Source organism: Pyrgilauda ruficollis, unplaced genomic scaffold, assembly GCF_017590135.1.
Source record: "Pyrgilauda ruficollis isolate IOZ18807 unplaced genomic scaffold, ASM1759013v1 scaffold16, whole genome shotgun sequence".
Taxonomy (NCBI): domain Eukaryota; kingdom Metazoa; phylum Chordata; class Aves; order Passeriformes; family Passeridae; genus Pyrgilauda; species Pyrgilauda ruficollis.
In genome coordinates this window covers 2,824,938-3,054,652 of record NW_024514764.1, presented here as the reverse complement: position 1 = coordinate 3,054,652, position 229,715 = coordinate 2,824,938, and the positions used below count along the sequence as shown (strand labels likewise).

Sequence of the window (229,715 nt, the reverse complement as noted above, 5' to 3'; positions counted from 1 at the left end):
TTTTGAGCTCTCCCACCAGCACTGCACATCTCTGCTCCCACAGGGCAGGACACAGACCTTCATCAGAAAGTGCCATGCCCTGGGAGTTTCCTCCAGTCACTTCTAATTGCCAGCAGGACAGCAGTCCATGGGTTACGGCCTTTATTTCTGTGCTACAAGAGCAGGCAGAAAAGATTGCCTCTGGTTAGGCAGCTTCAAGACAGCAGATAAGAAAATTTAAGCTCTTTTTGTCCAGTTGTGTTGTGCCTTTGTAGCCAAGCCAGCCTGGAGTGAGGAGATTCCCACATGCCCTGGCAGAGCCTCTCTTGGCTTCCCCTGGCAGTGGGTATGGAGCAAGGGGAGCTGCTCCATGACCACTTTCAGACCCCCACATCCATCACTGCTCCCCTGTTTTCCCAAGTTTTCCTTTTTGCTTGATGAAGCAAAGACTGGGAAAGAGTTGTTTGCTGCTTTTAGGGGTTCTGGCTTCCAGTTCTGGCACTCAGCCTTGAAGAAAAGCTTTGCTGTTTCCATGACAAATTTGGCAGCTTTCTGGCTTCTGGGCTGTCATGCCTGGACTTCAGGAAGAGAATTAAGGAGATGAGATCAAAAAGAGCATTTTGTTATTTGAGAGCAAAGATTTTCCCATCCTACTCAGCCTTCCCACGCAGTGCTTGCAGATGCAGAAATGTGGCTGCTGTAGGTGTTTTTCTTCCAGGATGTATGTCTGTAGATCCATTTGAATCCACACAGTTGGTCCTGTGTGACATGGTCTTGGTTAAGCCATGAATTTCCATTCACAGCCCGTGATCACACAGATATTCACCAACTTTTGGAGGGACCACGGTGTTCTAAGCTTGATATGCTTACGCTGTAATTGGAAGTACATTCCTATTCATGCATTCCTTATTTCTGAAATCTACAAGAAAAGCCCATACAGATAGAAAACTATTTATTCTTCCTTATCTGAATTTTTGCTATAAGAAGCTGCACATCATCAGGTCTGTGTCATTGCCTGCAAAAGGCAGCCTCAAGGAAGGGGCTTAAAATCTCTCACAGCAAATTACTGGGGGACACAGTTGCCCATTTTGGCCCCTGACAGCCTGTGTGGAGCAAGCAGATGGCCAAAAAGTGTCCAGCCTTGAGACCTGAGGGTAATGAAAACATTAACAAGAATTTCACCTTTCTTCAGGGAGAGAAAGGAATACATTGCAGCTCAAACCTCTTGGAAAGCTCTAATGTGGTATTTATTTCAGATATAAATTTGACTGTATAAAAATGACACCTTTTTACTCAGCCTGTGGTGCCAGGTCCAGCTGTCACTTGTAAATTAGGAGTAGATCCATTAAGGCTATGGAATGACAGCAGCTGATGTGACAGAGCCTCACCCTGGCAGTATTTCATTCACTGTGTGCTTCCCTCTCATCCACTGCTGGTGTGAATCAGAAGAAACTCTGCTGAAGCCAGCAGCGGTGGAGAGGGGATGAAGGAGAAGCAGGATCTGCGTGGTTTTGGGCAGCAAGGCACACACTGTGCTTTGGGCACTCTCTCCTGCTGCAGAGGAGCATCTCCCCTGCCTCGCTGGGCAGTCAGAGCCCTGCTGGGCAGGTGACATCAAAAATGCTTCTGCACAAACTCTTGGTCACTGTCTGGTGCTGCTGCATGGATGCACCTCTGCACCTCCTCCCTGGTGTTCACCACGTGGACCTTGCAGGGCTGGGTGTCCCCCCACAGTCTGGTTCCCCTCCCACTCACAGAGGAGCAGACTGCAGCCTTGCCCCCGCTGTGAGGGTTTAGGAGCAGGGTTTTGGATAGTTTTGCCATTTTGTATCATTTCCTGGATGCATTTCTGCCAGGGGCTGTGCTGGGTTGTTAGCTCCTGCAGGAGAACATCCCACCTTTGTGAAGCTTTATGAGTCAGCCCACCCCAAATACCAATGTGCACCAAGAGGCAGTGCAGGAATTTATTGTTTGCTCCCGTGCTACCAGAGCCCAGAAGCACAACCAGACAAAGCAGAAGTGCTGGATGGAGCCTTAGGAATTCCAGCTTCAGTTCTGAGCTGAGGGAGGCAGTTAGGGAGGTGCCTGAGTCACAGGCCCTCAGCAATCATGCTGCACCTCAGGTGCAGGTACCCCTTACCTGCTGCTGGTTGTGCCCAGTCATGCTGGAAAAGCTCTTCCTCCAGGCATGTGACTTTGTGAGATCCTTGGGCTGCCTCTGCTACTGATTACAGCAGATTTAATAGTGTTATTAGTTTAGCCAGTGAGACCTTTATCAGAAGAGATTAGCAGGTGGATGAGAGCTTTAATATCCTTGGCAGATCTATTTCTCCCCCAGTAATTGCCTTAAGATGGTTTTATTTCATTGTCTGGACTTTCTTTCCTTCCCCTTTTTATCTTTTAGCTTATTTCCTGAATGTTTTGCCACATTTTCCTTCCTCACACTAAGAAATAGCAGCTCATGACTTGTGAGCACTGGCTAATGGGATCCATCTGCCTGAAGACTCATTCATAAAGCCCTTTAATTCAGCAGCTCCTTTCTTGTGGTGAATGTCTGAGGACAGGAAAGCGGGGGTAGACTGAAAACACCTCAAGTGGAAAATTAAGAAAGGCAGAGACTGCAGCACCTGGGGCAGCAGCCTGCACACGCAGGGATGCTGCTGCTTTTGTTTGGAGGTGCTTGGCCAGCCACAGAACAGCCACCTCTGCCAGGGACAGGGGGAGGCCACTGCTCACTGCTCTGCAGATTGGCCCCAGAGCACCTGCAGAGGGCTGTGGATGGGAAATGCCTGCCAGGTAAAGGAGTGATTTAAGTTTGGGGATTTTATCCTACAGTGCACACAGCATTTTGTGCTCCTCAGTGCCATAAAACCTCCCAGAGACAAGGGTAGGGTGTGTGGGGACAGGTTGTTAATTCCTGGTTCTTTCAGGTGCAGAAGTTCTTCACGTGTCTTTTTAAAAATAAATTATTATTGGATAATTCACCCACCCCCCAGTGTGCAGCATAAACCAGTTGTCTTAGAGTGCAATGAGTTAAGAAGGAAAAGGTTGAACATAGAAAATGCTTAAAATCAAAGGTCACATTGCAGCTCCGTGAGACTTCCAGAGTTCCCCTTGTCCCCATGGGGTGAGGATAATCACAAGGTGATCAGTGCCCCCCGCTCTGGCAGTCCTGGGCCAGCTCCTCACACTGCACTCCAGGCATTGATTTCTTCTGGGGGTGTCCTGCAATCAGCAAGAGACACCAAACTGGGACACTCTGGTGTAGATCCCTCACTTGGAAAAAAGTTCTCTGCGAGTGCTGCGTCCATCTTTTTTTGCTGAAATATTTAAAAATATTTCCTGGCTGTTTCAAGTGAAGGAGGAAAAAAAATCCCTGGATCAGGGCAGCCAGGAGCCTCCTTCAGGGCTTGGCAGAGCAGCCTGGGGGTGGCAGGCACATGAGGCTGCATTGACTTTGCAGCTGCGCTGTGTCAGTTCTGACTCTCAGGACTTGCCCTAAAGATGTTTAGCAGGCAGAGAAAGCAACTTTACTGAATTTCCTGTACCCCTGGGCTGGCCCAACCAGTAGTCATTCATCCCCAGAAATTTTGGGAAAGTCTTACATGATCCCTAAATGTGCCAGTACTTTCCTGGAGGCTGAGCTTCCCACGGGGCTCCACCAATCTCTTTGGTTGTACCTGCTCATAGCTGCTCTTGTATTTGCTCTTCTGGCAGCGGCCAGTGATTTAGTTTCATGACAAATATAATCAAAAAATGTAAACTGAGGTGCTCTGGTTTTTCCCAGAACATTCACAGTGATACTTCTCTGATTCTTTGCAAGGGCATCACAACACACTGGAAACCCAGGCAAGTCCTGCAGTCTCTGTTCTTTTAGATATTTCACAGTTTAGATATTTCACATCACAAGAGCTCAGGTGCTGTTGTGTGTGGGATGTGCTGTGGTGAAGAGGGTGCAGGAGGAATTATGCTGATGTTGTGGATAACTTTCCAGCCAGCTTCTTTCCTGTTTTAAATGCCAGCATCTCTAAGAATAATGTGTAAAATACCAAAATACCAGCAGGCAGGAGTTTCCCTTTGGAAGGCATTCCTCTTTCTGGGATGTTGCAGTGAAAGTGCTGACCCCTCGAGAGGGCTGATGAATATTAGAAGAGGGATGGATCAGTTGGTTCTGTGGTGTTGTAGGGTGGGCACCATGCACCATCCCCTGGGGCTGCTCAGCTCTCACTCTGCAAGTGCCTGAGTGAGCATTTCTCAGCCTGTGCTGCGTCAGCATTAACGTGCCCTACCTCCAGGTTACTCTGCCTTGCAAAGTTTTACCACTGATCACATTTTTCCAGGCCTGAAATCATCCTCTGCTCTTTAATGTGGGAGGATTTTTCATAGGGATGCTGAATAGACCAAACAATGTCCAGCCCAGCAGCCAGCTCCCAGTGATGGCTGGTAGCACGTTCTGGGAAGGAGCAAGAGTGGAAATTACAGGTTATACACCCAACGTACTCTAGGTCAGAAGTTCCATCATTGTTTTAAAGAGCTGCTGATGGCCTTTTCTGCTGTGCTCCTCTTGGACACTTTTTATTGCTTTCAGCCCTCACCACTTCCTCTGCCTGTGAACCCAGCAGCATCCACGGTGTGAGAAGAGGAGCTGCTGGCCCTCACACATCCTGTATAATCCTTCCACTGGCTCCCCCTGAGTGTTTTGTTATAAGGAGCAGTGATTCAATCAATCAATCTCCATGTGAAGGCTAGGTAGCAGTCATGATTGTACCTACCTCAGTGATACCTGCTACAAAAAATTTTCTCTTTTCCATCTCCCTGGTGGTTCCCAGAAAATAAACCTGTCACATTTTGAGGCAGTACTGACAGTACGAGAACAGATCATGGAATATGAGAGGGTTACTGAGCAGCAGCTGCCTGTAAGTCCTTACCACAGCAAATGGATTCAAGCAGTGGCACAGCTGCCCAGGGCAGTGCTGGAGTCCCCATCCCTGGAGGGGTTTAAAAGATGTGGCACTTGGGGGATTGGCAGTGATGGATTAATGGTTGGACTTGATGATCTTAGAGGTCTTTTCCAACCTAAATGATTCAGTGGTTCTAAGAAAGGCAGTTCTAAACATCCTATTTCTGTACCGTGGTAAAATGCCTGTATTGATTTAAACAGCAAAGCAGAGAAGAAAGACCCATGGGGGAAGAGTGGGACTGAGATGCATTAGCAGCATTGCAGTTGGAAAACATTGTCCTTGAGACGCCTAAAATTCACATTTCCAGTCTGCCTGGGCACATTCAGAGAGAAACACATTTCCTCAGCCACACACTGAGTATGAGAGGTCTGGCTGGAGCTCCTATGAGGAAACCATCTGTGTTCACCACCAGAGCCGTGTCTGCTCCCTGTTCCTCAAAGGACCAGGAATCCCCTGAAAGCCTATCAAAGCACCTGCCACCTGAAATGAGAACCTTGTGTGGCCTGGAGGACACTCAGATATCTTGTCAGCCTTACATACAAAGAGATTTTTTATCAGATAGGAGAGGGAAGAAGCCACCTTCTCAAATGCTGAGGTTTCACCTCTCTGGGATCCAGGATGAGTCAGCCAGGCACTGCTGAGCTCCACAGACCTGTTCAGGTTAATAAAATCACTGCCAGAGCCTGGGCAGCTCACAGGATGCTGTGTGGCTTCCACATTGACGTCGCTGCTTCTCATTTACCCTTGGGTGAGAGTGACTGAAATCCATTCTTACCTGGCAGGCACTGGGTAAAGCCCTGCAAAATAAATCAGTGTTCTGCACAGCAAACAGGTGTCTGCAGCACAAAAGGGGCCATTCAGATCAGCAGGGCATGAAGGGATTTTTCATCAGGGGAGTGAAGACATGAATGGGTCATTAGAGTGAGGGGAATTCACAGGCAGAGAGAGATAACAGGGAAAAGCAGGGGGAGATTTCACTGTAGAGACAGTGGAGAAGAGGTTGGAGTGTGGGGGATAGAGAAGAAGCAACCAAGGAGACAAAGAGGAGTTAAGTGAGCAATTTGACTTTATTCTAGGAAAACAGGGACACTGAACAAAATTGGAAAATACATGTAGAAGTGTGAAGAGGAGATAACCTTGCCTAGTGGAAGTGACTTTTGCCTCTGTGAATTTCAGTGGTCGGGGGTGCTGTGGGGCTGGAGGAAGGCACCTGTGTCAGGAGGGGAAGGACCAGGTACACTCAGGAGAACACAGTTCCTGGTATTTCTGCTCCATGGAGGGTACAGAGGCTTCCAGGCAGGACCCAGGCACTGGCACAAAAATTCAGGGAAAATAATTCTCTGGGATATTTTAAAATATGGATGTCTTGCATCTTTGACTGCATCACTTGATCCGGTCCGTTTTCAGAGCCAGGAAACCACAGGGAATGGAGCTCCATGGCCCCTTCATTGTAGTTTATTCAGGGCAGGATTAAATATACAGGTCAGGGCAATGTAGGGGTTACAATATTGTGTTACATTTGGTCTGCAGATGGAGAACATCTTTTTACAGGCCTGGAATCAGTGGGCATTCAGAGTGAGCTTTTGATGCTCCTCAGTCTGCCACATTTTACCAGCCCTAAAAATATGCCTTGAAAGAGAGAATAAAATCTCTACAGGCTTTTCTCCACAGCTACTAAAAGATCAGGCAGTAGGTACACTCCTATATCACCTGCAAAAATGCAGATGTTCTCATCTCTAGCACACATAAAAGCCATAAATCTGGGTAGTTGTAATGTCTTGTTCGTTCATATAAAGAGAACACAAATTGTGGGTGGCACTGCCTGGAAAGGAGGAATCTTTCACTTCCCAGGCAGATCATTGTCAACATTAAACGCTATTGAGCGATCATTACAAGGGTTAGGTTGAATGGCTATTTTCTTGTCTCTATTTTTTTTTTTTGCCTACAAAAGGCACCCTGGAAGGCAGCAGGATATTATATGAAACTTGGATTTCCTTAAACATCCTTCCCTTCTTCAGTAATAATAATAATAATAATAAAAAAAGCCCCCAGTCATCAGAACCCTGAGTTCCTTTAAATTCAAAATCCTCTCGCAGGGACGCTGCTGCGTTCAGTCTGGGCTTTGCTAAGGGACAAACCTGCTGTGCCACGTGCTGGGGCACAGGTAGCTGGGCTCTTCTGGCACCAGGAGATGGTGCACATCCTCTCTCCCCTGGAACTGGGCAGGGAAGGGATTCATCTCTGGTATCATTCCAGCCTTTTGGATCTTTGTTGTACATTTTTTGTCTCCTACCTGTTGCCTGATGTGTTTTCTCTTAGACCTTGGGGAGAAAGGTCTCCTTTGTGCATACAGATCCAGTGCTCAGAACAACAGAATGCTCAAGCTTTACTGGAGTCTTTCAATGCTAACAGAATAAAAGTATACAATTTATTTATCAAAGTCTCCTTTTAAGGAGAAGATGGACGAAACAGGTTTTAACCTACTTGTGATGCTCAGGAAAAGCAAGCACTTTGATTTGCTCCTTCCCAGACAAACAGCATTGCATTACTTGTATCTGATTTTATTACCTATAAACCACTTTCTATTTTTATTTTCACATGCCATTGACTTTGTTTGGTACAGACACAGCTGAACAAGGCTGGTTTTTCAAGTGCAAATCATGTTAATAGATACCCAGTTCTTTCCACTCCACACACAGGAGCACTGCTGTAAGAAAGAGAGCTGATGCCCAAAAAATATTTTCCTGTTTCATTTCCTAAATTACCTCTGAGGCCACATTATCCCTTCTGAATTCCCAAATGTGGAATGCTGATGGTTGCTTTAGTACTTCTGGCATGGTCTCTTCACATAAGAAGAATTTATTTGCGTGGAGGAGTGAAACAATACGAGCAGACAATGAAATCTCAAGTGGTAAAGTGTGTGAAATTCTCCATTTACTATTACTTTTTATGATGCTGTTTCCAGCTTTTCTTCACTGCTTGCAACTACAACTGATGGATTTGGAGCACAGAGTGCCTCTTATCACTGCTCTTCATCAGCAAGTGTGAGCAGCAGCAAGCAGTCAAATCGTTGCTGTATCCAAACAGCATCTCTGCATCCAGGGATGGAGCTGCAGGGAGAGCTCACTCGTTGGGAACTTGATCTGCCTAATTATGTGACTGTTGACTGGGCAACAGGCTGCACATCCAGTTGTCCCCAGTAAAAATAATTTGTCTTAAAATTTCATCTGAGTTAAAATACATCATCTTTTTATCTCATTACCTGTTTCTTTCCCTGTCACAGCATTTTTGAAATGGTATCAAGAGTTATTAGAAGAAAGCTCCTTTCCATCATTAAAATACCGGGTTCAGAAAGATCTCTAGAGTCCTTAAATGCAGATGAGGGTATGAATGGCACTTCCTGAGCAGAATTACAAGGAAGTGTTCTCACTGGAGACAGTATTCAGAGGTGGATGCTGGCAGGAGTTCAAGTGTCCACACTTGTTCTTATGGCCATGACTTCCCTGACATCTCCTGTCCATGGAGGGGGTGGTGGAGGGTCCTTTCCTTGCATACTCCACTGAACTCCGGTAAGAGAGCAGCTCTGGGACTGAGGAATGAGTTGTCCCTTCAGAGAGAGAGAAGTTAAAGAGAGAGACCATCCTTTGGTGGTATTTGCTCTTCATTTCCTTGGCTGATCTGTAGAGGTTCCCAACAAAGCAATAGCATATTGGGTTGAGGCTGGAATTGGTGAGGCCAAGCCACTGGGCAAAAGGTCTGAGCTGCAGGATCCAAGGAGAAGGAGTCACATCCTGCAAGGATTTGGGGATGTTGAAATCAATCCAGATGTCCATCAGGTAAACGGGCAGCCAAGAGATGGCGAACAGCAGGACCAGGGCCACCACCATCTGTGCCACCTTCCTGCGGATCTTCAGCCTGGAGGCCGGCAGGGATCGGTTCAGGGCAGAGCTCTCCTTCAGCTGGCTGCTGCGGCTCCACAGCCGGCGCACCGTGAGGAAGCAGATGACCATGTTGAACAGGACGGGCAGGCAGTACAGGGCACAGAAGAGTAGAAAGTTGTAGGCTTGCTTGAGCCTCTCCTGAGGCCAGATCTCCCTGCAGATGGAAAACACCAGGGGCAAGCCCTCCACCACCCCGATCTCATCCCGTTTGTTCATGAAGATGAGGGGCATGCATATCCCTGAGGACAACACCCACACCACCAGGATGGTGCTGAGGATCCTCTTCTGGGTGAAGAAGGAGCGGGCGTTGAGAGGGTTGTGCACGCTGTAGTACCGGTTCACGCTGATGACGGTCAGGCTGAGCACGCTGGCAGAGACAGAAACAGCCTGGATGAAGGGCACTGCCCGGCAGAGGAAGTCCCCATACACCCAGGCTTTGTAGATGAGGTTGCCCACTGTGATGGGCATGCAGATGCACACCACCATGAGGTCACACACGGCCAGGTTGATGAGGAGGCTGCGGGTGGCGCTCAGGCTGGACACCCGACTGCGGCGCTTGCGGGTCAGCACCCTGATGGACATGATGTTGCCCACGAAGCCCACCACAAAGGACAGCAAGTACATCACCGTGAGGCTGATGGTGACAGGCTCCTTTGCAAAGAGGAAGAGCATCTTCTCCAGGTCTTCCCACCCCAGCTCCTGGCTGCCATTCCAGAGCCCCCCTTGGGTCTGGTTCTCCTCCTGCCAGAGCTGCAGAGGGTCAGGGGGGGCCCCGGGTTCTGGGGGGGACGAATCCATGGCTGAGTCCCCCCCGGGCAACCTGTGCTAACGGGGCAGAGCCTTCTGCGCTGCTTCCAGTGCTCCGGACATGACGAGCTGGGATCAGCCCTGCCTGCAAAAGAGGGTGTGGAGAAAGGGGATCAGCGGGGGCTCGGGGCAGCGATCGCCCTTCAAGGGGAGCTTCTTATCCGCAACTTAGTTGAGAAGCGGCCGTAGCGCGGGGCGGCCGGGCTGGGCAGCGCGGCACCGGTACCGACACCGGTCCGGCAGCAGCGGCGGGACCGACGGGAGCCCCTGCCCGGCCGCAGAGAGGCGGCGCCTCCGCTGGGAGGACGGGGAAGGAGCCCCGGGCCCCCCGCAGCCCGAAGAGCATCCCCGGCCTCGGTCCGCAGCCACTCCCCCCGCTCCCTCTGTCCCTCACTCCCTCCTTCCCCGGAAAGTTGCGTGTCCCGCGGCCGCGCTGCCGGACCCCTGCCCCGGGCAGCCCCCAGGGCCCCGTTCCCCCCCGGTTCCCTCCCGGTCCCCTCCCGGTTCCCCCCGGTTTCCCCCGGTTCCCCGTCTCTCCCGCGGTCCCGCGGCGCTGCCGCACTCACCGGGCGGAGGGCGGGCAGCTCCGGCCGGGCTCCTCCCGCCGGCAGCTCTGCCGTGGATGTGCGCGTGTGTCCGTGTGTCCCCGTGTCCGTGTGTCCGTGCGTGTGCGCGGCGGCAGCGCCCGACCCGCTGCCACCCGCGCGTGCTCGCACCCACGCACCCACCGCACCGCCAGCCCGGCGCACGCCGCGCGGCGCGCACACGCTGCACACCCCGCACACCGCGCACAGAGCCCCGCACACACCGCACACCCCGCACAGAGCCCCGCACACCCTGCACAGAGCCCCGCACACCGCGCACACCCCGCACAGAGCCCCGCACACACCGCACAGAGCCCCGCACACGGCGCACAACCCGCACAGAGCCCCGCACACCGCGCACACCCTGCACAGAGCCCCGCGCACAGCCCCGCACACAGCACAGCACACAGCTCCGCACACACTGCACACAGCCCCGCACACAGCCCCGTACACTTTATTTAGCTTCCACTTCAAAGCTGTTCTGTAAGAAGCAAACCAATGTGAAAATGGTACAGCATTTCTTTTAGCTGGAGATTCAGACCGCACATAGCCCCATACACAGATCTGCACACAGCCCCGCACACCCCGCACACAGATCCGCACACTGCTCCGCTCACAGCCCCGCGCACCCCGCACACAGCTCCGCACACCCTGCACGCCCCGCACTCGCACAAAGCCACACACACCGAGTCCTGTTCTGCGACCCCCGCGCACGCACGCACACAGGCGGACCCCGACAGACCCTACACACATCCCTCAGCACGTCTGTAGAGCCGCACACTCTGCACACTCCCTTTGCACGCACCTTCCTACAGGTGAGCATCCACCGCCCCGCTCCCTCCTCACCCCCAACCTCGCACCCACGCCCGCACCTCTGCGGGGCCCCACAAACCCTTCCTGTGCACCCCTCTCTGCACACGCAGGTGCGGCTCAACCCCGCAGCCCCTTGGCACCCCAAGAACACACACCCACACCTACACTCACACACCTACACACCTACACTCACACACACACCCCCACACCTACACTCACGCACCCACACCCACACCTACACTCACACCCCCCCACACCTACACTCACACACCCACACCCCCACTCCTACACTCACACACCCACATCCACACACGCACCGCACTCTCCCCCCGCAAAGCGCTGCCCGGGCCCGGCCCGGGACAAGCCAAGCTGGAAGGAGCCGAGCCGAGCCCCTGCCCGGGCCGGCCCGGGATAGTTTAAGCCAAGCCGAGCCGTGCCAGCCGCCCCGCCCGCCCGGAGCCCAGAGCCCGGCCGGCCGTGGTGCTGAAGGGACAGCTCCGGCCGGGCCGGGCAGGGCAGGGAGCGGGCGGGGACACTCGGGGACTGCTCCTGATGGTCGCCTCCTCCTCCTCTCCTGGGGTCGCTGGGTTCTGCTGTGGCAGAGCGGGGAGGATCCTGCTTCACTTCTACTCTAACATCCCCAGGCATGCTGAGTTTCTGGCGGATCCCGGCACGCCAAGGGTTAAAACCACCACAGGTGTGATGGGAACTCACCCGAACGAGGAGCGCTGCACAAAGAAACCCAACTTCTGGTGTTTTCTGTTGAATTGAGGGAATGGGGAAGAGGAACGTTTATGGGAAAAGTGTCTTGAAAAGTTGAAGCGACTGTTTGGGGAGCAAGGTTGGTTTGTAAAATGGAACTTTTGACTGGAGGTGCTCAGAGGACACCAGTGTATCACAGGGGATAATGTCTGAAGAGAGGAATTCATAGCTCTGCCTGAAATGTTTAGTTTTTATTCCCTTTCTTTGCCTTCTCTGAGGGAGAGCACAGTAACAAGTACAGCCCAGTGGAGGCTGTTCATCACTGAACGGTGAATGCCCTTGATTTCACTGGGAAATTCCCCATCCCTTTTATTCTATGCATGTGAAAGAATAAAGTAAATATTTTTGGTCAGCCTTACGTGAAATGAAAGAAAGATCAGTGGTGGAACTACACTGGGGGGNNGGGGGGGGGGGGGGGGGGTGGCAGGCAGATGTGACCAGCCTGCAAACCTCTCCTGCGTGAGAATGCATTTGCTCTAAGTGTGCAACTGCTCATTCTCCTGCAGTTTTCTGTCTGTGTATTTATAGGTCTTCAGAGACAAACAGCTTCCATAAATTAATTGCAGAGTGCCTGGAGCACCAGGTACACATTATTCCACACAGAGAAAAGCATGGATACTCCCATGGAAACCTAAAATCTGCTGCAGTTTCACAGCTGCTCCATAAGCAAATAGACCTGTTGCAATGAGGCAACTACAGAGATCAGTCTTGGAGCTGGCAATTGGAAATCTCCATGCACCCAAGCCCTTGGCAGCCTCTGACTGCCTCCCTACAGCACACCTGCCATTACACATGGATGTAAAACACAGGATGGAAGTGTTTAAGTCAACCATTTCAGTAGGGTATTAACAGAATACAAGAAAGGAGAGTGCAGAAATGTGCCAGGGCTTGTTTTGTCCAGGTAGTTGCCTTCCAAGTGTTCAAGATAATAAATACATTTAACTTCTTTTTTTCCTCCTTGGTGCACTTTATTTGTAACTCCCATGATTTACTGCAGAGGGACCTTTAGGACTTCAAGACTAAATTACCAAGTTAATCAATGGTTCAATATAATTAGAATGAATCTGCTTTTGCATCCATTGACACAACTCACAAGTGCCAAGTCATCTCTAGCAGCAAATGATGAATCCATACACTGTGTGCAGCTGACAGAGAGCACAGGGCATTGATTATAACAAGTCCATTGATTCTAACAAGTTCAAAGTCACCAGATAACTCAAGATGGGGAATCTCCAATGAAAAGAAATGCTGTACCCTTTTCACTTTGGTTTGCCTCCTACAGAACAGCTTTGAAGTGGAAGCTAAATAAAGTACACCAGAGACAGGAGCCATCCTTCAGCAGCAAGGGCAATGGGCTGGGCTGTGATCATACAGCAAAGCACATCAGAAATAACCCACTGGTCTCACTGGAGTTACAGCTGTGAACAACTGACCTGAGAGGAGTGAGTCAGCCACTTTGGGGCTTCGCCAGAATCTCAAAAAACCTCACATTTCCCATGCCAGCTACAAGTGCCCAAACCTGCCCTGCCCACTGCGCATCAGAGTCCCAGGCCAGGGTAAATTTAGCTTTGCTGCCTCAGCACAACCTCCCTGCTCCCACTGCAGCAGAAGATGGGTATCACACAGAGCTGCAGTGATGCTCTGCCTGTCCCAGCAATGGGTATAAATTCAGGAAACCCTGAGGATTCTCCAGCTTGGGCTGGACCTTGAGAGTGTGAAGCTAGAGCAAACCCCCTGGTTGTGCATCTACTTGCAGCAGCTCGTGTGCTCTCCCCACTCTAATGTTTCTCCTTCCTACCCAGGCTCCCTGCCAGGATTTGGGGGATACACAGCCCTGTGTGGTCCCCAGTGCATCTGCATCCCTGACTTCTGTGTGATGGCTGGCACCCGACCAAAGGGCACTTGGCTCTCTTGGCTTTCTCCCAGTGCCCATCCCGACATGCCTGATGTGTCTCAGCTGGCACAGTTTGAGGTGAAGGCCTGTTGTGAGGATATAGCTGCTCTCCCCTCCTGTTCTTGCCCAGCAGGTAGGTGAGATGAGGTTTGCCCCCTTCACAGAGGTGAAACAGAATTAGGGCTTGTCTCAGTCCAGCAGGGCTGGATTGGTGCTACTGGGACAGATTGTCAGCGGTGCTGCTTGTGTGAGGTGAGCTAGGAGCACATTCCAGGGTGTTGGGGTGAGCACTGGCACTGCTGAAATTGTTTCCCACCTGACTTTGCTGTTTAGATTGCCCTTGGAAAGCACAGGACAAACCCCACCTCCATTGCCACTTGCCCCTTCTGCCTCCCACACTGTTTGACTGATGGCATGGACACGGGAGGAGCTGGGGATAAGGGAGACTCCCCCACATCCTCCTCACGTCTGCCCCAGTGCTGTGCCCACCCCTTCCCCCTCCCAGGACCCTGCTGGGAAGCTGTGTGTGAGCATTTTAACACTGAGTAACACAGAAACCTGACTCTCTTGCCATCAGGAGAGAGTAACAACATCACCGTTAACTCACATTGGATTTAAAAAAAAAAAAAATCTACCTTTCTCTGGGACATTTTCTTATAAATCTCTAAGCCAGCAACAAAACTCCCCAAGTCCTCTGTGCCAGCGGCGCGGGGATCTCTGAGCTGGCTTTGTCGCTCCCTCTGCTGGTGACTGCCCCGTCCCCTGCCAGCGCTGCTCCGGCACCGCCGTTTTGGGGACAGCAAAAACCAGCTATTTCTGAGCTATTTCTGGCCCCGGGGTCCAGGTCCTCATCACAATTCCCGTGTGAGATTCGCGGATGTCAGCACTTTGATGCTGCTGTGAATCCAGGAGGAGATAAGAGGCCAACGCTGCTCACAATCAAAGGCAATACAAGGGAGATGCCAAGTGCACTTCAGATTCTCTGAAAATAAAATAGCGAAGCAAATAAAAAACATCTGGGAATTGATGTTTGTTGTTTGTAATTACTTCCATGAGAGAGAAAATCTTTGTTCTCCCACTAGTCTTCCCCCAATCAAAGAATGAAACATTTAAACTATCTCCAGTCTCCTTTGGAGGATTTTAAATGGAGAATGTGTGCGTTTTTATGTCTGAGAATATTCACTGGTCTGTTTTCATAAACAGATATGTGCCAAATTCCATATCTTCTATCCTTTTTATTGGATGCCTTTTAGATTGAGTGCTCCGGAAATGTAGTGGCTGAAAGAAAAAGATAATTTTGCAAAGAAGAATTTGTCTAATACCATGTTCACCGGCTTGAGAACAATGAAACACCATTTTGGCATTAGAGTGATTGACATTTCTGTCTTTCAGATGTCTTTGCTTGTGGTTTTTGCAGAAGATCAGGCAAGTAGAAGGCTGGGAATGCAGGGCTAAACATGCTCCTGAAGAGCCCCTGTTTAAACACAGGGCCACACCAAGTGAGCTTGACCCTCTCTCATTAAATGGAGGATCCTGAATGGATGTGCAATGAGTAACAAAGTGAGTGTTTTAAGGAGAAATCAGTGCTGTGAATCCCTAAATCACTGCCCACATTTACAGAGAAGATTTTGAAGTGATAATGAGCATCAGGTCAAGCCTTTGAGAAGTTCGGAGTGCCAGGACTTGGCAGAGGAGGCAGCTGACACCCAAAGCACCCCTCTAACACTGCCTGCATTTATGCAGCCCTTCTCTCCCTGGAGCTGGACTTAGGATCCTCTGAGGCAATAGTGGGATTTCCTCCATGCCCACATTTTGTGTGGTGCTCTCACCCTCCTGCTCAGCACAGGCACCACAAACCCTGGGGAGAAATATTCAGAACCAGACTAAAAGCAAAGCCCAGAACGAGCAGATTTGGTGACTAAAGGAATCTGGTGGTCTGAGCAGGTTTGTGGGGCTCCATTTCACCCTGTTATGACTCCAAGCAGTTTTTCATTGGTGCTACCAAGGAGTGGCACTGCCAGGTGAGACAGCATTGTGAGCAGGGGCTGGTAAATCCTCCCTCCCTCCCTCCCTCCTTCTACCTGCTCCACATTTGAATATCAATACATCTTCCTTGGTGCTCTACACCCAGGTGCAACAGGCTAATAAATGGCTTTTCAGATGACAAATCTTCCTGGGTTTCATCAGCTGATTGCCATCTGGGGGAAGTCTGACAAAGGCTTTAAATTTGCCACTGTTTTGCCTTCTCCCAGCTGCAGAGGCTTGCAGAGGAAAAAAGCAGGGAGGCAGGAAGGAAAGGCTCTGCAGAAAAAAACACTCTCAGGGACCAGATCTGCTAGTAACAGAGAGGAGATAAAGATTTTAGAGAATACAATAGGAGGGAGTTTGTCTTTCTGAGTGAAATAACTTACTCTTAGCCTAGATGATACTTTGCCTAGCTGTCACAAAGCAGATGCCTCAGGGATCAGGTTGCAATAAGAATTAGAACTTGAGCACATTTGCAACAAGGGCTTAGTGATCAGTCAAGTGTTATGTGTTTAAAAACCAGCTTTCCTATGTTTTATATTTGCAATCAGGAAATTCTCAGGATTTGTGGTCTCTGGAATCAAGAGAGGATTAGCTGGGAAGCAGGGAGAGGCGTGATTTTAGTTCTGAATATTCTCCAATATTTTGACAGTATAAGATAATCTGTGAGCTGTTATTTATTTTCAGCAGCCTTTTAGAAGGAAACCCCACAACTAAAGAAAACCAGGCAGGCAGAGGCTTCGTGGGGCTGTTAGACCCTTGTCAGGATCAGTTGCAAACTTTTTTCTCCCTAATGCCTCACCTCTCTCTGTGCAGTGACTCATGTGGAAAGGCTCAGGCAATTTACTGGAAGTGCAATCAGTGCCCTCTCATCACCAGTGACTGGTCTGTCCTTCTGCTTCCAGTGTGTGTTCACAGCTCAGAGGAACTTCAGGAAATGAAAGCTGACAATAGCTGCAGCTCGCCGCAGAGGCGGAGGAGGTGACAAGGTGAAATAGCTGCATCTCAGTTTTACTCCCAATTTTTGAAACCAGAAAGGTTTTAATGCCATAGATCAAACAGCAGCTGCTAAGCCTTTGGAAAAGGGATGTATCACAGAAGGGGAGGAAAATGAAAGGTTAGTTGGTGGTTCTTTCATCATTTCTAGCATAAAACAAGCTAGAAAAATGCTGGTTAGTGTGGGAGAGCAGAGTGATGGTGTCTGTGTGCAGGTGGATGGAAACTCCTTGGGCTGGTGAGCTCTCAGCAGCCTGGGCCTCACTGAGACAAGGGGCTGGCTCAGCTGTGACACTTGGAGGGATTCATCACGGGGCCTGTTGGCTCCTCAAGGCTTGGGGCAACACCTGATAGATGATGAAAAGTCCCAGCCCAACCTAGCCTTAACTCCAGGGTCAGGCCCAGAGCTGCAGGGAGACAAAACCATCTGGTTCCCTCCTTCCTTTCTGCTCTCATTTCCTGCAAGTACCTTGGTTCCCTCCTGCACAAGGGTGTTATGATAGTTCTTTTTATACTTGGATCTTTATAAGTGCTTTTTAAGACCCCAAAAGTATTGAAATAATGGGATGGTGCAGAGAAAACATCCAGATCTCCACAGGCTGTTGTGCTCTGCTAAAACCAGACATTTGGGTACTGATGTCCATATAGCTTGAAGAAATAACATGATAAATTGCATCTGGCTTTGGCAAGAGGGTCTTGGACACACTGTGGGACTGGAGGGCCAGCAAATCTGAGCATCAGACTAATTTCTGTCACTCTTTCCTCAGGCAGTATTGATGCACAATAACTCAGCTGCCAAATAAAGTGATACCATCAGCTTCCCATTCTTCAACTTCTAGACCAGAGCCTTTCTTTCAGAAAATAATCCTTCTCCAGCCTTTCATGTCTGGAGCTGGTACCTGCCACCATGCATACAAAATCAGGACTGGGAGGTGTGCTTTTCTGTCTGAGCTGGCTCTGGATGGAGATGCTGAGTTAAAATGGCTTTACAAACCTCTCTTTAATTGCAGTGAAAGAAACACTGCTCTGCTTTCCTGCAGAGACTCTTCTAGCTGCATTCTGGGGCTGCCTGTAGCCTGAGTAATTGCCCTTCCCCACCAGAACTCAGAGTTACTACTCCTTTCCTCTCGTTTTATTTTCCTCACCCTCTTCAGAAAAAGGCTGACCGTTTTCCCTCCATGTTCCTCCATCCTTTCAGCAAACACCTGTGGCTGCTGAGCATTTAAGGAGTTGGACAGGCCACAGGGGCTGAAAAAGCAACCTCTTAGGGGGACTCAGAGGTGCAATGCAGAAAGTCACTGCTGATAAGGTCTGCACTTCCAGCAGGTATTTCTGTGCTGGGAAAACAGCCCTTGGGGGATGGGGGAAATTAGAGATGCCATAGACAAGGGGCCAGGGTCACTGAGCAGTGCCACAACACAGCTGCTTACTGTGAGTGGAGAGAAGACCTGTGCTGCAGCCCAGCTGTTTCCATCAGATATTCAGGGGGGGCATCAAAATGGGAGGAGAAATTGAATTTTTAATTAAATGGTTAAGAACTGCTGTCCTCCTGCCTTTCTTCACCAGAGCTGCCTTCTAGCACTGAAGAAATAGCTAAACACCCAGCATCAAATTTGGTATGTTGGGGGGTTTTTGTGCAGCCGTGGGAAAGAAAGAAAACAGGGCTTGAAAGAAAAGGTACCAAGTTGCAAAGTGAGTACGGGGCAGAAGCAGCCAGCGTGACTTTCTTCTTTTTTAGAACTTTCCTGAAAGTTTTTGTCACTGCATTGGCAACAAGTCCTTGCCCTTTCCCCCCCGTTTCCTGCCTCCAGGCAGGACCCAGGCTGATATTAATTGTCACTTGCTGAGGCTGGCAGGCGGTGTCAGTCAGCCAGCCCCGTGTTCCCAGGCTGTGCTGTGCTGGTGAGAGGTGGCTGAGGCTGATGAGGGAGCTGCTTGCTCACCAGCCTGTGAGGGAATTGCTGGGGTGTGTGGTGACTGCCAGTGCTGTCAGGGACACCGAGGAGCAGCTCTGGTCACGCATCAGCAGATGCTCCACAGGAGATCTGTGAAACTGCCAGAGGAGCCCTTGGAGCTCTGGCACAGCTCAAGCACGAACAATTATGAGCTTGACTTTCCCCTGGTTGATCTGGGGATGAAGCAGAGCGTTTCTGAGCTCTGCAGATCCAGTCTGAGGAGAGAACTGGTGGGAAAGGGACAGCCCACATGGGAGGTCATCACTTCTGTCAGTTTTGCCTCCTGAGACACATCTCTTTCCCAGGTATCCCATCCTGGATTGAGTAAAGCAGCAACTGCTGCTTTATCTGCAGATCCTGACTAGGACAGTCCCTACCCCATCCCACAGCAATGCTCTCTGTGGAACATTCCAGCTGGCTCCTCTGCAGAACTTGGCCACAGCAAAAATGCAGATCTTGACCTTGAGGCTGGGCAGTGAAATTCTGGTGGGATCCTCCAGTGCTGCAGCCCCTTCCCCTTCAAATTACCCTGGGCAGGAGCTTGTCTTTATCAGTTCTCCCCCCAGGTCATGACCAGGGAGGCTGATAGAATGTGGAAAAGGATTAATTTGTTCCCTTTGATCCCCTCAGTACCAGCCCATGATGCCTCCCTGGTGTGCCAGGCCTGCTCCAGAGACTTTCATTGACCATTGTAATTGCAGGGCTTAATTTTTTTTCTGGAGTTTTTCCTCACGGAACAGATGAGGGCCACAGACTTGGAGGAGATCTCATTCCCCATAAAATTCTGCAAAACATCTATAAACAGCCAGCCCTGAAGTTTTGCTTCCAGCAGGGCTCTGCAGATTCCCAGACCTCTCTTGCTCTTCTGCCCCCTTCACCCTTGGCTGTGTTTTGGCTGGAGGAGGCAGCAGATAAAGCCCTGAAGGCAGCAGCAGAGCTGGGGATGTGTCAGGAGAGATTGGGCTCTCCCTGTGCAGATGGCAACGGACTGAGATCAGCTGCTGGCAGGAGCTGGGGGGGATGTGTCCAGGAGTCAGGGCATAATCTCTGTCTCTGCCTGATTTTTGTGGCATCTCTTTATTTATTTGTACTTGAAATGTTTTTGCCCTGTTTGTCTGTGGTGCTTTGTGCTCGTTTCTGGGGAACAATGAAATTGTGGGGTGTTTCTGCAGCAAGGGCTATGGATGCAGCTGGTGGCCTTATAAGTACAAAGCATTACCCTTATAAATCATTTCATCACTTTTCCTCCATGAAAAATGATCTGTCTTTATCAGCCCCCAAAAAAAAGCACAAACAGAAAGGACAATTTCTTTCAAATGCTGCTCAGCGTTATCAGATGGATGACACAGAGATCCCTGCAGGCCTGGCTTTGTCTGGGTTTGTGCCTGTTTTGCTGAAGGCATGGCCATGAGAGCAAAGTGTGTTGAAGCCCTGGGTTATACCACAACAGCCAGAATTTGAGTTCACTCTCCTGTCCCATTGGTGATGGATTTATTCCAGGCCACAGGAAGTCTCACCATCTCCAACTTTCCTGACTTGCCATTAAGACCACTGCCATTTCCAAAACATATTTTCTGTTCTTTTTGGAGGGAAAAGGTACCATTTGGCACCATTTTGTGTTCCCAATGAGCCCTTTGCTGCAAGAACAGGATGGTTTCCCATTAGTGCCTTTGATAGTCTGGAAAAACACTGCAAATTTCTTAACAGGTTCATGAATGTCAGGTTTATGGCATCATGTGTTGTGGTTTTCTACACCCACCTCTTCCTCACAAGTCCTGGAAACTGTAAATAGAAGGAAGTGCTGGGAATGGCCAATTTGAGCACTGAGAAAAGGCTGGAGCAAAGCTGCAACCTTCAGAGATCTCATCCAAAGGCAAGGATGGATCAGAGCTGACTTATTAAATTATTTCTCCTCAGTGAAAAGGACTGGCAAGGCAGGATCATCTTTGCCTTTTCCATCAGGAATGTGTTCTGTCTTATATGTGAGGAACAAAAGAGTGATTAGGGGGCAGCTGTAATTGCATTTTTGGAATAAGTTCCTGTTCAGATTTAACACTGTGACATTATGCTGTTTATGATGCGTGTAATTAAAACAAAGTAAAAATAACATCTTTTACTCTGCTGTGGCCAGGTCAAGGAGTCACAGATATGTTGTGCTCCAAGGAAGGGTCTGGAAAAGAGAAGAGGGTGCAAGGAATAAGTGGAATGTTTTGAAAAACAACTAAAAAGGGAGAGAAAAGAAAACAATAAAGCAGAGAAAAGCCAGAGGCTATCCATGCATATCCCCAGGCACTCTGTTCATTCCAAGCTTATCAAAATTTCTAGACCCTGATTTACTCAGCTCCTTTTGTTTGGAGTCCAGCTGCATTTCTGGTGCATGCTGGAGGAACCATGTGCTTTTGTGTGCCTCCCCAAGCTCTTGCCCTTCTCTGACACACGACCTCACTCTGGGGTCTGTCCGAGAAGCCTGGAGCTGGCAGGAGTAGAGCTGAGCAAAATCTCTCAGCTGGTGAAAGGAATTCCTGGCAACACCTGGCAAGCTGAATCTTATCAAACTGTTCTGCATGCCAGGGACCTTCACCTTGCATTAGCCCTCAAAAAAAAGCAGTATTTTCCCAGTGCCAAAACCACACAGACCTCAACAGTGTCCTCCTGCCCAGCCACCAGCCCTTGCTCATGCCAGATGCCTGGACTGGCAGGGAAGGAATGATGAGATTGATCTGCCCAGGGAGGGATATCTCAGCAGGGATTTACTTGGTTGATTTTATTGGCAAATCTGGTATCATTCTTACCCAGCTCCTGCAAAGAAACATCCCTTTCCACCCCTAACATCCACATTCCCCACGTGCCCAGATGAGGACTGGTACTCATGCACACCCTACTCTTGGGCAAACACAATTTCTATGGTAACATTCAAGTGTCCAGACTACTCAAGACAGATTTTGATGTGCAGCAAAGATGATCAGACCTACAAAGCTTATTGTGCACCCTAAGCTGTAGGGGCAGAAGGTCTTTGAAGGGCTGGGTGATGAGAATGTCCATCCCTTCACTATGAGGACACATGGCCATCTCCCTGGTTGGTGGTGGCATGTGAAAACGGGGAGGAAATGATCCTTGGCTGAATCAGAAGCTTGAGGGGGAATGGTCTGTGAGAGAGTCCCAGCTCTGGTCTCTAGTAAAGACCTCGTTTGGTGATTTCCACTGAAGAAATGTCAATATCATCGAGAATCTGCAGCTTGGTGATGGATGAAAGATTCTTCTGCCGATGCTTGTACTGCAGGACTTTGTTTTCATTGATGAAAACATGGAAATAGTCCTGGTCAGAGTAGATTTCAACCTGAAAGAGAGACTGTGTTATGTTCATGTGGCCTTACTGAACCTTGCTTCTGTCATGTCAGGGAGCTGCTGGGTCTGTCCACCCACCTCAAACCCTGCCAGAGCTCACACACACACACTGCTCACCCCCACTCTGGGCACAAAGAGGGAATAACTGAGTTTTTCCTTTCATGATAACAAAATCTGGTGGTAATGCAAAGCCTAAATTGAAAACAAAGGCAGCATCCAGGGATTATTGCTGGAGCTCTGCAGGTCTGTGCCAGAGTTGGTTATAAATCACCAGGTTATAACAGGATTACTAACAGGAGACAAAGCCAGAGAGGGGATATTGCTGGGTATGGCATTGGCAGGAAAGGCAATGGGGAGCACCCCAGTGTTGGGTGAGACCTGAGGAGACCTGTGGGGTGACAAAGTTACCTGAAAGGGCTCCTTTGCTCTGAAGGGGAAGATGCTGTTGACCTCTTCCTGCCCCCAGTGGCTGTTGAGGAAGGAGTTGCAGACAATTCTGGAGCTGGAGAGGCGAGGGTTAAAGTGGAGAGCGATTTGGTCTCCGGAATCACAGAGCAAATTAATCTCAAACCTAAGACAGTGAGAGAAAAGGGATGGAGAGCTGTGAATGATGCTTCTGGCCCTTGTGAGGCAGGAGGGCTGGGAGCAGAGCATGTCCTTACATGCTGGAACTGGAGCTGGTCTCACCCTTGACCACGATGCTCCATCCAGGACAGATTCCCTCTGGGTGCAGGGCCTCAAACTGCAGACAAGGAGGAGGACACAGCAAGGTGGCAGAGATCCACTGCCCCACTCAGTCCTGACTCTTCTTTCTCACATTTTCATTGTAATCTTCTTTCTCTCCCCTTCCCACACAGGCACATTCTCTATCTCTGTCTTTTTCTCACTCCTAAATAATCTCAGAGACTCTAAACTGATAAGATATTAAGTCTCCATGACATCCAGTTGATGAGGTGGGATTTGCTGTCCCCCAGGTCTTTTGTAAAGAGCTGAGCGGGATCAGAAAGCCAAAATAAAAGAAGAACTTGAATGCCTTCATTGTTGTCAGGACACAAAGATATTCTGCTTCTCTCTGCACCTGAGCAATATAAATCTGAAGCAGAAAACTTTGTGATGGCTTTGAAGCAGAGGAGCAGGTGTAAACTGACATCCAGACTGAGCTCATCCAGTGTTACACGGCTGATTCTTCCCAAAAGTTCCTGCCTGAGCCCCTGTTCCACGTGCTCTCCCCATCTCCAAGGTTAAACTTGCATAAAATGAGCTGGAAAATGTTCCTTTTGAATAATTCATAGTTTTATTAAATAACTCATTTTAATAAGAAGTTCTTGCCATTTCACCCCACTTTTTTTTTTTTTTTTTTTAAGCGCTCTAACGATCTTGCATTTCTGAGCATCCCCTCTCACAAACTTGCTCACATTAGGAAAATCTCCCCAGCCTTGACATCTGCGCTGCCAGTTGTGTGCCTGTTTCTCCCTTCCTGTAGCTCAGGACTTCAACTCCCCTGTTTCTTTCTCTGTCACAAGTTTTATTTCCAATGCTTTTTTAGGACATGCACATTTTTGGGCATTTGGCAATGACCAACCTCATACCTTCATGCCTGGCTGCTTTATGAGGGCAGCTTTGGCACCCCACACATGGGCACTGAAAGGCTCTGAGCAGTGCTCACCCCCTGAAGCACAGACAGCTGCTGGAGCTGATGAGTTCTGGATTCAAAGGGCACGATGGCAGCACCCAGGTTCACCTTGCCCTGACCCTGGGGTTGTAACCACGGCACCAACCCCAGCAAGAGACACAGCACACACAGGAAAGGGCTGTTCCCTCTGCTGCTGGCTGTCCTAACAGAGATGGAGAGCAACACACAGGTCTCAGCTAAAGCCTGCAAGTGAGAATTGCTGACTTTAGGGCAGCACCACCCCAGACCAGCCCTGCTATAACCAGGATGAAAATCTCTCCTATTGCCCTTTACTGAGCATCACAAAACTCACTTTTGCAGAAGCCTGGACCAGACTGACACAGAGGAGCAATAACCCCTGTGTTATTCAGGATTTCTACCTGTCTGCCCCTTCCCTTCCACTTCCCTTTACCCTCTGTCACCCCCAGCCCCGGCAGTGCCACCCCCTGTCCCCAGCGCTCACCCGCAATGCCATCGCTCTCCAGCCCAGCCCGGGGCACGCACAGAGGGCTTTTTATAGATGCTGCCGGCCAGGAGCCCACGTGTGCGGGGCTGGCATCCCCGGCGGGCTGAGGTCGGGATGGGGAGCAGCAAATCCCTCTGAGGCCGGCGGGTTAATCCGGCCCCGCTGCGGTGCTGGGCTCGGGCGGGATGGAGCCGTGTGATCCAGAGGGGTCACAAGTGTCTAAGGCACGAAGGAAAGATGGGGACCCCCAAAGCACATCTGACATCCACCTCAGGGACCCGAGAGAAGGGAGGTGGCAGAGGAATGATGTCTCTGACAGGGTCTCAGCTACACCCTGAGCATCGGAGATGCATTTTTCTCCCTGTTTCCTTTTTTCTCTCTTTGTGAGTCACAGCCTGGCCTGAAATTAGCTGATGCCAGCTTTGTCACAGCCACTTTCCCCCCTCGTGGTGCCCCGGGGCCGGCCAGACTCGGGATGCTGCTGTGCTGAGCTCAGCACGCCCCGCTTCTGCATTTCCCTTCCCTGCTGGGGACAATACAGGGATTTGGGAGCAGGGTGAGCGAGCCTTTGTCCAGTATTTCCTGACATGGAAATGCACCAAGAAATGAGCAGCGTTGAAATGAATTTCAGTGATGAGGTGTTTTCATAAGCTAGGCAAGGGAAGGATGGTTGTGCATCCCCCCTTCCCACAGTGTAAATGTCTTAAAACTGTGAAGCACTGTCCCCAGCTCTGTATGCATGGGAGGCTGTGATTATCCTTGGCTGGTCCTACACGAATCCATGGCTTTTGTGGACTAAAATCCCCTTATAGACCACAGCTCTGGGTATTATTTAATATTTGTTTTATTTCCGGCAGATAAGCAGAATGATAACTACAATTCCAGGCTCTGGTGCCCTTGGCAGACAACTAAAAATGCAATTCAGCACACATAGAAGCCTCTCTTTGGACGGAAAAAGCCAAATCCTAGGCCAGGATTTGCCCATTTGGACTCTCACAAAGCCAAACCTTGTGAAGCCGAGCTCTGCCGTGGTCTCTCCCGGCTCTCCCGGCGCTGTGCTGGGGAGCAGGAGCAGAGCTCTGTGCTACAGATGGCAGCATTGGGACGTGCAAGGGAGCCCCGAGCCAGCGGCAGAGGCGCCCAGGTGGTGTTGGAAGGACAGGGACAGGGACAGGACATCCCACCTGTCGCTCCTTGGGTTGCTGAAGGACATTGGTGCCTCCAATCTGCCCAGCTGCATCTTTCCCCTTCTTATGGCCTGAACCCAATATTGTGTTTTCAGCCCCCAAGTCAGCCATCCCTGCTCACTTCTGCTGCCTGCAAGGAACTGCAGGGACAAAGGGCTGCTTTTGAGATACTCACAGAGATGGTGGGCAGAACCAAGCAGAATTACTGTCCTGTGTGTAGGAAAGGAGCTCTGCAAGCTAAATAATTGTGTCAACTTTATAATAATTATGTTAGTGATATCAGTGGATGGGGGTAAGGCTTGGGCACTGCAGAGCAGGTTGTGTTCAGGCAGGCTCAGCTACTTCTCCAAGGGTCACCCCAAATCCAGACAGGCCTCCCAGACCAAATTAGGGGCTATGATTTCCCCAGAGCACACCTCTATGCAAGGCTTCTCCAGACTTGCTTATCTGCTGCCTGGCAGTATTTGCACCTCCTCTGCAGCCATTTCATCTTCTTGAGGGAATTCCTAAAACTCCCCTGTGCAAACAGGGGTCAGCCTGTGCTCCAGCCATGCTGCTTTAGGAATGTGCTACCCCAGGAAGGGTTTGGGATGTTGCTTTGCTGGCTCTTCCCCATTCCCTTTCGCCCAGATCCATGGCTCTGCAATAACTTGGGATCTCTCTCCAGCACTGCTGTCTACACGGGACTGGCCATGTCAGTGCTGTGCCAGGGCTGGATGCTGTGAATGCTCCTCCAGGCTTAGTATGGGAGAGAAAATACCTATAAAACCTTTGTGAGTTAAAGCTTGGTGAGTTAAACCTCTATTTCTGCCATCTCACACTGCTGTGCTTCATGGAACTGGCCAGGAGAGGGCTGGAGAGTGCAGGCAAATCCCTGAGACAAACTATAACAAAATTCACTCATGGTTCCAACTCTAACTCTCCTCTGACTCTGGAAGAGTCTGATGCAACACCTGCTGCTGCTCTGGGACAGGGGTGGGTGCTGCAGCCTGCAGCTCTCATCCCTGCTGTAAGGAGACTCCAGCCTCTCTGGCAGCAGCCCCTTGCAGCTGCTCAGCCCAAGCATCCCAAGGCAGCTCATCAGAGAGCACCGAAGGAAAACATCACACCCCGTAAGGTGGCAAGAGAAACAGGGGAAGCTGACACCCTGGCACACGCTGCTGGGCTCCAGCTGAGCCTCCTGCCCCTCACTGCGGGGTCAGCCCTAACGAGGGCGGCCTCGGCTCCGGCAGCTTCTGGGAATGAGTGTTTGTCAGGCTTTCCATTCTTTGGCCTCCTGTTAGCATGTCCCATCATCCTCCCAGTCAGGCACTGGGGCTGGGGAAGGGAAGGCATGTTCTCTCCCCCAGCAGCTGTCTGGGTATGGAATTCTGCTTTTATTCTTGTGGATGGTAAGAAAAGGAGCCTGGTTGTGTCCCGGACAGTGCTGTGAATGCGACTCATTCCAAGTGAAGTCTCTGCCTCTCATTGCTCTTTCCCCACGCTGCTGGAAAGGGGAAGGTGATCCCACCCCTCGACAGGGCCATGAACCCACACAAGTGCAGCTGAGGCCAAGCCTGGAGCCGCTGCTGTCCCCGGCCCAGCTCCTGCTCCCCGCTCAGGACTTCCCTTCCGTGCCTTTGAGGAGCGGGGATGAAAGGCAAGGAGTGGAAACACAAAGCATGCCTGGTTTATTTTATTTATGACTGGCCTCTGCTTAAAAGGAAACCAGCATTATCAGTCCCAGCACCGCCAGGTCAGATGAGTAAATGAAAGAGAAGGGTTTAGTTTATGACTGGGAGCTCGAGTTTGCTCTTATAAGGGCATCCCGCCAGGCATTGCTGCTGCCACTTTGCTGCTGCTCCTGTCAGGGATGGCCAGGCTCAGCCAGGAACTGAACCAGGGTCTTCCAGAGGTGAAAGCCTTGAGGCAGAGAGTGGCTGAGATCAGGTTGTACCTACCCCTCCTTCTTTGGCTTGGGGCAGCCACATGTGCTGTGACACAACATCCCTGCAGCCAGCAGATCCCAGCGGGTCCGTACCCACTCCTGCTGCATGCCAGGCTTGGTGAACCTGACTGTGCTTTCCTGCTCAATTCCCCAGGCAGAAGGTGGCAAAGCCATGTCAGAGTAGGTCCCTTTGCCCTCACCAGTGAGTCCAGCTGGAAAGGGTGTTGGGTCATGGCTGGTGCTGATCCCATCGCTCCTGCTCTGTGAGGTGCAGGCAGAAGGTAAACACACACCCTGGCACAGGCTGCTGTTTAGTGCCTGGGGTTTTTAGAGCCAATATTTGATGATCCATAAATAATTGCCCTGTTGTATATGCAGGGACCTGATTTATCCTGCTCCTTGATGATACCTTCCAAACTCCTTGGGGAAACATCTGTCTCCCTCTTCCTGGTGATTGATGGAGGAGGAGGAGAGCTGGCACTCGGCCCCGTCGCGCTCCTCAAGTCGGTGTGTGGGTGTACTGCTAGTCCCTCCACAGTGGCTCAGAGCTACAGCAATGACAGATCCTCGGGGGGAGGGAGGTTATGTATGAACTCTCCCTGCTCACTTTTATGTTGAGTCCCTGGTTCCTGAGGAGCGGCATCAGCATTGTCAAATCCCCCTTCATTCCCCATTGCTAACTCTTGCCAATTCAGAAGTGCTTCCCAGCGGCTTCCCAGGTGAGGTCTGTCTCGGGGAGCCATTCTTCCTCGGTCTGAGCAGCTCTTATTCCATGCTGAATGATTTACTGCCCCAGAGCACAGGGGGAGGACGAGGCACTCCACTGGAGGGGCTGCAGCTTGGCCGTGCGCTCTGCTCCTGCTCTCGGCTGCGAGCACAAACATCTCCTGCTGGTGCTCCCCCTGCAAGCTCCGTGCCAGCCCCTCGGCCAGGGAGCCCACGTGCCAACAGGCCTGAGCACGGCTCGGGCGGGCCACGCTCCACGGCTCAAAGCCTGCACTCGTGCCCCGGGCAGCAGCGTGTGGGCTGGAGCCGCAGTCGTGTGCCTGCAGCTGGCTTTGGAGAACGTGCAGAGCAGAGGAAGCCTGGAGCGGTGGAAAGAGGGAGGGAGGCAACCTGTGAGGTTTTAGGGATGCTCTGGGGTTCAGGGAGCAGCCACAGGTGCCTCCTGTGTGCTGGAGCCCTTCTGGCTATTGGCAGGTTTCATGAGGACTGTTCGGGTTTGGGGAACATTGGGATTTGTGTAGCCCTGCTTTTGCACCATTTTCAATGGAGATTTATTAACATAAGGAGTGCTAGATTCTGACATCATAAAAGCTTTTCCATGCCCTTGCTTGATATTCTCATCACACCTGAAAACATTTGTCCCACATTCTGGGTCCTAGAGGAGGTCCAGTTTGGGGTCAGATGGTGACTGGCGCTAAAGGGGGCAGAAAAACTCTAAAAAGAAGAAAACAATGAGACCATCAGTATCACAAACACTTCAGCCTCCTCCAGCCAGTTGCTCAGCCCAGCCCTGAGTGACCTTTCCCAAGCACAGAGAAGTGCAAATAATACCCAGGAGGAAGCTGTGCCAAGGCCAGAGCCAGCTCAGCCCCTTCCCAGCAGGCAGACAGCCTGAGGAGCTGTGTCCAAGAGCCACCATCCGCCAGGGTGGCACAGATGGTGCTGCCTCCAACCAGGATGGGCAATTTTTCCTCCAGGCAGATCGGTGGTGGTCAGTGCTGGGACACAACAGATGGCATCATGCTGGGCTCCTGGAGCTGCTGATACAAGCGTGAACTCCACCCCGAGGATACACCAGGGAGATTGGAGGGGGTTTGGAGGCATTTGTTGGGGAGGAACTCTGGGTTTCATCAATGAAAAGGGTTTGGAAACTGAGAGGCTTGCAGCTCTGGGAGCCAGAGCGTGTCCTTCCTCCACCTCCGAATATTTGACCACTCCTTGCACCACCACTGCTTCCTTCTCTTGGTCCTGTTGCAGTGAGGCACCAGCTCATCACCTGCCCTGCTGCAGCAGAGGGACAGTGACAGTAGAAGAAGGGATGTAGGGTCCACTCACCACCCCAGGTTCTGGCAGAAGGTGGGATGACACAGGGGTGAGTGCAGGAAGGACATTTTCAGCCTGGTACACATCCAAAGGTACCAGTTCCAGCAGGACCCCACACATACCTGCTCCAGGCCACCCAGTCAACAAACCCTTGAGCTTGGAGCACTGGTCCCCTCCACAGGCTCTGACCTTTGCTGCTGGTGGCTGAGGAGAAGTTCTGGGTGTTGCAGAACCCTACAAGAGGCAGCTGGGGAGGAGGATGCAGCTTTTTGCTATTTTGGAGAGCAGGGAGGAAGAGGAAGGGCTGCTAACAAAGAGCGAAACTAGAAAAATGACAACAATGACAAAAAACCTTCTCCCATTTAGGGAACCAAATGCATTGGTTTCCTGATGTCACCAGGATAGCTCAAAGTGAGAGACACAGGAGAGGCACACGTTCAAGCTGCTGAGGGGCAGCTCTCAGGTCCCAAGGCAAGGGTTCAGCTGGAAAGGACCAGAGGCCCCACCAGCCCCCTGAGCCCCTGACCTGCCCAGGGGCCAGGAGGTGCCTTTGCCTCTCTCCTTTTCCTGGCTCCCCTCCATCCTCTCCCCCAGCCACTGTCCAGGAGCAGATGCCTTGCTGTCACACCCCAGAGCCAGGCAGGAGCCAAGGTGGTGGTAGCCAATGGTACCACATTTTTTGGAGATTTTTGGGGCTCACAGAAGTGCTGAGGAATGAAGAGCGGGAATCATGGCCTTCCCTACAGCTGTGACTGCTGCTGGCTCCTCTGGAGCTGGAGGAGCAACAAGCCCACCTCCCCCTTGAGAGCTCTGCTCCTCTCTGCCCCTTCCACAGCCTGGCCCTGCCCCAGCTCCTCCTTCTCAGACAGTGAAATTGTTCTTCTCCAGACAAACAGACAGCCCCTGCCCCAGGGAGCCTGTGGTCAAGACAAGGAGATGCCATGTTACTTGGTTTCTTCTCTATTTTCATTTTGGCTTTTAGACTTGCAGATGGGTTCCAGCCACAAAGTCTGGAGGCACGTCCGGCTTCCAGCAACTCCTGGCTTGGGTGGAGGCTGAATCCAGGCTGTTGATTTAGTCCCTCTCTATTTCTGGTGCTGGCTTTACACGTAATTTGATTCTATATAGTTATGGAGAGAACTAAGTAGAGCGTGAGAATTTCAGCACGGGAGGTGAAGGGATGCTTTATGAATGAAACATTTGTTAGTGCAAGGGTCCAGCAAGAGGAAGGGACACAAACTGGCAGGAAGAGCACAGTGTGGGGGGATGGAGGGGTCCAGCAAGGGGTTTAATCCACAGAAGGCTCCACCCAGACCCACCCACACTTTGGCTGCAGTTTTCCTGCTCTGGGAATTGGGGTTGAATCCCATCTGCATCTCAGTAGCAGCTCAGGAGAAGCCAAGGCACGCTCAGGAGCTGAGGACAGGGCTGCAACTCCAGAATGTGCTGTATCCATCTTCCCTGTTCCTGGCATGGCTGATGGTGAGTCTCCAACCCCTCAGGGCTGCGGAGCAGGCTCAGAGGGAAATGCCATTTGCTGCAGCCAGGGGCAAAACTCCCACTGATGGAAAAGGACAAAGACTGCAGGGGTTTGGCCTCCATCTTCAAGAGGGATCTGTGGTAGCTCTGACCTGCCTCAGCACTTCATCAATCCTGGTTTGTACTTGATGTGGATCGTAGCCTGGGGAGATGTTATCCAACCATGACTCTGCTCCTCACATCCTCTGCTGCTGCTCCTCCTCCTCCTTTAGATCTGTCTGATGGGAGAAATTATCTTGTTTTCTGGAGCTTTTACCAAACTGCAAGGGGTTTTCCAAAACATCTGGAACAGCTCATGGAGCTGGAGTGGAGTGTAACGCTGAGGGTGGAAACAGGGTCATGGAAACAGAGGCACCCTGTTAGATTAATGCTTGGGAGCGACACTTGGGACGGGCTGAGTTCACATCCTCACCCCACTCACAAAGGAAAACAGCTGGCAAAGGACAGTGAGACCATCTCCACACCACCACGTGCCTCTGGGTCCTGCTGCCCGGGAGGAGGACCCAGCAGTGCCCACCTCAGCACAGGGCTGTGCCTCTGGACTCTGAAGGGCAGCGTGGGTGTTTTGGTGTCCCAAACCCTGCTCCTATATTCAGGCTGTGGGAGGAGCTCTAGAAAGAAGCCAGTATTTTACAAAGGGCAATGAGGCCCCTTGGGTTATTTGGAGCCTGCCAGCTTGGCATCCATCGCTGCTGAAATACTGAGATGGCTTTGAATACAAAGCAACATGTAGTTAATTAAAAGAGGGGTGTAACTGATGCCAAGCCCAGAAAATGATGAAAATGGACCTCTACTAACGTCTCCATTTCTACAGGGCTAGGATTTGGACTGATAAAGAGGATCTTGTCAATGCCACAGCCTTGGTTGTGTGGTTTGACTTGGCATCAGGCCGTGGTACAAACAGAGCTGGAGTGGAGTCTGCTGCTCAGATAAATTGATAAATTCTAACAATGCAAAGCTATCACAGCTCACCTGATGGGAGGACAAACGGGGCTGGGAGGTGCAGCTGTCCTGGGGAAGCGCATGGGGTTCACAGTGGGGCTGCAAAGTGATTGGTCCTTGAGCCTCCCCAGTCTTACCTGTTCAGTGAAAAAATAAAACCCTTCTGGTAACATTTTTAGACAGCTGCTAAAAAATAAGCCTGATCCCTCAGCTTGGTGCAAGCTAGAATTGCCTTTTTAGTACAACCACAAGGAGATTCTAGGAAAAGGGAAGGTGTGATTTATAAGATGGGACAACCTCTTTCTTGGAAAGGAAAACGTGTGAAAGCCATGGCAGAAACATGACTTTTAGCCTTATTTTAGTGGGACACCCTCTAAAAACGTTTCAGTGGTGCCTGATGGGCAATCCAAGCTCCCAGGGCCAGTCCTCAGATTTGTGATTTCACTGCAGTAACTCTGACTGTGTCCCATCAGCTGTGGTGGGGTGAGGATGGAGGGTGCATTTCCTGTGGCTGTGACAATGGGGTGAGAGCAGGGAGGGCCATGTCCCCAGCTCTGGTGTCCCCTTGCCAAGAGGAGGGTGGCACGTCGGGAGTGTCCAGGAAAAGTGCCCCAGAAGTGATTCAGGGCCTGGAAATGTTGCTTATGCAGACAGGGTGGAGAAGCTTGATTTATTTGGTATTATTTTTTGTTATTTATTTTAGCACTATATATTGAAAAGTTCTGGCTGATGGATGATGATATCCCTAAATATCAGGATTGAGAGGGGAGAGGGTTTCCTGGGCCAACAGGAAAAACAGGATAAGATCAAATGAATGAATACAAAAGGGTATAACTTTGGGCTGGAATGAACACTAAGGTCATCTGAAAAATCTAAATGGAGACTGGAACAACCCATCCCCCTGCACTGGCTGCCACAAAATCTTTAACTTCTGCAGAGAATATTTGGGAGTTCAGGGTGAGGGATTCTTGCATGCTGTGGCCGTGCCTCCACCTGCCAGCCCACAACAGGATCGCTGGTTTTAAACCCAGATTTTAACACTGATGGCCTCAGGCTTTCCTACCCAGGCAAGAAAACAAGCTGTGAAAAAAGTAAACATGTCACTGAGGTATTTTCCTTTCAGATGGGTTGATCTTTCCAAGCTCAGAGAAAGGACACAAGGAAGCTGCTGTCAGACATGAGGATACCAGCCTTTACTTCACAAATATTTGAATAATGTTTGCTGAACTTTATGTGTTATTCCAGAAGAAACAAAAACAAAACTAAAAAAAAAAAAAAAAAAAAAAAAAGAAAAGAAAAAAAAGAAAAAGGGAAGAGGAAAGGCTTCACTGGACTCTGGCAGATGTGATTCCCTCAGGTAACCTCAGTGCTCACCCCAGGCTCAGCAGCTGCCGTCACCACCGGCTGCGTTTGTCCTGGCATGCCTGGATGGAATCCTTGTGGGATCCAAAGCTCCTTTTAAAAGGGTTGGTGACCCATGGGACACCGTGCCTGGCCCAGCACCACGAGACCCTACCCCATCTCCATCCCACCCCACAGGCACACATGGACTGCTGCCACAGGGATGGGCTCTGTGCCTTGCTCAGGGCACAGATGGGACATTGTTTATGTGGGGCCTCCCTCAAGTGCCTTTCTGCTGAGCTCCCTCTGTGGTTTCCTGTATTTGAACCCCTTATCACAGCCCTGCCGCCAGAACATGTGCTTGGGAGGGTGAGTTTTATGGGTTGATAAGGTTTTGTTGCAGCCAGGCTTATTGGTGGATGTCTGAAATAAAGAGATGGCGAGCCTGAGGAGATGGGGTCTAGGCAGCTCCAGTTTCCACTGAACTCAGTAGTCTGGACACAGGTTTTAAGTAAAACCCAGGCAGTTTTGAGTCCAGTTCAGGCATACCTGGGAAGGTCCTTGTCAGAGAGCTCCAGGGCAGCTGCAGTTTGTACTTAGAAATCGGGTTTCATTGAAATATTTATTTCTAACCCCTGGCAAGAGGAAGCAGCCACAGGGATGTGGGGTATGCAGTATCCTGTCCACACCTCGGCCCTATAACTGACCTCAGGAACCCCTCAGAAGCCCAGAACAGTGAGGGCTCCCCACTGCACCCCACTAGGCCATCCCACCAGATATAGGTGCAATATAGATCTATATGTATTGCACCCTCTTCTGCCTCAGTTTCCCTCTCCACTCCTCACACTCCATCACAGCCTTCCCTCCAACATGGGCCAAGTTCTTCTCTTGGCAGCAGCTTGCATTTAACTTTTTCTCTTCCTTAGCATCAGATTAGAAATAAATTAAACTGTCCAGTAATGACTTTGCCAGGTGCTGACTGCTCCTGCACTTCAGCTCTGAGTGTCCTTTGTGTGCGTGTGTGTACAAGCGACGAACAATGATTAAAGAGCCTTTATTAGTCCCATGACTAAGCTGTAATAGGAAAAACCTGTGTCCTTCCTGCCAGTGACCAGCATGGGGAGAACAGCTCTCCAGGAGTGCTCTGTCCCTGCTCCTGTGCAGGGCACAATGCTGTGGTCACATAAGAGGGTTTTCTGATCTCTTTTACCCAGTGAACACACAGGGAATGTGATGTCAGACATGGAGATGGTTGTGTGTGGTCTCCTGAAGCTGTTTGTGGTCCCGTGTGTCAACTTCCAGCAGGAGTGGCTACTCCCTGGGTGCTGCAGGGGAGTGGGGGCTCTCACCATTCAGTTCCCTTCCATGAGCTGGTGGCTCAGCCTGCCCCTGCTCTTGGGGATGGTGGTCCATCCAAGGACACGGGGTGATGCGGAGGCTGCAGTTCTTGGGAAGCGATTTGTTTGCAATGACTTGAACCAATCTTCCCCTAAATCCGTGCTGTGACCTGACCTCCACCACAGAAACCCCCCAGCACTGCCAGGGAGCCTGCTCTTCCTGATTTATCTATCCATCAGTCTGACAGAAGAATTACCTTCTAATAAACTTCAGCTTGCTCTTACCCAACCAAACACACCAGAACCTTTCCAGAATGTCTTTTACTTCTGAGATGGCAGATCTCAGGACATTCTCCTGGCTGCAGGCTGAATTGCAGGGCATAAACATCTTCAGGACAGATACTGTCAGACACTGGCTGTGGCTGTGCTGTTGGCATCCCTTGGTCCCAGGGATGTGTGACTGTCCTGCATCCACCACCATGGAAATGAATTAGGGACTTCTGGGACCTTGGAAGTGCTGAGGGAACATCAGGTCAACAAAACAAAGCAGCCCAAAGTTACTGCTGCTGTCTCTGCAAGAAGGGACCAATTATTTCAAGTATTCTGGGCCAACAGATACAAACTGTGGCCAGACACAGAGCCTGCCCTGTGGATGTAAATCTGTCAGGAGTCCAAGTGATGGGGAAAGGGCTGATTTTTACATTTTGGTTGAGACCTCTTCCCAGCACAGGGCTTTAAGCTGGTGGCTCATCCCTTCCCCATCACTTCTGCCGTGCTGCAGACAGCCAGATGATGCTGCAGAGGAAATTTCAGGGAGCAACTCGAGTGAGAAAACAGAGCAAGATATTTTCTTTCCTCCCCCATTGCTCCACTCCTGGGGCATCCCTTCAGAAGCTTCATTAATGTTGGAGGAAGCAGAAGACAAACACTGGGAGTGGGCTGCCCTTTCCCCTGGACCTGCCCCCTCTGAATCATCACGCTGGGTTTGCAGCATTTCCTGCAGATGCCCCCCTGGGCCAGCCGGCCCATCCCGCCCTCCTGCAGAACCCGGCGCTGCCATCCCCGCTTGCATACAAAGGAGGTTGCATCATAACTGCTTTTTAAACTCCGAGGCTTTTGAAGTCAAAGCCAAAGTTTGTTTTGACACCTGATTCGAGCCAAGTCCCTTGTTCCAATGTTTACGAGAGTCTCTTTGGTTAGCAGGAGCTCACCTCACCTTTATAACAGTCGGGTTATCTCAGCAATGTTTGTCCACACTGGCAAGAACCTGGGCTCTTGAAGAACTGAAAATCAAAGGAATCTGGGCTCTAGAAGGACCGAAAATCAACGTCATGCGAGACACCAAACAACAGCTCTACTGGAAGATTTCCAGCTCTCTCTTCAGCCGTGGCTGAGATTATCAGAACTCCCTGGAGGGGAAGAGACATATTTTGAGGACAGACATCCTTTAGAGGAAACGGGGAGAACCTCAAAAACAGGGTCTTGAAGTTCACAGGGCAGGGATGGAGTCAGCAGCACCATCACTCACCCCACATCCGTGGTGCAGGAAAAAATGCTCAAACTGGGTGGCAGGGACCCCCAGCATTCCCAGGAGCAGTGGGTTTGAGCAGGGAGTGACTGTTCCTCCACTTCTGGGCTCATTTTGGAGCTGTGTAACCCCTGTGACAGCTCTGGCCGTGGCACAGCAGGGCACTCCCAGGATCCCTGGCATTTTGTGTCCTCTGCTGAACATTTGCAGGGCAGCAGTTTACAGACACCACCCCGGCTGTTCACAGCACCCCGGTTTTCCCCAAAATCACCCAGCCAGGCTTGGAATACACATCCCGAGCGAAGGGCTGGGGCTGAGCCGGCAGCAGAGGGAACCACCACCCGCAGCGGAGAGCAGGGAACGGGCTGGGTAACCTCAACCCAAATTCCTCACCGCGGGCATGGAGCAAAGGAGGCGCTCCGGGGAAGATGAAAGCCGAGTGCTTCATGCAGCATCTTCTCCGAGCCGACTTTCCAGTCGCGGCTTGCACGGGCTTCCTTGCGGACATCTGGCAGATGGGCCGGGAGAGGAATGTAATGAGTTGTGCAGATGGGAGGTGCCGCGCTCAGGTTGCAGCCGTGGGGCAGGGAGTCGGTGTTTTGTTTATAAACACGGGCAGGATGACTAAGATAAGAAGGGGATGGTAATTAAATTAAATTAAGGCTCTGGAAGTCGTTAGATGAGCCTGAAAATATGAGCAGCCACTCGGATTCCTGGTTCTGCAAAACAGGGGCTCACTGTGATGGAGCATCAGAGGGGAGCAGGGGGCTCTTTCATCAGCTCAGTGGGGAGGAGATGGACACAGTTATATCCAAACACGGGACACAGAGGGGAGTCAGGTAAAAATGAAACACCAGAGCATCAGGGGAGGAAGGGAAAGTCCACAAAGGTTCTTCCCGTTCCCCTGGGAAAAGCATTCCCAAAGCGTGGATGGGGAACTGAGGCACTGTGGGATGAAGGGACAAGGTTCCCACCGGGATTTTGGTGCAAAGAGGAGAGTTTTGCAGAAGTCAGTTGGATTGTAAATGCCCCTTCCCATCCAGAGCACCTCTGCAGATGGTTTGAGCCTCTTGGTGAGAAGTGGGAAGCAATCAGGTGAGAGCAGATCAGGAAAGGCAGCCCTGACCCAGAGTGTCTGGGAGGCATTTTTTGGCTGAGGGAGTAGCAAAGCCTGTCAGCCACTGACTGGGGACAGGACAAGTTTGGAAGAAAATGAGTTAGGAAGTGTGGCAGCAGAGGTGCAAGTTTTGGATGGGTTTCTGTATCCAGCATGGAGGCTGCAGCTGTACCTGTGTCAGCTAAGAGAAAGTGATGCTCAGAGCCAAACAAACCCACCCAGCACTGGGGGCTTGTGGCTTCTCTTCCCAGGGCTGCTGTTTGCTGGGAGATCCTGTGCCTGTTTATTTTTCTTTCCTGCTTGCAGTGGCCCTGATACACCTCCAAGCCTTAAATGCTTTCCCTTCTGCCCACATGGGGTAAATTGGTCCTGGGAGCTTTCCTACCTCTCTGGGAAGAGGGAATGGGCTGAGAAGGTCTGGATGCTGCAAGGCAGGCAGGGTGGGGGGCTGGGGCAGCACAGGAGAAGGATGTTTCATTGACATTCATGACCCAGAATAATGTCTGCTGCTGTCCCAGCTTGGGAACCTGGCCCCAGAGTACATGATGTAGGGACATGTGCTTTTTAGCTCAGGAGGTCTTTCAGCTCTCCTGGTGCCAGCCCTTTGCAAAGGGCTATTGGGAAGCACAGAGGAAATACCAACAGTCCTTGCAGCATTAATCACGGCCAGGATGATGAATGCAAATAAAAATGCCCTTGACTGGATCCTTGGAGAGGGGGAGAGACCCTTTTCTCACCAAGTGTTTGCAGGGTGGTGGTTGATCAAAGCTGGGCTGAGGGAAAGTTTCTCTCTCAAGGGGAGAGCAGGTAACTCATTGGTGGCTGCATGTTTCTAATTAGTGAAGTAAGGACCCATGGCAGCCCTCAGGGCACCCTGCTGCCACCCTCGAGCCAGAGCCTAACACACTCTCTGATCTCAGCCCAAGGAAACCATCAGCTCACAGCCCCGTCAGAGCCTGGCTGGTGTCAGGAGCTGCAGGAAGGTGACAGCTTGGTGTGATGCTGATGGAGAGGGAGGCACCACCCTGGTGGAGAGGCTGGAGCAGCCAGAAGGATGTGTAACAGCTTTTAGGGATGAGGCTGTTCCTGCTGCCCCGCCAGTGTGCGCAGGTACATCCCACGGGGCAGCGATGCACTCCCACGTGGATTCACTGGTTTGTGCTGACAAATCCTCTTCTCCCTGCCCAAAAAGGCCCTTTTCCCCTTCCCTCGGGGCCATGGGGAGTGGACTGGTGGCTGGAAGGGTCGGCATTGCTGCACTGCTCTGTGTACAGCCCACGTCTGCCCAGGCTGCTGCGGCACGGGCGTGCAGGGCTCAGGGCTGAATTCAGCTCCTGGCACAGCCCAGGGTGCAGTGGGAGCTCACACATTCCCTGAGGAGCAGGAGGCACGGCTCCATGGCTCCAGGTGTGCTCTGAGTCATGCCCACTGGTCCTTCTGTGGTCAGTGGGGCACCCCAAAGTAGGTTTCACCCACACAGCTCTGTCCTGCTGTTGTTCCCGGGCAGGCTGAGCTCCCCATGCAGCTCCCCAGGGGAGAAGCTGATTTCCAAACCACTGTCTGGGGCTTTGGGGACAGCATGTGCCAGCTTTGGTCGTGCTGATCTCCCCAATTAAAAGTCTCCCATCTCCTTTTCTGCTCCTGAAAGCACTAAGCACCATTAATCTGTGTGGGGGATTAATGCCAGGCTGAGCTGGGGAGGCTGGTCCCTGGCCCTCTCACACACACAGCCCTGCACACTAATAGTTTTTGCTACCCCTGTCACAGCTGTTAAGGTTACAAAAGCCCCCAGTAACGTGATCTCCCAGGGCCCTTGTCCACAGAGGCCCAGGCACCCTGGACCCTTTTGAAGGCAGGAATGTGGCTGAGCATGACCAAGTTTGTCCCAGCGATGGCCCTGTGCTCTCCTTCCCGACCATCCAAGCAGGAGTTAACTATGCATGAAGAATTGGATCAGCCTGTGGGACAGCCAGTCCAGTGCCCTCCTTCTACCCTCCCTGCTCCCATCACCACAGAGTGTCTCAAGTTCAGGGCTGAGTGGCCCAAGAGCCAGGAGGGTGTGCTGCAGGCACTGATGGGCACAGAAGGGTTTAAACCAAATTTAGGACAAAAAGCTTGGCATAGATTCCAGCCGTTTTCCCATGATTGTTTTCTCAGGAGTCAATGAGTTGGACACTCTGCAGGAGAGGTCTGACATAGCCCCTGGCATCTGCCATGGAAAATGGACCAGGTTGCTTGGGGATACAAAATGCATCCCTGTGCATCACTTACCAGGACCGAGGGACTTCTCCAGGCCTTAAAAGAAATGGGCAATGTCCACACAAGATACAGGAGTGTGCTGGTTGCTCTGGGGGCTGAGGGAGCCTTGCTCCAGCTCTGAATGTCCTTTTCCCTTACCGCATGGCAAGGTCAGAGAGGAGTGCTCGCTCTAAGTGCCCTCCCTGGTAGCCAGGGCTGGGTGCTGTGCCCCACGAGGAGGGAGCCCAGCTGTTGTTTGAAGCACTGTCTGCTGGAAACACTCCAGTCTGGATTTCAAAGCAGCTGCCGGCTCTTTCCTTGGATCTGAGGTGGCTCAGTGGGATTGGGCAGCTTTGTAATTTGAAACAATGGGGTTAGGGGGGGACTGTGCCGCCGGCAGCCCCAGCCTTACAAGGAAAGAGGATCCCCCTGCGTGCACAGCCCTGCATTCCCCATCCTCCCCCTGCCCAGCCAGGGACAGGCAGCCCCAGCCTCAGCCAGTGGCCCCCAAAGCACCCGATGGCAGAGGCCAGAGGACACTGAGATGGGCATCAGGCACAGCTGGGTCCTGTCCCTCCTCATGCTGTTACAGGTGGGGTTTGGGTTTCTATCCCTCTTGTTTTCTACACAGTGCTGAAACTCTACGCCAGGGTGGGAGATGCTCGGGGGAATTTGCAATGGCAGATGGTGGGGGAAAGAGAAAAGGGCAGAGCACGCTGCCTGTGGGCACGGGAACACAACACCCCGGGAGGGAGTGTGGAGTGAACAGCCAAAGGTGGCCAGCCTGCAATGAAAGCTTTTAATGCCCAGGCTCTCCTGCCTTCCCTACACACTCACACCTGCAGGCCAGGAACAATCCTGCTCCAGACACCTTTTCCCTTTCTTTCTTTTTCTTGCTTTTGCTCTCTTCTCCCTCTAAAACAAAGATGTTTCTCCAGATGCACTGGTCCCCATCCAACAGATCCCTTTGTCTTGTCGCTTTGAATGTTTTCTTTGTCTGCATTCGCCATCCTCCCAGGCTGAGCACTGGATGTCTCATTAGGAGGGAGATTCTGGTCAGTGGTGCCAAAACTCCTCGCAATGCTGACGCTGAGGGATCCTCACTGGAGTGAAGATGCTAACAGCTAAATCTCAGCCAAGGGAAGACTGTAGAATGAAGTCAGAGTGAAGAGATGCCCGAAGGGAATTAGGAAACTTTGGGATGATTTTAGGATTATAAAAGGGATGAAGAAAAATTACAGGAGCGGGGCCAAAAGACTTCTCACCGCAAGCATAGAATTTCCCATGCCAAACGAGGCACAGTGCTCCGGCTCTGTGGGGCCACGTGAGACTCCTGTGGATGTTGTCCCCAGGGAGAGGCACAAGGGCTGCTCTGGCACAGGCCACACGCAGCCCTGGGTGATGACAGCTCCTGCTGTCCCCTGCTCCAGGGCAGGGCCCTGAGTCAACATCCCTGGGTGGGATGCCCTGAGCTGCCAGGCAGGCGGGTCCCGCTGAGCAGCCTGGCTCTGTGGTGACTTTACTCCAGACCTCAAAGGGCATCTGGGTGCTCAAACCCAGACTCATTCCTTCCAGCTGGCTCGATCTGGAGTAGAAAAAGAAATGAGCTCTCCCCACAGGCCTGCCCTCACTTAACTTTGCAAGAGGAAATTTTCTGCCGAGCTCCAGGGATTGCAGGACATTTTTGATGTGAGGGAGATATGGAAAGCAAACCTGACCTTTTCAACCAGAGAAAGGCTGTTTCCCCACATGTCTGTGTCGCAAAAAATGTTGGGTTTTATTTTCCTCCCAACCCTGCACTGAAAACAAACATCCAAACCTCAAACTTTGCTACAAAGCATAATTGTCTCTCAAAACCAGCTCTTAGCAATTTCTATCCGGCCCTGCCTCCCTGTGCTGCTCCTGCCTCTCTGCAGGCTCAGGGAGAGTGGTGGGATCAGCCTGGGAAGTTATTCTGTTCCCACCAAACACCTTGGCTAGCATGGAGTCCTTTTATTGCCGGGATGTCATTCACACTGTGCTTGTTTAACACACATACCAGCTGCCTCTTTTCATGCTGCTGGTCTGAGAGCGAGGGCTGAGCTCTTCCCAAGTTCACAGGAAGATGGGCTCATTTGGGGACGTGGGATGTAAATCCCCTCGAACGCTGCATATATTTGCATCTGCATCTGATTTTATCTCCTCTGTCTCACGCTGCAAGATTCCCCTGCCCTGTCACGTTTGGGAAATGCAATGCATCCCTCACAGGTTGAGTTTGGGATTATTTTTCTGCTGTTGGTGACTGGTTTATTTTTATTGATTTTTAGGGTCCCATAATGACTAAACAAGGACTTGTCTCCATCAAACATCATGGTTGCTGCTCAACCACCACGTGGCCTCCAAACCAGCATCATCTGGAGTGGCACCACCTCCTCAGGCAGCCACAGCGTGGCACATGCATGGAGCAAGCCCTTCCTCAGCCACTGTGACTGTTTTCCCACTTTGGGACATAACAGAAGATCTTTTCAACAACATTTCCTTTGAAAAATAATCCATCTAGCTCTGTTTTTGGAAAGTGCTCCATGCTCTGCACAGGAAGAAGTTAATTACTGTCCGGGGGGTGAGGGCGTGTGTTCTCAAATGTTTTAAATGTTTAATTTTCTTGAAAGAAAAACCATCTCTGATCTCTGTTGGATCCTCTCCCTGTTTATACAGAGGGTTTCTATTAGCAGGGCCAATGGTACATCCCTGACTGCCACGTCCGTGTCCTTTTCTTCTTCCCTCAAAACAGGAACCCCTCCCAAGGGGGTGTGTCCCACCTCTCTGAGCACCTCTCTCCAGGGAGCAGGGAGGGCCCCAGCTCTCCTGGCAGTGTCTGCTCCGAGGACTGCTCCATCCAGACCCTGAGCTGTGTGAAATGATCTCTAACTGATGCAACTTTTCCTTTCCTGCCCATTTTCCAGGAAGATGTGGAAAACGTGAGATGGGTGACCCCATCACAGCCCCTTCCAGCAAGGAGGATCAAAATGTCACTGAGACCTTTGCTGCTCAAGCCAACCTCTGCTCACATCAGCTGGGGATGGGCCACGGTGATGGGGCATCCACAGCTATTTCAGATGAGGTTTTCAGGCAGAGGGTGTCCCACAGACATCCCTGTCTCCCCATCATGGAATAGTGTTTACAGAAGGGACATTTGCTTAGTCCCAACCTCCTCTCATGGCATTTGGGGTCTCTCCTACATCCCCTTTGCACTATGGATGGGCACAGGCTCCCAGACCCACCCAGATGACCCCAGTTGCTGGTCCCCAGCTTGTTGAGGTCCTTTGTGGGGTGCTGAGCTGGTATGGAGGTGCTGGGGAGATGGGCTCTGTGGTGGGACAGCCCTGAATGCCTGGCCAGGACACCCAGAGCTGGCCATTCCCATGGAGAATTGATTTCCTTTTGTTATTGCTGCTTATCTCAGCCCTGCTGGTGCCTCCAGTGCATTGTCAGGGGTGCTGATTTAATGTTGATGAGAGGATTATGAGAATGACCATCAGTGTGGTAATACCCATTTGATTTTTAATTTATTACAGTAAGGAAGAGGTGACTAAGAGGAAGGGCTGGGGACAGCAGTCAGGGTGACCTAAGTGTGCATGCTGTGACATTTACAGGCTGTGCTGGAGACCAAGGTAGGTAAGCCTTGTGGGGCCTCTGGATTTTACAGGTTGTTCCATGAAGAGTTCAGGGCTGGGGCCGTCACCTTCTGGAAGGATCCACCACATGAACCATTGTGTGGGGTAGATGATGTTCTCAGGGTCTGATCCACTTCCAGGACCTCTAGGTTAGTGTTAAATGAGTGGGGTCCCATGGAAGAGCAGATGGACATGGTTTGCTCTTTGTGCACGTGTGTGGGTGTGGAGGGCATTGGTTGTGGGAGTGCTGAGAAATGGGGAAGGAGTTTGGGCACCTGATTGTGGAGCACTTGGGGCATTGGACGGGTTGAGGTGAACAAGTGGGACCCTGAAGCCTCTGCATCTGGGTTTCACAACTCCATCTCCTGGGATGACTTCAAACTTCTCCCAGCCCTGATTTTCAGCTGTCAAGTTCCTGTGGAGCCCCTCTCCCAGAACAACTGGTACCTCACACCCGTGGTTTGTGTCCTCAAAAGTGTCCTGCAGCAAGCAAAGCCACAGCACCCCTTCTGCAGCAGGCTGGGTGCACGGTGCAGCTCTGTGAGCTGAGGAACAGGCTCAGACTGCTCCTCTCAGCTGCCCTTCACCAACGTCATCCATACTGTGGGCTCCAAACATCCACCTGTGTTCAGGATAAGCCGGGCTCAGCCTCCAGCAAGCAAACCAGGCTGGTGCACAGACTGCATCTGTCCCATCACCAGAGCGTGGATGGCAAAGAAAGCAGCAATGCTTGTGGGAGAAATGGGAGATGGAGAGGACAGGAGGAAGAGGAGACCGGGCAGAGGGCCATGCTGCGAAGGCTGTGGGGGCTGTGTGTGCATCCGGCCAAGCCCCGTGCTGCTCTTCACACTGAGAACCGCTGTGGCTGGAGGAAGGGGCTGCCTGGGGAGCACTCAGCCTCGCCTCTGCAGGGTCAGGGCCCCTCACAGCTTTATTTTGGCTGTGGGGGCGGCAGTGATGCTTTGCGGCGAGCTGTTGGGTGGCTGGCAGGGCTGGAGGAGCACCAGAATGACTTTATTTTGGAAATATGTCCCTGTGGAGCACTCAGTGTCCCTTGGCTATCCCAGCCCAGAGCCAGTTGGGCCGCTGGGACCTGCTCCACTTGCGATTGTACTCGCCCTGTCCCTTATGGCTCTGCTGGGAAAAGAGCTGGCGAGGAAGGGAGCCAAGCCCGCGCGCGCTCGCGCTCCCTTTGGCACGCCTGAGCCAAAGGCTGATTTCTTTCTTCCTTTTTTTTTCCTTTCTTTAGTCTTCCTTTCTTCCCCAGGCACATTTTTTGGGTAGATAGTGCAGCAGAGAGGATGAAAACGTGGTGTGGTTTGGCCAGGATCGCGGAGGGGAAGCGGTGTGGTGGTGCTTGGCAGCGCCGTGTCTGCTGTCGGGCCAGCCGGGTGCCAGGCAGGAAAGGGCGTCCCCAGCCCTGCTTGGAGCCAGACGAGGAAAGGAAAGGGATGGGGACAGAAAGGGCAGAGTGGCGCCCAGGAGGGGTCACACCAGGTGGGAGAATGCCTGGCTCCCCCCGGGCAGGTTGTGCCCTTCAGCCTCACCGCAGGCTGGAGAGCGGGGCTGGGGGGACAACGCGCTGTTGAATCTGGCCCAGAATAAACAACCTTCTGCTGCTGGAGAAAACAGCTGGCCTGTTTTCCAGGCAGACCGGGAAATGGTGGAGCCTTTTTCCTCTGGCCCTGTTCCAGCAGGGAGCTGCAGCAGCATTAACCCACTCTGGTGGATGGGAGTGGGGAGCTTGTCCCAGGATTGGTGCTGGCTCCTGGAATGGGATGGGGCTTCTCCCATTTGGTTTTTGCTTTGGCACTGTCACGTTTCATGCTCTTACTGTGTTGACCATGGGTCTCCTTGGGTGCTGTTGAATAGGAACCCTCTTCCTCAAGCCCTCCTGCTCTCTGGAGGTGCTGGAGACCTGCTGGAAGAATGAACGGAACTGGAGATGGGTCTGGATGTTCTCACTCAGCTTCCCACACAACTGGGTTGAGGTGGCATTGCAAGCCATGGGGTGAAAGGAGAGCAAAGAGCAACCTACACTTTCATGAGGGACTTATCTTTAAGGAAGACACTCAAAAGCAACCAATGGAATTATTGTAGCCAAAACCATGGATTTCCCTGCCCTAGAGTTCATGGCAGCCCCGTGAAGTCCCCGTTTGTTTTCACTCTGGAGCAGGGCTGAGCTTAGCACAGGCACGTGAGTGAATTGGCTGCAGACCCCCTGGAGTCAGCCATAGGATGCCTCCCCACGGGAGGACCAACTTAGCATAAATATTTAATAGCTCCAGTAAATATTTAACTTCTCTGACATGAGTGAGGATGGAAAAAACAGACCCTGGCGGGCAACCTCACAAAGCCCCTGGGTGAGAGGCTTCAGAGCGCTCTATCCGACTCTGAGCCCATTGTATGGGCTTCTAGGCAGGACCTGGCTTTCATTAGATGTATGTGCAGAGCCTAACACAGGGAGGCTGTGATCTGGAACCAGACCATTATAAAAATAGCATGCCCTTTGCACGAGTCAAGAAACACCCGCTCCCAATTAAACGGGAACATCATCCATCTGAGCTTCAGAGCGGCATTCAGCTGGCTCGTGCTCGGCATTGTGATCATCTCTTTGGGCATTTCCAGCTTGAGAGAGCATTTCTGGGAGGACAAGTTTTTTAAAGGATGGGCACAAGAGGAACTTCTGCTCTTCTTTGCTCTTGAGTCTGCTCAATGCAATCAACAATCACAGAGGAATTTTTGCCCTCTCCAGCTGTGGACGGCACACGTTAATTGTGGTTAATGCAAAATGCTACCCCTCTACTGAGGGATCAGGAATGCCTGGAGCAAGAGGAGACCTGCACACCCTTTCTCCAGACCCATGCAAGCCAACCCTCTCCTCTAACACTCTGAATTTCAAAATTTGGTTTTTGTCATTGTTTCCTCTCTTTTTAGTTGAAACACCACTGGCTGAGAGGATGTCCCGCACGTGCAAGATGCTAGAAAGCCCTTGTCCTGTGTATCCAGCTGCCTCAGTGCAGCGTTCTGGGATTTCAGGAACTGGCAAGTGGTCACAGAGCTCTGTCATAGCCTGTTTTATTTTGAAGAGCCAGTTTTGCACAACGAGACCTAGAAACGCTGCCATCTGGTCGGATGTTTCTGCGCTAATATTAGTGCAGCTAAATATTTGCATGTGGGCCTCTTTTAGCACTGGGTGTCTCTGAGGAATATGGGCCACGTTTCTGGGGTTTTTAATAGAAAGCAAGAGAGGCCATGAAGTCAAAGGAAGAAAAGGTGTCAGAAAACACCAGGTCAATGGAATGGGGCAACGGGGGCACTGCAGCATTGAGAAGAGTCCTCCAAAGGCTCTGTGTGACCAGTTCCAAGTGATGCTAAGGGACTGGTGTGGTGCCACGAGGATCTGGGCTTGGGTGATGCTCTGCCTTGTGTCAGGGAGGAAGCCTGGCAGGTCAGCAAAGCTAAAACCACTCAGACTCATCCTTCCTGAGACACATCACCCGATACTGGTTCTCTGAACTGTGGTTTCCTGATGCAGCTGTTTGATAAATATTTATCTCTGCTCTATTGCAAAGCAATTAGGACGGCCTCAGAAGTGGGTTTACTCAAGAGGCACCACAAAAATAAGACAATTTGGATAATGAATGTATCTATTTATTTTCCATTCATAAGGGCTCTCCTGAAAGCTCCTGCGGAAACAGGCATTTCCCAAAGCTTTGTGTGTCTGTACAATGCCACACAAAGGTTAAAATTCACACCTCTGCTCTCACTCACCTCATCTTTTTATTACCCCAGTGTCCACACACTGAAGCTGCCATCTTACACCAGTAAAAGGGAGAGCTGGACAGGCTTTAATCAGGCCACTGGCTGCAATTTAGGAGGCTCCAGTGTCCACATGTGCATCTCCCTGTGCAGGCTGTTGGGGAGCACTGTAGGTGAACACCCACTAACAGCAATTAGGCTGCGAGGGCTTGGTTTTTGCTACAGAAAAAAAAAGTGCTGCTGTCCCAGGAACAGGTCTGGGGGTCTTATATGAGCTTCTTGGTCATGGGGAGAGCAGTGGAAGGATGTCGTCTCCAAATTAAGCTGTGAGTTCATGAGAGAGATGGGTTTCAGTTTCCTACTTTAAACATGTTTTACTATTCCTACTTTCAATTTTGCGTAGGACAGAGAAGGTGCTGGGACCACTCCCAGCCTGCAAGTCCCTACAGTGCAGGGTGGACACAGGCAGGTTACACTGACTGCCATGGGGTCAGATCAGGGGTCAAGACCCAATTTCCTACTCATACCTGCCAGGAGCCTGATCTCATTCCAGTCCCAGGCCACTGCCCCAGGGCTGCACCCTCAAGCCCTGCTGTCAAACTCAACTGCATCTCACCCATTCCTGAGGATCAGCTGTATTTCCCATCCCTGGATGAGGTGTGGAGAGACCAAGGGGTTTGCACATCCTTCCTGGAGGGACTGCAGGGTTTGCACAACCTTTGTGGAGGAATCAAGGGTGCTGCTGGCAGAAAAAGGAGCTGGTTTATGGACTTGTAGCACAAACCAAGCAAATCCTCCACGTGTCAGGCCAGAAGATTAACTGGGGCCCAAGACTGGGAGGGCGACAAAGGGACAGAAGAGGTTCCTTTGTTGGGTTTGGGAAGAGGCAGCCATGCACTCTCCTTTGTGGAGTTGCCGCCTCTTGCTTTGCTTTTTTCCCTTCTCCCTTCAACAGGTTGCTCGGCACAAGCCTCCCTGGCATTCAGGGCCATCCCACACCCCCTCCCATGGCCCATCACCATCTGCTCACCACAACCCCTCACAGTCCAGCCCCGAGCCCTCGTGCACCGTGGCTCCACAGCCCTTTGTGCCATTTTATCCCCTCGGTCATAACTCCTCCACCACTTGCCCCTCGCTCCCTCCTTCTTGCCCGTAAAGGCGAGAGGTGGGAAGGGAAAGGTTTCCCCAGCTCTGTGCAGAAATGTTCAAGTGTGTCAAAAGACAAAGCCTGTCCCCTTTGCAACCCACCAGCTGCTGCTGCCACAAAAGCAGGGAGAGGAGGGGGCCAGGAGCGTGGGGGGCACTTTGTGACCCGAAAGGAAAAACCTTGAGAAAAGAACAGAATAAATATCCCCTCCTTCCGCCCCTTCTTAACAAGAGGGGACAGAATTAAACACTTTTGTTAAGTGAGGGGCTGTTCCCCACACCAGTTAACACGGCTCCTGCGCCCTGTCCTGGTGTCGGACTTTAACTCACTCTGTGTCGTGTCCTTCTCTTCACGGGCAGAAAATTCAATTAGTCTCGAGCAAATGCCTTCCTAAAGGACACAGAAAACGAAAATAAAGAGGAGAAATCTGCTTTCATCCTGTACAGAAAGAGGCTCTGGGGGGAAAATACAGATTAGGGAGATAAAGAGGCAGGTTTAGGGCTTTCAAAAGGAGCTCTTTTCTTTTCTTTTCTTTTCTTTTCTTTTCTTTTCTTTTCTTTTCTTTTCTTTTCTTTTCTTTTCTTTTCTTTTTTCTTTTTCTTCTTCTCTTCTCTTCTCTTCTCTTCTCTTCTCTTCTCTTCTCTTCTCTTCTCTTCTCTTCTCTTCTCTTCCTTCTGTCCTCTTTCCTTCCTTTCTTTTCTTTCTCTTTTGGTTTGCTTTCTTTGTCTTTCATTTTTAATTCCTCACCTATCCTCTTTCCCCCTTCATCTCTTGCTCTTTTTCTCCTGCAGCCATCTGATAACCAGAGCCTGATCCCACACACTCCAGTGCTGAATAAATCCAAAGCCCTGTGCAAGCAGAGCTGTGTTTGTCTTGCTGTGAGTAAGGCTCCAAACCAGCCCTGGGTCTTTGCCTGTCTACACAGCTGCTCCATCCAGGTACAAGCCTACCCCACTGCCAGGAAAAGCCAAGGATTGATGCAGGGAACCCTTCCCTGCTGGGCCAGCCGTGCTATAGACCAACAGGCTTGGGCATTTCTGTAGGATCCCTGGCAATCAGTGGCCACGGGAAACCAAGGGGAGCATTTCCAGTGGTTCTGCATCAAGGACCAGCTCCCTGCATGCCCAGAGCCGGGGTGCTGCTGGCTGGGCACGGTGCCAGGGGGGCAGGGAAGGGCTGGTGCCTCCTCCACGGGGCACTCGGGGTTTATCGCGCTCAGGAGAGCGGCGAGCGTTTCCCGGCGCTCGCGCTTCCTGCTCTTGATTGCAGATGCTGCTGTCTAATCACAGCTTCCTCCCCTGCCTCTCAGGGCTCCCTTGGCAGGCTGGCATCACCCCATCCTTCGTGGTCACCTCCCACCACTGGTTTTCCCCGTGTTGTTCACCTCCTCCTCCTCCTCCTTTTCCAAGAAGTTCCTCTTCGTGTGCTGCTCCAGTGCTCTGGAGCAAGGGCTGGTGCCTGATATTGCTGCGTGCCAGAGATAAGAGTTAATCTCTGTTTTATGGTCATGAATAAAACTTGCAGATCAGAGTCTCTGTGCGGAAATCAGGACCATACAAAGCCTCACGGGAGGAGGGAGGGGGGCTGGCAGCACATCCCGTTTACTGACGCTGTTGTTTTTGTGTGAGCCTGCCCCTACAATGTACCAGGCTTTGCTGGCAGGGAGGTACAGCTCAGCAAGCACTAGGCAGGAGGGGCCAAAAACATTGGTGGAGCAGAAATCTTCAGTTTTTGAGTCATGAGAGGCTGGGCATGAGGAGTTCACTCTTGAGCCTCTCCTAAACTCAGCCTGCTGGAAGGTACAGAGAGAGAAAGAGAGGCACTGAGCCAGATGATAACCTGATTTTGTGCTGCAATAGCTCACAACAATCCTGCTGCAACATTTTTAGGCATTGATTTTGTCTCTCAATGTCAAGCTTTGGGAGGGAAAGAGACACTAGAAACAATGTAGGAATTGCCTGGAAGGGAGAAAATGTAAGAATTGCCTTCCAGCTGCTGCCATCTCTTTATGTGCACCCAACATCTGGCAGAAAAGTTGCAGTTTTAGCTTCCATCCTTCTCCCCAGTGTCTCTCCTTGCAAGCTCCCTGCCACACAAGCAATGGATATGGTTGACTCTTCCTGCTGGCATAGGCTTCACTGCCTGGAGCACAGGGGATGATGGACTGGACAGTTTTCAGATTGCTTTTAGAGATGAATGTGTAGTTGTAGCCTTACAACATTTTCCAATCAGCAGGAGGATGAGCGAAATATCTGAAGTACCAGAGGACAAGACCATGTGGGATCGAGTGAGGAGATGATGGAGTCTCCAAGAAAAAGGGTGGAAGAAGAAAAAGTAGGAAAAGAGACAGACTGTAGAATCAGAGGGAGAAAAATCAGTTTGGGTCAGGGGTTTGTGTCTTGGTTTTTTCCTATGTGCAGGCTTCCCCCAGGTTATCTTTCTCTGGCTGAAAGCTGAAGGGGGGCTGGTGAATGAGCTCTTCAAAACCAGTAGGGCAGTGGCTGAGTGCTGGTTAATGAGTTACTCATAGCCCCGAGCTCCTGTGAGCTGCTTTGATCTCTGAGCCAAAGGAAAGGATGGATCATTCTTCAGCAGCTTCCTCTGCAACATCTGGGCTCCGCAAGAGCCGGCTCTGGATCTCTGGGAGCAGCACAGCCACCACAGCTCCCCCAGGCACGGGGTGCTCCCACTGTCCAGCACTGTGGATGCATCCAAGGGACCTGCTGGACCCTGAGCACAGACTTGGTGCCACCAACAGCTGCTCTTCTGGGCCTGACTCAAGTTTTGGATCTCTCCAACATGGACAACCCGTTGTGCTCCAGCCCCTGTGCCGCTGCTGATGTCTCAGGCTGTGCACTACCCATGGCTTAAATAGTTCTAAGAGAATGGTGGCAGAAACTACCTCATGCCAAGTCCCTTGTGGTCATCCATGAAGTCATCATGGCCTCCTTGACCATTCCCCCGGACTTTTGTTGTCCTGAGGTTCTTTATTCCCTCACTTTAAATAACATTCTTCCCCTGCTCTACCTCCCATAAACAGGGCTACCAGGCTCCACACTCCTGGGAGAAATTCCCATTCCTGTTCCCTTCATGGTCTGGTAAGACAAAGTAGAAAAAATAGTCAGAGGGGAGAAGAAAGCATCTGGTTTTGAAATGAATAGAAGCTGCTGGTCAGACTGCCACTGAGCAGACAAAAGCTTTCCAGCATGTAGCTGCTTGTCTATGCAGGGAAATTAATTGGAACAGCTTTTCCAAATTAGCTGCATCTGATGATGATAAAAATAATAAAAACAAATAGTGGATTAAGTTAAATTAGGAAAAAGCAGCTTTATTCTGGAATAGGCGTGTCCACATTCCAGCATATTTTATTCCACAATAGCAGCTTTGCTGTGCTGCTCTGTGCAGACAAGCCCCGACACCGGCCCTGTGCTCGCTCCTGCTCCTCCTCTGCAGGGCAATCCTGCCTGCTTGCTCTCTCCTCCTGCTGCCAGAGGCTCCTCCAGGCTTCCTCCTTCAGGCTGCTATTTTTCCAGCACTTCTCCCTGCTTGTAAGTCCTCCAAGGGCCTGGTGCAGCCTGTCTTGTGGATTTTGTTGTTTTTCATCCCAGTGAAATCTGTCCCCAGCCCTTCCCAAACATGTGTGTGACCCTGCTGCCCCTGATCTCTGCAGCAACCTCCTGTCCAAATTTGGACTAATTCCCACTTTGAAAATTCACTTGATTGCTTTGCTTAGCATCCAGACCTTTTTTCCCTGAAAGCTGGCTCCTGGATTGCACAGGCAGCTTGTCTGCCTTCAGCTTAGCTCCTAAGTGACATCTGCACACACATACAAAAATCCCAGATTTATTTTGGATTGGGAAAGACGAGAATTTGGCACACACAACCAAACTGTGACCTCTCTGACCATGCTGCATTTGCAGAGCCTGGTTGCTGGATCTCATTTCATTGCTGCCAATTCCATGGGCTCACTCTCCAGTGGGGTGAGCAGGAGTGACTCCACTGACCATACAGAGCTACAGCATCTTACATCAGATTAGGATCTTGCCCTTTCTATTAGAAGAAAGACATCATTTTAATTATCTTGACATGTTTATCACTGTGAGCCTGGGCCTGTTATCTCCACAAGTTTATTCTCAAACGTGCAGAGCTGCAAGAACATGATTGTCTTTTGGTAAAATCCCGTTTGAGGTATTTCTGCAGCTGCACTTTGTGTCAAAGGATAAAAAATGTGCAGGGCGACTTTCCTTGCATTGTTGGGCAGGAGTAGCTGCTGTTAGCTGCGAGCCATTGCCTACACAATGGGCCTTCAGCTATTACAGTTAATTTATGGGTCTGCATGTGTTTACCCTCAAACCGTCTTGCAGGGAGGGTTTAAAGACATCAAAAAAGTGGTTTGTGTAAGTTTCCCTGGAAGTTGTTTCTCTGTAAGGATTGAAGTGGAAGAGCTGCTGGTTTGCTGTGTGCCAGGCTGATTCCTGACCCCACAGAGCAATTCTAGGACTCATCCCAGAGCCCCCCACTCACTCATGGGAGCATGAGTGATTTCATGAGTGCTCATTGCCACTCAAACCCAGCTACCCCATTTCCCTTGTTGGTGTGCCCAAAGCAAGACCCTACTGCCTTTTTTCCTTCTTTGACCTTTATATCACCTCCACAAAACAAAGGTTTTCTTTTTTTCATTGACATTTTTGATGTGAATTTGAAAACGACTTGAAACTTCTGCTCTGTGGTCTGCTTGATTGTGCATCCTTCTCACTGTGAGACTGACCAAAGTCGTCCTGCAGATTTCCTTCTCCCTGTTGGACCAGCATGCATCAGACATAGTAAATTCCTTGTCAATTATTATTTGTGTTTATTATGTGCTACACCAAAGGGCCCAGGCATGCTAGGCATGGGGTCCTTGACCAACACACAGAAAATATTCTCTCTTTCCCACCAAATTTTACGATCGAAGAACAAAACACAAGATAACTGAGGCTTGTCAAAGAGCCCCAGACCACAGTGTCAGCCAGCTCTCAATAATCCCAGCATCATCAGCAGGACTAAAAATAAGTCTAGTGAGGTTTATTTTCATTATTATTCTGCCAGAATATTTCTCCAGCATATGACCTCGCTCCAGCCCCATTCCCAAAGCCTCCAGGAGCAGCCTTCCCTCCTCCTCCTCTTCCTCATGCCTGTCCCACCATTCCCATCCCCTCGGGGAGCCCTGGGGTGCCGCAGGGTGCAGCAGCAGCGGATGGCAGCCGCGGGGCCGGGTCACTTGTCACAGCCCCCGCCTGCCCCGGGCTCTGCCTTTGTCCAATGTGGCCCGAAGGGCTGGCCCTGCTCATGTGGCAGCTTCATCCTGACCTTGTTCCTGCTTTTCTGGACCACACTGCTGATCCCCAGGGCTGGTGCTTTCCCCGGACAGCAGATCTCACGCGTTTTTCTGATGGGGTCTCTATAGGTCAAGGCAGAGCCCAGTCAAAGCCAGGTCCAGCAACATCGGAAGGAATAAGGCAGCAATAACCCATCCAGGGTAACAGCTCTGCTCCTCAGCAAGCCTAGAATAGCATGGAAGTGGCTCAGGAAGTGGCTGGAAGTGGCTTTGTCCCTTTCACACCAGCGTTCAGCCATTTAGGACAACGTGGGCATCTGTCAGAGCCCTATTGGTGCATGGGGACACATCCTGGCCTTTCAGCCCAGTGCTGGGGGATGAGGAACCTTGCTCAGGCAGGTGCAAAGTGCTGCTGGCAAAAGGCAGAGTGACAAGTGAGATTGGCAATGAGAAATTGCTCGTGGTCACGGGGAAATTTCAGGATCATAAAAGCATGCTGTGATCTGTAATTACCAGGTGGAGGTTGGGGAATCAAATACAGCAAGTAGGTTATGAAAAGGAGAAAAGGAACAGTGTGGCCAATGACAACAATCAGGGGAAACTTATCTCCAGACTCAGGGTGCAAGTTTAATTTTACCCTTTGCTCTCCTTCCCTTCATTCAGTAGAGCACAATGGCAAAAACACAGCCTTGGATATTTCTCCTTCCCCTGAGGGATGCCTGCTTGCTCTGGTGTGGCAGAGCCCAAATTCTGGGATCAATGCCCTAATCCCAGGGCTAGAAGAGGAGATTCCCCTGTGGGCTCCTGTCCCCTGTGCCCTTTCATTCACTGTTAAAAGCAGGAGTATTGCAAATCTCTCTAATGGTCTACAGAGCTGCTCTACCAAAGAGCTGCTTGGTTTCTATACAGCAGACAAAAGCAGAGACAAAACTAAAGCTCAAAGCAGGGGCAGAACATGCCCAAGTCTGCTGCCAAGGAGGGGACAGAGGCTGTAAGTCACTCTGCTGCAGTGACAAACCCGATGGCAGCACTGAAACAGAGCTCAGCCCCTCTCACATCTTCAGGGAAGGTTGTCAGAGGGAGCCTGGGGATGACAGGGGGACACAGAGCAGCCCTGCCAGCCCCAGGGCTCATCCCACGGCCAGTGCTAAGCGTGTCACCGTGAGAGGGAAGCTGTCAAGAAGCAAACCCATTCCCCCCTTGGAACAGAATTGCTTTCATAGCTGCACCCCAGCACTTCCCAGCCTTTCTGTCTTTTGCTTAATTAACTACAGAGCTTGTACGATTTTCTCTCTTTTTTTTTTTTTTTTTTTTTTGGGGAAAAAAAAAAAGAAGAAGAAGAAGAGAAAGAAAATCAGAGAAGAATGCCATTTTTGACAACGCCCCCCGCCTCCGCGGCTTCGCACGGATCTGCAGCCCCACGGCCGCTTCCGCCGCCGCCCGCCCCCGCAGCAGCCCGGCGCTGCCCGGCTCCCCCGCACACAGATGTGGGCTTCCCCCGGGCCCCGGTGCTGCTCTGGGAAAGGCCGAACCTGCCACGATCCTTTCACAGCTCTGTCAAGAACATCACCACCCGCCGGGGCATCCCCCGCATCCCGCACGGTCCCGCGGTGGCAGCCCCGAGGCGGTGGGGAGCGCTTCGTCCCCCGCTCCCTTTCCTCAGTAGGAGGATTCCCGGTAAATAAACAGCAGCTGTTGGTGAAGCGGATCTGAGGCTTTTTCCCATTCTCCTGCCGGAGCTGTGATTGCATCCAGGTGTGGGGAGCCAGAGCCAGAGACCGAGCACCGAGATGCTGAGCACTGAGATGCTGAGCACTGAGATGCTGATTTGGCACAGATTTGGCACCGTTCCGTTTGAACAATGATGGGATGACTCAGGGCTGACCCTCAGTTCTGAAAGACAAGACTCTTGGGGTGACAGTGACCGTGCTTCAAGTCCTGGGGCTGTCTGCAGTAGAGGAGGCAGTTTTGGGGAGCTCACGAGGCTGGCCCCCAACCCCAGTTCCCTCTCCACTCATTTACCCAGCTGTCATGTCCCTCTCCCCAAGACAAAGTCCCCATCACCTCAGACTGTACCAAAGCCCTCAGTCTTGATGGAAACTTGGCTTGAGACACAGGAAACCAAACTCAGTTTCACTTCGGTTTGGTGTTTTTGTTTGGGTTTTTTTCGTTTTGTTTTGTTTTTCTTTTAATGTTGAGCTAGATCTACAGATCTGAGATCAGCCCATGCTCAAGGGCCTTTGCAGCCTGGTCGTCACCCCTGCCTGGGCAATACCCTGGGGAGTCTCGGTGTTGCCCTGGGGTGGATGAGCAGCCCCAGAGCCTAGGGATGCTGATTGAGATGAGGTGTGAAAAGGCTCGTGTACCTCATCCTGCCTGGTAGTTTTATGCTGTCCCATGGGGTCCCAGGAGGACCCACAAAGGCCACGGGTGAAAGTGCAAAGTCTCATTTTCACTCACTGGGGAGGGAGCTCAGGTGAAAGGGGTCAGGGTGGCCCAGGAGCCGCATCCCATGGCTGCAGCCCGTGGCATCTCCTTCCCAAACACCCACGAACTGCGCACCCTGGTCATGCTGACTGCTTCATCGGGGACTTTCTCACCCTGGGGTACCAACCAGAGCTGTTGTTGCTCTGCAATGCTACTGTAGGGGGGAGCAGACCCCAACAAAACACCTCCCCAGGCCCACCGTCCCTCTGCCACTCAGGGATCTGTGTCCCCTGCACCCGCCCTGGCAGTGGCACGGCAGGCTCGGCCATGAATCACTCTCTGGCACGGACAGCATCCCCTCCATACCACACCTGCCACGCTTTGGTTCGCCCTTCCCCTGGACAAGTTTTTCCCCCTCCCTTTGAGAGTGGCTCTTTTCAGCTCCCCGTGGAAGGAGCCTGTTCTCCCGGTGATGGATTGCACCTGATTTCAATATCAATGAGGCTCTGCCTGCACAGCTCCGAGCAGCCTGTTTAGCCGAGGTTTGTTAACAGCATCACGCTCCTCCTCGCATCCCTCCCTGCTGCCTCCGACCCTGCACCGAGGAGGCAGCGGCTGATCCACGCTTGGGAATGGATTTTCCTGCCAGCCAGGCAGTCGATGCTGGTGACGGGGCTGTGATACATCAGACACAGGGATGGCTCTCAGTGGGGTTTGCCGAGGGCTGTTCAGTCGGAGAAGTGTGGTTTAGCGTGGGGTCTCCAGCGCTGAGCATGCCGCCCGAGGAGACTGATGTTGCCATGGTGCCTCCTCTCCCTCTGCTGATTTAAAAAAAAAATGAAAGAAAAGAAAAAAGATGATCCTTTCTTTTCTCCCGGGCTTTTATCTCCCCTTCTAAGACTGTTGGTTTGGGTGCTATGTCGAAAGCATCCATTGCCAAAGGAGCCAGAGGGAGCCATAAATTCAGGCGACCCCGAGCGATGCCTCTTGCCCCACACCCCATCCAGTGAGGGCCCTTTGTTCTTCCCACTGGCTGTGATTTACGGTGCTCAATCCAGGGCTGTTCCCAAGAGAGCTGTCACCCTTGTCCCCAAACTGACAAGCCACCAAGAGGCACCGACTGTGTTTTGGCAGTGCAATACCTGCTCCAAAACAGCAGCCAAGCCCAGACTGATGGGGTGCCCGCTGCTCTGTGTGTTGTATGTCCCACAGGGATCAGAGTCCTGATGACAGCCCCCTGCTAACCAGCTTTTCAAAGCTATCCTGTGGTTTGGAGATCCTCAGCTCCATTCCCACCACATGGGCCAAAGTGGTGTCAGCATCCCTGCGAGGTGCCAGCCTGGCAAGCTGGGAACAGGCTCCTGACTGCCAGGCTGCAGTTCACTGGGAGCATCCTAGGGGCTTCTTCAGCAATAAAAATCACCTGCCTGACTAATATCTTACCCGAGAGAGCAGAAAAGGCAGAAACTCTACTGATATCGACCTCCCATGCTGAAAAAGTGAAGTGCAATCATCCTAGAGAAGCACATCCTCCCAAGCCATCCTGGCTGCCACATGTGGTCAGATCTGAGCCCAGATGAGAGGAATGGAAAGTCCCATGGAAAAGGTGAAGGAACCATGTGAATTACTCATCCAGTTCTGGCTGGCCCAAAAGACAATCCCCCAGCTCTCCATGTGAGTGCAGGACACTGAAATCTGTGCCTGTATCTCTGGGGATCTTTGAGAACTGCTGAACCAAAGTCAGCATCTGTTCCCCCCTCTCCTCTCCCCTCCCCAGAGTTTAGTTAAGCTTCATGTCATGGAGAAGAGGAAAAGGAAAACAGAGGGCGAGGGGAAGCAACGCAAACTGTAAAAACAGTGAAGGACTCCTCCAGTGCCCTGGGGAGCTCAGGAATGGGAATGAGGGTCTAAATTTTCCAGTAGAAAAAATAAACTCTCCTGATGAACCAGGGAAGAGAGTTCCTCTGGATTAGGTCAAGACAATCTGAAATTTTGGGGCTGCCAAACAGCTCATCCTTCTCTGCAATCCCACAGCTTTGTCTCTTTGATACCTGCGTTTGTCTCCCACATCTGTGGCTGAGTTTTGGGCTTCTGTGCTTGTTCCTGCACTAATGCTGCTCCAGGGATCCAGGTGAAAGCCTGTGGCACTGCCAGTGTAGCCCATGTGGCTTCTAATGCTGGGATAATGGCACAGCTATCCTGCACCAGCTCTTACCAGGACCTGGCTGGATAAATCCGACCCCATAAAGACCCCATTGCCCTGCTTTTATTTTTGAATTGGCATCTGTTGCCACACACAACCAGCGTGGTGGCACAGTTGATGACGTTCCCTCCAAGACCTGTGGTGACACCCCACGAGCCAAGGGCACAGCTTGGCTTTCCACCACAGTGCACATTCACCAGGGTCCCTGTGACAGCAGCGGGGGTGGCTGTCCAAACTTGGCTCTTGACAGAAACCTGACAGAAGCTGAGATGAATTTTCCTCTCTCCACAGCTCACACGGTGACAGCAGCCGTGAGGGCACGGGGACATGCCTTTCATCTTGGCCATCACTCCTTCTCTTGACTGACCAAGTCAAGATTTCACCCCTGGACTTCTCCACCCGGAAAGGTTTTTGCTGACTTTTTGTTGAGATTCCCTTCCAAGACTGGGGCTGAGCAAGCAGCTGGGGATGTGCCAAAGCTGCTGCTTCAGAGACCCGCTCCCCGCCGGGGCCGCGGGGGCTGTTGGCAGCGAGAGGAGCAGCTGCGCACAAGAAGTTGCATCACGGAGGATCACGGAGGATCACGGAGGTGGATGTAGGTGGGGCTCGGTGGCGGGCGGTTCGTGCCTTGGGGCTGCTCCTGGCTGCGGTGTCTGACAGCTGCTGGCAGGTAAGGGCTGGCCGGCAGGATCAGCGCTGTCTGAAACGCAAACGCGCACCAGAAAAAGCAGCCGGGGGGCAGGGATGGGCAAGCACTCTGGAGTCTTCTTGACAGCTGGATTTCCTGTGCCTGCGCCAGCACCCTGATGCAGGTCTTTCCCCAGGGCCTGTGCAGCTCCTGGGGCCGCTGGTCCCCTGGAAATGGGGAGCTGGAGAAGCCCGGGGTGCAGCGAGGGGTCTGCAAACCCCCCACTGTACAGACAGCCTTCACCCCAGTGCTCCCTGGTGGGGATGGACTGCAGAGAGTAGCAGCTTTAGCCATCAAGCAGAGATTGAGTGGGATGGAAATACTCCAGCAAGTCTACAGTAGGAAGGTAAAACCTCTTCCAAGTCCAGCTCCCTGAAAAGGTTTCCTGGGGGCTCAGCTGGAGGCTATCTAGGGATCTAACCTCGCACGGGTGAGACGTGCAGCCGCCTCCTGCACCCACTCCACTGCCTCCTGCCAAGCCACAATCCACAAAACAGAAGTAACTGGGATAACACGAGCTGTATCTCCGTGGGTTTTCCAAGTAAACTCCTGGGAAGACTAAACAGTATTGATCTCTCCCCTTTATTCTCTGGAAATTCCCTGTGTGTATGGGTTTTTCCATCCAGCCTGCACATCGTGGCAAGGAATCCAGTTGTGGTAGCTGCTGCCTTCCCAATCCATCTTGTAGGAAGCATGAACATAGCTTGAATGATGCTGCCAAGCTGTACCACGTGCCCATCAGGCACTTTTGGCAAATTCTGGAAGTGAGTAAAACGCAGGGCTGCCGTGTGTAGAGACATCCGTAATATTTTCCCGGGCAGCTTTGTGGCATGCAGGGCATCAGCATTGTGGTTAATTAAACTGCAGTCTCCACAGCAACCGGGCAGCAATAGGAGGAATTATATATTTGCTTTTATTTATAGTGGCAGCCTTCATCCTGAGATTAAATGGGAACCAGCCTCTCTCCCCGCACACACAGCAGCTCCAGGGCAGCTTCTGCAGCAGGAGAGGGAAGAAAAGGCTGCTTGTTTCTCAAGATGCCCTTTGCTATTCAAGTTCCTTCTACGTGGTTTTATTCAGCTGCATCTTACACCAGGCATCAAACAAGCCCCAGACTATTATGTGCTGGAAGTTTTCCCCATGGAGAAAGCTGCTTGGATCCGCCTTGTGTTTTCCAGTCCATCTCCCCGGTGAGACATGCAGACAAGTTAAAACAGGCAGATTTCGACAGGGCCCAGAAAGAGGGTTGTGAAGGATCTGCCAGGCATGGAAGGGCTGCCTCCCCTTGCTCCCTGTCCTTCCCAGTGGAAATCAGGAAGGCTGCTGCTTTCCCAGCTTCCAGCATGGGGGTTTTCTCCCCCACAAGCCCGATGCCAACAAGGTCCCTGGCAAGGAGGAGGAAATTTGTCACACTGGTGGGGTGGGATCTACACAACAGGGCTCCAAGCAAGGGTGGGGATTTTACTGCTAATGTGAGCTGAAGGCTGCTCACAGCTCTGCATCCCTGAGATGCTCCCTCCCTCCCTCCTGGCCCCAGGTACCCCCAGGGCTCGGGAATAGGGGCAGGGCTGGGGCACCTCTTTGCCCAGGGGGAAATTCTTCCCATATCTAGAGCTGGAGAGTATCCAGTGGCCAAGAAGATCCCCCAGGGTAGATTACTCATCTTAGTGACGAGCTTTTTGGTTTTCTGGACTATCTGAGGCTCCAAGAATTTGCATCCAAGCCTGGCAGCAGTATTTATTCATTAAATTACCCCCAAAAAGGGAGCTTGCAGAAACAAGAGGTTTAGGTGAGAGGTTGGACTAAGTATGGAGGAAAAAGGAGAGGCAGTGAAGGAAAAAAGGGAACAGAAAAGGGGAACTTTGTGGGGTGAAAAGGCATATTTTAAGGTTCTTTGGGGAAGAGGATCTTCACCTTTATCCAGACCAACCAATTACACAGTTTTGAAAATTTCTGTTTACAGAAGCTTGGCTCAGGAGCTGAGCTGCCTCTGGTGAACAGGACTGAGTTCACTAAAAAATGTGCCCTTTTGTGGGCAACCAACAATGTGCAAATCCAGGACAAATGCAAATGCAGGGCTTCAGCCAAAACAAGGGAGAGAGATCATTTAGAAGATGTCGAAACATCTTGTTTCAACGTTGGTTTTTTTTTTCAGAACAAAGTGTGCTTTTTAAAAATCTTCTTTATTTCAAAACAGGTTTTCCTATTCAAACAGTGCTGCAAGCCAAAAGGAGAAGAAAGGTTAAAAAGGTGCAAAGGGAAGGAAACATTGTGGATTTGGTTGGAGGGCTGTTCCAGGCTGGGCTGAAACAACATTTTTTTGATATCTTGCCGACTTTTTTCCACTTGGTACTCTTTTGGCACAGACAACAAGCAGAGAAACCCCATCCTTCAGAGCACCCTTGCCAGCCAGAGATGGAGCCTGCCACTCAGCCACCCCAAAATACCCCTCTGCTGCCTAAAATAACCCAGTTTCTCCTGTTCTCCGCCAAAATTTCAGAACGGCTAGCGCAGCATCGCTCATTCTCTCTGCCTGCTGAGGAAACGCATGGGGAGAAGAGCAAATTCCGCCCGGGGTCAGAAGTCCCCCCGCGTCCCCGAGGGGAGCCAGCTGCTCCATCCCAACCGTCTCCCACCTTCCCGCAGCCCCGGCACCGCTCCGCTTTGCCACTGGAGCGTGCGAAGCCCAAGCGGACGAGGAAGAATTCGTTCCTTTGTGTGAGCTGAATGCGGGCCATGTGTCGCGCTAGGGCTGCTGGTGAGCCCACCCCGAGCTGCGCATTCAGCCCTAGATTAGCGCAGCTATCAGGACACATTTAGATATGGACGATTTCCTCCGCCGTCGCCGGCCAGGGGGGACGGAGTGTGGGAAAGCTCTTCCCCGGGCTCGGGGCCCTTCTCTCGCCCATCGTGGCCCAATCCCAGCGCCGGGGGCCGGTTGTTAATCGGATTCCCACCGCGCCAGGCGAGATACAGCAGCGGCGTGTGACCTTCCCGGAGGTGCGGGGCGGCTGAGGAGCCCTGTGGGAACCAGGGCGAGGAAGGCTCTGCGAGAAAGGAGGAGATTTTTCAGGGTTCAATAGCCAAGGTCTTTTCCAGCAGGCTGCTGTGCCTCGCAAGCGCGCATCCCACCTGTGATTTCCCCAGCAGTGTTAACCCTTGGTGGCCTGGGTGGCTGGAAATTAATTTAGAGGGGCAGAAAACATGTGGGGGAGGGAGGGGAGAGGGAGATACTTCACTTCAGTGAAGTGACATCACCTTGTGCCTGTTAATATCTTGGAACCCTCCTTGTCCAGGCAGGAGAGCTGGATCCAGTCTGGAGCAGCAGTTGTTCACCTGCTAAAGCAGCGTGCAGGTGATACAGCCTCACAGTGCTGATCTTACCAGCTCTGCCCAAAACTGGGGTCCTGCCTGGGAACACCCTGCCAGGTGGGACCGAGGTCTCCTGTCTCTTACTGGAGGCAATATGGGCAATAAAGAGGTTATGTGCTTTCTTCCCAATTAACAGCGTGGCAGTGACTACTAGGCAGGAATTCTGGCTCCCTCCCTCCCCTAAAACCATTGTGTTTGGGGAAAATGTATGTCATATGGATGGAATTGAGAGCAACACCGTGCAGGCAGGGCTTCAGCTGTGACCAGGAGGGCAGACCCTGGGCTCTGTGTGTCCCCCTCCCAGCAGTGGCCTGGGGGGTGGCTGGTGCAGGAATGGGCTGCAACAGGGCCACAGCTTCAGACCTGTGGGCTGACACCTCCCCTGTCCCCTCCACCCGAGCCGAAGCACCCGGAGCAAACATGGGCTGCCTTGATTGATGCCCCAGGTACGGGAACCATCAGGATGGTTGATGGAAACCTTGAGACAGGCTTTGGGGGATGGGGTTGGGATGGCTCGTGGGAATCGGCTGCAGCGGAGAGCAAACCCCTGCGGGGACACTTCCAAAGCGAGTGCCAATCCTGCCACCTCCTCCTCCCACCCCCGCGGCGCCTCCGCAGCCGCTGCCGTGCTGCCCGCGGACCCCCGCCGGGAGCGGCTCTCATGGCCCCGCTTCCCAAAGCGGGGAGGAAGGACGGCAAACTTCACACCAGCGTGTCAGGCAAGCTCCCAGGACACCTCCACAGCATCCTGCCCCTTCACCCCCGTGCCTTCTCACCCACCTCCTGCTCCTCCCTCAGATGTCACCATAAAGACATCAGTGGCAGTAAAGAGGTTAATGCGTGCGGGAGGAGGAGGCGGGGGAGAGGGAAGCGGTTCCCATGAACCGGTCCGAAGCTTATACAGCCTTCTTAGCAAAGCAGAGCATCTGGCCCTGGGGTTCATTTGCCCTGGAGCAGATGGTCCTGTCCTCCATCCATGCGGCCGGGCAGGCGGGCGATGGGCGCTGGCTGACGCTGAGCCCCAAAGAGCCTTTTGTCACTTGGACATTTCGCAGGAGATGAGGCTGAGCTGAGCGGGATGAGGTGGGGGGAGGGAGAGATGAAGGAAAGATGTGCTTGGGAGAGTTCTGAAACTCTCAGTCTGAACAGGTTCTTATAGGTGTTTTTTCTAATATAAAAAGTCTCCAGAGCTCAGTGCTGAGCCTTTAACAAAGAGCCCCCATCTTTAGCTGTGCCCAGCTCCAGCTCACTTCTATCCAGAGTGGCCCTGGGACCTCCTGGCTCTCACTGTGTTGAGGGCACGGCCATCAGTGTGGGGAGGAGAGCCTGGCTTTGGTCAGCCTGCCTGGGCACGTTGTCTTGCTGGAAGGAGGTTTGGCATGTTCAAAGCCACATGTCCAGCTCTGTCTATCTTGTCACACGGCCCAAGGAGGCTCAGCTGGGAAAGGCTGGCTGCTCCTGCTGGGAGAGGTCTTGGGGAGAAAAGTCACCACTTCTGTCACCCCCTCAGGGCCATCCATGATGCTGGTCTCCCAAAGCCTGAGCATGCCCTGAGGCAGTAGTTTGGGGATGCCCTGCCCACAGCACAGTTAGAGCCCCCAAACCAGCTGCTACAGTCATAGTCTATGCTGCTGAGCAAGATGTTTTGTGAAGCATCCTTGCCAAGGGTGCTGCAGGAAAGATTTATGGCATGGTGGTTTAAGGATGTAATCAGAGCTGAACTTAGCAGGTTCCTGGTTTCCTAAGAGGAATCTCCCTCCAGTACACAGGAGGTTTCCATGCCTGGGGCTGCTGGACAAGGCTGAAGCAAGGTGGTGGAGCAGGACCTCAGCATTATATTCTGTGTACCACGTGTGAATCATGCCTCTGGTTTGCTTCCTTTCCTGTGTGACATCTCTCTGTGGTGTCTGGAGGGAACTCAGGCCTCCACATCCATCTGCACTGGAGAACAACCTCCTTGCTTATCCCCCTCTGAAGAGAGAGTTGAGCTTCCTGATTTATCCATATCTGGGCTTACAATCTCTAACAAAACAGCTCTGGGCCATGTCCTCACAGCTGTGACATGATTATTGTTACCAGATATTTAAGCAACACCCCCCCGGCCTTTTGCTGTCCAAGGACTTACAGCACTTTCTCATCACTCCTCTTTGTGCTGGAATATGATTTCTAAGACAGCCCCTTCCAAATTTCTGTTCCAGGTCTGAGGACCTGCAATCCTTCTCTTGGATCTTTCCCCATCCTGAGATGACTTCATACTGTGGCACTGTTTCTTTTGTCTTCTTACCAGCCTCCAAAAACCATAACCCACCGTCAGTGATGCTGGGTGTTATGCAATGGTTTTTAAAGATACCCCATCACTGGGGGTTTTGGGACGTCCTCTATTCAGGAGGAGGAGGAGGAGGAGGAGGATCAGCTGTTCTGGCTCCTCCAGGCTTTCTCCTGAGCCTGGCCCAGAGACCCACCTGTGCTGCTGCTCCTCTGGGTGTATGGAGGTGGAAGAAAAGCTGAACTCAACAGGGACACCAGATGAACCTCCATCATCTCTGCTCTTCTGTGGAAACTGGATCTTCCACTGGCCCCTTGCCAAGGATAAACAGAATTGATGAAATCTGTGACTTTGTCCACACTCTCCTCAGCCCTCTGGGTCTCTGAGCTTCCAGGACAGCTGTAAGGTATTCCAGGGGAGTTTATATCCTCCCATCCTGCTGGGTTTTCCTACCTTGGCTCCACTGTGTCCCAAAGGGAGGACAACACTAGCACAGTCTTTCCTCTGGAAGCCTGTTTACTAAAGGATGGGAGTAATTTTCCAGATGTGCTGGAGGGAAGTGTCTTTATCCAAGGACCTGCCCATGGTGTGTTTGTATCCCTGCTAAGGCATCTTTTCCTCTCATGGAGGATGCTGGGCAGCCAGCCCGACTTGCATGAGCCTGGACCTGCTCCCAAACACCTCTGCTGGGGCCGTGTCCGATGGCTGCACGCTCCTGCACGCGGCACAGCCTCAGCAGCTGCAGGCAGCTGTCCCCACACAGCACTGGGGACGCCAACCAGCCCTGCCCCAGGCTCAGTGCCACCTCCCCAGCTGCTTCATGGGCATTTCTACCTGTCTAAGGATGTCCCTCCCCATCCCATGGCAACAGGTCAGCAATGCTTGTGACTTCCAACCCAACTCAACGTGCTCAACCACGTGGAGCTGCAGAGGCTGCGTCATGGCCTGGCAGTGGATTGTTCTTCCCAGAAGAGGTAGCCAGGAGCCAGCTTGGTTTAGGAACAGAGAAAAATAAAAGGAAACACAATGAGCTGAAGTGCAAAAGGAAGAGAGTGGCCGAATGCGAAAGACAAGGGGAAAGCCGATGGCAAACAGCTGTGGTGCAGATGCTGAGCAGAACCGAAAGCCTCGGCTCTGTGGCAGACCATGACGAACCAGCAGATGCAGCCTGGGATGAGTAAATTGGTTTATCACTGTGGGAGAAGGTCATTTGTCACCTTAGGCAAAACCAGCGTGTCACAAATGGGAAACTGCGAATTCTCCGTGACATTGCACCGTAACGCAGAGAAACCACAGACGATGCTGAGGAGAGCAGCCAGGACACTGGAGGAGCAGGCATTGGGCAGGAAGAGAAAGGTCTTGACCCAACTACATCCCATGTTTAGGTTTAAGCAAGTAAACAGTCACATTCATGTTCAAGTGCTTTAATGTTTTATTGGGCCAGGATTTTAAAAGTGTTGAAAAGTCTGTGTGAATCCAGAGCAGAGGCTCGGCTGAGAAAGAGGAGGAACCAACCAGTCAGCACGAGAAGGCTGGAGATAAGGGATCAGTCAGGGACTGGTTTATATCTGTGAGGCTTCACTGGGGTTACGCAGCTCCTCAGCATGAGGAGCCAGAAGTGGCTCTGCATGGACTAATGCAGTCAGTATCTGTACTAAATCAGGCGTTTTAATGGTTTTGGGGAGGGGTGAGGGCTGATTTCTTTGAGGAGAAAAGACACTGCACTCTCCTTGGGCTTGTCAGAGCTCTAGATGTCCCATCCCAGGACAGGCAGGGTCATGCAGCAGCCAGGCTCTGTCTGTGTTGGATAGGGCTGGATATTCTCAGATGGGACACCCAGCAGTATGAGCTCGTGCTGCAGCAGAGGCTGAGGACCAATATTCCTTCCTATTTCTCTAGGAAGGATTTAGCATCCCTGAAAGTCCCTAAGTGCAGAAGAGAGTCAGAGATGGGATCTCCCATCTTTTTCGGGGCTGTAGGTGCTTTGTACCCAGGACCAGCTCTCCCTGGCAATGCCAGAGGGTGCCTGGGAGGGAATGGAGACAATCCTGGGCTTTCCTCTACATTTTCCCACATATCACTGAGTTTTTGAGGTTGTTGCTACTCCTCCAGCACAGAGCAAGTGTTGTTACCCTTGTGTTGCCTCCTCCTTACACATCCAAGGCACCAGCCCAGCTTTGTGCCTGGTGCACCTGTCCTGTGTATGAGCGTGTCCCCCTCTCCATGGGCTCAGGGCTTCCATCCATCCATCCATTCCTGCTCTTTTGTGGACATCTGAGCGCAGAGGAGAAAGCGCCGGGCAGCAGATGTCGGCACAGCCTCCTGATTAGAGATCAGAGTCCCTCTGGAGCAGGGAGGAGCCGCTCACGGGGCAGGTCGGGAGCGCCTTTGGGCATTGTCCCCGCTCCGGTGCCGTGCCGGGCCGCGGGTTCCCACAGCTGCACCACAATGGAGGCACAACAGGCTCCTCTGGGGACAAAACCTAATCTGAGAGATACCGGGGCTGAGAAAGATCTTCCTAAAAAGATGCAGTCAAAAGCTCCTGGATGCCCTGTGTCCAGGGATACCCGATATGCCCGCCTGCGGTACAATTACCTGCAGGCAGGCTTTGTCCGCTCTGGCTCCCCTGAATGTCACACTTGTTCCCAAATACCAGCAGGGAACAATGTGGGGGCAATGCAAGGAAAAGCCTCCTCTGTCCCTCCCAATCTGAAAGTAAAGATCAGATGCCAGCGGTGAAGGGGAGGGAGGGGAATGGTGAGAGCAGAGACAAAAAGGAAAAAGCCGGGGGTTGAGAAGTGCCTCGGTGAAACTGGGTCATGGCTATAGGGTGACAGGCAGAAAAAGGTCCCTGTTCTCAGGGAGGATGAGCAGATGCCTCTGCCCAGTGGCTTCTTGCTGGTGGCCTCATGAGCAGACAGGGCTGGAGGGAGCTGAGGAGAAGGGGAAACATAGAGCCATCCATGCCTGTCCCTCCAGCTACCCTGCACGGTACTCCACGTGGAGTGAGGTGCTTGGATACTCCCATGTAATCTTTCCTGGGCTCAGAGAAGGGCAGCCATGAGGAGAGCCAGCAGAGATTGGAGGGCAGTGAGTGATGGTGGAGTTGGCTTCACCCTGCCACACTCAGACCCTCCTCATGCTGCTGCCACCACGGCAGGAGACACCATCTTCATGGGGACCAAGGAGCTCCCTAGGATCTCCTTCAGGATCTCCCAAGTCTGCCCAGCTTCCAGACTCTTCACACTGCATGTGTTTCTTGTAGCCTCTTCCCCACGGACTGCCCAGACATGAGCTGGAAACAATCTGATTTTCCATCCTTATCTTCCCTTCCTGCTGCTGATGAAGTCAAGTCCTCTTCAGCCCCCTCTTTCCTGTAGGCCACACTGAGAGAGGAATTCTTCCTCTCTCAGTGAGTCCCTTTGTCCCTTGGAGGGGATGTGTGTCCAGCTGAGTGTGCTGCTGGGCCAGCAGACTGGTCACTGGTTGTCCTGTGTCCTGTCCCAGATGGGGAGATGGTTGTCCCAGCATTCCCATGGTCCCTGGAGCTCGGGCAGCAGAGGCAGGAGCCAGGCTTTATCAAAGACTTGCTGGAAAGGCAAACAAGCAGTCATGGTTGCAGTCACTATTCACTGTGCATCCTCTTTGAGAAGGCACAGGACATCCCCATTCTCTTCCCTGCCTGAGGCTGGAAAGGAAAATCAGCTAAAAAAGCCTGTTTATGTCAGCATGGCTGTCCTTGACCCCAGCAGCCAAGGGACACTGACCCCAGCAGCAGGTCCAGCCAGGGAAATGGGGCAGGAAAAGGTGTTTTTCTAGGAATTCAAGCTCTGATCCAAACTCATTGGATGTTAGAGGCAGTTTTTATCAGGCTTTGGTGCAAACTTTTAACAAATCACTGGGAACATGGGAGGAGGCAGAGCAACAGGAGCAAAGACAGATGAGCCAGAGAATCAAATCTGTACAAATCTGTAATGCTCCAAGATCCTTCATTCTGTTGGTAACTGCAAAAAACAGACATATTTCAATGAAATTGGAGAAGCGACTCAGTAGTGTGTGGGATCCTAATGGGAGATCCCTTGTGAGGTCCTGGGAGCAAGGCTGGGAACATCCCATCTTGTCTCCTTGGAGCAGTGGATTGGTAGGAGGGATCATAATGAGAAGTCCTCTGGTTTGAGCAGTGACCCACTGAACAAGCCACAGCAGGGACAACTGCTGAAACCACATTTTGGGGGGACACAGGGGTTCATGCCTTGCAAGAGTTGATGGAAGACTTCCTGCATGGAGAAGATGACCCAAGGGCAGCCCCATCTATTGCCAGATGGCCACACAGAGAGTGTGACCTTACCTCACAAGATAACAAGATTTATTCTGCTCCTTTTGATAGGACTTCGATTAAGGCTTCCACGCAAGGGCACTGGGCATTCAAAGGGCTGAGGGGACATCACAGAGTAATGAAAGTCAGGATTTTCTTGGCTTCAACCAGAGATTTATGGATGCTGCTTGTCTTAGAGCAAGACTGTTGTGAACATCCAACTGCTTGTGACCAGAGCAGAAAGGCAGAATCCATCAAAACTGCCGAGCTGAGCTGAACTCAAAACAAGCCCTGAGACCCCTGGCATGTGAGGAACCCAAACAGACCGTGCTGCCAGTGCTCACAGGGCCTTGGGTCAGCTGGCAGCGCTCCCAGCGCTGTGCCTCGCGCTCCGCGCGGGATGAGCTCACCACGCGCTCAGCCTGGAGACCAAACCCCGCCTGGCAGGGCAGCCTGTGTGTCTCATGCTCGCTCTGACAGCCAGACAGGGCCAGATTTGTGCTCATTCAAGAAAAATGGCCGGGCTGAGTGGATGCAGCCAATCGTTCCTGGTGATTTTTGGGTGACAGCCTCAGCTCGGCGAGGCTTTGCCAATGGAGCAGCATCAGTGTGGAAGGGGTCCCTTGGAAATAAAGCTGCAGGTGCTGTGAGGTAGATCTGTAGCTAAGGAGCCTTTGATGGATTGAACTCACCACCACTGAGCAGTTTTAACCCAGTATCAGGCGAGTATCCCTTGCCACCTGCGCGTGTAAGGCGGGAGGATCAGCAGGGCCACGTGTGCTCTGTGGGCTCCTGCCTCTGGCAACCCTTCCCACACTATTTTTTACTGTGCTGACCTTATGGCTCCTATCAGCCTGCCCCTTTCCAGCTTCCTCTCCCTGATAGCTGGCTTTTGCTCCAAATTTCCTCACGTGTTGAGCAATCACCTCAAGCCTCTCTCCACATTTCTAGGATTCTTGTTTATCTCCCTGCGTGGAGCAGGGCTCTGACGAGGCCCTGCTTTCCTGTCCTGCCTGCCCAGTTCCTCTGTTTACCTATAGCACAAACTGCATTTGTTTGCTTTTTTAGAATGCAAAACAACAGCTCAGTACTAGGAGGGGTGTTTTCTTCTCCCCTTTCTACTCATTTCTCCATGGTCCCAGCCATCTTCTTCAGGTTTTACCACCTGCCAAGGGCTTTTCTTCTCCCCTCTCCATAAGCAATGTATAAAATTTCTGCTGCAAACAGAAATTCCCATCTTGGGGGGCCTAGAGTCTCCCAATGTCTCTAACTTGTCCCATACTGGCCACTATTGTTTTTGCAGGGAAGTAAAGATTTTGATCCCAATGGGACACAAAGGGGAAATGAAAATTGCTTTGCCACCCCCACCTCCCTGCACTCCCCCAATGACCCCTCTCCCCTCCGTGATCCCACACTCTTCCCTCACAAAGCAAACTCTTCCTGGATTATACTTTAATATCTGCAAAGCCTCATGTTTGAAAGAAAAACAAATGTGAAACCAGCTCATGTGAAAAACAGAGAGATGGCCTCTATTGCTCCTGAGAGCCGGTATAGGAGCCACACGAAGGGATCAGGGGGGCAGAGCTGACAGACAGGCACTGTGTCAGACCAGGGATTGGGAGATCAGGAGCTTAAACTGAAAAGAGATGGTCACACAGTGCAAGGGGAGAGGATGATGGCAACAATCTTGGGAGCTCAGCTTTCTTTGCCCACATATTTCTCATTCATATCCCTGAGCATTTATACAAACTCTTGGTAAAAGCAGTGAGGTGGCACTGTGGGGTCTCAAGGCTGGGGACAGCACCAGCAGGGGCATGGTCCTGCCTCCTGAAGAAAAGCCTCCCTGCAGCAGCATCCCACCCTGCAGAGGCTGGGATCGAGCTGGAAACAAAGTCTTGCTGTTCCCTGAGCTCTTCTCTTTTGCATCTGACCCAGTTTGGGGAAATGACAGCTTGTCTGTGCACAGCCCTTACAGAGGGCAGCTCCAGCTCCAGCTCAGAGCTCGGGCTCCAGGAGCCCCTGTAAAGCCCTGATGTGTTTTTCTGTTTTGCAAAGGGATGGGGCTGTTACAAAAGGGAAGCAAGGTGAGAGATAACGATAGAATATGGTTTCCTCTTCCCTCTCAGCTGCCAGCTTGACTGCAGCCCAGGTCAGTAGTGGAGGACGCTGCTGCTGCTGGGTGCCTGTCCTGCGGTGTGTGCAAACCTCGCCTGGCTGCCGGCCCGCTTCCTGTGGGGCAGGTGGATGTGTCCCTTCCATGGGCTTGGCACACTCCCTGCGCCCTGTTCCAGAGCAGCAGCCAACAGCCAGCTCGTTCCAGGATAAAAGCCATGTCATTCTGAGTGTAAAAAACAGGATAACAGCTTAATGATGTCCTTTGTCCACCTGAGCTGCCGACCCACACCGAGGATGCTATTCCGAGGTGGAGATTGCATTTAATGGGCTAACTGGGCAAGTATCAAAATTAACCCTAAATAAATCCCCTTGACTACCTCCTTAGACATGGTCCTTCGAGGTCAGGGAATGGGGCATGAAGGGGAGCCTTTGGGACAAAGGACAGCAGCTGCTCTGCAACAACAAGAGGAGCAGTCAGTCTGTCGAGGACGTGTAGTTCCTTCCAAGAGTACAAAACGCGTTGCCTCCACCCTTCCTGATGCAAAACTTTATGAGCCATGGGGAACAGGAATAAGGAGTTTCCTCATTTTTAGCTCCCAGATTTTGATGATGATCACTGACCTAAGCTTTTTCCCAGTGGTATGCAGAAGTACTGCTCAGTTCTCCTCCACATCTTGGTTTCCAGCCTACAGATCTCTTGCTTGCTACTTGGCTCATCTTGTTACATCAGGGTAACAAGTGACACAGGCTGTACCTCACAAACTGGGACAGCTGCTCCCAGAGCCCTGATTGCAGGGCTAAAATTGGTTATTTTCTTCTCTTCCAGACAGGAGAATTAATTTCCCGTATTTTGACTGCTTATCCTTCTTTATGTAAGTAAAACCAACTCTGAAGAAAGGCTCTTGGCCTCTTTGGGTGCTGTGAATATCTTTCCAGCTCTCTTGACTGGAGACCTCCTCACTGGGCTCTGTGTATGGGACAGGCACAAGGGACTGGGGCAGGGACACTGGCTTGTACTGGCCAGCATGTCCTAGTGTCACCTGGGCTCCCCAGGCTCCCCATGTGCTCATACACATGTGACAGTAACTTCCAGGGAACTGCTGAAAACCTCAAGGAGTGACCAGCACTGGGTACCTCAGTGTGATATTCCAGCATATTAATGGAGCTGGAAACGTGCATGGGGTGGGGGCTAAATCCCAGGCTGAATTATCATCTGGGGGTTTCTCTGTGACTGGCTGATCTGAGGAGAAATGTTCCTATTTTTCTTGTTGCCACATGGATTTTTTCTGTCTTGTCTATGTTTTAGGGTTTTAAATATTCTCTTCCCAAAGGGATCATCTGTTCTTGGTTAGCTACCATGAAGCCACCCCACGGCACTGGTGGATTTCAATGGCTAGAAGGACTTGTCATAAAGACTCTACACTCCCCAAAGGCTTTTAAAAACCACATTTTTAATGAAGTTTAAGAACTGGATCTGAATGCTTCTGAACATCCTGATCCTGGAGCAGCTGGGCTGAAACCTATTCGTGTTGGAAAACCGTTGCTGGTGTGCCAATATTGCAAGAGCAAATATTGACTTACAAGTATTGCATTTGCATCTATGAAGAATTCTCACTCTCTTGTTGGAGTATCAGTCCTTTTCACCTGCAGCCTTTCTCCTGAATAAATTACTGCTGTAAATTCCATTGTTAACATCCTTGTCCTCAGGGTACGGGTGTGCTCTTCAGGCTTTCATGGAAACACAAAGAGAAGATCACCCTTTTTATACAGAGAATTACAATTTTTTTTCTGGAGAATTTTTGAAGTTTGTGTTTTCTGTTTTCAGTGGTTACCTTCTATCCTCATGGTTGAGCTCTGTGTGACTAATTCCTCCTTCATCTGCAGTTGGGCAAAAATTATTCCTATTCTCAAGAGACCTGAAAGACAAGAGCCTTGGGTTGGGAGTGAGGCAGAGTCCAAGCACACCCCTCACTTCTGGGGCAGCTGGAAGAAAATTACTCCAGCCACAGATGTCTCAGCTCCTCTACCCACATGGGAGTGACAGCCCAGCGGCAGCAGAGCTCCTGGGGCTGCTCTGCAGCCAGTGGAGGCTGGAGCCAGGTTCACTTTGAGATTTGTGCTCTGAACTGTGTGACAATCTTTTCACACTGATCTGAAATGATTGTTCTGAGTGCCCAGACCCACCAGGGTACTGCTCATAATACTGCTTATAAGGCCAAGAGCTGTTCTGTGATGAAGGCCACATAGCAATTAAACTTGCCAAGCGCAAATTGCATTGCAGTGACCCTAAGAGCTGCTGTAGGGGATGAGGGGTGGTACAGGCTGGGGAGCAAGGAGGGCTGGTGGCTTCTGGCTGGTTGCTGTCACCAGAGGAAGATGTGTAGATGGGCAGTGGAGGAACCCCCAGATGTTTGCATTCATGGGGGGATGAGACACCTGCAGAAGTCACAGATCAGCTCCAGCAGGGTCCAGCCTAGAGAGTGTTGTATTTCAGAGTCAGATCATATACATTAAATGGCTTTCCCTGCCTAGGAAACCTTAGGGCCTGGATGAAGGCTCCCCAGAGGATGCTGTAGAGCAAGCAGAGCTCTGTAAGTTGTTGGGGAGAATGGGAAGGCAGTGTTATATTGAGCTCTGTGCACCCACCCTGTTTATGCCATGAGCTGCAGCACAGTGCTGGGCTGCAAGGCAGCAGAGCTGCTGTGCTGTGCTGTGCCTTGGGGACATCCCTAAGCAAACCCTTCTCTCCAGAGGGGAGGTGCTGGGGCCCTGCAGTGTTTCTGGGTCGCTGCAGTCTCAGAGGAGCAATTCAAAGGGAAAAACACATGCACATTTCTGAGCACAATTCCTGAGGACAATGGAGCCCAGCGCCAGGCGATGCTGCAGTCCAGGAGCATCCTCGGAGGAGGACGAAGATTTACAGCAATACCTGAAAGAGGAAGACTATAGTTAAACTTCCAGTTCCCCCAGAAGGTGGAAGACAATAAGCAGCCATCAAAAGGCATTTCCTGGCCATCTATTGTTCCCCTCTCTGAGTCCTGCTCACGCTTTGCACATGGTCTGCAAATGGACAGACTTTCTAATGATAGCACCAGGTGAAGAGCTGCGCACGTGTTTTGTGCCAGAGCCTTGGAGCAGTCCCTGAGCAGCTGGATGAAGGTGTTTCTTGCAAACGTTTGTGGCTGGCAGCATTTCTCTGTCTCACAGCTGGCCTCACCAGCCTCAAGAGCTGTCACGGTGTCCCACTCCCATCCCCACTGCCTGCACAGCTCTAATCCCGCTGGAGGCTGGTGTGAGCAGGGACTGCTCCCTACCCACTCTCCAAGCACACACAGCATGTCTCCTCTCCAGGTTAGGGCACCCGACCTATCCTCCATCTCTGCCAGTCTTTATCTCACCCCATTTCCTGGCCCCAGCTTTTCTGTCCTAATTAAATGGTAAAAACACGTGGGATCCAGGCCAGGCACGAATGGTTTCAGCAAAGCAATTAGCCCTACGTGAGCGAGGAACAATTAGCGCGGCTCTCTGGAATTCGGCCATTGTGCGGCTCATTGTATATTTTTGCCTTAAAAGGGGGCCAGCGTGTTGGGAGGGGAGCGAGGGCCCCCGTTCGCAGAGCCGGGCTGACATTTGCACTATGTTAGTCATGCTACATGTCAACATTTTTGTGAGCTTTCCAAAAACAGAAATTCTAATGGGATGTTTTAATCCCATCTTCACCCCCGCACGTCCCCCCGCCTCTCCCCCTTCCAACTCCCACCTCCCTCCTCCTCCTCCCTGCCTTGCACGGCGCTAATACCATCCCCTCTCAGCTTTGCCTCCCGGAAACCAGGCGACGCCAGAGCAGTGAAATTCCTATTTAAACTTGCATCACATGAAAAATGAACTGTTGCTTTTAATCCCTTTTGCAGCGGCAATGGGAAGGGAGCAAACAAATTTCCCAGGGGTGCGGTGGGGAAATTGGAAGGGGTGGGCTTTTGGAAACACCAAGGCAAGCTGGGGGAAGTGGTGGGTGAATATTGACTCACTCATCTACCTTTGAAAAACCCCTCAGTTACTAAATTGGGACACCTCAAGGACAAGGAAGAAGCCAAGAAGCTCTGGGGGCCCAGAGAGAAGCCAAAATCCCTGTGAGCAACCAGCATTTTGAAACAGCCTTTGCAGGAGCATTTCAGGGCCAGAGTAACACGCATATCTGATCTGGGTTGGGTGCAGATGGTGTGCACAGGAGGCTGTGGGACCTACCACAGGCCCTGAGATGCTCAGGGCTGAGCAGGGAGTTAAAACACATCCCTGATCTGTCTGCCTGGTTGCTTCTCCCCAGGAGGTTTGGAAGTCCTGGAGCTGTAGGTAGCTGTGGCCAGGAAAAGAGTGGCCAGTGTCCCATCACAGAATGTGGCCAGCCACTGCATCAGACATGGGCAAACCCCTGAGATTTAAGGGGTTATTAAGGCAGGTGCTGGTCTGGAGGAGAGCACAGTGCAGGGTTTGGCTGGGATGGGCTCTGGGAGCAGCCTGCCTTTGGCTGCTGTTCCTTATATATATTAAAAAAAAAAAAAAAGAAAACAAAAACAAACAAACAAACAAAAAAAACCCAACTAAACAAACTATATATGACAGTTCTTCTGTTGCTGGAGGGGGAACATGGGGTTCACTGGGCCTTTGTCCATCCAGTCCAGCCCAGCATGAGATTTGATTCCTGCCTTCTCCTTGGGGTAATCATCAAACACTTCCCCTGACATCAGCTTCTGGCTTCTTTTCAGAAAGGCGAAGCAGAGAGGGACAGCTCACAACAGGAACATGAGAAAATTTGGGGCCAGAAAGAATGAGAGGCCAAAAATTAAAGGCCAGGAGCTGCAAGCTCTGCTGACCACACCTCTGGAAGGAGCTTGGGACAGGCTGGCCATCATCTACAGCAAACTGTGATCTCAGCTTGTTGTGCTCCTGCTCTGCCTGTACAGACGGACACGTACAGACCGACATGTGCAGGCTCCATGCACAGCCCACAAGGGAATCTCCCAAACAGGCACCAGCCCAGGGGACAGGGACCATGGTGTCTTTGACAATGTCACCTCTTGGAAAACTGAGGCACAGCGAGCTGAGCTCAGTCAGTGGAAAGCTGCTGTCTGTCTGTCCAGCTACCTGAGCACTGCTGAAGGCTCTGGCTCTATGATAACCTCATGCAGTGCAGGGTTACCAGTCACAGTCACTGCTTATTTAATTATTGTCTTTTCCCACCCCAAATCCACGCTGCCAGTTAGTCTGAGCAGTGTGCAACAGCCAATCTCCAGCCCAGGGCAGCTGTAAATCTCCCTGGTTTGCTCTCAGGGTCAGCACCACACGAGGCACCTGCAGCCAGAGACTGCTGCATCCAGCCCAGCAGCCCTGGCTGGCAGCAGTGTGACCCCCCCATGGCCCAGCAGCTGTACCCATGAAGAGGAAGTGCTCCTGCCCACCAGCTCAGGGATTTTGGGGTGACAAAGCCAGGTCTGTGAACACAGTCCTCAGCTGCCCCAGGAGTTGCTCTTGGGAGGAGAGAGATGCACAGGCTACAGGAAAGAGGAGATACATCCAGCTGATTTTGATAGTTGAAAATCCCTTTCCCTCATGTTTTTACCTTCATTCCATGGTTTTAACATCAAAATTCCATGCCCCAGGGGAAGGAGTGGAAAGCTCCCCTTGCACACCTTACGCTGCCAAAACTCCCCTGAGATCAACCTCGGCCGTGAAGCACTGAGAGAGGCATTAAATCAGCAGTGGATGCCCCACCAGTCCCCCCTCTCCCCACACCTTCCTCCCCTCCCCTGGGCTGAATAGGGAGCATGAGAAACCAGGCTGGGCAGGGACGGCCCCGTGCCCCTCGCTTTCTTTCGGGATCAGAGCATCTCTGGGGCCGCTTGTGTTCCCCCAGCTCCTCTCCCCCCTGCAACACCGGGAGCTGTAATCTGGAGGCAGCGGGCCTGGAGATGGAGAAAAATGCAGGAATGGGGAGGGGGGGAGTTGGGGGGGGAGACAGGGACTGTCCCTTCCCGCTACCACCACCGCCAAAGCCCCAAATTCTTAGACCTGGAGGAGTCACCACCAAATTCCATTCAACTGACAGAAAAGAAATCAAATCCTTTTAAAGAGAGCCCACTTTCCCCGCAAGAATGCTCCCTCAGCCTTTTGTTGAGGGCTTTGCTTGCTCCCAGCAGCTCGGAGGAAGCTGCTCCAATACATTAACCAGTTTAACTTGCTCGTGACCCCCTCTGCCCAGCGCACAATGAAACTCCTCGCCCGCTTTTCTCCCTGGCTCCTTTTCAGGAGCTAAATCCCCCGCTGTTCCCTGCTCGCTGCCTCTCTCACTCAACCTTTCTCAGGCCTCTGCTTCAGCCCCGGGAAAATAATGACGCTTTGCATTTGTATAGCCCCCGGCCCCGTGGGATCTCACAGTGCCCTGCACGGATCGAATCGTGTCCTCCCGCCCCGCCGAGGAGACCAGCAGACCAGAGTGGAGGGGTAAAGCGATGTAGGGTCTGGGGCCACGGAGGGTAGAGGGGGCTGGCAGCAGGACCTGGTGGTGCCAGCGCTGGAGCACATCGGGGTTGATTGGCATGGGGACAGTTCAGTATCAGGAGATGCTTCATAGGCACTCATTGCAAGAGATTTGCGTGCTGGGCAGGGACATGCTGACCTGCTCCACTCTGCAGCCACCTCAAAGGCACTGCCGGACCCTCTGCTACAAGGGCAGGAAGGTTTTTTGTTTCGAAGGTGTTTTGAAAAACCGCTAGATAGATGAAAAAAGCTGAGCCCTTGCCCTGGCCCTGAATAGCGGAGCCTATCAGACAATGGCAAGTTAACCAAACGCGGATCGGGAGCGCAGAGTTCTGCCGCGGGGCTCTGCCGTTTTCCTACCAGTAATTGATGCAAAATCTCTTTTGTGCGCTCAGAAAAATCCCAGAAAGAAAAAGCGGGGGGGGGGGGGGGGGGGGGGTGAGAGGCAGACCACGGGCAGGATCCAGCTCCTGGGCCGCCCTCCTCCGACATCTCCCTACCAAACCTGAGCTGCACAGTGGGAGCAGTGGCCGCCCGGCCGCAGGTCGGGGCCGAACCCCGTTAAATACCCCCGACAATACCTCAGCGGCGAAGTCGGCGCCTGACAGAGCTTTTAACCCCTGTCCGACGGAGCGCGTAAATCGCTGCGGGCAGACAATGCAGCTTTGCAGCTCGAGCGCGGCATTTCTCTCGGATGACCTGAACACTTTATTACTGGGGATTTATTAACCATTTTTAGTAGCCCTGAGAACCTGGGAGCCTCTTAGGGACCACCTATTGAGTGCCGGGGTCAGGCTGCGAGCAGGGGCGATGCGGAGAGTTTAAACCAATTTAAACCGAGCTAATACCGTGGTATGGCTGAAAGGGAGATGCCCCACGTGCAGCCTCAGCCCTGGGTTTGGTGCGGGGCTGAATCCAGTTATCTGCAGTGGAAAACTAGTCTGAAGTTTCAGTGAAATTTATCTGAAATGGGAGCGATCATATCCTTGAGATTTGGGGCATTTGAGCAGAATGTTCTGTCTTGGAACCATTCCTGTGGGATCAGGCAGTGTGGGGAGCACACCACCACCCTGCAGCCACATCTCACCTCACACATCAGTGGAGGGAGTTATGCACTGTGTCCAAAATGGGATCCTTTTTGGGAGAGGGAGTGAGATGCCCCTCCTGGTCCAGCCTTGGCATGGCTTCTGCAGAGCAGCTGTGACAGAACCCATCTCCCCTGCCCCTTGTATTTATGGGCCACCCGAGTTTGTCCGCTTCTGGAGTCACCCCTGTTGGGCTGAAGATTTTTGTACCCAAAAAATTGTCTGAATACCAGTGAACGGGGCACCAAACATTCCTGGGAGCATCCTTCCCATGCTCACTTCCAGCTCCCTGCCCCTCAGGTGCCATCCTGTGCCCACTGCGGAGCAAGCAGGGTTTCCCTGGGGGAACCAGTGCCTCGCTGCCGACATCCACGTGGCAGGTGAGGGCCGAGCCAGGAGGCGAGGCGCCTGGAGGGGAAATCTGTGGGGATGCGGCCAGCGGCTGGACAATCCCGGAGGAGTCTTGTTCTGGCAGGACAGTGCTGCTGGAAGAACAACTTCCCCGCGCAGCCGGGCAGAGCCGGGGTGGGGTAAGGCAGTGCTGGCAGGCTGGGACAGCCCTTGTGCCGGCAGCGGTGGCAGCACAGCGGCTCCTCAAGCCCCTGCATCTCCGGGGACATGCACACAGAGAGCACACAGAGCTTGCATTGTCACTTGCCCCGCGGCGCCGGCTGGGACCCCAACATCTGGCCACAGCGCGTGTCCCCAGCCAGTGCCGGGGCTGCGGGAGTGGCAGAGCAGCTGGTCGGGGGAAAAGTGCCTTTCCTCCCCTTTTGGCTCCTGGAGAAAGGGGCTCTTTCTTCTTTCAGGGTTTTGCTGCTCGGGCTTTTCAGCTGCCTCTCGAGCCGCGGTTGCTGTGCCATCGGGTTGGAGACAAAGGGCGCCCAAAAAAAAAAAAAAAAAAAAAGCAAATTGAGACTGGAAGGCTGGGCAGCAATAGCGGGAAGTGGGGAGTGTGGGATTTGGTTCCTGTGTTTGTACGGTCCAACTGACTTTTTTTAAATTTATTATGGGAGGCTTCTTTGGCAATCCAGGTCTGTCTCCAGACATGGCCAATGCCCTGGAAAATGAAGCCCCAAAGTCTCCCCGAGTGTTTCTAGCCTGGGATCATGGTTCAAGTGCTGACCAAGAGAATGCATGGCCTAAAATCAAGAGGAGGCAAATGCTGGGGCTTGCCTGAGGAAGCAGTTTCCCTGCTTCATCCTGCCTGGTATTATGGTATTGTTTATCCAGTGCCAGAGATGAATGGAGCACGTGACAGCAGGAAAAATGCAAGTTGGACAAGGTCCCTGCCCAAAAATGCAGCAGCCCCTGATTATGGCATTACATTGCAGCCCAGGCCCAAACCCAAATCCGCCTCCCTGTAGCAGCACACTCCCTGGGAAAGAAAACCCCAAGAGCTTACTGCTTGCAGAGACAGAGGGTAAGGGGGGAAAGAGGCCCCGGGATTCGGCGCCAGGAAAATATCAAGTTGGTGGCACATCCAAGACCCGATATCAAACCAGTTTTCTCTTTCAGGCACCACATCTCTAGCTGTCTTGCTGGAAAAATGGTGTCTCATTTAACAAGCAATCATTATCATGATTAGTGATCACTGGAGGTGGGAGGAGTGGGCTGCTTGGTACCTATACAACATTTATTTTCAGATATCCCAGAACTCCGGGGCTTCAGAGCACGGTGCTGTGCCTGGGATGAGGTTGGTCAAGTCTGGGAGCCTCTCCAGGTCTCGCTGAAGAAGGAATGAGAACAGACACTCCTGGCTCTCTGTCCCCAGATTTACGCACCAGAATGGAGCCTGGTGGAAGTGAGAGCAGTGCTGTGGTTTTTGGGGGGGTTGGTGTGTTTGTTTTCAATTATGCTTTGCCTCACAGGAGATGGGACAATGCCTGGAGCTTGGTCAGGCTGGTCAGCTTTCTGGAAACCACTTGGACAGGGCTGTGAGAACATCTCGGTGCAGGGCTTTGGGCAGCTCGGGACGGGGAACGCACCCGCTGCTGCCGACAGAGCAGCAAACGATGCTCCCAGCGCGCTGGGGGCTACAGGGGACCAGAGCGTCCCCATCCCCGGGTATCAAGGGAAAGGGCGGAGGAGGAGGAGGAGAAAAAGGCACCGGCACCCTGCCCGCACCCAGCCGTGCGCTCCCGGCCGCGGGCACGGAGACGCGCAGGGCAGAGACCGGAGCGGGCAGGACGGGGCCGGAGGAACCGGGACGCGTGCAGGGGCTGGCGGGGGGGACGCGGGGGTCGGAGGGGCTCGGGCGGTCCCCGGGCAGGGCCGGGCGGTGCCCACGCCCCGAGTGGGGCGGCCCCGGCTCCGTCCCTCCCCGGGCGGGGCGGGCGCGGTTTAAAGGCGGCGGCGCAGCGGGGGCCGGCGGTGGCGGCGGCGCGGAGAGGCGAGGAGCGGAGGGAAGGAAGGATGCTGAAGAGCTGCGGGAGGAAGCTGCTCCTGTCCCTCGTGGGCTCCATGTTCACCTGCCTGCTGGTGCTCATGGTGGAGCCGCCGGGGAGGCCGGGGCTGGCCCGGGGGGAGGCCGGCGGGGCGCAGCGGGCGCTGCAGAGCCTGGGGGCGGCGGCGGCCGTGGCTCCTCCGGCGGCGCAGGGGCCGCCCGGGCTCCGCAGCTTCGCCGATTACTTCGGGCGGCTGAGTCGAGCGCGGCGGGAGCTGCCCCCGGCCCCGCCGAGCCCCCCGCGGCCGCCGGCCGAGGACATCTCCCCCCGCGATGTCTTCATCGCCGTCAAGACCACCAAGAAGTTTCACAAGGCGCGGCTGGAGCTGCTGCTCGACACCTGGATCTCCCGCAACCGCGACATGGTAAGGGATGGGAACAGGGATGGAGACGGGGCTGGTCGCCTCCGCTGGCCGGGATGGAGCGGCTCGGGACGGGATGGAGCCCGGGCTTCTCCGCCGCGGTCCTGGCCCTTCGTTCTGTGCGCTCCGGGTGGTGCCGTGACCCAGCAAATACCACCTGCCGTTCCCTTTTCCCCCGTATCGCTGAGCCGGGTGGTGTTCCGAAGCTGGCTGGGCTGTTCTGCAGCCAGCTGTGTTTTCGGGAGGGTGAAATGCAGCGTTGTAGGGTGAGTGATGGAGAGAGCCCGACCTTGGCTCCTCACACTCAGAAGCCTCCCCAGACTCTGCCCCGGGGTCCTTTCCCCTGAGTACCTCCCATTGCAGAGCTGGTCTGCGTTGCTTTCGGCTGGTGAAACTGAGGCACGGTGTAGGGGTGCAGCCCAGCCCGTGCGTGCCACAATCTGGGTCAGGTCCTGCAGTTGTGCTGCTCAAAGGACACCCGGTTTATCAGCCCAGGGCTGGGAGAGCGCCGGGATGTGCTGAAGCTCTCAGTCTCCTGGCAAGGGACTGGGCAGGACTGGAGTTGCTGGGAGCTCTGGTGGGTCTGCACCGGCTCACTCACACCGGGGCAGTTCCAGCGAGTCTGCTTCCTGACCTTACTGATGTCCTGCCCAGAGTCCTGGCAGTCCCTTACTCTGTCCTTCAAGTACTGAAGCAAAATTCAAAAGGAAAAAAAAAAAAAGCAAGCTGTTTCCTTAGGAAATGTGCTTTGCCATTTGCTCTTAAGACACTTTTTCTACCCTTAGACAGCTTCCCAAAAGTAAGTTATGTCTGGTCCTAACCTTTTCTTCCTACTGTCTTCACGTGTTTCCTCCTGGCCTGGAACTCAGTTTCTTGCTCACAAACTGTTTTCCTTGGAAATCTGGAGTGGCTGAGGGTGGAGGCCATGGGGGAAGGATTGACCTGCCCATGCCCCCCTCACCCAAGTCTGCTGGACCTTGTGGGGTCTTGGCTCCTGCACTGTACCCCAAGAACCCAAAAACTACTTTTTCCTACTTTTTCCCCCTGTGAATTGTCGTTTGGGGTGGGTTTTTTTTTTTTTTTTCCCCTCAGTTTTCCTAGGCTTGGCAGTGGATCTGCCACTTCTCCTTGGTCCAGTTATTTAGTGGAAACCTCTTTTATGCTCTGCTGTCACTGCGAGGGGGTGGTGAGTGGTGGTGGAGTGAAACGCTCTTTGAGCACCTACAGATGATCCTGGGAATGGCTGCTCTTTTTTTTCTTCTCCCTCTTGTGAGCTCCGGCTTTCTTCTAGGGTTTTTTTTTGTGCTTCGTTTGTCCGTTTGGATTCCCAGAGCCCTAAGGCTCGGCTCTCACGCTGTCCCCCTGGGCAAGCTAACAAAGCCCCTTTTCTCCTGGCGCAGAGAAAAGGCTTCGCAGCCTCTTGTGTGGCACTTTCCATGGGAACGAGGGAGCCGGAGCCGGCCGTGTCCAGGTCAGGTTGCCTAGAGATGAGGGCCATGAAGCCAGGGGGGCCGCAGCCCGGCGAGGTGCCTGCCTGACAAGCCAAGCCGCTGAGTGACGGCTCTTGTACAGCACTTGAGGACAAGGAGCTGCCGAGAGAGCTGGAGGCAGCGCAAACTCCCGTGGAGCAAAGCAGGGCTGTGGGGACACGAGGCAAAGGGGATGAGGCTGCCCTGCCCTTGCTCTGCTCTTCCCACACCGCTGTCCCTGGGAAGCTTTGAGGCACCCTGGGCTTCCCCAAACTTGGCATCAAGTTGTTTTTTTTTGCCTGCAGAGTGTGGGATTGGTGCTATGGGGCTCTTCTTTCTTGCTTCCCTGCAGTTCCTGCATCTCTTCCTTGCCTGGCCCCCTGGTTTCCATCCCAGGAGGGTGATTTGGTGGCAGCGGGGCACTGCCTTCGCTCAAACGTCTCTCTCGGTCTGAGTCAGGCCTGTCTCTGCTCATCCTCTCTCACTCTGGGTTTCACTAACGGTGCTCAGGCATGTGAGCTGCCTCACCAACGCGGGGAAGTTCCTGCCCAAGGGCTGAGAATGTCCTTTGCCTGATGCTGCGTCTCTTTCTCCTGATTGCCTCGCACTCAGACCCCAGCCTCCCTCTGGCTGTTCATTAGCCAGGCAGGAGGGATGCAGACACTGCTGAGAAGGGGTTAAATCCAGCAGGTAGCTCCTGCCTGGACCCTGGCAGATAGGGGGAACAGCCATTGTGTCCTTCCTTGGCTGTTCTTTGTTCTGCCCACAATAGTCCCTGTTTCCTGCCCTCTGTCACCTCCAAGACACTGCAAAGGGCACCCCCTCCTCCTTCCTGCCTCTCTGCACAGGGAGAGCACATCCCTGTTCCCTTCTAAATCTCCTCTTTGGGTTGCACAATCCAGGCCAGACAAACTGCTTTTGGAGGAGAATTATGGGCTTTCCCCTCTTTGATTTGGGGAGAGTTTCCAGCTGTCTCAGTATCCTTAGGATGCTGGAGTGTGGGCTGGAGAAACTTCGCACTTGAAAGGAAAGAGAGAGGGGAAGAAAATGACCACTGAGCAGAAACCCTGGACAGGAGGAAGTCCAAATCCGCTTTCTTGCCGGGTGATCTGCAGCAGCAGAGTCGCCAAAGACACCTCTGCTGGCCCTGGGGTTACCCTGAAGGCGGCTGGGTGTCCCTGGGGCACCCCAGAGGCATCCAGGCAGCTCGGCACACGCCTCGGAGCCCGCCAGGGCTCCAGCCCGGGCCGCCGTGCCGGCAGCGTGGGATCCGCTGGCTGCCTCCCGCTCGGCGGCGCGGTAATTGCAGCCTTTGAAAAATTCCTGCTCTCGGGGCAAAGCCAACGGGTTTGCCTTCCAAAGAGCACGCTCCTCTGATGGCGGCTCCCAAATTTCTCTAGCACCTTGGCCAGGGTCCCCACCCACATGCTGGAGTGTGCTGGCATGCGAGTCTCACTTGCGCTCCCAGCAGAGCGGCTGAGACCGGGGACTGCTCATCCCAAACCAGCTCCGCGGTGCAGCTGCCTCCCCCCGGCCCTGGGCTGTGTGCCAGGGCCTGCTGAGCACCGATCAACTCGGATCGTGTGTGAGGGTCCCTCCCTGCTATCCCCCGGGGCAGCCTGTGTGAGTTTAAGGGGTGGGAGCCCCTTAATTGCCTGTCCCAAACGATGCTGCTGTCCTTGCCCATAAAAGCCCTGGAGCCGGTGAGCGGCGCGTGGAGCACCAGGCGGGAGGGTGGGGGACCCTTGCCACACAATGAGCTCATTGTTTGTAAGGAGGTTATTAAAAATTATAGCATTTAAAATTACAGTGGAGGATTCTTCCTCTTGCTGAAGGGAGCAGGGGGAGGAAGGGCCCGCGGCCCTGCAAGCCCCTTCACCGCCTCTGCAGGTCCCAGCCCTGAGATCCTGTGCCAGCACAGACCTGCCCTCGGTCCTGGGGAAAGCCACCACCATGGATTGGTGCCATCGTGGCACGCTGTCATTGCTGGGACATCGCCACCACACTGCTCCCAACTTGGTGAAGAAGGGTGGGGATTTTCCCCCCTAAACCCTTAGGATGGAGGGAAAAGAAGAACATTTGCTGTGGGGGACACAAAGCTGGGCAGCTCTGGCAGCATCCTGACCTGCTCCAGAACCCCTCCAGAACGCCTCACCAGCTGGAGACTGAGGCCCCCCCAACCAGCACTTCTTGCCTCCTTTCCTCTGCACCCAAGTGGGGTGGCTGTGAAAAGGGCTCTGGAGTGCTCCATCCTCTGCCAGCATGGGGAAGTGAGATGTGGCACGGGGTCAGGATTTGTGCTCTGCAGGGTCACGGGGTGCCTGCCTGTCTGAGGTTCCCCTTTTGGTTGGTGTGCTGGTGGGGTGGTGGCAGGCATGGGGTATGCTGAGAGTGTGTCACCCTGGGAAGTCACAGACTCACTCTGCCAGGCAGCACAGAGAGGGCCACGATGACCCCGGGGTGGCCCTGGCTGGTGGGACACCTTGTGCAGCACCCAGCCATGAGCAACCCACCAGCTCCACCAGTGCAGGGGAAATGAGTCACCCTGAAAGGAGAAATGGAAAAAAAAAAAAAAAAAAAAAAGAGCCTTCCCCAAGGGCAAGGAGGAGGCAGTGGGGGCTGCCGGCGGCTGCCTGGCTCCAGCTGGGGGGGCTGAGCCCGTTCTGACCACGGGGATCCCGGGTGCCGCCGAGTCCCGGCCGCGGGGCCGTGCATTGTGCGGGGCTGCGAGGAGCACTGGCAGCTATTGTTCGGCAGGGATTTGGCATCCTGTGTTTCTTGAAGCTGCAGTTCTGAGAACAATGAGGTTTCCTGCAGGGGTTGGGGTGGGGGGGCAGCGGGCCCTTCCTCTCTTGCACCCTGCAGGAAAAGTTCCTGGGGGGGGGTGGTCCAAGAGGTCCTTGTGCCCCTCGGTGCTGTGGCTGGCACAGGGGCCAGGTGGGAGAGAGGTGGCTGTAAGGGCTGGGAGAGCTTTCTGGCCCTGCTGGGTCTGGAGGTGATGCTTTACAGGTGACAGCTCAGGGCTGTTGGCTGCAGTGTCCACTTGCACCGCTATAAACTGGAAGGTGCCCTCATGTCTGGTATCCTGCTTGAGAGATGCCAAAGGTGGATTCATGTTTTTCACTTGTTCTCATCCTTTCCTGGCCTGTCCCCTCCCAGGCTTGGCTGTCACCTCTGCTCCTCTCCCCTGCAGCCCCAGGTGAAAGGCCGTGAAGGCAGGGTGCATCTCCCCTCCAAGAAACACAAATTAATTACAAAATTAATTTAAAAATGAAGCCTTTAATTGTTTTAGTTCTAATTTAATGTCATGGTAGGGTTGGGAGGGATGTGGGAAACCTGTGAGGCCCCAGTAGGTGCCCACACGGGGTGACTTGCAGCTGTGTGCCCCTGTCCCAGTCCCTGAGGTGCCACCTGGTCCACCCTCACCAGGAATATCACAGGGATGTGTGTGGGGAGAGGCCGAGGGGAGATGCCTGGGTAGGATGAAATGTTTCGGTGCAGGCGAGTAATAAACAATTGTCCCTGTGGTCTATTTATAGAGGCTGAGTGCAGGATTAGTTGTGGGGTTATTTTTGGAGCAGCTGAAGGCAGTTGCTGGACGGCGCTTCTGAGCTAATCAAGCAAACATTTTCTGTCTCGCCTGTGCACAGGCTGTGTGCTCCTTGCTGTCCCCCCAGCAAGGCTGAAACCTGGGCTGGAGTGCCAACCCCCCTGTGTGATGGGGCTGTCTCAGCCGTCCTTGGATGCTGTTCTGCTGCCCTGCTTCAGTTTGTACCCCAGTCAGTTGCCTGACCAGTCCCTGAGCACCTGGGGGAAATGGGGACCAGCAGCTGTACCCCGATTTGGTTGGGGGTGACACTCCTCTACACACAGCACTGACCTTGTGCCACCCCAGCAGTGACGTGTCCATGGAGACACAGCAACCACGGGCATCCTTGGCCCTGCAGCTGATGTGTCCCTGTCCCCCAGCTGTCCCCTCCTCACCAGCTCTTCCCCATCCTCTTTGCTCAGAGCCTTCCTGACCTCTGTCCCTCCCCACAAGCCAGGCTGCACGGCAGTCTGTGCATTTGTGAGAACTTGCCTTCCCACCTCCTCCATCATTTTTCCCCTCTGCCTTTTTCTTTTCTCCTTTTCAAGCTCCAAAGGTCACTTGTAGCCCCGTCCCCTCCCATTGAGCTTCACTGCAGCTCCGGGCTCTCCCCACCAGCCCCGGCTGGGGACCTGAGCAAACAGGGCTGGGTTAACCAGTGCAGCTGTATGCTAATGACTGCTGCCCGCTTAACTCTCCTCGCTGAGTAAAGTCAACCCCACTATTGTACCCAGCTCCTCAAACAAGCCACAAAACCCCAGCGCGTTCCCGGGGCCGGCTGCGGGGTGGCACCCAATTTCCAGCTCACTTGTAATTCATCATCCCCAGCGCTCCATCGTCCCCCCTCTGCTGCCTCCTGCCTTCCCCCCCAGCCCTTTTGTCTTTCTTCCTTTGCCCTTTTGTGCACGTCTGGTTTTTAATAGCGCTTGGCAGCTGGTTGTGGTTTCTCTCCTCCAGCTTTGTTTGCTGCCCGCTGATTGATGGCGATGCCTTTCCCACCCCCTGCTCTCTCCTGCTTCTTGTCCTTCCCCAAATCCCAGGCCCAGAGCAGCCCCTCCAGTCCTCCTTCCTGGGTGACATATGCCAGGAATTAGCTGTGTAAATAGAGGAGTGCAGCCGGGCAGGCAGCTCAGGGGCCCGGGGAGGCGGTCGGGTGCTGCCTGGCACCGTGGGATTGTGCTGGGATGGGGCAGTGGGGAACCATCCCCTCCTTGGGGCTGCCAAGTGGCGCTCACTGGCACCATCTCAGCCCCCTGGGGTAGGACACAGGGAGGAGAGAGGAGTCGTGGAGCTATTGTGCAAGTGGCCAAGGACAGGCACGTGCTGTTGACACAGGTGGGGACGCGGTTGGGAGTCGGCGCCATGGGCAAACACACCTGCCCGGGCGGCTGCTCCGGCGCCCCCGGCCACGCGCGCCGGCTCAGCTCTGAAATCCCTGCTCAGATCAGGCCGCGCTCTGCACCTGCTCCCCTCCATGCCCCCGCCTCCCCTTGTGCTGGCACAGCCCCTGTGGCCCCCAACATCTCCCTGCCAGCTGCTCCCCGTGCAAAAGGCAAGAGGATGGGGATGCTCTGTGCAGGGGCTGGGTTTGTTCCCGAGGGGAGCTCGGCTCCTGTCCTGGTCTGAAGCTGGGTGTGTTGTGTGGCTGACTGGCTCCCCAGTGCCACTTTGGGGTTTGGACAAGGGGGAAGAAGTCACCCTGGAGGAACTGATCCCAGGTGCTGCCCAGGGGTGCTGTGTCACATCCAGAGCCACATGGTCTCAGCCCCTCAGTCCTCAGAGGTGCCTCGTCTTTTCTTTCAGACCTTCATCTTCACTGACGGGGAGGATGAGGAGCTGAAGAAGCAAGCACGTGAGTCTGTGGCTCTTGTCCCTTTGTGTGTGTGACCTGGCCAGGTCCCCTGAAAAGCTCCCATCTGTGGAGCATGGTTGGTGTGGAGCCTGCCCTGGGAACTCTGAAAAACCCTCACCACAGGAACCTGGGTTGAGAAGGACACAATTTGTTTCACTGGTGGTGCCTAAAGCACCCTCTGCCTGGGAGCCCCATCTGGGGGCTGGTTTACTTCCCAGTCAGCCCAGCCCATCCCCTGCATGGTGCTGCTGGGGATCACAGTAACAGGGTGCCTTCGCACCGCTTTGTCCCTGAGGTGAGCTGGGATGGATGGCAATGTGGACAGAGTTTCATGGGAGTATTTTCCAGGCTGGGGTCAGCGTGGTCTGTTCTCCCCATGCAAATGACTCCTTTTCAAGCTGGGAAGTGATTGCCTTTAAGCTGCGCAAGCAAAATAGGGCAGGGTTTTTGCTACCATGTCCTGGGGAAGCTCAGGGCTCACAGACACCTCTTCTGCCCCAGGGTGGCTGGTACACCCTAGGCAAGGTGATGTGGGGTGGCATCATGCTTGAAACGTGGATAGGGCTGATCTACAGTGCATCTGCTGCGTCCACATTCCTTATTCATCCCTTCCCTTCTCTCACATGGACAAAAAAGACATTCCCCCAAAAGTTCATTTGCCCAAAGCAATACAGCGTGTGGGTCACTGAGCATCGGGATCATCCATGAGATTCCATCCCCCTGGCACACCTGGGACATGAGTGGTGAAGTGTCACCGTTTGAGTGTGTGGGGAGGTGTGGCCTGCACCAATGCTGGGCTCTGACCCCTCTTTTTCCCCTGCAGGAAACGTCATCAACACCAACTGCTCGGCTGCCCACAGCCGCCAGGCCCTGTCCTGCAAGATGGCCGTGGAGTACGACAAGTTCATCGAGTCCGGCAGAAAGTAAGCGGTGCCTGGAGCTGCTGTGGGGAATCACAGGGCTGAAGGGGGACAGGATGGTGCAAACAGAGACCATTTGTGGTTTTGGGGTTGTACCTCAGCAAGGGGACTGGGCAGATGCCCCGGGTGGGTGTGACACTGCTGTCACTGCAGGTGGTTCTGCCACGTGGACGATGACAACTACGTGAACGTGCGGATGCTGGTGAAGCTGCTCTCCAGCTACCCCCACACACAGGACATCTACATCGGGAAGCCCAGCCTGGACCGGCCCATCCAGGCCACGGAGAGGATCAGTGAGAACAAGATGGTGAGCCTGGGGAGAATTTGGGGCTGGTTTAATTTGGGCTGCCTGGAGAAGGAGCTGTTGTCTCACTGCGCTGGTTCCCCTCTCTCGCAGCATCCTGTGCACTTCTGGTTCGCCACGGGTGGAGCAGGGTTCTGTATCAGCCGGGGGCTGGCACTGAAGATGAGCCCTTGGGCCAGGTAAGAGCATTGGCATTGCACTCCCAGGGGGACTCCTCATGGTCCCCAGGGCACAGAGAGGTGACATTTTTGGGGTTGGTTGCTGGACCATGTCCCACAACCTTTCTCTCTTTGCCTTCTGGGGGGTGTCTGCAGGGAGCTTGTAAACAAGCTGGGAAGGGCTACAGTTCCCCTAAAGTGACTTTTAATCAGAGCTGGGCACCCACTGGCCAAGCCCAGAATCCCGCTGGGTGCCCACATCCCCTGGGCTTTGCTCCTCTGCAGCCCCTCTCTGTCTCCCCGCAGTGGGGGTCACTTCATGAGCACTGCAGAGAAGATCCGCCTGCCTGACGACTGCACCATCGGCTACATCATCGAGTCTGTGCTGGGCGTGAAGCTCATCCGGAGCAACCTCTTCCACTCCCACCTGGAGAACCTCCACCAGGTGCCAAAGTCGGAGATCCACAAACAGGTACCCCAAGTTGTCACCTAAAAATTGGGCATCATGGCTAAGATATTGATTGATGTATGACCAAAACAGCAGAGGGGAAGAGCCCCATCCCTGAGGGGTGATGCAAAATCTCACTGGAGGCTTTGGGAAATGGGGTGAATTTTGCAGCTCCCCTTTCCTCTGCTTGATCCTTACGGCCATGTCGGCCACTTCACCCCTCTGTGCTTGCCCCCCAGGTGACACTGAGCTATGGCATGTTCGAAAACAAGCGCAACTCCATCCACATGAAAGGAGCCTTCTCTGTCGAGGAGGACCCATCCAGGTGAGCTGGGGGTCCCTGTTCCCCCCAAACCGGGCTGCCGTGGAGCCGCCACCGTCCCGTGCTCAGCTTTGCTCCTCTCCTCCTCAGGTTCCGCTCCGTGCACTGCCTGCTGTACCCCGACACGCCGTGGTGCCCCACCAACATGGTTTACTAGGAGGTGCACGTGCCCTCCAACCTCGTCCCGAGTTTCCCCGGTATCCGACGGGCGTGCGGGACCTGCGTGCGGGTGTGTCGGTCCGGCCTCGCCGCCAGGCGGGCGGACGGACGGACGGACGTCGTTGCTGTGGTATTGCACAGTGTGTGTGTACTGAAGGCTGCTGTGCGGCCCCTTGACCCCTGCCCTGCCTGCCCGGCTGCCCGTGCCCGCTGCCTGGTCCGGCCGGGATGGTGGAGAGGGACGGGAACTGAGCACTTACCCACCGGGCACCCGCGGCTGGCGGGCCCCACGCCATGCGTGGGGAGCGGCCGCAGCGCGGGGCCCTGCCCCACCCCGGGCTTGCTTCTCCTTGATGGTTTTTGGTTTTTTTTTTTTCCCTTTCAAATGTTAAGTTTTTTGGTGTGTTCTTCCCTTCTTTGCATCTACCCCTCAACCTGCTCCCGTAACCCCTGACCCAGCCCATCCTCTCTCCCAGTCCCAAAATCTCAGCAGCGAAGCTCTGGCTCCCAGTTTGGATGAGGGCTCCCTGTCAGTTCTGCTCCCTGGCTCGGAAGGCAGAGGTGGGCAGGGGAAGCCTCTGGCCATGGCAGTGGCTCCTCCAGGGTCCTGCAAAGCTGCTGGGTGCTCAGCAGCCTCACTGGAGGGAGACAGTGGGGTGGCTGGGAGCTGGTGTTGGTGTAACTCCATTTCCCAGAGCTCCCCCTACACGGGTGAAGTGTTGCTGGCAGCATCAGTGGGTGAAATATTTAGAGACTGGTGTAAAGACTTTTTATAAATATGGGCGTGGGAGGAGGGATTTTCCAGAGCTGCCACAGTGGGGTGGGCACCGTGTTTGTCCAGGGTCTCCCTCCAGTTCTGCTCGGGCAGCCCTGCAGCTCTGCAAAGGAACACCTCGAGGTCTGCCGGGGGCTGTGTGTGTCCCCTGTGGGGCCAGAGCATCCTCCAGCCTTGCCCTGGCTGTGGCTGCTGCACCAGCTGGGCACCTGCCACAGGCAGGCAGCATCTCCCAGCCCTCCCATTGTGCTCTCCCTGATGGAGAGGGATTTATCCAGGGAGGGAGAGGGACCTCGCATCCTCCGAGAGCTGCCCTGCCTGCCAACACCAGCCCTCTCTCTGCCCCTGGGCCGAGCCAGAACTGAACATTTCCAACTTGAAGCTGAGTGAAAATAGCCCATAATGGGTGTGTTGTAAATATGTTATTGAGCCAGTATTTTTTTTACTGTGCCTTTTTTTTTTAAGAAAAAAAAAAACACATTGAGAAATATGTAGATTTTTAAAATGCTTTTTATACATTTTCTGTGGATCAGAAAAAGAAAAATCCCCGACCTCTGATAATCTGTTTAAGAAAGAAAAAAAATAATTTGCAATGTCTTGTAACTATCACTTACCTTAATTTATATGTTCCAGTATCTGGAATGTCACTCTGTGCTTTCTGTAACTAGGATGTGTTTAAAGCAATAGATGTGGGAAGGGGAACCAGCATGGACAGTGTGTTCTCAGGGACCTGAACCCGATCGCTGCCACGGGGTTCCCGTGGGAGCGGTCACCAATAAAGTGGCTTTTTTTGCTGACCACAGTCACCTGGTCCCGGGCTCCGTTGTCTCTTTATGGATGTGCTGCTCTGAACAGCCCTTGATCCCCCGCAGATGTTATCACCTCTGGCCGAGCTCTCAGGGATGCTCTGAGGAGGGGCTGCGCCTCCGTCCCTTTTTTCCCACGGGTACTGGGATCCTGCTGGCCATTTGCATCCCGGGGTGTGAGGCTCCTCTCCTCCTTCCCCTTCCCAAAAGGCTCGGGCAGGACTTGGCACCTCAGGGCTGGTTTTTCCCAGGCTCGGGGCTGGGAGGGAGGCGGTGGGGATGAGGTGAGAGCCGGTTGTTAGCAGGGTGTTGTGAACAGCCGGCGGGCAGGCGTGTGCGTGGGAAGGTTGGGGGCTGCGGGGGAGGAGCCCCTTCCCTCCCAGCCCTCCCCATGCCCTCTCCACCGCAATTTCAGTCAACACTGAGCATCCACCTGCCAGAAACAAGCCCCAGCTTTCATGGGCTGTGGAGATAGCCTAAGATCTGCCCCCCCACTCCCCAAACCAGTCCTGTTCGTGCCACTGGTACCAGCTTCCACCTGTGCCACCCCCTCCTCCCCGCCTTCCTGCAGAGCCAGCACCTTTTTTTTTTCCTTTTCGAGGCACACTTACTTACTTCACAGTTTCGCTTCAGTCTCTGGGTTATCAAGGGTTGGCCCTGCTAAAAATACAGCCTGGCAGGAAATCGGCATGTGCTGAAGCAGCCACCCCTCCTCCCAACCCGCTCACCCTTCAGACAGCCACAAAAATCAAAAGTCCCCCAGCCTCTGCAGCCCTTGGTGAGGTGGGGCTCTGGCTGAGAGCATCACCCCAGAGAACCAGCATTGCCCTGACCCAGCCACCCCAAAAACTGCCCTGGAGGAAGGGAAGGGTGGATGGATGGACAGCAGTGCTGCCTTCCCCAGCTGCCTGGGGCCAGGGATGGTGTGTTGGGTGCAGGATCTGGTGGCCCTCAGGCCTCCTCTGGTGCAGGGTCAGCAAAGGGCCCTGCGTCAGGCACAGGAAGCTGTGACACCGAGCCCCATCTGCTCCCCCATGAGGTTTCCTATTGCTCACAGGCTGCGGTTTTGGCAGCGTGGGCACTTCCCAGCAGTGGTGCTGTCACCCTCAGTGAGCCTGACCCTCCCCTGCACCCCAGACAGGACAGGGGGATGTGGGTTAAGTGCCAGTCGAGGCACTGGGCAGCCAGGGGCTGTGGCTTGGGGTTGGGATGCTGCTGTGAGGAACAGGAGCCCCTGGCAGGTGTGAACACTGGGGGGATGCTGGGCATGGTACAACTCCTGGATGGGGCTTAAAAAGTAAAATAAATACAAATACAAATTAAAAAATAAAGCTACAAATAAAATAAAATAATAAAATAAAATGAAATATACCCCACTGAGCCTTCAGGAGTGGGGGAAGGCAGCTCACCAGCCCTCCAGTTTGTCTCCCACCAGGCTCCCAGCCTCTCCCTCCTCCTTTCCCTACTCGTGGGCTGAAAAGTAAATAAATACAGGCATTAATAAACAAAAGGAAAACAAAAGCAAAGCCTGCTGCTCTCGCATACTTGGCAGACTCTGCAGGCCAGGCTGCTTTCATCTGCACCCCGGCGCTGGTGTGGGACGTCCTGTTTACTCTCGCCTGCTCGAGGCAGCTGATAAGGCAGCTGTACCTTTTGGAGAGTCTGGTGTGTGGTGATGGGGTGGGGACAAGCCAGGCTTGTTGGGGACACTGCCACTATGGAGACACTGCTGCTGTTGACAGCGCTGTGCCCAGGGGATGCTCCAGCACTGTGCCTGGCTAAAGGCTTTCCCCGTTTCTGGGTGGTTGCAACACTGAGGACAGAGAGTAACAAGAGAATAACACACACTGGTTTAGTCCTTTTTGCTGTTTCCAACCTCCTTTTTTTTTTTTTTTTTTTTTTTTGGTTTAATTTGCATTTGGGTCACTTGCAGTCCCAGACTTCATGTGAGTCACTGTGTTCCCAGCCTGGCTGTGGGGACTTTCACCAGGGACTGTGTGCACAGTGCTGGGACAAACACCCATGGTGGGACAAACACCCATCCTGGTACTGACAGCAGTGAGAAGTACTTGAGGCTTAGGGTGGGAAGGCGGTGTTGGGAGACAACAAAACTTGTGTGAATTGGCTCCAAGAGCCACTTCCAGCTGCTTTGGCCCAGAAAACTGGAATATTTGTGGGAAATGAACATAAAAGCGTCCGAATCGTGGGGCCTGAGCGATGCATGCAGCTGCAGCTTTGGGAGCTGCCTGTCCCAGTGCTGGGTGGGAGAGTGCTGGGACCCCCGTGGGGGCATGATCTACATCCCACCACCTCTGTGCAGCTGGAGGTGATTTAATCCACCACCAGCACTGTCTGCCTTGGACTGAGGGGCTGCAAAGCCCTGCAGCAGAGAGTGATGGCTGTGGGATGGCTGAGACAGCACTGGGATGAGCAGAGTAGCTCTCAACCACTGCCCCTTTTTTTTTTTTTCACCCTTCTACTATTTCCCACCCCTGCATAACATGCAGGTGGTTAAAATAAATAACCCAAAAGCCCTGCAAAGTTTATTTTTCCCTTCCTGACTTTTAAGACCAGCCTTGAATCTATCAAAACCAATCCCCCTTGCCCCAGAGCTCCCAGCAACTGCTGTTTCTGGTCTGCCTCAGCTGCCCAGTGGGGCCAGTTCTGCTGCTGTAGCCATTTGGCAAGCCAAGAGTGGAGGAGGAGATAAATTGAGCATCTCCAAAGCATCTGGAAACACTTCCCACGGCGCTGCCAGATGAGATCTGCGAAGCCGCGGCACCACCGAGCAGCCCCGCTCCCAACCCCTCCTTCCTCCTCCTCCTCCTCAGTGGACGTGTCCCCCTTCAGCCCCCACCAAACCATGGTGCTTTCACCAGGAAAACAGTGCTGGGTCTGTGCTTGTCCACACTGAGGACAGGGACCTGCAGCAGCAGTGACACTGCCGCAGTGTCACCACCGTGTCAGCGCTGGGTGATGCTCCAGCCGTGTCCTCATCAGCCTGGTGAGCCCCCCGTGTTTAGGGTGGCTGTTGAGTTAGGAAGCCCTTGGGCAGCGGGGGCTATTCTGGCTCCCTGATGAGCAGCCCATGCACAGCCCCAGAGCTGATGTGTCTGGAGCAGCTCAGGAGTGGCCGAGTGATTTACGGGGTGCAAGCGCCAGGGTCCGTGAGGTTTGCCTGGTGGGAAGAGGAAGCGGGTGGGAGAAGCATCAGCATCTGCGGCACCTCGCAGCGAGCAGGGAGCTGTGCTTCCTCCCACTTCCCTCCACGGACTGAGAGGGATTAAAAAATCCCTGAGCAGGGATTTTTGTTGAGGTCATGCTCCAGGCAGAGCCGAGGCAAACGGTCCCAGCAGCAATGGAGAGCCCAGCTGCAGAAGGAAAAGTCCTCTGCTCCTGCCACCATCCATCCCCTCTCCAGCAGGCAGCAGCACGAAGGCACAGCAGTGTGGCCAGCTGCTTTATCATCATGGTCACAGTGAGCCCACCCTCTGTCCCTGCCTGGGCACTCCCAAATGAACTGGGAGACACTGGAGTGCTGGGACAAACCAGGCTGGTGCAGGGCTGGGCTGGAGACACGGGGTGAGGAGGAGCCCTGGATGGAGAATTCCCGCGGCTGCCTCAGCTCACAATCCCTCCCGAGTGCCAAGCACAGGGCTCCAGCATCCCCACGTGGTCAGACTGCTCGGAGCCTCCCTGCTCGGGGTTTTCGTTCCAGCGGACACTCAGCTCTGTCCTGGCCTCCCTCGCAGTGCAAGGAGAGGACACGACCCCCTGGAAGCACCACGGACTGGGGAGGGGAGATGGGTCATTCCCCAGTGTGGTAGCAGGGGGTGTTTTGATTGGAGAGTGATTGGCATCTGACTCCAAGATGCAGAAGGATTGAAAGACATTTTATTGTTAAGTGTAGTATTAAGAAATCTACAATTTTCATAGGAACAGAAGTGGACCTGAGACTTGATTGATTTTAAGGTGAAAACTTCTAACACTGTTGGTGTGCTAAGAATAGCACTTTTAGCAAATTATATCTATAAACAATGGTTATAGAAAGAGAGATAATTGTTTGAATTTTTTTCTTCTAAGATTCTTAGGTACATCTTGTGAGAAATTGTTTTTGTTCTTCCTTCCACTGAACTGAGAATATCTACACCTCAGGAGTGAGGGTGCTTCAGGAGGGGTTAGAGAAGATGAGCTGCAATTTCAGCTGCCTGCTGCCTTCCTGGACTGGTGGAGAGTGCAAAACCCCTCTGGACCTTTCTGAAGAACCACAAATCCAGCTCTTAAATGCGCCTGATGGAAGCAGCTGGGCAGAGCAGGCTGCAGCATCAGCAGCAGGTGCTGCCTGCACAGTGCCACGTTCAGCAGAGATCATGACCTGCAGTTTGGGCCATTTCCCACCCCAAGAGGTGACAGCAGATGGGGACATGCAGTCAGTAACCGTGTCCCACAGCCACCAGCTCTGCCTGATGGTTTTCCATCCTCCAACCCACGGGAGCTGCCGGAGGCACCGCTCGTGTTAGCACAGCTCAGCACACCACAGAGCAAATACGATTGAAAGCATCTCCCCAGGGCACCCCTCCCTGCCTTATCTCCCAGCACTGAGATCTAAGGGACCACTACTGAAGGCTGATCTGAGGGTGAGGTTCATTCAAACACATACTTCACCCTTCCCTCTGTTTTCTCCAAGCCCCGAATGGCTCAGGAGAGAGCTCAGCCCTGCTCCCATGGGACTGGGAGCAGTGCAGAGGGAGAGCCAAGCTGCAGCTCCTGGGGGTGGCTGGAGGACACTGGGAGAGGTCACCAGGAAGGTGGCCTTTGCATGTTCCCATAAACCTGGTAAAATATTTACACGGATGACTCTGATCTAGGCTTTATTTTCCTACATGCCATGAGATTCCCTTGACTGCTCCAAGCCCTTTTAGAGATTTAGAGAGCAGACTTAATCATCTCAGGTCAGGAATGGAGATGGAAAACGTGGGTTCCTCCTTTAGATGGAAATAAAAAAAAGAGGGGAGACACACATCTGTCAATTATTAGTGAAGGGAGGAAAACTGGTGTCTGTTGGGATTCACAGCCATGAGGGGTAAGTCACAACAAGGAGCCCTCTGTGCTTCTGAACTGGACTCGTGGGCAGGACTTGAGAGCACTGGTGTGGGTTTCAGCCATACTCACAGCATTTAAAAAAATACACAGCATTTCCAAAGGCAGAGTTGAATTTTTGCTTATCCCCACACCTAGGAAGGGAGGGGCTGAGGTCAGGGCAAGAATAGCACAGGATGGGGGCAGGAGCCCAACGCCTCCTTTGGCTGGCAGGATCAGGCAGAAAACAGATCAGGAAAATTAGAGGAAGGTAAAGGTTTCAGTTCACTACGTGATAGTGATGTGGTGGTGGGCCAGTGATCAGAGAACTGCACAAACAGAATTAAAGAGAAACCCACGATACCCTGGGGCAGCACTGAGCATGGTGAGCCCATGCTGAGCTTCATCTTCCCCCAAAGAAAAGCCTTTGACAGGGCTCAGCTGGTGGGGCACCATCCCAGGCCATTTTTCCACATTTCTTGTACTTGTGCTGCTGGAAATCAACCACTCGTGTTTATTGCTGCTCCAGTGAGGAATAACCAAAGCAGCAGAGGGGCCTCAAGGGGTTAAAACTCACTGGGCACAGGAGAACATCTCCAGGCTGATGTGTCCCATGGCTGCTCCAGCATCTCCTGCCCCCAGGTACAAGGACATCCCCACAGCAGCCACCAGCCCAACCCCACGCTCCCTCTGGGAGAAAACACAGATCAATAACCAGGAACAGTGGTTTTAAATCGTTTATTTTTAAAACATGAAACCCAAGCTGAATAGAAACCACAGATATTACATTTAGGTTTTTTTGTTTAGTATTTGCAAACCAAAAAGTTACAGTAAAAAATAGCTACGTTACAATCAAGAGAACTACAGAATTAAAAGTAAAGATACAAAAATGGGCTCAATCCTCTTTAATCTTCACAATTTAAAAACATTTTGGGTAAGTGCAGGAACACTTGAAAGAAACTAGCAGGTCCGAAGTTTAAAAAAAAATTATATATATTTATATATTATATATGTATATAAAGTGGTGTGATATACAACCATTACGGTTAAGAAGAAAAAAAAAAACCAAAACAAAACAAAACAGAGAAGTTACAAAAAGGCCAGGTACATGTTCACCATTAGGTTTCTGTGCACAGTGTCCAAGAAAATAAACTTCCCTCTGAATGATGTGAATAAAACTCATGGGGCCTCCCGTTACCAAGGGACCTGAGGCACGCGACGTGACGGCTGGGCAGCTGCACCCAGGGCAGAGGACAATGGAAGAAATGAGGCTTTTCTGGGACTTCAGCAGCCTCCTGGGCACAGGCCACTGGAGAAGTCTTGGTGTGAGATTAGAGGAGGAACAGGAAGGAAGGAGTTGGGAATTGCATAGTGAGGAGCAATGTGGTATCAAATATGCAGAGCACCTAAGAGCTTCATGCTACAGTTATCCTCTTTAGGAAAGGAGTATTTTGAACTTTCTGGTTGTACATCAATTTATGTTCCACTTTGTTCATGCGGCCACAGGGGCTGGGTGAGCACCTGGGGGCTCCAGTAACCCATCCCTCGTCTCCCAGCTGGGCAGCACACTCACCATCACGGCTTGGCAGAGATCCCACACCCCCCTGACAGCACAAACCACTTGTCAGCCATCTAGGAACTGCTACCAAAACATCCCACGCTTCTGCTGGGCCTCCCGGGCTGCCTGGGGAAGCCATCCATAGCATGCACACAATTTCTGGAAAGGGGAGGTAGGCTGTGGTGAAAGGAGGCACAGACCAAGCCTTGTCAGGTCTGTCTCAAGGCATGAGGTCTGCTCCTCAGGACCTCCCTGGAGGGCTCTTCCCCTCCCACCCAGAGGTGTCACCGAGTGGCAGTGACACGCTTGCTGGGCTGGGGAAGACCCTGGCTGCTCCTTGGACCCCAGGCAGGAATAGCTTCAAAGACAGCTCCTCTCCCGAGCTCAGGGGAAACCCACCCACCTCATCTCCTCTGGAACTGGGGGGTGGCAGGGATCAACAAGCCAAGACACTTCTCTCTTCTTCAAAGGGCTCAGAATGGTATTTCAGTGGCTGCTGGGAGGGAGAGAAGGGGGCACCACAAGTGAAGCCTGGGCTTGCTCCCACAGGTACCTGGACCTTGCTCTGGGGGCACCCACCCACTCCTGTCTCCCACCACCCTGCAGCACCCAAAGCTCTTGTGAGCAATGGCTGAGCAGCTCCCTGAGAAATGGTTTAACTCTCAGAAAAGCCAAACTTTTCATGTAGTTTCAGGGAACTGCTATGGAAATCCTGACTTAGGATCACTTAAAACCCCATGCACTGTGTCCCCCTCAAAGCACTCAAATGAACATCCCTTGCATCTTGGCTGAGATGACTGTACACGGAAAATCAACACCTATCGAATGGAGAAAACTTAAAAAGGACAGGAGGGGAAGGGAGCACTCCATCCTTCACATTTGGATACATGGATGCACGCTAAAAATCTTAGCTTGAACCCTTTTATCAGCACACAAAATGAACTCAGTTTAATAATACATACAGGATACAAACACTACAGTTATAATTCCCAAGACAGCACAAGAAATTCACAGCCAAGTCTTGATTTGATTTCCTTTACAATTACAATGCAGTCTTGAACACTGGACACAAGAGTCCAACATGCTATTTACATTTCACATTGTGGAGATGTTTGTGTGCTTGGAAGAGTTCTCAGTTCCAAAAGAAAGTGTCATTCACACATGATGATGCAGTGGAAATAAACCAAGCCAACCAGACAAGCCAATGACCACATTTGTGCTTCTGAAAAAGTAACATGAAGTGTCTTCACCGATGCAGTCGCCTTCCACCGGACAAGCTGCCGTGCACTCTGCAGTCAGCGAGGTGTCCAGAGGCCAATCTCAGCTCCTCCAACTTCTGGACCCTTTTTCTAGCAACCAGCAACATGAGAAATGTCTGATAAGGTCAGTTGGGACACACCAAGTGATACGGCCTCGGCGTTTTGTCACATTAAAAACAGAGAGACACGATGGAAGAGAGAGAAGTCTCTACAGCTTTACCTCCTGCAGCTTGAAGAGTTTGGACTCCCTCAACCATGAATGCCATCCAGAACAGATGAGTCTTCGCCAGATAGCACCTGCTGTTCACCCGAGAGGGAGGCACAGAGTCTGGGAGATCTTGGCTTCTCAAAGTCCCCTCCTCAGACTAAATGTGACCATATGGATGAGACTGATTATGTCGCAGCCATAAGAATAGGCAAAGGCCATCTGTTCTTCAGCAGATCCGTTCAGACCAGCCTGCAGAAATGCCACACTGTTGCTCAAGGTTCCAGTAAAACAAAAAAAAAGGAAAAAAACCAAAAAGTAGTAGTAATAATAACAATAATAATAAACCAAAAGAAACCCATTTGTCTGTGTTTCCTATCCAGCGCTCTGCACAGCATGCAGCGGGGCAGCAGAGTTCCAGGATGCTTTACAAAAGTGCAATATCCATGTCAAGTAAAGGAAGTGCTGGCTGGACACAGGTACACTGCTCACACCGCAGTCACGTTGTGCTGGCCTCCAGAGAGCAAAATGTTATCTCCATAACATTCTTTCCAGTTATGTGTTGAAGTCACAGAGCACTTATCTCCACAGCTGTGCCTTGCTGCGAGCCCCAAACACTGTCAGAAGTTGTTCTGGGTGTTGGAAGTGGCTATGCCAGACCTTGGAAGGAAGCAGGTCAAGGTGGCAGCTCTGTCAGATGCTGCAAACAAAGGCTCACTCCTGTTCCTGTGTGGCACAGACAATGCCACGGTGACGATTTAGACCCAGCCCAAAGTGCAGTCACACGCAGGTTCAGGGTGCATTCTGTGCACAAAGGAGTTGGTACACAGAAGCACTTGTTTTCACAGGGTTCCCCACACCCTCCAGCCTCCAACACACTTGCCTTCCACCGGCAGGACTGGGCCACAGATTTCAGGGCAGCTCCCCTAAAATTGATAATGTGAGTAGCAATCGGAGCACATCCTTGCAAGGAGGGATGATGGCAGAACAACTCAGTCTTAAAAAGGGTTATATGGCTCTTGATTCTTTCTTCAAAGTGAGGGAAAGGTTGGGGTTCCCCCCAGAGAACAGCTGGGTGCTTGGGGCCCTGCAAGATCTTCTCACCACACCCTGCACACCCACATCTCCTGGTAGGCTCTCAGACAGGATGGAAACCCTGCGGCTCGTGAGCCACAGTGTCCCTCCATACCACCTGTGACCAAGTTTCCCTGCCCTTGTTATTTGATAAAACAGAGGTAATGTTTCAGTGTGAAGCCCATCCAATGTGTCTGAAAGGGCATACTCAGTCCTGAGCAAGAAAATCCTGCTTCCAGAGATTTATGGTGAAGCGTGAAGTTTATTCCAAACCCTTCTCTTCCTGTCTGTACGGTGATGCCTCCTCCCTGTCTCTCACTCCTTCGACTGGTAACAGCTGGCCTTGCAGTTTAGTAGTGGTTTCTATCTTAAGAGGAGTCTCAAAGCTTGCTGTGCCACAGAGCTGGTACCATTTCCCAGCAGATCCCTCCAGCCTGTTCAGCTGCCTGCCAGGAGCAGTTCCCACCTCACTGCAAGAAGGCAACTGACTTGAGTAAAGGCAGGTTGGTAATTCTGTGCCCCAAGCTGCAAACGTGGGGTAAACAAACACCGAGTCTGAACATCACTGAGGTGACACTGAACTGCCTCTGCCAACAGCTCCACTCCAGTTTGAGAGATGTTTCCCACTCAATTTCCTCTGCCAGTTATTTAATAAAATGCTCAGCAGCTCTGCTAAGATGCCCCTACTAAGAGGTAAAAAGACAAAAAGGAACATTACAGTCACCCTAGTGAAAGGGCAGTAGTTGACAGCACCTCCCAAGAGGCAGTCTCCTCTTCCAGCAGGAAGCTGCCAGTGCCCTTTGGAGCACTGCTCTTCAGTGGGAAGTACAGCACCAGTGAAGGATGTTGCCCTCTGCAGGCACCCAGCTGCCCCATTTGCAAGCCTTGTTCTGCCTCACGTCTAGAAAATGCCTTACATGTGCATTAGTATGGTCAGATAGTGGTTAGCAATGTGCCTTTGAAAACTAAAAAAAAATAGAATAAAATATAAATCTGTTCTGACAGTCACAATGTTGTTGAGGGTTTTGGACTCTAAACACAGAAGATACACTGACAATAATCTTGTGAGTTTGTTAGGAATGAGGCTCCAAAAACCTCCTTCAATGCCATTTCAGCAACCTTGTGCTGTAGATTATGGTTTATAAAAAAGGAAAAAAAGTAAGTCCAGCAGAGTTCACAGGTCATTCCCACGTGGAGAGCTTGCATTTGCTATAAATCCATTGGTGCTTCCAGTTTCTCTTGCTTTTGCAAGCTGACTGTCCCATAAGATCTAGCATCAGAGAGCCAAAACTCTTTAGTGCAAAAATACCTCCCATAAGGAATTACAAGTCTTTCCCTGGAAAAATTTGGCACCAAGTGAGTGGCTGGCTCCTGTTTGATCTGTGTCAGCCTAGGAAAGGCAGCACCCAGAATGCCATCTGCAAATACCTGGGCTTCCCTGGTGGAGCAGAGAGGCCAGCTCCAGAGCAGTGGACAGGGTAACTGACTGGTGCTGGGCCCCCTGCTCCTCCTCAAGAATTCACATGCTAGATATAGAGGGAAACAAAAAGGCATTTTCTTAATGGATTAAAAAAAAAAAAAAAAAAAGTTAACCAGGGCAGTGAAATGGTTTGCTCTTCTAGAGCAAATTCCAGTGGATATGCAGTGACACCCTGAGGCAGGAGCTCCCTCCTCCCTCACCCAGGGCAGTGCACCAGAGGATTCCCACCAGAATGCTGTGCTGTGCATTCCCTCAGCATTCCCTCGTTGCACACCAGCCACAGGCACCCAGTGCTGCTTCTTCTGTCTGACAGGCTGCTGGTCCCACTGCAGAAGTGAAGGACATCTACCACCATCTTTCACCAAGTCCCTCTTGGAACAGAAGAGGGGAAGAAGGGGGCAGAAGATGTTCACCACCTGTTCTGCCAGGCTGCTCTGGTAAGCTGGCCACGGGCTGGGGCCCAGGTTCCTGCCTGGGTGCTGTCAGCTGCTGGCCAGCACACGTTTGCTCTCTTGTACTACAGGGTGAAGGCTTAAATTCAAAAGGAGCTTCCACTCAGTGGCCAGGTACCAGGTTGGAAGGGTGGTCTGGACTGGAGAAACAGAAGGAGCTGCACTAGATTTTGGGCAGAACAGCAGGATTGTTCTACAAGGACAGCACAAGGGCACAGCACTTGGCACATTGTTTAGTCTGACTGCATGTGTGGGTTTTGTTTTTTGTTTTTGTTTTTTTTTTGTTTGCTTTTTGCTTTTGCTTTTTCATTTTAATGCACACTGCCAGCATCTGGACGAGGTTGGTTGGTGGCGAGGTATTTGGCTCTCATGCTGGAGGTGTACTGGAGAAAGAAAAGACAAGACAAAAAAAACAAAACAAACAAACAAAGTTAAGTCAGAATGACTAATGTCACGATGGAACCACAGATTTCTACCACTTCTCAGCATAACATGGTGTATATTTACAGCAAGCATCTCAAGGAGCTGCTGACTCAGTCTTAAGAGGAAAGTGTCACAAGTCACTGCATAGTTCACTCTGAGTAACATTCTGCCAGTCTGCTGCAGGGGTGCTGGCCAGGCCAGTGCAGACGTGCTGGTGATTTATCCAAGCTCTCTAGAGAAGGAAATCCAATAGTCACTAAGTCAAAACATGGCATATGTTGCTTGGGAGAAGAAAGGGAAATGGGAATGATGCAGATGTAAAAACCCACCCCACACTTTCATCCTCTATTAGTGATGGTACTGCTTTCAACCATGCCAGAAAAGGAGGTTGAAAAGAAAATGGGTGCTCACTGCATCTTCACATTGCATTTTACAGCAATGAGGGCATCAGAGGACTGCATGTGCCACGGATGGGCAGCCTGAAAGAAAAGTGAGGAATAACTAAATGATTTATGCCCAAGAAAGAACAGACCCTATCAGGCTGGAAACAGGCTGCCATCAAACAGGATGGTATCAGCAAGCTATCAGGTGGGTGACAGCCCACTGTGGTTTGGGATGCAAGCTGTGCACTGTGCAGCAGCAGATGAGACTCCAGCGTGGGGGTGAGAAGAGCAAGTCAGAGAGATGAAGGTTAGTTTGATTTGGAGGTGGTGGTGCTGTTCTTATTCTCCTTTTTATTCTAAGCAAGGTAATCCAAAACAGCTCCCAGAAGCTACTGAGATAACATGTGTCATTCAGCTTTGAATAATGAGCTGAAAAACATGTGAATAATATCCAGCAGTAAGAGCAGAACTTTGCCTCTTTATGCCAATGTGTTTGATATCTTCTGGGCTCTGCCACCACAATATTAACAACCAAGCAATGAGGACAGACATTTCATTCCTCTTTTTATACCCTCTGGAGCCTGAATAATTCTATAATATCCACAGCTTACTTCCCAAGAGTGCTCTTCAGCATACTGACTTTTTATCACCTCTTAAACCAGACCACATAAAATAGCCAGTTAAGCTGGCAGAGACAACTGAAAGGCACTTCCACACCAGGAGGTATGATTTATCTTGCCCACTGGGAAAGAACATTATGAGGCATCTTCAGGCTCTCAAAAGCTCAGCTGTCCACAGGGGTTTTCAGAGAATTAACAGTATTTTATCAGTTTTCCTTCAAAAACTGACCTGGGTTGAACCTCTGCACAATAGAAGAGAGAAACTGCTCCTCTGGCAGAGCTGATCCCAGCAGCACAAGATGAAGACACCTGTGGCTTACTTGCACACTCAGCTTTTAGTGTCTTCCATAATTGGAAAACTTTTTTCAGAACATGGATCTTAATATAAAATTCTGGCCCAGAAATGGCACCTATATTTAGAAGACAAAGGGTACATCTGTTCTTTCTAAGATGTATTTTTTGTCAGTGAGAGGGCAAAAGATAGAAAATAGCAAGCTGAGCTACTTTAAGGACAATAATCTATACAGTTTATTAAATGTGATTACTATTTTAGAAATAAAGTTTAGGGTGTTATTAATACATAGGAGAATAACCCAACAGGCTCAGAGAGGTTTAGAAGTCAAAGAACTTTCTCACAGAGTAAGTAGGGCACATTTCAGGCAGTGCAATGCTGAAATTACCAGCCAAGCCTCATGATAAGAAGAGCTCCTTAGAAGGAAAAATGCATTTGAGTGCTCATTTTCCATTTGCATTCTCTGAAGTGACATGTGATAGGAGATGGGTATGAACAGAGAACTTTTCCAGGTGCTAAAGTTTTCTAAGAAGTATTTAGAAAAAAAATCTCAGATAATGGAAAGGTTACTGTGCATCTTTTCTGCATCTAGTCATATGAGTTCAGCACACAATATGCAATATAAATTTTCTTTAAAGCATTCAAATCAAGAGGACCACTTGATGAATTGCATTTCAAAGTTGTACAAAGTACACCTATCATGGCAGGAGAAGTTGAAAAGAATTCCCTCCTTCCTCCAAAAAGAAAAGACCCCACAGTTATTTAAGTGTCACTAAAACAAAGTAACCAGGAACACAAGATGTGGAGAGTCAAGCAGAGAGTATTTTACATTCAAACCTACCTGCAAATCCACCACAAGGAACAAATCAAGACTCAGAGTAGTCAGAGTTAGGGCTGATGTTCTCTCCTTAACTGAGGATTTTTGCACCTCTGTACCCCTTCCCAGTTGAACTGAACCAATTACTCCTTTTGTTAAGTGTATTTTTCATGACCATGGCAAGTGTGACAGAAACCTGGCAGCAGAGAGCCACCACTCCCCTGTGCACCTCTCCCAGCACAGCTCTGGGCCAGCCACAGCATCACCCTCCAGGTACAGCTGCTTTCTCCACATGCTCAGTCATTCCTCAAGTCCTTCTCTGCATCCTCTGCTGGGAAGCAGAGGAAAGATGCTGTGGAACACAGAGGTCCCAACATCTGGACAGGCCAGCAGATGAAGATGTATCAGCAGACACTTGCCACTTTTGGATATGAAACCAAACTATATGATCCAGAGTTAAAGTAATTAAGTCTTCAGTTGCTTTAAAAAAATTCACTATGTTTTAAACTCCTTTAAAAAGTGATTCTAAAGACAGAAAGCCTGAGCACAACTCAGACCAAGGAGGGCTTGGACTCCACTCTGAGGCCCACAGCTGTCAGGTTCACAGTTGCATTTAGTTTCCTTTAAAGAGGAGCTTTCATAGAAGGTTAAAGAACATGCACAATTCAGTCATTCTTCCAGCACGCTCACTGGAAGTACCCATGTGCCTATACACCCTCATTTACCCTTTCAAAAACAGCACAGAGGACAAGTTCCACCCCATACCTCCACCTCACTGTCAGCTTCCCCAAGAAGGGCACCTGAAAGAGTTCTTGTTACCATTCCTGCTGGTTGCCTGTGCTATTCAACACAGCACCTCTCAGTCACTTACCAGCCAGCTCCAACAAACACAGCTGATTGCACACAGGGTTATTTTTGTAATTCTCCAAAGAAAATAAAAGTCTCTGCTCCACATTCAGCCTTGTTGAGGGTATAAACTTTCATAGGTGTGGTTTGCCAGCATATACTAGTTAGGCTCTTAACACACATGGCCTGGGCACAAAGGAATCATTGGCTGCAAAAAAGCCTAATTTTAAGGAATGATCAGGTTTTTTTAGAGGCCAAAAATTCTACTGACTCCTGTGAAATCCATGAATACTTCACAGCTAACTAAGCTATGCTGAAAGATCACTTACCATATGAAACCATGACTGAATACAAACCATTTACTATTTGTGGTTAAAAACCCACGTGAATTTCTCTTGAGCTACCCTGACTTTGATTTCCTGCCAGAGCTGTTCAGGTAATGCAATAAAGACCAAAGCTTCTGGAATCAAGTTCTGAAAGGTTGATCTCAAACAGCTAGAGCACGGTAAACACAGAGGGTTTGGTGTTATTATGTATGGGAGGTAAAAGATGCAGGGAAACAGCTAATTCTAGCCAGTGGGTTCTGAATTCAAAGGGACTTAAGTCTTTCAAGTCAAAAGAACAGAGCTTCTGTTGGTTTTGTTTGTTTTTAAAGCCCTGGAAAGAATGCAGTGCCTTTTCCATAGCCCTTCAGCCAGCCACATTAAGCTCGGGTGGGACCATAGATAAACAGAAGACAGTGCAGACTGGGATCAGGTCATGTTCCAGCCCAGGGATTTCAAGTCTAGAATGAAGGCCCTAGAATTTCCCCACCCTCACCAATATTTTATTTCATGGAACAGCTCCATCTAACATTGCTACAATACCACCTACAGGAACAGCAAAGCAGAAAACCCACCACAAGCTGAGGCCCAGGAGCGGTTCTTAGCAAGACTTAAGACTGGAGAAAGCTGTGAGCCTTTCAAGGGTGCTGGCACCATGCTTCAGACAAGGTTGTTTGCATTCATGCACCACGGCAGAGGCACCAAGACACCCAATGCAGCCCCTTCCCAGCAGTCCCCAGGCAGGCAGGCAGAGAGCAAGGAGCAGCAGGGATGCAGACCAAGCACCAACAGAACAGACAGGAATCCAGTGCAAGGCTGAGAGAAGTGCCAAGAAGAAGAAGAAGAAGAAGAAGCAGAGAAGAAGGAAAAGCAGCAGCTTTATGGGCATGTATTTCTGGGAAGAGAATGCAATTTATGACTGCATGAGCCAAAAGCAACAGGCTCCCTGTTCCCACTGGAACCAGCACCTTCCTGGCACTGTAGTTCCCTTGAAGGAGCACTGTCCTTCACACCACCTGAGTTGCCTGGTAGTCCTAATCATACCCTCTATTTAAGCAAGCTAATAACCCCCAAAAATGCAGACCACCTCCTCTTTCTTTGTCATGAGGGAGGAAACATTGGCTGTCTTGGAGAGCACCAGCAACTGCAGCCCATGAGGAATGCAGACAGTGAAATGGTACCTGGAGGGCCCTGCTCACAGAGTCTGTGGGACATGGATGGGATGATTTGGACACACACAGAACAAACAAAACAGTAAAAGGTTTTGAAACAGAATGAAATAGATCTTAGTGATTATATCTGGACCCTTAGGGAAGCTTTTTCCGAAAAATTTGCTCCTTTCTGACTTTAAACATAAGGATAAAAGGAAAAGCTGCACACAGATCTGACAGGCAATTAAGTAACTCTTCAGGACAGTTTGAAATTAAAAATCCTACAAATGAGCTACAAGCTTGTGGCAGGTTGGTATTGATGGTTTTGGGTGTTATGACTACTAAGGACAAGCAGAACAGCAGCAGGGCTCAAGGAGAGCCAAAAGCTGAATTAAGACAACCATTCCTGACTGAAGTGCTGCTAGATTGGTTCTCTTCACTTCTAGAGAATGGCTTCTTGTGATGGGAGAACTTCTAGGCTGCTTTTGAAGTGCAAGGTTATTCCTACATTTGAGCAGCACTCAGCACTTGGTGTTCAAGCTGTTCTGAAGTGTGGAATCCAAGCTGAAGCTGCTGTGAGGTGGCTTTTGTGAGGCACGGGCACCTGTAGCCCTCACAAGGTGCATCAGAAGCCTCTAGAAGGTCGATACCGCTCCTTGAGTCTGCACCAAAACGGATTTTCAGTTTCACCCTTGGCAGGAGGGAATGGGGTGGGAGGTGCAGAGGGAAGGAATGTGAAGAAATAAAAGGCACTGGCCTGGGATAAAGAGTGCAGGGATGAAGGGAGCGGTTGGGAGTGGAGAAGGGGTTGAGCAAGAAGGACCTTTTTTGCAGTACCTGTTCCATTTGCGGGCGCTGTTACCAGTATGTCCGTGCACTGTCCGAGGGCTTAAGCTGCCAGCTCATATGGCTGCTACTGTCCATGGCAGCCAAATACAACTGTGATGACGCAAGAAAGAGAGAGAAAAAGAGAGTGCAGCCTCAACGTGCATGAAAAACACAGTGCAAGCAAGTGAAACCGTGGTGTGTGTCAGCGACAAGGTGGGCTCTACAACCCTAAGGGAATATCCCTGTGGCAAGAAGGAGAAATCAGAAGGAATGAGAGAAGGAAAAACACAAACAAACGAACAAAAAGCCAGGAAAAGTAACGGACAAACAATGCAGCAGGATCATCACATCTTAGTTTTCACCATCTGTTCACAGAAAGCTAAATGGAATAGGTCAGCCCTGTCTGCCCACTGGACATAACCTACTTGGATGGTTATCTCCCTGTCCTCCCTCCCAAAAAGAGGCAGGGATGTGTGCATTGGTATTCCCTTTTTGTCTCTCTCCTCCCACAGACAATTTGCTATGAAAAGTTACCATTCCTTCTGCCTCAGTACGGTCTCAGCCACCTGCTACGGAGAGCTGCAAATATAAAAATCCCAGAAAAGTCTTTCCCTGCTGCCTGCCAATATGAGAATAGAAAGCATTTTTCTTCTCTCCACTGCCTGTCTACTACATCCCTCCAGGAAACACATTTACCCTATAGCCTGGTTCCCTCTCTCATCTGGGGAGAAGCTCCCTTTTCTATGGGTGTAGTGCTGCTCCCTCATCCCCCCCAGCTCCTGCACTTCCCCACAGCCCACACCATGCCTGCCAACTCAAGTTACTCTGAAGAACAAAATCCCTTTATCTACTCCCAAACCCCAGCCTAAGGCACCAGGACTCAGATTCCCACTCAGGGTATTGACACAAACAGCTACTGAAGAACCAGGGAACTTCCTGCCTCACTCCAGCCCCGTGGAAGGGAATGTGCTTTCTCTGAAGCAGAAGAGCTGTAGGGCAAGGGGAAGCAGGACATGGCAGGAACATGTGCCCTGGCAGTAGTAGAGGGACAGTGCCCTTCTGGCCCAGGAAACTCCAGCAGTGCAGCACGTCGGGGACTCTGCTGAGAGCGGATAACGCGACCAGGGCTCGCGACCGGAGCACGGGGACAGGAAACCTCTTTGGGAAGGGTGGAAGAGGTCTGGCCAAGGACAGAGACAAGGATCAACTCTGCACATTTCCACCTCCTCTACAGCAAGATGAACTGGTCCTCTTGAAGCGAAACCATGAATGGCATGCCCTCATTTCCACCACAATTCCTACTCCTTCATCTGCCAACCTCCTCTTCCTCCCCTTCCCATCAGTTTGAACCAGGCACCACAGAGTGTCTTTTCTTTACCTACACCTGAACACTGGTTGACCATTAGGCATTTTACTACTCATCCTCTGTAATCCCACCACCAAGTTAGTGAGCACTGGGATGGCATGTTCTCCAGGTTCTGCTGTAAATCAGGTTTACAGGATCCAGTGAGGGAGGGCAAGATTCATTTAGTTCTTACCCAGACATGAAGACAAGCCCATGTTTTATCCAGCATACAGAAATGGCTATCAGGCCACTCAAAATACCAAAACCTTCCATGAAAGTTTCTTTTTTTCCTCCATAGGAAATTAAATACAAAAATAGATTTCAAAGAAAGTAAAACAGTTGTGAAAGAAAGATTTAAAAAAAAATCTCAACAAAAAAATAATACAGGTTTCATCCTACCATCTCTTTAGGGCAGATTAAGGAGAGAGGTTCAGCAGTAACTCTGAATTTACAGTTTGAACAAGTTTCTTTTCAAACTTGAGGAACCAATGGCACAGATAGCAAGTACACTGCATGCAAGTGAATCATCCTGCTGAAGTCACCCATCAAGATACTCATGCACTTCAGTGGTGGCAGGACTGGGCCCATAGGATTACCAGTGTTAATTGACTGAGTTTTATTTAGTCTTTTCTTGTGCAATGTCCAAAGTAGCATAGCAGGGTTTTATTCTCCATGGCAGGTGAGACATAGCTTGTCTATTCAAGCTGCTGCCATTTATGGGCCAGATCCTGTGTTTGGCTGCACAATCAGCTCCCTTGGGAGCACACAGGAGTGGCAAACGTGGTTTTCCCAAAGCTGCTGAAGCAGAGAAGAGCAGTAAAGAGAGACTTACTGAGGGAGGTGGGGACTCCCGGCCAATGAGCGGGGTATTCTCGCAACGGGGGTTCTGGAAATTTGCATTCTGGCTCCTAGGAAAGGAAGACACACATGGTAACGGGGCACGTGCCATGCTTCTCTGGGGAGGGTCTCTGATGGGGACACAGGACAGAGCATCCTCACCCCCAGAACTACTGTATCAGGTCAGTCTCCTCCAAAGCTTTTCTTACAGGCCAGATGGATCCCCTTTTTCAGATAAGGGCATAAAACTATCATAATTTTCCTCAGATTGGGCACTATTTTTACATTCTTACTCAGAAGGGCCCACAATGAATCACATCAAGTGATTTAAAAATAGGGCCTTGTGAAAATCTGCCTCCCTGCAGCATCAGAACTGCCAAGTGGCAGAAAGGGAGATAAAATGAGGACAACGTCTAAGGGGATAAACAAAATGATGGCAGCCCAAAAAAAGGATTGGCCCTGATGATAGTCCAAATGTAATCAGGGTTAGGCACTTCCGGAAAAAGCTCTGAAGATCCCACCTGGACTAGGTAGCTCCAAACTGCAACAGATGTCGGAGCTGACTGCAAATACTGTAGCAAGAGAGAGCCCACAGGTTTTTTCTTGGCTCTCAGTCTTTTGGGAGGCTTCTGGCAAGACTGCTCTGTGTGAAGAATTAAGTCTTCTGGTGATCAGAATCACTGTGTAATAAGAAGCCCAGACAATACTTTCCTACTTCTTTTCTTTAGACATTTTCCTGAGTCCTGGAGCACAAAGCTGTTCACACTTTGGAGCATGCTGTCTAACATAACTCTTCCTAGTGCAGCGCTTTCAAGCTATTCCCTTCTCCCATTAGATGCCAATCAGAAAACAAAATCCTTCCACTGCTTTTTACCACTAGGTCAGAAGTGCCAACCCTGCAGCACTTGAGCCAACAGAGATGAGAAGGAAGCCCTGTGGAGAGGCTTCCTGGGGATACTCACATGTACTCCGTGACGGGAGCATTGCTGACTGTGTGTGCTGCTGCAGGGATGCTGGTCTCACTGCCATAACTACTGCCACAGCTATAGAGGCTGGGCATGTGCACTCTGTACAGATTATCGTGTGTCTGTCTACTCCCTTGAGCAGCTGATTCTTCTTCCCCATCATCATCTGAGCCTCTGCAAGAAGGAGAAAAAGTTCCTCCTAGAACCAACCCTACAGTGACCCCACATGTGGGGTTTGCAGGAAACCATGGTAATCCTAGGAGCCTCCCAGTCATCTTCCACATCCTCCACGTTGGTACCCGTTTGGGATGCCTCAGGGTGGCAGTGTGAAACACAGCCCACACCACAGTGACTCAGACCTCCCACAGATCCCATCTGGAGGTGCACACTGTGTGATCCTCTCCAGCCTCCCTACAGGCTTCTCTCACAGGTCTGCAACTGCCCAGCTGTACAGCCCAAGGATGGATACACATCCCAAAATGTACAGTGCTAAAAACCCCCACAAACAACAAAAAAGAGAGGCAGTGGGGATGTAGTGCCATGCACCCCACAGAAACATCCTTCAAGACTGCAATCTGTGTCCTTCCATTTCCTGCAGACACATCCAAAGAGCTCTTAAGGATAAACCTCTGTAGAATTCTCTGAAGTCCCATTCTGGCTGCAAAGGGTCTGCTTCAGCTCCTAGCAAAATCACAGAAGTCTTTACAGAGAATAAGTTGCAAAATTGGTGTCTAAAGGCTTTATCTTCTCAAAAATGCCAGGATTTAAAATCAATGGAGAGCAGAACTGTTTGCCAGTTGGTTCCCTCTGCCTTCCCATAATATTCTCTTGCCCCTCCTACATAATACACACTGCTATTTCATCTCCCTAACTAGGGGGTGGAGCACCATGATCTGAAATATATTTAATCTGTGCTTAAAGCTAGTGAAAGGTTCTACACAGCATGGCCATCACTAGAACCTCCCAAACATCACCTGCAGCTTCTGCACCACACGGTGGCACTGAAGATCGAGGGATTGCAGCCTGCACAGTCTCTTACAGGCAATGAACTATCACATCCTCCACCTCCCAGAGGGAGGCTGGGGGAGAAATGGTGCTCCACAGAATGAAAGAGGGAACCCTTCAGCTCACAGCAGCAGCTTGAGCCTGCTGGGGTTGGCAGGGCAGGCAGCAGCCCACAGGGGAGGCAGCACAGGAGATGCCAACAAACTTTTCCCCTTCCAACAGGCAGGCTGCCGTGCTCTTTGTGGTGAGGTCTCTGCAGCTGTGGAAGAGGTGAATAACCAGCCATGTTCTCAGGGGCTATTCTGACACTTCCTAAGGCCACTTCTCTGTGGGCATTGCAGGCTGGGCCAGCTCTGGCCTCCTGCTGTTGTTCAGGGCCTTCAGGGCCTTGTGATTTTACCACAAAAATCAGGACCACAGAAGAGAATTTGCTGCAGCCTCTTGCTGTTCTGCAAGAGTAGAAAACTCAACGTCATTTTAACAGCTGCCTGTGGTGCAGCAGCCAGTCAGTGAAGTGAAGGTTTGCTAAAGACTTACTGATTAATCTGGTTATCATCATTAATACCAGTTCCAATTTGCAAGTGCCTCACCTGCCCATGTTACTGACAAGACAGTTCCTGCTTTCCATTATCTATGCAAGTCAGTCACCTCAGCATGAGCAAAGCTACAAAGGCAAGTGTAAACTGCTTCTTATTCCAATTCTCTTCCCCATAGTAGAACAAATGCCTCAATATAATGCAAGAGAGTAAGAACTTTACAGGGAGAGCAATAGTTCAAGCATTACCTCTATGTTACAGCTATAATCATTCATCTGACTTGACTCACAGTCCTGCAGTGTACTGAATGCTCTGCACACAGAGTATTCCAGTGCAATAAGGTTCAGATGTTAGTATCAACCACAGCCAGAGCAAAACACAACCATTTTTTTTTCTGTTAGACCTGTGCTTATAAAGCTTCATCCCTCACACTCCTGGGATCACAGGGGAATGAGCTCCATATGCTCATGGGCACAAATCCAGCAGCCAGTCTTCACTGGGAAAGAGCTCTACAATGCTACAGGATCCAAACCCTCTGTGTACCTCTTTTGCTGCCAAGTGTGTGGGACGCTGCAGACAATGGAACTGAACATGAGGGCTGTGACAAAGGAGAAGAGAACCAGGTAGATGAGGCCTTCCACTCCATCATAGCAGAATCCTGTCAGAGCCTGGATGTAATCCTGCAGAGAGAAAGGAGCAGAGTTTCCTGATCACTGCAGACTTACCATTGAGCTCTTACTCAAAAGCCCTTCTCCAGATTACTCTCTCTGAAACAACTTAAAGACATTGCACTCCCTTTTCTAGAGCATATTTCTATTTTAATTTCAGGGACTCAAGTGTTTTTCATAAATGATCTAACCCTCGTTTCCCCTCACAAAGACCATCTTGGATTTAGACATAGAAATATTTTCAACCACCCACAGTAAGACTTTAAGAGGAGGAAAAATAAACAGCCAAGGCAAACTTATCCACCCAACTGGAGACATAATATTTTTCATTAAGCCTTTCAACTCCCTCACAGTATCCCATGCCCAAGAAGAGAAGCATGAACTGTGTCTCTGCCTTTAGAGAGGCAGTGAGGACAACAGCAAGGCTGTGCTACACTGCTCTAAGTGCTCTGAGGCACTGCACTCCATGGCAAAGGCAACAAGTTATTTGCTATACACAAAAAATCCCAAACCTGAAGGCCTCTATGGCTGCAGCTTGTAGATGTCTGAAGGCATGTTATATACCTTCCTATGCTGAACTTTAAACTCAAAGCTAACTTGATCCAAATTCTCATTCCCCTTTCTGCTACAACCAATAAGTAAAAAGCTGTCGTAAACTTCCACCAGAGCTTTGGAACTCCAAGCTAATATAGGCTCTACACTCCTTTTTCTCCTCCTTAGCTCAAGCCCCGTTACCAAAACTCACCAAGTGCAGACTCCGACAGTCTACCAAAGCTGTCAGCTGCTGCAGGTTGATCTCTGTCGAGTTCAAAACCTCCTGGATCCGAGTAAGATACTCCTGCAAACAACAGACCAGTGATTAGTGCAAGGGAATGCTTAGCAGAAGCTGATCCTGGGTTCTGTACAAAGTTGAGGGAAGCCCCAAAGAACAGGGAGAGCAAACTTGAGGAGTTACCTTGGAGGTGGGGTGATCTTTGCTCGCTGACCTCATCAGTTCCGACACATCGTCCTGCATTTCTACCAAAGCTTTGTGACCTCCTGACAGCTTCTGCTCAACACAAAACATGCAATGTTTCATCAGTTCAGGCCACATGGACCAACAGATCTCCTGGGAAAATACTCAAATCCTATTTCCCAAATACTGAAGCATCATCTGTAGGAATGGTACTAAAGATGTCCCAACTGACACAAGTGCAGCTGCAGCGGGGTTAAGTTTGACCTTTAGCAAACTGGAAGAAGTACAGACAGAGAGAAGAGGAGAAGGGAAGAACCAAAAGGAAAAAAAATCCAAAAAACACAAACCCACAAACAAAGAACAAAATACATACACAAAAAATGTACACACAGCTGGGGCTGGCTCCACGACAGAAGGGAAGGAGAAAGAAAAGACACAAAGCACTCAAGTTCTCACCACAGAACACAGCTGGATTTTTTTTACTAAATCAGATGGATGAAAAAGAAATAATGTTAACAGTGGAAGTTGTTTGTCTTAGGGTGCAGCCTTCACATCCCTTTAAAGCACCATGGGAATTTCACATGCAATAGCATGTCAGAGAGTACACAGAGCAACCAGAAATGCAACAGATGGCAGAGGTGCATCAAACCACAGCCCCAAGTGTTCTTACCCCACCTTTTAAAACAGAGGAAGACAAGGTTTTTAAAAAATCCTAAATATAAACGGTGAAGCAGCTGGTGTCTGCCAAATGGTGGGTGGTGTGGGCCCGTTCTGGCCTCTGATGCACACGACAAAGTCTGGAATGGGCCCAGGTGCTGTTCTTCTGCCCCCACACAAAAGAATAATGTGACTCACATTTATACTTTAGGATAAATCCCTTGGATGTTCAAAGGTTTGTAAGAGGCATCTGTGGAAAGCACTCCTTCACCCACAGAAGCAAATGCATTTTGGGAATGGAGTGTTACCACTGTTTAACCCAAAAGAACCTTCAAGAAGAGATTCAAAGCAGGAATCACAGAGTTTCCTAACCTGGCATTAATTGTGGTGCTGTGTCTCCACACTGCTGCTCTTTAGACAAGTGCCTTGTACACAGAGGTACCACCAACAAAGCCATGGCTCTCACCACACTACACACAGGCCCTTCCAAGGGGTGCCCTGGACCTGAAGTTGTGCAGGTGGTGATGAAGCTGGAAAAAACTCCTCCCTAAATCACAGTGCCACCTCCTGCACAGCTGGGAATCAGCTGCCAAAGCTTTACCACCAGCCGGAGCACTCCCTAAAGCAAACAGCCTGTGACTGGCTGCATGCTGACACCAGAGCACTTCACCTGCACCCTGCAGGGTGAGGAGACCCAGGGGTGGAAGGAGTTGGGGTGCTTACACTCACCTGCTGGAAAGGGTTGGGGTAGCCAGCACTACAGGTCATGTAATAGCGGAGAGTCTCTGGGAAGACACAAGAGAAGAAAGTCAGGCCAGTTCCTCAGCCCAGCTTTGCAGGATGGGTCTGCTCCATTTAAAGTTAGATGGAACACACAGGAAGTTTTACTCAGAAGTTGGCACTATCTATCACATAAACCTAAGAGAAGACATCAGTCTAGGGCAAGTTCAACTACACCACAGTGGAGCCATACTCATAAACTCCAGATAAGATTGTTACTGTGCTCTGCTAACAACATCATTTGTTTCCAGGCTTGAAGACACAGCTGTGCTCCTCTTCATTCAAACCAGCCTGGTGCCCTCATGAGCCCTCTACAACACTACATCAGCTGCCAGCACACACAAATTACAAATAACAGGCTTTCCCCTGCCATCCTCAATAATGTTATCAAGGAAGGAAGCTCTGAAAGACTTGATCATCCACATACCTTTAGATTATTCCTCAAACATTTACAGTTCCTCTTCAGATGAATCTGAGCATGCCAGCTCAGCAAAATCAAGGGTGATGTTGGCATGGTAAAGACTACAAAAGCCCTAAAACACACAAGCCCTCTGCATTCCCCCTCCACCAGCATCTTTTCCTCTGTTCTTTTTAATCTTCTGTCTGTGCCTTTCAGTAATGCATATTCCAGGCTGCACAGCCATTCTGATGAGTCCCAACTCAGAAATCAGTAAAAGGCACAACCAGAAGCAAGCAGAGCTGTGAAGGAAGCAGACCTGCCTGTATCCTGACTCTGCCATGCTTGCCATAAATATTGAATGCACCTTTGGGCAAGGCAGCCCGCTGGAGAGCGAGTGCTACAGCACAGCCTGTCAGCCCCTGTGTGCTGGCAATGCAACCTGACAGCTGTTATTTATAATTCATCAGCCTGTTCTGGGGCAGCTCCTCCAGCTGCTCCATCTCCCTCCCACCGACTCTTTCTCTGGGACAACTTACACCTCCCCAGCCAAGCCTCTAAACAGCAATTAGCAAATTGTGGGCAGACAGGAGGGCAGCAAGAGCTGCTTTGTGCCTCGCTTTGGGCAGACCACAGAAGTGACCGTCCGCAAGCACTGAGCCAAGGAAAGGGCTGCTCCTCCCTGGCTCATAAATCACACACAGTGGCTGTGTGAAAATGGATTAAAACACACCTGCACTGAGAGAACAGCAACAGCAACCCACAGCATCACACACTGTGACCCAAAGGAGCTGTGATCTTGTCACCTATTTATTTTAAACCAACAAACCACTGCAGGTTTCTCCTAAGCTCCCACAGTGGTATCAAGTTTAGATTGGCTTTTTAAGTGCAGTAAGTTGCATGACATGCTGCTAATGCAGAGCTCTAGAAATGTTTCTTGAGGGCCTTCTGGATTGTCCCTGGTGGGCAGATTAGAGATGAGAGCTCCTGATATCATAGTTTGCAGCTTGTAAGCTCAGGATAAAGATTGCTGGTTACAAGTGAAGCAAAAAGCAGTACAGTGAAATAAATGCTTGCCTTGCTTCACCCTGGAAGGCAGGATCAGCAAGGATTCACTGTGGTAGTACAGGCTTTGCTGCTGACAAGTGTGACACTCCACATAAAACGTGCTTCCCAAAATGGCACAGCCATCAGGAGCAGCTTTGCCCTGCACTGAACCCAAGCTGTGCTGCTTTAAATCTATGGCTACAACAGGCAGAGAAGATGCCTTCAGGTGATCCTGTACTGCAAACCTGGAAATTAAGAGGACCATGTCCCCTGCCTCCATGCCACCAGGAAAAGAGGAAGGAGCAGGAGGCACCTCCACCTGTTTTAAACCTGGTGGAGGCTATCCTGTACATCACCAAATCTCATATTTCTAACCAGAAAGCAGCTACACTAATCCATCCTTTGCACTTTGCTAACAGCTCCAGGCAATTTCTTTCTATAATTATCTTTCTGGTGCATTTTCCTCTCAAGGAAAATTCCTAAAGGTTGATCTGAGTTTTGAAGCTGGCCTTTAGGCAATCTAGTTCATAGCAGAAGGGTTAGGCAGGGTCACATCTGCAGCTGCCCATGCCTGCTGTAGCTAGCAGCAATCCTCCTGACTCACTCCTGGTGCACAGGCATTGTGGGAGCAGAAGGCAAGGAAGGGAACTACCTAAAATGCTTTATTTTTGCAAAATCTGTTTTTCCTAGAAAGGAAAGAAGAGCTTCCTACTAAAGACAGCTTCAGCTGCTAGAACAACTTACTGCTTCTGCAACCATGGAGACCTACTACTCACTTCAAAGCCCAGCCAAAATGCAAAAATGGTATTATGCACCTGCCAAAAGGCAGTGAGGTCTGGAGAGAGCAATGAGAAAAAAAGAGCCTAGCTCAAGAAAAATTTCTCACACCTAGAACAGCTTTTCCCAGCCCTTCTTCATCTCTAATTAAACATTCTCTTAGCAGTGCTCATTTTACCCATACACCCAGATGAGGCTGTCTCTGAGGGTTCAATCATCACAGAAAGCACCTGTGGTGTCAAGGCAGCTCTTTTGGCTGGAGTTCCTTGCCCAGGTAACATTCTCCACCAGGAGTTTTGTTTCCCCAAGACACCAGTCTGACAGCAAAGGGAGGTGTCTGCATAATATTTAATTTCTCTGATACATCCTATTCTTGTGTTAGTAAAAGCAAAGAGCTTGCAACTCTCCTATTTGCCCTCCACTCAAAGCTTTCTACTAATCAGGAATCCAACAACAGCAGGCAGGAAAACAGCTTCTCCATGCCAACATCAGCTCAGCAGGATTCTCAAGAGCAAACTCTTGAGCAAACTTTGGGCAAACTCTTCCCTGCAGTGTTCTCTGGGCTCAGGTCATGACTGTGCAGACCCCACTGCCCCAGCTGAGGCTTTGTCCTGATCTCTTCTAGAGAGGAAACAGAGGTGCTGACGGTGTCACCCTTTGGTGGATTCAGCTCTGGACTTCTGAGATTGCACCAGGGGGAGGCCAATTAGGGCTGGGCATGACAAGGACCCTTCCTGCTCATATCTGAGCAGCTCAGCCTCTGCATCCAGCCTGGCCAGCTCGGCTGGACCGCAGCTAAAAGGCTCCATTATCCATCCCCTGAGCTTCACAGCTGCCTCAGAGATAAGAGAGTGCCTGTTCACCATGCAGATTTCTGGGAAGAGAATCTGGAGAAAGCTCTTCCTGTTGTTTAGACAGATTGGGCCTTTTTATTTAATTTTATGCAACAAGTCATCTGATAATAACATAATATCAGTGAAAAAGAATGGGACTAGGAGATGGCCTCCTGCTTTGAAAATCAACATCTTGGCTGCACCAAGTCTTTTTACTAGCAGCAGGAGTTGATTATACAGGCACTGTTCAATTCCATTGGTTTTATCTCAGTTAATGAATACAGGGTGAGTTAGGCACATACATCAGCCTCTTCTGCAAAATTATTTAAGTATTTGCTTCTCCCAAAAACCTGCATTAAATTTCTTTGCCTCCCTTTTCTCCCCCCATCAACTTTTTAATGCAGCACATTTTATCTGCAAAACAAGAACATCTCTTCACTAGCTAAAAACATGACAGTAATAATGCACTTAATCAGATTATTCTCAGCTCAATTAATTCCACTTAGATTTGAAAACAGCAATTAATACATAAACAAGAATATTAACATACTAGTTGCCCAATATTCAACTCAGTTATTTTTCTGTGAAAACTACAACCACCACCACCAAAAACACATTGCACATATTGATGACTCAGTCCCAGTCTGAATGTCAGAGCATGGAGAACCTTAGAATACATTGTATGCAACAACAGCAAACAAAAGTAGTGATTAAAGAGCAAAATTGACCCAGCACTACCAAACTTCTAAGGATTACTGGTTGGTTCTTACATCCTTAAAATTAGATGGCAGCACCCATCTAATAACTCCCCATGGATTCTTCCTCCATGACCTACCTGAGCCACTCCAGCCACCCATATTCTCTTTTAGTGTGTCTATACCTCTTTTAGTGCATCTATACTGCTGTTAAAGCTGGAGAACACCATCCAAAAAGCAGAGACAGCAACCCAGAGAGCACAAAGCATCAGAACCAGGGGCTTTCAAACAGGGCCTCTTCCTCTGAGAGGACAGCATCAATACTGGCTCCAGCCTGACCCTGTCTCCTGGAGCTCCTCACTCTCCTACATCAGGCTCAGCTGATCACAAAGCAGCTGCTACAATTTGCAGCCAAGGGATACTAACACTTATTCCAGACTTTTAAAGAGGTTTTATTGGGATTAAAGGGTAATTGCCACACTGCAGGCTTCATGTTATCATTTTTCCTCCTGCTCAGATGCATGGGAAGATCTCAACATTGGAGACCAAGACCTATTTCCATTACTATGACACAGCAGTGAAAACCCACATGGGAAGACGGAAGATTCAATCATCTCCCAGCCTGGTGGGAGCTGGCTGGTGCAATGGCAGGCTCAGAAGTTGGACTTCTGAGATTTCCTTCTGGAGAAAGGAAAAGGTACCCACCAATGCTCCAGGGTGCCTGGCAGCAGGAGCTGATGATGCCTTGTGAAGGCTGACCTAGAACAGAAGCTAGACAGAGCTAAAGAATAAAGTAGGGATTTATTAGAAGGCCTCACTGGATCCACCTTGGGCAGCACAAGAGCCCAGCCAGGGCTACACCCAAGATGAACCAAAATGGTCACAAAATGCACGAGTGCTCATGGGGTCTCTCACTGTGATCAGCTCTGCTCCATGTGCAGATTGGAGTCAATTGTCCCACTACAGCTTTAGGTTATGAAGTCCCATCCCTCTTGTTTTTCTCTCTTTAGTTCACATTGTTTGTGCTCTTGGGCCTGAGATTTGGATCATTTGTCCTTGGTCTCCAGCTAGAGCAGGAATTGTTTTGTCTCCCCACTCTGTGAAGAGAGCTTACCATCACCTGATATGAAGCTCAGACCCACACACTAAAGCAGCACAGAACCTGAAAAATATAAAAGCTAAACCCTGAGGCATCACTGACACACTCAGTGCCCATGCCTTCCAGCCCAGGTCTGTGGCAGCACCTGTTCCTCCTGCTGTTCCCCATTTCCCTCAGAGCCATTCACTGTTATTTATGGAGTTCAACAACTGTTCCATGGTGGTGCTGCAGGAGCAGAGCCTGTTTTCCCCAGGGGAGCCAACTGTCCCTGCTGGGGAATGCAGGAGGAGGGATGGAATGTCAGCCCTGCACTGCCTGTGGGCCTCCCAATGAACATTGATCCTGATCAATGGAAAACCACAGGAGCCCAGCAGACAAGCACAGCTGAAATGGAGAAGCAGCACAAAGGGGCCTTTCTTTGCTTTCCCAGGGTCAATCTGATTGTCACCAAACATGCTCCAGAGCTAATCTGGGTTACCAAATTATCACAGCTCACAGCTGGCAGGAGCATCACATATTTCCCCTTGGCCTCACTGACCCAATTGCCTCCTTGAAGAGCCAGGAAACCAGCTAGGCACCTGAAGCCACATCCTTGTCACCTTCACAGCCAGAAGAGGATTTTCATCTTATGCCAAACACTCGTTCTCTTCCCTCACTACATTTTTTTGTTGCCAAGAGAGCTGCCTGGCTCTATCCTTCCCACAAAATCAATAAATAAGGCACTCCAAAAATAAGACGTAGGGTTGCAAGATCAACCTGTACAAATTATTTTATACTACATTCTGCCTCCAGACATTTATGTTTTTTACTGTTTCCAATCCCTGCATCCTCAGCCATAGTTACATACCTAATTTCCTACCAGCTGCACATTGAGAGACAGCATTTGGCTAAGCACAGACCTTCTGCACACACAGCAGAAGTTCTCTGGTTCCACCAAATAAGAACCAGAAAAAACACAAGTCACTCCCTTTACAAATCAGTGTCATTGTCTATTTGTGTTTTACCATACACAGAACTACATAAAGGAACTACTGGAGGAGAGAAGGCAGCAGGGGAAAAAGTTAACTTTGTAAACTAAGCAGCAAACTCAGTCCTAAAAATACTTTTTCTTTTCAGCACTTATTGTATCTCTGCTGGTAGGCACCCAATCACCTTTTTGTTAAGCCATGGCTCTGAATGCCATCTTTGCCCCACTGAGGTTCAAATTGGAGGCACCTCTCACATCACCAACCACTTCAGTCTAAATTAGGAGCAACAAGCCCCAAATACATCAGTACTTCAGCTGGAAGTCACTGAGGTGCAGGCACATGCTTTAAGTGGAACAGGATACACAAAGAAGTCAAAATACTGCATTTATAATGGAAAGGGAAATTTAAACTTCTTTGTGGCTGTTTCCATTCACTTACCCTTCAAAGAGACTACTATTTACAGCCACCATTAAGAGAAAAAAATTATATATAAACTGTTGATAACAGATATAAAAATAGGTATGCTAGATTCAGGAATACAGACCCGAGAGCAAGTTTTAAAAATGTCAACTCGAACTGCACCCTGCTACTGCCACAGTTCTGTCACTTAGAGAGGAGAACAAGCCTCAAGAGTGCTACACTTAAAGCAAAATAATCCAATAATCTGGGGACTTCTGTTGTTCCATTTTATCAGTTATTTCCACCTAAGGGTCAGGGCAGGAGAAAGGTTCTGAAGGTGGTTCTGAGGCATACATGCACACTTCTGACCAGAACGCTGTTTTTCCAGAGCTCCACAAATTTAGTTTCCCACTGTATGCCAGCTCCTCTATTTCAAACACAGCCCAAAATTCTCAGTCACTGCCACGTTCCTGCGTGACAGCTGGAGCTGCAGAACTCCATGCCAAAGCCAGTCCCAGCACTCACCAGGACTGAGCACTGCATTCTCTTCAACCACTTTGGAGACGTAAGCATCAGGGTTGATACAGAAGTCACTGGAGCCCTGGATAGATGGAAGACAAAAGGCAAGAGGAATATCAAAGCACATCAGCATCAAAGAGCAGTTGAGCCAGGTTAACATCAGGGGTGTTCAGATGCTGAGGTCTCTCATCACCATCCCCAGCAGCACTGCTTTACACAACCACAGCAGGGCTGGACTCTGAGCTACCACCATGGAGAAGGAGCAGCTCTGGACTTCTCCTAGATGGAAATTGCTAGGACAGTTACTTAGATCAGGAGATGCTGTAAAACAGGCACAGCACAACATTAATCTGGTGTCTGCTAAATCTGCAGCAAAGGGTGAATGGGATTTGGATGTCAGCCACTTACCACAGCGACAGCCAGCTCCAGGCCCAGGGATCCCCAGCTGACAATCAGGGCAAACACCCCAAGCAAGCACACCCTGTGGGAGACAGACAGATGGCAGATGGAGCAGCTCTGATTTCAAGCAGTTCCTTTCATAAGATGCATTATTTGGAGTCCAAAGCAATTACCAAACCCAAGAAATTATCAACCATTGACTGTATGTTCAGATAAACAATCCTATTTTAGATGTCATGGACAGCAGCAACCAGAGAAGTTCACATCCAGCTGTTGGATACTGCAGTACCTGCCCTAGAGCTGCAGCAGAAGGGAGAAGTAGGGAAGCAAAGTATTTCCCTGCTTCTAGCAGGGAAACCAGAGGCATAAAGACATAGAGGTGGCTGTAGGGGAGACAGATTGGCAAGAGGTTGAGTACAGTCCCATCACTTTCACTGTTCCCATTCTAGACTTCATTTTCCAGGTCCAAAGATACCCAAAGAAAAATATGCTAAATAAAGAAAACCCCACAAAACCATACTGATGCAAAACTGGAGAAATCTCTCCTGTGTCTACAATAAATGAGGTTGTTGGGTGTAAGCACTACATGGCTACAGACGGTGGGAGGGAACACAGCTCCTGTTAGGACACCTTGGCTCCAAGCTGGTGCACCTGAACAGCACCCAAACATCCCACATAGCTCCAGGAGAGAAAGTCACCTGCAGGCAAACAGCTTGGAATTGCAGTTCAGGTGCTCCCCACTGCCATGTGAGTCCATCTCTGCAGACTGAAAGTTCTGTTCTGACAGCTGGACCTCATTACTGACAGAAATCGTGGGACGTGTCTGCTGTCAAGCGCACACAAGGCAGAGGGATGGCACAGCAGTGCTCTCAGTGACATTCAGGAGCACACACTCATGGAAAAGGCTTTTGCACTTCCCAATCAGCACATTAGCTCTTCACCCTTGCTGTCAGTATGAGTGGTAGAGATATTTAGGCTGTAATGCTCCTCAACTCCCTCAGGTACAGGGCTGCAGACTAATAAGCAGTTTCATTTTATCTGTTTCTATCTTCAAAGTAAAGAGACACTGGCTTGCTCTCTTAGGGATGCTTTTTCCCTCAAGCTTTGAAACATAAGTAGATCCCTTTCCACCCACACCCTGAACAATACAAAAACCTGTTCAAAACCAAGATTCTTTATTCAAACCCAGTACAACCATCTCTGCGAGGAAGGGACATCTTTTTTCTGCTACATTTGTCTCACTGAATACTAGAGCTTTAAAAAAGTAAACCTATGGGTTTCCATTAAAAAAAAAATAAAAAAAAAACCCAAAACAAACCCTATCCCTCAGTTTACTAACTTATTTTAATTCCAAATAATCCCTATTCTGTGAATGAACCTATGCCTCATCTTGCAGAAATAAGGGAGTTTCACCAGACTGACATCTGCGCTGCACTCTGAAATGAGACACTAAAGACTTTGTTATGCCTTTTCCAAATGGATGCAAAAATTATCAGCCATGGATCAGCAAGGTTCTGTGGGTTTATGACATAAGGACAACACAGCTTGGTGCCTCCAGCTGAGCATGTTAATCAATAAGACACATTTGTTGTTTTCCTTTAAATGAAGATGACTGGGTCAGTAACTGATTGCTTGGCTAAAAGATCTAAAACTGGCATTTCACCATCTTGCCTGGCTGTGATACACTTGTTTCTTTATGCCATGTGCTCCCTTTAGGGAATGCCTTAATATGAACTTCTGGCTAACGGGGAATGAGAGTCTAATTTGAGCCCTGGGTCTGCCATCTGTGCATACACTTGGACTTTTGTCTGTATAACCTGCCAGGTATGAAATCATCTGGTAAATAATAAATCTGGATACACATTCCAATTATTAATGGCACCACCACGTACCAGGATAAACCTTGGCCATGTCAGTAATCAAACTGTCACCGTGTTTATGATACCAGGCTCTTTGCCAAATGTGCCAAGCTACAAGACAGGGAGAGGAAGAGTTCTTTTCCTGTAACGGGGCATTTTCAGTGCTTTTGAGAAATAGACATGCATTAACATTGCAGTACCATGGCAACAAGACTCCTCTCCTCATCCCTGGCTTGTTCTCAGTTTAATGTTTCCTCAGGTGTGACAGCCCCAGGTAACAAGAGCAGATAGAGACACAGAAGGCAATGCTGCAGGTTGTGCAGGCACGTGCAATGCTTATCATCAATTAACAAATGTCTTCCCAACTGCAGGGAATTAAGGGGAGATTTTTAAAGCCTGTAATTTTAAGGAAGGATGTTCACTTTATTATCTCCCAGCAAATGGAGGCTTCCAAGGCCACCCAGTGGAAAGCAGACAGCCTGGGTGAGTTCCTCACCTTTGATTTTATACCTCAAGAACCTTCCTGTGAACATCTCTTGTATGAAGCCCTCCAATGTCTCTCTGCTCAGAGGAAACGTAAGATGTTCAATTTCAGATGTCCTTGATATCAACTGACAACAGGTAGAGGTTTCCACTAGCAGACACTTGCTTTCAGCTGACTTTCCTTATGCTCTGACCCCAGATCAAGACTTACCCCATAAGAATGGCCCTGGAGTTTCTAATGAGCCCAAAGAGCACCAGCAAACATATCAGGACATTGAACAGGAGCAGGCCCAGGTATCCCAGCCACCTGCAGCAAACAAAAACATGGTCTGGAAAGGAAAACTGGTGTGTAAAAAGCACAGATCGAGAAGCAGCTGTGACTTCTGGGGAAAAGTCCTTTTCTTCCCCAAAACCACCTTCAAAGATTAATCTTCAGAGAGCTCTGGGTATTTGTGGGATTGGAAGTTGAGGCAGGTAAAAACATTTACACAACACACTCAGCACAAACAGTTATTGAACACACTAGTGTTTTCTAGTGTGATTTTACACACCCTGGTCATCATCAGAGGAAGAAAAAGCATTGCAGCTCCTTGAACTTCCTATATATTTGTCAGGGAATGATTATTTATTCCACATGTTTGGATAGAGATTTTCTTTTGTGGAATACAACTGATGCAATCTCTTATTTAATATGTTTAATAAAAAGGAATGTTAGGCTGTGGAATTAACTTACAGAACTAGTGCCATTTTCTACTCTATTTAATGTATTCCTTATGCACTTATTAGGACAGAGAAGAAGCTATACCTGGGGCTGTTTTTTTTCCCCAGTGCTAGAACACAAACTACAGATTTGTTATGTTGAGAATAAATTTCTCATCAGTTGGTAATAAAGATACTTAAGGAAAAAAAGCTGTGCATTTTGATTTGAACTGAATGCAGTCCTGCTGTAAGAAACAAATCAGCTCTGTGGGCCAAGAGCACCTGCAGCAATAAACAGAGCCTTTGGCTCAGCCACCCAGAACATGCACATAATTTCTGCAGAACAGGCCAAAGCAGATGCTACAACCACTACACTACAGCATGCTACACACCTGTACCAGTCATAGAGGTCAATCTGAATTGCCAGCTCCTCCAGAGACAGCTCATCATTCTTCCAGAAGGGGATCTCAGTTGTTTGCCTGACCAGATTATCCAAGAGACTTTGCAGTTTCTGGACAATTTGCAGGTAGTCTGTCTGCTTCTTGAACATCTCCTCCAGGACGAGCAAGTTTGGTTCCACTGTTTGGTTCAGGGCCACTGCAGTGTCCAGTACCTACAGTATGGGAAAGAAAAAGGGGGATAAACAAATTAAAAAAAAAAATAATAATTACAGTACAGGAAGCCAAGGAAGTAAAAGGGAAATTCATTCTTCCTAGCAAGTCATGGACAGCTTCCAGATTACCAGTCCTCTGTCTTAAGAGGCTCAGACTGCTTACCTCTCAAAAGCAACTTAAAAGCATCTGTAAGGGAGATTGTTTGCAGTGAAGGCACTTCAGCTGAGCCTTAACACATGCACACACTTTGCAGGGTTACAAACATCAGGGCTGCAGTATGATACCATGAAACTAGAGACAGCACAGGAACAAGCAATGGTACCCAAATGCTACATTTTACTAAGACTTGTCTGCTTTGGCCTGCCTCCTCTTCCGGGTGTGGAAGAGAGAGCTGATCACAAGCTGTTTTTGAGCCTAGCAAAGAGAAGACTTCACTTCACAAGCTGCGCTCGCTTTGTTATTTTTAGACGAGCGGAAGAAATCACCCCGCCACTAATGGAAATTTTAGCACAATCTCCGAGCCCAGATACAGAGAGAAAACAGGAAGAGTCTCAGGCACAGCCAGATTCAGGAGGAGAGGTGCTGAGTGAGTGTTTTTGGGGTGCTCACCCGGTCCTGGACGCCGGCCACGGTGCGGTTGGCGTGGCGCAGCGAGTACGTCAGCCGGTGGATGCCGTCGCTGGTCTCCCCATTCCCGTAGAAGCCCACAGCAATTCCAGCACTGCAGAGGAAGAAAAGCACCAAAGGGCAGAGGTAAAGCTAAAAGGTGAGTGGGTAACACAGGGCTGATGGCTGCAGAGCACTGGGAGTCACACCAGGACTTCCACAAAAAGGGAAGGCGCTCCCTCCCGAAGGGAGCTGGGGTCATGCTGCTGCTCAGTTTGCACCTGTGAATATTCACAGCCAGCAGCTCTCCACACAGCACCCACAGGGCCAAGAGCAGAACACAACAAGCATATTTCATTTATGGTAAAATAATGAAAATCTGTTGGAGAACTGTTTGGGAGCTCAGAACCAGAAATCCAGGCAGTGGCTCCTGTGAGAGCTGCCATTGCTACGCTAGATGCCTTCTCTGGACATGAAATTTTGTTACATTCTTTTAAAGCAGGACACAAAGAGCTTGCTTTGACTGCTTGCCCACGGTGGTGGTTCCTACAGATACATTTTCCATGCCCTCTTCTCTACCCTGTGAAATATCTATGAACATTATCTTGATTTATCTTCCCATTAGAAACATTTGTGTCACACTGATTTAGAGTACTGGGAAGGGAGGCATAATAACTTACTGGGACAAAAGGCTTATTTATTTTTAAAGCAAGCAAATTTCAAGCTTGCAGACACAATTCAACTCCAGCTGCTTAGCAAATTACCACCTATCAGCTGATTTTCTATAATTGTCCACACATATCAGTCTGCCCCAATTATGAAGTAAACCATATTAGCTTAAGCCTCACTTAAAGGAGGAAGATCCTGTAAATGAGTTGCAACCAGAGGATTATCTCATGCAAGTCAGCAATACCTCTTCTATGAAGAGATCACTGCAGGAACTCACAGTTCCTCTGCCCAAGCCCATATTTCCTAATAAAAGAGGAGGAAAGAACTTGTGAAGGGATCACACAACTAAACTCAGGGCAAACAAACCTTACCAAGACACAATTTTTCTGTTCCCATGTTATATTTAGCTTGAGAGCACCCAGGACCTTTTCTAGGAAGGTTCTCAAGACACCAACGTTGTGTTTGTGGCAGTGCAAAGGAAGGAGGTGGTGATGATCTTGTTGTAAACCTAAACTTATTCTGGATGAAACATTCAGTTCCTTCACAACACCTTTGTGGACTTCTCCTGCTCCTGCTCCTCTCCTGCAGGAAGACACATCCATTCCTCCTTTCCTGGGTTCTGCTTCAAAAGAGTGAGCAGAACAATGCAGTTCATCTGGTCACATTTCTCTTCGTATGTGACAAGAAATAGAAGCAAAGATCATGATCTGGAAGCAGCTCCACCAGGAAAATCTGTGTCAGCCTCATGCTTTTTCCAGCAATTGAATCTCCATAAATTATAGAGAGCTTGGCCCATAAAAACCTCAGCTGAGGAGTCTTCTAGGGACAAGAGGCAGCCTTCATAAACAGAAAGAGAAGCAGCAGCTATGTAACTAAATATTTAGCATTAATAAAAGAAATGGGCCTCTTTCTTCAGGAACACCATTCCTCAAACATTTTCCTAATGCAAATTATGCTGATAACTAAAGAGAGAAAAGCCCTCTGCATTCCTCTGGTTGCAGCTATTATCAGAGCTTGATAACACATGCCTGGGGAGCACGGGAGTGGAAGGGATAAAAAAGACACACTCCCCCTCCCCCTGAAGCAGAGAGATTACAGATGCACAGCTATGCCCAGGATAAGGCAACTCAGCACCCCATCAAAGAAATTACAAAACCATGGCTTGGATTTCTTCTTGTCTTATCAGAGCAAAGAAATTCACACAGACCCTTTCAGCCTCCTGAGCTGCAGAAAACATTAATAGTTGTTTCTGCCATAGGCACCAAATAAATTCCAGAACATTCTGGACATTGAATAGGCAGACCTGACCCCTTTAATTAGCGAGCAATTTCTATTCAGCCTGTTTACAGCTACTAGAAGCCTATTCTTTCAGCAAAGACTTGGTAAATGCCCAAAATCTGCTGCTTGGCTCTCAGTATTCCCAGCACAGCAGCACAGTTTTGGTGGGAAAGACTCAGAAACAGCACTCTGAAGTAGCAGCAGACACTTCATCCCTGGGGAGGCTGCACAGAGCAGCCAGTTCACTCACAGGTACCAGGATGAAGTGCTGGCAATACAAACAAGTGACTTTAAACTCGTTGCCCTGTTGGAGGCAGATCCACCCTGGCAGTTTTCCATAATCTTCCCATTCTGCCCAGTAAAAACCACAGCTTCCACTGCCCTGACCCTCCAGGCACAGCCACGGCTCCTGAAATAAAACCCTAAAGCAAAACTACTGGGACAAAAGTCATTTAATCCAAGTAATAAACTCCCTTAGACATGAGACTGACACATTCACTGCAAATTACACACAAAGTGTTAATTATTCCATTCCTGCCCTGCGAAAGCCAGCTCTGCACTCCCACCCTGAGCTGGCAAGGACCACTCACACAGCCAGTCCTTTCCCCAGGAGCAAGCCATGCAGTTTGGTGGCTTTTCCCCTTCCTATCAGGGCAGAGAGGGAAGGAACCCATCCCACAAGCCCGGGCTGGGGGCAGCTGTGCCTGAGGAGGGGGCAGAGCTGAAGGGCAGCCAGGGGGGAACTGCTGCTGCTGAGCTTTGTTTGCTTTTGGCTTCATCTAAATCCAATAGTTGCTTCAAATCCCTGCCCACACACACTGATATGAGTTGCTATTGTTTAAAGCAGATTTAAGGATTTACACTAGTTTTTAACTACCTTTTATATGATTAAAGGGAAACAGAGGGGCTCCTTCTATTTAAGAGCATTCTTTTAAAATAAAAATAGATCAACTCATCTTAACCCAACAGCTAAGTCCTGAGGTCATAATAAATCACAAGGCTTCTTGCACAAACCCTGGAAGGCACAGTGGCCTAAGATACAGCAGATCCATCTCCCAGCACAGGATGACACAATCATCACCCAATGGATGCATTTCTGTCACACAGCCTGGATGCAAGGACAGCATTCCTGAGTGACACAGCTCTTCTCTACCCTAGCACCCTCTGGAAGATACTCCAACACATTTTCATTGCTTCCATAGGACAGTCATGTCTATTTCTGCCAGTCTTGGTTCTGTTGCACTCCCCTTTGAGTGCACACACCCCTCTCCCCTCCCAAATCCACACTGTCCCACCCTCAATTCCTCCTCCCAAACCTGCCTTGGCCAGTTTCCTGTCACCTTCACTGCCACCACCTCTCCTCCGCTTTCCCTCTCACTCATATTTTTGAACAAAATCTTTAAAAATCAATCTACCACAGTCTTACAGGCCATCTAAAAAGTTGCTCCTGCTACTCAACACTGCACTTAAAAAGCCACTTGGCTACGCAATAGTTTTGGTAAGTTTTAAGAAACCCGTTTACTTAAGACAATAAAACACTGCACTTTGAGCTTAAAGCTATCACCACCAGTGATATCACACCTACAGACACCCACTGGGGACGCAGAACTCCACAAGATCTTCAAAGAGTTGTACAAGTGAGATGGAAGAGGTGCACGCCAGGATTTCTGTCTTTTCCTACAGATACAACAGTGGGATCTAAACTCCTGCAGGTTGCACACACACTTCAGTATCACTTTTCAGCAAGACTCCAGAAATGCAAGCCTGGAGAGCAGCTTTCCCACTGTTTGTGTGCAAGAATCACATGCACTTTGTATACCTAGGTGAAGAACCAAGAAAAAAAAAAGTGTAATTTTGAATTTGCTCGCAGAAAACAAAAAAAAAAATGTTTCTGCATTTACACATGATGAACATCAGAGCATTAATCTGACACAGAGAGGATCTGTGTGCTTTCTAGTGATGAGATCCTCCTGCTGTAATACCCACACACACACTGTGACCCTCTGGGTACCCCGACAGCAGGCTGGAAAGATGAGCACCAGCCATTCACATCACATCCTTAGAAATGAATAATCTAACTACACCAAGTCATCTTTAATTACAGGAAATTCATAAGAAGAGCCCTTTTTAGACTTCAGGTTCTCAGGAGGAATGCTAATTTGTCTGCCTAATTACCACCTTGCACTTTCACACCAGGGGAAAGTGCTATTACTGGCACTTGATAAAACAAGTTTTTATCATTTATTTGCACCCATTTCTTTCTGATGCCCTCTCCACAAAGCTTTTTCCCCACCTTTGGAGCTGAGGTCCCTTCTGGGAGAATTAGGGTCACCTAATTGGGGTGAGATGGTTTATAGGGCAACTCCCCTTACACAGAAACCAATCAAAATTGCTAAGGACTAGAACTGAAGCACTAATGGAAAAATCCAGGCTAAGCATTCCTGCAGCTTTGTGGCTAGAGCAACTGGGAAGACTCATTAGAGACATTTTGTTGGAGAGCTCCTGTTCACCAGTTCTGCCTCTGCTGGCTCAGCATTCTCCCTGCTGTGAGCCACGAGGGAACAGCCAAGCACACAGCAGCACTCGCAGCACAAACAGCCCCCTGGGACTGAGGGAACCCAGAGAACCACGCTCTAGGCACAGCTGGACTTCACCAGAGTTAACAGCTCTCAGCTGGGAAGACAACAGTCCCCTTCCAAGTGCTCAGACAGACCGAACCTGCTGCTGGTTGGAACCTCTCACTGCTTCAGCACCCAACCAGAGCCACAGAACTGCCTCCCAGGGCAGGCAGAGGGTCAGAACAGCCTCATCCCCCACTAGGACAGCTGCTCTGGCTCTTCTGGTGTGTGTGACACACAGCTGGGATAGCACAGGATCCACGCAGAGGGCTAATCTTTAATCAGTGCTAGCAGGAAGTCCCAGGTGGATACCAACAGTTGGAATTGGCTGTATCTGCATTGCCAGGCACAGACTGAGCACAGAGCACCAACAGACACTGCTTTGAGGCCACTGTGGCATCCAGCTGCTGCAGAGAGGCAGAAAACCAACCTCAGCCCTGCAGGAGAGCAGCAGCACTTGGACAGCACCTTCCTCACCGTGGTGGTACCAACCTGCTTTTGCTCAAGCATGCTGATTTCAGAGAGGAAATTAAGCAATTACTTTAAAAAGTCAAGAAAAATGATCATCCAATATCACTGTATGTTCAGACAGAACCTTATGTTATGAACCTTAGTTTTATGGTTCTGCATTTAAACTTGCAGAAACAAACTGTACACCAAGGATGAGAACAAGTGGTTCAGATTTTGAGGAAGCCTAAGCAGCTTTCCAGCTTGTGGATTTGACAGAGTCACATCAAGTTTACCAGAATTTATATGCTGCCCTTCCAATGTTAAATTATCTCACACATGCTCTGGAGAAGTGCAGAATACCTCCTTCTCACCCTTTCCACAATCCAAAACAAACACAACTACCACAGGGCAGCAGCTGCCTGGGTCACATTTGCTGCATAACAATAGCTAACAAGGGCCTGTAGCAGCAGCACAACTATAAATAGCATCAGCAGAGCTTCTGTAAGAAAGGGTTAGGACCACAGCTCTCCCAGTGGATTGGAATGGATGCAGCTGAAGCTCTTAAGATCACTAAAATAAAGGTGAATAAGGCTGAGATTTCTTCTTTACAAGTTGTTCTGTGGTTTGCCTTTCCACCCCAGGCACCTACTGGCAATCAGCAAAGCATGGAAGAGCTCCTTGCAGACACAGCAATCCTGGCTGGTACACAAGGTCTCCTCCTCAGCCCTCAGCCCCTGCCTCTGCAGGCAAACCCACCCCCAGCTGCTAAGCTCCCCACAGAATGTCTGCTCTGCACTGTCTGTTCCAACACCCCAAGGCTTTGCTGTTCTCTTCAGCGCGTGCCTCGAGAGAGCAAACACAAAAATCCACAGTCTGGCTCCTGAGCAGCTGAGCCTGGCCTTCAAGGAACACCTCATCTGCAGAGGGATCACACAGCACCTATCACAGGCTAGTGCCAAAACAGAACCACCAGGCACTGCCAAATACAATCACCTCACTGCTCCCTCCTCTCTGACTAGGGGATGGCTCCCAGACCTGCCAGACCCACAGAGGGGCAGCTGAGACCACCTGGAGTCTTGGGCAAGAAGAGATGATGCTTGGAATTGGAAAGAAAAGCAAATTGGAAAGTGCTTGATGCAGGGCACACATCCAGAGGATTCATTCTGCCCAAGCCAAAACAAGATCAGAGGCTCCTTCCTTCCATATCTGCAAGCACATCCCTGCTTTCAGATGCCACATCAGTCACTTTCTAGGAAATTATCTCCTTTTAAATTCTCCTGCACCCATTGTCCACTAATTACCGATTTTTTTTTCTTGGTTTTCAGCAATCCTTCTTTCCACCTCACCTCCAAAAGCTTCTATTGCTCAGTCATAACACCAAACACTGCTGACCCTGGCACCATGACCAGCAGCCCCTGGAGATGGCACAGAAGTGAAGATAACAAAATGCAGCAGTGTCTTACACAGACTACACAATCTGAACATTCCCTCCAGACAAAATCAATCCTTCCAAACCCAAAAGAATCAGCTGTGACTCTTTCCTCCTAATCTACTCTCCCACACATAGTGATTCTTTCTGGACACCAGGTTCTGAGAAATCTGCATTTAGACTTGATAAATATTTCAGCTGTATCCATCCTGTTTAAGTGATAAGCTCCCAAGGACGGAGGGTCCTTGATTTATCACTTGAAAAGTATCAAAGAGCAGGACATTAACTATTCCTTTTCACATTGCTCAAACCACCAGGCAGCTCTGCAAGCAGTAGAAAGGAAGGAAATATATTACAGACATTTAAAAACATGCATACATCAAATGAAAGAAAGAGGGATTATTGCGAATATTCACCAAGTAGAGGCAGAGCATTTTGATGCCCTGTGAAGGCTGACCTAGAACAGAGGCTAGATGGAGTTAATGAATAAAGTAGGGATTTATTAAAAGGCCTCAATGGATACACTTTGGGTAGCACAGGGTCTACACCCAAGATGAACTAAAATGGTCACAAAATCAATGACCGGTCACGGGGTCTCTCACTTTAATAAGTTCTGGTCCATTTACATATTGAAGTTAATTGTCCAATTATAGCTTTAGGTTATGAAGTCCCATCCCTCTTGTTTTTCTCTCTTCAGTCCACATTGTTTATGCTCCTGAGCCTGAGATTTGGATCATTTGTCCTTGGTCCCCAGCTAGAGAAGGAATTGTTTTGTCTCCTTGCTCTGTGAAGAGAGCTCACCATCCCCTGATATGAAGCCCAGACCCACACAACTAAAGCAGCACAGAACCTGAAAAACATAAAAGCCAAACCCTGAGGCAGCATTTGCAGAGTGAGGCCGTGGCTCAGGACACAGCGAGGACGGGGATGGCCATACCTGCAGACGAGGGTGGCGATGATGACGCACCAGGCCGTGCAGCAGCAGTCAGCATTGAGGTGCTCCTCGCTCTTGCGGTGGCGGCAGCACAGCCAGAAGGAGTAGAACAGGAGGAAGAGCAGGTCCAGAGCCAGGCAGGAGAGAGCAATGCCACCCAACAGCAGCAGGGCCTGCGGGAACAGACATGGGGGTCACACCTGTATGGTTGTGTTCGAGGGTGCTAGGACACGGGAAGAGAGGAGAATTTTGACTTTACGTTTTAGAAGGCTGTTTTATTATATTATAAATTATCTAAATTATATTAAATTATCTATATTATATTAAAATTATATACTAAAACTATACTAAAAGAATAGAGAGAAAAGGATTCATCAGAAGGCTAGAAAGAACAGGAGAGGAATGAATGATAACAAAAGCTCTCCCAGAGAGTCCGAGCCAGCTTACTGTGATTGGCCATCAATTAGAAACAGCTAGCATGCACCAATCACAGATGCAACTGTTGCATTCTACAGCAGCAAATAATTATTGTTTATATTTTTCACTTGAGGCTCCTCAAGAGAAAAATCCTGGGAAAAGGATTTTTCAGAAAATATTATCGCTACAACACCTGGCCACGGCAGGCCAGGCCAGCCAGGGACATCCCTACAGTATTGGTAGGGATCCCCGTGGCAGGGAGAAATGATGAGGAGGACTCCATCTTATTAGAAGGTTAATTAATTACTTTATTATACTCTATTATTCTATATTATATTACACTGTTACATTACATCTAAACTGAATCTGCCAAGCACTCATCTCGTGACTGTCAGCCACCAGTCCTGACACACACACACACACATTGGCCCTGACAGGCCAAGAAAACAAAACACTATCACTTTGGGTAAATAATCTCCATATTGCATTCTACTTTTGCACAAACACAGGCACAGCAAATGAGATAAGAATTGTCTTGATCATTCTCTGAGGTTCAGAGAATGTGAATCCCAGAAATACTCTTGGGAAGACTGCCTTGCTTTTCTGTGAGGAGAAATGTGGTGACACATACCTACTAAGGCATACCTTGCCAACAAGTAATTTTGTGTGCTTGGCACATTTTTAAAATATAAAGAGGTGATTTTTTTGTCTTGCTTGCTCCCCTCTGTCCATCCCACTCAACAAAATCATGTTCTGTACCTCAGCAGTAAAGAGCTGAGCCATTTTGTCTGTCCCATTCTGCAAACAACCTAAGTTAATCAGAGGGTTTCCTCTTTACTACTGATCACAGGTCAGCAGATTTAGAGAACAAAAATAATAATAAAAAAAATAGTGCAGCCAGCTGCCTCTATCTGTACAGTTTTTTAATCTTCATGAATAAATATGCGGGCTTATTCATTAGAAATCCAAGTGCATGAGTGGGTTTGAAAGGGGGTGGAATTTATTATACATGCATGAGATTAATTTTTTAAAAAATCAATCTCCATGCAATGCTTCTGTTCAAGGTAGACCTAGAATAAATGCTAAAGCCCTCCATATACCATCCACATATATAGGTACAACAAACGTGGATGCTACAGACACACTTGAAGCAGTCACAAGTTGAGTTAGTGTGAATTATACCTATTTCTAGTCACATTCCTGGGAGGAAAGGGAAGTTGTAAGTGTTTAACTCCCCTCCAATTTATTTTTATTCAAAAAATCCTGCCTAAAATCCAAAAATGCAAACCAATTATGTTAAATTAAAAAAAAATTGAAAAATAAATCCATTCCAACACTGTATCTAGCCACATTTTCCCACCTGCACGAATCAAGCAAAAGGATGCAATTTTATCCATAAGGTTTTTGTGATAAATCCTTGTTACTGGTGACAAATGCCAACTTACTAGAAATTATTTAAATATCTGGAAAGAGCACAAGTCACTTGCTGCTGCCCCAATATTGGGAATTCAGACGTAGATCTGTATCAGCTAACCTAGAACAAAGGCTTGGGTTTTCAAACCAGTATCTCTTTTCCTCCCCGTGCAGAAATTCCTTAAAGAACTCTTATATGCTTCCTCCTGATTGAAACAATAACTTCCTTCTGATCAAAAGGACTACAACAAAGAATGCTGAGATTAAAGAACTTTCACAACTGGTGACTGTTTCTAAGGGGGTCTGGTAGGAACTTGCTCTTTTAGGCTTTTCTTTCCCCTCTCTGCTCCATAGGTACTCCTGCACAGTGGTTATCCTGGCAAACAAGCCACACAAGGTCCCTCCCAGCCAAGACACATCAGCCACACAAAACGAGGTGCACAGCAGCTAAACCCAAGTGCTGCAGCACAGATACCCCACGGAGCCCCTCGCTCTTGGCTCCCCCAGCCTTACAAACCCTCCCAAAACCCACCGAGCGCTCTGGCACGGGGGCAGCTCCCAGGTGCTGCTTCCCCAAACCAAGGAGCAGAAACACAGCCCTGCTGTGCAAAGTGAGCTCTGGGATCTCTCCCAGGAGTGGGGGTGGAAGGGAACAAGCCCAATCCCCCTTTCCCATGCTTTCTCCAGATGCTGTGAGCTCTGCTGGAGCCGCTGAGCAGAAAGGGGCCTCCGAGAGGGGAGCTGCGCTCCGAGCCCCGCGTCCCCCACTCCTGAAGCCTTGCCACAAACGAGCACTCCATGCTAATTTAGCTAACACACTTGGCATACCAAAGCTCCTCTGGGGTATTCTTTATTTTTTAAACATGTCAGGCTGCTGTAAGGCAAAGCTTTCCTGCCCCGCTCGCCTGCACTTCTTTCTTCACACCCTCAACCCTCCTGCACATGCTAAAAGGCATTACTGCTGGGAAGACAAACTCAGCTGAAAACATCCTCCCAGCAACCCTTCTTCTATCAGCAAAAAATCCACACTGCAGCTCCAGATGTAGGGGAACCGCCCCCATTGAAAGGAAATAAAAGGAAATACTTTTAAAAAAATCTTTAAAAAAGGAAAAATGGATATTAGATTGCCAGCTAGCAAGCAACCTGAAGTCCTTGCTTTGAAGGGACACTTAATACATGCTTTAAATTTGCATCTGGCCAAAACGACTTGGCTAGCCACTATACCACAATCTGCATTCAATTTTCAGAGAATATTTGTTTTCCATTAATGGATATGTGCCATGACAAGTGAAATCATCCAGCAGAGCAGTTATTAATCTTTCTGACTGATGAGTCAGTTTAGGACCCAGGAACTGGCAGGCAGTGAAAGCCTGGTCACAACCAAAGATATTCCTCTGCCTGCTTGTCAGGATTAAATGACAGTATTTTAAAACGGGGGGTTGAGGCTGGATAAACCCTTAGACATTCTATCCTGCACCAGCAAATCTGGGACTCGGTTATCCAAGGCCACATTATCCCAAGTAAATGTAAAATTATGCACTGGGCCTTTTGCCACAAAAGAGCATCAATTTGTCTTCGAACATTTGCTGAGCTATCAGAACCTTTATAGCAAATGATGCATGAACTGCCCTTACAGGAAAATGGAGACAACTTGGAGGAACAGCATTTTACCACTGCACTGACACTAATGGCAGAAGTGGAGACAGAGCAGTCCCTGAAAATGAGAGTAAATCCAAGTGGTACCCCCAGACTGGCAGGAGACGAAGCTACAGTGTCAGGAAGCACTTTAAATATAAAAGCTGTGCACAGGGAAGTAACCACAGGAGCACTGCTGGCTTGGAGAGGCACCAGGGAACCTGAAAGCCCTCGGTGCTGGGCAGGGATGGTGCTGCAATGCTAACAGCCTTCCCAGCTCCAGTGTGGCTGCCAGGATTTGTGGTACTTACCACCTGCATGGGAGCGTGAAGCCAAAAAAAGGGCAGAAAACATTTAGAACCTCATGGAGAGAAAGGGGAAACACAAAGCACAGCAAAAACGTCCTCCACAAATCCACCCAGGGGCTGGGTTGGGTCTTCCATGGGTATGGTGTTGGTATCATTCCTAAAAACTCACATGCAGATGAACCTTCAGTTTGCTCAGTCCCTGCTCTCCAGGACCCTGCCTTATGCTGCTGGGGATCAAATAAACCAAGATACAGCCTTGTCTGCTGGATGAAAATTCCCCAAATCAAACAGCCACTTTCAGCTTGCAAATTCCAAAGGGTGATCCACACTGTTATCCAAATATATCTATGGACTGTGGTCCTGCAAGGCTAATTTTAGCTGCTGAAACTGCACTTTAGGGAGGAATATTTCATCCCATCCAACAGATGAAGTCACAAAGAAAGGAGATGCAGATAAGAACACAAAAGGGATGTGCAAGATGTATTTATTTCCTTGTAAAGGGGAAAGCCTAAATAAAGCCACAAGGCACCACAGTGCAGGAGGTAAACTCTGGGCTGCATTCATGTTAAATGTCAAGGTTTACCACTGCATTAAATGTTGTTTGCTCATCACATGACTTTACAGAGAAGTATTGGCTTAGTGACTCTTCTTCACATGTTCCTTCTGCCATGGAGATTATTTGGCACAAAATGTCCTTAATAAAGGGCTCAAAACAATCCAGGTGTTTATCAGGCGCAAGTTTTACCAATCTCAATTTATCCAACTTCCAATTACCACACTCTAAACCTTAACTGCAGTAAAAGCAGCACGGAATAGTGAGAAGCTCTTCATGTGGAAGAGATGATTGCTATTTCACTGCCAGTTGGAAAGTCTACCAAAACTCCTTAAGAAACTTGAGAACAAAGCTGAAGCCTTCAGGTGGTTCCTGAGAAGCACTGCAGTTTCGTTTTTAATTTTCCATCAATGATTTTAAACGTATTTTATCTTAAAACTTCATAATTTCAGCCTACAGAAAAAAAAAAAAAAGCTACAGCTTTTGAGCACCTCAAGAACACAGCTGTCTTAATCACTGCCAGATTGAGAATGGTTTACCTTAAAGTTAGCTTTTGCCAAAAGAAAGCTTTCCATTGAATCTGCAGCTAGTATTCTTTCTGTATTTCCATGCAGTGACTTGAGATAGTGATAATAAAACAGAGAGAAGAGGTTAAAGGAGTGTGGGAAGAGAAAAACGTTCACCCAGAAGAACAAATGAAGCAACCTGGGCTGCTGCCAAAGGAGCACTCATCTCTATTTATTCCATGAAGGACGGAAGTCATCTTAGCAAGAAAAGAAACTGCTGTGGGATAGTGTCATGCCTACACCACTTCCTACACTGCTTTTTTTCCTTCCAGACTCCAGGACATCTCTCTAAAAAGCTTATGTACTCACAGATGATAAGCACTTATTTTCTACCAAGCTAACTTGGTTTTTAAACTTTTTTTTTTTAATGCTGGCAACACAAGGAACACCCTGACCTCCTCATCAATTTGTTCTGAACACGCTGCGTGTTCAGAGACTCGACTTTCAGTACTTAAAAAAATGCTGTACAAGGTGTTTGTTGAGGTCCTTGAGTGTCTTGGGATGTCACTCATCCCACAGCCCCTCCAGAAGGGTGGGAGCACAGCCAGCCAGGACTGGCCAGTGGAAGGTGCGGGAGGATGTGGAAAGCACTGCTGATGTCAGCTCTAAAGCATCCCTATCTCCTCACAGGGACAGGCCTTCCCAGGCCAATTACTGCTCAGCACTGTGCAGGAGCAAAGCTGGGCAGGAAATGTGCTCTGGAGGGGCTTTTCCCACGGTGCTGAGATGAATTCTCCTCCATGAGGGATCCCTCTGCAACAGGGAAGCGCTCCATGGAAACAGAACAGGTTCCACTGTCTCATCCCCTTCTACAGACATCTCCCACAGAAAGCACACCGGTAAGGGAGTGCAGATTACAGATATATTTAGGGCAAGTCCACACTGGAGCCAGCAATATAGGCCAACACTTTGCCTTCAGCTTTTTTTGGCTATTGGCTTTCCTTTCCAGAAAGCAGGAAATGCCAAGGATTGTCTCATGCTTTTTTTTTTCCTTTTTTTTTTTTTCTGTTTTCTTTTTTTTTTTTAAACACCTTAAGACAATACAGCAGACACATTGGAATAAAAACAGATCTGCAGCTGAAACCTGTGTTAGCATGACTCCATCATTCAATTCCATTTACCATGCTGGTTAAATGAGCAGGCCAGTTTTCCCAACACTGCAAAGCTCTCTACATAGGCCCAGGCATTATATAGTTAATTGGTATTAGAGCTGTGAACTAAAGCCACTTTAATTACACATGAGTGTTCACACAGTGTTTTAATGTAGTTTAACTAGACTGGCCTTAATTCAGTGTAGTTTAGTTCACTTTAGTGCATTTAAAGTGGTTTGACTAATCTGGTTTGAATTTATTCCTCCAGTTAATTCAGATTAATTTCTCAAGTGTAAGCAACAACTAAGAACAAGTTGAGTGATTGCTAGGTTGATTAAAGATTCATCATCATTTCCTCCATACTAACATTGTGACCCCTTATTTCATAATTAAAGACTTTCAACTCTGCCTTTATATTTGATCCAATTCACAGAAGCCAGCAGTGTGGAGGCCAAAAAGCCACGGCTTGCTGATCCTTGGCTCATTGCAGCAACCAACTCAAGAGAACCACTGCGAGGGTTTTGAGAGCTGAGGCTGAATAATACATAGCTCAGGTATGTCTGCACACTTCAGCTGCCACAGGTTACATGGGGCAGGTGCTAGAATTCATCAGAGCAGCTCATATCACACACCAAGAGAGATGGAAAGCACAGAGTAGAAAGGATTTGCTTAACAATTGACTTGGATATTTTTTCCTGCCCATGAATGCAGATCTAAGCTGTGCTAATCAGCAGTAAACACTGGAGTCCTATTGGGTTGAAGTCAAACAACAATGCATTTATTCCTTTAGTTGTTACCAACTCAGCAATCTCCATCTTACACAGCAAGGAAATGTTCCCAGAGGTAAGAGGGTCCCCTCAACTGGATGTTCTTATCCCTAGTTTCTCCACAGTGCTGGCTGAAAGCCTCTGTGCACTACAGCAATGAAAAGAATGAGACACTCTCACCAAACTCAGTTTCCACTGACAGGTCCCCACAGACTAAATCTTTATTAAATGAGGCTTAGCTCAGAACTGGCAGCTTGTCAAATGAGCATTCTCGCTGAAAAGGCGGATTTCCTTTCTGGGGATTCTGCAAATTCCCTTGCAGGACTCTAAAAAAACCACACCACCACAGATGCATCAGTGCTCTTTGCAGGTCTTTGCCCCAAATCCCAGACCAGCAAAACGTGTAAGGAATCCTCATGGGAACAGGCCTTCAGCTTCAGAAGGTTATTTCTTCCTAGTATTCCTAGCTGGACCAAGTTAGAGCCATTAGTTAATTTTGTTAAAAGGCAAGAATCAGATTAATTTTTTTTGGGTATTGAGGTGAAGGGCACCAAAAGGGTAGCTGGAAGAATTTGGCAGGTATCCTGCACCACTCAGCTTGCCCAGCTCACCCACACAACTTCACCAGGCATTCCTTTCCCACAGCAGATTAGCTCACATATTCCCACCCAACAGCAGCTCCTCTCCTTGAGGTCTTTTAGAAGCCACTTGACTTCCTTGGTTAGAAAACTGTTTCATCCATTAATGCCTTAAAACACAGGCTCCTCACAAGGCAATTTTCCAGCAAAATGGATAATGGAAAGAAACCCCCTGCTATAAAGGAAGTATGAATTTAATGCTCCTACAGCTCAGGGCTAAGCAAGCCCTGCCTGTATGACCTGGCTGGTGCTCAAGTGCTGTAGAAATTCCCAGACCAAGACAATTCCCCATCCCCAGCCCTCCAGCAGGAGCTCAGCTTTGCTCCTGCAGGCCTGGAACTCCCTGAAGGAAAAACATGGCACTGCCTGCAGGCAGGGACCTGGGCACAGTTAGAGAGCCCAGCACGTGAGTGAGGCAGCACTGGTGCCTTTAAAAAAAAAAAAAAAAGAAAGAAAAAGAGCAGGAAATGCTTAGGCCTGAAGCCCAGTGATTTAATCCAATTTCCATCCTTTTTTCCCTTCCCCCTCCTACAATGTGCACTCTCGGAGACAATACACTTCATTTAGAGGGGAAAAACATGATCTCTCCTAAGTGCCTGTCCTTACACTCTATCAAGCCAAGTGCTGGGACACTGCTTTTTTAAAAATCTGTGATGGCCATTCATGCTTTGGCACAGACAGCAGCCTCAAGGATTTTCTTCCAAGGCCCCAGCTGTACAGAGTTTGTGCTTTACTCCACGTTAGCTGTCCTTCAGCTATTGCTGCTCCTTATTAGATTTGGGTTTCAAACCCAAGTGTTCATCCTGCCCCTGTGAATTTGAAGAATTCTCCACAAAGATTGGGCCTTCCACTAGAGGTAATTACAGGCATCATCTACAAGTCTCCTGTTCTGCAGAACACAAACCTTGTCCTTTCCAGGAGACATGGCACCAGCTCAGATTAAATGCAGTATTTAGGCTTACAGCAACTTCTTGATCTTCTTAATCATCTCTTCTTAAACCAGACAACCAAATCTGAACTGATCAGCCACTATGGAGTTTGAAGACACTGAGCCCAATCCTCAGCTCTGATGTCCTAGCAGGGAGGTCACTGCAAGCTGCACACACCAGTCACCAGTATTTTGCCATTTCTATCAGGGAGAGGATAAACAAAGCACTGGGGAGGGAGAGGAAGGAGCATGGAAATGAGCAGAGCCACCCCAAAGTGGAACAGAAAACAAAACTTTGTCCCAGTGGTGGAAACTTTGCCCAACCCATCAGCAGGGTTAGCCCATGCCATCAGCAGGAATGGCAGCGTTTCCATGAGCATGACCACTGTAGATTTGTGGTTCTGCTCCCTTCTGCCACTATTTTGCATTATTTTGAACGTGCTGGTTTGTCTTCAGGCACTATTTTAATCCCATTTATGTCTTGAGAGTTTTGGCGCTGAGCATCTACAGCTGCACGCCATAAACTCGAGCATAACGTTTGCTGCACTGAACCACAAAAGTTATACAGAATAACAGAGAGAGAATCCAAATTGGAATGGAAACTCTTAACATCACATTGTTTCTAATGTTAGACTTGAAAGGCAACTTAATGTTGTCTCTTTTTCAATGTATACAACTTGTTCCATATCATTAGCACAATGAAGAGGTCTTTTTCTAAACTGCAGCTATTAGGAAAATGTCTAAGTGAGAAGCTCTAGCACACACTTTGGCATTTGAAGGCAGCAGAGTTTAAAAAAATTAAAATTAATAGAAGGAAAAGAGGTACTTTCTAGTCAAGAATACAAATCCACTGCAAATGCCTTCATAAACTGCTTTTATTAGCACTGAATGGACAGGAAGGTAAGCAGCAATAATTGGGCTTCTGCATTTATGTGTCAGTGGCGGCAATGGGTCATTTTAGTGTACCCAGGTGTCTTTGACAGGGAGATCCACAACCAGTTTGTATTCAGTTTGCAACCTGAAGTCAATCCTCAGCATAAGGAGTGAGAAGTTTTGGAACAACATGAAAATAACCAACAGGAAAATAACAGAGCACTGAGTTTCCATAATATTTACCCTCTCCAGCTACACTGGTGTTTGTCTACACAAGTGAAGCAGGTCAAAAGGCTGTTTACACAGCAAAAACTTTATAATGCACTCTAAGCCTACTACAGGGTGAGAAAAACAGCACTCCTGGTTGCATTAGTAAACACCCTGGTCTGGCTGCCCCGAGGAGTGACCTCCGGGAGGGACAAAGAACAAAATCAAAGGCACACTGCCCTACATCTTCAGAAAGTCATGGCCCACTGTGCTACAGCCAGCAGCCCACATGACATCTTCCTTAAAATAATTTGTATTTGAAGTCAGCCTCAATGCAGTGTGTCGGTCATGTGGAGAGGCTGTGAAGAGCTGGGAAGGGGCAATATCCCATAGGGACAGCTTCTGGGAGCTGGGGAGGGGAGAACAGAGACCTCTGACCCATCTATTGACTCTGGGTCCCACTGACCTCCTTGCACAAACAATGCAAATGTGCCTTTTAACTGCCAGAGACAAACAGGTGCCACACTTCTCACCATAAATTCACTCCAAGCTGCCTCTTTCAAGACTACTATAGTCAGAGTTCAAAAAAGAAATAATTTTTTAAAACAACAGGGGAAAGAAAGGGAGGAAATCTCTTCCTTCAACTTAAAACTGCACCTTTCCTTCCCACAAAAGAGGCTCCTTCGTGTGCAGGAAACATTTCAATTTCAACTCTTCTTTAGTTTTATTTTGGGGTTGAGTTGCCTTTTTTCTTTCTTTAAAGAAGAAAAAAAGCTCTCAAAAAAAACACCCCTCAGGGACAAAGCCTACCAATACTCACTATTGAGAACCTTCAAACCCATGGAAAAAAAAAAATACCATAGAGGGACTAACAGAGGAAGCAGATTAAAAAAAGCCATCCAAGCTAGCCAAGACCCACCACAGTCACAGCTGGAGCCCGTGTTTCTGCACCACTGACAACACTGGGAGCGTCATTAACCACTTCTGCTCAGCCTGTGCAGGAGAGGCTGGGGGGCTAGGAAAGGCCTCCTGCAGGCTCCTGGCCAAATGTGAGAAGGGATTAGGGCCTCCTCAGGCTGCTGCCCTGAAGGGAAATGCAATCTGAATAGGGAGTTTTCTTTGCAGCTCTTCCCAGCAGCAGTGCAGAGCTGCAGATGCTCCTCTCAGCAGCCACGGTCAAGTTCCCCCTCAAGAGCAGCGTTCTGGTGAGTGGTCACTGCCTCACCCCTCTGCTTCTTCTTCTCCTGATAAAAGGGGAGCGTACACTTTTTAAATTGACCTCCTGAATGCCGTTCCTGAGCGAGCAGGGGCACAGCTAACAGCAGATGCTCTCAGAGATTAAACCCCTTGCAATTACAAGGCAAGTCTGATGCCCCGACACACATCCACAGAGGGCATCAATCTCACCCCGTGGCTCTGCTGCTGAGCAGCTCTTCTTGCAGTTTCTCCATTTCCCCACGGGGTTGGGGGAAGAGGGGAATCTGTCTCCTTTCAACTGTTTCAAAGCTGTTTAACTCTCTTAGGGTTTGCCTGCAAAGCTGAAAGCTGTCATGGAACACTGGCCTTTAAAAAAATTTAAAGCATTTGGTTTATATCAACTATTTAAAGACAAACACACCTCACTTTTAGCTTCCTTTACACAACCAAGTTTGGGAATACGTAGGACACAGGGCTATTTGGCTGTAATAGAGGTTACATCAATTAAAAGGAGGAGGTGTTTGCCCCACTGTGTCCTAATAGGATTTTTCATTAGTTGCTTTGCTTTCCCACGACACACACATCATATTCACTAGAAATCAATGCATTTTATTGGTAATTTAATACACACACAGCCTGCCTTCAGAGATCCTTTTATCCTGCTCATGAGATCAGTGCTGGTGGGATTCCTCGAGTTCCTGCACTGATACTCATTCATTCAGCAATTCTTCTGAACCACAGAGATTGATTTTTCAGCAAAGTTCCCAGAGTTCTCTTAGAGGTTCTGCCTGCACTTATGTCATGGCTATATTTAAAGAAGGAATCCCACTAAAGTGGTTTATAACGTGCTCTGGCAGGACAGTGCAGACAGAGCTAAATCCTATTAAGCTACTTAAGTTGCTTTCCCCCCTCTGAAGTCATCTGTCAAATGCTGCTCCTAGACATAGCAGCCAGCTATCAAACTGGCTTATCAAGAGCCATGCTTAAAACAGCAGACAAAACTATAAAATGCAATCATCACACACATGAGGAAGAGAAACTGGGGCAGTGTGCTGTTCCAGTAACCTCCTGGGATCCCAGAGGGTGGAGAAGGCTGGTGATTAGCTTTTCATTACAGTTAGATTGTAACACACTTGCACACCACTGGACCTTATTAAAGAGAAAATAAGAATGACTCTGTCTTTAATGTTAGCCTTGACTTTTCTGAAAGCACTGTATGGACAATACATGAATGTGAAGCATACTTTTAAAATAGAGATCACACTAACAGGGCAGGAGGGGGTACCTGGCAAAACAAAGCACCATTCAGCCTTAACTCAGCACCCCACAGAGAAGAGGGAAAGCAGCATTCATGGTTATTTCATCTCCTTTCCCAGTAACTCAGAAATAGGCACCACAGAGTCCTGAAAGGTTAATTCCCATAAATGTTAAATGTCCACATTTAAAGCTCCAGCTTTATAGCATTCACTCCACTATGTCAACATGTCACTGCTGCTGTGACAACACACTGCTGAGATTTCAGAGACAAACCTCAATTCCACACATTCCACACAATAGTAGAAAACAATGGGCTGGAAAAGACCTCTGGAGGTCACTGTAGTGCAACCTGCTGCTTAAAGCAGGGCTAATTTAATAGATGGGGCCGCTCAGAGTCTTGCCTGGACAAGTTTTGAGTGTCTCTAACACTCAAGTTCCCAAAGCTTCTTCACCCTACTCCAGCACTACAAAGAAAAATGCTCATAAGTGACAACACCTATGTTCCATTTCCCATTTCAGCTTGAGGTTGTTGTCACTTGTCCTTTTGCTGGGCACCTCTGAGAAGAGCCTGGAACCATCTCCTCCAAGTCCCTCCTTCAGCTATGCAAAGGCTGCTCACAGATCTGTCATTTCTCCTTCTCCTCTCCAGGTTGAGGGGTCCCAAATGTCCCAGCCTCCCTCCACAGCTTCTGACCATCTCAGGGGACTTTCCCTACCTAGGCTCCAGCTCACCAGCAGCTCTCCTGCACCAGGGCCCCAAGGAACAAGGCAGTTACACAGCATTTATGCTGGCACACAACTGGAAGAGATTCCATGCACGTGAAATGGCTGATGGCCCCATTTTAGGGCTACTTTCAGCTTGCTTACAGGGCTGGCCAAAGAACAAGACTTCAGAGCTCGGGTTTGCCTCCAGCTGCACGTCCCACCCCAGCTGATGGGGTCACCAAGCACCACGAGGTGACAGATTTCCCCATAGTGGGTGTGAGAAACACAGCAAGCACCATCAGTCTGAGAGACCGAACAGTGTGCATGTTATCGCTCACAACAATACAGTGAGACAGCTGAGGGCAGAGAAGAGGAAAGACAGGGAAAGGCAAAAAGCAGGAAAAGAGAAGTTACATGCTTCAGACTGAAAACAAGGCACCTGGGGAGGTATTGGGGAGCCCAGCTGCAGGGATGCTCCTGCATCCCATTGGCTGCTGCCTCCCAGAGCTGCACAGCAACGAGCCGGGAGGTGGAGGCTGCCAGCTGACATGAGAGCTCCCTGCTCAACCCCTCCTCTCATTCCAGAGCCTGCCCAGCTCATCCTGCCCAGCCCATCCCAGCATTGATCCCTGTCCCAAGCCGGGGTCAGTCAGGGAGACAGCCAAAGCAGACAGGAGCTCGGTTAAACAAATGAGCAGCCACTTTTTGGAATCCTCCAATCAAATCTCTTTTATTTCTCTTTAGGTTCTCATAAACTGGTATCCCTAATTGATCTCCATCAGGTCCTGGTAAAAGAAAAAATCCTGGCTGTATGATTCCCAGAGTACAGCTCCCTTTCCACTGAGAGGGGAGTTTTGGGTATGCTCTTTTTCCGCATATCCAAAATAAGCCATCTGGAGCTTTCCAATAATCATTTTTCTGTTGATCCATATTCTCCCAAAATTTGGAGATTTCTGGGATGCCAAAATAAGGATTCTTGCCTGTATACAAGAAGGTTTTATCTTGGTCCACAGCTCAGATTTTCCTCGACAAGCAGGAAGGCAGAACTGCAGAAACAAGGAGCGGGTGGAGGGGAAAGGGTAAGATGTGCAGCTGTGCTTGTGCCTGACACAGCTCAGAGAAGTGCTGACACCCAAAAGGGATTAATACTCCTCAAAGGCAGCACTACACAGCACAAGTGCTGCTTCTGTAGGTGTTTCACTCCATTAATTTAGGAAAGTGAGGGAGGAAGTGGTCTCTACAGAGAAAGTTACCCAGACCCACCTTCCCTATGAAAGGGCTCCAATCCCAGGGCTCCAGACCACACCAAAGTTTACACCAGAGGATCAGAATTCTCAAAGAGCAATCAGGAGAGAGCACAGAAACTGGCATCATGTGGGAAAGCAGCTGATCCAGCTGTTGGGCTCAGCACAGCCCCAGAGCAGGTCAGGAAGCCTGCTAGGGATGTGGAGGAGCAAAGCTAGTTCTAGTGCCTGAGCAGCACAGCTCACAGCAGGAGAGCTTGTTACAGCTTCCCTCCTGCACAACAACCTAAACCAAATCCCCAACAGATCCCAGCAAAAATTAATCTAAGACACAGAACTCGAATGCAAAGATTTGCAGGGTCTAGCACAAGAAATGTCTTGAATTCTCTCCATCCACACCCCAAGTCATTATCTTCCAGGAGCACTTAGAGCTAAGGAAAGAATGAACTCCTCTGCCCTATTTCCTATTTCCCAGTGTGTGCAGGAGCAGCTCATCTCTGAGAGTCCCTATGGATCAGGTGCACTCTGAGCCTGCCCCACTCAGTGCCTGGGGAGGGGAAAGCAGCAGCACCTCTCCCTTTTTACATTACACAACTGCACTTACAGCAATTGTTTATGCAGCCAGGAACACCTACCTGCTTCCCACTATTTATAAACCACTGCAGAAACAACTGTGGTTTGTGTCACTGCCTGCCCTAAATTGCCTGCCCCTCAGCTGATCAAACAGCACTGAGGCAGAGGAGAGGCACTAGCATGAAGTCAAATAGATAAGTTTGGCTCCTGAACACCCAACTCTGCACTGAAACAGGAGGCCCTGAAGCAATTCATGCTGCCAGCTCTGCTGGGGATAGAACAAAGAGCAGATTTAATATCTTAAAGACAAAACCCACAGGTTTCCTGCATGCAAACATACACACACCCATTGCTGCTATGCTTGTCTCAAACAGGGAAAAGCTCCAAGAAATACAGCACCTTCATACACTTTCTTGTCAGAGAGCAGTAGATCCTGCCACCCTATGAAGTACTAAAACAATTTAAAAGTTTTTAGGGACTGAGTGTACAAATTCATTTGAAAATCTGTCACATCTTCTGTTGGTTGCTTTGAGCAGAACTACTTGTAAAGACATTTGACAAGCAGACAGCTAAATATTAGATTTCTTTATTACTTTGGCAGTAGCCAAAAAGGTCTGTAATCATTTATATGGGCACAGTTCTCAAGCTTATAAATTACTGTTATTTCTGAATCAACTTACTTTTACTTCAACAAGAAAAAAAAGAGGTAAAAAGCATAGTTTTAATAAGTGAGATCTCTCCAGTTTTGACAAAGCACTAATTTCCTCATTAACAGCTGCTGCTACATATGAAGGTGTCAGACTTTTTTTTTTCCTTCTCCAACATCACAGCTGAACATTTAGCAACAGAAGAAAAACAAGAAAGCCATCACGAAAAGTTGTGACAATTGAGCCTGTGATGGGCAGTGTGGCTCTCCCTGGGCTCAAGCAATCACTCCCCACATCACTGGTGTGGTCTCTGAGCTGGAGACAATGCCACTCTTACTAGAGCAGCCAGGAAAAGGAAACAGGTAGCACAGCAGCTTCCCAAACCTGTCATTTACCCCATCCACAGAGGGAAGATAGCCAGGTTTCCCTCTATTTTCTTCTCCTTTTACAAAAAAAGCTGTAAATCCCGATGTCCTCAAGTGAGACTGACTTTGATATCCACCACACAAATACCAAGACGTGTTGTTTAGGTGAACTACCCAGAGGTCATCATCTCCCAGCTGACCTGCTGGAGCAGTGAAGCACAGCAGACACAGCTCCACTCTAACAAGCAAGGCTATTTCTGCTGCTGTGCTCGATGATCAAAGCTTCTCTCTAAAATAATAAGATCCCAGAGTCTCCAAGACCAGTTTGGTAGCAGCTAAGAAGGGAAGAAGACCCTTCCCTTTCAAGAAGCAAACACCACACAAGCTTTGTGTTAAGCTTTGTGTTAAACTGATGCACAGCAGCAAGAATGCCTCATTAAAACCTGCAACTAACTTAATCAAGGAATTCTAATATTCATAACTGAACTTAAAAGCACTACCCTCTGGGATACCAGAGAATTTTCCCTCAAAGACTGTTCACCTCATTGACAGTCATGTTGCTTTTCATAATCTTGTTCACAAATTCAATCAAGCTCCAGATAAAATCTAATCAAGTTGGACAAGCTGAATTGCAAGGGCTGTTGTTTCAAGTCCTCTAACAGGAGGTCAGCTCAAAGTAAGCCTCTGATGTCCCAGGACTTGAGCAGGATTATTTCATGTAGTTCATTGCTGTAGGCACCAAAGATCATTTTAGCTCCCCAAACTATTTTTAATACTCTAGTGGAGCATTTGATCTCCAGACAAGCTAGGTTTAGTCTTCAGTCCTTTTTGCTCAAACCCTCAGTGATTTCTCCAGGCACAAAAGTGGCTCTCTCGGGTACAGGAAAGAACAGCTATTCACAAAACTTCATTATTATAATTGCTCTTCAACTGAAGTTTGTCCCTCTGGAAAACATCACCATCCCTGAGAACTGCTGCTAGTCTGGAGACACTGACCATTCCAAAGCAGATATAAAAGCACCCAGACTGCCAGGGCAAAGCATTAAGGAAGACCTCATCAGTCACACTTAAGGCATGCTGGTCACTTCAGTCTGCCCTCTGGAGACACCCTTTTCCTTTTCCCCTCAACTGAAAAAACAAAATTTAAGCCATAGCCAAGATTTAGATCCCTTGGCTACTCCCCAGCAAACAGGCACTAGGAAAAATTTACTCCCACAAAAACTAAATGAGAGAAGAAGCCTTTTTATAATCACACAATCCAGAGTAAAAAATTCATGAAGCATGAACATAACTTATGATCTTGAAAATAAAACTCTTAACTCTTTTGCATACATGCTGATATTATAAGAAAAAAATTATTTGAGTGATTCCTGGTTCTAAAGTTAACTTTAAATTCTGCCTATGGAGCCCAGGAATCACTGGATAACACTTAAATACCATACATGGCAGAGTGACATGGCAAACCAATGTGACAAGGGTTAAAGCATGTGCAGCCATATCCCACAGGTGGCTGTCACATCACCACCTTCCTTCTGCTCACCAAGCACATCAGGATCCTTATTCAGACTAACACATCTGATGAAGACTCAAGGCAACTCTCTCTATGAAAGTGGTGTTGATGAAAAAAATGCTTTCATAACAATATTAGTCACAAACTTTATTATAACTGAAATCTTAAGAGGAGAACACCCCTTTTTTCCATCATCATACTTCCATGGGTAACAAGACAATGCATGGCCCCACTAGCCAAACTCTGAACACTTGAAAAGTAATTATTTCTCAGCTACTGAACAGATAAACAGAACTACCAAGTTTCCAGCCAGCAAGCCACTCCCCTTCTTCCTCTTCCTCAGCATGTGTGGCTCAGGTCATTTCCCATTTTGATCCCAGCAGGAAGAGCTATTTCAGCCAGTGCCCAGAAATAAGAATCTCAGAAACCCAGACTCACTGGCTGCACTGCATTAAAACAGCACTAGGAAAAAAGGCTACTGATTAAAGGGAGGCTGCCTTTATCTCCAACACACCAAACATCTGAAAGGATGTTCCCTCCCAGACACTTCAATGTATCAATCTTGCTTCCCTTCCTTTTTTTTTTTTTAATAAAGCCTCTATAAAATAAAAGAAAGTGTTTGTTCATTTAGCTGTTTATCCAGCCAGCTTCAAAATTAAAATATTTCTGCCCTGTCTCCAATCCAGGTTGGTCCCTGGTGACTATCTCCTGTATTTTACATAACGCTATCTCTTTCTAGAAACTAAGCTCTAGGGAAAATGAAGAAGTAAGGAAGCTCAAGCTTATTTATCAGGCTTGACACTTCCTATGGGAATGCAGCCCTGGAAAACCATTTCCCTGACAAATGGATGGGCCTGAACTGAGTTGCACAGCTCTGTATTTCGCTTTCTCATCACTCCTCTAAAGAGGTACAGCTCTGAAGAGGGCTTCAAAATGCAGATGGACCTGCAAGAGGGGAGCTTGCAGGGCAGGTGGGGACTGGAGCTGCTTACAGACACCAGCTGAGCCCCAGGGCTCTGGAGAAGAGTCACCTGTGCCACTGCCTGTCCAGCTGGGGAGTGGCATTGCATGACCCTCACTCAGACCCTGCCACATCCACAGCTCTCAGGCACATTGGTGAGGAGCAGAGGCACATACAGCACCAAGGAGAGCATCACATCACAGATAATCCACTGCTGTGGAAGGGGAAAATTGATCACCTGCTCACGGGGCAACAGGAACTGCTCACGACTGTTGAAGTGATGGAGAGGGTGGTCTTAAGGGCAGAGAGAAACACAGGAAGAATCAGCTCTGAAAAGGATGGGTTGATGTTAGCACTTTAAGAGGAATATTCCCTGCTCAGCTACAATTCTGCAGGTCACAAATGAACCAGAAATAAAATGCCATTACAGACTCTTCCACCAGCAGTCCAGTGGGTTGTTCTATTTGCACTCAGCATTGTTTCCAACTCCAAACCAGAAAGAAGCCATAAAGGGCAGGAAACAGCTCATCTATTAGCCAAAACCAGCAGTGTGGTTTTTTCCATGACGGTTTAAAAAAAGCTATGGTTTAGGAAAACCTATGGGGTCACATGAAGACAGAAGTCAGCCAGGAACCTTTTATTTGGTTCCTGATTTCTGCTTCTTCATTGAGCACTCCAAGATATTCCAAAAGGGAGACTCAACACAAAGCCTGCCATGTCCCACACTTTCCTACCCAACTCTTAGTGCTGCAGCACTAAGAAGGCACAGGGACTTTGTTTCCATGCCAGGTTTATGCCAGGCCAGGGTTACAACAATTCATCAGCCACGAATATCCAGTGTTCCATGCCTGGGTCAGTTGTTCAGTCTGGTTCACTGGGCAGCTGTTCAAACACCCTGGCTAGCAGGGCTGCTCCTGTGCATACCAGGCCTAGTTACACTATAACTTGAACCAGACCTACCTCTGAGCTGCTGAGAAAACCTGTTTCCAGCCTGGTCAGTCCCTTGATTTAATCACTGAGCAGCTCCAGAGTGCAAAATGTTCCAGCCACCCTCCTGGACCATGACCTCAGGAGCCACAAATTTCCACTTCACACAGGTGTGATTAAAAGGTCTAAAGCTGCAAATTTTATTTGGGATGGGAGAGTCACATCCCCATGCAGGACCTCAGATTTAGGTGCCATTTACGCAAACAAAGACTCAGTGTTGAAACCACAATTCTGCACTATTTTACTACTGAGGTCCTCCCTGCAGGTGCCTATCATAGACAAACATCCATGTTCACAGCCCAAATCTAATTTTAAATCGTGCTGAGTATGTTAGAATACAGTAGTATCTATTTCTTTATCTTGTTTAACAAGCAATATAAATGTATTTATTCCAAATTGGTGCTGGATGCAGTTTCACACAGGTCTTGGCACTGCAGCACTGATTCAGCAATGCCATTCCATGGGAAATCAGGACCAAAAAAAGTCTTTAATGTCATTAAAAAGTAAAGGAGACTGAGCACACAGTTACAATGGTCAGAATCTCCCTCTCCATAATGTTTAAAAAAGAGATTTACAACTCTGTAGAGAAACAGACCCATTTTCCAGAGATTCAGATCACAAGCACAAACCTTGCAGCAAAGTTTGGGCTCCATTCAACCATGGGATTTCCTGGGGTTTCAGTGTACACAGAAACCTAAAGTCAATTTGTTTGCATGGATTTCTACAACATAAAGATGTTTGGGTTTGATTGTTTGGGAGTTTTAAAAACAACTTCAAAACTCTCATCTAACTTGTAAGGAAAGTGACAACACTAAGTTTTCTCCTGGGCACTTCGAGTATATTTAAGCACCTGCATGTTGCAAAAAGAATCTAAATAAAAAACCACCAGCAACAACAAAACACTCAAACCACACAGGACTTGAGAACATGCAGTTTATCTGGGTTATTAGAAAAAACAGCCTTTCCAAACACTGCACAAGGGAGGAAATATTTTTGCAATGCTCCACAGTTCCCAGAAGAGTGACCTCTTCTAGCACCAGACTTGGACAGCACCAAACCCTTCTGCACTTCAGAGATGCAGAAGAGGAAGTGGTGACACTTCAGGCAGCCAAAGCTTTCCTTTTAAGCCCAGGATTGAAAAAAGTGCAAGACAGCAGAATTATAAGTTGCTCGATGGTAATTCTAGCAGGAAACACTCTGCTCTTATCAGCATTGCTTCAAACCACCCTTGTTATGCTAATCCAGTCACTGGTGAACGCTGAAGCGCCCTTGATAGAGGACCATTGTGAGAAAATAGTCCTTCAACATTTGTTTTCACAGCAGCTACATCTGGAGAAAAAATTACTGCAAAGCTCCTACCTCTCAGCAGAACACTGCTTGGATCGGTTTGAGAGGCAAAAGTGCCAGGTCCACAAGCCCTGCGGAGCTTTAGCTGCTTCACAGACCCAAACCTTGTCAAAAAGTGCAGCCCAGCCCTCTGCACTGAGCCATGTGTCACTGGGACACACAAAGTCCCTGTGCCTTCATAGTACTGCAGAGCTGGGTGGAAAAGTGTGGGACATGGCAGGCTTTGTGTTGAACCTCCCTTTTGGAATATCTTGGGGCACTCAATCAAGAAGCAGAAATCAGGAACCAAATAAAAGGTTCCTGGCTGACTTCTGTCTTCTGAGCAGATTTCCTGACTTGGGATTGCTGCTCCAGGCTGGCCTGGAGTACCAGAGTTAGCACAGACAGCAGCTCCCCTGCTCCTGTCACCCTGATCACAGAGGAAAGCCTTCATCCTGACGTGCCTCCAGCTGCTCTGTGAGGACCACTCCATGCACAGCTTACATAATGCCATGAGGTGCACTAAACACCAATTTTTATCCAGGAAAAAAGTGAGCACCACAAGCTAAAAGCAAAAGTGCAAAAGTTATGCCTCTTATAGAAAGCACTGACTGCAATTTGATTTCTCTACTTGTGATAAATTTACCCTTTGCAACTTTTCACTGTGTATTTCACTGGGAAATTTGAGCCACTTTGGACACTTGCTGTTGATAATGGAGCTTCCCCCACTTCTCCACCCACTTAAAGACAATTCATCTCACAACTGCAGTTCTGCATTCTGAAAGCATCACATCCTCCCACCAACAGACAGCCTCACCAGTCAGCATCCTGGGCCTTTGAGCTTGAAACCTTAAACAAACTGAGGCCTTCTTTCAGAGAGCTCACAACACTACTCACTGAGGCCAAAACTATAAAGAAGTAGGAGAAAGTAAATGTTCTTTCACATCCCAAACTGGCTGATTAGTTCCCCCCTCACAGTGTAATCCTGAGATATTCTTCCCACCAACTCCTTTTTCTCTTGTCTCTATGCTGAGATTACTCCTTGTATTGTGTATTTCTGTGTATTTCTGCCACCTTTGGATTAATAACCAATGCTTTCTATCCATGAAGAATCACAAGAAGACAGAAGTGCTACAGCAGAAGAGCTTGACAGGCTGAGCCCAAGGTGTTGCACCAACAACAAACCTCAAGGGAAAAGCTTCTTCAGCCAAAACAGCTGCTGTGGTCACAGCCCCGACACAGCACAGCCACCAGGGGAGGATTCACCAGAAAATCCCCAGGGAAGGATTCACCTGCTGAAGAACAGGCTCCAGTGCTCCTGCTCTCCAGGTCCTCACTTGGCCTTGGGAGGGACTTGCACTCCTAACCCACAAACCTTTTTCTTTCCCTAATAAGTTCACTGGCTACTGTCAGTGACTACTGTAACTCCTGACTGGCAGATTTTGGGTAGCAGTGCCTTTCAGAATGAAAACCCAGGAGCACAGACTCTTCAGTCTGCTGCTTTAAGCCTCACATCTCAGGTTAGAAACACAGCCCACAACATTCAAACTGGAAGTATGAGGAGGGATCCAGCAAAGGAAGGAGAATTCCAATGGACAACAGCCAGCTGCCTCCTCCACTTACTGCTCTGCACTCATCCACTGCAGCTCTTTGAAGAAACAGAGGCAGGAGAGAGTCCTGGCCTGAAAATTCTTGGGAAGGATTATTTAATCCAGCCTCCCATACAGCATTCAGGCCACAGCCATTGATAGCTGAGCAATGGGTCATTCCTGCCATGAGCCATCCCTGTGGTTGCTCTGACTTTTGGCCTATCATTCAACACGCACCTTGTGGTGCCTTAAAATGACTTTTGTATGTTTGCAACATCACTAAGGTTGGACACTTCCACTAACAACAACACAAAGAGCACTTATCAGTCCTGCAGGGAGTACTTACACAAACTTAAAAATTAGATTAGGCTACTTAAAAACAGCTATTAGTGCCAGATCAGCATTCTCAGTGAGAAGTTTCAGAATAACAATTGCAGAAATACATGATACCACCCTTTCTTGCTGCTGTGGTTCCTGGAACACATATTCATCAAATCTACACCAGGAACTGGTGCTTAGTTACTTATTTGCTGTTTGCCTGCTGTGTTTACTTTTATTTCAGTGTCTTTCAGCTCACTGCTGCAGCTGGATGGACTTTCAGTCACCTTATCTTGACCAGTGAACCACATTCCTTGGCTTTACAGCAACCTTCAGCACTAACACCTACAGGTACCTACATGGCTAACTTTGCATTTGCAAACAGTTTTTCTGAAACACCAAATAGCTTGTTACATGTGCAGATCTGCAATTTGCCTGTTTGGAACATTATCCCAAAGTGGAATTCACCAGTGTGTAAAGCAGAAAAACCCCAGGCTATGTATGAACTCTCCCATAAAGGTTGCCACAAAAGAACCAGGTGTATCACTCTGCATGAGTAGTTTTATACATATTTTTAAGCCAGGCCACATGCTTGTGATCCTCCCTTCCCTACAGGAAATTTTTCTTCCTATTCTTTATAGACAGATATTTAAATCCTCATTTGTGAATATATTTTGGGTGAGAATCCTAATCAGGAATAAAAAACCCTACTTGCCCCAGTGCAGGACTCACAGTATCTCTTACTGAAGCTTATTCTCTAATCAGGTGGGGCTGTCAGACCTCACTGATTGCAGGACCAGCAGTAAAAATACAATAAAAAGAAGAGAGTCATGTCCTCCTCAGCAATTTCGTATTCCCTTTCCACAAACTCAGCTCTCTAAAAACACCATGACTACAAAAAGTAGTTCAGGCAACAATAGAGAGCTGGAGCTGCTCTGACCAAGCCCATTCCATTCGTGGGGAACATTATCTTGACTCCCAACCTGGACAGAAAGCTGGATCTTTGACAAGAGACTTTTCACAGCACTTAAGGGCTGGCAGCAGTTGCCAGAATTCTTCACCCTTTTAGCAGGTGTTAAAGCTCCTGGGAGAGAGCCAAGCAGTACTTTTGACTGACTGAAGCAATCGAGTCATTCCTTACATCACCCAAAGGCTGCAAAGAGTGAGAGCAATTCACCAGAAAGAAGTTTTGACCAGCCCCATGATAAGATACCCTGAAGCCACAGACCAAATATCTGCAATAACTCCCGTGTTTTCATGCTGCCTTTTATTGAACAAAAGCAAGTGGTGCATAAACTGCAGAACAAAGTAGAGCAGAGCAGCTGCTCAAACACTCCTACAAAGCACTCAGTAACTGTTCTCACTTAAATCTATGCAGCATAAAACCAGCTACAATACCACTGGCAGTAACTGTGTGCAAGTGAAGTAGTGCTCTTTCCTTTATGGGTCTGCAGAAGAACATTACGTGACACTGTCTGTATTCTCTGCAGAAAGAGCTAAAGACAGAAGCTTTTGATTTTGCTGGTTCTTCCCATCATCTCTGACAATAAAACAGCTCAAGTTTATACTAAAAGAGAGTGCAAGCTTGAATGTGTATTGAGAAAGTATTTTAATTTAACCCTGCAGACAGCATTAGTGGGGAAAAAATGCAGTACTTTATAGCAGACAAACCTTACCCTCTACAGACTGGAGGATAAGAGTGTCCATGACTGGGAAGTGGAAAAAAGGAAGGCAAAGGATGGCTAGAATGTGTCCCTGGTGTCTTCAGGGCTTTAATCTCATTAGCTGAGCCAGTGCAGCCCGGTGCACTTGCACCTAGAGATCAGTAACAGGCTCTGCAGGCTTTACCTTGCCTTGCTAAAGACACAGATTCACCTTCCCAAGGCTTTGTCACACCAGTTTAAGGACACACCACACAGGTGAACCTGTGCCCTGCCTCCCCCCAGTTCCCTGGTGACACAGCCCCCGGGTGCCACACACAGGTCACTATTTACCCTGCTTTGCTCCATGATAATGAGGGGGCAGTTCTTTCCTGAATTCTTTGTGCCTCCATCCTGTCTAGGTGCCATAATCCTGTTTATGACAGGCTGGTTGCTATGGAAGTGATTGTATTGTCACTGGATTATGCCCTCAGGTGGAAAGCATGTAAGGGACGGCACATGAACAGGTTTTTGCATACATTTGAAGACACAATAGTGCAATCCCACATGTAATGACTAGCAGCTTTAGCAGTAGCTTCCAGACACAGAATATGATCATGAGGGATAGCATGGCATCAAGTTTTCATGTGGTTTTCTCCTAAAAAATGAGATCTTTTTCATTTTCCCATCACTGGCTGCCACTATTTTACTTGAGACAGTGCCCTACAGCTGAACACTACAGTCCCAGCCGCTTTCCCAGGCTCCTGAAAATACTTCTGCACTCAAAACACTGTCTCTGAAGATCAGGGTGAAAGAAGTGACAAGATCATGTAACCAGGCTCCAGAACTCCAACTGCCCTTTTGTTGATGACTGTCTTTTACAGTGCATGGATTTAGAGAGCAGCAGCAAGAGAGACAGATCGTCTCAGATCTGACACGCTCGGGGACACGCATGACTAACTCAGCTTGAGCCAGGACGTGCCTGGAATGTGTAACCCCACTGGGAAGCCTTTTTACCAGGGGCACAAGCTTGAGGGGTTATCTGGCTGCTGCCTGGATGGTAAATACATGATAGCAAGGACTGCAACATAAACAGTCTAAAGACCCTGCTCCTTGTGAGCAGCTGGGAATCACACGAGATGCTTTCCTACCTACTAAGACCCCACTCAGCAGCACTGGAAGAGCTTTAGATCTTCACACAGCCAGGGTTGTGCAAGAACCAGCTCCCCAAGTGCAGCATTGATGGCCCACATGCAGCAGCCAGCACCATTCCCCCAGCTGATGGTATGTGCTCACATGAACTCCTCCTCCAGCCACCAGCTCATCCTCTACATCAGCAGAAATACTGTCCTGGAACACAAAGAGCCACACAGGCCAAACCACAGGTGTACCAACAAAAAGATTCTTACCCCAGCATACTTAATGTTTTGACTACAAAAAGAATATACAACTTGCAGTTAACATCAAACTTTTCACCATGTACTGTTTCCTTAGTGCAGCGTTACAGCAGAACTGTGGTTGTGTTTCACACGTCCTGCTCTTAACAGGGAAAAAAATATTCCTCACTGAGAATAAAGCTGAGAACAACAGCAGTTTCCAGAAGCTCTCAGCCCTGTTTACAGTTAGCCATATTCATAGCACAAGGCCATGACCATGCACTGCCCAAGGTCTGAGTGCAGCTACACAAAAAATACTCAGGATCTCTATTTTCCCAGGAGACATGACCAGTGACTTGTTGGAAGGCAACAGCATGTCAAAGGCTAGCTGAACACAACTCAGGATAAAAGCCTAGTTGATCACATCCTCAAGGATGACAGCCTTGCAGGACTAGCTTTAGTATCAAAGAAATGCTGATGATGTGTTTGTGAGTAGGAAGTAAAGAACCAAACTGCTGGTGAATCCCAGCTGAAGACACAGATGTTAGAAAGGAAGCTCAACATTCACTACAACTGACAAAGCAGCAAATTTCACTTTGGCAAAGAAAAAACAGACACACCTGGCTTGAACTTCAACCTTGAAGAGCATTCAAAGCCTGTCCTGGAAACTGGTTCTTTCTTAGGAACCTCGTGTTTAATTTATTGCATCACATAACCAAGACCACCCTTGCTGGAGCCAGCACATGTAAACCAAACCTAATAATTAAGTTAGTGATGAGAGTCCAGCCCATAGGTTACACCTGCAGAACTACATTTCACCAGTGGTATTTGTCACTGCTGTGGTCCAAGAGGTACATCTCCTCCCATCAGCAGAAGGTGATTCAGATCTATCCACAAAAATGAACTTGGATCTGCAGAGGACATTAAGATGTGGCAGAAGATGTCATATCTAGCAAATAGCTAGTAAATGTATTTAGGACAGGAACAATATAAGCAGCCATGTCTCAGAGCAACATTTTCTTGAGAAAAAAATTAACAGCGATGAAATACTATAGCAGGCAATTGATTTCTAATAGCTGCAACAAAATCCACACAAAAAAGGTTGAAAGGGCACTGCAGTGAGACACACGTGACCCAGCAAGCAGTTGCCTCAGTAAGAATTTCAGACATAAGATACAAGTAGAGAGACAAGAAGAATTAACATGCCAAGGGGGGATTAGGGAAACCAGATCCCCATACCTTCTCATCATCCTCTGCTGGGAGAGGAGGCAAGTTCACAGCTTGTCCCTTCCTCCTTCTCCCATAACCTCCACATCACCCGAGGCGAAAGCTAAGCTGCACTAATAAAAACAGCAGAGCCAGCCTAAACTGTCCAACCTTGTTATTTACACCTCAGCAGAATGCTCCCAGCATCCATGATCATTTCCACAGCTCCTCCAAGACCTTGGAAGCAGCTCCCAGAGCACTGCCTGTCCACACGGAGAATCCTGTCAACAGCACCTGACCTATTTCATATTCATCATCTTCACTTTGCCATTTAATATTGGAGCATTTAAAATGCTGAAGAGCTTGTGCTCAAAGAGATTTTTAGTTTGCAAGGTCAGGCTGAAAAAGCTCAAAAAAAAAAGAATGTCTGCAGTGATCAAGAGGTTCACTTCTAGAGTACAAAACCTGCCCCAGAAGATGGTCTCCAAGAGCAGCCAAGAACCTCAGTAGGATATTTACCAAGTTGTACTTATGAGACTGAAAGGCAATTTTAACCTTGTAAATTTGCTGCTGCAGCTAATTTGTCCACTCAGGTTGATCCAATGTTTGTTGTCTAACCTGTAGGAATTTTCAATATATACAGAAATAAGGAAAGGCCAGCATACGCAGCATATTTGACCTCAGAGGCCAGGGATGAACCCAGTCCCACCTGAGTTCCAAGGCACTACTCATTCTCATAAACCAACAATAACTCAGACTATGTGGGGAGAGGATGGGAGGGACAAACAGAAGACAGCAGCCACATACTGTAATACAAAAAGGCACACAAGAAGTGTTGTACAGTGGTTTTAAAATAGCACCCTCATCAGAAGAAAAGACTTCTGTTTAGCTACAGAAGTGTCAAACAAATCATTCCATCCTCACTGGATGTACTATCTGTGCTTTCCACTAAATCCAGACAGAAAAAGACCCAAAACACAGCTGATCCATTTTCTCCTGCCACCTACTCCAATTGAAACAGTTTCCCTCTTAAGGGAACATGAACATTAATACTTGCCATTGCCTAGCAGTACCTCTGATCTACTCTTGTGCAACAGCTCCCATTCTTTTCAAGTCCAAAATGTTCCTTCTAACCTTACTCAAGTTAAAAATTCTACGTGGAAAAAATATTAAAAATTAAACCAATCTCTTCAATCATCTCTGGCTAAGCCCAGTGGCTGCCAGCTATCTCCATCCCTAGCCTTTTCCTAGGTCTGTGCCTTTCTCTGGATTGCTTGCACTTGACAGCCTGTCAGTCCAATGCTAAAAGGAGATCATATTATCAGGGTCTACCATGGCATTCACAAGGATCAGAACTACAAGCAGAGATGCAATAGGGCAGAAATAACAAGTCCTTCCCTGAAATCCTTTCAGCCTTCCCTCTAGTTGTTCTTCTGCAAAAGAAAAGAACCCATGAGCATTTCAAAGGTACCAGAAGCAGCACAAGCTTCTCTCAGAAGACCCCAATCATCTGTTGCTGGGGGTCAGCTGCACAAGTTAGTTCTGAAAATCACCTTGCTTCCCATTTCAGAAACAAGAAGAGATTACAAAATAATAGAAGTTCACTATTGATTTTCTTCCCCCAGAAGACTGAAAAAAAGCACCTGGTACTTTTCATAGTAGAACACCCGGCTATTCCCTGACTTCCAAAAAGCAAAATGGGCACTGTGTGCAATGCCTACAACTGTTCTTGTTACACTTATTCCAAAAGTCTAATTCCCCTGGGTGCTAAAGGTTTTATACAATATTCCATATTAAGATAGTATTTTCATTAGATTCTCCTTCCTCTTTTCTCTCTTTGAAAGTTACATTATTACACCTCCCAAGGAAAAAAAATATTTATAAGCAGGACAACTCCACCCTTTCCTCTCAGTTCAATACCACAAAGCAAGATTCAGCCAGAGGTCAGTCACAACACACACTCAGCTGCTTCTTTCATTTCTATTCCCTTGCATGTTCCTCACCAAAAACCAGACCTCAGAAGAGTTCACCATATCTGCATTTGCCAAAAATCCACGATTTCTGAAATTGATGCAGCACAGCTTATTACAGCTGCAAACGTTCCTGGGCTCTGATAATTATAAGCTCATGGCTGGGTGTGTAATTAAAGGAGGAATGAATTAATGAGTTTTACCAAAGGCTTTTGAGTCACCATTATAATTCTCACCCTTAATCGGCTGCAGGACACTCAAAGGACACCGTGAGCAGGATCAAGAGCAGAGAGGGGGGATAAACCACCCGCAGCTGATGCTTCCCCCATCACGCTCCTCTCCAGCACGCCACTGTCATTCAGACCCCGACAGCCAGATCAAACCCAGCAGGAAAACGCCTGGGCTTTTTGGACAGCTGAATACAAAAACGCTTCCTGAAGCTGCCACAAAGCGCTCAGCAGCCTTTGGATGCCGAGAGAGAGCGGGAGATGCGGGCAGAGGCTCCGCAGAGCGCTGACTCCGGCACTTCCATTCACGCCGGCCCCAGCCCCCGCCCAGCGCCGGCGATCGCGGCTCAGGCTCCCGAGGAGGCAGAAATTGAAAACACGTTTTCATTGAAGCACAGCTTGAATTTCATGAATTCCATTACTCCCGACTTTCTCAGCGTTTCCTGGAGTGAATACTGTCAGAGCAGGGAGAAAGGGGATGGGGCGGGCCATAGGTGAGGCAGCAATCCTGTGTGTCCCCTCTGACCACGCCGGCCCAAAAACGGACTGGGGGCACCTGCAGTGAGGATGCAACACAGACTACTCCTAAACTAAAGAAAATAAGTTCAGATGAACCACAAATTTAAGGAGAAAATAAAGTAACAAACTGCCAGAGGCCTCAGAACAGTAACAGCTCCAGGCACAGCCCCGGTGAGAAGCATTACAATTTCCGAGCAGCAGAAAGCATCTCTTTGGCAGACTGAGGCGTTCTTAGCTCCTGGAGCAAGTGTCAAAATTACCAGTTTATCAGCTGCAGGAACTTGAGCACACTGCTGAACTTCAAGAAAGCTCACCCCAGGGAAAAAGCGATTATGATCAGAGAAAACAGGTAGCACCGAGCAGTTTTTCCACATGTACAGCTGTAACACAATCAACTTTGGAATTATTCAGGCGCGCTAATTAACACCCTGTGGAAAGCTTTGATACATTAGCAATACTTTTAATGGCTGTGTCACCGACACCATCTTCCCTTTTTCCCCAACCCCAGCTTGGGTCTTATCTTAAGGAGCATTACATCATCTCCTGCACCAAGGCCTCCTTGTAACAGACACTATTATGCAACTGAAGTGCCTCCATTTGGATTTTGGCGTTATTTTGAATTTCGGCCTTGAATAGAAGGCTTGTTTAAATTCCCTGCATGAACAGCAGCATTTTACAGCCTGAAAAGGGCGTCCGTGCACAGACACCAACACTGGCATAACAACGTGTCTGAATGTGTTATACATTTGTGAAACATCCATTCCCCACATTCCCTTTTCCCCTCGTCCAGGAATAAAGTCCCACATTGTTAGGGCTGATTAGCAATATCTTTCATCCCTAATTTCACACTACAAAGGGCTTTCATGCATATGCACGTGTGGCACCATTCTGAGCCATATCAGCCAGAAAAAGCATTTAGTAGTGACCGAGGAAATCAAAATCCGAGGGTGCAGCTCCAGTTTAAGTGAAGGTGAAGGGGAGTGTCAGCTCTTTCCTTGGATGGTTTCAATGCTGCTCTCACCATTGACCAAAAACCGCTCATTTGTTAAAATAATAACTAAAAAGAGGCCTGGCACTCATTACATCTGCTGAAGCAGGCAGCCTGATAAGCATGTGAAAGCACACATTATTGCAAATGTTACCCTTCTGTTACCCAGTGCTGGGAGAAGGGAATGGCACAAGCATCGTGACTGAGTTACACCAACTGCTGTGGCCGTGGATTGCACGCTAACCTACTTTTCTTTTTTCTTGCAAGAGAATAGCCTTGCAGCCTTAGCACACAAATGACTACTTTGCAAAAACGTGCACATTTGCAGCTTACCAAACCCTAAAGCTTGCAATTACAAGATCAGACTCAAACACTATAAGTGGCTCATTACGCAGAAATCTAAAAAAAAAAAAAAAAAAAAGTTTGAAATGAAAGCTTTTGCAACATGAAAGTGCTCTGTGTTTTGTTCTTTCCTAGTTTATTTAATACAAAAAAAAAAAAAAAAAGCATCAGCATGGCTCTGCCCCACAGCCACTATTCACTAGATACCTGGAGACTGCTTCGCCATGCAGCAAAAATAATTTATGGTTTGAGAATAAAAGTAATCAATTTCCAGTTTTTCACTGCTGCAACACATCAGTCACCCCTTGAAGTGGAGGAAATGAGAGGATTTCTAACAGTGATGACTTTTTTGTTTTTTCAGACTGTCATATGAATGCATCCTCAGGACTAGAAGCCTTGCATGAACTTGATCCTCCTTGATTTTAGCTCATCTGTCTTGTTAATCATTGTCATCAGCTAAAACAAAGAACTGGTAGGATGACATACCCAGAAAGTGCAGCCTTGCCAAGAGAGGAGCAAAGTTACTGGACTTGGATACTATTATTATTATTATTGTTATTGTTATTATTATTATTATTAATGTTTCCTCAGCATACATCAATAAGTCCCTGAGTATTATGAGTCTTATTCATGTCTTAAAAGTGAGAATTGAGGGTTAAGTGCAGTAGGTAATTCTGATATATTCCAAGTTTCTCAGGTCTCATCTGAATCTTAGAGCAAATAAATTCCCAGACATCACATCCCTTCCCCCAGCTATGGGAATCACATTCAGCTGAAAACAAGCCAATTTCTCCTACTCACTCAAGGGGAATGGGAAATCTCACCATAACTGGTGGAAAAGTTACTACTGAAAATTAAAACAGGAACAAGAAGAGAACTGACAGTCACCAAGAGGTTAATGCAAATGAGGTGCTGACTCCCCTCCACCCTAAGAAAATTAAGAGTGAGCACCACCTTACTCACTGCTTGCTTGCAGCCACCCAAGCAAATTCACTTGAGATCAAAGAGTGTGAAAGAATGACTTCAGGAGAAGCTTTGGCCATCCCACAGGCCCTTCAGCACAGGCATCCTCACAGTACAGGAGCGTCCCCTGGAAGGGGTCACACCAGGGTGACCCTGCAAGCTCTGCCACAGCACAGTCCTACAGCACAAACATCACCAGCTCTGGACTTCACCCCTTCCATCAGTGGGTGCTGCTGGGGGCAGGGGAGCAGGAGAAATGGTGTAAAATTAGCCTTGTCCTGGTAGAAAAAGGAAAGGAAAAAACCACACTGAATGAAACAGAAAGAACAGGGAAAAAAAAGACTCAAATTCTGAGGGATTGGAGAGTGCTTGTTCCTCTGCCTGTCTGCTCTGCAGACACAGGACAAGAAACCTGATGAGACACAGGCCCATAACTTTTCTCTCTCTCGTACTCAATGGACAGGTTTTTGTTTACAGGTTCCAAAACAAATATAATCTCAAAATACAAGTAAGAGATCAAGAAGACTTGTGGCACAGCCCCTTAATCCACATTCAGAGCCTTGGGATTAAGTCAGAGAAAGCACCTGACTTCCTGCCCTTAATCTCCAGAGCCATGCCTAATGGGATATGTTCTTCTGGGTGAGAATTTCTCACTTTCCCTAATAACGAAAAATAAAGAACACTAAAAATCCACATCAACATCTGCTTTAAGCACTGCTTGATTTATTGGATCAACATTTAAACAAAGGCACTTTGTTAACCTGGAGACCACAGATGTTCCTCTGCTCAAAAAGGCATGAAGGGGAAAAGAACAAAAAGAGACAAGACACGCTAAAGACTGAACTGAATTTGTTTACCCCTTTTTCCAGACTGCTAGAGATCAGGTTTTGCAGACCAGGAGTCATATGGTGTTACACCCATGTGGATAAAAATGGAGCATTCTCAGGGAGACAAATGTTGTGTAGGTGCAGAAGCACCGGGGTGCCAGTGGCTGGCCACCACAACCAGACATGTTTTCAACTCTGCTTCTACCCTTCCAGCTGAGACCAGCATGGTGCCTTCAGGGCACCACATGCTCCATAAATGTGTCTCAAGGCTGGAAAGCTCACCAGGCTGGGAAGCAGCTTCTTCTCTGTGCAGGATGAATAGTTTGGGGATCCCACCCAGAGGAAGCGAGCACGGTTTACATCTTCGCCCGCTCACCTGCATCTCCTTCCCTGCACGCACCACAAGGTGTTTCACATTTCTCCAAGACACCTTTTACCCCTGTGTGCTCTGCTAAAACCATACCTTTAGAACTGTTGCTTTTTTTTAACTAGAGAAGGGTAATTACAGCCAGTGCTTCCAGAAAGTGCCAGTTCTCAGGAGACCACCTGAAAACGTGGCAGCACAGCATGGGTCAGCAAAACAAAGCAAGGCTGCAGACAGAAAGCTGGCAAAGGTGGACTTTTTTCCTCTCTGCATACCATATGCCGCTGCATGACTGGATGAATGGTCAACAGAACACATTTTATGTGTACCTTTGGTAAAAATCAGCCAAAAATAGCCTTGGTTCTACCTTTTTTTGGTTATTCATTGTGGTGCTGCTCATCAGTAAAGGCTCCTCCAGATCAAAGACAGAAGAGTCAGAGCACAGCACCAGTTTGCTGATAGGAGGCATTACTGCATGGTTACTCATGCAGCCGACACTGATGAGTAAAGGGAAGAGGGAATTTACCAGCAGCTCTTAAAAAATAAAAACAACTTCAATTTCATCAGAAAACATTGGATTCTACTAACAGGGGTCACTTAACCTTTCTGGAAATATGAGCAAACTGGTGCTACAGCAGGATAGCTGATCAGACCTTGGAAGGGGTCCATCTGTTCTTGAAAGAAAGAAACCTTCAGTCCAACCCCTTAAAAAAAGGCACATTACTCTCTGACTTCAAGCCAACTAGACAAAAACACGTCATCCAACTTGACTAATACACATGTTTCCAATTTACAGAAAGACTCTTGGTTTCAAAATTGAAATAAGATGCCAGTACAGTAGAGGAAGTTCTAAAACAATCTCTATAATCCAAGTTTTTTGGCAGTTTGGGCTCCATCATGTTTCTCCAGCCAAGAAATACTTCCAAAGACGACGTTAGCTGTTATGTGTAGGGAAACAGCCTCACAGAGCCAGAAAGTACCTGACAGAATTAATTCCTTGCTGAACCTTTGGCTATGGGTTCAAACACACATGCCTTGGATTAGAGTCTGCAAGCCAAAAAAAGGGAAGGATCGTTGGGCTTACACAGCACCTTTCCCTGCTGGATCCCTTCTCAGCACACAAACAAGAGGGAGAAAAAGAACATTACAACACGAAAGCACTGACAGAGGCACGATAGGAAACTCCTGGGCGACAACACTGAAGAGAACATCTCAAAGCCAAGGACTAGAGCATGTCCCTGCTCTTATCACTGCTTCCTTCAGCACGATTCTGCATCTTAAATGGTGTGAATCAATCATCAGTCATCTTCCAAAGCACAAACAGCTGCCATTACACCTACTAACCATGCATCTGCAGCTCTGACTCGTACTGAGAAGGCACGAAGTGGTGCAGGGGATGAGTTTCAAAGATGCTGGAGAATTTTTCTTTATTCTAGCCTGACTCACACATAACCTTTGCGTTTACATAGGTTTGTGTCAACACCGTCAGTTTCCAGCAATGAAGTAAAAGCAGAAACTCCAAAGGGCTCCGTGGCTTAGCTTTTACAGCCTCTTTTCTCCTTCACTGTTCTCAGCCCACAGTCAGACTCCAGAGATAAAGTGCCATAGTCTCCTTTTCTGCCAGTGTGCAGACTGGCAGAACAATCCTCCTGACTGGAGCAGATATCCCATTACCTGTTGTTGTGCTGTATTACAAAGCTATTCAGCTTTTCTATTTCTTTCCAGCACGTGACCTCCTCACTACTTCAAGGCTCTTAACCAACTCTACCCTGAGAAAGAAAGTGAATTCAATGCCACGCAGCTAAGTCAGTCACAAGTAGGAGTACTCACACTGCTAAATAAATTAAACTAGTGACAGCAGCAGTCTCAGGACCGTCTCACTGGGCCAATCAACTGAACTGGAAAGTAAGTGGACAGTACTGGCAAGATCATCATGATTTGATCAGCAGCAAAAGGCAGGGAGACCTGAACTGGTATTAGCATGATGCTGTCAGAAGGAACAGGAGCTCTGCTCCATTTTTACATTCCCTTCACTCTAGAATTTGTGACTCACTACACAATGAAAAGGCTTTGCAGAGCACTGCAGTATGACTCAGATGAGAATACAGCCAGAACAAAGCTGTTCATATCAAGATATTTTCAACCCCAATGATTCATGGGAGGATTAGGAAAAGAGCTGGTCTGATAAGATCCTCTGTAGGGAGGACTATGGAGCAAGTCCTGCAAGTAGCACACGAAGGCAGCTCTGATAGGACTCACCAGCATGCCAAACCCCTGCAGAAGAAGGACCAGAACCCCAGCTCATTCTACATGGAGATTCACCTCAATTCCTCCAGAAAAAGAAAAAAAAACTGGTTGTACTGCTTGTTGCGGCAGAAGCAGAGCATCTGAAGGACATCAGGATACACATACATTTTTAAACAATCTAGTCCAGAGGGGAAGGATCTGTTCTGCTCCTCCACACTCACACACACTGGTCTAACCTAATGCAACAAGATATGCTGTGGAAGAAGATAAAGAGTAAAGTAATACCGAGAGAGAGAGTTTTAGAGGCCGACTCAGGTGAAGAAGGTATGCAGCCAAAACCTGCAGCTGCACTGATCTCAGCCCTTGGCAGCAGCACTGCCATGAGCATTTCTCATGCTCTCACACAAAAGGAGGAAGCCCCAGTAGGTTGGTACACAATGGCTGCAGCCTTGAGACAGCCCAGCTCACAGCAGGCGACCCTGCTGCCCTGGCCAAGGGACTCCCTGGGACAGAACAGCAGAAACAGCCATTGCATCTACACATCTACATCCTGCCAGACATTACCCATCACCAGGGTCCCAGAAGACTTAAGAAAGACCTGGACTTCAAAGAGTGGCAGCATGTGGTTATCTGCCCTCCTTCAGAGGTTTCAGGGTACAATGGCTGGGCTGCTGCTCAGGGCAATAGCAGCTTGGCATTACACTAATCCTGCTAGGCAGAGGTGCAAAGCCTCTTCAGGCAGCAGCCTCCTCACCTGCAGCAGCACGTGGCACTGCAACAAGTGACAGGACAACATGCAAACCCATGCCACTGCATTCCACTTCTGGCTGGAGTGGGATGTTCAGCTGATGCACAATTGCAAAGCCCATCATCAAAACATGAGGACAACAAACACGTGGCTATTTACTAAAAGGTGACTAAATAAAAGAGTTTTATAAGGAAAGTGCTGCTTTCCTGTGGTCACAGGTTGGGAAATCTTTTCTAGAGAAGCAGTGAAGAATCAGAAAAGGGACATTGCTTCCTTCCTCAAAACACGTCAGAATGGGACTGGACACTGAGCCCAGCTGTATGGCTATTTATGAAAACAGTCCAGCTCCCAGATGAACTGGAGTCATGTAGTTTAGCAAAGATAATCCTTCCTTACAGATAGGGACACCCTGCCTTTACCTGTCCCCATAAACTTCATCTAGCATCCCCCCACTGACCTCTCCTCAGCCCCTGGGGAAATCAAAGGAAGTGTGTAGTTTAACAGTTCATACTTAAGAATCAGAACATCAATCACTAATGGAAGAGAAAACAAAAATATACACAATTTGTGCCAGTGACACCTACAAAGTAAAGAAAAATAAGCCAAAGTTAAAATTAAAAAATGGACTGCCTAATTTTGAGGATGTATATGATCTCACCTGTTAAATACAAAAGGTTCCTAAAGATAAGGGAAGACAATGCCAGCACAGGCTGCAAACAGAGCAAGAGGTGCAAATTCATTTAAAAACCTAAAATTCAAACAAAAAGGCCTTCAGAAGCATTTAAAGCACAAGAGAGCATTTAGCATTACCGTTCCCAGTCCTGGATTAAGTTTCCCTGGTTCACTGCATTAGAATTAATCTATGTGCCTACGAACTCCAGAGCCAACTTGCAGAGCCACAGCAGCGTCGTTATATAACCACAGCACTGATAGCACAGGCTGCAGTGCTGCTGGAGCCTGCTTGCTGCTCCTCTCCAACACCAAAACCAGCAAAGCTGCTGCTGCTCAAATCATTCTCTTGACGACAGACGCCTCAGTAATCCAGACATTCGAGTTTGGATTTGATAAGATGTTTTCTTGCGAGCTGATGTTAAGACTTAAAAGGCTATCGACTGCTGTGCAAGAAGTCCTTAATGCCATCAAGGGAGGGGAGGCAGCTACACAGGAGAACAGCAGAAGGCTTTAAGTGGGAATATGATTACTGTAGAAAAATTATCTGACAAACAAACACAACACCAGATTATTGCTAGGAATGCTTTTAAGCAATTTAAGTGAAAACTGGTACATCTGCTGTCTATTCAAAAGGTCACCGAGCGCTTATTTCATGATAACACACTCGCAAGAAGATCTTTCAATGAACTCTTAACTTCTGATCTCCAGGATCCCACATCCCTTGTTTTAAAGGCAGCTACCCTCTGAGGTCATGGAAATACAGTTCAGCTGCTGTGCAGCGTTACATCTGCATGTGGCCATCTTGAACTCTGCAAAGCCAAGGGAACTAAAACAAATTAACAAATCGAAGCCTCAAAATACAAAGTTAGCTCAAAAGTCCCTGTGATTTGATGGTATAAAGATGTTTCTTTACATCTACCCATGGCTCTTTGAATACATCTCTCACATTTTGCTGTAGCTTCAGTCCTCAGATCTGTTCATCTGTTTAGAACAAAAAGCCAAAACATACTGCTTCCTAAAGTATTTCTAATACCTTCTACTTCTAGGATAAACAAGAACTGCTTAGATGCTTTAGCCTTCATGCCTGTGTGCATGATAGCAGGCTGTGTATATAGGACACTGAGAGTATGTTCAGAAAAGCAAAATGGTGTTTTCAAAACCAGAGACCGTGGCAAAACGAGGCAGCAGAGTCACTGCAGCTCTGTTCCAAGATGACAGCAGAGAACACAGATGTTGGAGCACACAGATTCACTCCACAATCATTTTAATTACATGCCCAGCCAACCAAGCACAGGATACAGGCTAAGCAGCATTAAAAAAAAAAAAAAAAAAGCTCAAAAAGCTGCACACAAGTATTCCGCGAGCATCCTCCTGTGCACTTGATGCTAACGCCACTCTCGTGCATTAAGTCATCTGTTTTCCAGCAGGCAGGCAGCCGGTTTTGGAAAGGCGCTGCTGGCCTCGCTGCGGGGCTGGCGGCATCAAAGCGGATGGTCAGCGGAGCCTGCTCAGGAGCGGCACAGCCCAGGGGGCCGCGGGCAGCCCGGGGGCTCCAGGCCGGGACGCTGCCTTGGCCTGGGCAGCGCCGGGACCCGGCCGGGCCACCCAGCAGGGCTGGCTCCTGCCCCGTCCCACGGCTCCTGCCCCGTCCCAGGGGTCACTTCGCGGTGTGGGTCGGTGGGCACACGGTGGGATTGGGAAGGCTGAGCTCACTGATCTTGGAGGGCTCTTCCAACCTCAGGGATTTTATCAGCATTTCACCTTGTGCCAAGAAGAACTCGGGCTCGGGGCAGGCTGGGGGCAGCCCGGGGTTGCTGACCTCCCGCTCCAGCGGGACCCCGCACCCCGCCTGCCCCGGCCCTGCGGGGGCACCTGCCCCTGGAGCGGCCCCCGGAGCAGGGGGGACACGGCACCCTCGGCCACCCACCCGGGGAGCCCCAGCGGGGGCCGCACGCCCCCTTCTCCTCCTCCTCCTCCTCCCTCCGGGCGGGCCCCGCACAGCCGGGGGTGCGCCCCCCGCACCCCGCCCGGCCCCCGGCAGACCCACCTGCTGGTACTCGGCGTCGTGCGGTCGGAAGTCGGCGGCGGTGAGCTCCCAGCGCAGGCTGAGGTGCGGCAGGCGGTGCAGCAGGCTCACCCACCAGGGCGGCGAGTAGCTCACGCCCGCCATGCCCGCGCCTGCCTCACCCCGACCCGCCGGCCATGGAGCGCCTCACCCGCGCCGCGGCCGCCGGCCCCTCATGGCCGGGTGCTCCCCCCCCAGCCCGCTCGCCGTCCCTCCGCCCGCTCCCGCTCCCTCTTTGTTCGCCGAGAGGCTCCGCCGCCCGCGCCCGGCGCCGCCCGCCCGCTCCCATTGGCGCCGCCGCCGCCGCCCCGCCCCGGCCCGGCCCCCGCCGCTCCCCCGGGACCGGGGGTCGCAGCCGGGCCCCGAGCCCCCGCCACGCTCGCTGCAGCGCTGCGTTTGTTTTCCGACGCGTTTCCTGGTGCCGTGAATCTCACACGGCCCTGCAGTTCTAACGGCGGAAGGCGCGTTTTGGGTTTAGCCCAAAAGCCAGCGGAGTGAAAGCGGTTTGTGCCACAGCAAGTGGTAAAGGTAGGCATAAAGTCACTTATGGTTAGTTCCTCTCGAGTTCTCTCAACGCCCGTCCGAAGATCCAGAGGCAGCAAGTTTGTCCCTCCCGAATTCACATTTCTTAGAGGCAGAATGTTATCCAGCACTCCCCTGGCTGGGCACACACATGGCAACAGCAGCAACGGGAGCGCAGGTGAACATTAAGGAGACACCTCTCACAGTGTGACAGCACGAGGGGAAAATAATAAAACAATCATTTGAACAAAGTCTTGGAATCTCTCAGAATACCTCAAAAATGTGCAGATATGGCACTTGAGGACATGGTTTAGTAGCAAACATGGTCATGGTGGTGGGTTGATGGATGGACTTGGTGATCTTGAAGGTTTTTTCCAGCATCATGAACTCTGTGGTGCTGGGCACAGGGCCACGTGTGGCAGAGGGTGGGTGTCCACACCCAGCATCAAACCACATTCCCACCCCGCACACCAACACCTCTCCCTCCAGAGTAACCCCGAAATGGACCCAACCACTCTGCACATTCCAGCCCCTGGTGCCACTGACACTGGCCACTTTCCCAAGGATCAGACCCTGTCCCAATGAGAAAGGCTTTTCATTTCTTTCTAAAGAGAACAGAAAATATTTTTAAGTAGAAGGTAAAAAAGATGAGTATACCTTCTCAGGGAAACACGTCAGAAACAAGTAAATACATAAATATTCTGGATAATGCTAGGATAGTGAGGTAAAACAGAAAAAATAATGATAAGCAGCACCAATACCAAATTCATCCACTTTATTACAAAGATTGTATTGCTCCTGTTGCAACTGAAATGTATAAAAATATTTGCTGCTTTATTTTAAAAGGAGTAGAATGAATCATTTAATTCTTGCTCTAAGTATGCAGTGTGGCCCAGCATTAAGGCAGGAGCTCCCAAACTTCGTTGGTCTATTCAGACCATCTCCCAGACCTTCCCTCTCTCCATCCCTGTGTCCCCATCCCAGCCCTGCTGCAGCACACCTCACTCACTGCTGATTGCTCAAAGCATTGTCTTTTAAACACCACTCAACATAATTTGGAGTTGGAAAGGGAAAAAAGGACCATCCAGTCCTCTAACAGACTTCAGGCAAATGATTTCCAGGTCTTGCAGGCTTGAGAAACTCTCATCTGTTTAGAATTAGAAACTGTGATGGCTCATGAAAACTTAGAAAATATTGGAATGCTGTATATCCCACTGGAAAAAAAAAAAAAAAGGTAACACCAATATATTTTTTCTCCTAAAGGGTGGCAGATCAGGAGACGTTATGGAGCCACCTCTTTTGCAAGTATGATTTTATTCCTTTTCCCAAATGCAGCCAGGATTTCGTGCTTTACATTGTCCTGACTGATGCATTTCATAAATAAGGAGACCAAAAATGCTAAAATGGGCCATTTAACCCCTTAGAGCAAATAAACATATTTCTGCTGATGTTCTGAAAACTTCAGTAGCTTTTGACTAGGATGGGATTTTCATATGAGTATTATCAACACAGCTAAAAAGAAATCTTATCACTCACAAATAGCATTAAGACACACGTCAGAGGGTTTAGAGCCACGCGCTGTGTGCACCAGTACAAGATATACAAGGGTACAAGATAGAAGACCTCAACTCCCTCCAGCTTTCTGCAAGAAAAGGGTTTATTTTTCTGCAGGAGGACAGCTGAACATCAGCCAATTTTATTTTCTTCCTTATTATTTTAGTTTTTTTCACAGTCCTGGCAAGGATGGATGAATGAAAGAAGGAATTATTTCAAGGGCCAATGGTTTAACATATTTCACCTCCAGTTCTAACAACCCAAAGACAAGGAACAGAGAGACCTCGCTGGGAGCAAGAGATCTCTGCCTAAGCCCCTTCTGACACAGAGTTTATGCAATTTGGCACTAAAATGCTCAAAGCTGGAATTTATCCTGCAGATGTAACCACAGCCACGGGCCTCTGGATGGACACAAAGCCCCCACCAGGCTGCAAGTCCAAGCACCTCTGTCAGCATGTGATGGACAGGGGAGAGAAGATACAGCCACGATACCACACTGAGATCTCGTCTGACAGGGCTGATGTAAATCAAACTGCACAGAAAGTTTTGGAATAAATGACAGGGAAAGCTGGATGCTGTTCCATGGGGGTGGGTGTTTGAGGCACTCTGTGGGGCTGGGGGTGAGTGGGAAAGGGAGCAGTGCTGGTGTGCATGCCTCCCCTCAGCCTCCTGCTGCCGAGACAACTGGATTAAATTAGAGCAGAATGAGGACTGGGGATTACAGAGAAACAGAGGCATCAACAGTTTTCATTTCTCCCCCACAATTATTTATAATGATATGGGAAAATCAAGAGCAGAATGGATTCAGCAAATGAGGAATAAGAGACAAACCACAGGATCCAGCACCAGCCATACTTTCCATGGCATTTCAGCCTGTTGTGCACATCACAAAGAAGTATCTGCAATTCTTGGATGTCTAGCATCTCTCATTTGATCCTATTCAGGTAACTCTTGAGTACATGACAAGACAGTTATCAAGGCTCTCATGTTTAGATTATAGCAGCCTTTCTTTCCTTCCCACACAAATAAGTACATTCTCTTTTGCCAAAGCCAAATGAACAAACGAGACACTGTCGTGACATCCCAGGAATAAAATGTAACAGTAAATCACCCTTGCATGGAAAGCAGTTTTATAGTCAAGCAAAGCAAACTGCAAATGTCAGCTTGTTCATGGTAATCCTGCTGAAAAGTGACCCAAAGAGCAGTATTACTGTTTGCTAACTTGCTCTGACAGTGGCTTTGCTAAATAATCAATGGACAAAATAGACAGATGAGAAGCGTTCCACATTAAAGACAGCAAAGATAAAAAGACTAGTTTAAACCTCCAAAATAAGGCAGCCAGTACTGTCCTCCATCCTCTTGAGACTACCAGGCAGTCTACAGAAGCCCTCCAAGAAATGTAGCATTTTTCACTCTTCACAAGCTTCTGATTCCAGACATCCCTACTGCTGAAGTGGTACTGGCAATGAGAGCACATTTTAGAACATCAATCTCCTACCCCTGGCTTTTCTGATTCACTATGAAATTAAAGAATTCAGCTTTTAATATAATGTGGAGCAAGGAGTCTTCCTCTGACTGTCAAACCTAATATGTGCTACAAAAGGTTTTAGCTAACAATACAGATTTAAAAAAAAAAAAAAAAAAAAAAAAAAGAAGGCAAGTTTGCACTCCAAGTGCCAGCAGATGGATGAGTTACCCTCTTGAGACGGACTAAATTACAGATGGTCATGGGGAGGTCAGGGACACAACCGTGCCTCGGCACTCAGCTGCCACTGCCGGGCCACACCTCTGACTCCGCCGCTCCATAAACTCTGTCCTTGCACCCAGCCGTGCCTCCTTCCCGCTGAGCTAAACTGTGCCTCCGTTAAAATTACCCTTCCTCTCCTCCCAGGGCTTCCTCTGTAATTTTCTGCTCAAAGTCAAAGGAAATAACAAAGCCAGGGCTGCTCTCCAGCCTCCCCCATTCATCGCTGTCCCTCCATGACAGCTCTGTCTCCAGCCTTGCTCTCCCAGCAAAGCCAGGGATCTTCCCAGCTCACTTGTCCTCCCAGCTTGAAGGACTTCCCCAGAGTGGAGGCATCTGCAGGCAGGAACTTACATTTGGGTTTTCATGACTTTCCTCTGACGTCCTCCCAGGGACTTTCAGGTTTACACAAAAAATAGCCACTACCAGGGCCAGCAAAAAAAAGCTTTCAGCCAACTGAAATAAATAAGAATAGGTTAATTCTTTCATTTCCAGTCCTGAGGCGATATTCTCTCTCTTTCTCATGTTTTACTGGTCTTTTTAAACTGAGTTCTAGGGAAATGGGTGGAAGATGTGGAAATCCTATTGCAAAAGCACCTGCCCGCTCTTTTCCCCAGAGAGCCACACAGAGAACATTCTATTATTTAGTTAATTGCAAAGAAACAATTACAAAGGAACTTGGCAAACTCTCTCTAATCACAGCAAGACCCACTGCAGTCCAGTAAGTTCAGCAAATTAGCAAATAAGTGAACATAAAAAGCAAAGAATAACACAGCTCAAATTGCACTTTGTTCGTTTGTTTTGTCACTCTTCGTTTCTATTTAATTATTTAAGGTATTTCTTCATAACATTCTGGTACATTTTGTATAATAATGAAGGTTTACTACCATGGAAATGCAATACGTGGCTATTAAATATCTGCCGAGAGAGGGAAGAAAACTGCCAATTCTCTGAGTAGATTATAGAGAGCCTGTTCAGGAAAAATTTCCAGGTTAGATAAATAGAAGGTTCTGCCACAATTTGTGTAAGTTCCAAATAAGGATTATTGCTCAATAATGGCAACGCAAAGCAATGTTTGTGCAGAACATTTGTAACTTGTACTACAGGCACTCATGGTCAATCCCATTTATTAAAAGCTCTTCTAATTTTCCATGCATATACCTAGAGGCCATTCAAGCACAGCCTTTTTTTACAGCAGCACTGTAACCAAGATTTTACAGTATTCCATCCCTAAAGTCAGAGTACAGCAGAGACTTTCCAGCTGTATTACATTGCTGAGGCAGAGGCTCAGCTCTGCAGAGCTGATGGGCTGAGGAGGGGACAGGAATGAGATCCAGGTGTGGGATTGTCTGGCTGACAATGAGGGAGGTAAGACAGCTCTTGACAATGGGCATGATGTCCCTCCTGTCCCCCTGCTTCTTCCCAGACCATTTTGAGCATCAACATTTTATGACAGCTCTGCTCACACTACCAGCAATAGAAGCCCTGCAGGGGCTCATGTGGTAGCTCAATGTGTCTGTGAGGCAAAACCCTCCCTGAGAGGGGAGCTGGGACAGCCTGAGCCACACCTTGAGCTGGGACATTGGTTCAGACACAGCTCTGGTGAGGGGAACAACACAAACACTGTCCTGGAGAGCAGGGGGAGTCCAGATGCTCAGGTTTGAAAAGGGTAATTGGGAGAGCCAGGCAGGGAGGGGTAAGGGGAGCAGGGTGCAGCTCCATCAGTGAATTCCTGAGAACACAGCAACCCTCGCTGCTCAAGGCTCTTCCCTGAGCCCAGCAGGAGTGGTTACTGAACACTTCCACCTTCAGGTGGTTACTGAACACCAGGTGTAACCAACGTGCCAAACACACACCAAAACCAGGGCAAGCACTGGAAGGGATGTCAGGGCTGCCTGCACCAGCACAGCAGCACTTCAGCAAACAGAATGAAATGGGAACTGATGCAACACCTGACCACCAACCATGCCTGAAAATCCTTCCCTACAAACCTGGAGTCTAACATGGAAATTGTGCTCTTTGCAGGTCTTAATGATGCCCATTGAATGAAACATTTTTCTCTCCTTAAAAAGTTTCTATGAGGAAAGCAATTCATTAGCTGACAAACCTACCACAGAGAGATGCTGCAAAGCTTGCAAGAGTCAAGGGCATTCCAACTTCAGCTGCAGACAAATTATGGCTTAATATAACTTAAGTGTGAATGCTTAATTGCTTTCTGAATTCAAGACCAGTCTGCTCCAAGAAATAATACCAAATTTTTCCATTCATGCCTCATGGATTACCTCTGGTGTTTAAGATTTAAAACTGAAGTTTCCCATAAGAAATCCAGAGAATATGCCAGTAGAGCTGAGAGGAAAGAATAAAAAATGTGAAATTTAATTAATAAAATCATCCAACAAAGATTGTCTCATCTTGTACTCTCATAGCTGTTGTAGTCTTACACCAAGGACTCTGCTTGACAGGAGGACGACTGCAGGATTCCCATGTTTTCACAGCAGGGTCTTCTATTTCCATAAACCAGCAGAAGGCTTCTTTAGGGAGTCCTTAAAGGCTTTTTCAGTGGACCTGGAAAGGAATGCACATGTCCTAGCTCCTTCCAGAGCTTCACAAACAGCAACAACAACTCAGGTGAGAGGATACACTGTCAGTAAACTGTTGAACTCTCTAGTCTCCTGCTCTCCCTCAGCTGCTGCCAGACCAGTTTTTTAAAACAAAAACCCAGCAGCTTTTTCAGTTCCACCAGGTTTTGGTCAGGAACACTGCTCATTCCTGATGGGAAAACCTTGAACCTGCACTAGAAGAAAAGAAATTTCACACCTTACATGTTTCAGTTATCTTGTTACTGTCCACTCAGGAAATCAGGGATAAAAGGTCAGCCCAGGTGCAAAGAGAAAACAGGAGAGTGCAGCAGAGGCCAGAGGGGCAATGAAAATACAGCAGTAGCAGAAGAAACACATCAACATTCTGTTATAAACTTTATTTCAAAATTCAACAGTTCAAAGAAAATTCATTGCAATTGTTTTAGCTTTTCAAAGATCCCAAAATAAATTATATAAAATACTTGCACAGTTCTAAATATTAAAAAGATCATAAAAATTAATAGTGCTCTCATATGCCAAGATTAATCCTTTCCCATTTTGACTACATTAGAAGTTGCCTGTGCAGGGATTATTTTTAGAGCTATGCAGGAAACAATGCAGTTTTCAGGTCTTGATGCCTCAGTAAAGATTTACAGGCAAAGGCACTTAAGGGCAAAAAGAGATCAAGAGAGATAACATCCCATTAAAGTCAGATCTCTGCACTCACACACAATGTCTAACTAACACTGCTGCAAACTGCAGATGGTTTTAAGTCAGAAACATTATTCCTTATCGACAGAATGGAAAGTGTGCTTTTAGATTACACTGGATACAGGGGAGTTTAATTTTCATTCAAGACCTTGACACCCCCACAAGATTTCCAGGGCTTTCTGCAGAGGTGTTTTTCAGAAACAGTGTGTTTGTACTGGGCCTATCTTGGCAGATTTGAGCCTCACTGATTTTTACTGTCCCCAGCTCCCTGTCGAGAAAAAAATGCCATTTATTCAAAAATTAACTTTTTCTTCCTTCTTTGTGCCACATTTCTTCCCAGATCTATGGGTGCTGGCATTCAGATAGGTAACCACAGAACCAATCCTGGTGTCAATCACTACTCCCTCCAACACATTCCATCACAGTGTACAACAGAACAACTCCTAAGGCTAATACTGTGCAGGCTTCCCTTCCTCCTGTATCACACCCAGCTTCTGATGTGAAGTGAACACATAATTACCTTTCAAGGTAAGGTATGACTTTGAAGGCCATCTCAATGTTAGTATCAGATCTTTGATAGCTGGGAGGTAGCACCCCCAAATTTAGAAAGTTTTAGATACATTTTGGTTCACCCCAGAAAACACTTGCTCCTTTTCACCCTGGTTTCTGCCTGTGTCTGGGTCATCCAAGGTTCTATTTTCCATGAATCCCAGAATTTGTCTATGGACAGTGCTGCTGCTGGCCACATGCTCAGCTCAAACACAAGCCCTTCTGCTCTGTATGAACTTCCTAATACTGTCATATTGCTCATTACAGCACAGTAAAGTAAAAGAATGTTTTCCTTATTGCATTTGCTGCCCCAGTATCTCCCTGTAGGATGACAGCCAGACAGGTATTTGGTGTCAGCCTTGGTCCTGACACATTACACACTCCCCCGTTAATGTGTCAGGCCTCATCTCTGGTTACTCTCTGGAGAGATCCATGACAGAGTCACAGTTACAGACCTGAAATATTATACACAACAACTCAGTACAGCACTGCTTCTATTTAGCAAAATGACCCTTCTTCTTAATGTGACTTCCAGAAAAAGAAACATACCCCAGCTTCTACCAGAAGGATTCTATCCCTTTTCTTTTATGTATATTTTTTTATCCTTTCTGCAGATGACAGTCATGTGACCAAAGCACCAGCAGGAAAAATTTACCCAGTGGGAGTGCAAATGACATTCTTCAGACTGCTTTGGGTATGGAGAGCTCCCAAAACTGCCTTTGGAAATAGCACAGGCAGCATTTCCACCGATGGGATGAAATGAAATCAGCTGCATTGTGCTGCAGCCATCCAGTTTCCTCTTTGGCTCTAAGTACTGGCACAAACTATGATAAGCCTCAGATAGTCTTCATTGAAATCACAGAACTGAGACAGCCCTGACTTATTGGTATTCTGAGAAACAGTGGTGACTGCTTTTTAATTTAGAAAAGGTGATAAAAATCTTATATTTAAGAGTGTGCTTTCTGTTTACAGGAGACTTTATTACTCTTTGATGACAAAGAAACCATTAGTGTTTCCAAAGAACCTTCACCACGTGCTTGTAAAATTAATTTCCCCTTCCAATAAGTATCATGATTTATCTAGCTCACCTTAAAAAAACCCACACACATTTCAATGTCTTTGAAGGATGTTGGTGCAACAGTAGGAACTATCCAGTCAAAAAGTACAGTCTGCAGAGATCTGGAAAGACCCTCTCTGATGAAATCCTCACCAGCCCATCAGGCCTTTGCTCTTTCCATGGATAATTACACTGTGAGTGCTTTTTCTGGAAGCAGTCTTAATTTCTGTTATAATCCAACCTACTACTTCTGCTCCCAAACCAAACTGCCTTGATTAGATATGAGCAATGTAGTCAGGTGAGCATTCCAGGCAGTTCTATCTCCTATGTCAAATATTTTTACACATTAAGAATTGACCCTGCAAAACACACATAATTTGTGACTTTTTAAGCAGAAAAAACACTCACAGGGGTATGTATCCCTTCACAGCACATTTCTGGTATGACACACCTGTCCTGAGAAATCCCAAAAGCTGATTATGTCATCAGACATTTCAACACAAAGCAGTACTACACATGTCATCATACACACACAGGAAAAGGTCAATAAATAAGAAAACCCAGCTGATACAGTGGGCCTAGAATAGTCCTATGGCAAAGAAATGGCTTTCTAAAAATGTTTACAAGGTCTGAACAGACTGTAAATGTTCAATATAAAAATAAAAAGAAAGATATTAAAATATGATACAGTAAAATTTTTAAATAGTAAAGCACAGATAACAAATACCAGTTGTACCCCTTTGCATACACGGGCTAAAAACTGGAGTTATGTCATTTATCACTTTCTGATTAAACAAATTATTTTAGTTGACCTGAAACAAAACTTTGTTTGGCATTAAATATCTTAAGGCTTTATTGCTTTCATTTAATTTTGGCAACTGAATTTATAATCCTCATTAAAAACATTAAAGTGTTTTGGTTGAGTTTTTAAATCCAAACTCTCTGTGTACCTGGAGGGTAAGGCTAACAGTCAGTCAGTGGCTTTTAGCCAAAAAGTCTGCAGAGACAACATAGCAAAGAATTACTCATTTGTGGCTGAAATCATGTGAACTGTCATTAAAAAGGGGCTGATATTCCCCCCTTTTCCATCTTTGATATGCTTGATCTTGGTACCGATAGTTTTGTTGGTGAACCAACTAATTCAAGACCACCAGAGCCTGTTAGCAAACCTTAGAAGTGGGTGTAGCTTTTCTTCACCTGCAGCAAGGGAGGGACAACAACGTCGTCGGAGTCGTCGGAGTGAGCCTCATCCAGGGCCACACAGGGAGCAGAGCAGGACCTGCCTGAAAGGATTCCAGCAAACAAGATCATCAACAAACAGCACTGACCAAAACAAAGCCTTGGGGCAAGTGTGCTATTCTCTGAGCCAGGAAGTTTCCAAGCTTACCTGGAGTCATCCAGTTGTGGATGACTTTGATCTTTTTGTGCATGGAGCTATTTCTGTTCCTCTTTAATGAGCCACAGAGCACAGCAAGGGTTGAGCTCACACACTGACCATGCGTGAGCTCTCTTATTGCCTTTAAATCTTTGCAAGGGGTTACACACACCAAGTAAAGCCATTTGATACTGAAGCCATAGCAGGTCAAAACCAAATATTTATTAAATGGCCAAAGGAAAAATTGACCCAAGCTTAAACTACACAGAGAGGTCACAATGAGAACTTGACTCAGATACAGATAGAACAATGGGAAATAGATGCAAAAAAAGGCAGAAGCTCTTAGTCACTGTCTTTAACCCTTATAGATGTAAAACACCCAAAATATTGTTCACATGCTGTTCTACTGTAATGACAATAAAAACAGTGACCACACCATTGGGTTTTCCCTTTTTTTTAAAGATTTTGTTTCTTTACTATTTTCCTGGATGTGTTTCTATGCATCTCAACCATTCCAATGTTTAAAGAAGTGTTCAGGTTGTGAACAGATATTCCTGATGATTCCAGTAAACACTGGAGAATCAGAGGCATAAAATGAATATGTACAAAATCCCTGACACAGGAAGAGCAGAACCAGCAGCTAATAACCCCTGTGCAAGAGAGGTAGGCACAAAGTGAGGACTGCTATTAATACCTTCTAGCACAATATCCTCCCCTCAGCTATTAATACCTTCTAGCACAATATTCTTCCCTCAGCTCCACTTATTTTTCAGTTTCAAACATAAATTCTCTGAAAAGACTCTCCCAGAGAAGAAAACAAATCAAGACAACCTGTGGCAGAAAGAGGAACTGGGCAAGAAGCCACAGTCTGAGGTTTTGACCTGAACTCGAGGGCACACAGAGAATATTATCCAGGGAGAACAGACCTGCCACAGGTCTTGTAGTGAAATAAGAGATTTCTGACACAGGAAAAAAAAATATCCTGGTATGGAAGAGCAGGCATACACAGAAAGTGGAACATGGAATAAAGAAAAGGGACCACAACTGGCCCAGGAACACAAAAAGGGTGACAGAGCCTGTGAATGGCAAGGGGAGGCCATTACAATACACTGACCTCAGCCTGAAAAGCAAGGAAACACATGATTTTCTAGTCAAGTCAAAACCTTCTCTTCACCAGCCAACAAATAATGTCAGAGTTTTTCAGGGAGATTTATCAGATAGTAGCACTGGTGATATGGAGGAGCAAAGGGAACTGCCAAAACCAGGCATGATAACCAGAAGAAACAACTCTAAGAATAAACATATTATACATTAAATAGCTTAATAATATCCAAATCACCCTTGATTATATGCAGCTCCTGACATATGAGATTTTCTTGTCCTCATTTTCAGTTTGATGTCAACTTTATCTTGGTGCTTGTGAACGCTAAGCACTGATATGAGTTAAGGGTTGTATGTAAATTCATTATGATTCCAAAACAGCCTGAGATGAAGTTAACAGTTGCAGCCAGAGTGGCCAGTAATATGCAAAGAGAACACTGCCCTTAATCAAGATTGCTGTGCATGTACAGAACACATTCTTCCTTCCTGTCACTCCCCTGACAGAATAAAACAAAACCCAACACCAAGTTTCACAGGCTGAATTGTTAATTTCTCTTTCATTTCATGGGAAACAGCAGAAATGGCTTTCTAAAACCTCCAGGTCCTGAAAACAAGCAAAGTAGCACTGAATAATACACTTAAAAAAAAATTATTTTCCTGGAAAATACTGAGATATCTATCCTGATGCAAACAATGAATTGTAAGTCTGTAATGCTACACCAGGATTATATACATTAATTCCAGCAGATGTATAAGGTTTTTTAAAACACATTTTCATCTTCCCCATTGTTCTTCAAATAATGCCAAAGGGGTAGTGAATTGAAATGATTTATTGCAATACAGATATTGACTGAAAGCTTAAGATCACTTTAAGACCTAGAGGTCATGAAATGCAAGTCTGGACTTGGGACAAATGAAGAAAGAACTTGTTCAACAGCTGCATGATTTAAAGCTGTAAGCATTTGACTGCTTTAAATCACTCAGCTGCTCAACAAGCTCCTTGTCTCCCATCCTTCCCAGGCTGCAGGATGACCACTGAAATCCCAATTTACCACCAAACCCCAATTTTGCCAGTGGATTTTTCTATCAGCCATGAGCTCAGAATGGCAGGGGTGGACTTTTAGTTAACTTTAGTTTAAGCTACATAAATCCACATGGCAATAAACCAAACAGATCCTTGAGGGGTTGCATTTACACCAGGATGCTCTCCTTCCTTTAGGAGGCTTTTCCTAATTTGTTTTTTGGGAGATTTTGGTTAAACACTCCCATGTACCAGGACCTAATACTTCAGAGAGCTCAGTGGCAGGCAGCCTTTTGGGCAGCTGTGCAGTTACAGAAACACATCCCCAATGTGCCTCTCCACAAACCACCTGGATACATTCTGTCCTCATCCCAGACTTTGAAAGCATCTCCCACATTGATAAAATCAGCAGCAAACAAAACCTGGTCTGCTCCAAATCACTCCTTTTTGATATTCACCAGGAAAGGACTGCAAGGAAGAAAGTTTCCAAGTATGGTTTCCTCTGTCTCTCTTCCAGTATAAACTATCCCAGAACTTCTTCACTCATCAACTTGTCATCATCATCTGCAATAAAACTTAGCTCAGGAGACTTCATAGCTAGACAATGACTGTGCCCTGCTGGTACTCATATGACTGGGTTTGCTTCATCTTACACTCCTCTGTGGGTCTTAGAAGAACTAAGCATTTAATAGATTCTTTCTCTTTGAGCAGAATTTCACAACTGATTTACCCTGGCTTTAGAGTGAGCATGCCAATAATGACTACTGCAGTAGAGCTCAGGCAAATCAAGGTGTTACAGCACTATTTTTTTCCTGGATACTATCACCAGACATAATTAAAGTCACTCAAAACTCAAACATCTTCAGAAGCAAGTACTACCTACTCCTTCACAAAGCAGAATGTGCCTCTGAATATGGAACACAGTGAAGTTTCTTAAACACATTTTCTTCCACTGAAGTGTTACCTCTGTTTTCACAAGCCCTGTAAATCTGGCTTATTCCCCACCTCCTATTTTAGAGAAACAGCCTCACTGCTTACAGCATTCTCTGTCTCTGAGCAAGCCTGCAGGGACTGAGAGCTCTTCATTGACAAAAAAAAACCGACTCAGTGTTTCTCAGGTCACACTCAAAGTTGCTCCTTTTTTCCCCAACTGGTCCATAAAAGCCTAAAATGTCCCACTCTGGACAGAACCAGCCCTTTTCAATTTAACTCCTTTGAAGCTGCATGTCTGAGACTGTCTTATCTGCAGCATTGCTTTGTCTTTCTTACTCAGTACTTCTAACATCCTCCTAAAAGCCTCTTTGGCTTTAACTCCATCTTCTCACAAACAGCAATAAGGAATCCAAGAAGAAAACCAAATGGCACAAGAGCCATAAAAGAGACAGATTTTCTCAGTTTGTATTTCAGTAGTACTTGCTGGCAAGGTTATCCAGGACTTCATTTTTCCCTTACTGCAGCAACTGAAGCCTGCTGAAAAGACCATGACCAAATGCACATGGCTGCCTAGGATGGCTCTTCTTAGCAGATGTCTGTCTGTCTTCTGCAGAAACTAAGTCAGAGTGGTGGAAATGCTCTCAGCTTGTCTATGGCTAAGGGCCCAAAATGTGATGGGAAGTACCATACTCCAGCTACAGGGCTGAAAAGGAAGCAGAAAAGCAATACAGGGGAACACCCTGTTCCCTCAATAATTACCACTTACACCAGAGAGACCTTCCAGACCACAGCTGGGACAAGCAGACAAAGCTCTGTGAAGAAGCTGGTGCTGAGACTGTCAGAGCTTTTATTTTTTTATGCAAGGAACTGCACGTGCCAGTAGAAGCAACATGTCACCAAATGAAGCCACCCACATGGAGTACAAGGCTGCACATGTGAACATGCAGATGTTCTCTATAAAACTGTGCAGGCACCCACTCAAAACACCCAGACTTTTGAACACAGGGGAGGGAGATTACCAGGAAGAGGAGATGTGGGGACTGAAGATCTCTGGAGTGCCGCTGAGTCTGGTCTCTTCTCTGTGATGGGAACTGCAGGATCTCCTTTCCCACTGGGGGCACTGGGCACAGAGGGCCTGCAAAGAGACACACTCAGAGCACGAGGCACAGAACAGTGTTTGCAGTCTCTTTTCACAGGCTGTGCTGAAAAGTTTTTTGTGTTGTTGCTCTATCACCTGCAGAAGTGAACCCAGACACTAAACAGAGGTGACAGTCACGTATCTCTCCTTGTAACCATGGCAGCTAACATTAAAAACTTTCAGAGTGGTAAACCCTGGAGAGAAAGGAAGTATTTTCAAGACAGAGTCACCATAAACCTAAGCAGTAATCAAATCCCTGCACCCTGCCTGAACTAAGTGATTTGATGGCATTCTAGCTTCTCCCTCTTCCTCCACATAACCCTTCACCTGCACATGTCAGGGCTTCAGATTCACACATTAAGCAAATGTATCAGCAATCTGTGTGATAACAACAGTAACCTTTCTGCTCCACAGAGTAATTATTTCTCTTCACTTTCACTAACTGTTGTGGAAGAGAGCATACAGCAGGACATGGGAACACTCCTGCTGCCACAAAACTCCTTTTAGTTGCACATCTTTTGAATCTTCTCAGAACTAGCTCTCCCTTGTCTTTTTTGTAACAATGGCCTTGTTCTCCTTCTCTGCCAAGGAGCCCACAGTAAAAATCTATTTTAAATTTGTTCTCCTTCTCCTTCTCTGCCAAGGAGCCCACAGTAAAAATCTATTTAAAAAAGCTCTTCTCCTGTAATAAAAATTATTTTGTTATTGGATGTTGCAGAAGTATCTCCTCCTGGCTTACCTCTCCTGAAGCGGTCCTGTACGTGCTAAGTGAGCCCTGAAAATGGACTGGATGAATGTCACAATCTCATCTCTCTCCTTGCAATCAGAAGAAAAGCTCAAGGAGTCTGACATGGAAGGCAGGCAGGAGTTCTGCAAAGCAATCAGATTAAGGAAAACTGACCTTTTACAGATTGAACAGAAGCTCGACAGAACCTTTCACAATCTTCTTGATTGTGAAACTGGCAGTAGAACAAACATCCCCATCTTTTAGTCTGCTGTTTTTAAGGTTCTGTAAGACTAAATCAGCAGGAAATGCAAATCTGATCATCATGTAAGCTTTGAAGCATCAGCATTCAATTAATGAAAGAGCAGACACCTGCAAGGAAAGTTCATTTATTTTCCAGGAAGGAAACCTTTTGAAGATTAAGGAGGTAAGACAACCTTCATAATGGATTTATTTTCTGCTTGTATCAAGCCAAGTATTCAGTCCTCCTGCATGGGGCCAGTTTACCAGAATCAAAGAGCATGGAAAGTACAATCAGATGGACAACCTGGATGGAGAATTACAAATTAACTATAGCCTGCTAAAGGTCCAAAGGATATTTATATAACCTGGCAAATGATTTACAGAAATGGAATGTTTAATTGGTAAGGAAATTTTTTCATATTCAGAACTAAATAATCTGGAGCAAACTGGACATGAGAGAGGACACCAAGTCTTGGGTTGAGCATGCCTCACCAAGACTCCTTTACTTTTCAATCCAGTAAAAGATGTTTTCCAGATTCTTATTGCTGAACTTTGGTGAAAAACGTTTATCTATTACTCCAGTGATTGAACAGTGAACTCTTGAGAGCAGGTGAAGTTTTGAACAGCATTCCAAATTAAAGAGTTAAAGGGTGTGCTATCTGATGGGAGAACCAGGGGGAAAAGAAGAGTTACAGTGTTACAGGCCACAAGGCTGAGAAGTTACAGCTTTACTTCTAAGAAAACATGTGAACTACAGAAAGTAAGAAGGGAAGGCAGGGAATGAGCTCAGTATCTTTCTAGAATTACAGCGCTGCTGCCAACCAGCACATTAAAACAATCACCAGGTGATTCAACAAATTAAGGCTGGAAGTAAAGTCCTTTACAGTGCAAGACAAACACAGAGTGGTGCTGGGATACCCATCTGTCCCCACAATTACCTCGGTGTGAGGTTTTGCATCAGGCAGTCCAGCATCCAGCAGCACTTTCTGTCGAGATAAATGTCCTCTGAAGGCTGCCTGGAGCAGAACAACTGCCTGCCATGGAGAGAAGTGGCCATTAGCTCCTCTGAAAGATAACCCACAGACACTGCACCCCAGGGTCAGCTCTGGGGGTTAAATTCCATCTGGGAGGTGCTGAGGACTGATCCTATCAAATGCACAGAAGTTCTAGCTGCCAGCACCAGCCTGAATTTCACCAACACAGCATCATGCTCCCATTGCCACCTCAGATTCTGGGTACCCAGAGGGCTCTGAGATGCTCTGCTGCAATCAGAAACCAAGCCAAGGCTGGCAGGCCTCGTGGTGATTGCACTGAAGGCAAGGCCTTCCACTTCCCTCAGAGATTTTACTGGGTTAAAATCAACAAAAAGCATTTAGAACAGCATGTTTGTGTCACATGGTTAGAATTAGTTCTAATTTCTGAAAGTGGGATTTTTAATTTTCTGGAAGAAACAAAGGTAAGATGCTACATTGTGCTATTTGAAAAAAACAGTTTAACTAAAACCCTTCTGCAAAACATTCATCAAGAAATTACTCTGTGTGACAAACTTTTCATTATCTTCATAATTTCTCCTTAGCAAAAGCTTCAAATGCTATTTAAAATCTTTCTGAAGATACATCATAATGAAAATTAAATCAGGATTAGAATTATCTCATTTGAAAAACTTTCCTGTCTGTTGACATCAGGTTTTGTTTAGAATTTTCATAAGCTTTCACCTTGCAGAAGGTACCAACTATGAAAAATTTGAGACAAAAAATTTGAGACCAGTGACAAAATACATGAAACAAAATCAGGATGTCAGAAAGAAGATTATAGCCAGCATGAAGAATAAATATTGTCTTGGCTGTTTGCCTTTTGATACAAATAAAATCTGTTGTACTGTTTGGTTGGGTGTCATAAACACACTCACCTCATGCAGAGCAGCTGCTTCTTCTTTCTGAAATGAAAAATGCCCACATTAATGCCACAAGTATATACAAGTTTTAGCTAATAAAGATTTGCCAAATATTCTCAATAATTAAAAGACACAGAAAACACTTGTCCAAACCCCTGCCAAACTCAAACCACATAATCTTTCAAGATGTGTGGATAGATGCTAAAACAAGAGTAAGATTCAGAGGGGGGATAGCTGTTCTCTGATAGGAGAATCTCACCTTGGTTTTGTACATCTTCCAGTATCTCTGGATAACTCTGGCTGCTTGTTCTTTCCTGTGATTTTCTTTGCCTGTACCTGTGCAGACTGGAGGAGTCTGCAAAGGAGAATCTCTAAGTTAGCACAGTAAAGACAGAGCTGCGAGGGAACAGATAACAAATGACTCAGGAAAATCAGCACCAGAGCTCATCCTGCCTGCAGGGCAGAGGGAAGTTCAAGAGGAAACTCTTAGTTCTGAGCCCTGCTTGTGTTCAAACTCATCAGGGAGATGACTCTGAGAGTGAAACACATCCCTGCCCCCTCTCAGCCCTCAGCAGGGCATGGGAATGGAAAACTTTCCATTTGCACATACTCCAATTTTCCTGTGCATTGCTAAGGCACTGCTAACTCACTGCTTTGTTGCTCAGAAATGATTTGTATGTTAGCAACAGACTGAGAACAAAAATCAGGTTATGTGATTTTGCAGTTCTTCTCCAGGAAAGACAAGTATTAATTAACCAGGGAGGTTTCTCATGCCTCATCCTGGCAACTGTGGCCCCATAATCATCTCTTTAAAATTACTGAGAGCCGGCCATTGTACGACACCAAGCTTGTGTAAGTTGGCATAAATCTACTCTTCTATCTTAATGAAATTAATTAGAGGAAAAAGGAAGAAACCAAGAATAAAACAAGATTTGTTCCAATAATTTCTCCTGAGGTGTGGTAGCATATTCCACCTCTCACCACTTGATCCTTTTGATCCCTAATTATCCCACCCTACTTGTCATACCTCACATGCCAAACAAAAGTTAACTGCAAGTTTAAAAGACTAATTTAATTTGTTGGTGTAAAATTTTAACTAGAGGAACAAGAGATTTTATAGACTCTGAAAAAACCTCTTGATTCTGTGAAAAGAATTTATTTATAACCTAAAAAAAAATGAGCTCCAGGCTTAAGTTTAGCAAATGGATCATGTCATATTAAAAATGACAACCTACTATTAAAATGAGAAATTGGTAGGAACTTAGTGATAATTACAAATAATGGGAACATTTCAATAAATGGATGGTTACTGGCCAAGAATATATATAGTCTGCAGAGGGAAAAAGGAGCTGTTTGTTGGCTGTTTTTAAAGACTTCAGTTATTTGGTATTCAAAACATCCTCTAGCATCCATGAGCCTGTAACACACAGAAAAGAATCTACAGAATGGCACAGTATATCAGAAACCAGAACCCTCTCAAGCCACTGGACATTTTTATTAGTATTTTTTACTATGTGTATTTCAGGGTCTATTTATTTTTAAGTGCAAATCAAAATCCCCAGTAATAATTTCCTACTAGTATTTAGTGAAATGAGATTAACATGGCCACAGTGCCTCTGAAAGCAGCTCTGTCAGTGCCCATCCATCTCTGCTGGCCAATTACCTCACTTGGAAGAGGGACAGAGGATTGCAGAGATATCAAGTTCAGACATATTTTACAAAACCCCAACATGATTCAAGAGCCATACTTGAGACTGTCCAGGATTAACAGAATATATGCACAAACAGATTTATTAGGTAGAATACCTCAACTCTAGGAAAACTTCACTTGAAAGTGAAGCTCACTTATTTTATTGTATTGACATCTTCCTTAATTCTTGACTCAAATATTATGTTTCACCACCAGCAGAATTTAAAATCCCCTCAATTTCCATGATGATTAGTGTTCTACATCCTGTAAATCTTCCAATGAAAAAGCACCTCACTTCCATCCTAACAGAAAAGCGAGTATTTTCTCACTGGATAGCACTTGTCCCCTAAGTGACCAACTGGCCAGCAGAAAAAACACTGAAAAGGGATTTTTATCTTTTGCCAGTCTGCCAGGGAGCACATTTACCTGTGTCTCCATTTTTTATCAAACTGTCGACTCCTACAAAACCTCCCTCCCTCTACAAAATCAGACTGAAATTAGGCAATGGCTTCAGATGCTGTAAGAAGATAAAATTAACCACAAATTTTTTAATTTTTTAAGTATTGGGAAAAGCCCCAAACACTTAAAAGTTTAAGTCTTTTGCAATATTACACTGAACAAGAAAAAAAGCAACAGCAATGCAGAGGATCACTAATAGAACAGCTTCAAAAATCTCTCCAAGTTGCAGTGTTAATTATTGAAATAACTTATTTCCAACAAACATTGGGAGTTAACCATCATTATCTCTATGACAAGATCTAATGGAGCTCTGAAAAAACACAACTAGCAGCTCGTTAGACTACCAGCTCCATTTGAAATCTAAATCAGACACAAAGAAAAGAGAAAAACACAAACAAAAATTTGGCTGTACCTTATTAAGCTTTTCCACTGTATCTTCTCCCATTTGTCTTTTCTCTTCCTCCAATTTTAACTCCAGTTTCCCTACTTTCTGCGTCAGGTTCTGGATTTCCTCACTATGGTTGGAAAAGCAAAGATATTTATAGCTTATAGAAATTTTCTGTTTACTGTGCTTTGAAAACACTGAACCTATTTTGGAACACTTGGTTGCTTTGGGTTTGTTTTTTAAGGCCAAGGAGGGGAACTGCTCAGGATACCTGTTCTCATAGTAACAGACATGGCATCAATTCTCAATCTGTGATAGCACAGCCTTATGTTAAAATTAAGAAGTCTCAAGGTTACTGTGCTAGCCTTGATACTATTAATAATGTATTTAGATGTGCTACAGTTTTGTGTTTGTCAGTCAAAGCCCTTTCTCACAAAACAATATTGAAATCACTTTTTTTGTGCCTCCCTTGCACAGGATTCTCACTCACAGTTGTGCAGAATACAAGGAGTAACTGGAATGACACAGAGACAATGGTCTAGAAACATAGGCTAAGGTAAAGAAAAAACAGTTTCCTAGAGAAAAAATGTCTGAGCCCAACATAAAAGCTTTTTCCATTTATCTTATGAATTTTTATTACAATTTAGATCTTATTTTTACTATACTACTTAGTCTTGCACTTTCTCTAAGAGCACTCTATAGAATTCTTCCCCTAGTAACTTACTCCATCCCTCCAAACACTTCTGCTTAAAAGAACCCCCAGCTTCTTGCAGTTCAGAAGAACTCCTACAGAATTTGAGCCACTTCAAAAGAGAATTAGACTTTAGGAGATTTTTTTTTTTGTTCCAAAAGGATCTATTAATACAAAATGCTTTACCTTAAAGTCTGCTCTTCTGTACTCTTTTCTTCCATCTTACTCTGCCACTTCTGCAGCTCCAGCTCCACTTCAGCCTTAGCCTGCAGTAACTGCTTGATATCTAATCTAAAAAGGTACAAGGAAATCTCAGTGATACCTGACACATTCATAGTTCCACCAAGTATTTTTTTAAACTTTTAATTCAATTGGGTTTTCCCAAATTTGTAAAGTAACTAAATGTTTAATTTTTCCTTTTAAACAAAATGAAGTGCAAGCACCTGTTGCTGAGGAGCAAAGGCCTCCTCACGTGCTCTCACTGTGCATTTTTATTAAGAGGTGACACAGGAGGCAGTGTCACCAACACACCTCCCTGTGGACATGTCCCTGCTCACAGTGCTCAGATCAACCTGTCCCAAGGCCCTGACACAACAAACAGTCCAGGCAATACAAACTGCAGATCAATCACTTGAGGGGAGGACAGAAGCCACACAGGATCCCAGGGCAGAAGGCAGGTTTAAATGGAGAAAGTGGGAGATCAGGACAAAACATGTTGAAAAAAACAAACAAACAAATAAAAAAACCTCAACAAAAACAAACAAACCACAAATTTTTACAGCACAACACAAACAAGATGTGCTGCATAAACATATAACCCTTCAAAGGGTTTTCAGTGTGGTTGGCAGAAAAATAAGCCTTGAAAAATGTGCTAAAAACAAGCAGAAATTCTCATTTTCCATCCTCTGGCTTTTCTTCTTCAATGTAATATTATGAAGCAAGTAGGATTAGAAAGAAACTTTTGAAATAAAAACTGAAGGGATTCTCAAAATTAATATTCTAGTTGAAAATGTGAATTACTTATTACATCACTTCATAACAGGATCAGATATGATGAAACACTTCACACTTACAGAAGAACATCCCAGACAAGAGTCACACTTACTCTTTACTGAGCAGGAGGTTCTGAAGTGCCTGCCTATCATTCTTCAGTTTCTTCACCAGCTTCTGGAGGCGACAGCATTCCTCACTTAAATGTTGGGATGATGGATGGTCCAGGTCCACAGAAGGTGAAGATGACTCAGGAAGCACTTGAGATGCCTCACTATCACCTAAGGATACCCTGCTGCTCTCCATGGCACACACTTTCTAAGCAGGGTAAATTCACATGAACACACACACAAAAAAAGAAAATTAAATTTAGCATGAAATTACCTTATTTGGACCATCAGAAAAGATCAAATGGAGGTTAATTCTAAAATGTGCATCTATATCTAACAAGTGTGATAGAAGAAAACAGGGAGGGAGGGCTCATGCTATAGGCAGCAGGTTATGTGTGTGAGGCAGAATGCACAAGGCTGAGACATTGAAGAACATGCCAAGAGCACAAGGCAGTGGTTCTGCATTTTCTGCTCCCAGACAGGCAAGAAAGCCACTTAACTATGACCACTTACTTTTTCTAGATCCACAATCTTCCTCACCAGCCTCTGTCTGCTCCACTCACTATAATCTAAATACAATAACAAAGCTTTACACATGTAACTACATCCACGGGGAAACATTGTTCTTGCCTTTTGAAACTTCTGGCCATATCAAAAGACCATTTAAAGATCTGTGAATGCCAACTTCAAATATCTACCAATGAAAAAATGAGAACGGGCATAAAATATCTGACTTCTAAACCAATTAGCTCAGAAATAAATATAAGCCACTCACATTCACCAGCTTTCAGCTATTGAGAAAGTTTCCTCTATCAATTCCAGTTTAGAATTCTCAGGGACAATAACAGAGGAAACACAGATCTGACTGGAGAAATCAGAGACTCCTGAAAGAAGGTTCTCATTCCAACTTTGCCACTCCTGAATCTTCACTTTTGTAATAACTCCCTTACTTCCACCTTTGTAGGGTTCTGCTGTCACACATATTTCAGATGTACCCAAATCCCTTGCCTCACCTTCACTGACTTTCCAGCACATACTTTTTGTTTTACTGTGAGGAGGGGAAGTGCTCAGCACATGATCCAGATCCTCCTTCAGCCTGCGATTCTCAGCCTGCATTTCCCTGATGTTCCTGGAGAGCCTCAGCACAGCAGCATTCAGTGCCTTCAGTCGTTTCTGGGTGTCTCTGCCCTCTGCACTTGGAAAAGGGATCAAAACCAGAAAGTTAACTTAAAAGCAGAGAACAAAGAAGCAGCGTTAAAAAGAGTGGAGCAGCTTCACTATTCAAGTCAGATGGCTGAGTTGACAGCCTCAGTTCCCCCATAATAACATTTCTCAATGTTTTATTTTATTTGGGAAGTTACCTATTCTTTTCTGAAAAAGCATGCAAAGATCATCTTGCTCAACACTTCCACAATTGTTTTAATTTGCATCAAAAAATCTGAAACTTTGAAAATTCATTTATTACTTTTACTTCCTCCCCCACTCTGTTCCATTTATGCACAAATAAGGGCACTTGTATGAATGTTATTTATCTTATGTTCTGTTTGTTTTGTTAACCAGCCTTATAATGCTTTACCAGCACTCTGTGAACCTCTGATTTAAAAAATGCTTCAGCCAACTGTGAGGCTCCTCCAAAAAACTGTCCAGCACAGAGAGCAAACCTGCAGGCTCTGAATGGCTTTTGATCACTAACAAACATTGAGACTGGGGGAGAGAGAGAGGGATAGACAGAAATGAAATAGCTCTCAAACAAATCCAACACCCAAGTGTATTTCCAGATAACTGGAAACGATTTTCTACTGTAAAAGAAACTATCCTTGTGTCTATAAACCCCAGACAGATCTGAAAACAGATTTGAAGAATACAGCTAATATGGAAATGAAAAGCATCAGAAATTGGAAAGCCTGTTATGTGCTAAAATGACTTTAAATATACTACAGGGATTTTTAGTTTTTTTCTAACAAAGGGAGGAAGAAATCTGAGCTTCTAGATGTGCAAAGTTGTAACGTTTGTTCACAAAACAGACTTTTAGTGAGATGAAATATATTTTGTTTATTGCTAGGAGAAAATTCCCAAAAACTTGCTTCTGGAAATAAAGGCCTGAAGTAACTTATGCACTTAGTTTTGCACAAACGCCACTGTCAGTGACAACCACAGAACAGTTTGTGAGGGAATCTTACATCCCATCCACTGGAATAATTACAAGGTAAAAGGGGAGACAGCCTACAGTCAGCATATCAGAGTGAAAAGGGTGAATTTTCAGCTGATCTCATTTTTAGAAACTAAAAGGAAATGAAGGAAAAAACCAAACAAAATAAGGCTGTCCAGATGTCATGGATGACTATCCCCACAGCTGTCCCAGACAGAAGGGAAAAAAAAAAAGAGTAAAAACCAAAACACAACACACCATTAAAATGGGGTAGTGACAAAAATGACAGAAATCATAACCAGACCACTCAGTGACATCATTTTAGGCTCATCTATAACCTAAACAGAAAAATAGATTTCAGTCCATTTTGAAAGCTTAAAAAGTCAGTTTCTAGCTAAAACTGGATACTACAGCTTCACATATAAATAACCACACTTCAGTATTAACACTGAAAAAGAGAAGCCAAATGCCATTCACTTCAGCCAGAACTAATGGAGACAAGCATCATGAAAGAAATACTCTCAAACAACTCTTTCAATATGCCAGAGTCCTGACCTTCAACATGATTTATTATTTCAGTGCTCAGCCTCTCCAGCAGAGACTGACAGTCACGTAATGGAGAGAGACTGCCCTGACCACCACTTTTTGAAGCTATGAATAAATGAGGACAAGGAAGAGACCTGGTGACTCATTTGCACCTGTAAATAAACTAGGTGTGATGGCTTAGAGCCTTGAGAGGCTGGTCACTGCAGGCCTGAGCCAAAAGATTTACTTTTTTTAAAAAGTGACAAAACAAATTGCAGTTTTCAATCCACAAGTGACAGTGAATTAGGGAACAAAAGCAGTATAAATAATGACCCTAAGGAGTTCTCACATGTTTCTATCAATCTAAATAATTACACTCAGTGTTAAGACAGTTGTCTGTACTTAACACTAGGAGGTCAAGTATATTTTGAAGTGGTGTGGTAACAAATTTTACTGTCCTACAAGACACTCTTGCCCTTTTTTCAGCTCAAATAACACTCACTTGCAGTGATGCTTTTAATTTGCTCTCTTAGTGGAGTTTTGTCTTCTGCCTTTGTGCTTTGACTTTTATGGCCTCTATAAACTGTTCACCCTCAGCACCATGCCCACACTTGCACGCCAGTGACAAGCACTAGTACAAGCTTCTCTGACACACTTTACTAGTCTGTGTCTCTGTAGCAAAGGAAAATAATGTTTACTCCAAGAACATTTTCTTTGCAGCACACACTCTAGAGCAAGATGCAGAACTGACTCAAGTGTGAAATGCCAAACATCCAGGGAGTTTGTTTCAATTACAAGTAATGCCAGAATAGGTGTGATTATGAGGGAAGATGTAAAAGAGATAAATTTTCAGTGCCATCCTGTGCTTTCTAAATAGCTCTGGTATTTTTCCAGATCCACAGAATGATCTATCTACAAGCAAAAAAATGTGACTAAGACATATTTCAAGACTGCGAAGCCAACTAAAGCAGTACCAAAAAAGCAAATCCAGCTATCTAAATGACAAAAACTGTTCCCATGTAGTAGCTTTCCATCAGCTAAAGTAAGACTCCAGTGATATGCCAAACACATGCATGCAAACATTTTTATCAGGAGAATTAAACATACTTTTTCCTCATAGTCTCAGACTTGGCCAGGAGGAGCTGGAGGCGATGAACCTGTGAAACAGAGATTCCATTAAGGAGCATTAGCAATGTCAGCTTCCACAGCAACACATCTGCTCATTAGGTGAAAATCAGAACAAGACTCTCTGGGCAGTGGCAGAGCTAATGATGCCATCACTGAAAATCAGGCTACTGTTAAATTTGCTTCCATCTCAACATTACACTTATGGATATACAGTGGGTTCTTGACTTGCCCTTATTCATTAACACACTCAACCTATTGAAAAAAACATTTTTCCAGTACATACAGCTGGAGTTGTGAGAGTAACTATGAAAACCTGCCACCACAGGTGCTGTTAAGGTAAAAGAAACTTATCTTAAATATTCCATTTTCACTTTGACTCAACAACTGCCCAGCTTCCTGTCCTGCCTGCACCCTGAAGGACCTGCCAGACCTACCTCCTCATAGTAGGTTTCCATGGCTAACCTCACTTCTTCCAAACTACTGGTCTTCATGTCTGCCTGGGATTCACTGTAAATAGAATAATACAAAAAAAAAATCCAGTCAGATCAGCAAAGACACTGCAAGCTGATTGTTCATAATTTTTTTGGTTTATAATTGCCAATATGTTCTGGGAGTTTACTAAAATGTCTTAAGGAATAGAACACAACTGAAAAATAACATGGGTTTCCAATTCTCTCTATTAGCTCATCCAATACAAGCCTCTACCCCCTGCCCCCTCAAAGTCATACTTAATAGTGTTGTCTTTCTCCTTGCACTGCTCTTCAAGCTTGACAGTCTTCTGCTTTAATCCAGTAACCACCTACAGAAAGAACAAAGAGCTCATGAGTCCTTGAATGATCTGTCTCTTCAGAGAAGGTCTATTCCTGTCTGCCCTGTCTTTATAAATTGTACCTAATCAGATATACTTATTTCTACATATTTCAGTCCTTAGTAAATCATACACATCTGCTACCCTGTGAAAAAGAGAACACTGATGAAATCAGATGGCTGATTTCATAATGAGCTTAAGCATATGGATGTACAACCATAAAATAAAACAACATTGCCCATTACCCAGCCAACATCAAAGCAGAAAACAATAGGGAGAATACTGCCTAAACAGACTCAAGACAATGACAAAGAAAGCCCTTCAAAATGATGTTAATTCTAGATCGTTGTTACTGACTCCTTACCTGCTAACAGAGATACAGGTTATGTGATTCCCTAACTGATTATTCTTTCTGACCTAACTTTATTTTTTAGTAGTATTTCATCTCAGCAAGAGGAAAAAGGACAAATGAAAGCAGGAAATTATGAAGACACTCTTACCCATCCATTATCAGTCTTCTTTTCTGACAAAGCTCGTGCCAGCTCAGAGCCCTGCAACAGAAGAAGCAAGTGACCAACTCTGCTACTTTATTCTACTGCTGGCTCTTTCCACAGAATTTTCCAACCTGCTCAACTCCACAGTCACATCACAGTCCAAGAGCTGAAATTCTGAACTCTGTATGCCCACAGCTCTCTATTAGCACATTTCTCCCAAGATGTAGGTCTGCACACAGTGACAGCCACAAGAAATTCAGTAAGATTCAAGTCTGATCACAACCACAAATGCTTCTTGTCAGGGCCTGACAAGACTGCTCTTCTGCCTCCTGGTCAGGTCTCAGGACTGTGTGCACCCATCACTCTGGAAGCTCCTAATTAGACAGCATTTTTATTTTACCTTCAGAAATTAAAGGTATTTGTGCTAAATGAACTTATTTGTAGTGCATGGCATCATCTTCCTTTGAACTGAGTTGGACTGCTGATCTGCTGGACCAGAAATCCCTTTACACCACCTCTCATATTCCAGCTCATCACTCCTAGGAGTCACCACACTACAAAATTCCTACTCTTTTGCCCCGCTTTTATCCCCACAAGAAATACCCACCCTGGAAGGATCCAGCAGTTGTTCAATCTGTTTATCCTTTCTACTGTTCTCCTCTTCCAGTCGACGGAGCTTTGTCTTCATTCGGTCTCCCTCATTCTTCTGAGCTTGTATTGTCTAAAAGAGGGGAGAAGAATCTTAAGCACATTTCAGAAATAGGAAAATGCAGAGTTTTCACATGGAAACACATTCTGATGTCAAAACCAATCCAATTGCGATGGTAAAGATGACAAGGAAGAAGAGGAGAAAACAGCCAAAACACAAAACCACCACACTGGAGCACGGCAGACACCAGGACAGGACAGCTTAGGGAGGAGACGGAGGGAAGATAAAAGGAGAAGGTCTAACAGAAAGGCAACCTTACAGAAAAAATCAACCCCAGCCAATGTATTTGTCTACAAGTAACCCCAGAGTTCAACAAGCCCAGTCCTCACTCTTCATACAGTGCACCAACCTCTAAGAAAACTCCAACCCTATTACCACAGTGAATTTGTCTAAGACAGACACAAGTTTTAGTTTAGTCTTACATTACAAATGCAAAAAAAATGTGGTGGATATATCAAGTTGTACAAGTCAAAGTATTCTGGATCATTAAGGCCAGGACATGTACAGGATGGAGCAATGCCATGACTTTTTCTGTAATATCAGAGAAACTGTACCTTTTTCAGTTCTATAATTTCATCATACATATCTTCTTTCTCTTTGTAGTCAGGAGTTCCAGGAACGTAGCCTACAGAAAGGGGTATGTAAAATAAGCAGATCCAAAAGAGGTATTTTTAACCAACCAGAAACCTTGCAGATAAAGAGAAATATCTAGAACAGCACCAAAGTGGAAACTATTTTTTTCCCTTTCCTCAAAGAAGAAAAATCAACAAGGAAATTAATTTTAGAAATGGAGGTGAAATTGAAGTGTTACTGTATGAAAAAAATCTGCCAGATTTTGCAGCCAATTTTTTCCTAATTAATTCTCTTTTGTGGTGCTATATTAAAATAGCCATCTCAAGAAAGATACAAACATCACAGAAGACTAGAGTCTCCTCATCCAAATAAATCCATTATTTACAAAAGGTTTCTAAAAGATGCCTAGAATACATTTTTCTATTTATGCTTAACATGTACAAATATATCTTGTGAAGTTGCCAGAAACTGTGAATCACCAGTAAATGTATAGGTGTCATTTAAAATGGGAGTGGAATTGAAAAGTTTACAGTTCTCCTTTAAGAAAAGCAGGACAAAACTTTGAAAGTTTGCTCTTCTCATAAAACTCATTTGATTTTAATGTCACAACCACATGATAAAACACTTTCTAGAGAAGAAGTAAAAGGAGTCAATTACACAGAATTTCAGGCAAGCAGATGGTTTCTATCAATGGTTCCTAAACTATGTTTTGAAGTCACAATAAATTGTCTACAGCTGTCCCATTGAACCATATTATATTTGCAACATTTTCAGCTGCAAATGCATGGCAATTTGCAAAAGTTTTGAAAGCTAACAGTGATTCATTGCTCAAAAAAAATTGGAAATCCCTGCCTTAACCAATTTAGGAATCTCAAAAAGTATCTCATGGATCATATTTTCACACATGTATTTTAGTAAACTAAAATGGCTCTTGCTTTTCTTAAGCAATGTGTGTTTTTAGAGGGGAAAAAAATAAATTCACTTTTATCTACCTCACCATTATAGAGCTTACCATTACTGGAAGAACGAGCATGTTTTGGCTTTTTCATTCCTAGAGCTTCCTTCAAATATTCTGGAGTGCTACTGGAAACGTTAGCTCGCACATGCCCCGTGTCAGCATCTGATTTCAGAGCATGGCTCATTCCTGCCAAGACAAATGGAACAAAAACGCAAAAATCAGGGATAATTGTGAATTAAATTTGTGGAATTATTCTGAACAAATGCAACATGGAAAGCTCCAGATGCTGTTAATTATTCCCTCTATAAATGCCAATGCTCAAGATCAGATAATTCCAACCACCCAAATAAATAACAGTGAAATTAATTCCTATGTAACCTTTAATCAAATACAAATTTATTTTTTAATAGTTTATATGTTAAGCTGTCCACAACAACGAATTTTATCCATAAATGCAAACAACATTTCTATACTAATACCTTGTTTCAGAAATCCCAGCCACATCTGCCTTGGGTTTTCAACAGTTGCATTCTCAAAACAAGCACTGCCCGTTCCCTGCACAGATCTCCAAGCTGCAGCTTTTCTAGGATACAGTTGTGTGCTTGAGCTGTAGGGAGACTCTACAGTAAAAGAAAATATCTCAGTGCTGCCTTCAAAAGCTCAAGGTTACTAAAACTGTTGTTGTCTTGTTCTTCAAAGTTTCCAGAGTCAATCCTATTACTTGTAAAAATAGAATTTAACAGCATATTCCATACTGGCTTATACGGAGCAATGGGACAGGCACATAAAAAATGTACAAAACCCAAAAAACTCCACTATAAACAAAAAAATACAATTTCAAAAAATGAAGAGGCTTAGAAAAAGGCAGAGTGACAGTAGTATGATTCAACACATGTGGAAATACTTATGTGTACAGTTTGGATAGGCATCTTTAAGATACCTGCACATCAAAATGTTGTTATTAACACCACTTTAGGGTAAAGCCTTCTTTGAAACATTCACTAGAAGCCAATGAAGCAAGGTAAATGGAAAAGTATAGCAAAAAAACATAAACCCCAGAAAAAAAGGACAAATCCGATATTAAAACTGCAGATCTAATAATAATAGCAACATTGTACTGTGAAAAAAAACCAAAACAACCCTTCACAACAAATGAAACAGAGAACCATTAAATCTACACAGAGAGATCCATGACTGGATGGTGGAGAGCTCCAGTAATTCCAGAGTCTCTCTACACAACATGTATCAGCATTTCTCCAAAAAGACAAGGAGAAACGCAAATTCAGAATGGCTGCCATCAGAAGGCATAACATGAGAAAAAAGTAGATTATGCTGGAGAATCAAGATTTACAACCAACCCATACATGCCAATATTTTAGTGTATACAAGCTGGACTTCACAGGTTACAGAACAGATCTCATAGGTGTGCTCTGCACACAGCAGTGAACAATTCTGAAGGGAATAACAAGATCTTATTTCAAATAAAGCTCCCAGTTCCTGTATGCTACAAATGTATCAGGTTTTGCAACTGCAGAATAAAGTTTTGGAACACTTACTTGGTGATTTTGGAGGCTTGTGAAAAATCTTCTTCTTTAACTTCTGAAAGAGAAATGGATTTTTTTTTTCTGTATTGAAAGTACTCAGCTCTTAAGATATCATCATATAATCTCAAAATTGCCTTCAATCTCCCATTTTCCATGAAGATCTTTTGCTCTAATAAGACAAAACCTTTTCTATAGAAAAGAAAAATAGTAGCATTAAGCATGTGCAGATTTGGGCACAGCAATGGTGACCAGAATTAAGGTGGTGCCAACTGAAGTCTGATTATACAGATAAACTGTCAATTCTTGCTCAGAACATGAGACCTTTCCCAGCAATATTAAATATGAGTAGCAGAAAATTCAAGATGATCCTAGGGTAGAGGCTGATCTGCAGAACCCTTTAGCTGAAGGAGTTATTAAATTCCATTAAAACTCTCTAAAAGGATTACTTAAGACCACAACTTGATAGAACAGCAAAATAAAGCCAAACATCATTTGCAGTCCCAGTGCTGAGAATGTGGCAGGCAGAATTACACCTGAAATCAGAGGTTTGTGACTCAGGCCCATTGCAGTGCCACTGTTCACTCTCCTCTCTGAGGGGTGCTTGGTGAGCAGGAGGCAGCACACGGATGAGCAGGAACTCCAGAGGGGTTTTGGGGTGTTAATCCAAACTCACCATGGCTGTGTCTGACTGGCAGGTTATCACAGACAGGTTGTCATCTCCCTGGAAACACAGACAGGACATTGGCTACTGAACAACTGCTTGTAATACACATCCAGAAAACCTCCACAGTTCAACAAAGATGGAAAGCAATAAATTCAAACAGTAAACACTGTGAGCAAAGCCTCTGTTCCTCTTCCATTGCATTGCTAAAATGTCAATTGTTTAAGATAAAAATAAGCCATTTTTAAAAAACACTAAAGCCACTGAAGGGTGGTGGGGCTCTTGCTGCAAAAGCCAACATCATTTGCTCTAATACAAATAGTTCTGGGATATTGTAAAAGTTACTTCAGAAATGAACCATCATAGAATGCTTTGGGTTGGAATGCACCTTAAAGATCACCCAGTTTCAACCCCTGTGCCACAAGCAGGGACACTTTGCACTTGAGTCACAGAGACTTGGCACTGCAGTGCACAGCACTGCACCAGCTGAACCTTCAGCTGGCTCTGCATAAATTTCTCCACCATTTAAGCTGCAACTCACTCAGCTCTTCCCTTCCTCCCTCACCTGTGCTACCCCTGCTATGCTATGGGATTGTTCAGTTCCTGTATGAAATGGAGAAGTGCTCAGGCCAAGGGAAGACACCTCAAATGCAAGGAAGATGACAAGTTTCCCTCCCTCTCAAATGCAATCATATCCACAGCTAAAGGAAAATTTCCACTTAGCTTCCAAATTATCTGGATGCTGCCTGCACAGAAAGGCCTTTTCCACTTGCTGCTGGCTCTGTGGTGCTCAGCACCAACCTTTGGACAGATGCTGATCTGTGCCTGTAAGAGGCAGGGGAGGGGATGAAGTATTTTTGGAAACCCTGGCTGGCAGAAGAGGAGCAAGGAGAGCAGGTTAAAGAGCCTGCCATGCTGGCTGAGAGCAGGCAGGGATGTGTCCTCACACACCAGGCCATGCAGTTTTTCATTGCCTGAGGCAATGCTCCTCGCAGCACACTGATTAATTTTGTTATTTTAAGGCTTCTCATTCTGAAATATCTCTCCCTAACTGCAGCTATCATGTTTGGAATCGATGTGAGAAGTGCCCAGCTTTGATAAATGGTAACAACAAAACCTTGGCCAGGATACAAACATGGTAACTTTCAGAGCCCCTTTGCTCCTGCAAAACTGCCCCAACCAGAGCCACCTGCAGCAGGCAACAACAGAACCTGGGGGCTCCCAGAGGGGCTCAAAACCTCCAGCTGGCTGCTGAGGGGGTGGGAGACAAACACCAACACAGAATCACAGAATTATCTAGATTGGAAAAGCCCTCCAAGGTCATCGAGTCCAGCCTATGACCCTATGATCCTTTGCCAGACCATGGCACTGGGTGCCGCGTCCAGCCTTCCTTTGAACACCTCCAGCGACGGCAAATCCACCACCTCCCTGGGCACTCCATACCAATACCTAATCGAGGAAATTCTTCCTAACGTCCAACCTAAACCTTCCTTAGCACAGCCTGAGACTTTGTCAGCTCTGTGCCGTGCTGCGGGGCACTCGGGGAGACACAGGCAGAGCCCGCAGTCCCGCGGGCTGGAGAAGGCAGAAACCATCGCACTCCCCCTTCCGAGCCACCGTCCCGGTGAGCCCGAGGGTGCTCCAAGGCTCTGCCCCGGCCTCGCCTGAGCGTTTCCTGAGCCGAGCCCGGGCCGAAGCAGGCCTAGACCTGGGGCCTTCTCCTCCTCCCCGCCGCTCACTCCTTACCAGCTCCCCCTCCGCGGCCGCTTCGCCGGCCCCCCGGGCCATGGTGGGAGAGAGGTGGGAAGGCTTCAGGGGGCGGCGGGGCCGCGGGGCCCCCCTCGGGCCGTGGCTGCCGGCTCGGGGCTGGGGGCAGCCATCGCCCCCCGGCGGCACTTCCGGGTCGCGGTAACCATGGCAACCCTCAGCGGCCCGGGGTGGTGACGCATGCGCAGAGCGGGGGCACGCCTGCAGGCAGTGTCGGGGGAGGACTCGGCCTGGCCGCGGAGCGCGGGTGACACCAAGCGGCCCCGCAGGGAGCGAAACCCCGGCGGGCGGCGGAGCGGCCTCTGCGAGGGCTCCGCTCCACTTGCGGGCCGGGAGCTTCTGCCCGAGAGCGCCGGGATAACTCCGGGCAAGGCGCAACTCCATCCCGCGCACCGCTGCTACCGTCCCGCAGCCACCGCCTGCCCCTGGAGCGCGCCCGGGTCACGCCCCCTGACCGGCCACTGGCCACGCCCCCGCTCCACTGGCCACGCCCCCTTTGCGACACTCGCGGTGCGGCCGGGCCGGGCCGGGCCGGTGCCGGTGGTCCCGGCCATGTGCGACCCCCAGTCCCGCTTCGTGGCCCGGGCCCGCCGCCGCTTCGCCATGACCCGCGAGTGCGCCGTGCTGCTGCCCGGAGTCTGCGCCGCCCTGGCCGACCCGCGGCAGCCCGGCCTCGACGACACCTGCCTGGAGAAACTGCTGGACTGGTTCCGCAGCCTGACGTGGTTCGGTGAGCGCCGGGAGCTGGCAGGGGCTGGTCCGAGGGGAGCGGAGATCCCACACGGGATCGCAGGGTAGTTCGGGTTGGGAGGGACCTCTGGAGATCATCCAGTGCAGCCCCGTGGCAAGGCAGGGTCACCTGGAGCAGGTGACACGGGAACAGGGTCCGGGTGGGATTGGAACGTCTGCACCACGACCTGAGGGGCTGCGGCACCTGGAAATGCTGTGTGTGCACCCGAATTCATCAGCTCTAGCAGCCGGCAGGGCTTACCCCAGCTCAGAGAAGCACTTTAATGAGACAGCACAGCCCTGGCAGTGAGCTGCTGTTTTCTGGCCTCTCCTGGGCAGACCCCACGCTGGAGCTGCTGCAGGACAACCCGTGTCTGGCAGAGCTCCTCGCCTCCGTGCTGGCCCTGCCGGACCCCAGCCCCGCCGTCCTGTCCTTCACCCTGCAGCTGGCTGGGATCCTCGCCTCTTCCGAAAGCCGCTTCCAGCACCTGCAGGTGAGTCGGCCACCCGGGTACCTGCTGCTGTGTGTCTGTCTGCTCCTTCCGTATGGACGGTCCCTGAAAACGTGAATGTTCTGCGTATTAAATCTATGGCTTACGTGGAACAACTCAGCAAAAGTGATTCAACAGCAAAGACCTACCGTCACCAGTCCTCTTCAGTTCTCATGTACAGCTGCTTCTCACTTCTGCCTCACCACAGCAGGACTGAATGCTGATGGGTAGTGCTTCCATTTTTACTTCAAAAGAGTGTATGGGGTAACCCAACTCTGGGTTGGACTCGATGATCCTGAGGGTCTCTTCCAGCCTAGCAATTCTGTGAACACTGCTTCACAGCAGTCACTGTACAGTACTGTATCCCAGGACAGATCCTGCAGATTGAAACTGCACTAACAGATGTGGTTTTGCTTCTGTAGTAGGTTGACAGGAAATTTTTGATTCCCTACAAAAACAAGGGAGCTTTTTAAAGCCGTGCTTTCTGCACCAGGATACATTTTAGTACAAAACCCAAAAGGCTTCATTCAGGGAAGAGATGTGTACAGGTGTATAAAGCAGTCTGATGGAACTGATACACATTATCCTTCAGCACCTGCAGACAAAGCAGATTTGGTTTTGAACACTCTAGTTGTCCATATGTTGCATTTAAGGTGAGATTCTGAAAACTGCCCTTTTTTTGATACTTGTAGCAAGAGGACGTTTCACTACAGTACTGATACTCTTGACGGGGGCCGAGCAGCCCCTTTGCTCACTGTTCACTCTGTTTTCTGCCCTGCCTCAGGAGGAGAAGCTGCTGGGGAGGCTCTTTGGCCCGGAGGGGCCGCGGGGCAGCGCGGCGTGGGAGGACGCGTCGGTGCGCAGCGCCTGGCTGAAGGGAGTGCACAGCATGCTGCACCACCTGCCCGCCCTGCACTGCCTCTGCTCCACGGGTGAGTGCTGCTGGGGCTGCCAGCTCCCGCCTCTGCTCTGTCCCTGCCATCCCAGCCTCTTGCCCAGGTGTCAAATGAGCATTTGTTGTTTATTTAAGGTTAAAGGAAGCCATTTGTCAAAAAAACAGACGAAGTCGTTGAAAGATGTTGGTTAAGTTAGCTAAGCATTAAGTTAACTTTTGTTAAGTAAGTTATGCATTTGGTTTTTTCCTCCAAACACTGAAGGTGCTGCTTTTTTCAGAGGGGAAAGAATCTTATAAAATTGCCCTTATAAAATTAAGAGCTATCTGTATTCTTATTTGTAACTCCTACTAAAGGGTACATTTCAGCATGATTTTAGTGCAGAAAAACTGATCAGAGGCTCATTTTTCTCTTTGTGCTTGCACACATTTGCAATCCTCTTGTTGTTATGGAGGTATGTAAATTATGCTGTTAACACCAACTTCAGATCCCATGTACAGAGGGGTCTAAAAGACTGGATTGGTATTAAAGTGCAGCACATGCTGCACTTTTTCCATGTGATGGAAAAGTGGTGCTGATACTGCTGTTCATGTTTTTCCTGCTGGTTATGTCCAGAGATGGTACAGGCTCTGTCCATAAATACACATTGAGTGTGCTGTCAACTCTCCTAATGTCACTGATGTTATATTGGAGTCTGATCCTGAGTTATTAAACCCCTGAGGATCTGAAAACAATTTTATTTTCTTCTATTTGCTTCTTTTTAAGGACTGGCTGACTTTGAGTAGAGACTACAAAATAAAGTACAAGAAAACCCTATCACCACCATTTAAAGATGTGTGGTACCTGAATTAGAGTCATAACTTGCTTGTTGCTCCAGTGACTTGTTTTGTTTTCCCACAGGAGGCATGGATGTGATCTTCACTCTGCAAGGAGATCCCAGCCTGTTTGTGGCTTCAGCTGCCAGCCAGCTCCTGGTGCACATGCTCACCTTCTCCCTAGAGTCTGAAACATCCAAAGCTCTCAGTACCAAGGACTGTGACTGGCCAGCCTGTGCCCAGATGATTGTAAAGCACATAAAAGAGTCCCTTCAGTCCAGCTCTGCCTCTCACATCGAGCAGTCACTGAAGCTGCTGAGCAGTTTGTTTGGCAGTTGTTTTGGCAGTTGTTATGCTGCATGGACTGAAGTCCTTTGGTTAGACATAGCAAAGCAAATAGAATCCTTTCTGCTGGAGGAGACTGTTCAAGCACAGCCCCTGCTGGCAAATCTTTTGCTTAATGTGGCACGGTAAAGATCTTGTGGCACCTTGGAGCCCGTGCTGAGATAGATCTGTCTGCCACCCTGGGATAGGTTACACTTACACTTCTCTCTTCTCAGATCCCCTGCATTTTGTGGCACTGAAGGCAGCTTTTGGGCATTAGTAACTTCTGCTCTGGAACACCTAACCCCAGTACAAGCAGGTCCTCTGGCAGTGGGACTTTTGAAGCTCTGCAAATGGTAGGACTTAATGCAATGAAATTTCTGCACTGTGCAGGTGTTTCTGCTCCATATTTCCCCTTTAGGTAGTGAAAAAGCAGCAAGAAATCATCAGATGAATACAGTACATACAGATACTGATTTCCAGGCTAAATAACACTCTTGTTCTAAGACAGAAGGACACTTTTGTTAACAAGATATTCCTCTCTCCCAGCCTCCTTACACAGGATCCCACTCTCTATTTGCATGGCTTGATAAAGCTGCTTCTGAATTCCAGAGCCATTTCTCCTCTGCTTTCAGTTAGCAAGGGAACCTTGGAAGAAGGCTCAAATTGTGATACAGCTTTTATTGCTCTGTCATTGCTGACTTGTTTAAAAGCCTGCATGAAAATCATTTATCCTGCTCAGCATTTGGGGGCAAGTATTTGGGAAGGAATTGAAGTTTACTTGTGTTGGTAACTGCTGTTTCCTCCTTGAAGCCCACAAGATGTCAGGATTCAGGCACTGACTGTTCTGCTTCAGCCAATGGACTGTATTTTGAGAGCGGCCTCCCAGCCTCTGGAATGTGCAGGTACAGTTGTGATAGAAAAGTCAGAGGCCAGTCTGCTTGCCAGTATTTTAAGTGCCTGGTGCAGACAAAGCTGGAGGAAAAAGTAGAAGTCAAGGACAGTAGCAGTGTTTGTGGTAAATCCTACTGCCAGTTGCATTTGAAGGCATGTTCATACTACATTAGCTGAAAATCTTGGTTAGTTTTAAAAATCACAGTCTTTTCTTAAAAATCACGGCCTTTTCTATTCATTGATGACCTGAGCTCTTCCCTTCTTTGGTCCTCTAGGTTTGCTGGATGAGTCTGTCAGTGATCCTGCCACTGTTGAAAGTCTTCTGTCTTCCAAGACATCTTGTGCTGGTCTCCTGTGTCAGACCCTCACTCACCTGGAGAAGCTGCTCTCTCTGGTAACATTCAGAGAGGGGGGAAAAAAGAGGCTGAGGATCAAACTGGTCCTTGAAAGACAGTGTTCAGATGGTTGCAAACTTTTTCAGTAGAGCATAACAGAACGTGGAAAGAAGTTGGCTGTGAGGGTTTCCATAGTTGAAGGAAATTTAGCACAGTAGGCTCTAAACAGGAAAACAGAGGGATACTGAGACTCTTTAAGAGAGACTGCACTTAAATTTTAAATTTTTCTTGATGAGCTTTGTTACCATACCTTACTTGTATTACAATTACTAATCCTGAGAAGAAACACAAATTGAACTGCTTTCAAGCAGTCAGAAGAATCTCCTTCCATTTGTGCAGCAGTTCTTGGAAGTGAGGAAGATCATTTATTTGTAGTTACTGATATTGTGGTACCTTAAGAACTCACTAGAAGTTGCAATTTTTTGCTGTCTTCTGACATAAAACTGCTCTCTACTTGAGACTGTTGCTGGAAACTCTTTTCTTTTCTTTCTCACTCATTAGAAACATTTGAGAGTGGATTTACCCTGTGTGTCTTTGCTGCACTCTCTCATGACAATATTACAATTCTGCAATGGCTTCCTGAGCCCAGCTTCTCCTCTGGGAAGCACAATCAGCCGGAATTTGATCAATTGCTTCAGAGTGCAAAAGTCAGCTCTTGATGTCCTTGCAGCACTCTCAGAGAAAAAAGGTGACTTAATCTTTGCTTCCTTATCCAAAGCAATTTTACAATTCTGTGTCTTTGTGTATTTCAGCAGGGATTTGGCTGCTCCATCTCTCAGTATTGGTCCTTTGGGTTTGTTTTTTGTTTCAGACTGTGACACTCTCATAGGAAATCTTTTTGATGTCCTCCTGGCATATCTGCAGAGTCCAAATACCAGCCCTACTGTGAGTATAGAACTAGGAGAGATCCTGGTCTGTTAGCTTGCCCCAGTGGGTTGTAATTCTCATAAAGGGTCTGACTGCAGTTGTTTCTCACCACACTTTGTATTAGAATGTGTAGGACACTTGTCTTGTCCTGGATGGCTTGCAGAAAATAGCTAAAATTGCAGTGAGCAAGTAACTGACCAGTACATTGAGAGTTCTTGAGAAGACAGGAGCTATCATGTCTAAGAGTAGCACTGACATACTCACCTTGAGATGGTCATGAAGTATTGAATTCTTTTTATTAAGGGGGTGTTTTGCTTTGTTTGTTTGAATGACTCTGATGGCAGCTGCAAATCCAAAGCTGGAGGCACTAGAACTTTGTAATCTAAGCTGAACACAGGGATTTTCTAGGTGTTTGTTAGAAATGTTATTTAAACACCATTTATTTGTGGTTGGCTTCTTAATAAGGAGTCATATGCACTTATTTACTCTGAGAGTTTCTCTGTAAGTTTGAGGCTAAAATGAATTTTACCTTTCAAGGCATAAAGGCAACACTGCCTCCTCCTGTAGTAAAGTCAATCTGCTTTACATTGCTTCAGGTTCTGAAGAAAACCTTTCAGGCTACATCCAAGTGGTTGGTGCACTTGCAGGAACTGTCCTCCTCCACCAGTCAGTGGCAACAAACTGAGAAGATTTTGGAAGGTAATGACAAACAGCAGCTAGTGGAACACGTGAACTCTGCTCCTGCCTGCCTTTCCTGCTCAAAGCACTGGATTCACTTGTTCACAATTATGTTGAATTTAAGTTTAGCTGCCCAAATAGTGCTTTGCAGAACTCTGGAAGAGGAACCCAGCAGCAGCAAAAAGGATTGTATGAGATGAAATGATGTAGAGGTGGTACAGTGAGTGTTTCAGTAAGGTTTGTTGCTTTTCATGTCCATTCAGGTTTGTCACTTGCCTTTTACAGATGTGTTGGTGGTGCTGCAGAAACGTTTGTGCAGTCCTTGCTGGGAAGTAAGAGATTCTTCCCTGGAGTTCCTCACTTCCATGGTTAAATGCTTGAGAGGTAGGTGCAAAGATTTACCAGTTCAGGTTTCAGGGGTATTTCTTTTAATGCTGTGAAAGTCAGTCAGGCTGGTGAAGCATCTTCTGACCTGTAACTGGAGGGCTGAGAAAAGAAAGAAGTGTCAAGATTTTTACTCTTAGATCATGATCAGAATCTGACAAAAATATTAATAAACTTACCCTGCTTTTTCTGTTGAACTCAGATTGCTGTACCTGCCTTAATGGCAGTTTTGGTGAGTCAGACTGAGGGGTGTTGGGACATGTCTGTCAAGGCAGGTGGCAGTGCTTAATGGCAGATAATACTTTCTAGTTTTCAGTTTGCTCTGCACTGGAGCCTGGTTTCTTTTAACAGGCTGGGGGCTGACCTTTAGGAGGCTAAAAGCCTAGACCTGCTTTATATGCTTGGGATTAATTACTGATTTTCTACTTTACTGATAGCTCAGGCCTTGCAGCAGATAGCACTGAGGCAATGCTGATTTTCCTTCAGTAGCTCTGCAATGTTGGAAGGGAGGGGAATGTTATCAACTGCTGTTGTCCCCAGGTCACAAAGGAAGTATCCAACATGCTCAGCTGCATTAGCACTTCACCCTGCAGCCCCTCTCAGTGCTGCAGTTACTTTTGTTTTCTCTGCCATATGCCTGACAGCAGGAAAGGAAGACTATTTTTTCTTCCTTTAAGCATAAATTTTATGAGGCTGGAACCATGTCCTCACTTGCCTGCAGAAAGTTTTTTCTTGCTGCTAAAACAACTCTTAAGTGCAATTTTGCAAGTTCCAGTGTCTGTCAGGGCTTGACTAAAAGCTGCTGGGAGAGGGGGAGCCTGACACAGAACATCTGCCTGGTCCCTGCAGCAGCTCCTCTCCCTGGCAGCTGTCCCTGCAGGCAGCAGCCATCCTTGTACGAGGCAAAGGGCTGTTTGCCTTGGAAACAGCTTCATGCTCAGAGGGAATAAAGTCCCACTTCTTTGGATTGCTGTCTTGTTTACAGACCAGAAGGAGTTCAGGCAGTGTCTCCTGTCCTCAGAGGTGCTGAGGCTCACAGAAAACCTGCTGGAGGACCCGGAGAGCTACGTGCGAGCGAGCGCCGTGACTGCTGTGGGACACCTGGCCCCCTTTACTTGCTTTGCTCCAGAGTCACCTGTCATTGGCAATCAATATGACAAAGAGGTAGGATAACCTTTTCTGCATGAGCAATTGCCATCAGTTTACTGCTGTACTGCTTATAACTTTCTTCACAAGTTATCTGCTCATGCAGGCAGGTTGCACAACCAGTAATGAGATTTTTCACCTCTGCTGTTTTTGTTCCTTTGCATGTTCCTCCACTCACTGAGACTTTCTCTTTTGTCTTTTTGCATCTAGAGCATTGTAGCAAAGCTTCAGGAAATCTTGTCAACAGACTCAGAGGGCTTTCCCAGGAGGGCTGTGATCAGCATCTTCACCAAGTGGCTGAGAGAAGGCTGCACAGGTCAGCTGGAAGATACAGAGCAGTTTGTCTCTAGAGTCATCCAGACTGTGGAGCATGACTTAGACTGGGAAGTCAGACTTGGTGGTTTGGAGCTGGTTGAAGTTTTCTGTAGTCAGACCATTTGCCAGCTTTCCCAGTGTCCCTATGCTCCTGTCTCCTCTGCAGTGACAAGTTCCACCCCTCAGAACGAGCTGCTGCAGGTGTTTTGTCGAGCAAAGCTGTTTGGGTTTTTGTTTAGATCTTTGTGTGACTGTGACAAACCCGTGGGGCAGAGAGCCTGTGATGTTCTGGTTGGCTTGAGAGGTCATTTCTACCCCATGAGTACTTTGGAGAATCCACAGCAGATTGAAGATTCACCTGCAGGATGTGGCATTGCCTGGTTACAGAGGACACTAAGACAGGGTTCTCTGGCTCAGAACTTCCCTGTGGAGGGTGATGTTGGGGTGGATTTCCAAGATCCAGAGAGCATGATGTTAGCTTTGGGTGCAATAGACTTACTGGAGCTGCATGATGAGCTAAATAAAAGTAGTGACCATGTGGAGGAAAGCCCTCAGTCCCTCTTACAGGACATCCTTGCTGCTGTGGGGACCATAGAGGATAATGAAGTTGACTGTTACTGAACCCAGCTTTTGCTCTGAGGGAGCAGCACTCAAGAAGTTTTCTTCTGGAAGAGAAGAATGGTTTTATCTGTTAAATGGGTTAGAAGAAAATCTTTGCTTTAATACTGATGATTTTTTTTTTTTGTTAAAAAGTGTAGTTTCCAATAAACTGTTGTTTCTTTTTCCAAGTAAAAACATTAAGAATGGTATTTGTTCTTTTTTTTTTTAAAGTTGTTGCCTTTTAAGAAAGCACCAGACCATGCCTACATAAGGAAGCATTTAAAAAAATGAGTGACTGAACACAGCAGAGTGACTGAAAACAAGCTGTTGCAGGCTCCTTTTAGAGCCAGAGTAGCTACAACTGATGGGGACTGGTTTTAAGGGACACTTGTTTTGACCTTTCTGTATTTATTTTATAAACAGAGCTCTCAGATTCCCTTGTGCATTTTGAGGTCTAGAGCAGAATGTGGCATTTAAGGAGTCAAAAGCTGATCATCCTTGGCATTACAAATTTTCTCCTGTAGATCACAGACTTGTTTGATCTCAGCAGTGACACCAACATGCTGACTTTGGTTTTAATTGAAGCCAGAAGCAAGTCCATTTTGCTGATTCTTTTTTCAAGTGCTCCTATTTTCCATTGCTAAAGTACTCAGTTTCTAACTTTTTGAGAGAAACTTACACTTAAAGATTTTTCAAGATAAATTTGATCTGTGATTACCTTTAGTAACAATTAGAAACCAGCAGACATAGTGTGAACGGCAACATGATTTTCTGAGAAAAAATTGCCAGGTTTTAAAAACCTGTGGAAGAGTGCAGTTTGCAGCTTGCTCCAGTATCTTGCCATGTGCTAAGAAGCTCTCTGCAACCTAGAAAAAACCCCAAAGCAAACAATACCTTTAGCAGCAGATCAAACCATGGTGGGTTCTTTCCCAGCACTGAGGTGTTACTGAGCATCCTTTATCCTCCTGCAGCTGTGGAGAGGCAGAACATGACACTGATTTTGGGGCAGTGGAGGCTCTAAAACAGTGAAAGGACTGTACAAATCTCCCTGCAGCAGTACAGTGGACTGAGGTGTGGTTTGGATCTCTTGCTGCTGAGGCTCAGGTTTGCTCTGTGCCTTTTGAGGAAAGCAGCACACTTGCCTATTGCTCTGTGCACAGCTTTATGTGTGACAGAGCCCTTGGGTTTTGTACCAGCAGCTGTTTTTAGGAGAGAATAGCTCTGCTTCTGACACACAATTCCACCTGAGCTGGGTCTACACCTGGCAAAGGACAGAAAATACTAAAATTCAGGCCTTTTCCTGTCACTGCATTCATCTCAGAAATGGAAAGGGTTAGTGAGAGAGAAGGGATGTGCTTTTAAAGAGGTGTGGAGTGTTTGTGGAGTTCCAGCAGTCCTGTCCAGTGGAGGCACTGCAGTTCCAAAAGCAGCATTCTGTGTTGACAGTAGGTCAGCTGTGCTCCAGGAGAGGAGAGAGCAGGTTGCTGGGTGAGCACCTCCCTCCTGTTCAGCACTGCAATCCTTGTCATTTCAGGACTCTGCTTGAGGAGTTGAGGAGACTCCAAGGAGTTACTGAGATATCAGCAAATTGAAAAAGTGAGTTGTTACAGAAGGAGAACTCACTGCTTATTATCAAGGTCTCTCATCTCCCAGACCTATTAATTTTTCATGGAATTCCTTTTTCTTTTTAATAAGCTGGGGTGAGGGTGACACTATATTTGTAGCATTTGCCTAATTGCAGTCCAAAATTGTGTTTATACAATTGTACACTAAAAACCAAATCTACAACAAGCTGGGGGGGGGGGGTCTCCTTACCTTTAGAAGGAGTATTAGGGACTTACTTCCTCAAAAACAGGTCTCCACCTCCAGCAGCTCTGAGACAGAGCTGACTGTGTATTTCTGTCCTGTCTGAGCCCCCTGCTTTGCCTTTTGTTTTCTCTGCTGCTCCAGTGGCAGTGGAGTGCCACTGACACCGAGGTGCTGGCTCTGCCATGCTGCCCCTGAGCTGGGAGAAACAGGAATGGTCAGGGACATCTGGGCAGAGTGTGGAACAAATGCCCAGGGCTAGAGAGGTTAAGGGAGATGAAAGCAAGCTAAAAACTCCACAATTCTTTCTACAGAAAACAATGGGGTGGCATTTTTGAGCTGGAAATTCAGCTATCAAGTTTATGAACACACACCAACAGCTACTGATGTGGCTCATCCCTCATGCTGGGACATCCTCTCTAGGATGTCCATCTTCACCACTTGAGGACTCATACAAGCCCTACCCCACTTGCTTACACCCACAACTTTATTTTAAACCCACTTCTTACCTACCCAAGCTTATTTTGCAGCTCCACAAGATCCTTATCCCAGCCACAGAGCTTCCTCCTGGGTTAAGAATTACACTCTGTGCTGAATCTTGCCAAGGAGCTGTGGTCATGCTGCACTGGGGAAAAGGCTTGGCTCCCATGGAGACAGTCCTGAGCAGCCCTGGCTGCCCCCAGGTGCATCCTGAGCATTCACTTCAGCAAGTGCCATTGGTATTTAACCCCTTCACAGCCCAGCAACAGTTGTCCCTCCAGAAACTACCAGCAGCTCACTCTGTCACATAGCATAGAGAAGGAGGAGGCTGCCTGGCCTGCTCTTATGGACATTTTGGGATGGATTTCTCTGGAAACTCCAGCGTTCATCCCATCAGAGCTGTAGCTGTGTTTGGCTCTTGCAGGAGGCAAGCACCACTGAGAGTTCTTCCAACACCCACAGAGCTGATTGTGCCAGAGGCTGTGGCCACACATGGGTGTCAATGCAAGGGGACACGTGTAGAGGATTTTGTGGACAGTTGGCTAGCTGACAAAAGTCACACTGAAGTAATACCGTTAGCTAAGCAAGAGGGAGACAAAGTTAGGAGTCAGAAATCAGTGTCCATATGTGGCAAGGGCACTGTGCCCTTGCCACAACATGAATTTGGGGGAGAGGATCATTAGCCAGAAACATGAAGAAAAGATAAGAAAAGCTACAACAGAATAGCCACAAGAACGTAGAAGTAGGCGTAGTTAGCTGATAAGTAACTAACCAATAATGAGCTCTCCTTTTGCAATATGCATTAGCCTCATTAACACCAATATAACTATGTGTGCCTATCAATAAACTCCCGAGATTTGCTGATCACTCCTATTGCGTGCCGCATTTCTCCTGTCAATTCTCGAGGCTCAGGACTGTCCTTTGTTTTTAAACAAAATACCTGGCAGGAGAAATGCAGGTGGTATTGACAAAAAACATCAATCACAGCTTAAGAAAATTGTATCTCTGGTGGCTGGTGCTGTGAAAGAAGAAAATTTCAAAGCTCATTTCAGCTCTTTATCTGCACAGGGCCAACGTTGTGTTGTCTGATCTGTACACAGGTAGGAGAGTCCTAGAGTTACTTTCAACACATTTCAACAAAGCTCTGAAGAGAGGATTTATCCTTTAACTGCTCAGACTCAGACACTAGAGAGAATAAGCGTCTTTGGCTCAGCCCTACACTAGCAATGGCTTAATGAAAGCTGCCAAGGAAATGGCTGTTAATTTTCTGGTTTAATACACTAGACATTTAAAATACAAAGAATATTCTTTGCCTAATTACACTAATTGCACAACTTAGTCAAAAATGGGCTGTAAATGTCTAGGGCTGTTGCTTCAGCTTATATATACGTGATCTGTGATTACAGATCAATTTGTGCACATCTATGCAATTCCTTCTCTCCTCCTCTGATAAAATCTACTCTACCTTTCAATACATATTCATTAAGGCTTCTAAAAACCAGCGTGCATTAGAGAGGAACTCATCAAAAAACTTCACTGCAGATCTCAGCAATTTACAATGGAAATATATACCAGCAGCAGCAGCTCTGTGGTCTGTGTATTTCCCCTCAGAGCAGTGGATTTTGTCTTCTGCTGAGAAATAAAGCAGCACTTCAGCAGGGCCAGACCTCGTCAGCAGCAGCAGCAGCTCTGTGGTCTGTGTCATTTCCCCTCAGAGCAGTGGGTTTTGTCTTCTGCTGAGAAATAAAGCAGCACTTCAGCAGGGCCAGACCTCGGGCTGTGTCAGCCCTGCTGCTCCAGGGGCAGGACAGCTCCTGCCTTGAACCTTGGAGCAGCACACACAGAAATGGGGTTTGAAGGAGCAGCGTGTTCATCTGGACAAGGCAGAGCAGAGCTGAGGATGTGCAACTGTGAGGAAACTCATCCTGGGGGCTTTCCTAAACCCCCCCGATGGAAGGGGGATGAGCAGCCCTCTCCAAGGGTCCCTGCAGAGCTATAGGCGCAATTGCACAACAACTTCAGTTAAAGCAAAATGAAATCAAAGAAAACAATGTTTCTATCTGTGGTACCAATACTCACTCTCTGCTCAGAGCACAGCAGCTGAAAGTGCTTATTTACATAATAATGAACATATAGCAGGGCTCCAAGGATACCCTTCACACCTCTGCCTCCAAAACAAGCCCATACAAACCAAGTTACTCCCCACTTGCCTGGTTGTTAACCTCCATGCCAGGCAAAAACCCAATGTCTGGCACAGAGGGCGCACTCACCTCTTTAAGAGACATTTCTTAGTTAGGTCAGATCAGATCAGATCAGATCAGGTGTTAAACCAAGACCTTAACCAGTTCCTGCGGAGTGTTAGAGCTTGAACTGTCATAGGTCTGGCTCTTTTCCCTCATTGTCAATGCAAGATAGGTGAGAATTACCCTCAAGAGACAGAGACCTTCAATCTTCAGCTCTCCCATCTCATTGTCTTTCACTCCTCGCATTTCCAGTCTCCACTGAGCCCACATTCCCTGGGCTCTGGGGCTGGGTCAGCAGAAGGGAGCAGGATCTGGTGCACACAGACATCCAGGCTTGCCCAGGCTGGTCCCTCCCTTCTGCACTCAGAGCCTTGGCCTCGAACCAGGCTGGGCTGTGCCCAGCACGGAGGAGCTGCAGAGCCAGGGCTGGCAGATGGTGAATGCAGGCTGCACATCTTGAAACATGACTTGGCCCAGCCAAGCCAGCTCCTAAACAAACCCTTATTAAGCTGCATTAGCCATCACACGTGAAATCTTCTGATTTAGGCTGGGGCACAGGTGAGTCCTAAAACCCATCACTCTTGATAACAAACACCCTCCATGGGACTGATCTCGTGATTGCAACTCTGATTACGTGCCAACAACAAAAAAGCTGCAGTTAAAACACAAATGGCAGTGGTTGCTAAGTGACAACATCCATCACAGCCCTGAGACAAACAGCTGTGGCTGCACAGCAATCCTGTCTTGTCCATGTAATTGAGGGTAAAAATGCTGTTTTCATTACTGTCTAGTAACCTTAACTTTGACCCAACAGAGTATTTTGTGCTTTAGGTTCTGACAAAGAGCCCTGTGAAAACAAGGCTAAATCTTCCACTGAAACGAGTTGAAGTGAATTTGATTCAAAATACCTTTAATATTGCATACTCTTTCAACATATTTTCTTCCCAGTGAAGCAGTGCATAAGACAAACATGGCTTTCTCAGTTAAATGGCCCATTTCTGAAAACAAAGAGCAGTGACAATATTTTCAGTGAGGGTCATGTGAAACAACAACATCATCAACAAAACCCCCACTTGCCAGCTTCTAAAGGGAACCTGTGGGCTTTGTTCAACACTGAAGCTTTCTGCAATATTTGGAAAAGATGATAAGATTTCAGAACGGTAAACAATATTTATTCTCATAAATAAAGTATCTAAACTGTAAATTTAAAATTACATTAAATGATGGTTGAGTTGTTCAGGAGCCTGAGATCCAGCAAGGCACAAAGGGGTCACTTGTTCCAGGGAAAGCAGGGGTGGGAGCAAGGGGCTTAAGAACTGGGTGAAAACCCTTAGAGTAGAGAGACCCTAATTAGCACAACTGGCAGCTCAGTGCATCTGAGGAGGATTATTTAGGAAAAAAAAAGGAGGAAAACCAGCTGTACACAGCAGTTTGCTCACCCTACACTCCCCTACACGCTGCAGTAAAACCTTTTTGGGGCCGTGCTGGCAGCTGAGACAACGGAACGGATCCGTCACTGTCCTGTGAGCAGATCTGAAGTGAGCAGGGCAGGGCACACCGGGTGCCCAGCGGAGCACAAACGCGGAGCAGGAGCACCCAGCCCTTCCTGCACCGTGTCCCTGCCAGCGCTGAGCTCCTACCCCGGGCAGCAGCTCTCAGAGACGGCTCTGCTAATTATGCCCTTCCCTAATGAATTCTCTGCTGCTCTGTCCACGGAAGCCTCGATTCCCGGTGCCAGCAGTAACATATCTGCCCTCAGCTCCAAGAACACATGAGTTGCTGGCGCGGTCAAAGCTCAACCATGTGGATGAAGCCAACTTGACTGCTGCCCTTGGTCACTCTCTCCATGTCAGCGTAGGAAACACTTCTATTCTGCACATTACACCAGATTAAAATGTGATTTATTTTTTCCCCTCTATATTTTATCCATAAACAGAGCACTTTCCCCTGCTGTTCTCATTGCTTCACCACAGTCAAGAAAGCAAGTGTGCATCACACTGGTGTTAAACCCCTGTGTCTGTTCTCCCAGTCCTGCAGCACGGGGGGAATATTGCAGTGCAGACAAAGGTCTGCTTCTCCAGCAGCATTATATCAGCAGCTCCAAGGTGCAGAGTGTCTGGCTGGCTGCATGAAGGGCACGTTCTCCATGAGTGCTGGTGGGCACACAGCTCAACCTCCCTTCCACCACAGACATGGCATTGGGAGGGGATAGAGAGAAGCCTCCTGTCACCCTAATTCCTGTTGAGAACTTCTGCCCCGTAGGGATCAGCCTTGCCTTCCTTCCTAGTTTGGGAGCATCTTCTCCGCCCTTTATTTATTTCAGCGAGATCAAAGATTCATCTCCATGGAAACGTCTGAGCTCAAAGAGTTTCTGCACTACAGCTTTGCATCCTGCACGTAGGGTTTGGCACCGGTTTTTTGAAACAGAAGCTTTGAGATGATCAGCAGTCAGGTCTCTCCAGAAATGGTTTGACGAGCAATAATCAATAACATGAGCAGTTTGATATGTGTGTCACTAAGACACACAGCAGGAGGAGCTGCCATTCCACTGTGGAGTCTGGGGCCCATGAAGAGCACATGAGGGACACTGACATGACTGCTCTCTAGGTGCTGGCACTGTGTCCCCATATCTGATATTTGGTAGGACTCCCAGGAGACCAGAGCCACGTGGGCAGAGCTGCTGGAGCCCTCCACTGCCCACCCTGTGCTGCAGCTCATGCCTCAGAGGAGGTGGCTGCAAAGCTGCTTGGATTTACCCAAAGGAGGCAGCGAGTGGCCCAGCACCCAGCCCAGCAAAGACCTCAGGAATTCTGCATTCAAACTGCTGCCTCTGGGGCACTGGTCTGTGTCATTCCAGTGATATCCCTCCCAGTAGCTCTGAGCTCCAATTCCTCCAGCACAGTCACTCCTATAACTAGTTCCCAGGAGAGGGAAAAATTAAAAAATTAAATAAAACAGACATGTTTAATGCTATTTTTTTCCCTTTTCAGCTCACCACATGGCCACACAAACTGTTAAACTGTTGTTCTGGGGGGCAGGAGCAACCAGCCAGGAGGAAAACTATTCAGACATCCATGGCAGCTGCTGCTGACAGAAAGGGGCCGTGGAGCTGCAGCCTCGCAGGAAATCCTGAATTCTACTTAACTCTTACATGAAGAAAAGGAGGACAAAAATGAGCGAAACAGAACTCATTTACAAGACTCACATTTTCACAGGCACGTCCTAGGAAGGGTGGGCAGGGAGCAGAGAGCACGTGGGGCTGCATTTTCACTGGAGCAGAGCTAATAGCATCCACCTGGAGAGCATCAGAAGGCACCTGGGGCAGGAGGAAGCCCCTTCCCTTCTCCCAGCACTGCTGGGGGCACAGATTCTGCTCTTGAGGAAGTCAGACCACACCTCACTGCTTGCAGCAGTGCACAGCCCCAAGTTGCACATATGCAAGCAGAATGTGATTTTTATAATCATATTTAAAAATTTCAGAATAGTAACTGTGCAGAGAGCAATCCAGCTGCCAGCATTTAGCCTTATCCTAGGGCACAAGCAGAATACGCCAGCCATGAATTAATACTGCATAAGCTGCACCATGCTGGGTTTCATGGCTTAATTATAAAAGAGAAAGCAATAATCAAGGGATCTGTAAGGCTAATAAATGTTCTGAAAACACCAAATGTGACACAAGAGCTGCAGCCAGTGTGACAAGACAAGAATGCATTTAAAAAGCACGTTAATCACACCCTGTGCATTAATTCACAGCTGGTTTCCAGTGACAGCACTTGGCCTTCAGCCGCCTTTGTAGCGTCACCAGGCACAAGCGGATCCTCACCCAGCCCAGAGCAAACTGGGCTGTGGTCAGCTCCCCAGCCAAAAATCACAGCCATGCATCAGCCCAACGAGACACAGAGATGAGCTCTGATCGAGGCTCTGCAGCCCTGTGCTTCCCCTCTGCCTGTGCCTGAGCTCGGTTCTGCCCACTCCTGTCCTGGCACCCGGAGGTTTCTGGGTCAGTGCTGTGTCCCCCCCGCTGCCCAGCACCAGTCACCGGGCTCAGGACAGCTCAAAGGCAAAACCAAGCAAATTCTCCAGTCACCTCTGCAGCAAAATACTTGAAAATGCTTCTGTTTCTCAGTGCCTCCAACTATCTGTGCTCTCCATCTCGTGTCTCATCTCACTGCGGTGTTTTAATTACGCAGACAGAGCGTTGCAGGGCTCTGCCTCTCGGGCACAGACCTCCCTCCTTCTGTGGGGAGAGCCTGTTTCACATTACTGACCATGTGCAAGCTGGTGTCTCTACATCTCAGGGAAAACTGATAAACATTAAAGCTGGGTGCCACCAAAGACCTCTCCACCTGCACTGTCACACAGCAGTCCCCAAATTCCTGTAGACTGAGATGCCACTGCAGGACACGACCCAGCCCTGAACTGTTGACATCAGCCAGACACTCCCTGAGTTGAAATGCTGCAGGACTCAGTGCCAGACAGGGCTGCGTATATAGAAACTTGAAATGCTCCCAAACATCCATTTCTGCCCAGTAATTTATTGGAATTAAAAAGTTTCCTATCTGCAAACGTCTCATCCTCTAGCTCTCTACAAAGGGCAGCTCTTCCTAGTTCTCTGCCCAAAGATCTATTATCAAAGATTTATTTCAAAAGAAATAGCTGCCCTTCCTCCCTTACTAATATTCCCAAATTTATCTATGTCCTACTTAACACCTCCTCTGAAACCAGGAAGCGAAAAGCTATTTCTGCTGGACTCAATAAGTGGACTCTGCTGAATCCCAGGGAACACAGAGCAGATACCAGGCTGAATTTAAATCCTGGGATGGATTGCTCAGGCAGCAGCCTCGTCCTTCCTCAGTGTTCCTAAAGCCCAATCAGGAGCCAAGAGGAAGACAGTAATGAAAATAGATAAATAAATAATCATTCTGTATATTCCCCAGATCTTCTAAGCCAAGCCAAATTTGTACATTGAAGTTGCATTCTCCTGGCAGTAAAAATACATATCTGCCCCCTCTTCTGCCTCTGCAACCATCTGGGAACCCGAAATCATGCTTCCTCATGGGAATGAATCATGGAGCAGCCACACTGACTTCCTGCAGAGAGACACAAAATCAATGGTAAAAAGTGTAGAAGACCCTTAAATTTTCCTCAGATTGGCACAAGATAGACTTGGACCAGCTACACGTGCAGGCTGATGTCTCAAGAGTCTCCAGCTCCAGTCAAAACTCTCAGCTCTGAATAAGCCCATAGTATTAGAAGCTGCCCAGATGCACATGAAGCCTGATCTAGCAACTTATTTGCAAATAAATGGCTCCCTTTCATCCACCCACAGATCTTCTGCCCAGTGTTTTCATCTTCACTCCAGAGCTGTTTTCTTTTTCTCTCTCTTATCTTCTCCTCCAGCATCAGCTGTGGCAGCAGATTGCACTCACTAATCAAAGAGGGGCTGGGGCTCTCTCTGTTTGCTCCTTGAAGTCTGTGGCACTACAGTAACACCAGCCAAACATTTGTTTTCATTAAAGCTCCTCCCCGAGCTGCCAAGGGAGCCTGGACTGTGCCAGGACACAGCAGAGAGGGACAATTTTGCTGGTGTGGCTCTGCTGCCCCCACTCCATCACCTACCAGAAGGTGCCCGCTGCTCTCGGCTTCTCTTTTGCCACCTCCTGCCGAGGGAAGGAAGCTGTCCCTCGCTGCTGCCGGCCCCTCGGGTTTCTCAAGGGGGTCATGGAAATCCCGGAGTGCCACGCTCAGTGCTGCTCATCCACTCCCCCAGGAGGTTTGTCTGTAGGGCTTTTTGGGGAAGGGTGACGGATGGGGCACGAGGCAGCATCGCAGGGCATGTCCTGGCACATGGGATGGCACTGCCCAATGCAGGGCAGCAGCTGGGCAAAGGAGGGGCCTTTCCTCAGCACCAGCACAATGCACTGCATTTTCATGGCACCAATGGAGGAGACAAGGAGCACTTCATTCCCCTTCCACACCCTCTGACGTGTGGCAGGGAGCCAAATCAACTGATTTAGTGAGGAAGCAAAAACCTCCTGTAGTCTTGTCAGATGAGGTCCCTCAGACTCCCCAGTTCAAGGTGAAATCCTGCTTTAACAACTCCTCATCTCCTGCCTCAGACCCTCAACCAGAACCACACCACCAGAACTTGAAAAGGGAGTGAACTTGACCCCAGACAGGTCTGTGCCACATCCTCCCAGTACCTCCCAGGATGGGAACCCTCAATCTCCTGTGCAAACCAGTCAGTCCTGTGTCTCCTCCTTTCCATCGCCATTAACATGTAGGAGATCTCACCCTTTGATTTTGAGCCTGCTCCTCCTAGCAAATTTTGTACTTGACTCATTTCTGTAGAAGCAGCAATGTGAGATTAGATTCTTACTATTTTTGTGTGGGCACTCCCTAATTCTCCTCCTTGTGCACAACACAGTCCAAAAGTGGGACAGATGTGGCTGCAACTGCTTTAGGACCAACATCAAAGTAGCTGCTGGTAGCTCTACAGTGCTGCCCAAGTGCAGGTCAGGGTTTTGTAACAGACCAGCAAAGACAAAACACAACCTGAACCCACTCTGCTCTCTCTGGGCTGCTGCTGAGGTCCAAACTTTCAGAAAGTTTCCTTGTGAGCATTTATGCTTTGTGGTAGCAGCACAAACTGAAATTAGGAGCTCCAGGAGGGATTTAGAAATCCACTCCAAGAGCACAGACTTCATTTCCTGAAATCAAGGTGGGGCCACAAAGTCATCTCTTCACCTCCTCAGAGCAGAGACCACCACATTGCACCCCATCCTTGCTCTGCTGAACGCAGGAACATGTGCGCCCCACTTGGGGAAAGGCATCTTATCTGGAATAGAAAACACTATCGCATGGGAAGACTTTCACTTTCCTCAGTAATTTGTTCCAGCAGCTAATCAACTTCATTCTTTAAAAAATTAATGCCTATTTTCTCATTTCAATTAGTCTGCCTTCAGCCTGCAGCTGTGGGTTTGGGCTGTCTCTTCTCTCTGGCTTACACAGCTCGTGGGTACCTGCCTTTTCTGCCCGTGGAGCTATTTGTGTATCTATACAACTTTCTTTGGCTAAATAGCTACAGTTGCCTAAATTCCAGTCTCAGGCAGCACTTTTGGGATTTTTTTTCATTCTGCTTCTCCCTGAGGATGTGCTGCCCCATGAAGTTTTCTGCACTCACCAGCCCAAGGCACGCACCCCTGTATTTTGCATCCTCCCGTGGGGAGGACACAGAGAGTGGCTGCTCCAGGAAACACAGCTTTGCACAAACAGCTGATTTCAGAGCAGAATGGTGACTGCTGCTGATCACTGCAGATAAAGGCCACTTGTGGTGAGCACCACGCCTGTGCTGTGACCAGCTCTAGTGGCAGCTGAGCGAATGCTGAGTGAGTGCAGCTGTCCCTGTGCCCTTCTGCTCCCTCCATAGCCCCAGATCCCCATCCCTCTCATTCACTGCTCTCTCCAGCTCCTGGTTGTCTTCTCATCTGAGTTTTGACCACCTGCTGCTCCCTTTTCCCTTCCTTTTCTACTGATAAAACCACTTGCCTCCTAAAAAGTCAGAGAGTGAGTGTGTGGCTGTTTCCTCATCACTCTGTTCCTGCCTCCCTCTCCCTCACTGCCAGCTCTGCTGGGCAAGGACTGCCCACCTCCCCCTGTGCCCGCCCAGGATAAATGCATCACCATGAGAACATTTAACAACAACACCAGTCCTGCTTACCTATGCTGGTCAGTCAGTGGGCTGGCAGCTAAAGCAGCTACTAATTTTTAAGTTTACAATAGGTTCAACAAAGAAATAATTGTGCATTTTGGGAGCACACTGTATCAGTGCGTCTGGTTTTCCAGTTCACAGCTTCCTCTTGTAGGAGCTGACTCTTTGAGGCTTGTTATGGTTCTAAACATGTTGATGGTGTACTCAGAGCAACTCATAAATACATAATTTAAGTAATTAATACAAATAAAGTCTCATTACAAGCAGCAACCAATTAAAACAGCACAGAGGGCATCTCCTGTGCTTTGGGTAGCAGCTGAAGTGGAGGAAGATACTGTTGCAAGGCCTCAGAATTCCCTCCTGCCCTTCCCACACGCCGAATCTCAGGAAGGTTTCCCACAAGGAAGATTCACGAGCAGCGTCTGCTGCCAGGAGAAGCTGCTGCTTTGCCTTGGCCTGATTATGAGAGCAGCAAATTAGGGCAATTTTTCACCAGTGATGCTGCCAGTGCCTTCAGAGCAATGCAGGTCCCAGGCACGCAGGCTGCAGCAGGGATGGTCTCATCCTGGTGCTTGCTAACCCTGCAGCATGGCATGCAGTCATCTGGCCACGACATGTCCAGGATGTTCTGCTGGCCCTTGCAAGGCCCGTGGTTGTGCTGGGCGTGCAGATGGCATTTGGGCTGCCAGCACTGCTACAGCCCCTGAGGCTGTAAAATATTTTTTTTTTCCTAATTTCAGTTTATGTCATTTAGGGACACGCTTGGGTCCCAGCCAGGGTATTCCTTTTCCCTCCCATCCATGGATGGAAGAAGTGAGGGATCAAAGCACTGAAGAGAATCAAAACATGAAAGGCAGAATAAATGAAGCCATGAAGAAATGGGAACAGAGATCCACTCCTTTAATGTAATTAACCTTTCCAAGAACAGCTAATATTCCCGAATTAAAGGACGTCGTGGGACACAGAAACGCATCCGGGTCATGTGGGAGCGATGCTACGAGCGAGGCACCAAGGAAAATGCAAACAAGGCTCGCAGGGCGGGGATGGCACCAGCCACCGGCACAACCGGTCCCCAGACAGCCGCTCCTCGCCCAGCTCTCATTAGAGCACAGATTAAAGGGTTTCCACCCCCCGGCACCGCCGCGCTGCTCAGCCCCGGGCTCTCTCGGGAATGCGCTTCCCCAGCCGGGGCTGCCCGCGCTCCCGCCCCGCTCCGGGCTCCGGCAGCCGAGCGGGACCCGCCGCCACCGCCGCTCCCCGGCCGTCCTGACCCCGCATCCCGTGTGCCCTCCAGGACCCCGTGTCCTTCCTGCACCCCGTGTCTCCTCCCGGACCCCTTGTCCTGTCCCCGCACCCCGTGTGCCCTCCCGGACCCCGTGTCTGCCACCTGCACCCTGTGCCCTGCTCCCAGTCTCCATCTGCTCCGCGCACCCCGTGTCCCCTCCGCACCCCGTGTCCTGTCCCTCTAATCCGTATCCCTTCTGCACTCCGTGTCCTGTCCCTGCACTCCGTGCCCCCCGCAACACCCGTGTCCTGTCCCGGTCCCCGTGTCCCCCCTGCACCCCGTATCCTGTCCCTCCAATCCGTGTCCCTCCTGCACTCTGTGTCCCGTCCCTTTCTCCTTGTCCTGTCCCTGTCCCCCTATCCTGTCCCTGTCCCCCTATCCTGTCCCTGTCCCCGTGTCCTCCCCTGTCCCCCTATCCTGTCCCTGACCCCTGTCCCCCTGTCCTGTCCCTGTCCCGGTGTCCCCTGCCCCGCGCGGTCCCGGCCGCTCCCCGCGGGCGCCCCCCGGCGGTTGCCCCGCGCGCGGCAGGAGGCGGCTCTGCGCGGCCGCTCGGCGAATCCCGCGGGCTCCCGGCGGCGGGGCCGAGTGCACCCCGTATCCTGTCCCTCCAATCCGTGTCCCTCCTGCACTCTGTGTCCCGTCCCTTTCTCCTTGTCCTGTCCCTGTCCCCCTATCCTGTCCCTGTCCCCGTGTCCTCCCCTGTCCCCCTATCCTGTCCCTGACCCCTGTCCCCCTGTCCTGTCCCTGTCCCGGTGTCCCCTGCCCCGCGCGGTCCCGGCCGCTCCCCGCGGGCGCCCCCCGGCGGTTGCCCCGCGCGCGGCAGGAGGCGGCTCTGCGCGGCCGCTCGGCGAATCCCGCGGGCTCCCGGCGGCGGGGCCGAGCCCCCCTTTGCTCCCCCTTTTCTTCTTCCTCCTCCTCCTCCTCCTCCTCCTGCTGCTGCTCCTCCTGCCGCCGCCGCCGCCGCCACTGCCGGGCTCCGCTCCGCCTCGCCAGCCCCGAGCCGGGTGCCCCGGCCCTGCCGCTCTCTCCCGGCCTCCGCAGTCCCGGCCCGGCGGGCGGTGAGTCCTGTCCTGTCCCCCCGGGCAGATCGGGGGTGTCGCGGGGCCGCCTCATCGGGGAAGAGCACGGTCAGGGGGGAAGGGGTGTCCGACCGGCCCCAGCGTGCGGCGGGACACCCCGGGTTGGTGATGGGCATCGCCCCCGGGGTGACGGGCACCGCTCCGCGGGTGAGGGTGGCCACGCTCGGGGCATCTCCTGGGGTGACGGGCAGCGCTTCCCGGCGACGGCGTCGCTCCGCGGGCGATGGTGGCCGTGCTCGGGGCATCCTCTCCCTGTGGCGGCAGGTCACGCTTTAGGGTGTCCCCCTCCGGGGGCTGGTGACCGCGCTCGGGGCATCTCCCGCCGGGGATTAGGGACCGCGCTGCGGGCATCATCC

At 48.4% G+C, this 229,715-nt stretch overlaps 6 protein-coding genes across 14 annotated transcripts; 2 read left to right on the top strand and 4 right to left on the bottom strand.

The window, feature by feature from the left end:
- Positions 1-8,350: 8,350 nt before the first annotated feature.
- LOC121350984 (galanin receptor type 1-like) lies at positions 8,351-9,679 on the bottom strand. Its single transcript, XM_041462808.1, has one exon. The coding sequence runs from the start codon at positions 9,677-9,679 to the stop codon at positions 8,351-8,353; it is 1,329 nt and encodes a 442-aa protein (XP_041318742.1).
- Positions 9,680-21,889: 12,210 nt separating this feature from the next.
- On the bottom strand, positions 21,890-24,209 carry GRIFIN (galectin-related inter-fiber protein). The gene is made up of 4 exons (XM_041462099.1): positions 24,198-24,209; positions 22,725-22,804; positions 22,471-22,633; positions 21,890-22,054 (listed from the first exon to the last, which is right to left on the bottom strand). Exons 1-4 carry the CDS (start codon positions 24,207-24,209, stop codon positions 21,890-21,892), a joined length of 420 nt encoding a protein of 139 aa, XP_041318033.1.
- A 56,409-nt stretch (positions 24,210-80,618) lies between these two features.
- LFNG (LFNG O-fucosylpeptide 3-beta-N-acetylglucosaminyltransferase) lies at positions 80,619-91,895 on the top strand. Its single transcript, XM_041462430.1, has 8 exons — positions 80,619-81,100; positions 87,959-88,007; positions 88,831-88,930; positions 89,081-89,234; positions 89,325-89,410; positions 89,696-89,861; positions 90,077-90,162; positions 90,250-91,895. The coding sequence occupies exons 1-8, from the start codon at positions 80,705-80,707 to the stop codon at positions 90,314-90,316; spliced, it is 1,104 nt and encodes a 367-aa protein (XP_041318364.1). The 5' UTR covers positions 80,619-80,704; the 3' UTR covers positions 90,317-91,895.
- Positions 91,896-97,702: 5,807 nt separating this feature from the next.
- Positions 97,703-173,700, bottom strand: TTYH3 (tweety family member 3). 3 transcript variants are annotated; one of them, XM_041462263.1, is made up of 15 exons: positions 173,421-173,700; positions 135,213-135,382; positions 127,835-127,946; positions 127,004-127,224; positions 126,124-126,219; positions 123,580-123,652; positions 123,178-123,253; positions 116,387-116,442; positions 115,001-115,093; positions 114,791-114,883; positions 113,921-114,057; positions 111,834-112,010; positions 110,867-110,942; positions 108,699-108,800; positions 97,703-103,389 (listed from the first exon to the last, which is right to left on the bottom strand). In XM_041462263.1, the coding sequence occupies exons 1-14, from the start codon at positions 173,541-173,543 to the stop codon at positions 108,720-108,722; spliced, it is 1,584 nt and encodes a 527-aa protein (XP_041318197.1). In that variant the 5' UTR covers positions 173,544-173,700; the 3' UTR covers positions 97,703-103,389; positions 108,699-108,719. The 3 variants fall into 3 exon arrangements, with proteins under 3 accessions (XP_041318197.1, XP_041318198.1, XP_041318199.1); XM_041462264.1 differs by lacking the exon at positions 108,699-108,800 and having other exon boundaries at positions 173,421-173,699; XM_041462265.1 differs by lacking the exons at positions 108,699-108,800; positions 110,867-110,942; positions 111,834-112,010 and having other exon boundaries at positions 173,421-173,699.
- Positions 173,701-178,071: 4,371 nt separating this feature from the next.
- IQCE (IQ motif containing E) lies at positions 178,072-206,729 on the bottom strand. Of its 6 annotated transcripts, XR_005954722.1 has the most exons (24): positions 206,204-206,729; positions 204,470-204,517; positions 203,809-203,851; positions 202,732-202,872; positions 202,307-202,438; positions 201,276-201,346; positions 200,620-200,733; positions 200,019-200,069; positions 199,439-199,509; positions 199,145-199,217; positions 198,690-198,739; positions 195,922-196,103; positions 195,422-195,477; positions 194,914-195,116; positions 193,995-194,099; positions 193,145-193,247; positions 190,843-190,938; positions 190,599-190,625; positions 189,628-189,723; positions 188,462-188,592; positions 187,604-187,719; positions 183,324-183,437; positions 179,700-179,823; positions 178,072-179,604 (listed from the first exon to the last, which is right to left on the bottom strand). XR_005954722.1 is itself a non-coding variant. In XM_041462402.1 (23 exons), the coding sequence occupies exons 1-22, from the start codon at positions 206,606-206,608 to the stop codon at positions 183,325-183,327; spliced, it is 2,427 nt and encodes an 808-aa protein (XP_041318336.1). In that variant the 5' UTR covers positions 206,609-206,729; the 3' UTR covers positions 179,612-179,823; position 183,324. The 6 variants fall into 6 exon arrangements, 5 of the variants coding, with proteins under 5 accessions (XP_041318336.1, XP_041318339.1, XP_041318340.1 ...); XM_041462402.1 differs by lacking the exon at positions 178,072-179,604 and having other exon boundaries at positions 179,612-179,823; XM_041462405.1 differs by lacking the exon at positions 178,072-179,604 and having other exon boundaries at positions 179,612-179,823; positions 183,352-183,437.
- A 2,895-nt stretch (positions 206,730-209,624) lies between these two features.
- BRAT1 (BRCA1 associated ATM activator 1) lies at positions 209,625-214,947 on the top strand. Of its 2 annotated transcripts, XM_041462407.1 has the most exons (9): positions 209,625-209,832; positions 210,290-210,381; positions 210,646-210,764; positions 211,267-211,453; positions 211,577-211,650; positions 212,229-212,331; positions 212,596-212,694; positions 213,680-213,858; positions 214,051-214,947. In XM_041462407.1, exons 2-9 carry the CDS (start codon positions 210,336-210,338, stop codon positions 214,774-214,776), a joined length of 1,533 nt encoding a protein of 510 aa, XP_041318341.1. In that variant the 5' UTR covers positions 209,625-209,832; positions 210,290-210,335; the 3' UTR covers positions 214,777-214,947. The 2 variants fall into 2 exon arrangements, with proteins under 2 accessions (XP_041318341.1, XP_041318342.1); XM_041462408.1 differs by lacking the exon at positions 209,625-209,832 and having other exon boundaries at positions 209,839-210,381.
- The last annotated feature ends 14,768 nt before the right edge of the window (positions 214,948-229,715 follow it).

Coding starts and splice junctions, on each gene's coding strand:
- LOC121350984 (XM_041462808.1), bottom strand. CDS start 9,679: ATGGATTCGTCCCCCCCAGAACCCGGGGCCCCCCCTGACCCTCTGCAG.
- GRIFIN (XM_041462099.1), bottom strand. Junction 22,634..22,724: donor ACCAGCTCCAGTTCCAGCAT/GTAAGGACATGC, acceptor TCACTGTCTTAG/GTTTGAGATTAATTTGCTCT. Junction 22,055..22,470: donor GAGCAAAGGAGCCCTTTCAG/GTAACTTTGTCA, acceptor TCTCTCTTTCAG/GTTGAAATCTACTCTGACCA.
- LFNG (XM_041462430.1), top strand. CDS start 80,705: ATGCTGAAGAGCTGCGGGAGGAAGCTGCTCCTGTCCCTCGTGGGCTCC. Junction 81,101..87,958: donor TCTCCCGCAACCGCGACATG/GTAAGGGATGGG, acceptor CTTTTCTTTCAG/ACCTTCATCTTCACTGACGG. Junction 89,411..89,695: donor AAGATGAGCCCTTGGGCCAG/GTAAGAGCATTG, acceptor GTCTCCCCGCAG/TGGGGGTCACTTCATGAGCA.
- TTYH3 (XM_041462263.1), bottom strand. CDS start 173,543: ATGGCGGGCGTGAGCTACTCGCCGCCCTGGTGGGTGAGCCTGCTGCAC. Junction 114,884..115,000: donor AAGATCACCCCACCTCCAAG/GTAACTCCTCAA, acceptor TGTTGTTTGCAG/GAGTATCTTACTCGGATCCA. Junction 110,943..111,833: donor GCTCCCGTCACGGAGTACAT/GTGAGTATCCCC, acceptor TTCCTTTCCTAG/GAGCCAGAATGCAAATTTCC.
- IQCE (XM_041462402.1), bottom strand. CDS start 206,608: ATGGAGTTGCGCCTTGCCCGGAGTTATCCCGGCGCTCTCGGGCAGAAG. Junction 204,518..206,203: donor CGGCCGCGGAGGGGGAGCTG/GTAAGGAGTGAG, acceptor CTGTGTTTCCAG/GGAGATGACAACCTGTCTGT. Junction 202,873..203,808: donor CAAGCCTCCAAAATCACCAA/GTAAGTGTTCCA, acceptor CTTTTACTGTAG/AGTCTCCCTACAGCTCAAGC.
- BRAT1 (XM_041462407.1), top strand. CDS start 210,336: ATGGACTGTATTTTGAGAGCGGCCTCCCAGCCTCTGGAATGTGCAG. Junction 211,651..212,228: donor GTCCAAATACCAGCCCTACT/GTGAGTATAGAA, acceptor ACATTGCTTCAG/GTTCTGAAGAAAACCTTTCA. Junction 212,332..212,595: donor AACTGAGAAGATTTTGGAAG/GTAATGACAAAC, acceptor TGCCTTTTACAG/ATGTGTTGGTGGTGCTGCAG.